The sequence below is a fragment of the Perissodus microlepis genome, chromosome 19 (genome assembly GCF_051167445.1).
Source record: "Perissodus microlepis isolate ML-2025 ecotype Zambia chromosome 19, ASM5116744v1, whole genome shotgun sequence".
NCBI classification, from domain to species: domain Eukaryota; kingdom Metazoa; phylum Chordata; class Actinopteri; order Cichliformes; family Cichlidae; genus Perissodus; species Perissodus microlepis.
This window is the reverse complement of record NC_140479.1, coordinates 12,223,568-12,467,408: the sequence shown is the minus strand read 5'-3', so window position 1 is coordinate 12,467,408 and position 243,841 is coordinate 12,223,568. Positions and strand designations below refer to the sequence as shown.

The 243,841-nt window shown below is 40.8% G+C and overlaps 7 protein-coding genes and 2 pseudogenes across 15 annotated transcripts; 4 read left to right on the top strand and 5 right to left on the bottom strand.

Annotated features, from left to right (window-relative positions):
* The first annotated feature begins 18,223 nt into the window (after window positions 1–18,223).
* insm2 (insulinoma-associated 2) lies at window positions 18,224–21,221 on the top strand. Its single transcript, XM_084915366.1, has one exon. The coding sequence runs from the start codon at window positions 18,323–18,325 to the stop codon at window positions 20,255–20,257; it is 1,935 nt and encodes a 644-aa protein (XP_084771492.1). The 5' UTR covers window positions 18,224–18,322; the 3' UTR covers window positions 20,258–21,221.
* A 63-nt stretch (window positions 21,222–21,284) lies between these two features.
* Window positions 21,285–94,235, bottom strand: ralgapa1 (Ral GTPase activating protein catalytic subunit alpha 1). Of its 7 annotated transcripts, none has more exons than XM_084915364.1 (47): window positions 93,840–94,235; window positions 88,440–88,550; window positions 88,308–88,357; window positions 87,494–87,551; window positions 87,268–87,311; window positions 86,889–87,066; window positions 86,625–86,740; window positions 86,097–86,235; window positions 85,252–85,460; window positions 84,817–85,134; window positions 84,552–84,731; window positions 84,337–84,408; window positions 84,081–84,229; window positions 83,835–83,958; window positions 83,555–83,701; window positions 83,318–83,408; window positions 82,883–83,047; window positions 81,438–81,590; window positions 76,398–78,233; window positions 71,996–72,120; window positions 71,679–71,916; window positions 71,123–71,317; window positions 69,311–69,481; window positions 68,984–69,177; window positions 68,804–68,902; window positions 68,567–68,722; window positions 68,173–68,301; window positions 67,951–68,076; window positions 64,879–64,937; window positions 64,497–64,605; window positions 60,939–61,049; window positions 60,619–60,687; window positions 60,396–60,533; window positions 60,090–60,273; window positions 57,953–58,071; window positions 57,714–57,833; window positions 56,840–57,476; window positions 56,645–56,760; window positions 55,044–55,168; window positions 51,894–51,965; window positions 51,631–51,754; window positions 50,624–50,779; window positions 47,979–48,137; window positions 46,660–46,787; window positions 28,659–28,783; window positions 24,680–24,791; window positions 21,285–23,856 (listed from the first exon to the last, which is right to left on the bottom strand). In XM_084915364.1, exons 1-47 carry the CDS (start codon window positions 93,943–93,945, stop codon window positions 23,769–23,771), a joined length of 8,430 nt encoding a protein of 2,809 aa, XP_084771490.1. In that variant the 5' UTR covers window positions 93,946–94,235; the 3' UTR covers window positions 21,285–23,768. The 7 variants fall into 7 exon arrangements, with proteins under 7 accessions (XP_084771490.1, XP_084771491.1, XP_084771483.1 ...); XM_084915365.1 differs by having other exon boundaries at window positions 78,030–78,233; window positions 93,840–94,230; XM_084915359.1 differs by lacking the exon at window positions 24,680–24,791 and adding an exon at window positions 26,531–26,563 and having other exon boundaries at window positions 23,748–23,856; window positions 93,840–94,234.
* Window positions 94,236–94,498: 263 nt separating this feature from the next.
* On the top strand, window positions 94,499–101,716 carry brms1la (BRMS1 like transcriptional repressor a). 3 transcript variants are annotated; one of them, XM_084914569.1, is made up of 9 exons: window positions 94,499–94,582; window positions 95,632–95,793; window positions 96,020–96,110; window positions 96,204–96,331; window positions 97,266–97,345; window positions 97,552–97,648; window positions 97,768–97,857; window positions 97,994–98,058; window positions 99,827–101,716. In XM_084914569.1, exons 2-9 carry the CDS (start codon window positions 95,655–95,657, stop codon window positions 99,923–99,925), a joined length of 789 nt encoding a protein of 262 aa, XP_084770695.1. In that variant the 5' UTR covers window positions 94,499–94,582; window positions 95,632–95,654; the 3' UTR covers window positions 99,926–101,716. The 3 variants fall into 3 exon arrangements, with proteins under 3 accessions (XP_084770695.1, XP_084770693.1, XP_084770692.1); XM_084914567.1 differs by having other exon boundaries at window positions 94,528–94,662; XM_084914566.1 differs by having other exon boundaries at window positions 94,528–94,669.
* Window positions 101,717–102,980: 1,264 nt separating this feature from the next.
* mia2 (MIA SH3 domain ER export factor 2) lies at window positions 102,981–127,444 on the bottom strand. The gene is made up of 28 exons (XM_084914570.1): window positions 127,241–127,444; window positions 127,017–127,150; window positions 126,468–126,554; window positions 122,306–126,341; window positions 121,929–122,177; window positions 121,582–121,682; window positions 117,877–118,008; window positions 117,701–117,722; window positions 117,441–117,529; window positions 117,125–117,196; window positions 116,479–116,589; window positions 116,300–116,371; window positions 116,068–116,172; window positions 115,832–115,954; window positions 108,709–108,888; window positions 108,479–108,569; window positions 108,255–108,322; window positions 108,093–108,163; window positions 107,901–108,002; window positions 107,719–107,815; window positions 107,450–107,517; window positions 107,053–107,138; window positions 106,204–106,317; window positions 105,598–105,759; window positions 104,624–104,908; window positions 104,432–104,481; window positions 104,197–104,353; window positions 102,981–104,108 (listed from the first exon to the last, which is right to left on the bottom strand). The coding sequence occupies exons 1-28, from the start codon at window positions 127,359–127,361 to the stop codon at window positions 103,873–103,875; spliced, it is 7,221 nt and encodes a 2,406-aa protein (XP_084770696.1). The 5' UTR covers window positions 127,362–127,444; the 3' UTR covers window positions 102,981–103,872.
* A 350-nt stretch (window positions 127,445–127,794) lies between these two features.
* Window positions 127,795–131,274, top strand: gemin2 (gem (nuclear organelle) associated protein 2). Its single transcript, XM_084914154.1, has 10 exons — window positions 127,795–128,085; window positions 128,237–128,321; window positions 128,971–129,060; window positions 129,217–129,276; window positions 129,425–129,541; window positions 129,963–130,007; window positions 130,102–130,170; window positions 130,410–130,520; window positions 130,683–130,741; window positions 130,934–131,274. The coding sequence occupies exons 1-10, from the start codon at window positions 127,961–127,963 to the stop codon at window positions 130,971–130,973; spliced, it is 801 nt and encodes a 266-aa protein (XP_084770280.1). The 5' UTR covers window positions 127,795–127,960; the 3' UTR covers window positions 130,974–131,274.
* A 1,064-nt stretch (window positions 131,275–132,338) lies between these two features.
* pnn (pinin, desmosome associated protein) lies at window positions 132,339–137,468 on the bottom strand. Its single transcript, XM_084914152.1, has 9 exons — window positions 137,164–137,468; window positions 136,673–136,753; window positions 135,571–135,642; window positions 135,238–135,313; window positions 135,035–135,129; window positions 134,812–134,887; window positions 134,520–134,675; window positions 134,160–134,298; window positions 132,339–134,048 (listed from the first exon to the last, which is right to left on the bottom strand). The coding sequence occupies exons 1-9, from the start codon at window positions 137,274–137,276 to the stop codon at window positions 132,853–132,855; spliced, it is 2,004 nt and encodes a 667-aa protein (XP_084770278.1). The 5' UTR covers window positions 137,277–137,468; the 3' UTR covers window positions 132,339–132,852.
* A 3,472-nt stretch (window positions 137,469–140,940) lies between these two features.
* Window positions 140,941–155,760, bottom strand: fbxo33 (F-box protein 33). The gene is made up of 6 exons (XM_084914153.1): window positions 155,073–155,760; window positions 152,343–152,453; window positions 150,403–150,563; window positions 150,109–150,317; window positions 149,707–150,004; window positions 140,941–149,214 (listed from the first exon to the last, which is right to left on the bottom strand). Exons 1-6 carry the CDS (start codon window positions 155,504–155,506, stop codon window positions 148,949–148,951), a joined length of 1,479 nt encoding a protein of 492 aa, XP_084770279.1. The 5' UTR covers window positions 155,507–155,760; the 3' UTR covers window positions 140,941–148,948.
* A 6,009-nt stretch (window positions 155,761–161,769) lies between these two features.
* On the top strand, window positions 161,770–163,451 carry LOC146365559 (heat shock protein 30-like; annotated as a pseudogene).
* Window positions 163,452–167,712: 4,261 nt separating this feature from the next.
* Window positions 167,713–232,452, bottom strand: LOC146365558 (uncharacterized; annotated as a pseudogene).
* Window positions 232,453–243,841: the final 11,389 nt, after the last annotated feature.

The window sequence follows — 243,841 nt, the reverse complement described above, 5'->3', positions numbered from 1 at the left end:
ATGATTTCCTTTAACAGTTCTTTTTCGAGGGTGGAAAGGTCAGTACGCCTTAGCAAGTTGCACTGCCATGAGACACTTTTGATAGCTATCAACAAGTTTTTTGTATAAGTCTGGCTTATTTGACCGCTCTTCTTGGCAGGATTTCACTTTCAATAGTGTTGTGGTCGGGATTTTGAAAAGGCCATTTCAGAAGTTTAATGTTATCCCATTTTATCCATTCTAAAACCAGTTTTTATGTGTTTGGAACATTGTCCTGTTGGAATAGTCAATTATGGCTGTTTCAACCATCCTGCTGTTGATTTGAGGGGAAGTTGAAGAAATCAGAGGTAGTGGTGACACATCCAAATAACTTGTACTTATGCACAGTTGTTTGAGTTAATGACCGTGGAATCTGTAGTTGTTTAGAAATGGCCCAAAGAGACATTCCCAACTTGTGTAAATTTACAATTCTCCTTCGGTCTTCAGTGAATTCCTTGGACTTTCTAAAGGAATATTCCAATGCATATTATTCTGAGTATTGTTCAATCCATTGAATGCTGTGAAAACAAACCTTTTAACACTGACAAAGATGAACTACTGTTAGTAGTCCTGATCACTAATGAGAAGTTAATAGACCTTAACCTTGTCAAGTTACAATGTACTTTATAAACTTCAGTACCATTATTCAACTAATTAAGTGGGTGTATGTATATATTTGAACCTGCATGTTTACTTTTGACCCTGTGCGTATTAGAGAAATTTCAAAATAAGCTCAAAATTGTGGACCAGATTCCTTTTTACATTAAAGATGTATGTTGCACTGTTGCACTCTGGAAAAAAAACAGCCCAAATAAATAACTGACATGCATGGCCACGATGAGTCTATGTAAACTTCTGACCACAAATGTAGGTGGAAATGCAAAGTGGAGTTACAAAAGACATCTTGTATTATATACACACAACTCCTTTGGTTTGTTTACATTCTTTTCTTGGAAATGATTAGCCAGCACCTCCTTTCCAATGCCATCAGATGAGGGAGCAACATGTAGTTTATCTTTTCTCAGTCACAAAAAGGCAAGATTTTATGAACCGAATTTTTTTATGAACCCGACCACCTAATCCAACACGTAGTCTGAAAGCCACACAAAAACACACCATCTACAGTTTTCCTCTGAAATAATCTTTTTGAAACTAACCCTATTCTGTTTGATTAGACAATAAAGATGGCAGAGTACTTCCACAGGTCAAAAGTGGTCCTGCATAAAAGGAAGTGAGATAAAACAGTGCCAAATATTATGCCAGGCATCCTCATTTGTCATTTGTCACCTCAGCGTTTCTCTTGGTTACAGTAATGATAACAAAAACAGACCAAACAAAACGTGAATGTGGTGGAAGGACAAGGAATAGTGGCGCCAGTTCCTGGCAATCCAGTTTGGCCTGATTGAGGTGAATTAAAAGTAAAGTTATTATGCACTACTAAAAAAAAGAAAATTAAAGAACCACTTTTCAATGAAGAGTACAGCATCAGTGAAACCTCTAGGGTAGCAGAGGGGGTTGTTAATCAACCACTTACTTTTCTGACTGTGTTTTCAATAGTTTTGCATTTATTTAGGGTCAGTGTTACTACTGGTAGTGTGTGGTGATACCTGGACTCTTCAGAGGTTGCGCAGGTAGTCCAACTCCTCCAGGATGGTACATCAATACTGGTCATTGGCAGAAGACTTGCTGTGTCTCCCATCACAGTCTCAAGAGTATGGATGAGATTCCAGGAGACAGGCAGTTACTCCAGGAGAGCTGAACAGGGCCGTAGAAGGTCCTTAACGCATTGGCAGGATCGTTATCTGCTCCTGTGTGCAAGGAAGAAAAGAATGAGCACCGCCAGTGACCTTTAGCAGGCCACTGGTGTAAATGCCTCTGACCAAACAATCAAAAACAGATTTAATGAGGGTGGTCTGAGGGCCCCGTGCACACTGGCTGACCCTGACTGGCACTAGCAGGTCCACTGGTGCCCTGTGTGAAAGGGTTTGGAGAAGTCCTGGAGAATGTTATGCTGACCAAAACATTGAGATATGATGTATTTTCTGTGGTAAGTTAAATATTTGTGGAGTATAGTTAACTAAAAACTAAACTAGAAATAAACTAGAACCTGGAAAAATAAATAAAATAAAAATATAGAGTAGAAGTCTTTAGTTTTACTCTCTGTCAGTTTGCAGAAAATGTGATCACAACCTGCCTGATGAGGGGTCGGCTGGTGTGCTTATTGAGACTCGGGAAATGCTTGTGAAACCAAACTGAAATAATAATTAACTGAAAAATACAAAACTATAATAACGCTGATTTGTCAGAGTTGATGATGTTTTAAGACACTTTAAAAAAAAACTGTATTTCTTTATATAGTTGATTACTAGAAAACTGGGGCTTTTTAAATGTCACCAGTAAACGTGGCTATTTGTATTTTTTACCACCCAGTGTATGATATTTGATACAGTTATTGTGAGTTATTGAGATTTCTACACCACCAGTGGGATTTCTTTCCCGCGAAAAACAGAAATTGCTCAATTCACTTTCAAGCAATATGTTCCAAAAGAAAAAGCCAGATACAACACATATGATAGAAATTTAAACCCATATGTGCAAATTAATGTTAAAATAATTTTTAAAAATTAACCGAAGGTTCAATAAAGACACAGAAATAAATGTCTGGCAATTACTTCCTGGTTCATACTTTAAAAGGTTTAAATCCTCCCAAGAGCCGGAGTGTCATTGCTTTGGGTTTGCAGATGTGTTGGGTGTTACTAGCTGAATCTGGATCCCGAACCATTGAAAACCATTGAATGAATTGAATGTGTAGGAGTGAAAAGCCTCCTTGTGTGAGCCCTTTCTGTTTCCATTCTCTAGGTACAGTCATTGTTATATAAATGCACACCTGCAGCATATTTGTGCTTGATAACATTGAGCGTGTGGCGTGGGAATCCCTGGGTATTCTGAACACGACCAGACATGTCCTGCGCACAATGACTCACTATGAATCACACACCACGCACAAAGCAGTGTGGTAAAGGGTCAAAGTTAATAATTGTGACTCATCAAATCAGTAAACTTGTTAAGACTGAAAGCATGATAGAGATGTGAACTCTGAAATACCCTGGACTTTTACTCTGCACACCTGTTTCTACCTGCTTCCCCATTTTTCTCCATTTCCTGCTTCCTCTCCCGGACCACAGACTCCACTGGAGGATTTTACAGTCATGTGCTTAAAATGCACGCTGCTCTTCTAGTTTACTTGCTGTCAGCAACCTGTAGCAACCTTTACTGTATAATCCTGTGTGAAGACAGACAGCAGCCAAAACAGCCGCTGTTAAATTTATAGATAACATAATAACAATAATGAACTTTATGCATACAACACCTTTAAAAATCCAGTTTCCACTAAAATTGTGCGCTCAAATAGTTGGAAACTATTAACTACAGGAAGAACTACGGTGTAATAATAATGCTGTGCATTGAAATAAAATTGGAATTTTATACGTTTTCCGGATATTAAATTAAAAATTTACATTAAGGAACCTGGATGACTTCAGATATTTGCAACTAAGGGATTTTTATGACAGGGAAGAAAGGCCCAGTGAAAATTTGGACAAAATTTTGCATAATAATAATCCACTGTAGGTATAATATCTACATTTTACCATCAGCTACTGGAGAGGAAAGAAAATACAACACTTTACATTAAACAGAAAGAGTGAAAGAGTAATTTTCTATTGGTGATACAGACATGTTGGAGACCCCTCTCATGTGCTTTGTCTTTTAATTTTTGGGCGAGCCTGCATTTTGTTGTCAAAATTCTGGGTCATGTTTGGTGTTTTATTTAGTTAATGTGGCAGAAAGTATTGTGTCAAAAGAAGACGGGTAATTGTTTAAAATCTCGTTGACTGGATGCAACTGACTCTTAAGATTCCACGAGGAAGCAAAATAGAGAGAAATGGAGGACGTTTACATGTCAGGGACAGGGTGAGGACTGAAATGTTGATCTAGAGACAAAGCACTCCAGATTGTACACAGGTAGCAGTTGGTCTGTTTTGTTTCGTTTGTGTTATCTCTGAAGTAGAACAGAAAGCAAGACATTAGGGAACAGCACAGCAAGATAAAGTCAAGGTAAAGATGAGAAAAACTGACACACAAAAAAAAGAAAATAGGCAACCATTAAATACCAAAACCTCTCATCTGTTGTAGGGTTAATACAGAGAGACAGACCCCTCTAGAATCACCACTTAACCTAAACTCTTTGGACTCTAGCTTGTGGATTTGAATGCACGATCTTCTTGCCGTGAAGCAACAGTGCAAACCAAAGCAGGCTTTGGAAAGTGATTTAATGAGCCTTCTCGGAGGGTATGCTCCAAAGCTGAGGGGCCGGATGGTACCTTTGGTTACAGAAAGTCAGGTGCTTAACTGTGATCTCTGTATGCACTTTCCTGATGAGTTTATGGACAATCAGATCCACCCCTCGCTCGTCATATCAAGAAAATGCTCAGCTCAAGACTTCATCACCAGTCTTTGACACGTCTACATCTGCACAACTGAGCACGAGGAAGAAAATGAGGGCTGGCAGAGCACTCGGGTCTCTCACTGTCAAACTCACAGAAGTGTTGAAACTATCGTGGAAGACTCAGAGACATTCATCTCTAAATGAGATAAAACAATTAGCTGTCGTGCATGACACCCACCCTCCTGATCTATCTGTAATCAGGCTTCAAAAGACACATTCCCACACTTTATAATAACAATTATCAATAACTGGTTGATTGTTAGCTCAGTTTATGGCTTTTTACTGTTAACAAACATTGTATTTATGATTAATAATGTTTACTGATGGAGCGGCGACAGCGTAATTTACTGTGAACCATCATGGTCTGTTTCTCTCACTGGTTAGTTTTACTTTGGTTAGGTTTAAGCACCAAAACTGCTTGACTAGTTTTTTGAAATTGTTGTGGTTTGGATTAAAATGTGACATCAGACTGAGACCAATATCACTGTTGGCAGGACATCGGCATCATGGGACCAACGCCAAAGGACCCGGAAATCTCTGGGAGCAGGTCTGATATAAAATGTTTGTATGGCACAAACTGATGATGTGTACACAGTATATAACATGACTCATAGCTAATGACATTATTTATTACTATTTCATTGTTTCTTGCCAGTGAAATAACTGTTTACCAAAGTGTAGCTTGCTATTTATTACTGATGGTTATGTTAAAAATCTTGAAAATCTGGTGTTTTAAACCAGGCAACTCAGCAGCTTGGTGACAGTTAGAATTGATTTTAACATTTTACCACCACAATTTGTCACTTGAAGCACATCTTGCCTTTTAGAGTGAAAGCGTCGATGGTGGTTTTGTTTATGCCATAGGGGTCCCTCGGCTTTACAAGGACCTCTTTGAAAAAGCTCACAGAACCGGAAACCTCTGTTAAATCGATTTTTTAAGTTTTCATAGCCCTGTTTTGTTTAGCACTGTTCCTTCATGGCGAGAATCCACCAGCTGGGCTCTTGCTGTGCACCGCTTCCTCCCACAGTTCGAAGAATTTAAGTTAGTGGTGATTGTAGAAATGTACAACCCCCCCGATCCTAACTCAAACCCTAGGAAGTCAGAATATATCTTTTTTTTTTTTAAATTAAATTGTTCTCCCGAGTCAAGGAGAGGGCCGGTGTCCTGCAGGTTTTAGACCTCACCCTGGATCAACACACCTGAATCAAATGATTAGTTCATTACCAGGCTTCTGGAGAACTTCAAGACATGTTGAGGAGGTAATTTAGCCATTTGAATCAGCTGTGCTGGATCAAGAACACATTTAAAACCTGCAGGACACCGGCCCTTGAGGCCTGGAGTTCAACACCTGTGTTATAAACTACCCACATTTTTTTAGGTAGGGTTGGGTTGGGTTATAAGTGTGACTTAAACCTGACAGGGTTTATTAGGCCCTACCCTATTTTACAGCCTTAAAAATAACCCTTTAAGACATCCAAGGGACCTAACAGAAAAGATACTGCAGGTAAGTAAAGTTTCTGGGCTTTTTTTTAAACTTTAGTATGTTTAAAGAAGCGTATTTTCAGGCCCATGAATAACATTTTACAGCCCTCAGCAGATATTTACATGAAATTGTCAGTGGTGAAAAGCACAGTTTTTATTTGAAAGGTTATTTTTATCCAAGCCCCAAATCTCTTTGAGCAGATAGTTTTGACAGAGAGATAGAAGATGAGCCTTTCATATGGTATAACTTGTTGCCTGTCCAACCTGCTGATGCCAATGTTTGCTTCTCTTACTGATGTCATAGACAATAATTTGCTGTAGTTTATCCTTGGAAACGATGATGTAAATCAAGACTCTGATGCTCAAAATTGTGCAAAAAATTATGCTGAATAAAAACAGATTTTGGTTTTACGCTGATTAGATTTTAATTAGTTTGGTTGCAGTTTTTATTGGAGCTTAAAGCTGTTTTTTTAGCCATGAAAATTTCATATGGCTATCTCGTGTACTCAGGAAGTCATGTTGGAAAAAATAAGACAAATTAAAAACGTAAAATTTCCAGCCTATTCCTGTGTACTGCAGGGGCCTGTAGCTTGGAAAACATTCACTGTATGACGGTAAAAATTTCATTAAATAGTCTAAATCAGATGACTCTGAGGTGGTTAGGTAGGACTTTTCCACTCATATCTGATGCCATGTTTCCTATCATGATCACAGAGCCGCTGGAAAATACACACAAAGTTATTAGCAGTCAAATCAATCTGGAATAGTTTACAGAACTTCTTGTCTGTAGAACATTTTGATTGCTTCCTCGTTTACATGACAGGTTTTCCATGGGCTCTCAGATTTTTGGACCTCACTTGTGCAGATATGTGGAGAAATTCCAGCAGTTGCAGCTTTGTGTGTGTGATCAGTGGTTGTTAACTCTTTTTGTTGATGTCTCTAAATTTTGCTGAATCGGCTTTAATGAGCTGTTGGGGGTTCATACAGTCAGCAGTCCAGACTTCCCCTTTCTACTGCTCAGTGTTTTTAATTCCTTCCATCTCACAATAGTCTGTTGGGAAACTTGCTGAACATGTTGAGCAAATTGTGATGATGCTGCAGAGATTAAATCCTCCAGTTTCCTGCTGTGACAACAAACAACTGGCTTTTATTTTGCATGGAACAAACGTAACAGTGCGCCAGAGATGATCTCAACTATTTTTATGATCACACAGACAAAGGGCCCCACTGTAGGAGAGGATGCAAGAAAGAGAAGCATCAAGGAGTCTTACTAGAAAGAGGCAGCCACTAGAGACTCTTTGTTTCGTACAAGATCGCGACTTATCAGGCCACACTGTATCATAAAGACCTCATCCTAACAGAGCACTTCACTCTCAGAATCTGGGCTTTCTTGTTCCTGAGCCTGGTTCTTCTTGTATATTTCTTCCTGGTAAAAAGGAGTTTTTCCTCCCTGCTGTCACCTGTTCACAGCAAATCATCTGATTGATGATTTCACTCTAATATTTTAGGGCCTTTTACCTCACAATAAAAAAAGCACTTGATGAATCAGCTGTGTAAGAAAAAAAAAAGAATTTAATAAGGTGTTTTCTAACAACAGCAACAACGTTGTCAATAATCAGAGCATATTCTCCGTAACCATGCTTGGTTAATATATACTCACCGGTGGTGTCGGTCTATTAGGTACATGTGTTCACATCTTTATCTAGTATCTAATCAGCGAGTCACATGACAGGAACTCAATGCATCTGGCCCTAAAGATGAAATCAAAACAATCTGCTGAAGTTCAAACGGAGCATCAGAATGAGGAAGAAAGGTGATTGGAGTGACTTTAAATGTGGTGTGGTTGTTGGTGCCAGGCGGAAATGCTGACCTACTGGGATTTTCCCACATAGTCATTTCTAAAGTTTACAGAGAATGGACCAAAAAGTAGAAAATATCCAGCAAGCAGAATTTCTGTTGAAGCAAATGCCACATTGATGTCAGATGTCCAAAGTGATTGGATAGACTGGTTTGATCTGACAGGAAGGCAACAGTAACTCAAATATCCACTTGTTACAGCTGAGGTATGCAGAAGAGCGTCCCTGAATGCACAACACATCAAACACATTGGATCAGGTGAAGCAGCAGCAGTAGCAGGAGACCACACCAAGTGCCACTCCTGTCAGTCAAGAACAGGAAAGGTCGAGCACCTTTGGGATGTGCTGGAACAGGAGATTCACATCATGGATGTGCAGCTGACAGATGTGCAGCAGCTGTGTGATGCTGTCATGTCACTATGAACCAAAACACCTTCCTGAGTCTGTGCCACAAAGACATACAGGAATTCTGAAGGAAAAAGGAGGGCCGACCTAACAATAACATTATTGTATATGAGTGACCACTAAGTTTATACTGACTGATATATCACATCTGCAGGAGCTTTTAGATAGATATATGCATGTGTTATAAATAAGTGTCTGAACTTCAAAGAGTGCTAGCTGATGCTCAGTGTCCTCTGAGCCTTTTTGTTACATTCTGCAACATTTCATTGTATTTGTTGAGAAATCTTTGTGTAACCTGAGCCGACATCTATACTCACCGTTAAAGAAATTTGCGGACACCAGAAAAAAACATATCAGTTCAGCACAATCATGGAATGAACAAGGTTTAACATCACATACAATTTTACTTAAAAATTAATACATCGAACATCAAACATTGCTTGTTTGTCCAGAGAATCAGCCATTATGCAGCAATCACAGTTTTGCAGACCTTTCAGCATTTTGGCTGTTCAAGTGTTGAGGCAATCTGGGGAAATTTTTGTGCTCATTTCCTGAAGTGCCTCCCACAAGTTGCATTGTTTTTATAAATGCTTGTCCTATACCATAGATATGATCAAGCTGCTAGAAACAACAGCTCAGTACACTCGCTGTCTGAATTCCTACCTTATTTATTTATTTTGGGGGTGGTCGTCTTTGACACAGAATTTCTGCTGCAGTTTTTTAATGGTATAGTTAGAATTAGGCAATGGGCTATGCAGATGTATGCCTTCTTTAAAATAAGCACAATAGTTGCTGTGCTTACATAACTTCAACTTTTTCCAGTGATCAGCAAACCTTTAACGTGATGAACTTTTAGGTAACACAATGTGCCCTTTTAGGTGTGAGTGAAGGCTGCCTAGAATAGGTCACTGTACATAAATGCAGTTTTCCTTAAAAATCATAAATATTTATCATTATTGAGTCATCAAATTCCATTTAGATTGATTTCAGGTTATTTTAGAGAAGAAACTTATAAACTATCACAGACTATAGATCGTTTTTCTTTTCAGAAGACCAATATCAATATTCGATCAATATTCAACTTAAACAACTCGTTTGGGTTTTACCAGTCTGCTTTACAAGAGCATTTTGAGACCACAATCCTCAGAACGGAGAATTCCCTGCAGGAAGTGAATCCAGAAGGATATCTGGATTAGTTTTTAATTTTTTCTTACGAGTCATAAGACAGTATCTCACAATCTTTGTTCCTTAACCCCAACCCTGACATTTTGGTATTTGTCTGTCCAAATTTTGCCCAAAGAAAAAAGAAGCCAAAAAATAAAAATCCTGATCTAATCCAGAAGTATCCATGCAGATCCATGCAGAAGAGGCACAAAGCGCTCCAAACACCTGTGAAATAAGTTTGTGCTTCTGCAAGTTTGGACCACTAGATGGCGATAAATGACCACTTTACTGAGACGTCCACAGTCGTCCTCTCAGTATGAGACTGAATTGTCTCCATAGAGAGCAGTCAGCATGATTTTGGTGTTTATTTCTCATCATTTACTGATTTGATTTAATTAAACTGACCAACAACAAGACAATGAAAACAACCTCTCCAGCATCTAAACTGTACGTGCGCTCCTGATGTCATTTTACTTACTATATTTTACTATTTTTACCATATTATCTGATTATAGGGTTACATAGAGTTTCTTTCTGATCTGTAAGGCACAAATAAGACTGGTTTTTAAGAAGCCTACAAATAACCGATGGATCCATGTTTAAATTAGAGAGGGAAATTGTTTTTAAAAGGTTTAATTTTAAAATAGTAAAAAGCACAGAAACCTGTTTCTGTCTCTTCTGTAAGTGCATTTATTTACCTGGTTTTTTTTTGTTTGTTTTTTTAATGAAACAGCATTTGTCTCAGTATTAGAGTGCAAACCAGTGTCATGTGGCTTAATTTAACTTTAAATCTCACAATAATCTAGGCTGCAACCAGTTGTGTCCTGTCATCTAACAGTGATTTATTGTATGTGTAAAAAAATAAAACCAAACCCTTTTTTCTTCCATTGTTATACAGCTGCTTCTAGCTAAGAGCCACACAAATGCAAGAGAGCCCAACCTCTCAGTTTAATCTCAAAATTAGATTGTTGTAGAGCTGGTTTCCCGAAACTGGAAACCAGCAAACTCATGATGAGTTAGGAAACGTGCACTGGGTTGTGCACGTGCTCAGTTCCCATCAGTTAAGATGTAAACTCCATGTAAACACAGACAGACAGACAGACGGATCAACCGTATAATACGACAGTACTTAAAGGGATTGTGACTGAGAAGCACAGATCAATAGTCATTTTCAGCAGTCTAGAGGATTATCCACCTCACTGCCCACTGATGCGATGCAAAATAAAGACACACACACACACACACACACACACACACACACCCTCCAGCCAGCAGCCTCCTCAGACTGCTGGGGATCTATATTTTTACAGGAGATCGACTGAGAGCACTTACCCCGTTTTTACATCTTTACACCGGCCTTTACTGATTTTATCCTCATGGCAGAACTCACTCTTAGCTTTCTTCGTGTGATTCGATTCCCCCCTTTTCTCCTCAAAAGGAAAAGGGGGGGGGGGGGGGGGGATGACAGTTCAATGTTCACCAGCTGATCAGAGGATAAAATTTATATCATGCAAACCTCACCATAGTGGGAAAATCCAGCAATATGAACTAAATGTACATATATGTTTAAAAAGATTTTTTTAAAGGCTAAAAAAAATGACACCTTAATACACAATTAAATAATGATTTTATTAAGTTAGGACAGTGATATTCAGGATAAAATATCAGAAGAAATATATAATAAAACTGATCATTTTGATTGAGTTTTTCAGTGTTTTGTATCACCTTGAATCTTACGACAATCTTAATAAAGGATGCTTCAAAATATTATATTCGTCTTAAATATATTGATCACTTTTGTGCATAAAAAGGAACTTGTTCAGTTTTCTAGTGTAATGGCTATTTATTTCCTTACTTGGTTTCCCAAAACAGTAAAAATAACAACAAAACACCCAGTATGGGCTCTCTATACATTATTATGGTAAATGGCCTGTATAGGGAGTGCAGAATTATTAGGCAAATGAGTATTTTGTCCACTTCATCCTCTTCATGCATGTTGTCTTACTCCAAGCTGTATAGGCTCGAAAGCCTACTACCAATTAAGCATATTAGGTGATGTGCATCTCTGTAATGAGAAGGGGTGTGGTCTAATGACATCAACACCCTATATCAGGTGTGCATAATTATTAGGCAACTTCCTTTCCTTTGGCAAAATGGGTCAAAAGAAGGACTTGACAGGCTCAGAAAAGTCAAAAATAGTGAGATATCTTGCAGAGGGATGCAGCAGTCTCAAAATTGCAAAGCTTCTGAAGCGTGATCATCGAACAATCAAGCGTTTCATTCAAAATAGTCAACAGGGTCGCAAGAAGCGTGTGGAAAAACCAAGGCGCAAAATAACTGCCCATGAACTGAGAAAAGTCAAGCGTGCAGCTGCCAAGATGCCACTTGCCACCAGTTTGGCCATATTTCAGAGATGCAACATCACTGGAGTGCCCAAAAGCACAAGGTGTGCAATACTCAGAGACATGGCCAAGGTAAGAAAGGCTGAAAGACGACCACCACTGAACAAGACACACAAGCTGAAACGTCAAGACTGGGCCAAGAAATATCTCAAGACTGGTTTTTCTAAGGTTTTATGGACTGATGAAATGAGAGTGAGTCTTGATGGGCCAGATGGATGGGCCCGTGGCTGGATTGGTAAAGGGCAGAGAGCTCCAGTCCGACTCAGACGCCAGCAAGGTGGAGGTGGAGTACTGGTTTGGGCTGGTATCATCAAAGATGAGCTTGTGGGGCCTTTTCGGGTTGAGGATGGAGTCAAGCTCAACTCCCAGTCCTACTGCCAGTTTCTGGAAGACACCTTCTTCAAGCAGTGGTACAGGAAGAAGTCTGCATCCTTCAAGAAAAACATGATTTTCATGCAGGACAATGCTCCATCACACGCGTCCAAGTACTCCACAGCGTGGCTGGCAAGAAAGGGTATAAAAGAAGAAAAACTAATGACATGGCCACCTTGTTCACCTGATCTGAACCCCATTGAGAACCTGTGGTCCATCATCAAATGTGAGATTTACAAGGAGGGAAAACAGTACACCTCTCTGAACAGTGTCTGGGAGGCTGTGGTTGCTGCTGCACGCAATGTTGATGGTGAACAGATCAAAACACTGACAGAATCCATGGATGGCAGGCTTTTGAGTGTCCTTGCAAAGAAAGGTGGCTATATTGGTCGCTGATTTGTTTTTGTTTTGTCTTTGAATGTCAGAAACGTATATTTGTGAATGTGGAGATGTTATATTGGTTTCACTGGTAAAAATAAATAATTGAAATGGGTATACATTTGTTTTTTGTTAAGTTGCCTAATAATTATGCACAGTAATAGTCACCTGCACACACAGATATCCCCCTAAAATAGCTAAAACTAAAAACAAACTAAAAACTACTTCCAAAAACATTCAGCTTTGATATTAATGAGTTTTTTGGGTTCATTGAGAACATGGTTGTTGTTCAATAATAAAATTATTCCTCAAAAATACAACTTGCCTAATAATTCTGCACTCCCTGTATTTGTATAGCGCTTTACTAGTCCCTAAGGACCCCAAAGCGCTTTACACAACCAGTCATCCACCCATTCACACACACATTCACACACTGGTGATGGCAAGCTACATTGTAGCCACAGCCACCCTGGGGCGCACTGACAGAGGCGCTCATCATATTATCATTTGTATTTATTTTTTTCTATTATAAAATATGGTTGTAGTGATCATAATGACTTTAAAAATCAAGCTGAGGTCTCAGTCAGGATGATCAGGGGTCAAGGTTTCCTCAGGGTAGCAGCTGACAGTTACAGTGGAGAAACAGCCAAACTGAAGAAACTAGAAGCGCTGATTCAAATTAATTTTTAGTGTAGGACCCGCCACACAGCTCATCTCTGTTCTCTGCTGTATTCCCCAGGGGGCCCTTGTCCGGCCACCAGCCCGGCCCATGAGCTCGTTCCCACGCTCATCCGCTTTGATTGATTTCCAGGCAGCGACGCCGGCTGGCTGGAGCCCCTCTGGCCGAGCTGTGGAGCGCCTGGCCCACTCAGAGGGGCCTCAGCCCATGGAGGGGAGTAGAGGGTGGGTGGATGGATGGATGGATGAATCTCCCTTCGACCTCTTATCAGCCACAGCAGTCTCTTGTGGGGGAGGGTGAGTGTGAATTGTCCACACACACATTAGATCACAATCTCTCTCCTTCCCCGCACTCTCTTTCTGTTCTGCTGAGGAGATAACGCCACGCAAACGTGCACGAGCACGTGCACGCAGAGGGAAAGCCGTGCCTGAGGTATTCCCACCATGGCAACAACAGAGACACGGATAATCAGACACTTCAGCCACACTGAAACGATCATTAGTAGTCTTAAAAAAGATATGATCTGTAACTGAGGGCCCCAGCAGGGAGGCAATTTCTAATTACACCCACTCCAGTGCATATGCACGAACCTGATCAGGTTGTTCTCCTCAAAATGCCTCCTGTGCTTGTTCACTGGTTAAAGGTGAAAACTGAAAACACTAATAAAGAGGCTACTAAGTTCACTCCACATGATCAACTGCTGCAACAACTCCATCTAAAACTATCAATTTTCATTCCCTTTGTTCTACTTTTGATGCATTTTAAGAATTATTTGGAACCTGTGAGTGTTTTATGTATTGAAATTTACTCTAAATTCAGAAGAAATGTGAGATAAATGTTGGGAAATTATGCCACAAATTGTGGTCTTTAAGTTCTGAGCACATTCAGAAAATCACTTCCTCAAAGATTTTACAATAGCTCGAGTTTCATATTGTACCAAATATTTAGTATCTCGCTAAAGCTTCAGGAAATGTTCTGTAAAGGCTCCCTGAGGGTCTTCTGAAAGTTTAAATAATAATCTTCAAGTTCCTTTAACGGTTTCACCAAAAAACTCACTCTTAAATTATTCTTTAAAGTTTTTTTGGGGTTTTTTTTAACACTGAGAACTCCTTCATGTATTGCACACTGTGGGATGATTGCCGACTTTTTAAAAAGCATTTGACATTATAGATCACAGATCATTAATGGAGAACATAGAGAAATACAACATTAGAGAGTTATCACACTAAAAAGTTACACTGACCATGGATATCAATATGTACAAATAAATACTCGTAAATCCAACCTCCTGAAGGGTGTTTTTTGGGGTTATAAAAGGTTCAGTGTTGGGCTCTGTATGTATATTGTATGTAAAATAAGAAATAAAAATGTATTTTATTTACTAAAATATTGTTCCAGTACATCTGATTTTTCAGGGCCACAAAAAAGCCAGTTTAATTACTTTATATACCTTTAGAATCATAGAATATTTCTTAGATTTTATATTATAAATCCGTATTTGAAATTTTTTAAATAAAACTTTCATAGAAATGTAGTGGAGTAAATGCTCTGGCCCTCTTTAGACTCCATGGAGTGAAGTTTACAAGAAATCTACCAGATTTAAAGATCTAGCACTTTATCAGCAGACAGAAAGCTTTTATTTCAGCTTCTTCTTAATTTAGCTATAAAACAAACAAACTATGAACAGAAGCAGCTAAAACATAATTTCTCTTTAGATTTAAACTATGGTGAAGGAATTTTATTGGCATTTTAATGTGAAAACACCAAATGTAATAAAACACTACTTAAGAGTTAGAGAGTTAATGAACCAATTGGTGGAAACATGAGTCCTGAACCTTGTTTGCTGATGACACTAGTTTCTATCTCTCTGGAAAGAGTTTGGAAGTTCTCAATACAGTGCAAAGTTTTGAGGAAATAATTTTATATTAATAATTCAATAGTAATATTAATAATAATTTGTATATTAATATATCAGGTATCATTAGGAACTAGTAAATGTTCTGGCGTACTAAAAATTAGACCCTAGAGTAGTACAGTACTGTGCAAAAGTGTTGAGTCACTCCTCATTTCTTTGTGTTTTGCTTCCAAAGAGCCAGGCTTGCAGATTTGTTCTTAACTGGTCTTGAGCAAAAGTTCCCCAGGGTTTCTGGGTTTCTTTTTCACTCACTTTCCGTCCAGTACTAATGCATGACCATTTCCAGATGAATGTTTTGTTGCGTGTTAGGCCCCTTAGCACTGACTTGGTATCTCTTGGTATTTTGTGCGGTGTGTGCTTCATAAAACTGAGAAAACTGGACAAGTGGAAGATAAAAGAAGTAGTTTCAGGCCTAAAAATCTATCTACAGCAGATAAATATTATCTGAAAGTCGTGTCCTTAAAAAATACAAAATCCAGCCAAGACCTGACACAGGACTTGAGAGATGCATCTGGTCCTTCAGTTGTTCAATGAAACCTCATCAGAAATGGTCTCACTGGTAGGGTGGGTGACAAGAACCCATTCTTGAAGAAGGGAAACAGGGAGAAAGGACTGAGGTATGCACATTACAAAAGAACTGGACTGAAAATCAATGTGAATACATATTATAGAGTGATGAATCCAAATTTGAAAATTTTAGTTCAAATCACCGATATGTTTAATTGAAGTCATTGTCATTATGTACGGAGAAGGTCAGGAGAGAAGTACAACAGTGAGTGTCTACAGCTGCCTGTGAAACACGGTGGAGGCTGTGTCATGGTTTGGGGCTTCATTTCAACCAGCAGTGTAGGAGATTTTCTAAATTGATAGAATTATGAATCCATAAAAGATTTTGATCCACCATGGAATACCATCTGAAAACCATCTTACAATGGTTTAAATGTTCAATGTGACAACGGTCCCAAACTCACTGCCAATGCAATAAAAGGGTACCTGAAAAACACACGACGGGACACTATCAGTCATGGATCAGCCTCTGCAGCACCGGGACATTAACATAATTGAAAATGTTGGATCATCTAAATGAAGCCAACACCCAAAGAAGAGCTTTGATGGTCCATAGAGAAGCCTGGAGAACTATTCTTGAAGACTCCTCAAAGAAATTACAAGAAAGCTGCTTGAGAGAGTTCAGATTGTGCTAAAGAATAATGTCTGGCTTTCATTGTACAAACTGTATTGCCATGTTTGTTTTCATCTATTTCCCATTTTCCTAGCAAATTTTAAAGGAATACTGGGTAAAGAAGACTTTGCACAATACTGTAGAATGTGAGCTTTCATTTATAGAAAGGGAGATCATATTGGGTTAGTTTCTGATTTTTGGATGGCAAGAAGAGAAATAGAAATGAAGACGACACAGATTATCGCTGGCTGAAAGTCAGTGCTGTGAGGTGAAGGGATGTTGAAGCGGAAATGTGAAATTGGCAAAAATTGCCTCTGGCTATGTTATTTATTCAAGTCAGCCTGCAAAAGGAAGAGAGGAAATGAACATTAGGACATTTAATTATATTAAAAAAAATTGTACTGTCATTACAAGTGTTAAAAGTCTGAAAAGCTGAAAAGTAAATCCTATTTAATCTTAATCGGGGATACAGCCCTTATCTGCTAATGTGGGCACTGACTTTAAAAGGTGAAGTTTGGCTCCCGCTACTCTGACTTTAGGGGTTTCCTGATCTTCCTGACTAAGTTACCTTTTAAGAAGACAAATTTATCCCCTGAGGTAATCCAGACACTTTTCTTTTACTTAAAACCAGTTGTGACACCAGTTGTGGCACAGTATCTGATCATAAATAAATGCAGTGCAGAAAAAAATGGCATAGGAAACACTGAGCACATGTTTTGCAGTATTATGTACTGTAAGTGGTGCTTCATAAGAGTTACAGTGGCCACGCTAAAATGTCCAACGGGGAGCTTTAAAATTTATACAGAAATACTTTTTTCTGTCTATCATACCTGTTCTGTTAACTATAAAACATTATTTTATCATTATCTATGTTGTTTATGCAAAGAGTTAAAAACACAATTGATACTGCAAAAAATAAATACAACTGAAGGTAGGTTTATATTAATTATTTATACAGTATCATCAATACCAAATTATAGATAAAGTGGTGACGTCGTAATGTTTTAATCAATAACTACTTAGAGTGAAGTCATCATGGTTGGGCTGTTTTTACTTTGAAACAGAAGTCTGAATAAAATCTGAGTAAACATCTTGTTTGAAGACAAGTAATACTTCAAATATTTGTGCAGAACCACTCAAAATATCCCAATTACTGATACCTAATTATGAAACAGTTACACAGGAATTACAATAAAAATCAAAGCCTATATTTTAAAACAAAAACATGCATATATATCCACTCCAGAGGATAAAAAACTAATAAGGAGATTGCTTTCTACAGAGCTGCAGCCAATGATTGTTTTAATTGTGGATGGATTTGTTTATTATTTTGTGACTGTTTATGGAAACAAAACAATAAGATTCAATTAGAGCTTTCAGTTTAGAGTAATTTGGTTTACTGCTGTTTAAAAAAAATTACTACAATTTAAATCCGTAATCAAAACCATTTTACTGGAAATTTTGTGGCAGGAAACGTTTATATGATTAAAACTAAACAGCGCAGATAAATATATTTAACACCTGAAGGTTAAACACACTTTAGCATTTAACCATACTTAGACTCTACTTAAGTTATAGTAGGCTACAGAAATTTAAGCATAAAAAACATTTAAAGTACTTAAAATCATGCCTCACGGGGCAGGTGCCACCCTGTGCCACCTCCACCTGGACACGCCCCTGCCTGGCACTATTTTTTCTTCGCTGTTGTGCTTTTATAATTTTTAGTCTAATGTTGAATTTCAGCATCCAGTCAAAGCTATCGGTGTCCGTGAGGCTGGATGGAAAAAAATGTTAACGCGGATAGGCTGCTCTCTTTCTCTCTCTCTCTCGTTCACTCATCATACCTGCGCGCGCCCCCCTCTCTCTCTCTTTCCGCCACTTCAAAGCTGTACTTGAAAGTGGGCTCGAGACAAGAGTTGTTGTCCTTTCCGCTGTGCTTGTGCCACGCGCTGTCATCGCCACAATGCCTCGAGGATTCTTGGTGAAGAGACACCGGCGAGGCTCGGCGTCATACCGGTCACGGAGCAACAACAACAAACCGGAGGGTGACCGGAACGGCGGCGGCGGGGGGTACAGCTGTGAAGCGACCGGAGCAGAGAGCCACGTGCTCAGTGTTTTCCCGTTTCAGCGGCAGGACGGAGAGTTCCCAGTGTCCCGCGAGGACTCCGCTGGTGTCAGGGAGGCGTGGAGCCCGCACTTGGAGTCCGCTCTGGAGGCGGAGGCGGACCGGCGCGCTCAGTTACCTGAGAGCGAGTTGGACGCTTTGAGCCCCGACGGTGACTTCTCGTGCTTCTTCCCGCCGCCGCCTCCGCCACTCACCGACTCCTGCAGCCCCGTTAAACCGGTTGGCACGAGACTTCTGGAGCAGCGCAAGGAAGGAGAAAAACAGCTGCTGTTCACGGGCAGGTGTCTGCCGTCCTCCCCAGTACCCGACCTGCCGGACCTGCCGTTCCTGGTCAGCTCCACGCCGACCTCGGTGTCCGCCTCCATCGAGAGGATCCTCGCGAGCAGCAGCCGCCACCACGCGCCGTCCTACGGTCACGGTGACAAGTATGACCCTCCCCACGTGCACCTGTTCCCGCATCTCACCGTGATGAACCAGGAAGCGGCGAGGAAACGCTCGTTCCTCGAGCCGAGCAGCAGCAGACACAGCAAACAGTCTGCGTGCAGCAACCCCACGAAAAAAGCCAAAGTGAACCGGAAGCTGAACTTCGAGGACGAGGTCACGACCTCCCCGGTTCTGGGTCTGCGCATCAAGAAGGAGAGCCCCGAGCTGCGGAGGCACCGGGAGAAGTCGTCCGGCCCCGGCGGGAATCAGCCGCTGGGGGAGTTCATCTGCCAGCTGTGCAAAGAGGAGTACCCCGACCCCTTCTCCCTTGCGCAGCACAAGTGCTCCCGCATAGTGCGTGTGGAGTACCGGTGCCCCGAGTGCGACAAGGTCTTCAGCTGCCCGGCCAACTTGGCCTCTCACCGCCGCTGGCACAAGCCGCGCCCGGTGAGCAGCCCGGCAGGTGAGACCCCTACCCCCAACAAGAACCTTTCGCTCAAAGAGGCACGAGGGCTCGCTCAGCACGAGAGGCCGCCAGTGGAGTTGGAGGGCAAGGAGAACGAGCTGCTGCGCGTGAACACCAATCAGCACCACGCGGCGCTGGACAGCTCCCGCATGAGGCGCGAGCAGTCTCTGCTGCTGCTCCACGCGCGGTCCCGGGACAGCCCGGACGGCGACGGCCTCGCGCCTCCCCGCTACGACTCCTCTTCGCGTTACCGGAACCCGGCCGAGAGCTGCCTCGACCTGCAGCCGCAGGTGAGAGCCGCGGACAGCCCGCCGTCCAGTCTCCTCGTGCTGAACCCAGAGGAGCGCGCGGACCTGCCCCAGCAGCAGCTTCCGCCTCTGCCGTTCGTTCAGTCGTTACCGGAGGAGGAGGTGTACGAGTGCCGGTATTGCGGGAAGAAGTTCCGGCGGCAGGCTTACCTGAAGAAACACCTGGCCGCGCACGAGATGACATCGCGAGCGTCTCCGCCCGCTGCATCTTACGGCCAAGCGCGCGAGCCCAGTTCCGGACAGAGCCAGGTGTGCCTTTGTCACCTGTGCGGCGCGCGCTTCCCGTCGGTCGAAATCAGGGACAAGCACCGGCTGTGGCACGCGATGAGGGACGAGCTGATGGCGGAGACTCTGGGAGGAGGAGGACGCAGAGGGGACGTTTTCCACGCGCACAGAGAGGAGAGCGGTGGCGGGGAGTGCGACCACCAGCAGCAGCAGGAGCAGCAACAGATCTTCACGTGCAAACACTGCCCCTCCACTTTCTTCAGCTCCCCGGGACTCACGAGACACATCAACAAGTCTCACCCCACCGAGAACCGGCAGGTGATGCTGCTGCAGATGACCGTGCGGCCGTGAGTCGCGCGCAAAACTGTAGTTTGGAAAAGGTGGAAAAAAGTTTATTTATCAAGAAGTCCTTTCAGAAGCAAGTCTCGCCATTCGGTAGCCATCTTGGTAACACCTCCGGGCACTTATTTTAAAATATTGAATTAATTTTAATGGTCACCCGGACACAAAAACTGCTCGTAGATACTAAAATCTGATAAAATAACATCTCAAAATGTCTTTTTTTTCTCCCACAAAGCTACCAATCTACCACAAACCTCTGATTGTTTCTTCTCTGAGTGCTTAAATAACACATTTATAGTTCTGCTGTAGTATACTTGGACTATATGCTACACCCTGAGTGAGTAAAAGAAGATGCTGAAGATGACCTGTAACTGTCCAAGGTGCTGAAACCCTGCCTGCCATCCTAGCTCGCTTTTCCTTAAAGGGAAAAGGGGATATTTTAAGTTACCAGACAAAACAAATAATCCAGAATAATGTTAACCGATTAAATTATTTCTTCTTATTACTTACAGTTCAGCTTCTCTTGCAAATAACCTGGCACTAAAGCTCATTAATGCCACCAACAGCCAGTCATTTTGAACTTGGCATTTGTTTTTATGTTCACTGAAGCTTAGGAGTGCAACCATAATGGGTGATCTTCCTCCTTCTCATCCTAAAAAACTAAATTTTCAAACCACAAATGTACAGAGATCAATGAATAAGAGTAAAGAAAAAACAATCAGACCTTTTATAATAAACATGCTCATTAATTTCTCAGCTATAAAATATTTTCATACAGAAATGAAACAGTTAATGCTATACTGCTATTAAAAAAGGTCTTTTGTCTTTGATTATTCATGTTGAGATATTTGCTAAATGCCTTTATGATGCTAAAAATGTAACGTGTGGTTCTATGAAGACTGTACAGTCCTATTTTGATATGGCTGAATGTGAAACTAATGACACAATTGTGAATAAATGTGAGTCCAATCAACACTGCACTGTCAGCCTGCTGCTGTTATTGTTTTGAAGCTGATTAACCACACAACTCTGGCAGTTACTGGTACGAAGTGTTTTATTGTCAAACTCCATCGTGGCACATCCATACGCTTGCCGTGTGGCCGGCGTTAACACATGTTCACACAGTTGACAGTTTGTGGAGTGTGTGCGCAGTCAAAGCATGCAGCTGGTACTGAACTGGTGTCATGCAGTGTGTGTAATCAGTAGTATCCATCAGGTGGGGGATTTACACTGTTTCTCCTCTTCAGATGAAGAGTGACGCCGATATGACTTATTCATGCTCTTTGGGTGGAAACTAGTTGTAGGGGACAAAAAAGAACAGTATGTACAACCTGTGGACCTTTAAAGGAGCATCTGAATGCTAATCCACTGGGGAGCGTAAACATGGTGCCGTCGTGTGGTTTCGGTGCTGGGACGGAGTTTGGGGTGTGAACTGAGCAGGCTCGGTGACCTCTAGTATACATACACACACATATACATATATATATATATATATACGCAGCATGTAGAGATCAGGGTGCAGTGGGGCCTCTCAACCATTCAATGGTGCTTTGACCTCAGTGACAAAAGTAATAAGAGTAAATAATTTAAAGGGAAGACTCAAACTTCAGCTGACTTCAAGTAACTGCACACAAATCTGATCTCCTCCTTTTTAAATATTAAGTTTGAAATAAAAGAAAATTGTTACACAATCCCTTTAATCTATAGAGTATATGGCTGAAACAAACAGTAACAAAACTTTCACCAGTAACAGACACGGGAAGAGCGTTCGTTTAACCTTTTTTCCTCTAAACTCACAGAAAGAGCCAAACTGAAAATGTTAAATACATTAAAAAAAAAAGTGGTAGTGTTGCGACTGCATGCTGATGCCCACTCCCTCAATGACGCCTCTTTTTCTTCCCCTTCTTTGGCGGTGGTTCTCTCATTTTTGTATTCCCCCCCCCCCCCCAACCCTGAAAACTGCCTACAAAACACTGAAAATGAAGCGCTAAACCAACTCTTAGTGGACTTTTGTGGACCCAGATCCCAACACGCTGAAGTGTGTTTTAAATACCAGTCCCCTTTCCCCCCACCCAACAGCCTTTTACAGTAATTCATGAGAATGATGATTGATTCCCTCCATACAGATTTACAAGCTCCATCACGGGAAGAACAACGTAGAATGAATTTAAATTCCTGGACGATGAAGAGCAAGCGGGTTATGAAAGCTTGAAATCTTGTAGCGCTAACCTACTTTTTGTTTTGTTTTCTAGCAAGTCTGCGGTTTGGATTTCAACCACAGTTTGGCTTTGGCAGCTATAACCATATTTACACACGCACAACAAGCTTCCTTACACTGTACACATTCTTATAGATATTCATATATCTACTATGTATATATATATATATATATATATATTTATACTCATATAGATATACAACATATACTTGAGGGAACAAAGAAAGAAAAAGCTGTGGTTCTTTGCCTCAGATGAAGGACTGACTAAAAATACAGTAACATTCCTGTTCGGGTCAAAACTCAGTTTACAGTCAATTAAAAGAAAAAACCCCAACATGTTAATATTAATGTCAGTGCTCGTTTTACAGCATCAGAAGAAAACAAAATGATATATGCAAGTGCCTCCTCTTCCATCGGTCTGTCCTGTTAATGATCATCAGAGGAAGTTCAGACTTTTATTCTGGATTCAAACACACGTTTTTTTTTTTGGCTTGAGAAACTAACTCTCTTTATCATTTCAGGTCTGCGCTGCGCACAAAAAAAAAAAAAATAGACTTTTATCGCTTTCTTTACAGCCTCCACTCCCGCCTCTGCCTTTATACACACACACACACACACACACACACACACACACACACACACACACACACACACACACACACACACACTATAGTACAAATATACAGATTCCTTACAGCAACACTCGGCACATGACGCGACACACTGACGCTTTTCTTCTTCTTTGCAGTCCTGCTCACACCAACTGGCATTGTGTGCACTTTCTAACATGGCACAGGCTGTTATGAACTAATACTGCACTGCTAATTTTACTACTCAACATGCTGCAACACTGGTTTGACTTGTTTCTCTGTGTGTGTGTGTGTGTTTTTTTCCCCAAGCAAAGCTGCAGATATACAGAGCAGCATCTGTGAGTATTTTTCAAAATAAAAGTTACAGTATTGCCCATAGAATACTTTTATATATATTTAGTACAAGAGAACACGTGTGCCCATTAAAGCCCAGGGTCCAACCAGAAATGCAACATGCTGGGATGAATCAGCGCCTACTCAAGAGTTTATATTAATTTGCTTACATACCTAATTTTGTGTGCTTTGTAAACGGACCAATTTAAAATTGCTTGTTTTTGAGGATCCTGATACCTCTGATTGGCTGATATGAAAGCTTTTTGTTTCCTAATGTGATATCAAGTGTGAGTTCTGGCTGAGTCCTGCAGTTTGGGGAGTTCAGGTCTTATTGGCTGATCCGGAGGAGCGTCGCAGCTTCATGGACATGCGGCTCTTGCTAGTCCGAGGAGACATGGGGGACGCCGTGTCGCTCCCGGCCTCCCCAAGAGCCGGACTTTCTCCCCGAAGAATCTCTAGGCAGGAGCCTGAAGAGGAAGAAGAGGAGGAGAAGGGGGGTTTGAGGGGAAGATGGGCGAGGTGAGGGGGTGGAGGTAAATAAGGAGAAAAAGGATGAAGGGACAACAATAAAATTATATTTCAGCCCACTGTGATCTACGAAGCCACACTGCACAGATTCCTACAGTCACAGAGGCAGGACAGTCAGATGAACGGACACACAGACACACAGCTAGAGACAGGAACCTGATAAAAGCTCTATTTCCTTAAGTTAAAGGTTCCCCAAAACCACTAGACATGTGCATGACCTATACTTAATGTGAAACAGAAAAGTAATTATTTAAACCAACCAAAATTAAGTTAATCTGAGCTAGACTAAGCCTCGCTGATAGGACATACTAACCCTTTACCAGTGACTACAAAGACATTTTAAAGTTTTTCCTGCTTTGCAGCTGAACCTCTTATAGAACAGGTACCACCTCTATCAGGATAGCTTTGGATGATATAGTTTAAAGCAAGGCTGTCAAACTCATTTCACGTACAGCTCACTTTGATGTTAAGTGGGCTGGACGAGTGAAACTCACCGTTGTGTCAGTGTAAAGACGTTTAGATAAAGTCCCTGAGACATCTTAATACAAGAAACCGAAGTGCAAATTAAATAGTAGGTCTCAGGTTTACTACATAATAAAGAAATGTTCCAACAGAACGACATCTGGGCTAAAACGGCAAAAAATAAATGTTTAAAATTGCAGAGAAACTTCTGGTAGCTCACTGCACAGACTGTCCTGTAATTTAAAGTATTTTAAAGTGCAATTTAAAGTTCACAATTTATTCACCATCTCTAGTGCATACCATTCACAGCTAGCATGAAGAACCTTCTGCTTAAGACCTTTCCCTTTAACCCTGAGCTGGTTAAAGCTGTCTAGTGGTTTCGGGACCATCAGATACATTGCACTATGCTCCTCTAATGAGTGGAAGTTAGGAGAGGATAAAGGAGGAAAGAGAGAAGGACAAAGAAATAAAGAAGGTATTGGAAGAGGAGCAGTTCAGGAGAGAGAAGAAAAAGAAAACTGAATAAAAACAGAAAAAAGAAAAAGCCACACGTGTAACAGAAAGGAGCAGAAAGACACATATGACAGACTTCACAAGCACATTTACAATACGTACACGTACATAATGAGTACACATACAACAGAGCATATTCACTTAATTTGTCCCATCCCTGTTACATTGAAAGTGCACAATTGAAAACACAGAAAACAGCGTTAGTCCAACATTCAAACAGCTTTTGTGCACATGTGCAAACCTATGCTTGGTTTACCACTTTTAACAGGCTGTCAGAGTGCATATTTTTGAGCAGCACTATGGCACTACATCATATCACAACCGGGAAGAGAGAGAGCGAGAGGAGCATACAAAAAGGTTAGAGGTCAAGTTTCACCAGGTGAGCGTGACATTGGAGGTTAACAGAACGACCAAGTTACGGATCGAGTGGACAGACAGGAGAAAAGGACGTCTCACTTTCACCCAGCCTCGGAGAGCGATTTGCTATGACGTTCGTGTCGTGTTTGAGGAACATTTATCAGGATGCAGAGTGGGTACGTTAATAAATCAAGATGTTATTTTCATCCCGACAGCCAGTGAGTCAGACATCTCAAGAGGAAGACAAAATGTTTCCCTCTAAGGTTGTCTTCTTGTGCCTGTGATGAGTGAAACTCACCTTTGTGGCAAAACTTTTAAAATTTGTAGATCGCTCTGTGGAAGTCCCATTCTCACCACTTGCAGCTGCCTGTGTTAAATCTTTAACCTGAAGTTCAGATGTAGAAGCTACGGGGAGCTAAATCTACCGAATATAGCATGTGGTGAACATGGTGTGGATAAAAAGCACAAACGGTGTGCTGACTGGGTTCACAAGGGCTCACACCACAGTTCAGGGGGTCTGCAATGATCCTCCTTTTCAGAAGTCTCAGGAAATCTGTGTTAGTTGCAAAAGATGGATGTAACCCATTTCTTGGGTTGCTTGGATGGTCTGTTAGTTCAACTATAACACAACAGGCCCTTATATTTTTCACTTTAATGATTAATAATTATATAAAAGGTACCAACAGCATACAGATCCAGTCACCATTGGGGGTAATTACCATTATTAACTGGGGAAATTACTTGTAGAGACCAGGCTGTGAACAAGCGCATTCCTGCTGTAAAGGCGTGCATTTTAGCACGGGAGTCTGCAGGGAGTGACTGCAGCTTTTGGAAGCAGCTTAAAGTTTTAGTTTTAGCCCCAGAAAGCTGCTGCTTGGACAGAAAAGGACTTCAAGAAAAAGACAAACAACTAGCACTTAGATAAGGAGACCAACCTGAGTAAGAGACACTTTAAAATTTAAACCAGGTGATGGTTTTGTTTTTAAGAATAAAATAAAACTGGACTTATTTGTGTGTCTGACACTCAAGAATAAAAACAAGTGTGTTGCCCTCTTAATGATCCATAAAACAAAAGTCACACCAAACCACAAGTTGAAAGTGAGGCTTCCTTTTAAAGTGAAAGCAGCTGTTAACACATGCAGACCTGGTTAAACAGTCGAAAACACAGGAGGAAGAAGAAACGGAGAGATGGAGAAATCACAGGAGTGTAAAGGCTAGGCTGTAACGTCATTAGGAAGAGCCAGTCAGAACTGGGCGTGTCAATCATGTGACCAGGCTTACCTTTTTAGCTATAGGCAAGTGAGACAATACGATCTAAAGGAAGGGGGGAGGGGGACAAAAAGAAAATAAAATGGGTGGGAAAAATTGAAATAAAACAAAATAAAATAAAAACAGAGAGAAGAATGATTGATCATTGTGTTTGTTAAGAGAGGTGAACCTGTGAGTAAATACAGGAGGGGGAGGGCAGGAAGTGAATTACTCTGGGTTGACTTCAGAGCACGGGATCATCAAAAGTTTGTCAAAAGCAGCATCTCAATTCACAATTTTTAGATGTGACACACTCATCGTGACCAAAGATCAAGCAGGCTTTATTACTGGAATTACTGGGATCTGATCCTGTGCTCTGAAAGGGAATTTGTGGCCCAACCCATGACAAACCAAAACAGAGCCTTTAATATGTTACATTTAAATGCCATTTAATAAGAATGAGTGAAAATCTGTGGGTGGGGTGGGCGGGGGTGTTGTGCCAGATTTATTTAACCTCAAAGCAGGTTGATTATTGTTGTATTATTATTAATATTTTGACACAGCAGCTGGTAAGATGAGGAGCAGGTGGCTAAGGAAAGGAAACAGGCATCAATTATACAAATATTAAGACAAACGCACACAGTCATGTGTCCCTACAAACCATCATTTGATTACACCACGCACTTCTGCTCCTTCAGGTCACACATTTATAAGTCTTTAAGAAGAAAATATGCAGCTTACCTACAAAAATTAATTAATTTTTAATTAGATTAAACTGGAGCCAAAGGACAGACCACCATTTTAAGCAGATAAATTGCAAAGACTAATGATCTGTATCGATTTAATAAACTTAAACAGGATACATATGAGAGTCATATTTAAGTCCCATGTGCGTGTCTGGCATCTCTACGGCTGATCAGATGTCAGCTAATTCCTCAGAGGAGCTCTAGAGAGAGAAAAAAGGGCCCGAGTGCAGCTTTGGATACAAAACAGAGCTCAGCAGATACTCAGGCTGTGAGCTATAGTGTGTGTGTGTGTGTGTGTGTGTGTGTGTGTGTGTGTGTGTGTGTGTGTGTGTGTGTGTGTGTGTGTGTGTGTGTGTGTGCTCTGAAGTTCATCCTATCAAATCTGGACAATGAGTGCCAGCAAAATACAATCTGTACACAACAAACACAAAATATGTGGGATTTTTTTATTGAGTATGTCACGCTGTTATCGTTGGGGCTCCGGCACCAATTTAAGAATCAAAATCTGCCATTTTAAGACATTTTTAATTAGAAGTGAACAATGTAGAAATGTGAAGTGCTCAGCAGTGCAGCGATCCCTATAACAGGGCAGCGTTTGATGTTTTCTTTGGCCACACTTGAAACTAAAAAGTCAAGCCTCCTGTATGTAGGGAAGGTTTCCATACGTATATTGCTTTGGAGCTGAGTACTTTTCTTTTTTAAAAAGAATTATTAGACATTTCATAGAATTTTAAAATTGTAATTTTTTTTGTACATTTTACTTTTTATTTACCTGTTTTTCCTTTGAGAAGAGGACATAAAACAAAAGGACTAGAATAGAATACCAATAGAATACTATTTGGTCCATAATTTAATGCTAGCTTTAGTCCTCAGCGAATGAGTCAGAGTGCATTTCTTCTACTATGTCCAGCTACTGATGTGCCAAATATATCCCCTCTAAAATAAAAGAACTTTATCTGAGAATAGTTGCAGTTTTTGGTTTAACTGTTTATTTTTCATATGAGGCGTAATAAAGAAACCAATTAGGCTTTTCCACCCAAATTTACCCTGTCTTTTAGAATTAGTTGATTATCGTGAACTTAAGTGTGTTTCATGAATACTGTGGATATTTCTGATTTAACGTTCACAGGGGTGTGCACAGAATTTCTGAGACCTTGAAACGTTAAAAGTACAGGATATTACATATTACTGTGTGCTGCACTTTTTTCTGGTACCCTGAATGTTGGACTAGTTTCCAGATAATTCACTGGAATGCAATATTTGCATATACTTTAAAGGGTCAGGAGACCATGTGGGACATGTGGCTCCTTTTTTACCTTAATTTTAACACCATCTCATGTTATGGCTAACACCCAGATTTATAGCCTATTTCATACATTTTTTGACAGGTGTAGCTGCTGCTGCTGTGGTCTTACCTGTGTCAGAGGGCAGGTGAGTGCAAGGAGCAGGACTGTAGACTCGGGCTGCGTAATCCTCAAACGTGGTTGGCTCCTGGTGGTTCTGCACGATATTTTCTAAGTATCGGGCGCGCTCCTCATAGCTGAGTTCAAAGGTCAAGGACAACTCAAACAGGAGCAGAAACACAGACACTAACAAAAAGAAGCACAATGGGTTAACTTGCCCTTAAAAAGTTATTAAAACCACCACTAGAGGCCGACCAACACAGGATTTTTAGGAACAATATCAATTCCAATACTGATATTTGGTGATTTAAATATCTGATACATCAACCAATATTTTATTTTATGTCAGAAATTAAATAGCTTGTTTACGCTCAGCCAGAGTCAGCTTAGATTTGCTGCCTGTTGTTGTGGACAAATATGGATTATCAGCACTTGTACCATGGTTGATGATAACTGATTAAATCTTTAATTATTCCAGAATCATAGTCAACAGAAACAAAATAATTCAAATAACACAAAAACAAGATAAAAACAAAAGCATCCAAATCACCTTCCCACAGAGAGAAATATACCAGTGTTTCTGGGTCTTATTGTATTTATTTTTAAATTTTCATCGGTATCAGTCACTATAAATGCCGATACCAATATACGTAAAAAGGTCCTGTGGTTCGAGCCTACATCTATAACCGCCGCCACACAAAAATGGGACAAGAATAAAACACAAAATAACCATTATTTTTGTTTCTTTTAGTCAAGCTTACAAATACACATTTAAGGTGAAATTACTGGTCATGGTGAATATGGAGGTGATAAAGATACAAGATAAAGTTGCACACTGGTGCTGCGGAGCTTGAAATGGGTGCTGTTACAAAGGACACCGGCCAACTGGGGGACTGAAGACCAGGATAACTGTTTCTGTTGTAAATATTAAAATCCTTCAAATGTATGGGGACAATACTGCTCGAGGCCAATCATTACAAAAAAAACCCCAAAAAACTTGCTAATTAACTGTTTGCATACTTCATACGATTAAATGTGAAACTAAAATGAAGTTGAGCTACTTTAACAAAGCTTTCTCCAATTTCAGTCCCCCCCCTTTTCTAAAGACATTGCATAGTTCATTCATGTTCCAAGAGAGAGATAAAAAAAAAAAAAACTACATTCAAGTCTCATGTGCTTCCAAATTTTTTCAAAGCTCAATGTGCTAAATGTGGATTATTTGTCAAGAGTTGAACCCTCAATAGAAATCCACCGCATCTCTTATTCAGGCTGCGTAGGCCTTGTAGGCCGGCAAATAACCCATTGTGAAATAATCTGCAATGTCCTCCAAATTCATGCAGTTTAACATAATTCAGTACTGTCTGTGAAGGTTCTCAGTACTCAATAATTCAGTACTGTGTGCGTCATGTTTCAATTCAGCCCTCCAAAGTGAGCTCTCTCACTTATTATGGCCCTCTGGAATAACAAATATCACCCGGCCGTGCCCTAAAACGAACGCTTATATAAGAAGGGAGTAAACCTTTTAAAAGATTATAGTTTTTGGTTTAATATAATATAAATGATAAAAGAACTCAAACCCTAATTTGGAGCCCAGTACAAGAAAACTGAAATACCACGTGTTTATTGAATGACCGTGTACCTTCATGTCCATGTGACTCTACAGAGAATAATCCAGCCAGAGACAGAAAGAGAGAAAAAAACTTGCTATTTATCACTTGCTATTATTCAAAACGAGAGGCACAGCGATTCAGCAGAGAGCAGAGTAAATGGAAACCAGGACTTCAACTGTCCATCTATTAGAGATAACCTCATTGATAGAATGACATTTACCCTCTCTTGCTTAGTCCTTCTCATACATCCCCCCATAATGACAGACACGCACAGCTGTTACGGCCTCCTGACACACACGCGCACACCCATACACAAATATAAACACACACACAGTTCAGTCCCATCACCTCCCAACAGAATGACCATTTGCTCAGTGAGCTCCAATAACAAGGGCTTTTCAACGAGAAAACAGTGTTTATGTGTGTGTCCGGATTTGATAAGTTTGGATGTGAGAAAGCACAGTGTGTGTGTGTACACGTGATGCTGTTCGAGTGTGTGATGGGATTAAGCCAATGAATCTTCAGAATGAAATCTGTGTGTGTGTGAGTGCACATTGTGAATGGCTCGGCCATCTGTAACAGCACCCATGGGTTTTCTATTGGGTTAGAGAGCTGGTCTATGGGCCTCAGAAGGAGAGAGATTCAGGTCTAATGGTAACTGATTCAGTTAGAGACAATGATAATAACAACAATATGGCTGCTTTAAAGTGCGCTGGCACAACAGAGGGGAAAGGAGGGGGGCAGATAAGTGGAAAAAAAGCAGGGAAAATAGAGAGGAGGAAATCTATATAAACTTGTGACAGGGTGACGGTTTGTCAAAGATTGTTTCTGACATTTACCAGACTTGACTTCGCGGGAACTTCAGCGTCTAAAAACAGCTGTTATTGTTTCCAAAAAAAAAACTCGTCGAAACCTCAGAAGGAGGGACGGGGGTCGGAGGTGCAAATGCAGTGAGATGCTGAGGGAGGAAGAGAACTTGTTAAAAGGGAAACAGCGAAGGTGAAGATGAAGGAAGGGTGAGAATCCTGCGGTGAGCCGCAGAGGAAGCGAGGCAGCGATGGCGATGTTTAAGTAACAACACGAGAGCCGGGAGAGCAGCGGCAGGCGCACAAAGACCGTCGAGCCGGCGCCTCGCACGCCGAGTCTCTGTGTGATCTCGCCGTTTGCCCTTTCCTGCTTCCCCCTCACCGCCATCGCACCTCCCCCTTTGGTGAACGAAGGTGTGTTTGTGCGAGTCGGAGGGGGAAGAGAGGTGTGCATGTAATGCAATTAGGAGATAGAGGTGCTATTATATATTCAGGCAAACAACACCTAATCATCTTCATATCATGTTTTAATAATGTGTGTCTGAGAAAGGGGGAGGTAAAAAAAGGCACATAAAAGGCTCTCGTTTCCTCATTTCTGAGGAGGTGAAAAGGTTTAAAGGACACCCGCGGGAAAGAAAGATGTCTGCAGAGACGGGAGAATAAGGACAAATACGTACAGAGACGCAGTACCACTGCTGAGATAAGTGACGGGAACATCTCTTTCTTCCCTCGTCCTCCGTCTGCCTCCTTTATACCTCCTTCCCTTTTTGTTCCTCTCAGTGTGGGCTGTGTCACCGTGTCACAAACACCAACTCCCCGCTGGGATGAGGCGACATGAGGAGGACAGGGACGACGGACCGATGTGCAAAACATACACGAGCAGTAATCTCACCTTCATCAGCGGTGGACAAGCTTTAAAACACTCTGCACGGAGAACGTCGGCTACACCGGGCTGTTCTAGCAACGAAAATGTCCACATGGGGTCTTTATATCTTTATAATTAATGTCTCTACAACATCGACTGCATATTAAACCTTTTTTCTTATTTTTTTATGAAAGTCACGTGTGGTCTCGACACCTTGTCCTGCCTTGGGAACCTCGAGAAACCCTGTTAACGCTGCTTCGAGACACTTCGGCATCGAAGCAAACTTTAGCACTTTTCTTTACGTGACAACATTTAGAGCAAAATATTTATCTGTATGACTTCTTTAAGCCAAATTAAATACAGGTCCTGTGTGTCTCTTTCTGCTTCAGCTTTTACAAACATTTTTCTCTTATTTGATACTGAAAATTAAGTCTTAATAACAGAAACTGTGACTGAGATTTAACGATTTTAGGTTTTCTAGTTATTTATTTTCCCAAATTTTTAATCCTCCTCTGTGAAGCATTTCAGGAGGCCGGTCTGCACGAAGCACGGTACTGAAATAAAGTTATTATTATCGGTATTAAAAAAAAAGAAAAAAAGTAGAAACCATTGAGAGGTCATAGAAAATAGAGTTGAAATGCGCTCGCACATCTCTGCCTCCATCCATCTCTCTGTCCCTCTATCCAAATGGCAGTCGCAACTATGAAATCTGCTGTAATTGAATTTCAGATGGCTCCTCTTATTAAGTCATTAGCAGAAAAATATCCCTCTTTCAGCGAGAGAAGGGGAAAGAAAGAGGGAAAATTATAAGGGGAGGAAGAGGGGAGGAAGGCTGGTGAGGGAGAAAAAGAAAGCAGAGCAGAGAAAGGCGGACAGGAGAAACATGGAGGAGAGAGGGGGCGGATAAAGAGGCTCTTTTGTGTCGAGTCAGAAACTCATTTTCTTGTGCGTGGCTGAAAGGAATGGAGAGAGTGAAGTGTTCGTGCTTTCCTCCTGCTCTTTCTCCCCCTCTTCTGTCGCTCTCTCTCTCTCCATTTCAGACCTTTTCTCTCCCGCAGCGCCGCTCATTGTGGCGGTGTTCGACTCCTGTGATCACTTGAGACGGAGGGAGGCTGGAGGAGGAGAGAAGGCGAGGGGAGGAGAGAGGGAGCTTGTTAGCGCATTAGGAGCTGGGCCCACTGCTGGGATGTGTGTGTATGGCAATGTTTGTATGTAGGGGGTGTGTGCTGTGAGACTATATATAAAGTCTGTAGAGGTAGAAATGTGACTGTATGGTGTCTACAGAGAGCATCAAAACCCGGTTGTCAATTAATAATGTAATTAATAATTATTAATGCCATTATTCTTACACAGCATGTTTTTTATCCTGTCTTCCTTCTCTCACCCCAACTGGTCGCAGCAGATGGCCCCGCCCCTCCCTGAGCCTGGTTCTGCCGGAGGTTTCTTCCTGTTAAAAGAGTTTTTCCTTCCCACTGTTGCCAAAGTGCTTGCTCATAGTGGGTCATATGATTGTTGGGTTTTTCTCTTTATGTAGAGTCTACCTTACAGTATAAAGCGCCTTGAGGTGACTGCTGTTGTGGCACTGTATGAATAAAATTGAATTGAATTATTTAGTATCGTTTAGTTTAGTGGTTCGATCCCTGGCCACTCGAGTCTGCATGCCAAAGCATCCTTGGGAAAGAATGACTTTTAGATAAAGTGCTTTGAGTGTAGAGTAGAAAAGCACTGTACAGGAACCAGTCAATTTATCTTGTTTGTGCATTGAAAAAACATGAAATTTTTAACCTACTACATGAGCTTTTTTCCTATAAAGACCTTTTTTAACATCATGTGAAATAAAGTTTTGTTCTAAAGGCATACTGGGCAAGAGGTAAATGAAAAAAGTAATAAAAAAGTGAAAAATATGTTTGTCGATATACAATGATGAGGCACAAGCTCAGAATAACAGAAGGAAGAGCTGCGTAGATCGTCATGGATCCTCAGCCAGGTAGTCTTGCTAGATGTTAAGTGGTGCAAGTACACCCATGGAAATAAATGAACTGGTTCCTGTGTGAAGTTTGCATGTTCCCCCTGTGCTCATGTGGGCTTTGTCCGAGTAGTCTGGATTTATCCTGCAGTCCAAACACGTGCGTTAGGCTGATTTGCGGTTCCAAATATGAGTGATGTAACAAAAGGTTTCTGAACTTTGTGTTAAAATACAAAAACATCACAAAGCGACCAAAAAAAGAAATGCAAAGAAACCACAAAGAGCCTGAAGAGAAGCGAAATAACCACACACAAAAAAAAAAAATCACAAAAGGAAAAAAAAAACAATTATAAAATAATTTGTTTTGCTATGAATATCATCTAAGGACTTTAACTTAGTCTTATTAAGATTTAAGATCAACAAATATGCTGCAGCAACAAACGTGCTATTACATCCCTAAAGGACGTTATGCCATTGGTTCTCTTTTCAGCAGAAATGTAGCTTAACCCCACTTATTGAGCTGATATTGAGCTATATCTGGATCCACAGTAAGAAATGGGGGCCCTGCTGTGGCACACTTGGTTGAGCAGGTAACCCATATGCCAAAAGATGCAGGGGCTTTGGGTGAACTCTGCTCTTTTCCAACTTCCCAGGCTAAGACTGGCGCTGTTGTGTTTTCCAGCTACCTTTACTTTCTCACTAAAAAGAAGAAAGACCAACAAGCCTTTAAATATACTTTATGACCTCCCTGCCTTGCACTTTGCAACACATTAGTTCAATCTGAGGATGGGAAAAAATGCCTCCAATCAGTCTTATTGAATAGGATTAAAGAGGGGAAAAACAGCTGAGCAATGTTGGTTTTAAAGTGTTAAAAGGAACAGGCAGTGTTTGCTGAAGGTCATCTCTTCCTGTAAATGAATAAAAATTTGTTGTTTTAATAAGTAACAGAAATTGGAGTATTAAATCGACTAAAAATAAATTAAGAAAGAGCAGCACAGCCGGTGAAAAGCTAGAAACGTTCTTTAACCTTTTGATGCTGAATCTGAATAGCTAATTTCCTCTGGTCAGACAAGTGACTCTAATTTACACTCTAATTTAAAAAGGGTGAACATGAAGTACGGCGGCCCATCCTGTTTTTCCTGCTGTACTAACAACTTTTTATGATTTTCTATTTTGAGAAAATTGCATTAAAAAGCAGCACAACTTGTCTGTTTTCTTGTCTACGAGACACCTCTCATCAGAGGCACACACACACACACACACACACACACACACACACACACACACACACACACACACACACACACACCTTATCTCACCCAGCATCTCTCAAACACACACACAACCCCCCCTATCTGTCCTCTGCACCCCGGGCATTGGAACAGACAACAGAGAGAAGGACATCAGAGGGATAATACAATTGGAAAAGCTTTACAGCGTGTAATGATAAACCTGTGCGTGTATGTGTGTGCGTCCACGCCCAAAGGAACAAGCTAATGGGTTTATATCTTTCTGTGATAGCAATGATATAGAGGGGCTTTGTGATTTCATTATGAGCGTGTGTGTGTGTCCACGTACGCCAAAGATGAGGACAGAGATAGGTTAGTCTAATGCACTACTTATTGCTCGACGTGCATGAAAAGACACACACACACACACACTCACATCACACAATCGCATTTGCCCCTATTCATCTGCTCTTTAACCTGATGCAGAAACAGAGGCCGAGGAGAAAAAACAGACGTGATACATTAATTGGCCCCTTGTCACCCCACTATATCACCCTTTGACATGTGCGCGCACACACACACACGCGCACACACACACACACACACACACACGCCCCTACCTCCCTGTCACCACAGGGGAGCCTTAAAGCTGCCAGTGCAATTACAAGCTTTATTTAACCAGCACAGAGACACTAAAGTTCACACAGGCACAGCATAGGTGCTGGTGATTGTCACCAAGGCCGTAATAATAATTCCCTTATTAAGGAGATACATCCGCTTCTTATCTGCAGGCGGTTACACAATAAACCCCCACCCCCCTCACACACATATCTTTACAATCACCGATATGAATCCTCATAATATGGATATAAAAGCTGACAAAGAAAGTAATTCCTCACCTCCCGCATGCATCACACAGATGTTAAATTCAAAGTAAAGGACTAGTTTTTGTACATCTTTCTGCTTCTAGCGGCCGATATAATCTGTTCATAATAAGCCTTGAAAGGTGAAAAGTAAAAGCCTGGCACGTTATATATAAAACAGAAAGAAATGACAAAACACAGCTGACAGGAAGTGTCAAAAATAAAAACTGCAGATCCTTAAGTGGCCGCTTGAGGCCGACTACAAAAGCGAGCAAGTCCCCATAGGCTCCTCATTTTTTTTGTGTAACTTAACGCTAATTAACAAGTATCTGTATCTGTGAAAGGAACCCGAATAGTCTATGCCTTGGTAAACAAACTTGCTAATATTCACGGAAAGGTATGACTTCTCATTCTGGATGTGAAAAAAGGAACATACAAAAAAAACTACACAGAAACAAAAACACATGTCATGAAAACTAACACAACAAATGCAAAAGAACAGCTCAACAGCTATGTCCATCTTTCATTTACAGTCTATGCAATAAGGGTGGATTGACTGCCAAATTTTTGTCAACCAAAAGAATTACGCCATTTTGGACAAATAATAAAATGCTCCTGCTTATTAAATGTGAATATATGGAGCTTGTCCTTCATCTTATTTGAGGCTTTGGGTTACTGATTGGACAAAATGTGCAATGCCAGAGGTTGTTACTTCCGTAGAAACACAATATGATTAAATTCAAACCATTTTTAGATCATCTGAAATCTCAAAAGAAGATGCTTATGTTTCAGACTGATGTCTTTCTGCAATCAAGAATTAAAATGTCAAAAAATCAACTTGACAAAACAAGGGGACTTAAAGTTACCAAATAATTTGAATAAAAAGTCTGAAAACTTTATTGGTAACACTTAAAACACCTGCTGGGATGTAGCAGGTGCCCTTGAGATACACAAATCCTGCCCCACTTAGCGCTTATTAGCTGGGTAAAAATATTTTTTTTTCTTCTAATCCAATTATCATCAGTAATTAATCTTTCGCCAACACCCCCCGTCTGTGCTCACGAACACTTTTTTCTTTCTGCCTCTTTGAGGCTAAATTCAACACGCCTATTAGAGCTGATGACACACAGTCTGCTGTTCTGCACTTTGTCTCAGTCATCTTTGAGGGAACCCACCCTGAATCTTAAACACCTTATCACATAAAGAAACTTACATTCACACACCCGGCACACAACTGCAGATTAGCTTGTTTACCAGTCAGAGGGGGGCCTGCTCCAGCAAGGTGTGATCAAGCCACTGATGGCTGCGGCTCATGTGTCTGCACAGCTCTCGGTGACAAGCATGTATGCTTGGACACAAACACAGACACTCGTCCGCTCAGTCAGTCACGACATGAATCATGAATGTTGGAAATTAGGCCCAAAAACCCATCACGAGGCAGGAGTAACATTAAAGTAATGCACATCAGCTTTGATAATTGACACCTATGTATTGACTGCTAGTCACGCTGCTCTGTGGGGGCGGAGAGTTTACTAAAGAGCTGAGAAGAAACATCGCTGCTTTGTGCTTGTGCAAAACGCTTCGGCTTACGAGCGCAAGAATACAAACTTGGACAGTCTTCATGCTTCGTGGTAATATTCAACTTGCTGCAGTAGCTGCAGTTTCTTAAAATGTTTAATGAGAACTGCAAGTTAATAAAAAAAAGACTTGTACCCAGGTATTATTGTTTAATTACTACATTTAAAGGGTTCAATTATGTTGTTCATGGGAAAGTAAAATGCACTCGAATATGGTGCTATGATTCTCTGATGTGCTGTTGTAGTGAATTTACCGTGTGGCCATTCACTACAGGATGGTTAAAGTGGACCGTGAAGGTCTGAAGGTCTACTAGAAGATGTGAATGACTACGGACAATTCCTACTGTGACCATCATCAAAATCCACACCGCGACAATGATCAGCGAGATGCTCGGATGACCTCAAGATGACCTCACAAGGAGCAGTACCCTCTATGGAGAAGAAGACTAGAGATGAAGAAGGTGCCTAAGAAGCACAGCAAGCTGCCTAAACCTGAGGCCTTAGAAACTGCCAAACACTCACAGCCTTGGCCAGCAGCTTAAAGAGGTATACTAGAAAGTTGGAAGGCAGGACAATAAACCAGCTGTACTCTACTAAGCCATTTATGGTGTACTCCCAGTAGCAGAGGAACACTATAAGAACAACCCCACCAAAGCTGGAGACAGAGCAATACTGGAATAGCATATAGGAGAAGGACGCAACCCATAAAGGCAATGCTTAGTGGTTAGTGGATCTACAAGCAGACCACAGAAAGGAACTCAGCAGATACACAGGACTTTGTAGTTTTATGTGATCTGTCTTACTTACAACTGATTGTGAAATTTACTCCCTCCTAGAAATTCTACAAACTGACTTGTTGTAACACTGGCATCTTAATTCAGTACCACAAAATTCAGTGAGCTCTTTTAGAACAAATCATATCTCCACCAATGTTTGCAAAGGCAGCTTGCATTTTTAGGTTCTTAATTTCATGCACCTGTGGGACTGAAAAAATCCAACTTCAAAGCATAAGCGGTTCATCCCAAAACATTTATTCATTTGGTGTAGCTTAAAGTGTGAGCAGCCTTAAAGGAGGAGGAACTAAAACAGCTCCTAATCAAGCAAAGCTAGTTTAGTCAAGTGCTAGAATAGAAATATAAAATGTATTGAAATATGCTCTTAAGTTTAAAGGCATTACTGTAAATTTAAACGCCATCTAAATAAGTCAAATTTGCTAAAAGCCACCTAAACTGCTGATGTAAAGATCATTTTATCCCTCCACCCATAGGTTAAACTGCAGTGTTTGGGGTGCGTAGGGAATACATAGTGTGCCTGAGGTTGGGAGAAATACCACATAGATTATTGTATTTAGGATTCTCTAAATGTTTTTCTCTCATGCATAATATCATAGTCTATGAGGTACAACCACAACCAGCAAAAGTATGTGCCTGAGATGTAAAAGATTTCTGGTTCGAGACTAGAAGGAAACACACATCCATCCTCAGGGGGCCAGAACAGCCTGAGTCCAGATAAACGGGAGGGTTGCATCAGAAAGGATGCAAAAAATCAAATATGTGTATCCATCCACGGTGGCGACCTCTTGGGAAATAAGGAAGCAGTCAAAAGTACAAAATTAAGCTTTCAAAATAATCAGTGAAATTCAACTGAAAAACACCTGGGAATAACTTCTCTTTAACTCAAACACGGCCACATGTTAACTGTAACATCTGTCCACTTTCAAGTGTTTGGAAATCATAGCGCTAATATGTGACTGTGAAGCAGGCAGTCATCCTAGAAGCAACACACACACATACACACAGACTTCCCCAAGGAGATGGGAAAGAGATTAGCCGTGACCCCTCCTCCTCACCCCTTTTCTTTTCATTTCCTCTAACTACCCGATGGGAAACAATTAACCACAATCACCTTCCCCTCTGCAAGCATTCACTCAGACTTATATTCATTTCCTTACCCCTAACCCGCACTAATACACAGACCCTTAGCCTAATCCTTATTGTGTATGTGCCACTCAATGTGTGGCACTGATTTCTGTCAATCTGCCAGCAGAAGCTCCTCATGCACCGCAGAGTTTTATGCTCATTTACATCCAGATTTTAAATAATGGAGCAGCTTTACTCATGGAAGACTTTTTCACCAAGTGTTTTAAATGTACGTTTGCGATAGATTTATCAGTGAGAGCATGACGCAGGCATTGGTGCAGCTTTCTTTTAGATCAAAAGAAATGCTTCTCCCGTGTCTGACGGGTGCAGCGGAGCCTGCGGGAGGTTAAGGATAACATGACCCCATTTCAGCATCAGCAATAAGAAAATGTCTTCAATTTGTAAGGCTCTGCCCTCACCTTTCTGCCGTGGTGAGAAACACACACATCCTTGTCACACACAGCAGATTGTAGCCTTACTGGGACAATAGGCTCTATTGTGGGAGTTGGCAAAGAGAAGCCAGGCAGGCCGCTAGGCGTTTGGCTGCCCTTGGTGTGTGTGTGTCTGTGTGTGGATATGGGGGATAATAGCGCTACATGCCCAGAGCTGCCACCATTTCAGTGGGAACAGAGTGTGAAAGCGAGAGAAAGGCAATGACGCTCACACACACACACACACACACACACACACTCACAAACAGAGCATCGCTATCATACTGAGCCATATGCTGACCCCAGCCTCAGTGCAGCTATCTCTGCCAATCAACTACTAGAGGGGACGTCCCACACAACCAATACACACACACACACACACACACACACTTTAATCCTGAAAGTAACGTTTATACACATGCACTTCATGTTTACGTTTTGTGTAAGTGTAAATGGTTAGGTGATATATTTGAAAATGCATGCACACACAAACATTTGCTGGCAGCCTGTGTGTGTGTGTGTGTGTGTGTGTGTGTGTGTGTGTGTGTGTGTGTGTGTATCACAGCTTAGTGTCTCTCCAACATTGTTCCCCAAAAACCACAATCACACAGTAGCAGATGGAGGATGGCCACAGCCTACTCTTTCTCTCTCTCTCTCACACACACACACACACACACACACACACACACACACACACACACACGCAAATCGCAGCGCAACACGGTGTTATCAGATGGTAGAGCAGCTGTAGTAGTTGCAGCTAGGTGACCAGTGGGCCAGCATGATGACCCTGCTTAGATGGATTCACGGTCACAAAACTCAACTTTAGCTTGGAAAACAGATTTTACTCAATAAGGTAAAGATTCAAGTCACCTCTTATAAAAAGCATCAGATTTAGAGATCAAGTTTCCACTTTCACACTCAGCTGATTTTGTGTTTGGTACAACAAACAAAATTTTACCTTCCAACTAGGGTTTGTTTTGAAATTTTGTGCGTTTTAAAAATAATTCGTGTCAGTTTTTAGCATTTTGAGGACTCGTAACTATAAACACAGGAGACTGCTACATGAAAGCTTCAGGGCTGAAACACTTTTTAAGATCTTTTAATAATGAGAATCAAATGAATTTTACACCCACTCAAAGTGCCACGATCTAAAGGTTTACATCTCCTTTTTGTCATGAAATCAACATTACTTTAGTCAAGGACAAGCAGGCACATAAAAAAGCAGGTTTTATGCTGCAGGCTGACATATGGCTTTCCCACCTCTAATGGTGCATGCTTTCTTCATTCACAAGGGTAATATCAAAAGCAAAGCATTCTTGCAAACATGCACTGTAACCCATATTTTCAAGTCTTAAAAGTAATGGTAAAAAACATTAAAGTTGATTACGAACAGCTTCGCAACTGTCCCCAGTAATAAATCCAAGGGAATTGTGATAGAGATGATCTACAGTAGGGCTATGCAAATCACATCTGGATCCTGACACGGTGGTGTCGCTTAAAGAGCGATGATACCCAGCAGTCTGCTCCTCACTTTTATCTGGTCTAATCTATAAGTTCAGGAGGACTGATTCCAATCTGATGGGCTATTCTTTACGTGACTAAAGATTGGCTGCGTGTGTGCTAACACGAGTCATCAGCGGAAAGAGAAGGGAAGTTTCTAATACCAGCTTTGTATTATTGTTCATCGTGACATGTGCGAGTGTAGTGAGGCCTATATGAAGAGTGTGTGCATGCATGTGTTGGGGAGTTTTGGACTGCTTCTGCTGCTGCAGTGAGCTGATATGTGAGATAGAGCTGTGCTTACACACAGCTGCCCCAGCAGCCTGGCACCCTGTGTGTGAGTGTGCTGTGTGGTTTTGGATGGCTCTGGTCACGGTGAATGAAAGATCAGAGAGAGAGAAAAGGCAGATGGACTGCCCTGAGGGCCAAGAGACAGAGAGAGGGGGAGAGAGGGAAGAAGGCAGACAGAGAGAGAGGGGGAGAGAGAGAGAACAGGAAAGAAAGACGAGAAAAATGCCAGTTAACACTGACATACTTTGTCTTGCCAACCTTCTCTCCGTTTGCTTCTGCCCCTCAGCGAGGTCCTATCAGTCAATGTTACAATGCAGCACTCAGCTGAAGCTTTATGCAGAACTGAAGGAGATTCATACACAAGGACATCTAAGCCTCATGTATTCCGTGTTGCCGAATTCAGGAAGATATGAATCATTCATCTCTCTTCAAATCTCAACTACCCTACAGTCAGAAAACCAGTGTACACATGCGAGCGTTGGCCCCAAGCTCAGACCAATGGGAGGGTTGGTTTAGGAAGGTCTTCTGACATAAAATCTTTGCTAAAACAAAAACATGCAGATCAAGAATGAGATTACTATACTGGATGTGTAGAGGTCCCAGTTAGAAATGACCGCTAGCAGTACTTACTAGTGCTAACTGACATTAGCCTTTTTGCTAAGCTGGACAAACTGTTTGATGCCCAACCACATTCAGTACAAAACGTCAGAAAAGAGAAGCCAATGAAACTGGTCTTAAACCTTTAATAAACCTGTAAATGGGCTACTAATATTATTTTTTAAATGTAGTTCAAGTTGATCAGTGGTCATGAGAATTTGCATAATCATGATGAAGGAGTGGGCTGGTTTCAGTCATTAGGCAAATGTACTGTTTATAAGATTGGGGAAGCCTGCAGTCAGCTGAGACTGAAGAAGTCACCTGGATGAGTGACGAATCAACTTTTGGAGATGTAGTTCAAGTTCCACAAACCACATGTTAGAATAAATGTTCCAAACAGTTAAATTCACTCTGAGCAGGAAACCACTTGCAAATATTCAACAACAGCTGAAAATCAGGGGGGAAAAAGGAACCATGGTTGAAACACAGAAAAAGGCATGATCCGTGTATTTGTGTGAAGCTTCCTTTTCTGTAACAGCTGAACAAAACAAAGCAATGAAACCAACTGCGCTTGGAAAACGGTTTGATCACTGCAGCCGCCACAGAGAGATGAAGATCCTCATCGTAGCACAAGCTGTTGTGTCGTTTTAAACACAACTTATCACAAAGACCTGGGTCAGTGCAACTACAAAACAACTACTGTACCCATGAAAAAGTGTTTTGCTCTGATTTACATTTGATCTCAAGTGGCAAAATGTAACATTTAAATGTTTTAAGGTTAGAAATGTGCTGTATTACGCCCCCTTATAGAGGCTTTTTTTAAGACCCAAGATGTCGTTGCTTGGCCAGGTATGTTGTAATTGTTGTAAAGCCCCCCTTAAGAACAAATAAACAAGACATTAAACAGGTGAATAACAGTAAAAATTAAAAATATGCATGAATTAATTTATAAAATAAATGATATATTCATACTTTTTAAAAATGCACTGCATTTATTTACCTTTGTATTAATTTACCTATATATATCGAGAGTCCTGCTTTATTTAAGAAATTATTATTATTTTTAAGTCTATGCCCTTATTTCTGCATTAGCTTCTGAACATAATGCATTCTTTTCTATATCTATCACTGCATTTCATAACGACAGGGCCTTCAATTGCCCTAATGATGAGAACTGAGGCACGTACTAATTAAGCTAAGTAACAATTTATTTACACATTTTTTACTTTATTTATTTTTTATTATTGCAGTCCTTCATACTTGAGGGGACCTAGCTGGAAGAAAAATGCCAACAGGGAAATATTATTGAGAAAAGTTTGTCTTAAAGGGTTGCTATTACATCATGAAGCGACTTTCCCTCACTTTAGGACAATGAGAATGAACAGACAAGAAAAAGATCTGGGGGAGAAAAACTGAATGAAGAATGAAAAGTAATAAATGTGAAAAAGATGAAAAACAGACAGTACGACAGAGATAGAAAAAAAGGATTTGCTAAGATAAAGGAATTAGAGTGACAAGAGAGACAATGCAGGGACAGAATTAGGGAGGAAGATAGAGGAAAAGATGATGAGGGCCACAGATACAAGATAGAAGCAGGAGGAGGTGGAAAAGGCCACAAGAAGACGTACGGGGATGTGAGTGTAAAGATAGATGGTCCCAGAGTTTGAGGGAGGGAGGGAGGGAGGGAGGAAAGGAGTGACAGAAGTGGGGGACACAAAGGGAGGGAGAGGTGGAGAGACAGATAAGAGGAGCAGAGTGGTGTGTGTAGCACAGAGATGGGGAGTCAATAATGACTGATTACTGTAATTCAGCCTGTCAGAGACATCGGCCTGCTGCTACCACCAATCGATACGCGCCAGGACACTTTCAGACACACACAAACACCCCAAAACAAGCATGCGTGACACAAGTGTGTCACCAAGTGCACATGCTCACAAACAAACGTGCGCAGTGGGTAAACGGACGTGCACACACAGTTTCGCACGGAAACGCAGGACATGTGGACGCTAGCAGAGGTGTCTACATGTCTGCACACTCGCTCAAGATTGCTGGAGTAACACAAAAAACACAAACTGAGACATGAAGGTGGGGAAGAAGCAGTGGGCGCACAAAAACGCACATACACCTACACAAAGCTGTCGGGAGGGGGGTGTTTGCTCACGAGCTACAGCCCCACACTGAGCCTAACAGCCTGTGTATCACTAGCAGAGCGAAATGGCTTCCTCGGCCTGTCCTTTCCCTCGTCTATCCACATGGCCCACCATCTTTCATCACCTGCACTATGTACGGGGCAGGTGACAAAGTAAAGGTGGGGGGGAAGTGACGCCACATGCCACCAGAACAGCTCTGGAACTGTACTGCATGGATGAACACCAATCTTTCAAAGGATTTTCTCCCTCAGAATAATGTCTAACACCTCAGTGCCAAATCCCCCACATGTGTGCACCTTCCAGGTGAACTGGATGACTTGGACAAAGTCTGATAACTGAAGCTGCCCGATACCAAAAGGCTCTACTCTTGGGAAACATAGGAAACACAAGTTAGGCTGCAGTCTGAGAGCAAAGTGCTCTACACGGATACTAAGGTATCTTTGGGGTCTTTGAGATATAATGGGGACATTCGGGCTTTGCATGTGAAGAGAAGGATTTCAAATTTAATACTGAATTAAACGCTTCCTGTTAGTCATCTCACTGCAGCATTCTGGTAGAAATAAAAAAATAAAAAAATAATAATAATAAGGAATTACAATCGTTCAGCCTAGAAGTTACAAGTGCCTGTTTTTCAGCATGAAGGTGATCACTCAGAAAAACTTTGTATTGACGATTCTCTTTCAAAGGGACAAGTGGAACCAAAGCATGTCTGCACAAAGTCCCTCACGACAAAACGGAGCCACCGGATCCTCTCACTGTAGGGAATAGGGATTATGTTTTTCCTTTAATTGGTCATCAGGCAGTTTTGAACACAAAGAAAAGAGAGAACACAAAGATATGCACACAGACATGGGGGACAATTACTGTTTGGGTTTTTGTGTTTGTTTGTTTTTTAGTTTCACAGTCTTTCTTTAAAAAAATATTGGTTTAAAAATGTTAATTAATCTGCATGTTTTTATATTGATTCACTTGGATTTCTGTACCTCTTGTGTCCATGTAAGTGTAATCAAGAGTGTGTATGAATGTGGATACTTATCTGGCTGTGTGTCTCTGAGACCAGAGAGCAAAGCCTCTCATTTAGGAAAAGCATTAGAGAGGAGAGTCATCGATAATTATCGACCACGGCTTCTTCCAAACCATCGCTTCGGATCAGGCAGACAGACTGCATGCACACCTGTCTGTCTGCCTTTCTCTCCTTGCACACACAGATGCACTGACACACACATATGCACACCCTCCGAATGTGCATCCCAATCTTCTCTGCCTGGCCACGCACGGGTAAACACGCACACTTGATATATAGCACTTCAGAGGCAACTAAATGCAGCTCTATCAAACGAGCTCTCATATTCTGAAAGCTGCACAGCACTGGACATTGATTTGCTATTCTTAATCCTCCGACCCAACATTCTCTCTCACACTCACACGTGCAACGATTTCAAAAGCCCACACAGTAAAACGACATTCTCAGAACTTCAATGTAAGTTTTTAAAACACCTCATCATTTGAGAGCATGTGGAGTTGTGGATAGCAGGGCAAGTCATAAAAAATTAAATAAATAAATATCAAGGTGATGCAAAACTGTTAAAAATAGTTTTAGACTGCATTTAGTGGACTTAGAATTTAATGTAACACTAAAAAAGCTACAACCACAGTACAAAAGAAAAAGAGATGGAAGGCCTTTTCTGCACGAGGCTGCAAAGGACGATATGCTGTCAGCTGTCAGCAAGCCTACCTGCTTCAGTGAAGGTTAGACACAATGATATTTAAAGTGTTTTGCAAACTCTTTCAGGCCAATAATAATAAAATAATCCCCTGAATTCTTCTGAGCAATCATTTGGAAAAAAAGAAAAAAGAAAGAAAGAAATTAGATATGTATTTGGTGTGACTCTCGTTCACCTTGATACTTAAAACTTTGCAAAGTGCAGGAATAGCTGAAGTCTTCAGACCTAAACAGAGAGCTGGTAATAGCATAAATCCACGTGCTGCAGACCTTTGAGTTTTGAATGAAGTTTTTTTTCCTGAAGTTTGCAAAAGAGTCTTGTGAGGTTAAATATCTCTTAAAACGCAAACATAATACACAACAATATAAATAATATGCTAATATAACACAAAAAAAGAGAAAAACCAGAGAGAAAAACTCATTTTCAGCATCCTACCTTTGCCTTTTTATCCTAAATTTTCATATGAGGGTTTTAAAGGATACAAGTTCTGGTAGAGAGGGATGAGGGATTTAAGGGCCCGGCTCGCGTTGATAGCTGTCGCTCTCACCATGGTGGGCAAAATCTTCATGTCCACAATGGCTCCATCAAACAGCGGACCAAAGAAAGGAACCTACAGAGAACAAAACTGGCATTAAATCCACGTTTATTCCTCTATATAGTTCAAATTAGATTTTCTTTTTAAAGAAAACCCTGAAAAGTCTAGATTTTTATGAAACAGTGGGAGTTACTCAGTTCTACTGAACCGACCCTGACAAGTAATGATTGACGCCACAGATTTTTGTAATGATACAATATTTGATTCAGGCTTTGACTTTCCCATATAATTCAATGCTTTGCTTGTGGAATCCACCAAAGAAACTAATGCCGGACTTTTATTGAGTTTATTTGTGGACCAGGTCTCCAAGCCATGCGCTCTGTGGCCGAATACATGTGCTTTCAGGACAACAACAAAGGGAATATCTTATCTAACTTGTTTTTGGATTCATGATAATTCAATATTTTTCCCTGCAGAATGAATGAAAGAGAATACGATTATGTTATTAGTGCTGTGGTATCTATGTCACAGAGAAAAAAAAGCAGCATTTTATTGTGTTAGGGCTTGTTTGAAATAGAGTTATGCCATCAGTGCTGTGGTATTAATGTCTGTGTGCTTTAGACTGATACATTAACCAGATCAGAAAGACTTGGGGCAAGACTCTCTCTAGGATTGTTAGTCAATCTGGATGCATATCTGTGGGGTCTGGTAGGAAACATAAAATCATGGACCAAAATATTGTTCTCATTTTTTTTCTCCAACCAAACTTTCCCCAAATCCACACAAGTCTAAGTATAAAAAAATACAAAAATGGATAACTAAATAAGACTTTTAATAAGTGAACATTTCACTTATTCTCCAAATGTATGAAGATTCGTAGCATCTTGTAACATCTTTACAAACACATAGTCTAAAGATGACAACTGTTGTGATTTATCATATAAATAAAAATTAATAATTAATCTATTTTAAATTGAGCATTTTAACATTTCATTGTTACTTTGCCACAAATACAGCTTAAAAAAAGGCTGCATTTGGAAAAGTGTTTCGATTTTTCTTTTAATTTGGCACTGCTGCCACTGATAATGGGAAAGATTACATTGATTGGCCAACAATTCCCACAAAAGGTGACACAGATAGCCATCAGTGATAAGCTCAGAGAGCAGTTAAATTACCATGCCAGATTTTAATAATGAGCTTAAAGGTCTTGCTTCAGAGGCAAGAGGATTGTGTGTAAGGAACAACTGCCTAGTCTTGCGTGTTTACCTCTGGTTTTTTGAGTATGTGGATGGAATACATGTGGTTCTTCATGGGGTAGATGATGATTAGCACATCTCCAAACTCAGTGGGGATGATCCCGCGGCGATAGTCCCTGGAATGTTCTGACCAGACGATGTGGACTTCGTCGTTGCCAAGATGTCTGAGCTGGAGAGGCAAAAAAAGAAAAGAAATTAATAGAATCAAAATGGAAGAAAATATTATTATTAACATATAACATTATTACTCAAACACCAACATTGACCGAGAGGGGTCTGCAAATGGAGCTGGATAGGCTGTATCCATCATAACCCCAAGGCTTTGAAGTCTGTGTGTATATGTGGTTTAGGTGGCCCTGGGCGTGATGGAGTGAGTGTGTGAAGATGGAGAGTGGACAACAAGACAAAGTGAAGCCCCGGAAAGATGGAGTAGGGGCTGGAAGACAGATGGGATTGTGTGTGATCCTCTGACTGTGTGTGAGATTCACACCCACGCCGACTACAGTCGGGGCTGGTGACAGCTCAGTCATTAACCTTGATGTCTGCCAAAACACACACCCCCACCTTCCACCTCCCCACACAGAGGTCTCTGTACACACCTTCTGATAGCTGCCAGTCTTGTCCTTGGCCATGAGACAAACACGCTGAAGACAGATCCTTTTAAATGTTTAACTGCAGTTACTTTTATGACTAATTGAATAGTGCACCGGGATGCAAAGTTTAATGATGTAATTTGGTTTGTAGACATCACAGACTGTATTTTACACATGGTGGTATTTATGTTACACTACCCGTTACATACATAAGTGCCTATAACTTATCAGCTAGTCCAGTTCAAAGACTGGAACTAGTGAAGGTGAGGCCTTACAGTCAACTGCCAGCTTACTGCTGCCCATCAGCACTGAAAGAGATGAGTTACAACAGTACAGTTGTTTCGAAGGGGATATTAGTTATTAACTGGGTTATTTTAGCCTTTGTGAACTGACCCACTTGTTTAGCCAGCCTCAAGTGGCCACTGGAGGAATTGCAGGTTTTTGCACTTTTGCATTGACCCTGGAGTTTACCGCTTGGTCCTCAGCTCGTATATAAGCTTGGGGTCAACTAAATTTTTTTTTAATGTAAGCATTATTTAACACATTTGGACATGATTTCGCCAACATGCAGCACTGACTTGAATTTACCTGAATACAGTGAGTTATAGGCTTAATTAACCTGACAGAACTTGATGGGAAAAGCATAAAGTTGATCTATCTGTGAAGTTTTGCCTTGAATAAATCTAAACCCCCTCCTGTGTCTGCAGGATACTCACAGTCATCAGTAATACTGGGAACTGATGCTCTTTCCATTACTGCACTTTAAGAAAGAGTTATGAGCCTCAAGTCGTATTTTTGGGTGTCAGAACAATTAGCTGGCACAGTTTAAGGCAGTCTGGAGTCTTGGTGTCTGATATGCCTCTCTGAGCTGTACTTTTATTTTAAAAATGTTTCAGTGACGAAGCTCAGAGTGATGTAATCTATGATGCCACGATCACCTGGTGTAATGCAGCTTTAATCATTTAATCGTGTTTTGCACAGATGAGACGGACCACGACGTAGACCTGGAAAAATGTCCTGCGATGATAAACACTGTTTGTGTTTTCAGTGGGTGGCAATGATAAATCTCAGTTTAACCTGTTTGTGGACACGTTTGTCAAACTGTGTCTGTAAGCCTGTGTACACTCGCTTTGTCCAGCATTAACACAAATGTATGGCTGTGCGGTTATTTGGGCAGACGGATGTGAATGAAACCTGCCGTGGATGTGTGTTTGTGTCACGTTAAACGGGTTCACAGTGGCGTGTGTGCATGTCCGTATGTGACTATGCGTGTTTGATGGGGCCATCAGCTGATCAGGGAGACTGATGGTGTCGGACCAGGCGGTGATAATCCAATCAGGAGCCTGAAGCGACGTGATAGGCCGAGAAGCAGGAAGTATGATCTGATTATGGGGACATTATGGCCATGTGCAGAGCGCCCAGTGCCTGGGGGATGACAGGTGTGTACACAGACAGACACACACACACACAACCGCACACACGCACAATAAACCTGGCTGCCTAGAGGCTGATACAACCCCACGCGCCACACTGCACAAATACAGACGTGATTGCTCCGAGGAATTATTGAATGCATTGGTGTGGGGTAGAAGCACTGACATCAGAGTGGTGTGAGTGTGTACCTATGCTCATCAAAGAGGTGTGGGTGGACGAAAAGGACTGAGGAGTTCTTGTCCCCTCACTACATAAAAGAAGTGAAATTAGAACAATAAGCATGCTCATTATTACTAATTACTCTTTTCCACAGCACATAAAACACACTCAGATGTAGTCTGGGAGATGTTTCCATCCATCTATCAAGCAATTTTGACAATTTTTGAAATGTCACACTGGTTTTTTGTGTTGCCCAAAACAGCAAAGAAAGTGCTGCTAATGACACATATTTCATACTTAATTGCGACTGGTTATAAATTTACTACTGCTACAGTGGGGAGCACTATTAACACTCTAAGAAACAAAAAAAAAAAAAAAAAAAAAAACACCAAAGAGGAACTAGCACCCTTCACAGAGAGTCTGTATACATCCATCTGCATGTCTAGGTAAACTGTGTAGAGTGCGTTACCTTCTTGGTGAGGTTAAGGTCCTGGTCGTGGGGCATGCGAGTGGAGACGTGGTAGATGACCTCAGTAGTGGAAGTGGCGTAGTAAGGAGTGGTCTGGCCTGTGCTGCGATTTCTCTGAAGGCCTCCCATGAAACCACAGTGAGTGGGCAGGTCCACCTAAATGGCCCAAGCACACAAACAATATCAAGCAAGGTCCATTTGACAAAATATAACCTCTGCGTTCAGTTAGCTTATTTCATATTATGTAAGGCTATAAATGCTGTGGATTGTGTTCACGCTATATTCTTGTCCCTAAACATCTAATCAAAGTGCTAACATATTATAAAGAAAACAAGTTTTTGTCAGTAGCAGTAAATGATCCTAAATAACCAGCTAATTCCCCAAATTTCAAACTTCCTTTCTCCATATTTTAATTCTTGAACTCTGCTGGAATAGCACTGCATGGATTCTAGTTCAAAATATAACTATTTATCTTTTACTTCGGCTTAATGAGGCATATCAGTTCCACCTCTGTCTGAAACAAGCCACTTTAGCTCCTTCCCCTTTAAGCCAGTGGTTCACGCCCTTCTAAGCCCCCACAATTTTTATCAACAATCACCAGTGAAAAACAATCCAAGCTCTGAGGCATAGCATATGAGTATCTGCAAACTGTTTTAACTTATTTTACCTAATTAAAATGTGCATTTTTCCCCTGGCATCCTCCTGATTGGCCATTCACAAACAGAAGGTTTGAACAAGGTGGGCCACAGCTGTGTGCCCAAGCTGATCATATTAAACCTTAGAGTACATGTATTCACTAAAGATGACTTAAGCAGAATTCCCAGTATTTGGTTTCATAGGCTGAAATATTACTGTTATTGCATTAATTATGTGTTTTGCTTCATCACACACTGCTAAAAAGAATAAAACATACAGGTGACTGTTTAGGTTTTCATTACTTTGAAATGGTCCCGATAATGCTAAATCCATAATAATGATAAGTAATATATGTATAAATGTGTTCTCACCTCCCACCCCAGTCCAGAAACAAAGTCTTCATATGCCTGGCTGCCTGCTGTGTTAGTCAGTATGGAGTGTTTGTCCTCTTGGCCTTCAGCCACGTAAAATACTGCAATTTTATGGGTTTCACGGCTGGAAGAGAATGAAGAAAAAAAAACAAAACAAAACAGATGAGAACCTATTAAAGCTGCAACACCAAACCGGTTCAAAGTATGATCCGACAAAAAGCTGAATGAACAGAAAAGATGGCTTTTTTTTCCAGGCTCCTCACCACTGCCGTGAATCCAGATTCTTCAGCTCTCTCAGTAATTTCTCGTTCTTCCTCAGCAAGTGAAAACTACTCCTGTAAGACAGAAGTGCACAAGTCAGGAACCATTAATCATCATTAAGATTGAACTGCCTGATCACTGCCCGGCTGTCACTCCTGTCTCTACTAATTAGCTGGTTGCAGGTTTTTGTCACCCTCACACAATGGCAAAAAAAGAAGTGGTGTTTAAAGTCCACAAGGGTTTAAAGCATGACAATGTTGTTTTCCCCCCTCATTTTGGACCATACTATCATACTATTGAAGGGGATTTAAAAAAAATAATAATCAAACAATCAAGATGAGACTGAAATGCAGACTTTTAGCTTTAATTCAAGGAGTTTAACAATATTACCTGTTGCACTGCATGATCTATTTAGGAATTATAGGTATCTTTAAACATAGTCCCTGATCACTTCTTGCCTCTGAATGGACCTTTTAGCCTTTAACTATGCAGTAAATGTCCTGCACTAGCCTCACATCTGTCACTTTTGACACACATGCTTCTTCTAGATCCACAAAGACTCAGCGCTTGAGGAAAAAAACCTCATTTTAATACAAGACTATAGAGAGGAGGAGTGGAGACTGAGGAAGACGCAGACTGACAGATCACCCATAAATGACCACAACCCAGATTTTAAAGTAGGATTTTAACATTCAGTCCCTTGTGGCTAATCTGTTTGGGTCCTCTAAATCATTTTAACGTGGGCTGGGGGTTACCAGCTGTTGTTGACAGCTGTGGTTGTCCAGTAATTGCTACTACTAAACACAATCACATAGCATGTTGGTTTTCCTGTAGGTCTGTCTAAAATGGCTTCAGGGGGTATTTGCAGTCCAATTTTTTACTATGTTTTGTTCTCAATATAAAACAAAATGTGTGTAAGAGGCAGGGGAGGTGCTGGGTTTCTGAAGCTGCTGCCTCAACTCTGGCCTTACAAATACAGATTACTGGGTTTTAATATAAATGAGCAAATGCAGCCACACATCACAGGGCCTGCAGTTTATGTCGTCGCCACTTTCAGGGTCCAAACATAAAAGAAAAGGGACATTATTATTAATGAAAACAAAAGCCTTTCATGCAGACTAACTTGTCCTGAGGCCGTTCAAAGTGTCCCAGCGACCAGCCCCCAACCTCTGCACCGCTGATATAAAACCTAGACTCGAGCGGTGAAGCTTGGAGTGGACTGATAATGACACGTCATTCTTTTCACTCTTAGAGAAAGGGGAAAAACGGGATAGAAAGAGCAGGAGATAAAGAGAGAGAGAGAGAGAACGAGAGGGGGACAGCAATTTGGTCTTTATTAAACTGATACTTGGTAATGGCCTCATTCTCTGCTCTCAAAGACTCCATTTACACCCTGGATTATAGGGAAAAGCATAAAAGGGGACACACACATGCACGCACGTAGGTGACTGTCAGTATCTTAGTGTCTGTAATGCCCCATATGAATACCTGGAGAGACAATAACACATGATTAGACAATCTCTTCTTTTCTTTCATCCTTATCCATCTATTCTCCCTTTTCTCCAACCTCCAAATTTCTCATTTTTACCTTCCAAATTCACTCACCTTTTCTGGCACCATGTCATTTTTTTTTTAAATTCACTGTCTACATTTACATGTGCCTCATTTCATCCTGTTTTCTGATTTGCCACTTCACGCTCGATCATTCTCTCCTCTTCTTTTATTCTAAATCCAAATGGGTTGAATTTGATCAATAGAGCACTATACTCATTATCACACACTCTTTATACACACACACTCACACACAAGCACAGTGTGTTAAGAAGTCTATTGTGCAGGCTGAATGCAGAAAGTGTAATTCCCTGGATAAAGTATAAAGAGCAATGAGGGTCCATTAGATGGCTGGGCACTTTTAAAGTGATACCCCGACATTGTGTATTTTAGCCCAGAGTCACTGAGAAGATGAAATGCTGTGCATTATGAATGGCAAAATGTGAAGTGTAATGAAAAAAAAAAAAAGAGAGAGCACTCTGTTGAATTTGAATCTTTTTTTGTTTCATTTGCATTAAGCAAGAATATGCTTTGCTCAAAGAGACACTCCAGATCGAAAACAGCCTCTTAGTTAGTATAGCTTGTACAAAAATGATGTTTTATGGCTTTTAAATGACAGAATAAACCATCGCGTCTTAATGGAAAGAATAATATTTTCATAAAATTAAACTAGAGAGTAAAAAAAATATCCACGTTAAAAACTAAAACTCATTTGGAGTAACATTATCTAAGGGCTATAGATATATTTTCATGAGATACGGGATGCAACAAGGTTGTTTACATCAATATAGTGTGATTGTGTGTTATATTTTTTAGTAAAGCCTTTGTGAAGGTACCATATGTTGCACTCACACATCTAGCAACAGTTGGTAAAGTTCGCTGCGTTGTAGAAACGATAAAAGAAATCACCTCTTTTCAAAGTCACCACCATACACTGACAAATATTTTTACTGTAGTAAAATATTAATGCGGCTACTGTGTGCTGTGACTGTTGTGTTTCAACCAGGATTAAAACACAAAGCTAAAAACTGCAGTTTCCCTACTGGCCATTTAATCCACATCAACTCTGATGTTAAAATTACAGTTTTAAAAGTCTTTAACAAGGCAGGCTGAAAATAAAGCTAATGAGAAGTTCCTGAAGCCTGCATTCTTTTTAATCGTCTCCAGGGAGCGATAGCTGTGGCTGCAAAAATACTTCTGGTCCTAAAGAAGTCATTGGGAAATTAGCTCCTGGCTCTGACCTCTGTAAATACTTTCCAAATAAGTTTATGCTGCTTATTTTGGGTCATAATGTTTAAAACATTAGGTCCGTTTTAAATTTGGGCCATTTTATGTTTTAGAAATGAGGATTATCCAGGTTCTTCTCTTCCTATCTTTTGTATTTGAATTTTAACTGAACATTTAGATATTACCCTGTGGACCCCAACTCACCTTAAAAACAGAGGTACATTACACAGCCCTAATAATCCCTTTTAAAGTGATCATTAACATAAAGTTTAGAAGTGGCACAAATACTGTTGATAAAAAGCGAACATAAATATCATTAACCCAAAATTCCAATTTAATTTGGGATTGTCACAGCATGCAGTGCTCGATCTTACCTCTTCTCCCAGGAGTTGAGCCCCAGTATGTTGATCAGTAGTCTGCAGTAATAGAAGGCCGACTGTGGCGTCTGAGTCTCTGGTTCAGTCTGATGCACGGCTCTCATGTTCAGCTCCTCACCTCTCTGAAACATTCGATCGCTTCATTTTAATGCACAAAAACCAAATTATTAAATAAAACATGGAAAATACAACAATGAGCGCCAGCCACCACTGAGGCTTATGACAACAAACATAATGATGGTGCTTTTAATCACGCTACACTAAACCAAGTGTTTTTCTGCAGATTATTTTCAAATCAGAATGATGTAAAATCAATTTTAATACACTCACTGGCCACTTTGTTATGTACACCTGTTCAGCTGCTTGTTAATACAAATACCTAATCAACAATCCCATGGCAGCAACTCAGTGCATTCAGGCATAAACATGGTCATATGACCTGCTGAAGCTCAAACTGAGCATCATAATTCAGAGCAAAGGTGATTTAAGTGGTTGTTGGTGTCAGATGGTCTGGATATTTCAGAAAGTGCTGATCTGCTAGGATTTTCCCAGACACCCATAACTAGAAGACCACACTGAGAGCCACTCCTGTCAGCTAAGAACAGGAAACCGATACCACAATACCCCAAAGCTGTATAACAAAAGATTAGAGAAACATTTTCTGGTTTGATGAGTCTCAATTTCTGCTGTGACATAACAATGGTAGATCCAGGATTTGGTGTAAACGTGATTCTGTTTTTTTATTACTGGTCAGGCTGCTTGTGTAATGGTGTGTGGCATAAGATTTCTTTGGGCCCATAAATACCAACTGAACATCATTTAAATGCCACAGCCCATCTGAGCATTACTGACAGGCTGACATGCCCATCTCTATATGACTACAGTGTACCCATCTCCAGAAGGATAACATATCATGTCAGAAACCTCATATCACCTCAAATAAGTTTTTTTTTCCTTTTTTTGAACATGACAAAGAGTCAGTGTACTCAAATAGCCTTCACAGTCATCAGCTCTCAAACCAAAAGAGAAGCATTGGGATGCAATGGAACAGGAGACTCACATCACAGGATGTGCAGCTGACACACCTGTGTGATGCCATCATGTTAACATGGAACAAAATCTTTGAAGAATGATTCCAGCACCTTGTTGAATCTATGCCATGAAGAATTAGGGCTGCTCTAAATGCAAAATTGGGGGGCCCTCTGTGGCATTAGCAAGGTGTAACTAGCAAATTTACCAGTGAGTGTAGATGAACTTTTTTCCTTCAGAAATGCTGGATTCACTGATAAAATAAATAACAGTTATAAAATCATTTGGTGTTTTAGTATTATGAGTTAGCTTCTCTGTGTTTAGGAGGCACGTTCCTTTGATTCTGTGCAGTAGGGACAACAAAGCTTTTTCTACAATAGACATGTTGACTTATTTTAACAGAAAAATCATGACAAAACAAACAATAACTCTTAAAACAAGTCTGACGACAGAACTGTAATAAATCCCCACATAGGGAAACACATGCTGTACTGCATGTGTGAAGGTCCAATAACTAAAGGCTCAGGAGTTTAATGATTGCTATTGATGTGAACATAGGCAGCACGCACATGAAGGACGAAGTCTCTCTCAGCAGCACTTTGTTTCAGGATGGCATTGATCACATCGTTCTCCTGCTTCTCTGAAACACACACTGGAGGAGGTGCTGGGATGTTGAGCGGCATACCTGCGGGAACCAATCAGGAATCAGAGTTGCTACTTAGGAATGTGCTGAACAGCTGTAGAGTTCAGATTAAAGCAAATACCTGCTCTCTGCAGACACTCAGGACTCGAGTATCCCAGATACTGCAGCATTTCATCCAGTGCATCATCTCCTTCTCTCAGTGAGTCCCAAGCTGGCACCGCCTCCCGACACACGCGTTTAGCCAATGGCGGAGCCAGATGCTGCTCTAAACTCGACTTTGCTGGATCTGCCTCACTATCCATTCGATGTTCATCTTTCTCCTCCTCCTCTTCTTCCCTTTCAAATCCACCTCCACCTTCTCTCCGATCTTCTTTCTCCCCCTCACTTGCTTTCCTCTCCTCCGCTTCCTCCTCTCCCTCTCCCTGAGACTCCTGCCTGTCACCATCCGTCCTCACTCCCTCCTCTGCCCCCCTCTCCTCTTGCACGTCCTCCTCACTATCTTCTCTTTTCGCTCCCATCTTTTTCGGCGGACCTCCTGGTGGGGTGCGTAAATGAAGATTTGTAGTGTGAGGTGACTGCGTGTGTGTTAAAAGTGTGTGCGCTGGACTGTTAGGAGAACATGGCGGAGGCCCATAGAGGACGGCGGAGTCCCATGAGTGTTTTCCAGCTACATCTCGGATGATGACGCGAACACAAGCGGGAGCAGAGGACAAACCAGCCGTCATTCCGCCTCCTGGCACACCGGACTCTGATCGGATCTGGAAAATAGCGGCAGGACAAGCAAAAAATAAAATAAAATAGTAAAGAAATCACAAAATAAATATTTTATATTATTTAAAGATTGTGTCCCCACTAATGTGTTAATAATATAATAAATGCAGTAGTCATCATATTTGTATTCCAGGTGTAAAAGTAATTATTCAAGTAATAAATTCATGTATGTTTAACCCTGACAAATACACTTAGAAGCAACTGGAACATTTATGAAGATTTACCTGAAGCACAGACAGCAGCGTGGATCCATTCAGAACCAGGAACTGCAGGTTTGGTGAATGGAAAAGTTCTGGCCCAAGATCTGCACTCTCACAGAACGGGTTGTCCTGGTTTTCACACACCTGCAAAACATGACGTTATATTTACTACAGCAGCAAAATAACAACAGCTTTCAACATTTCGCAGAGTCGCCTCCCTTTAACATAACTTAGTTAACCCACCAAACTCAAAGTAACAGTACCTGACTGGACAGAGTAGCGGGGCCTCCGGACATGGGATAATGTCCCAGATGGTTTACCAGGTGGGTAATAACTGTTCTGGCTGCAATGGAGACGAGGCCCTGCTGAATACGGCTACGAACTGCAGAGAGAATACAGACGATAAAAGATATAGTTAGGAGGTCATTTCATCACCTATAATGAAAAATAAAAATAAGGGATTGGACTGTCAGGATTTAGAAAGTTAACTGTAAGACAAACGTGTTATTGCTCTGGAGAAAATTTAAAGGGAAGCTGCAGCAGGTGGGGTAGGGGGGGTAAGCAATAGCAATGCCGAATTCTATTTATGTTTTTTGGAAATCATAAAGAAACTGATTGGTATCATCGCAGAAACAACACAATGAGTATTATATAGTAATATAGTAATTAGAAATTCTATTAAAAGTAAGTCAATGCATATACCGTTAATACAAATATAATTCATTGCTGTTACACTTTAATACATTTAGAGATGAACCATTAAAACAACAATACATTGAATAGTTTTATTACTTAAAATGAGAAACAAGTAAGGCTGTTTACTGTGAGAACACTCATCCAATGTTCTTTAGAGAATATAATATAAAATATATATACACAAAGATTTAGCTCATTTTAAAATAATAAAATAAAATAAAATAAAATATTAAAGCAAGAATAAAGTCCATCCCAGATGATGTACAAAAAGCTTAAAGATATATTTCTGTTATAAGGGTTAATTATGGATCGGTGCTGATATAAATATAAAAATATATATTTAGCTTTTGGTTGTCAAAAGATAGATTTTATTGGTGTTTAGAAGAGTTCATGCTTGTTTCTGTTCCTCATACAAGACTGAAGACTAGAGGAGCACAGAGGCTTTCAGGCTGTGGCAGCAGGGCTCTGAATCAGTTTGCCACTCCAGCTCTGTTAAGCTGACTCTGTAGAGTCTTTAAAACAAAACATTTTTTTCAGGCCTTCTGCTGAAATTGTTTTGTTATTTATGTTTATTTTAATTCTATTTTCATATCAATTGTGTTTTAAGCATTTTTGGGGCTTGTCTGTGAAAAGCGCTATATAAATAAACTTTAATCACTTTGCAGAGAGTGTTGCCTTTGGCTGACCCTCTTCAGTCTCTACTCATTACACACACAGCAGGCTTTATATCTACTGTTTACTCTCTGATTAATGTGCGCTGATTGAATAAAAATAAACTAATTTTCTCTCATTATCTTTTAGCAGAGGTTTAGCAAAGTAAATCTTCTGCATTGCAGCCTTCTGTAGGGCTGATTGGACTGGAGTGTTACTGCAGAGAGGCGAGTAGCATCCACCGATAAAATAAACAACAAAAGTGTTAAACCTGCAGTTTCACAGTGAAAGAGAAAGTGTGAAGGATACTCTGACTTGTTCTTTAGTTTACGAGTTAACTTAAGGAATCACCGTAGAAACTAGGAGAAAGTACAAGCACACTTTCAGCTCGTACATAGTTTGCACCATGCTGAGAAGAAGCCAATGCCATCACACCATGTGCTGCCAGCCGATCCTGGTTAATCAACATCATTACACACACACACACTGTGAAACACACGCGCGCACGCTTTACGGCAACTCCTTATTGACAGGCTGTGCACAGAGTACAGATATGTATTGACCAGATTTTCAATGACTCCCTGAACCTCGTAGGGTGCTCTAAAAGAGGCAGACAAGGCAAAGGGAAGCAAAAATAAATGATAAATGAACCCAGCAGAATGTAATAGAAGTGAGAGGAACATTAGCAGAAAATAGTCTTAGGATATTAAAAGAATAAAAAACGGAATTGTGTAAGTGAAGATTAGTGGTTAGACGAGAGAAGACAGGAGAAGAGAAGCATGGCCTTTCGGGCTACTCCAGTCATTAAACTAGACAGAGTCCTGGTGAACCACAGCAGGAGATGATATATACTCCGACACAGATGCAGACAGGTGTGCACACATGTAAAGACTAAACCAAAAGTTTTGCAGAGACCTTGGTGTCATAGTGTAAAGTTTTTCTATATGCATCTGGATCAACGCACCACATTGCATGGATTATTAAAGCGACAAGAGGAAAAACGTAATAGGTGTTAACCGCAGAGCAGTGCATTTCCACTGCTTGATACATTACCTTCGGTGACTGGCTGCAGTTTGCTGGATCGCTCAGAGTCCGGACTGTGTAGCGGTTCTGGTTCTCGGAGGTTCTCTAAAGGCAAGAAGGGGTCGTAGTCTGGACTCAATAGGTCCGACAGTTGCAGCGGGAAATACTTGGGATTGCTGAAAGACTGTGCCCCATACACACAGCCATGTAATACCTGGACACATTTTTAAAAGAAAAAAGTGGATGAGTGGATTCCTTTGTGTATCGTTTACAGCTCCAGTTGAGCCAAACTGGCCTTATACTGACATATATGTGAATATAAACACAAGCATATACCTTATAAATACAGCTGAGGAGCGTTTTGGTAGGCTGGTCCCTCTCTGGAGGGCTTCGTGTTTGCACAGGCTGAAGAAGAGTCTTTGGAGGCAGTGCCATCACCCAATCCAACAGACACAGCAGGAGGGAAACTACCAGCTGCAACACACAAGTACAATTTTTAAAAACTAACAATCCAGCAAGTTTTTAAAAAAGTGTTGTTAAGTGAATGTGAGCAGCTTACCCTTTTATCCAGTTCATGAGGTGAAGACTCAGTAGTAGGCAGCAAGTATGTGATGGTGGCAATCAAAATCTGAAAGAAGAGAGTAAGATTAAAATGAGCATTAATGCCTCTGAAGTTATGCGACACCATGAAGCAGCCACAGTTTTTAAAACCTCTATAAAAAATGTGTTAAATGTCTACCAGCACTGTGAGGCCTTGGCTTTACACAGCATGACTTCAGTCATTACGATGTTATGGCAAAGCAATAGCGGTCTTAACCAATATTCAGAAATATTAAAATATTAATGTTGCTCAAATGTTCTCTGTATTTTATGTCTCACCTCTACGATCTTCTTTGGAGTGTCGGGTGGGAATTTCTGAAGATGATCAACGTAACTGATCAGGAGGTGCAGGATGTCTGACGCCACCAGCGCTACACTCTTATTGGGGTACTGACGGACAGAGGAGAAAAAACATTGATGTTAATTCACCGGTCTGGGTTAAATTCATACACACATTCATTTTTAGCAAAATCCATCTGTATCAGTTATCAAACATCTGTCACTGGCACGTCTTGTATTTCACACGGCCATAATGAGGTTGCTTGTTAATACCAAATCCTATTTCAGGCCAAATTATTTTGAACCTTCTCTCTAGGAAGTGAATATGTCCAGGAAAAAGGATGAATGGTTCCACAGGACCGTTAGAAGGTTTAAACAAGTAGCTCGCACATTTTTTCTAAGCTATTAATAACTTTGGCTTAAATTAGTCAACAAAAATACCCACAATCGGCCTGATGGCATTAATTACCAAGAGACAAATATAAAAAAAATGATATGAGGGTGGCTGTAGCTCAGGTGGCAGAGCAGGTCAGCCACTAATCAGAAGGTCGGTGGTTCGATCCCAGGCTGCCTCCTGGCTGCATGCCAAATATCCTTGGGCAAGATACTAACCCCATGTTTGCCTACTGGTGGTGGCGCCTGTGTCCGGCAGCCTCGCCTCTGTCAGTGCGCCCCAGGGCAGCTGTGGCTACAATGTAGCTTGCTATCGCCAGTGTGTGAATGTGTGTGTGAATGGGTGAATGACTGAATGTAGTGTAAAGTGCTTTGGGGTCCTATGGACTAGAAAAGCGCTATACAAATGCAGGCCATTTACCATATGAAGTCAGTAAATTATTAGTCTAAATATCATATAATAAATCATCTATTTTTATTACCTCTAAAGCTTCTCTTTGTGTTGCCTGCCAGTCTAAAAACACACATTCTTCTTCACATATTGGCACTGTTCAAATTAATACTGGCAGGTATCATATAAGCATCTTATCTGTCACAACTAACATATCAGTTATCCGTGCTGAAATCCCACAGATAGTATTTGCTATACTTCTTTAAGGTTAACAAGGTGTTTACAGCATAATACATTTACAGCAAAATGCTTACAGATGAAAGGCAAAGAGAACAGCAGGAAGAGCATGGAAATATGACAATCCCTCAAGCTTTGTGTGTGTGTGTGTCACAAAGCCAATGGCTGGAGCTACTGGCTGCTGGTATGAAGGCAAGAGATTCAAAAGTGGACAAGATGTGTGTATACATGCAATGGTGCGTGTGTGCGACACAGAGACACAGCTTGCAGCATTCCCTCTGGATTAGTCTCCTATCTGAAGAAGGACCAAACATATTGACAGTCCAGGGTTTGCTCCCAGGAGTGAGTGAATGCAAGTGTGTGTGTGTGTGTGTGTGTGTGTGTGTGTGTGTGTGTGTGTGTGTGTGTGTGTGTGTGTGATGGGTCGTTGGCTGCCGATACACGAGCAAGGGATTCCAAGGTGGAAAAGGTATGCGTGTGTGAGTGTGTGTGTTTGGCTTTAGATGACAGTAAATGTTGGGCCGTATTATTGTGATCCACAGGCCTCCCAGTCTGAAACACACTAAGCCCACTATGGAAATTTCACCAACACCAACACTCATCTCCAACAGCGTTTTCCATTGTACTTTGGCTGCTCGCAGGACAACATGTTAAACACACCCTCCATCTAATCCTCCAGTATTAACTCTGTACTTTGGTCTGCTTACCTTATCTATAACTCTGAATTTAAAGCTGTGGTATGCAACATGTTTCTGGCATTGGACAAAAATGCATTATAACCTTTTAGAATGGTAAATGGTAAATGGCCTGTATTTGTATAGCGCTTTACTTAGTTCCTTAAGGACCCCAAAGCGTTTTACACTACATTCAGTCATCCACACACACATTCACACACTGGTGATTGCAAGCTACATTGTAGCCATAGCTGCCCTGGGGCGCACTGACAGAGGCGAGGCTGCCAGACACTGGCGCCACCGGGCCCTCTGACCACCACCAGTAGGCAACAGGTGAAGTGTCTTGGCCAACACAATGACCAAGACTGTCGGAGCCGGGGCTCGAACCGGCAACCTTCCGATTACAAGACGAACTCCCAACTCTTGAGCCACGATCGCCCCAAATAAATTCCCCTGATTCTAATAAATTAGAATAGCCAGAACTATTTTTAGATGTCGAGTAAAAGGAGTCTTTAGGCTCATTAGAGGTGCATGTGTTAACCTTCTAGTGAAGTGACAAAAGTAAGTAAGAAGGGAGAAATTGAAATCTGTGGCACACAGCAAGGTGACACTAAAGAAAAAACCCAGAAAGCGATGTTTGTTTACATCAGAAATCAACTTCCGCCAATTCTTAAAAGTTAGATAATTCTGTCAATGTCAAAATGATTACCTTATTTAGTGAAGATCTACAGTGAATTTTAATCAGACTGAAAAAAATCTTGCACAGGTTAACAGGGCTACCTTAAAATCAACTGATAAAGAAACAGTCATGCAGGAATAGAGATCCCTGCATCCATAGTTGGCAAAAAAAAAGTGTTGCTTCTCTTGAAACGTGTCAGTTGCAGTGGTAAGACACATTTTTACTTTGAAAGCGAAGGTACTTAATTTCTAGTTTCCATTGCAGTTTTATTGCCACTCAGCCACTAGTTGGCGAGTGGTTTTTGGTGCAGCAACCTCTTTGCAACCATCTCACAGCGACTGCCAACAACCTCCATGGGAATACACATTCTCACCAGGGCCTCGCTGACTGGTCTCTATGTTTATGTGTCTGAAGTCTTTGTTGCTAATTTTTATTCTCTTTAATGAAGTACACTCATGTATCCATACTTGTCTAGTGGGAAGGGTTTAGAACAGAGAGGAGTGAGAGGCATGATGACAGTGACCCTCTAATTTTATAACCGGCACATTTTACAGGATTTTACATAGGAGTTTCCTATCAAAGGCTATCTTAACAACAACAGGAATATATCAACAAAGATACCAGTTCTATAGTTTGGATTGGTAATCCGGCTGCAGCCAATCATTTTCAGGGTTCACAAAGTATTAAATAGGATTCACATTCAGATGTAGAGAAGGGATCATTGAAAATGTCTAGGTCTTAAAAAAACAAGAAAGAAAAGGATAAAGAACAGACGTACGTTCTCTCATACACTACATTAAATTTATTTGTCTATGTAAGTGGTCTGCACTATACCATGGCTTGCCTCATGGAAACAGTATGATAAACTTTCAGTCTAAAAAGGAGCAGATGTTTTGGCACTAGTGTGTTGAGCAGATCCGTGCAACATGCGGCCAGTCTGCTGTGCCTTTGAATCAGAGTCACTGCTTTGGTCTTATTTCACTGGACCACAGTCAGAAACTGAGAGATCCATGGTCACTGGGGACAAAGTGTGAGAACAGACGACTATAACACAACTCATAATGTGATCAGACTGGTCTGACATTTCAGTCTTAATGAGTCACAGTTCAAATATAAAATTTAGGTTGCTATTTGGAGGTCCAGCTGAACAGAACTTAATTGCTATTTATAGAGGTGTGACTGACCTTCAATGTAACACAGATCACATTGAGAGCATCTTTAATCTGTGGATGTTGAGTCCCGTGGGCCAGCTCCTCACACAGCCATATCCCCAGACTGCACAAAGCCACACACCTGACAAAAACAGCACAGTGTGAGCAAGCAGTTGTGCAATAAAGGCCTCTATAAATGCAATTTATCGGAATCACTGCATATATTAATTTTACACACAGGAACCAGCATAAAATAAAGAAATACTCGCCAACGGTGAGCACAAACAGATGTGGTTACATACTTAAGGAATTTATTAACAAATGATAACTTTAGGTAACCTGGGGCACCTGCGCAACACTGTATATGTGTAATGAAAATAAATAAATAAATAAATAAACTTTATAAACCCTTTACCTAGCAGGAGCAGAGGGTTCATCCCTGGCAGAGGTCAGGATGGTTTTGACGATATGCTCCTTAAAAAAAGAAAACAACAAAAAAACAAAAACATACAGCACATCAGTTTTCAATAGCAATATATCAGCTGACCACTAGTATTGTTATTATAGGCATTAATATAAAAAGTCATGTTGCAGAACTCAGATTGAAATACTGATGATGATAATAATTGGGATTATGATTTTTGCCATAATTGAGTAGCCCTTAAAGGTGTGTATAATAAATAATAAAGAGACTGCATCTTTAAAATGGACCTATTAGAGTAGCTTTGCATGATTCACTGTTCAAAATAATCCTTCTCTATCTTACACAAGGCCTCGATGTAGTCCTTGAGTTTGTCCAGTATCTGAAACAAGCCATTTTAGTTCATTTCCCCCTCCCTTTAAGCTAACCTCATTATTTGGCAATATTTGATATGAGCATCCATCATTTCAACACTATTTATATGTCAGAAAATGAGGACAAGCTTAATAGTTCCCAGTCAGACAAACAGGAAACAGATTCAAGGAACTACACTGTGTGGTGTTAATGCATATCGTAGACACATATGCTGGACTAAATATGGACACAAAGTCACAGTTTAAACAGATCAACACACACCCCAGACACGTTCACACACTCCCTGGTCTTGTCCCTCTGGTCAGTGTTAATGACCGCTTAGTGATTCAAAACAAGCTTCTGCCACATAAGAAAGCAGTGAGTGAGCCTGAGGCACTGCCACGCATGGCATTAGCAGTTTACATGGCACCAACAACAATAACAACATCACTCCCATCACCCTTAGCTCAAACAAGAATGGTTGATGATACATTAGCCTATTAGTTTGCCTCCGAGATCCCCTATGGACAGCCGACGTTTGAACTGACCTGGATTACAAACAAAGTAGATAAACTTTTTGAGCTTTTGATGTGCGAGTTAAAAAAAAAAAAAAAAAAAAAAAACTAACACATTTTCAGACCTGTCAGTTTAACTGTATTGTCCTGCTCTTCCCCGAACTTACAGGAAGATTAAAGTAATTTCTTAAAAAAATGTTCTTTTCTCAATATTTTATTGCGGTGTATTGTAATACTCTCCCAGAGAAGTGCATATGAGGTATGATGAACAGTTTATCCACTGTGAATACACTGAACCAGGCTGCGCTGCATATCATTTGCAGAAAGGATGCTGCAAGATTAAAAATGAAGAATTTTCTGTGCATTTGTAACTGCTAGGATGGCTATAATTCCCTATTATCCAAACAAGGGGAGCCTCTGGTGAAGGATAATTTCAGCCACCTAAATACACTGCTACTGAAAATATCCCATAAACTACATTTACATACATTAGAAGGACAGCTCAGGCTGGAGACAAGGTTAAGGTTGAGATGGTTTGGACATGTGCAGGGCTCTAGAGTGCGACCAATTTGGTCGCAAATGCGACCAAATTTTTCAGTGGTGCGACTAAAAAAAAATATTTGGTTGCACCTGTGCGACCAACTGTTCGGGTAGCAAAAAAAAAAAAAAAAAATCTGCAACCTTCCCTGTGGTCAACAACAGACACACATTTTGCCCCTATCGTGGACTAAACCAATCAGAGATAGTAAGGGGCGGGACCTCTCTGATTGGCCGTGGTCCAGTTGAAAGTGCAGGTGGAAGTGGGAGGTGAGTAGCTTGAATAAAGCGATATCAATTCATTAAATCCTGAATCGACTTAAATATAACTGTGTTTTGCCAGAAACGCCAGATTCTCAGATCAAAGCTCACAAAACCATTTCAACAACAACCAAACAGTAAATGAGAGCAGGTACACGGATTCCACACAAAGACGTAAACACGGAGCGGAACCGACGCATCAGAATCAACTTTGTCGTTCTCGGCTTTCTCACCCGACGGCCCGTAGACGGACACGCTGTCGGAGCTTAGTGATTCTGATGCGTCCGGTCCGCGCTGTGTTTACGTCTTTTTGCGCTGATTCTGAGCTGCAGGTTTTGTCTCTCTCCAACCAAAATTCACCGAGCCAGCAGCAAAAGAAGCAGCAAACTGCGCTTCACATTTGATCAATGTCGTCATGAATTTTGCTGTTTTGCTTCCACGACTATTAAAATCACACTTCATGCACAGCTAGCTCTCTCTCTATCTCTCTCTGTACTTCAAGAACAGTTTCCCATCTCCAATCTCTGTTTTCTGTATTATTCATTCGCTTATTACCCACCAGTCTACCGTTGTTTACAGCGCTGTCGGCTGCTGTCTTTTTCTTTTCTTTTTTTCACTTAAATGACCTCGGACAAGAAAGCCTATTTTTTCTGTTGTTCAATACTGAAGAAATGTAAACTTTATATGCAGAACATTGTAGAATATTTTTAAGGTTATCTGCTATAAAAAGCCAGACCAGGAAAATCTCCTTCATGTTTTTCTGTGTTTTATTCTCAGTTACTTTCATACAAAGGCATCTGCTGTGATGTTCACAATTCTGATGAAGTCAGTACTGATAAATGATCAGAATTATAATATTTCTGACTGTCTGAGGCTAAGTTGAATCGAATCGGGACTTTGAAAACCGGAATCGAATGGATTATAGAAATCAGTGATGATACACAGCCCTAGTGAGCAGCCTAGGCACGACAGAAGTGGATGTAGCTGTAATAGGAAAAGAACTATTGCTAACTTTTCTGTTAAGTTAAGGCCTGATCCTTCTGAAATTCATAGCCAGTGCTCTGACACGGTGTCATCAATCTTTGAATGCTGAAAAAGCACAGTGTATCCAGAAAAACACATTATATTATATAAATTATTATAAAATTTGTGTGCGCCTAACTTTTGTGCCGGTACGCCCATGGCAAAAAGTTAGTCTAGAGCCCTGATGTGCACAGGAGGGATAGTGGATTTACTGAACAAAGGAAGTTGAATATGGAGCTCCCAGGCAGGAGGAAAAGAAAAAGGCTTAAGAGAAGATTCATGGATGTAGTGAAGGAGGACATGCAGAGAGTTGTTGTGACAGAGGAGGATACTAGGGATAAGGTAAGGTGGAAGATGATGATCGGCATTCACGTACCTTGACATCAGGGAACTTGGTAAGTACCACGTCAGCTGTGGTGGGGTGGAGAGCAGGAAGCTCCCCGTAAAAGTTGGGAAAGCACACCAGAGATCCGAGAAGAATCTGTGCTTCAACTCTTGGAGCCTTTGAGGGAAAATAAAACTTGTTAGGAAGACAGGAATGAAAGAATCAGCTCCTGTAAAGCTGGAAACCAACATTGCAAATGGGAGGATTTCTTACATTGAGTGATGAGCAGGCAGTGACTCTAGAAGCTGCGATGATGAAATCCAGGATCAGCATGGTGGCTCCAGGTAGACCGATACTAAAGAACCTGGGACTACAGTGCTTGATGATGGTGTTCACAATGTCCTGTAAAAGTAATACAGTTTTTTTTTTTTTAAACATTTCGCTTCAAAGGTGCATTCACAGTAGCACAGCATGTTTGCCTGCATGACTATCTTTTCTCCCCATTTCCCTGCTTTCCTGCACTTACTCTGTGCTTAAAGATCTGGATTTGAGTATTTAACATTAAAAATTTTTTATTAAGAGCTGCAAGATTAAAGAAATCTGTAAAATATAAAATATGCTGTTTGTTCATATATTATGTTCAAGTATAAATTTGAGACCACTCTACCTGGTCTTGGTGGAGAAGTCCTTGATGCATGATGTTATAGAAGTGTGTCAGATAGTCTGTGTTTGGTGAAACGTCTTGCCGTCTCTTCATGATCCTACAAATCAGCTTGTAGGCGTGAAGTTTCCCCTGCTTGTAACGCTCTGTCAGCATGGTGGCCTTAAGAGAAAAGATTGCTTAACTAACATTGAAACACATGTTATGTTATAACCCTTATTGTTACCTCTCTATCACACATACCTTAAAGAGCCAAGGGGTGAGGATTCTCAGGGGTGGGATCAGAACAGGGGGTGGAGGAGACGACTGGTTATCCAGAGAAATGCCCAAATTATCCCTGATCTGCAAACAGAAAAGCTCGTCATTGGAGAACATGTTCACTGACACAGGAGTTGCGGGTTCGCTGTATGTCTCAATTCTCACCTTGGCCAGGTTTTGCCAAAGTTCACACAGGTAGTCAAAGACCTGAGCGTGGATTTCTGGGTCCTTGATGCTGTTCACATCTCCCAGGATACCCAGCATCCTTCGCCACATCACTGTGGCAACATCTGCGTGCCATCCGGTCAGAGAGCCGCCCGCCATCACGCTACAGTCCTCACTAGGGAACTCACTCGTTTCTGGAATAAATGAGTCAATGAGAACATGACTGAGTCATCCTACAAAGTATTTCATATTCACAAACATGATTAAAGTACTACACTTTGTATGAACAGGAAAATGCATCTCAAAGTGAATGCCTCTGAGTATTACCCAGGTCATCGGGGGTCTGTAAGACAGAGTTGTGGAGTTTCTGGTCCAGCTGTAAATGGGCGTGGGAGTGGGAATGCGTGTGCACAGTGTGCTCTGCTGTCAAAGTGGCAGGAGAAGGAGTCTGGGAACGAGAGCCCCCGAGTGAATGCATGGGTGATGCACTCTCTGAACCTGGGAAAGAATACAGAAAATATCAACTCCTGATAAGGCAATGGGAGGATGAGATTCATGCTTTATGGTGGAATGTGAGGCTGAGAGGTTGTTTTTATTATGACTTATATCAAAGAAGGAGACTTAAAACCTAAGTGCTAAGCGGATAGTAAAAAACGTCATTTTAAATATCACATAGAAAACCAAGACAATCAGAAAAATACTTTCTTATGATAGTTTAGTCCATTTTTCTCTTTGTTCTGGATCACACTAATGTGATTTATAAGCATGTTATTTGCTTCAGCTATTATGTATTTTATTATTCTACTCTCATGCTTTTTATTGACACTCATCACTGTGATATTTTTTAAAAAAATCCTGAAAACGTGATAGATGTTCTTGTTAATCAATAACAAAAGACTGCATTCAAAGTATCTGTTGATCTTGTACCTTTAAGAGTATTTCTAAATAGGTTTGCTCGACTGGGTTTCTTTTGCAGAGTGCCTATCATTGTTTGGGTCCTTTTACATCATTTTAAATGGATACTCAACATTGTGGTAAATGAGAGCCTGCACTCAAATTTCATATAAAATGTTCTTAGGGATGCACATCGCTGTAGAGAGGTGGTAAAGTAAAAAACGGGCTTGAATTAAAAAGAAAAGTGTGATATTCTATTCAGAGTAGGGCTGCTTGATTACAACAAAAGGCATGATCACTTAGTTGTTTAAAGTTGTAATCTTGATTAGTTAATATCTAACAGGGATTCATAAATCCAATAGGGAGTTAGGGCGTGTTTTTCACTGCAAAAGTTCATCTTGGAAGGGCAACTGCTGTTCTGAAGCTTCAACCACTGGATGTCTGCAGGTGCGGGGAGATGAACTGGTGAACAGCAAACTTCACCAGCTCAGGCGATCTGCATGGCGGCCACAAGATAAACGACAGAGACCTGAATGGGACAGGTTTCAAAACTAGACTCTTACAAAGGAAAAGAATGCCCTCGATTCATAATGGAAGAAAAAAACAACACTTTGCAGTATTATTAATACCAGTATCAATTTTTGCAGCAAAAATAATGGATAAAAGCATTAATTTTATTCCATCTTATTCTATTATAATAACCACTGGAAGCCGAAATTGAATTTACATTTCTATTAGATGCCCAGTCCTACTTTATCCTTCATTAGTGTTACGAGGATCTGTTTACAAAATAGGTGCTTATCGCAAACACCAACACGAACTGATAAATCTAAGAGGCTACACAGCCTACACACAACCATTTGTTTACTAGATTAAAGTAACCTTGCATAGAAACACTTGATAACCAGTGTTAGTTTGTGTGTGTGTGTGTGTGTGTGTGTGTGTGTGTGTGTGTGTGTGTGTGTGTGTGTGTGTGTGTGTGTGTTTGCATGATTGACGCAAGAACCTACATTTCAGATGGACTTAATTTACAACGTGTTTACCAAAAAATTTGATAAACTGTATCAAATGGCATTATTTCAACTTCTTTTATCTTTATTAGAGTCAATTCTCACAGTCAATCCCCCCCCCAAATTTAATCTACTGGGAAATTACACACTGGGAAAACCCCTCAGATGGCATAAAAACACAGTATTTAAGGGTTCTGGTGAGCAGGCATTGAGCTGAAGTCTGTTATGTCCCTACCTGTAACCGTGACAGTGTGGCTCAGGCTGCTCGTCTCTGAGTCAATGTGAAGTGTCGTCAAACTGGCCACCTCATGCTCTTCACAGGCCACGCCCCCACCAAGGCTGTCCTGATCCAGCGAGCTGCCTCGACCTCCTCCCCCTCCTGCTGCAGATCCAACTCCCCCTGCAGACGCCTCGGAGCTAAAAGTAAAATCTACAAAAGAAAGAAAACTCATCATTGCTGTACAGTTGTTGATTTTCCTCTTTTAATTTCAGCAGCCTGACAAACTGTGATGCATTATTTTTAAACACTTCACAAAAAGTTCTTCAAAGTTAAACAGAAGATGAGATGGCTTACTCCTACAGATTAATTTACCTTAAAAAAAGAAACTCGATTTTGTGTTTTTCTGCTTCTCTTGGCAGAAAAAATGATTATTTAATAACATAAAACAATTTTACATGAACTAATAAAAAGTTTTGCACAAGATAACAGTTTTATACTTTAATATTGTTTTAAAAGGAGGATAAATGTGTGCCGTGCAGTATAAATAAACTGCTCATATCTTGTTCCTTACTATCAAATTTGCAGGTGGAGTACTGAAAGGCATTAAAGGAGTCTGACTGGCTGTCGGAGCTGATGACATCAGAACCGCTGGCACTAGCGGGTGACGTCCACTCAGAGGGAACCCCCGGATCATCGACAGGCCGAAGATCATCTAAGGGTCGCGATCCATCACGACTATGACTGGCCTCCAGGAGCTCTGGCAGATCCCTGGGAACTTCCAGGCTTCCCGGGCTGCTGCCACGGCGACCCTGTGTACAGAGGAGAAAGTGACGCTCGTATCTTCCATCTTATGACACAATCTGAAATTAGTGTGTGTGTTGTACTAACTGAAGTTCCTTTGGCCCTCAGTCTCTCCTGGATAAACTCATCCATGAGGTCAGAGAAGTTTGGGTTGCTGCTTCCAACATCAGTGGAGACTGGACGGGCCTTCTGGACCACCTCCTCTTTATTGGCTACAAACACAAATGCATAATGAGGCACAGAGGTAGACAAGGTTATAATAAACACACACACACACACACACACACACACACACACACACACACACACACACACACACAGGAATGATAAAAACCATGAGCATTCAAAAGCATAGGGAGCCATATAAGTAAGCAAACACACAAAGACAGACTGTGAAGCCCCTGTCAGACATTGTATACAAAACTATTACCCTGTTAAAGTGACAGCATACTCCCATTCAGACATTGTCCCCATCTTCAAACAGGCCAGCTCACTATTCTGATCCTCAACATCATGCAGCTGCTTCACCAGCAAGTCTCTCTTCCAACTCCACAACCCTGAAGTCCAGCTGACAACCGCTCTTAAGTTAATCCAGGAAGAGACTCACTGGAGAGGAAGCCGAATGACATCATTCCCAGGCCAGCCAGCAGGTAGTAAATTTACATACCGGAGCCGAGCCTGGCTTGTTAGCGGCAACTGGACTTTCAAAATAAAATACTTCAATGCACACCTTTAAAGTTATTAAGACGTCTCAAAGTTTTATTTGTTGTGCTGTCCATGATGTTTAAGGTGCATAAATATCCAGTTTTTAGGTAGTTAACAGTTTAAGTCTTTTCTTGAGTTTTCTAATGAAAAAGTGACCAGGATGTGCATTCAGACAGGACTTGCTCAGATGCTGTCACATTTACAGAAAGGAGCAGATGCCTGAGAGGGGCTTGACTGATGCTTACCCACGCAAACAGTTTCAATGATAGAAAACTTAGACATACCAAGAAATAAGGAATTGTGTAACATGACTATCATCAGGTCTGACTTGTTGATAATCTTTGTAAACATCTAAAAAATCAAAGATATGGTGACATTTTGTTTTTGATCAGGAAACAGTAATCCCAACACTGCCCACAGAGCATTAAAAGCACTATTTAAAGCACAGTGATCAGATGTTACACTGAAATGTCACAATATCACTAAAACAAACTAGTAACTGGTAAAATTTATGATTTAAGAGCAGTCCTGATGTGTGTGTATACTGTAGGCCTGAATGTTATTTAAAACTGTATTTTTTAAATAAAGAAAAGCCACAATAGAAGGCGCATCAATAACCACCAGGAAAGCAATGCAGGAGTTAATACACACCATGCAGACAGAGCAAGAGAGAGTATCACACTGTTAGCTCCAAACAAGCAGCATACCACAGGCCCACATTAGTGCAGTTATGTTACTATGAGTTATACTGCTGTTAGCTTGGATACAAAGATAGTGACCAGTGGGAGTTTATAAATTCTGATAGAGTGCATCTCTCCAACCCAAAGTCAGATGGGATTAAATCTGCTGCTTTCAGTATTAACTAACTAATATTTAATGTCTGCACCTGTGGTTGACAGAAGACAGCATGAGTTGGTTGCTTCTACCCCTGAATACCAGTTATTTTGTCAATAAAGCTTAATCCACAATCAAATTATTTACTGTGCCCAGAATTTACCACCGAACAAGAAAAATTCAAAAGGGAATACCCTGCAGGTACACTTGTACATCACCCAAAGATATCATCTGCTCCACCTCTGCAGCAGGTAACGTAAGCGCAACCATAAAAATTTAAGCAGGATCACAATACTGTGGCTGTGATAGTACGGAGAGAACTTAAGTAAACTTAATGTTGCTTCTATTGAAGCCTTACAGATATCATTCCTGAATACTCAAAAGCAAAATTAGTGTTATTCAGACATGTGCCCTTGCCCAGATGTTAAATAATATTTTACTGTAATGGTTATTTGCCATGACATCACCAATAGCAACACAAAATGGAAGGAAAAAGAAAAGTGTTTTTAGTCTCATTAATGCACCATTAAAGCTAACATATACAATGCATTCCCTATTAGTAGGGGTGGGGGAAAAAATCGATACTGTGTAGTATTGTGATATTTTGTTTGCTAATAATGTATCGATACAGGGACAGCAGAAATCGATATTTTGTTACAAAAAAAGTTTTTGTGGACTGGAACATGCTCTGACTTCAGAGCATGTTGATCCTTTTTCTGAGCAAGAATCCTGACATTCCTTCACTGTCCAAATGTGTTTAACTTTTTTTTTTGGCAGCAATAAACATGACAGTTTACTTATTTTAATTTAAGACATGTTTTATTTTAATTAAGTTTAAAACTTTTTCATTTAATGTAAAATTATATTTTGTTTTAATTTACTTTCAAATTCTTCAGTTGCTGAATGGGCTGCATAGTTTTCATAAATTGCATAGTTCAGAATAGCTATAATTGTACCAGATGGTTGCATTCAGTTAAGTTGGACTAGACTGTAATACAAACCGTTCAGTTTGTCAAGACTGAGTGTGAGACTTTGATATTAGATAAAATGAATATTGATAAAGTTTACCTTTATGTACAGAATCTGAATATCGCAAAATATTTTTAAAAAATTGCAATAATATCGTATCGTGCGTTAAGTATTGTGATAATATCGTATCGTGGGATGTATGGTGATTCCCACCTCTACCTATTAGTACCATAAACAAGCTGTGAGCTGACCTTACACAGACTATGCCATCTGACAGACTTGACAACTCATCTCTAGTGTTTTTTTTTTCACATGTTCAGCCCATTCGGTTGAGTCATTTCAACAAATGCAGTGTGTGTCGTCTGGCACCTGATACCAAAATCACCTCAATAAGATAAGAGCCACGGATGACCTTGTCTCCACTGGATCAACACTCTTAGCAAAGAGATCCAAAAATAAAAACAACTCTGGATATATTACTCTACATGGAGAGTTACCAATGGCTGCAGTTCAGTAAAGAACCAGCTGCTGTGAATGGACAAATACAGTAACAATGATGCAACACACTAGACCTAATAAAGCCCTTTTTTAAGGACTTCAGTGTGGAGAGTTTACAATAACTGCACAAGCTCATTCTAATGGACTCAGTTCAGTCATGCAAATTCTGCACAAGCGAACCATAAAAGAGTGTGGTCAAGTGGCACAAGGGCGCCACTTGTGCTCATGGATTATGCAAAAGCACCATCAATCTGAGTTTAACCAGCCACAGCATATAATATCTGGTATAAAAAGTACGAGGTGAAACCGTGAATGCCCAAAAATGCTTATTTACACTAAAATGCAATTTCTTCCTTACTGTAATAAAAAAAATTTAATAAAAAAATAAACAAATAAATAATGCAGGCCTCAAACACCTGGAACATTAGTAGACAAACCAAACAAGTATATTATTTGACACAAGCTGCCATGCAATACTCCTGAATAATGTAAGAACATGATTTTAAAAAGTGGTTTTGCAACAGTAACTCCACATCAAGACAGATTCAGGTGATGAATCATTGTGCTCTTATCAAAAATCCAAACCCAAAGGTAAAATAGCCTCACTTCTGCACCAAGGATTAGAATGAACAGAAAAAGGTGGCATTTGTGCTGCTGATTCAAATGTGCACTTAACCATTCAGCATAGCTGATAAAGGCTGTGGCAGTGTCCAAGGCAAATAACCATTACCAATTTGAAAGTGCATACCTTTTTATATTCATTCAAATTCTGTCTAGATTACTACAATCAATTTATCAAAGGGTCTTATGCTGCACTCTAGTGGTGTGAGAATGAACTACAGCTAAATGCTTACACTCAATTTGTAAAATCACTGATATTCCTTGATTGACAACAATGAATCAAAGTCTGAAAGTGCTACAAAACATCTGGGATCTTTCTCAATAGTATAGTGTATGTCAGCTGTTTTCTTTTTCTACAGACAGTTGTGCTTGTCTGTAGATCAGTTTCCTTCTGTAGAGCTGAAGAAGGGCCGGAGTCCGGGGGAGGAGGCGAAGGAGGCACGAGGAGGCTGCATGCAACATCAAGGTGAGGATGGAGGTGGAGAACAGGGTAAGGAGGTGAGAAGGTTAAAAATCCCGAAACCCTTAGAGAAAGCAGAAAGGAGAAGGAGGGAGGGAGCTTCTGAGCTAGAGAAGTGGAAAGGCATGGGAAGTAGGAGGGTGAGGGTCCTTGATAAGAGGCAGGCTGGAGGAGGGGCTACGTTCAAGAGGAAACACATCAACAGGGAGTTTGAATTTCAGTCCAGCAGCAAGATGATGAGTTTCAGCCAAAAATGTCATTCCATCATAACAAACCAGTTAAAAAAGAAAAAAAAAAAACAGCCAAAAAGGAAAAGAAAGTTGCTGGTGTTTGTGTGGTGGTGAGTATTTGTCTTTCCACAGCTGTTTCCTTTGTGAGAACTTCGTTCGTTGCGATCCTCACCTGGCGTAGTCGTCTTTCGTCCAAAGTAGCCCAGGACATGGGAGTAGAGATCCCTGAGTGATGCATCACCCATGGTGGCCCGGGCCTGCCGCTGCGGCGACGAGCCTTGGGATGACCCCTGACCTTGGGGCCGAGGCTTGGACGACAGAGCGTGAACCACAGTCTTATAAACACCACCAAGAAGAGCCCCCTGGTGGTGCCGTGAGGCAGTGCTCCCTGGCTCCTGGGAGCGGGAGCGGGAGGCTCTAGATCGCAAGGCGGAACGTCCTAAACGTCCGCGCACTCCTGAGGAACCTGAACTGCTTGACAACACCTCAGAGTGAACCTCTGGGCCATGACTGGATCCCACACAGGATCCAGCATGCTGCTTGTCTTTGTCCCCTCCAGTCCCAGACCGGGTTTCCAGGCCTGCTGTGCCCCCTGTCCCACTGCTATCCGTTATAGTCCCAGATGCTAATTTCTCATGTACGCCTGTTCTATGGCTGATAACAGCCACAGAGCCAAACTTACCTGAACCCCCTGTTCCCAGCTTCCCCCCTGACCCTGCCCCAGCTCCAACCCCAGGCCTCTCTCCAGCCGAGTGGCTGTGTGTGTGGAAGTGACTGAGCCGGCGTAGCCGGGCTTTCCAGTGGGCCTCCTTATTTTCAAGAGGGTTATGGAACTGGACAGATTCAGTTGAGGGCCGGAAACTGACATGGACACCCCCAGAATGATGCCTCTTAGTGCTACTACGGGACATCTTGGTCTTTGTGGGTTCTGAAGTTTGGGGAACTGATTCACTGCTTCCTTCACCCACAGTAGTATCTTGCCTAATTAAACTGGACTTGTCATTTGCTGCCATTTCTTTATCATCTTGTTTCTCTTCTGTATCACCCCATAAGTCATATTTCCCTTCCAATACTGTTGCCTTTCCACTATTTCCTCCCACGACCTTCTTTTCAGCAGTAGTTCTTTCTAAACTAGAGCCCACCTTAGCACTGGGTGATGGCCACTGACACTGCAGCTCCAAGCACTCATAGATACTCGGCTGCTCTGCCTCATTCTCCTCGATAGAATCCACACTGCTATGTCTCACTGATTTACTTACCTGTCTGTCCTCCCTTACCACCTGCTTTGCTTCTCCGAGCTGCCCTCTGTTTTCTAACTGTGTTCTTGCCAACCCTGTTTGCACGAGTGCGGGTAAAGCAACGCTGTTTTCTACCGCTCGACTGGGACTATCTTTCTCGCCTGCCTCGCCCTTCCTCTCAGCTTCTTTGTTAATGAGGTAGTCCCTAATAGAAGAGAATAAATCATCTTCCCCAGTTTCACCCTCATCTGCATCAGCTTCCTTTTCAGGTTGAAAGGCGAAGGCTGAGTCCCAGTCACTCACCCAATCGGAACTAGAACCTCGGCTTCGAGAGACACTTTGGTGCCAGAATTGATCGCACATACTACCGTCATCTTTTACCTCTGAGGACGAGGAAACAGCACCATTGGAGAAGGCAAAAGGGGTGGGAGAAGAGAAGGTGAGGGACTGTGAGGGTGGTTGAGCTGCGTGGCTGTTGGTTACGAGTAAGGAAGAAGTTGTGGAGTGGTGGTGGTGATGGGGAGAAGGATTTGGGATCAAATTTGGATCCCTCTGGGGATCTTCACCTTTGACCCGCTCTGCGATGAAAGGCTCCATGATGTCAGAGGCACTGCTGCTCCTTGCAAGGGAGGATGGGGCTGGGGTATCCAGATCACAAGCCCCACCCTGGAAGACCTCAGAACAGGAGATGGGAGGAGTCTCGTCGCTCTGGGATGAGTGGCGCATCCGAGACGTGCGGGATGTCAGTGTGATTGGTGGATCCTCGAGGTCTGGAAGGAAAAGGAGTGGCATTAGCTGGAGCATAAAGGGGAGGAGACACATTAAAAACTGTGCATGCAGGCATGTGCACATGCACACACACGCACACACAGACACAGATCTGAAAGAATGCATTAGGCAGAAGTTATCTAAAGTCTGGTTCTTTATCAGATTGTACTCACTGACGTTGCTTACAAAAACAAAATGTATTCATAGCAAACATCCTATGGCTATTTATCAAGCTACTACTGGTGCTAACCATGACCTTTTTTACCTTGTTTTAGCAGAAAAAGAAAAAAAAACATTGGATAAATGCCTGAATGCTGACTGTTTGGTTGTTACATCTTCATAAATATTATTATTAATTACGTTTTAAACTGCGAACTATCAACAAATAGACTCCCCGAGTCAAAAGGTCTGGCTTCAGAACAGTTTTTTTCTATGTTTGGCTCAAGATGATTTTAAAGAGAGTAGACAATTCCCTAATATGACTATCTCAGGCACATAGCTCTGCCTGTGAGCACAGAAGCCCAACCTACGTGCTAAGAGATATTGCTTCAGACAGAGGACAAACTTAGAATTGCAATAAGGTCCAGAATAAGATAAATAAGGATAATTCTGAACAAGCATAGTTTGATGGCATGAATATGAAGCTGGAATTTGATTTTAAGAAGATAAAGAAGATGGACAAGATCAAAATCATTGATGTAAAAATCTCTTTCCCCTCATATGTTATACTATACACCATTTCGCTTGCAACAATGCAGCAACACAGCTGACTGCTTCCCAGTTTGGCTGTTGTGCACTTGCAAGAGCAAGCTATGTTGTACAACCATCATGTTTAATGTCCCAGAAATTCCCCTTAAGTTTCCATTTACAATTATTTCAGTGGGTTTTCTCTCTTGCACAATAACCATCCATTAGTGACCACCACACACAGACACACAGACAGAAGACAGAGTCATCATCCTCTCATACTAAAGAGAAAGGTGAGCTGTCCAAGCAAAAGCCACTGCAAGAATAAAGCAAATCATATGAAATTTTACACCAAAAATTGGTGAAAGGAGGATCAAGAAGAAAGGTAGAGAAATAAAGTGACTTATAACAGGCAGAAAAAAATGCAAATATGTAGAGTTAATGGAAAGACCTCGAAGACAAATGTGTGTGCAGGCAGATAAGAGTAAGGTGCAGGTTAATAGGCGGGCAGGCAGGCAGGCAAGCAAGATGATAAGCAAATAACAAAGAAAACAGGTATGTCGAGTTTCATGCAAACAGGTGTACAACAAGAAAAGCAAATCCCACTTACATCTAGTCTAAGTGAAATGTTTGCAACACAGACTCAAAATGATATACATCTTTGTTCACTACTGGCTGGCCCAGAATGAATTCGATTTATATAATAAATATGCATATATAAACTAGTTCTAGTTTACATATGCAGGCGTGTTTAAAATAGCATTTTAGCAAGCTGCTGAAGACATACATTGATCAGACATAACATTATAACACTGACTGATCCAATGGATGAACCGCTGTAGCTCAAAGCAACGAAAAATTTAATGCTGGTTCTGACAGAAAGGTGCCAGAATTCACAGTGCATCACAGTTTCTTCTATGTGCGGCTACAGAACTGCAGACCAGTCAGGGTGGCCAAGCTGACCCCTGCCCACCACTGAAAGGTGACCTGGCCTGATGACTCCGGTTTCTTTTATATCGCATAGATGGGTGCGCCTGTCTGTTGTTTACCTGGGGAACACCTACCGCCAGGATGCACAATGGGAAGACGGCAAGCCAGCAGTGGCAGTGTAATGTTTTGGGCGATTTTCTGCTGGGAAACTCTGGGGCCTGCCATCCATGTGGATGTTACTTGGATACATACCATCTACCTAAGCACTGTTGCAGACCATGCACACTCTTTTGTGGAAACAGTACTCCCTGATGGCTGTGGTCTCTTTCACAAAGCAAAAATGGTTCAGGAATGGTTTGAGGAGCACAACAATACGGAGTGCGTGCCCCTACAGGTAAGAGTTGACAGCAAAAGGTGAACCAACACAATATTAGGCAGGCAATCAATGTTACGCCTGATCTGTATATATTGAGGTGATTATTTAACACATCCTACAAATACAATCACAGTTGAGTGATTCCAACACACATACTTGATCATCTGGGTGACTGCCAGATGTACTAACACCTGGCAAAGCATATCAGCACTTCAGTGTTTTGTTTTCGAGTTTTTTCTATCTGAGAAACAAGGCTATGTATTGGTTGCTCTTACTTTAATGTTCAGTTTCTGCCCTACTCCCCTCAAGTCTTCTCTCAGTTGGCTCCCTGGATAGGTTACTGCTGTGGTACTCCTCAATATCAATCAGCTGCACTGGCTGTCCTTCTGCTGTCTGCTTTGTGAGCTGTCACTAACCTCTGTAACCACAAACTTCAGCAGGTGGACAAAGGATTCTCACCATCTGCAGAGCAGAACCAGAACTAGCACTACCACTGCCAAGTGCAGCCCAAGACATCAGAAAAGGAGAGTCACTAGAGAGGTAGCTCATGTTACGCCACCTATAATCTGTCAGCTGATTAGCTGAAAGACCCAATCAGCTCCTTTTTTACTCTTTACAGAAAAAGAAAGTTCTTAATTTAACTTAACAAAGTGATTCTCCCTTTAAAGATGTAAAGAAACCTCTGCATACCTCCTTGAAAACAGTAAGTCTGATAAAAAAAAAAAAAAAAGAAAAAGACCTTTAAGCACCTCTGTTCTTCCAGTGGAAGATCTTTGTATTTTTTTTTAATTGTTGTATATGATAGTATATGATTTGGGAATATATTTCGGTTTTACAAAAATATGCTCCTTTTGCATCTTGCAAATAATCACTTTAGGCCATCTTTTGACATTTTACTGAACAAAGACCGTATTTGAGAAACAATTTGCTTGTTAAATGATGAAAAGAATTCAGAGATCTACACTTGCAGCATGCAAATTTTGCGCACTGCTGATCAACAGCTTTTAAGATTAGCGAAGTTGCAGTTGAACTGGGAATGGGGTCAATGATTGCTGATGGAGCGGATGAAAACTGCTGCTCCAGTGATAACAAACAAACAAGAAAAGAGAAATATTCAGAGACAAGACAACAGGCAGAGTTTCAGTCTGTGTAGACGACTAATCCAGGCAGGCAGGCAGCAGGCAGGCAGACAGGTAGTGCAAAGAGTGTGTACCTGCCAGCTGGTCGGCAAGGGGGGGTAGTAAAGGGTGGTGGTGGTGGTGGTGGAGGAGGACAGGAAGAGGCGGAGCCAGAGCAGGAGCACTCTTAGCACTGCGGATAAAGGCTGAGGACAGCAGAGAATCCCCCGTAGAACAGCTACGCAGGGCTGAGGAAGTGGGAAGAAGAGAAACAGAAGAGAGGAAGAGTGTGGGACAGAAAAGGGAAAAATACAAAAAAAGAGGAAAAAAAGTATAGATAAAGGTTAAGAGGTGAGTGAGGAAGGAGAAGTGGAAAAGAGTACATAAAAAATGAAGATAATAGAAAGAGAGAGCAAGTGAATACGTTTAGTAAATAAGACAAAAGCATAGAAACACAGCTTGGAGGAAATTAGTGGAACGAGAGACAAGTGACAGGATGGTATTGAAAAGGTGGGTTCCATGATGGGCATGGAGGGACAGAGATGGGAAGGGAAGGTGAGGGAGGGGTGAGACAGGGTTAGTTTTGCAGGAAGGTTGGTGAGTGAGAGAGTGAGAGAGCTGGTGGGAGTTCTGCAGCTCAAGTCTCCTCATAAGCCCACGACAAACAGGAACGCTACATAAAATTAAATGAAAATGGGAATCATCATGTTGACATTCAAGAAAATATCCTAAACTAATCCGGTTGTAGAGACCCTTCTGGAACCAAACCTTCAATCCCTGCAGAGTGTGGAGGAACGTCCTTTGTTGTGGTTAGTTTCAATCTACTCTGGCATTCACAGTAATACAATTGTTTTCTGCAACATGTCACCACAACTGGAGCAGAACTGTCTTTATCGTAATGCATAACAGTGAGATTATGCAAACCGGCTAGCTGCGTGTATTCACGTTTGAAACATCTTTGGTAATATAGCTTAAAAAAAAGGAGGAAATAGCATTATATATGGAGTTCAAGGTTAAAAAAAATTCTCTACCAAAAGAGTCAAATATTTTATCAAATATTTAATAGTACTACTCAAATTTTTGGCATCACAGTTGCAATTTTTAATTGGGGTATTTAGAGCTGTGAATGTATTTTTAAAGTCCCAACTTGATTTTCGGATTTGTTTTATTCATCATCTCAGCTGATACTAAACCTATTCAAGCATTGCTGTAACTACATCTTTCATACTAATGGCCACAGCTAAAGATTTTCCATAAACATGACTCCAGAGAGGAATGGTAGTGAGCATATACCACAGCTTCCTGTCAGACTGACAGATGGGCAGAAGGAGGGAAGCAGAGGAGAGACATTAAATCAAACAAAACTGACTTGAGAAGAGCGTGACAGTATCCAAAATCTACTGAGGAAAGACAGCATGCTAGTTTGGCTTTGTTGCGCACCATTTATTTCTCCAAAGTATGCATAGACAAATTCTGGGAGTCAGTGCTATGAACATTTACATTCAAAGGGAGCAGAGTTGTAGGAAGAGGGCATACTGACCTACAGTCTTCTGCCGGACAATACTGCGGGCTTTTTCGATGCCTGGTGACCCAGCGGTGGTGGCGCTTCGCTGTCTCATGGCGGCAGCCTGGCCTGGTTGGTCTCTGCTCCAGCCTTTAGAGAAGGAACGATCGACAACCTGCCGCTGGCTCTCCGGACCAATACCTGTTGTGAGAACAGAGGAATGACTTCTCGGTGAACTGAGCTGAAAACATGTGTGCTATTTACTTCTAGAAATCTGCTAAATTTACAAATTACTAGTAGTTTTTCTGTGACCTCAGTTTTTTGCAGTCAAAAAATAATACATGAACAGACTAATTTATATTCCAGAGCTGCATTTGGTTCCAGCAGTGCGATGTGACAATCAGCCAGCTGTGTTCCAGATATGCTCTTAGGAAGTCACATGTCTTTTGAAGGTCTGTAAAAGTGACTCACCTTTTCCTTTATGTTTCTTCTGTTTTTGTTCACTGAGCTTGTCGAGAGGCAGCTCATTCAGATCGACACTGTACAGGTTCCTTGCCAAAACCTAAGACACAGAGACATAGCAAAGCTTTAACCTTTTACCACACTGTTTTAGGTGGTAACAGTTGGAGGACTTGGATAAGTGTTGAACTGAATTTATCTAGTTATATTAATAGCAGAGCGGAGGTATATGTGGTCCCTGTTCAGTACCTTTGTAAGCGTCTCCATGGTCAGTGACCATTCAGTGACCAGCTCCTCCCAGCAGGTTAGGGAGGAGAGGACAGAGAGGAGGTCATCCCACAGCTCTCTGCTTATGTAGACGTTTAAGTTGCCCTTAATCCAGGCTACTATCAATGTCTGTACAGAAAGAGAGGGATGAAGTAAAATAAGTTATGCTGGCAACCCTAGAGTGTGGTAACATATTAAAACACATGATTATATAATATTGAAATATAGAAGTCTTTTAGATGATGACATTATTATAACGTACCTGAAAGATGGGTCCAGCTAATCTGCCCGACAATGTGTTGTTCTTCTTGCCCTGAGGCATGATGGATGGAGGCCTTTTCATTACTGACTCTGTCACCCTCAGCAAAACCAGCAAGATCTGCTCCCTACAAATTCAGGAACACTGGTTAAAGCTAAACGGTTCTTCTTCTTTAATCAGAAACAGCAGGTAGTTGAGAGGACACAAATGTAATTAGATGGCATTTTACGCTGCTGTTTGTGTTTTTACCATGTCTTCTGGTCCATGGTTTCATGCATGACAAGGCTGCGGTAGATGTTCAGGACTCGCTTGCACATATCGACATGCTCCTCCAAAAGGATCTTAATGTCGTTGGCTGGTTCCAGCAGGAAAACGTTAGAGGAGTGGGTGATAAACACCTGTAGAGGAGACAGAGATGGAAGAAAAGCAATCAAAACCACAAGAAACATTTAAGAAATAACACCAAGATTGTGGAAGTTTGGCAGTTTTTTGTGTGAGAACATACCTGTAGTGTAGTTTGAACTCCAGCATGAACACTGTATTCCAACAATTCACTGTCAATCACTTTATTCATTCCCTTAAAAAAAGAAAGTACAAAAATAAACACTTCTATTTACCTCAAGCTGGTCTTGAGAACTGAAACTTGTTGGCTACTAATGCACAGAACTTTTACCTGAGTATTTCAGCTAATTACATGACTGATTTCACAAAATTTCTCACCTCATCATCTTTGTCTCCGAATTGCGAGCCTGTATCCATACTTGTGGCCGTGACTATAGGATAAGGGCCCTCCTCTGGCTCCTTCATGAAAACTGGTTTGTCTTCCATGGAGATCCACTCCTGGTAAACTCGGACCACCTTTCGCATTGCCGCTGCCTCGCACATGGGAAGAAGAAACGCCTGCAGCAACCGGGAATATGAACATGTCAAGAAAGATATACGGAAACTGTTCTCACTTTATGATAAATAACCATTTTTCCTTAACCTGTCGAAAGATCTCTGTGATGAAGTTGACGTTGGTTCTGGAGCTGGTCAGCACTCTTCTCACCACCTCCATGTCTGTCAGCTGCTCTTCATCCATGGAGCAGAGTGAGGAGGAGCTGGGCTCTCTCTCTGTCAGTGTAGATGTGTTCGAGTGGCTCTGTTCAGGTTCAGTCCCTGCACCTCCGGAGAGCCCCATGCTTCCTCCTCCTGGCCCACTTGAGCTTCCGCTTGCTTCAAGGTGGCTGTCAGATCGAATCCCTCCCCCACCGCTGTCCTCTGAGCTGCCTGTGGAGCGAGCTGCAAATCCAGCTGCTGCTCGCTGAAGGTAAGCAGAGACAGGGTCAGAGGTATTTTAAAATCTTTCGCATTTGCTTCTGCAAATTGAGCAGTTAAAACACAAGAACCAAGTGATGCATAATAATGTGCTCATACTTACCTGTATGTTCTTGGGGACATTCTCTCCCTCTGTTCCTGGGATGTGGGTATGTGTGTTGGGTCGTGGCTCGAGCCAGAAGGAAACCAGCCAGCGGATAAATACAACTCGAGCCTGAAGGAAACTTTCCTTAGTGCAATACAGCGTTTCGCCACTGTCCTGCTCTCTGCGCACAACACTGTAGTACGGCTTAGAACGCATAGGAGGCACATCTATGGATGACGGAGAGAGGAATATATATTTAAGGGGCACAGGATTAATTATGAGGTACGATCACCGAGTTTTGAGTCTGTTCTTGTTGTGCACAAAGTGAACACAACACGGTCATGTTGCATAGCTAATAAAAGCAGCACAATGTGGAACAAACACCAGTCTTCTCAGAAAAGGACAGTGGTTACAACACATCATCCTTCAAACTGTAACTCGGTACGATCACTGTTCTACTGTAACGTCCAGCAATGTTTGTAAACTATTCAAACGGCGATGCGACGGCAGCTGGGTGCTCCACCATGATAATGAGCCAGGTCTCAGGGGCTCATGTTTCTCCTGTTCAGTTGTAGTAGGTAGAGCAGATCATTAATTAACTGGAGGGCTGGCAGTCCATGCCGAATGTCCATTGGTGTAATGTGTGTGTGAATTGGTGAATGCAGCTAGTACCATAAAAGTGCTTTAAGTGTTTAGAAAGACCAAAACATGAGTTCATTTATCATTACTCCACTCCAGATTTGGCTCCCTCTTGCCTAAATTGAAGGGTCATTGTTTTGACCCAGTACACATCACAAATAAATAAATGTTTCTTTGGTTAAATAAGCTTATTTTGTAGATCTAAATGACTTAGTAGTACTAACCCAGCATGGGGCTGTAGAGGCTGGTTTCCATGGAGAAGTTGGGAAAGATGTGAGGAAGGTAAAACTTCCTGAAATGACCAAAGAGGAAACTGAAGCCACGTTCATGGTTCTCTTTACACCGCCACTCTAGAGACTTTGCCTGTTTGATAGAAACATAAACACACAGTTAGACAGACAGACAACCAAGCCTGTGTCGCACGGAGAGCAGAATAGGGTCAAGCAGAGAAGAGCACCATTGTTTTGGGGAAAAATGTTATCAGTGTGTGATGGCAGCAAGCAGAGGAAATACAAGCGCCAAGTTACTGTGTGGCAACAGGGGATGCAATTTGTATTTTAGGGGTTAATGATTCCAGTAAGGAATTAGATCAATACTTAATTCACCGTCAGATGTGGCCACAACCAAATCAGTGAGTGATGCACCCAAAACCCGGTTTCTCCCATGCTTTTAGCGTGAGTTGCATTAGTAAGGCACTGCAACATGTGTAGTTATGCTGTGTTAACTGTGTTAGTAAAGAATCAAGATAATACCTGGTTTACCATGTATTTCAGTAGAGCTTCTAGGAAGTAGGCAGTGAGATCTTCCTGGTTCTTATCACCTGACTGGGGAGGAACAAGTGGAGTGATCTCTTCTGGAGTCACCTGAGCTGCAGAGAGGAAAAGAACAGAGTGTGGTATGACATTAAAGGCTGCAAAATATCTTTAATATATTAGAGGTGCAAAAAAAAAAAAAAGAAGTAATGTATCTATGAGTCTAATGCACTGTGTTTGAGAGTGTGTGTTGATAAGACTAACTCTCTGTCAAACTGAGTGGTGGGTTGATTAGAGTATCCAGGGTCCGTGGGGTCCCGTGGCAGAGCGGAGCTGGGAATCCAGGAATCAAACAGGCAAACATACAGAGCTGCTCACGTTCTGCATTACTCTGTAAGGCCTGCATCCATAACAGGAACAAGCGCACACCTTCACGGCGGATCTACAATAACAAAAACAAACAAAAAAAATGAGAGGACGGGGGGATAAATGAATGCATAAATGAATGCCCAGCAAAACTCAATGAACTCAGGCAACGTTGCAAAAAAGATTCTAGGTCCATAGGACTATCCAGTCCTGTGGACTCTGGATCAAGAGCCATGACTGACAGGTAAAACAGTTTCACTGAATCACTGAGCAGTACCTTCAGAGAGTTCCCAGTGTGCAGCAGCTTCTTCAGAATCAGCCCTGAAAGAGAAAGGCATGTCAGCTTCATCACCTGCAGTGCACAGCTACTCTTACCTCTCTTTGAACTCAAGAAGTTGCCAGAAGCACTAAGATGCTTTGAGAGGCTGTTTGAGATTCAACATTACATATGGAGTAACCGTGTGAGTGGCCACAGTGTAAAATACTGGTTAAAAGTGAGTTACCAATGCTGTGGAACTGCCATCGGCTCTGGATTCTCTCGGGTAGGAGCTGAAGTATTTTCTAAATAAATGAAAAAGAGATTCATGTTAAGAGTGAGTCTTGCTATATTATTGATATTGCCCATTCACTGATGAATTCACCGGTTGGCTGGTTGATTTTTCACTAGATTCATGCAATGGAATAATGGAAAAATTGTTGCTATGTTTTCATTACATAGTTACACTCTTATGGTATTATTTAAAGTTAATATCACAATGTAACTAATCAATCAACTGTTTATTGTCTGGCCAAAGTTCTTCAAGAAAATCAGCATTAAGCATTTTCCTTTATCTTAATTCTCACTGGAAATGTGCTCTGCCCAGCCCTGCTCTGAATTGAAAATATGTTGAGGGGCAAACGGAGGTCAGTAACACACACACACATACACAGACACACACAGCTATCTTATCCTGTCTACACTAAGCACCACCACATGCCAGTGTCTTTTATTCAGTGGAATGATAGCCAGTGTTATGGCATCCATCGAGAACACCAACAGAGAGGCCGAGCCTTTGGAAGCACAAACACCTCTGTGGTTTAACAAAATGTCAGGGATCCACCGTGCAGCCACACTCTGTCCTGTTATTTATTTCTACCAACAAACCCCGACATTTTGAGGTCAGCTTCGTAGGACTGAATGTTGTAGAAAAAATATCCCAGATATAACAGTTAGCTTTAAGATTCTGGCAACGATGTGCAAGTGCAAATGTGACATATCCTCAATGGAATCAAACTGTACAATACTTATAATCTAAAGATCTGTAAGGTTTCAAATACCTCAAAGATGAAGAGGATCGAGTCCAGCTCTTCCCTCTGAGATTTATGACCTGAGAAACAAAGAATCATTTATTTATGCCTACAATATCCTAATCTGTTAAACCACCATTTTATACCACCTGTAATGCTTACCTTTTTGCTTGAGGCTGACCTCAATGGTGACAAAATTCTCAAAGAAAACATAGTAGATATGAGAATAGTTCAGGTCGAAGAATTGCTTCAGCTCGGCCGGCTCCGCATTTTCTAAAAAATAAACGGTACAAAGGATCAGAGGGTCAACGAACATACACATTCAGGAGAATAGGAAAAAAATTAAAACGCAATAAATTCCCCTACATCTGCTTCAGCGTTTACACCCATTATCATGAATGTAACTTTACATTTTCTTAAACACATTTAATCTCTCATCCAAGAGGCTTCTTCATTCTTCTTTTTTGTAGAACTGAAGAAGCCTTCAACAATTTTTTAAAAATCCAGTCGCTTTTTTTCCCAAGCTCCTTAGACTAACATGACTTGGATGACAGAGAACCTACACAGACATTAACCAAACATCACACACACTTACAAGACCTGGATATTCCTCTTAACAATCCCACCTCTGTACAAACAAAACATCACATGTGCATCTTCAACTCAACTCCTCTAGTTTAAGAAATCAGAGATTTTCTTTTTACTTTGACTCAGTGAATAACCAATAACTGGGGAATAACAAGTCTTATAGGAAACTGGCTTCAAGTATCTGATTTTAAAACAGATATTAAATAGTCAGAAATATAAAATGCTTCACAACTATCTTTTTGTCACAACTCACACTCATACGTGCCTGTCAAACTAAGACATCCTGTATTCCTCAGAGACAAACTGGGGTTGGAGCTTTTCTTGTTTATTTCCCAAATCTCTGGAATAGTTGACCTAAAATGTCACGAAAGGAAACTCTACTGATTACCAGAAACCCATAAAGAGACACTTTCTAAAAAAAATTGTCCGTTTAACTTGTGTTGGTTTATGATGGTAACAGGAAATGGTGCTTTTTATAGTACCGCTGCAGAGGGGTACTAACCAGCAGGTTCAGCCACATTAGTGATCGAACACACTACAGAGAACATTTGTGTTATCAATATCAGCCTGTATGTGCACTGTATCACTTCTGTGTGATTTCGTTTTAAATTAGCTTTCCTATGCTTATTTCTTTTGTCTATTGTACACCCCTGTAAAGCCTCTTAAACCTTTACACATGAAATACAAATACAAATCGACTCAAATACAAGTCAAAATTCATGCTTAAATGGAGAAAACACAGTGGTGAGAGGACAATTCTCACTCTTCTTCACAGGAAGCATATTTAAATAAAATAACCCTACCACCATATATGGGCGCTCTAAATATACCCGTGTTTTGTAAAGAAGCTGTAAAAACAACATGCAGCTCAGTTTGTCATGCAAACAGTCTCTTTTCAAGAATAAGGAAGTTTACTTGATGTGTTTTGCACCTCACCATTAATGGCAGCAGTTGAAAGAGAGACACACACAAACACACTGGTTTAAACACACTCATATTGAAACACAACCACCACTGTGGCTGAAGGTCATGCACAAACACGAATCTGGTCCCCATAGTCTAAAAAGCAAAACCGAAACACACCACAAGTTTTAAAAAGGCTGTGGTGTGATTCTGAATCTCTTAGCAAATGATGCAGAGTCTTTTCACCTATTTCATCTGATTCAAACAGCAGGGATATATTTTCACTATGGATAACACATGATAAAACTTCTACCCTCTGTGCCCCATAATTTAACACCAGATGACCCACTGAGGATCCTGCAAAGACGTGACCTTCTCAGAAGTTGTTCATTAAGCTCAATAACACAGTTGTAAGACGCACAGCATCATTATGGTGAATTCATGTATTCTTGAAACAGACAACATGTTCATAAATAATATTTTTTCTTAATTCAGTGGTGCAGGTCTACAGTGCAATACTGTTAAAGCTCGAGTTCGCTAAACAAGCAAAAACAGAACTGAAAAAATTACTTGCGTTAACTCATAACAGGCCTTCATTTGTTAGTGGACAGAACAGAAGTTTAAGCAGTTTGCTGATATTTTTGGCTGTTTTACAAACAAAAATGAATTTTATGCTTGAGAAAAACAGTTTTAAATCACAGTCCTTGTGATTTTGCTTCAGTGGAAGGCCAACACCTTTTTGGTTGTCCCAGAAATTTCCATATACAGGACAAACCCACTTTTGGCTGCTTCCTTATTCAAGGCGGTCGCCACAGTGGGTGAGGCGGCTTGTTTGATTTGGCAGATTTTTACCCCTGACACCCTTCCTGATGAAAATCCAAAGGAATTAGTGTCTCCAAAATCTGTATCTGGAAAGACAAACCCTTATATTCATGAATGTAACGACATATTTGTACAATATTCTCTTTAATCATTTATGCAGGCATGTATGGCTCTAGGAATTATTTTTTTAATTAAGAATTTTCCTTGCAATGTATGGCAATTAAATGGCATATTAAAACAAATAAACAAAATCAGCTTTTAGGAACCATTCTATTTCCTTAAAAACATTTGTATAACAAAAATGCTTCTGTTAAGTAACTCATTACCTTAAGTAAAGGTAAATAACATTAACTGTGATTTTCATTTAGTGCTTCCAAAGCCTGCGTACAGATTCTTACTACAGACTGTAAAGTGGCTGCACTAGTTGAGGACATCAGTTAATGTGTGATGGAGCACCAATGCTGTACAGCTTCAAGTTAATATTTTTTCCCAGTCTGTCTAAACTTTAATTCTCCTCGCTGCTTGTTAAGTTATCGTTCATGCATTACTCCTAGTTGGATAGTCAACGCATTGTTTGAATGTTTGCAGAATCTTAATGCGCTTGAAAGTCAACATTGGCACGACCACCTTTATTCTTAAACACAGTCTGAACGCTCTGAGGCAGCTTTCTTGTAACTTCTTTAAGTAGCCTTTAGGAATAGTTCTGCAGACTTCTTGACAGACATTCAAAGCTCTTCTTCGGATGTTGGCTACCTTTAGATGATCCCACAGTGGTTCAATAATGTTGAGGTCCAGGCTTTTGGGAGGCCAATCCATGACTGATAATGTTTATTTGTGTGTTTTTCTATCCAGGTATGATTTCCTGCTGTTGCCAATCCAATGGTGGATCTGATGGCACCTTTCTGTGTTTATTATTTATCAACATGACACAGCCTCCATCGTGTTTTCCAGATGGCTACAGAAGCTCATTGTTGTACATCTTTCCTGACCTCCTGCATACTTAATGACAATGACTTGAAGCAAAAATAAAAAATTTGGATTCATCACACCATCAGACCTGTTGCAGCTGATTTTCAGTTGGCTTCTTAACACCCACCCTTCCACTGAGCTGACTTCTAATCAGGCTTTTGGACACAGCAGATGAACTGATCCAAACACCTATTACAAGTCTGTAAAATTGTGTTATCTTTGGCATTTTTATAGCTTTGACTTGAGAAATGTGAAGAAATGATGTTTTTGTTACATTTACAATTTAAAATTGGTTGCTTGCTAAGTTTTCTGTTTTGTGTAGACACAAAGTTCATCCCTTGAGTTAAGAGCAGGTTTGCAGGTCAGTTTTAAGTGACATTAACCATAATATGAAAATGACCAGGAACAAAGACTGGACTGAAAATGGGTGAAAAAACAGCCAATTTTAAAGAACAAAACCAAAAAACCAAAAAAAAAACAACAACTTTGAAAGACCTTTAGAAAGCCCGCAAAACTTTACCTCAGGACCAAATTTAGAAAAAAAATGCAAAAAAGCAAAATATAAAGAAAGGGGCAGTGGCTCGGGATGTTTGCACAGTACGCTGCAAGTTAAATCTGATTTTGTCCATTTAACTACATTTTGTGAAAAATCAAACTTTCAACATCATCTGGACATCCTTTTTGGACTTTTAAACAGAGAAAAGTTTTTATCGATTTGAATAAAATGAAACAAACAAAACTTTCTTCATCAAGACACGAGTAAAAAAATAACAAATACATAAAAAAAAAAAATCACTCATGACTCACTCTGAGGACTTAAGTGGAATAATCTGAACACTGTTTCTTGCCTTGTATGAGAAAGTCTGACTGGACCACTACTGAACTCACAGTAAACATCTGTTCAACTGTAGTTAAGTTATTAGAATAGTAGAACAACTGGTTTTAACTGAGGAGTTTATCACCAGGTTTCTTTTTTAAATAAAGCTTGTTTATGTAAAGGGAGGGGGGGTCTGGAATGAAGAAAGCCAAAAGGGATTTGGGAACAGTTGCTTATTAACCTGATTGCATAGCAGTGCAACAGCTCCTTTTACTCATTATGCCATAATAGGTGTGACCAGTTTTGAAAACCTAAAAATTGCTCAAGAGTCTTTGTGCTCCTGTCTGCTTCCCACAACGGCTGGAACAACAACAACAACATGAACAAATACTTAACTGCTGCAGTTAACAATTCTTCAGTGTTGTGCAAATGAAAACCACTTTCTTCATTTCATATGGCAACTTGACTGCAAAACATGTCTTTAGCCATTATTCAGTCATCTGCTTCCTTTCAGACCATTTCACTTCAAGTGTGTTTGTGTCTCAGCCTCTTATCATGGTCCTGTGTTCCCAATAGAGAACAGGGAGGGGGCACACCCCTTTCCTTTTCTGTCTTGCACACACATACACAAACACCAGTAACTTTTACAATAGAAACAGGAAGCCGAGCTACTGTACTGGACACAGAGAGGAAATAGTAGAGGCTATTTCCCTCTCTGGTCGGTGTGGGATTAAGTGTGTCAGTGAAAGACACTCATCCATCACTATAATACCCTGCTATCTTCCTTTATTCTCCCACGCATTCATAACCCTGAATGTGGTGTTGTGTTGCAACACATCTTAACACATGTTAAGAAAACATTCAGCATTTCTCACACATCAGGCCTTTTCCCAAAACTCACACAGGCACGCCCCTGCAGCAACCAGAGAAGTCTGGCAAACGGCCTGAAGCACCACTGACGTTGTTTAGATGTTCAACGCGCATCACACCTGATTTTATTTTATCCAAACACCCCATGCCAAACTCCATTCATAAATCTGACGATGCAATGGTATTGCTAAACAATCAAAATAACAGCCTTAAAGCTTCCCCTTTAACTCGACAGCAGAAGCAGCCAGGCTCCTTTAAAATTCACTTCGTATATTGAGAGTTACATATCCATCATTCTGACGGTAAAAGGGGGAGAAACTATGACTTCAGAGATAAACAATTCAGAAAAAATAATATAACCTTACAAAATGTTTGATGAAAGACAACGGACATGATGCCGAATTAATGAGACAATTTCAAAATATTCTTCTGTGTTCTGGTTTGTGAAAAGAAATCCGGCGTGTCTCTCTACAATCGAGTCAACTTTGAACTTGGAGATTTTTTGACTTGAGTTTGGTGTGGCATGCACCAAGGCAGTAAGCCGAAATCTAGAAGCTAAGCTGTTCGCCCTTTAATAATGCTTTCCAACTCACCTATGACTATTCTGAGATGCTTGAGCCTCGTCAGCACGTCCTTCTTTGGGTCCAGCACTTTCTGTGTGGATTTTTTAACGTCCCCATGAGGTTTTTTGGAAAACATTCCTGAGGCAGGAGACGCAAGAATGCGATGGTAGACAGCAAGGAGGAGCTAGCCTGTGTAGCCAGCTAATCTTCAAACTATAACGAAAAGCGTGTCTCCCGGAGCATTAGCAGCCCTCCGCAACAGCGTGGAGTATTTCTACGGGTAAAAAATTATCAGAGAAACTCATTCTCTTTAAACTAAGACAAATATGTACAGCGTAGCGGGGCAACGCATCCATCCATTGCACCTCCCTTCTCCACAACAGTCACTAGCTGCTTAGTTAGAAAACATCATGGCGGAGGAGGGGAGGAGGGAAAACAAAATAATAGATAGCAGATAAATTCAACGCAAAAATGCCACAGTAATAAGCAAAATTTCTATCCCCTTTGTCATAAATATCACACAGAGCTTGCATACTTTGGACATACGTGGATTTGAATCTTTTAATGTTTTAAATGTGCAGGATTCTGTTCGAACTCTCCGCCTCAAGCTAGAGCGGTGAAACATGGGTAATGTAGTTTAAGCTTCCACACTGCTCTTCTATTCATTCGACTATTCTAGATAAAGAAAACTACAATTCCCAAAACAAATAAAGGCGTCCTGCGGAGATTTGTTTTTAGCTTAGCTGGAGCACACGAGTGTAATCGTAACTGAGGTATAACGATAAGTTTTTACTTTTTTTTCTCTCCGAAAACATTTTTTCCCCAACACATCCTGCAAAGTACCACCTATCTTGTAAGACGTGAGTCAGTTAAAGCTTGCTTGTTTGTATATATTTGTAATTAAGCCGTGATAGTTTTTCTTGCTACTTAACGATATTCTCTTGCTAACGTGCTAACGAAATGCTAATACTGCTGTCGTGTATTGTTTGTTTTGAATAATTTAATAATTTCAAAGCTAAGCTAGGGAGCGCTTAGCGAATAAACTAGCATAAGCAATAAAATCATGTGTACGATTATTGTCTATAATATTCAAACACCTTGAGGATACTTTTCAAGTTCCACCATTAAAAACAGTTAACTGAAGAAAAATGTGTATAAGTCGTTCACTACGAACAGTATAAACGAATATCCCACATTATTAGCTTCTTTAGTTAAGCTGAATATTACACAGGTAAATGTGAGTAAAAAAATATCACCTGGTTGATCAACGATCGCTGGATATATGAAGGACGTAATCAAACTAAAAACCCAGAAATAATTCTAAGTTAAGAAGTTATATAATTTTATCAGCAGGAAAAAACAGTGTTGATGTTCTTTAGCAATACATTTGTTAGTGATATTTAATTAATTCAGGATGAGCGCATCAATCAGAGCAGCAACTGAACTATTAACGTTTTAATCAACCTACTAGTTGTGGCATGCTGATTTGTAATTTCCCTTAGTGTTTTAAATAATCTAGAGAAAACATATGGTAGGATGTGAAGACAGGAACTGCGGTACTGCATGAGGAAGTCAGAGGTGGCAGAGAAGTGTGTAATCATGGTGAGGGAGGTGTAACAGTGAAACAGCAAGGAGAGGTAGGGAGGGGACATGAGTTTAAATACCGGGGTCAACCATCCAGAGCAATGAACAGTGTACAAAAGAGGTGAAGAAGAGAGTGACTACCATCAGTAAAATATAGGAGTTCTGCTGCCTAACAAATAATTGAATATTGTATGTGCAACTGGCAAAACAACCTGGCTATGTTTCTGTCCCACACCAGTAACCTGACGCAGAGTTGCCGCCATGCCATTGCACCGTGACCGGGAGAAAAAGGAGAGTACAGCTGAGGAGATGGAGGCGGAGGAACATGAGCAGGAGGCATCAAGCTCAGAGGAAGAGGACTCTGACACTTCCTCTGTCTCTGAGGATGGAGACAGCTCAGGTGAGAAACACTGGCCACAGGACATGAGCAGAACATTCCTGTACAGCTGTCATTAAAAATGAATACTTGAGTGAATCAATCAGATTTTACAAAGTTGACAAAGCTTCAACTGAATATTATTATATTCCTACTTAGCAGAGTTTGCTTACATAGCCACCGAGTTGCTCCCTTCTTCCATCAAAGACCAGTTTCATACCAAAGGTGTGTTTGTTTTATGCTGTTCTAGAAATGGATGAGGAGGACTGTGAGCGGAGAAGGATGGAGTGTCTGGATGAAATGTGCAACTTGGAGAAGCAATTCACTGATCTCAAAGACCAGTAAGACTGACTCTTTGCTTCAAATGGGAGTTGTTTTAGGAAAGTCCTATAACAGTGAGTTGCATCCATATTTACTCCTGCGTCTGTGTACAGGTTGTATCGTGAGCGTCTCAGTCAGGTTAACAGCAAGCTGGCAGAGGTGGAGGCTGGCCGGGCGGCAGAATATCTGGAGCCTCTGGCAGTACTGCTGGAGAACATGCAGGTCCGCACCAAGGTGGCAGGTAACTTAAACGCATAGACACCTTCACATCACACTCGCATTCGTTGTTTATGTAGCCAGCTGTGCAATGCCTTCTGGTAGAGTTGCAGTTTGTGCAGCAGGGTGTTGAGTTGCCTGCTTTGCATTTGCAGAAAGTTGGCATGTAACCTAGTAACATGAATTAAAAGTGAAATGTTTGCAGAAACACATTTTGTGTGCCTTTTTTTTTGTAATTACAGAAAAAGTGTGTAAGCCAACGTGTTGTTTTCAATTTAAAATCCAGGAGTAAACAGTATTTATTTAATCAAACATGGTCAGTGGCTATATGGCTGTAGGTGGCTGTAGGAAACACTGTCTAAAGTACACATAGGCAAAATACATCTAGCGGATAATGCAAGTCCATCCTGCAACAAATTAGTAACAAGCAGCATTCTACTAAGGAAGACTGCTGTTGGTGTGTTTTAATCAATAACCTGTGCATTGGTGCATATCAGACTGCTGGCAAGATGTAGCCTAATTTAAATATACGTAGCATCCATTCGGAATTTTCTTTTATATTAACTATGTAAAGATTTATATTAGCCAGTTTTTGCATGCTATCTAAGTCACAGTATGGAAATGTGGAGCAATCCTCGTGTGGAAAATCCCTACTGTGAGAAACCACACGATGTGGTTTCTCCACATCGTGTGAATTTGAATTTTGCTGTTTGCATCTGGCCTCAGCACTGAAGTGGTGTTTTAGGACCTCTTAAACAGACTCTTGGGAAAAAGCGCTGGCCCAGGTTTAGTTAGATAGCACAGAGATTGTGTCATTACTCGGAACGTGCAAAAACAAGTTTGTTTGTTTTTTGACACGCCCTTTCAAATAAAGGTGGTATTAGTAATAGCACAAGTTCTTTGACACACTGATCTCTTTATTCATTCGGATATTGTGTGTCTCTCTCCATCTTTGGCAGGTATCTACAGAGAGTTGTGTTTGGAGTCTGTGAAGAACAAGCACGACTGTGAGATCCAGGCAGCATGTCAACACTGGGAGGTTGGACACACGGTTTAATATTCCAAACCATTTTTTATTTATTCAGATATGTGGTAATGCAATTGTTTTCTCTGTATTATTATATGGTCTTTATATTATAAAGGGCTTTGAGGTGATTACTGCTGTGATTTGGCGCTTTATTAATAAAACTGAATTGAGCCAGTCTGTGTGTATGATTATGTGTTATTTTGACTCTGTGTGTGCAGAGTGAGAAGCTGCTGCTGTTTGATACAGTGCAGAATGAGCTGGAGGAGAAAATCCGAAGACTAGAGGAGGACAGGCACAGCATTGATATTACATCAGGTAACACAGTCATTCACGTTTGTTGATTACGTTTATACCCTCCCACCATATACGTGAAGTCACTTTACAATGAATGCAAAGACAAAACATTAGAGTTTTTGTTTTTATTTTTCTATCAGAGCTGTGGAACGATGAGCTGTCAGGACGGAAGAAGAGGCGAGATGCTTTAAGTCCAGATAAGAAGAGGAGACGCCCGTCAGTGGTGTCTGATATCCTTCTAATGTCTTTACTCTTGCTCATAATGATTCTACTCCTAAATAACTTAACTACTTGTGCTGTAGCCATGTGTCTGATTACATTTCATCCCTGCTCTAGCAGTCAGTCACTGTCCTTAACTCTGCTTACGTCCATATATTGTCTACATGCTACCAGATCTGGACATCCTAGAGGACTGGACCGCGATCAGGAAGGTATGTGTTAATGGGCAGGACTCCACCCTCTTTCTTATTTCTCAGGTTGTGTATTCCTGATTCCTCTCCTGAGGCTCTTGCTTGTGAGCCATCTTTTCATAATGTGACATGTGGCACACCTGGAACCTCATCAGTTTTCACCTTGAGAAATTGAAGAAACAACTGTCTACAAAGTACGTCCCTCTCCTCCAGAAGCATTTTAGGAATTAAGACATCTAATATGTACTGAGATTGTCTGTGAAGGTTCTCAGTCATCCAGGTCATCGTAGTCAAAGGAGCTTGCAAAGAAAAGCGTCTGGACTTCTTTAAGTTACTTGAAGACGTTTCACCTCTCATCCGAGAAGCTTTTTCAGTTCTAAGGTCAAATGGTGGAGAGTCCCAGATATAAACCTAGTGGGAGTATCCCCCCACAGAGGGACAAAAGGACCCCGCTGATGATCCTCTAATCGCCTGAGCCAAGGTGTGAAACTGGGTGTGGGTCCCAATCAGCCAGAGTTTCGGGTGTGTTCATTGTGAAACCTGGCCCCACCTTATCATGCGAATTCCTGAGGTCAGATGGCCCAGGATGTGAGTGGGCGTTAAGGCGTCTGGGAAGGGATCTCAAAACTGGATTATAGATGGCAGAGAGTTGGTGTCGTAAACCCCCGCCTCTGTTCAAAGATGGTCGCTCATTTAGGATAGCCGCACGTTTTGAGTGCTTCCTTCACATGTAAAGGAAGCACTCAAAACGTGCGGCTATCCTAAATGGGCGTTCTTAAAGTCAGCAAAGAGGCACAGAAAAGAAGACCAGACACCAGCGAGGGAGGATAAGAAGGACAGACGCAACAACATTGTCATCCCCTATGTAGCCGGTGTATCAGAAAAACTTAGGAGAGTTTTCTCCAAGCATGACATCCCGGTGCATTTCAGACCCAGCAACACGCTCAGACAAAAACTGGTTCACCCGAAAGACAAAACGCCAAAACACAGACTTAACAATGTGGTGTATGCGGTACAGTGCAGCGAGGAATGCCCAGACCTCTACATTGGAGAGACCAAACAGCCACTTCACAAGCGCATGGCACAACACAGAAGAGCCACCTCCACAGGACAAGACTCAGCAGTCCATCTGCATCTTAAGGATAAAGGACACTCTTTCAAGGATGCCAATGTTCACATTTTGGACAGAGAGGACAGATGGTTTGAAAGAGGAGTGAAAGAAGCCATCTATGTCCACTGTGAGCGACCATCTTTGAACAGAGGCGGGGGTTTACGACACCAACTCTCTGCCATCTATAATCCAGTTTTGAGATCCCTTCCCAGACGCCTTAACGCCCACTCACATCCTGGGCCATCTGACCTCAGGAATTCGCATGATAAGGTGGGGCCAGGTTTCACAATGAACACACCCGAAACTCTGGCTGATTGGGACCCACACCCAGTTTCACACCTTGGCTCAGGCGATTAGAGGATCATCAGGGGGTCCTTTTGTCCCTCTGTGGGGGGATACTCCCACTAGGTTTATATCTGGGACTCTCCACCATTTGACCTTAGAACTGAAGAAGCTTCTCGGATGAGAGGTGAAACGTCTTCAAGTAACTTAAAGAAGTCCAGACGCTTTTCTTTGCAAGCTCCTTTGATTATGTACTGAGATTGATTTCCAAGTCATAGGCAGAAGGATGAGGAGGCACAAAATTCAGAAATGTGAAAATCCTCTTATCTTTGTCTCTTTGTGGCGGTTTATTGTGTGTTTAGGCAACATTTAACAATCATGTGTGTGTTCACCCAGGCCGTGGCTACGCTCGGGCCTCACAGAGGGAGATCTGACTCTGAGAGCTCTGCGTTCCCATTCAGACCTGACAGAAGCAGGCCCATTCTAAACTGCTGAGACACCCACACAAGCAGCCGCATAGGAAAAAACACCTCAAGGACCTCCAACACGGAAACCTCTACAAAACGCACACAGCAGGACATTTCTCAGTCTTCCCAGAATCCTCTGCACTTCTCAGCTGACAGTGATTCCACCTGTCTGTGAGATGATTGGTCCAGCTGCCTCTCCTGTCAACCATCATGACTTTAATAGATAAACAGGAACGGAAGCATTATTGATCGCCGCTCATATGTTTGGGTATTGCTGCTTTATTTCACACTCAGGCTCTGTAGACGGTTTCAGCTGACACAGGTTTTTGTAGTTTGCTAAGAAAACCACAACAATTAAAACAAACATCTCATGTTAAATGTTATGAAAACGGCTCAGCGCGTAAAAGCCACTGATGCTACAGCTTAAGCATCACTGAACCTGTTCCTTCAAAATGCTTTTTCAGTCAGTGTTTAGATTTTGAATACATCCATTCACTTCGGATGCACAGATGGTCCTCATTAAAAATTTAAATGCTTCTCAAAGGTCGTATTCGGTGAGGTTGGTGTCCTCGCTCCACATTGTGGTTGCCTTGAGTGAGTTAATTGGTGAGCTTATGCTGGTAAAATGGGCGGGAGTATGAAAATGAGTCATTTGTTTAAGCAAATATTTCAGCCGAGCTTCAAATTCACATTAAGTCTGACTTTTTACAGCTTGCAAACTCTGTGTCGATTATTGGTTGGTAAAGAAATCAGTCGTTCTGTGCTCAACAAGGTCGAGGACTTGGTTTGACTTCACAGATTCACCATGTGTTTTGCTGTAGGTTTTCAAATTTCAGGCTTCCAGTGACTAGGTGGGGGGAGAATACAAGTTCATCAATGATGCCATAAAATGTTTTTTTTTTTTTTTGTTTGTTTGTCTGTTTTTTGGCCTTTAATACAGTTTACTTTGTTTTGAAGACCATCCATGAGATATTTTACAAAACCAATAAAAGGGGTTATTTGGAAAAGAGTAATGCACAGAATTCCTGTCAGTGAGCTGACTTACAAAGACTTTTTGTCATTAGTGTAAGAGTAAAAACAGGCATTCTTCTTTTCAGTCTGCCTTGTTCATACAGTACAGTGTTTATGGACAGTCAAGGCATATTCCTCTGGCTTGTAGTTGCAGTGATGGAATGCTAAAACAGCAGTATCTGTAACGTGCTGAAAGAATTATCCACCAATACCAGATCTTACTTTGAAGGAAGTGAGCCAGAGCTGTGCTGAGACTGACCAGAAAGTTTCATTAAATTCTGTTTGGTTATTTTATCATAATCCAGTGGATATAAAGAACAGAAGGTGGACTATTTTAAGTGAGGGCCAAATGTGATGTATAAACAGCACATGAAAAGTTAAAGTGCTAATGTTGTCATTCTGCAGGTGTTGCATCCTCTTCTCTCACATCTACCTCTTTTCTCTCTCTCATGCTCTTCAAAGTACAGTTCACATTTTTCCTCATGAACGTGTAAATGCTGGCATCTTTATGAACACCGTTAGGTAACTTAGTGGTTGGCATGGTTGTTCAAATTTGTTGGCATTGTTTCGTTGTTATAAAGCCTGCAGTAATGTTAATTGTACGTGGGGGGGAAATTAAACCACCAAAATCCTTTAATCAGTCATCTCACGGTTGATGATGAAACAAAACTGCCATTTGATAGCATTGTTTTTTATGTTTAGGTTCTGGGGATGTAATATTCAAAAGTTTGGACAATATGTTTTCACTTGTCCTTTTCTTGTTTATCATGTTGATGATTTTACAATTAAAAGTTGTTTTATAAACGTGTCCTTTAGGCGTCTTTGTGAAAGCGCTGTCGGCAGAGCTACTTCCTCTCGATTTCAGCCTCACATCTTTGCAACTGATTGTTTCATTAATACCAATGAAATATTTAGCAACTTTCTGCAGTGGAGCTCAGAGTGCTCCCACATCTTTAAAAGGAAGCAGCAATGGATGCAGGAACTAAACGGGGGGAAACCTGTCGAGCTCTCAAAGTATACATTGTGTACTCTTAATAAAATAATAGAGCAGACGTATTTCCTCTTTCAGAAGAATGTGCAGTATTCTCCTACATTACCTAATGATTACAACAGGTTAGAGGATATACAGTTACTAAATAGTAACTGTATATCCTTCTACTGTTTTTAAGTTGTGGCAGGCAGGCCCTGCAATTTTTATTTTATTTTTTTTCATGTCTCAAATCTACTTGATGTAACAGACTGAGCTAATGTAAATCCAAATAAATATGCCCCTGTAATATAATAATTTGTACACACAAATACTGTATAGCAATATATTAAATAGGCTGCACTAGCTCCATCAGATTAAGTTACAGCATCAAAACATGTTGATTCAAAGTTCCACGGCGGAGGACTAGCAAGCATTTAAATGCATTTTAAGTTTTACAGTTGATAAAGACTTCATTCATACTAAGAGATACACAATTAAATGACAAAAGTTCTAACCCCCTATTAAAACTTTTTAATTATAGGACAGTCTGGGTAATGAGCTAGCAGATCTTTTTCTCAAGTTTTACGTGTTTAATGTTGACAGAAACTTTCTATTAAGATGTCTCAGGGATTCAGTATTTAATTGAACTTCTTTTCACCATCAATTTCAGTGGTTTGGTCCACTTAAGATCAGAGTAGGTTGTATTTGGTCATCCATGTAAAATGAGATTGACGTCCCTGCATTAGTGGAATAATCACTGTGTGGTATCGCACCGATTGGTTCAGGAGAGGGACAGCTGTCTATTTACTGGGAGAAATTTGTATAATTATGACTGAAGCTGGAGAAGTAAACCTTTATTTTCAGATTTTTCTGAGCATCTTTAAAATATTCTGGAAATGTATCATGTGATAAATCACCAGAAGTTGAGAAACTGTTGTATACAGTCAAGGTTAAAATAAATCGAAGTATATTTTGCAATTTCAGAAGTGTCAAATTTAAAACAATTTTAAAATTAAAAAATAGTTACATTCTAATGTTTTGTTTCTCCTGATGACTTTACAGCTGTATGCATAACAACTTACATTAGTAAATATGATGACACTGACAATTCAAGTCTTTATTAATCTAGCAATAATCACTTTTTACAAAATTCACATGAAGGTATCCTCTGTTCCAGTCAGTCTATTAAACTCACTCCTGTGACTGTTTATTCAGGGAAACATGAGCAGCTATTATAAGCCACGTTTTTCAAAGTCTAGGCCATATTAAAGTCACTGTAACATGATCAAAAGCACTGTTCAACTGCTTCTCTCACTGTGAAATAAGAAGAAAAATCTCCCACTTCCCACAGGGAAGTCAGTGAAATTCAATTATGCAACTGATACATTTCACCAAAAGCAGTCTCATTTGAGTTCAAGATCAACTCAGCTCAGTCGCAGGCAAAACCAGGCTTAACGTGTTCGGACTGAAGTGTCATAAAAATCCAACGACAAGATGCTAACCAGCTACATTTTTTTTTAAATTATACTGATGATGACAGACAAAAACTATTTCAGGGCTAGTTGTGTTTTTGCCATGACAGACATGCTATGATCATTCAAATCTCTCCTTCATCTCGGTGAAGTATTCCCATCAAAAACCTCTGACGCTGACTAGACGACAGGCAGCTGTTTTTGGGTCATGTGACACACACAGTCCAGGCCGAGTTTACTTTAACATCAGCTTCCTCATAGAGAATGTAAATGGTGAGAGAACAAGGTGAGGGAATAACAAAGAGACGTAAGAAATAATGTCATTGGACAACAAGCAGCAAGAAAACAGGCCAATGAAGGAGGATGTTCTCCCCTGCAAACACTATTCAATAAACAAATCCTTCTGGTGAATAAATAGATGTTTATGGAAAAAGGGTAACCAGCAATCTGCCCTACATTGTCCACGTTAAACATTAACCAGAAGTTCTTAGTCTCACAGCTGATGTAGAAACTCAGTCAGGCTCAAATGGCGTCTTCAGGTGAGGTTGCGTTCTCTGGAGACTGGCTTTGTGATGCGGGAGGGAGGGATTGATGAGGTGGGGGAGGGCCCATGGAAGAAGGTGGGTGGCCGTCGGGAGAAGGGGGTCGCATATTGGGAGCATAGGAGGGCATGTGAGGATGAGGACCAGCAGGAAGAGGAGCTCCACTAGGATGGTATCGAGGAGGGGCCATCACTCCTGGAGGTTGAGGAACCCACACTGAAGGGGGGAAAAAAAGGAAAGGTTAAGTTTACAATAATGACATCTGGAGATGGTTAAAGGTGCAAAGACGGATGAAAGTTCCTACTAGGCCTGATGGGAAGTCCCCCAGGTCCCCTGGGAGAATAGAAATCAGGAGGTGGGGGTCCATAAGGGGCTCTGCGAGGAAAGGGACCATCCATGGGACCCATTGGTGGACCCATCCTTGGATCTTCTTCAGGGGGAGTCCTGCGTTCAGGACCGGACTGTTGAAAGAGAAAAAGATTAGAGAGGCTGAGCCACAAATAAACACTCAGTATTCACACACAGACGCATATACTTACCTCTCTATGGTCCTGTTCACCAGGTCCAAAGCTATTTTCTCTGTAGGAATCTGCATTGATAAAACATTTAGTGAATTAACAGAAATATGAGGGTCACGTGTGCATTTCAGGACATGCTAAGGAGGATTGCTTTTCTTTACATGTCCAGCTTTACCCATTTAGAGTCAAAAAAGAGAGAGAGCAGAAACTCACCTGGCATGTCTGCAGGGTGAGAGGGTCCTGGAGGGACATTCCGAGGATGGTGGGGGCCAGGAGGGACAGAGCCAGGAGGGAGAGGAGGGAGTGGACCAGGAGGAAGGGCACGAGGAGGGAGTGGACCGGGAGGGAGGGCGCCGGGAGGGAGAACACCAGGTGGGAGGACACCAGGTGGGAGGACACCAGGTGGGAGAGAGTCAGGAGGAGGCAAAAGGCCCAGAGCTCCTGGAGGAGGTAGAGGTCTTCTGTACATGGGAGCTCCTGGTTCTGGAAACATATAGCCTGAAGAAGAGAGCGATGGATAGTAAGAAGATATTTGCTACACAAAGCTTAAATCTGTGGTGACATTCAGAAAACAGAGGATAGAGTGAGTGTCTGAGGTTTACCACATAAGAGCTGGAAATAGTACAAATACTTTCATCACAGGGACAATTTTAGCATCCAGAGTAAAAACTCAAAATGCTTTCAAGACAACGAACATGCAACATCAACATGCTTTAGCCTCCCCCCCACCCCACACACACACTATACTTATATTATATTTAAAATGCAAGATGCACATGCACACAGTAATAATATGCATGACAACCATGTTGAATATCAACTAACTTCTATTCATATTTGTGTATTCATGTACTCATTCATTCTTTTCATACGCAAGTGCTGGAACCATTGCAGGGGAACGTCATCCATGCAGTGACAACTTAGTTTTACTATCACCTAATGGAGATGCTGGGGAAAAAAAAAAAAAAAAAAAGGTTTGAATAGGTGCACAGGGGGCTTCCATGTGGCTATTTTAAGGTCTCACAGGGATTACTCATACTTACACTGACCTCATTTTTTGAAACTTTGACCTTTCGTTTCTGTTTGCTAAACATTGTCTTGATAATCTGTGAGATGTTGGCTGTGTGGGCACTTGTAACAGTCTGGTTCTCTCCAGTTTTTTTTCTCTCTCACATATGAACACACACCTGGAGGTCCTAAAGGCCCAGGGGGTCCTGGTAAGGGTCCTGGTGGGGGTCCTCTGCGATCTCTCTCCCAGGTAGGAGAGATTGAGCCGCTGTCTGAATGAGGACCTCCACTGCGCTCCATCTCCCCCTGGCCTCCTGGGGGCTCCCCTGGACCACGAGACACTGTGCAGGAAAGGATTGTTGGAAGAAGACGGGAAAAAAAAAAAGAAAAAAAAAAAAAAGAGTGACAGACAGAGAGAGGGGCACAGAAGAAGAAAGAGAACAAGCAGAACAAACGCCCAGAGACGGTGATGACAGTCAGTCCAGATTTCATCATATTATATTCTGTTGTCTTTTGTGCATTCAAGATTGCTCTTAGCATGCACAGACCATGCTACAAAATGCTTCAGCAGTTTGTCATGCTATAGTCAGCTGGTCATCCCCAACATGCTGCATGTTTCTACACCATTTATGAGTATGAATGAGAAAATGTACTCTCCCAATTATGTAAGAATAAAATTATTACAAGTATATTTATATTTGTAGTGTTTGTGTGTCATTCTAAGGATCTGGCCATGCTTGGTGTTTGTGTTTGCTGCAGCTAGCTGCACCTTTAAATGCATTTACCTCTAGGAGACAGTCGAGCAGGTGGTCCGTCCATTAACGTAGGAGGTGAGAGAAATGGTCTGGTTTCCGATGAAGGTCGACCCAGAGGAGAAGGAACATACGGTGACCTTTCAGCTGGAAATAAAGGAATGTTTGGTGAGTGCAAATGGAAGGAAATCTGCAGCCCTGCAGAGTCCTTCGACCACAATTTAGGCAAGCAGCAGCTTTTATAGAACTTTCCAACCACCTTCTTCAGTCAGTGATTTACATCTAGAGATTTTAATCTGTCACTCTAATTATAGTACTTTCAGAGAGATTTTTGCAGGGTGGCCACTTCTTAGGATTCACATTCCAAAACTGTCTCATTTATAAATAAATAAAATTCCATTTTATTTATGTAGCGCCAAATCACAACAACAGTCGCCTGAATACACTTTATATTATAAGGTAAGGACCAGACAACACTACAGAGAAAACCCCAATAATCAAAGACCCCTTATGAGCAAACACTTGGTGACAGTGGGAAAGAAAAACACCCTTTTAACAGAAGAAAACCTCCAGCTGAACCAGGCTCAGGGAGGCTTAAGAGCATTAAAAAGGTGGCTACTGGACTTCTTTAAGTTTGTGAAGACAATTCACTTCCTCTTCCAAGAAGGTTCTTCATCCAAACAGTTTGAAAATACCCTTTGCAGCTTTAAGTCCTCAGAGACATTTTTGTGAGTTGTCCCGGACGTGGATTAAGCCCCAGATTAAAAGAAAATTCATTGCAGGATTCTACTGAAAACAAAGCTTTTTTTCCACTGACTGGCCTTTCAGGTTTGATGATTCATGTCACGTTTTAATGATTTATATGTGCGTGTGTGTATGTACCTCGGAAAGGCATTGGTCTTGCTAGAGTGTTCAAGGCAAACGGGTCTTTGTCGAGGGTGTCCAATTTAAACTGTGTATCCGTCAGTCTGCAAACAATCACACCTAAAGTTAAAACATGGCAAGCACTTTTGGTCCTGGAGATGTTAATACAATTGTTAAGAAATATATTTTAAAAGAAAATGTATTTAAAAGCTGCCATGACAAAAGTAGCAGTACATTTCAGTCTTAAGAACTGCTCATTTTTAATTTGTGTTCACAACTTTTTATTTAAAAAAAAAAAAAAAAAGGCACAAACAAAGCCAATAAAAGGACTATACTGGATCATAGATCTCTGCAGAAACATGGAGATGAGGGAATCATCTCAGTATTTCACTCAAAATGTTGACATCATGCTTACTTCTGTCTGAGGAGAGCGTTGTCTCTTCTAAAGTCTGACAGTTCTCGTTCTGCTGCTCGGGCTGCCACCTGGAAATGCCAAAAACATAACAAGACAAGAATTTCAGGGGCAATTAGTGGTATAACCACAGTTTTTTTTTTCACTTTATAACATAAGAGTTTAACAATTCAGAAAGAAACTTGACAAATCTCAACCATTTTATTGTAGCCATGCTAACAAGGGTGCTACCTTTTTGAACTAGGACTGGTCTTTGGTGGAGTTTTACTAACCCAGTTATTATGAGCTTTCTTTTCATGTGCTGATATCTGAGTCTGGTAAGACTGTTTGGTTTTCTCCAGCTCTTCCTCCATTTCTTCAGCTCGTTGCCTGAAGCAAAGCAGAAATGAGACAGTTTGTAAGGACGAAAAACTAACAAATGCTTTCAAGCTGCTACAGACTGTGTTTCAGCTACCTGTAGTTGTTAAGTTCCTCCATCGCCAGCGCAATATTTTTGTCTGCTTTGTTTAACTTCTCCTCTTTCTGCAGACGCTCTTTCTCCTCCACCGTCAGAAGTCTACAAATATTTAATGACACAGTTTTAAAATCATCTGATTGTTACAGATAGATTTGATCATATAAAACCGTTTACTGCATATGCATATACCTGTGCAGTTTGAGCTCATTCTCCTGGTACATTTCTGTCATAATCTGGAGTTTCTGTTGTAATCGTTGGACCTAAACACAAGGTAAAATGTTTAATCCAAAGGAAAACAGATATGGACCATGTATAGAACAAATACAGTCACACACAGGTGAGGTCAGTTACCTGATCCGAGTAGTTCTCGGCGTCCGACTGCAAAGTTAGTTTCTCTTTCTCCATATCTTCTATGCTCACTTGAGGAGGGGGGGGGGGGGAGACAAAAAAACAAAAACAAAAGACATGACATTCACGCTACCAGGGATATGTCGAGACTAGCATGGTTCATACATATGATTAATATGGAAAAGGTTAATAAGTAAATTGACATAGATGTTCTGTAGTTTACTTACATTGCAGGTCTTCTTTTGCTTTGATTTCATCGTTCAGTTTGGCAAATACTCTGTCCTTATCCTCATCTAGGGATTTGAGGTCTGCATTCAGCTATACAAAAATAAAGACATGTTAGAGGGGAAACTCTACAGAGATTACATTAAAAATGAATAAATAATCATAATTCTTGCGTGCCAGCACATCATCAACTTGAATGCTAAACACTATGTGCTTGGTTGTTTCCATCTACCTTAGCAGCATAAACAAGTTTCTGGACTTTCTGCAGATGGGCCTGGGTGTCCGTTATGTCCCCTCTCCCATTCTTCTCTCCTTTTTCTGGCGTACCATTGGCTGTCTCCTTTTCTCCTCCTTCCTCTTCCTCCAGCTCTGAATCCCAGCCTTTCAACCTCAGCAGCCGATCTGTTAAGGACTAGAAGAAAACAGATTTTTTTTCTGACAGTTAATTATATTCTCACTGAACCATTTTAATATATTTTCTGTCATTCTGCCATTTTCTGGAGACATGACAGTAGTTGAGACCTGATTTAATACAAAAACAAAACAAAACATAAAATCTGAAATTTAAAAATGTCTGTTTTTGCCCTTAAGATCGTGTTTTCATAGAAGTCCAGGCAGCTTCTAGTATGGCTGCTGTTTTCAGTTCACTCCCTGGAAGTCCTATTATGGCCACTAACACTGTGTGTGTGCTGATCCTCTTTTTTTCTCTGTTTGCTCTCTTGTGAAGAAAAGCAAACAGAAAGAAAGACGTGGGAAAAAGAGCAGAGCAAACGGCTTCTGTTTCAAACTGACCCGACTTCTATGCAGAGAATTGTTGTTGGTGCTGAGAGTTGGCTCGTCAATTACAACGCAGCACTTTTTGGTTAAACAGTCTATAGTTTCCAAGCCTGAAGACCGATTAGAAGTACAACCAGGAGCATGCTCACTGCAACACTGCTTGACTATTGCCCTCCAAAAAAACAAAATTAAAACCCTTGAACACAACTGGCATAGTTACTCATTCATTTCACAAAATCACACATTTATCCGATAGTGAGTCAAGCATTGACCAGAAAACGGGGCAAAGATAGAGCCAGGCTTTGGCACCTAGGGAAACAGTTAACCAGCCATGGAGATAACGATACAAAGCCAAAGCTGACGGTGACCAGTCACGACTACTGAAAGCAAACAGTGGGACACCCAAGCAATCTGGGGAAAAAAAGTAATAACTGATAATACTTCTACATAGATCTTATGAACTGAAGAATCTTTTTACAGTCAGCAAGTGAGGTGGAACTTTTAAGGAGGTCTGTAAGTGCTACAGTGTAAACGAAGGAAACAGTCTTGATTTATAACACCAGACAAAAAAAAAGAGAAAAACAAATGCTAAGGAGTAATCTGAAACCTAAATTAAAACGAATAGTTATGTCTATAACTTCTGTTCCCTGAAGGAGAGGAACGAGGTACAACACATAAGTATGGGGATATCACGCCCTCGCGTGTCCTGGCTGAAGAAACCTTTAATCACGCCTTTAAGGCAGATGACGTGTGATGACACGCGCACGGCCCCGCCTGCACATATAGCCGCTGTCATCACAGTCATCCCTCAGTTCGATAGCCGCTCTTCACCGAGCCAAACTGCTCAGTGGGGCCACCTTGTGTTGTACCTCGTTCCTCTCCTTCAGGGAACAGAAGTTATAGACATAACTATTCGTTCCCTTTCAGTCCATTCACTCGGTACAACACATAAGTATAGGACATATATACACGCCCCACAGAGCAGCCACCGAACCGGAATCGGACCACCACATCCTTAGTGAGTGGTAGACCCAGCAGAAAGGACAGCATGAGCCTCCGAAGGGGCTGTAACGTCCAACCGATAAAACCGCACAAAAGTGTGCGGTGATGCCCAACTAGCTGCCACACAAATATCAGCTACAGGCACCCCTTTAAAAAGAGCCCATGAGGTTGCCATCCCCCTGGTGGAATGAGCTCTCACCCTGTGGGGCAAAGCAACACCACTGGTGCCATATGCCAGTGAGATAGCTTCTATAATCCAGTGGGACAGCCTCTGTTTCGATAGAGCTCTACCTCTATTTGGATTAGCGAAGCAGACAAACAGCTGGTCACATAAACGCACATTCTGAGTGCGCTCAATGTAGGTGCGTAGCACACGCACTGGACAAAGAGAATGCATCCTCCTCTGCTCCTCAGATGCAAAAGGAGGGGAGCAAAAACTCAGCAACTCAAACTCCATTGAGCTAGAAGATGCAGGCATGATCTTGGGAAAATAGGCAGCATTTGGACGCAATACGACCTTGTGGCCATCAGAAGAGAACTGTGTGCAGGAGGGATGCACAGAGAGCGCATGAAGGTCACCCACTCGCTTTGCCGAAGCCAAAGCGAGAAGTAATGCAGTCTTATATGAAAGAAATTTCATATCCACAGACTCAATGGGTTCAAATGGGGGGCTACAAAGGGCCTCCAGCACCAAAGACAAGTCCCAAGCAGGGACACTGGACTTAAGCACGGGCCTCAGCCGGCGAACTCCTTTCAGAAAACGTATGGCGAGGGGATGTGCACCTAGTGTCACCCCGTCAAAGCCAATATGACAAGCAGATATAGCTGCCAAATAAACCTTAATTGTCGAAAATGAAAGGCCCTTATCCAGCAGCTCCTGCAGGAATGTCAAAACATCCACAATAGAGCACTGAAATGGGAGAGTGTGGCGGTCCTGGCACCATTGCTCGAAGGCTCGCCATTTGTAAGCGTACAAGCCTCTAGTAGATGAGGCCCTAGCGCTCTGAATTGTCGCTATCACACTAGGTGGCAAACCCTTAGCAATCAAGTTTAACCTCTCAGCAGGCAAGCATGAAGGCGCCACAGATCTGGGCGCGGATGAAACACTTCTCCTCCCGCCTGAGAGAGGAGATCCCTGCGGAGAGGAAGCTGCCAAGGACTCGCTGCTAGCAGGCTGATTATCTCTGCATACCACGACCTTGTGGGCCACCAAGGGGCCACTGGAATCAGAGAGAGGGAATGCCGACGCACTCTCTCTAGAACTGGAGATATCATTTCCACTGGGGGAACTGCATACAGGAGCACGTCTGGCCGTTGGTGCGCTAGCGCGTCCAAGCCCAAGGGTGCATCGTGGTCGATTATGGAGAAGAACAGGGGGCAGTGAGTATTTACCCTGGAAGCAAAAAGATCTATTTGCGCATTGCCAAATAGGTCCCAAATCTGAGCCACTATTAAAGGGTGTAACCTCCATTCTCTCACCAGAGGATCCCCTCTGGAGAGAAGGTCCGGCCCCAGGTTCAGGTGGCCCGGGACATGGGTGGCTCTTAGAGACAGAAAATGAACACTGCACCATAACAGCAGAGAGCGAGACAGGTTCAACAGGGGAAGAGAGCGTGTTCCTCCCTGCCTGTTTATGTAAGACACCACTGTTGAATTGTCCGTCCTGACTAAGACATGCTGGCCCTCCAGGACTGGACGGAAATGCTTTAGAGCTAAGAACACTGCTAACAGCTCTAAGTGGTTGATGTGCAGCTGGCGCTGGGCTGCGGACCAGATCCCTCTCACTGATGCACCCTCGCACAGCGCTCCCCACCCTCTTAGGGAAGCATCTGTGGACACCACCTTGCGAAACAACACCCTCCCAATCCGAGAGCCCTGATGCACCAGCCCGGGCTCCCTCCAAGGACGGAGAGCTAGCATGCAAGACGCGGTTACCGTCAGCCTCCTCCGGAGGTGAAGCGATGCACACAAACGGTGAGAGAGAGTCCAGCGTTGAAACGCTCTCATTTTTAACAGTCCAAGTGGCACTACGGCGATCATAGATGCCATCATGCCCAACAAGCTTAATATCGTCTGGAAACGCAGTCTGCGTCCCAGCTGAAACTGAGCAAGGCAGCGATGAAACGCGGCCACTCTGTGCTCCGACAAACGTGCGCGGCTGGAAAGCGTGACAGAACCAGCGACAGCTGTGTCTCCGCCTGCTCTCTGGAGCAAGCTACGAGAGCCCAGTCGTCTAGGTAGGCTAAGATGCGGATTCCTCTCTCTCTGAGGGGCGCTAGCGCTGCCTCGGCACATTTCGTAAAGGTGCGAGGAGCGAGCGACAACCCGAACGGCAGCACTAGGTATTCGTAGGCTACGCCCTCGAATGCAAACCTCAGAAATTGCCTGTGTTTCGGGTGTATAGCCACATGAAAATAAGCATCTGTTAGATCGATTGTTGCAAACCAATCTCCCGGGCCGACCGCATTCAAGAGCTGTCTGAGTGTTAGCATCTTGAACCTGTACGTTCGTAGGTACGTGTTCAAGACTCGCAGGTCGAGGATGGGACGAAGCCCTCCTCCTTTTTTCGGAACAACAAAATAACGGCTGTACCAACCTTTGTCTGTCTCCGAAGCGGGGACCACTTGTATTGCCCTTTTCTGCAATAGCGCCTTTATTTCCTCTCTGAGTATCATGGCCGCCTCGGTGTTGACAGTCGTGTTTACGACTCTTTGGAAACGGGGCGGCTTGACCCGGAACTGCAACTGTAACCCATGGCAACGGTTCGCAGCACCCACGGAGAGGGGGCGCAAGCGCGCCACTGAGGGAAGTGAGCAGCCAGCCGGCTGACCTGCAGCACCGTCGGCGGGGCGTTGTCGCCCCCCAGTGTGTCTGCAGGGGACTGCATCACCTGCCTGACCTGGCTCATTCTGCCTGCAGGCTGAGCATTTGTGATTGTTTGAGAATAAACAACACTCTTTATTGATTGTAACATGGAAACATGTACATTTATACATTTTGTTGGAGGCACCTTTTCTGGGGCACAACAATGAAAAACAGCGGGAACACTCGATGTGGTCACCTGAACATTTAACACACCTGAACAGGGAGTTACCTGAGGCATTTTGTGTGCAGGGGTTTTGTGCTTGGGAGACAGTGTTAGGAAAGTGCAGCGCCTTCTGGGGCTGACAACCTGAACAGAACTTAAGCGGCACGTCTTGTGCGGCAACAGAGGGGTAAAAACAGCGTCTCCCTGCTGCTGGACCCCCTCTCCACTCGAAACCACAGCTAGGAGGGCTGAGGCTTCTTCCTCCTGGGAGTCGGGTCCCGCCGGGGGCCCGAGGGTGGGCCTTTGCTCCAGGCCGACTGGCGTGGAGCTCGGGCCGGAGGATGTGCTCTCGCTGGCGGCACACCCACTTCAGCAGTGGGCGCCGGTCTCTTGCCAGTCAGCAGAGGAGCGGCGGGCCTGTGAGAGCTAGCTGCGGGCTTGGGCTGACGTCTGGGGATGATGTCGCGCAGAGCTTCCGTCTGCTTCTTCCTCAGATCGAATCTAGCCTGAATGGCTTCAAGTGAATGTCTGAATAACCCAGCCGCAGACACTGGTGCGTCCAGATATACAGCTCTGTCCCTATCCGGGGCATTAGAGAGGGTCAGCCACAGGTGCCTCTGCGCCACTACTGTCGAAGCCATCCCTCTGCCCAGGGAGAGCGCTGCACAGCAAGACGCACGGAGGACATAATCTGTGGCGACTCTGACCTCGTTAAGAAGAGGTGCCAGCGGGCTGTCATCAGGAACCAGCGATCCGAGCTCCGTCAGGCACATTGCCTGGTACGTCTGGAGCATGGTGACAGAGCTCATGGCACGAGCAGTGCCGGCCTGAGCTCTATAAATCTTCTCCAGCTGCGAAGCAGAGAATCTGCAGTACTTGGACGGCAGAGTTGCGGGGCCGCCGACACCATGGTTATGGGACGGGGCCAGATAAGGAGCCAGCGACGGCTCCATAGGGGGTGGGTTAGCTAAGCCAGCCCCCTCGGCGCCGTCCAATTCCATGTACTGTCCATAGCCGGGCACAGTGACGCAGGTAGACAGAGGTTTGTCCCATGATGCTGTTAGCTCGCAGAGAAAGTCTGGGAACATGGGAAGGCAGTTTTTGTCCGTTGCGCGCTCCGGTGGGAGGAAAAACCCCGCGAACCGCGACGGCTTCTGAGCTGGCGGAGGAGAGGGCCAGTCCACCTTGCAGCTTCTCAGCAGCACGGCGAAACAGGGAGAAAAGAGAGGTGTAGTTGTGGCCGACCGGCGCAGCAGCGGCGGTACATTGGGCCGACAATGAGCTCTCCTGCTCATCCTCCGACAAACCATGGATGTCCAGGCCGATGTCCAGCACGTCATCGTTGTCCTGGGGAGCACTGGCGGGCTTCAACCCAGGCTGAAGCCCGTCAGCGCTCCTGCATGGTTCCGGCTCGTCATCGGCTAACCCGTCAACATATTCCATGTGGTCAGCCCAGCTAATTGCGGGGACATCGACCGGAAAATCCTCGTCTTCGGACTCGGACGAAGCCGGGGCTCCAGACTCGGAAAGGAGAGGGTCATGCCGTGCGACAGCCGAGCGTCCCAGCACTTTTTCCACAAACGTCATCCGTCTTTCCAGGGTCGAGCGCCGGAGCTGGCGACAAAACGCACAGGCTTCGGGCTCCGTCAACGCTCTCCTAGCGTGGACGATCCCCAGGCAGACAGGGCAGGCATCGTGCTGGTCGCTGTCGTGCAAAGAGAAACCGCATCCCTGAGGACAGGGGCGAACAGAAGATTTCTGCTTTGCTCGCTTCGGTTTGGAGTCCATTCCAAAACACAAAGCAAAACGCTGCACGGGAAAACTTGAAATTAGTGCTCCGCGAGCAGTCTACACACCAACTGCGCGGTGGAAGCTAACACCAACAGGGGCAGTTAAGCTAAGTTCAAGTCGGCAGACAACGGAGCTAACTAGCAGCAGCTAGCTAGCCCAACTCAGCAGAGGTGTTCTCAGCGAGGTGAAGAGCGTAAGAACTGAGGGATGACTGTGATGACAGCGGCTATATGTGCAGGCGGGGCCGTGCGCGTGTCATCACACGTCATCTGCCTTAAAGGCGTGATTAAAGGTTTCTTCAGCCAGGACACGCGAGGGCGTGATATCCCCATACTTATGTGTTGTACCGAGTGAATCGACTGAAAGGGAACTGAGATTACAATCAGATTAATCATCCACCATTACCTCAATAGAGGCAATTTACCTTTGTCCTAAGAATGTTCGGTGGAAATTTTGTGAACTGTGATTTGTGCCAGTGTTCTTTATTTTTTGGCCACACAAACAAAATCTAAACTCCGCACCCTACTTGCAACTTTGTCTACCTTCCCGAAATATAAACAGAGTTAAAGGGTGTCTGTTTTCACACAGAGGCAGACCTGAAAAGGACTAAAAGGACTGAACAACATAAAAATAAAAGTTGAGCTGGTAGCAACTCAGGCATTTCCAAAAAGATGACCTCAAAGGAAGACTGGCCAAATTTAAAATTTATAATTTTTATGGGCAGCTTCACAGAACTTAACCTTAGAATAAATCATACCATTATACGTTCATCCTTGGTGGCCACATCCTGCATCATCCCGCTGTAAGCAACCTCACACCTTTTCATCTCTTCCTCCAATTCACTCACTCTCTCTGCCCATCCCTCCACCTGCTGCCTCAACTGTGGAGAAAAGAGTTGGGGGGGGAGGTAAGCCAACAATCTTGTGCACCCATTTTGGAAAAAACTATTTAGTTTACTGCCATACGAAGTTTTTGTGTGTGTGTCCATCGTACATGAGCATTGCTCTCCTTTAGCACTACATTCTCCTCTCCAGCTGTTTCCAGGTTCCTCTGTAGTCTGTCACTGTTCATGCTGTACACTTTCAAAGTGGTCTGCGCCTAGAGAAGGACAGACAGAAATATTATAAAACGTAGTGGAACAGAGAAGAGGCGGAAAAGAAGCACCAACAGAGGAAAGAGAACAGACAGGCGAAAGTGCAAATGTGACAGTTTTGGAATACTGCACCTGCTCTTCCTGTGACTGAAAGTCTTTAGTTTCATCTTCAAGGGATTTCATGCTCTCCTCGAGGACTGCTATCTGGATAGAGAAACCAAAACAACTTTCATTCAGTATGAATTCTACAGCTTCTCACTCAGGATTGCCAACTAGGCTTCCACAGTACTTCTGTTAGTGTGTGCACCAACCCTCCTTTCTTGTTCTATCCTGTGCTCCCTTTGCTGGTCCAGTTGATCCTTTAGCTGTTCCAGATCCCTCTCCAACTCTTGTTTGGAGTGCTCCAACTGTCTGGCTTTGACCTAAGGCAACAAGATCAGAAACCTACTTCAAGTAGCTGTAAAACTGGGACACAGTAACGTGAGTAAGGGTTGTAAAGACATGACAAATAATTTCACTACAGATCTGAGGTGAAGCAGTGTAAATATTCTACATTTTGACTAGTTCTGCAAGTCTGTGTCAAAAATTACACGGCAGTGGCTGTACTTCATTGTGTACATCAATAATAATAATAATGATGATGTTATTATTATTCTTTTTGTAATATGCTAAACCTCACTATACATTACCACTCACTCAAAAATGATTCCAACAAGTGTGAACATATGGCTGTTAAAAAAAACAAAAAACTCTTTGTAGGGACTTTGACAGCAAATAAAAAATACAAGCTTGTTCAACTGAATAAACAATAGGACATGTGTCTCTGTTCACACAGATGAGGCTCGTAGGAGCGTAGCAGTGTACCAGACATGAAGACTGTGAGCCATATTGATTAAGGAGCATTCAAGTAGGTTTTCTTTACACCAAGAATGGTTTCCATACTTTTCTCTGCCTTACCTCAAGTTGTTCTGTCTTCTGAGTCTGAGCCAAGACACCGCTGTCCCTCAGTGAACTCTCAAAGTCGTCATACTGTAGATGAATAAATTTCTCAGTACATCATGCATGATATCATCAAGAATTACATTACATTTCTGATCACCTACAAATGCTCAGTAAGTAAACCTCTCTGCTTTGTAGATATCACCTTAGAAAGCTTGTAATCCAAATTATCTGAAATCTATAGAAGGATATATATATAACAAAAGAATGTCTGACCTCACATTATTGTGTGAGACCAGATCTGTGTCTAGACAGCACTGGCATAACTACTAACCTCTTGTTGACACTGACTCAGACTCTCAAGGACTTTGGATTTCTCATCCAGTAGCTGTGCAACCTGTTCTGCCATCCCCTGCTCTCTACCTGAAAAACAGCCAAAAAAATTCAGATTTATTTTGTGTCATTTGAAGAAAAGAAAAAAAAAAAAAGTGGTTTATTTGTTAACATTCACAGGTCAAAGAGAAGAAAAACTATCAGTGATAATGTTAAACGTGTCCATAAAATGACACTCAGGAAGAGGAAGTGAAAACTTACGTCGATAAATTCTGCTTTTTATCTGTGAGGAAATAAAAAAAAAACAAAACAAAAAAAAAAAAAACTGTGCTTAGTGACAGGTCCGACAGTTCAAATAGAAACCATACTAAGAAACCATCTTAGGTGGCAAAAAATATTTATGATGTTGAAGTGAATATGCATGGCTGTGCACTCACAGAGCTGTAACATCTACAGGTGAACAACAGAAGTGTCATCAGGCCCAACAGGCCAGAGACAATGATAGGTTCCCATGGTACACCATACAGGTCTGGCCCAGGTCTTAAGTCATCGGGCAGAGACGATACCACCTGAGAAAAGAGAAAATAATGACCAGTTCCTGTTAAAACCTGTGTGTGTTTTTAAATAGGATATGTGAGTCCAGGAATAAAAACCTGATGTTCTACTGATGCTCAATGACATTAGCTTTTCTGTCCTTGAGTAAATATGACTGCCTCCTGAACATGGGCAAAATACAGCCCATCTGCCCAAACCAGTGTGGAGACAGACCCGTGCCTTCTTAAATATATTAATAAATTGTACTATATACTATGTGCCAAATAATAATGCAGCAAGTATCAACTTTCTCTCAGTAGAACTTTTCGTGGTCATACACCTTGACAAAAAGAGAGATGCCATTTAAAAGACAGGTTTTTTTTGATTAAAGAAGCAAATAAAGAACTTAAACTAACCATGTTTGTTAATAAGTAGTACGGTCAATGGTGCAAGTGAGTGTAAGAGTAAAGAAATTGTGTGTGCAGTGTTTTTTGGAGGAAGGAATCAAACCAAGAAGAGGCATCTCAGTAAGAAGAGCCACACCAGCAACTGAGCTCTAATGGCTTTTGTAGAGCGCCGGCACAATGGGCTGAGGTGTTGTTAATGTTGCTGATTACAAATATGCCACACCTCCTCTCCAGATCCTGAAGAGAAGAACTAAAAGGAGACTAAAAGGAAAGCGGGGATGGAGTGCACAGACTCAAACTCCTGGTTAGATTGACCTCTCCAGCTCTCAGCGGCGCAAAATTAGTAGTACCATTACCAGCTGCATTTCAAGATGGTGGAGTATGAGTGTGTCAAACAAAGGTGAAAGTCCCACAACAATGACGAAACCAGCCCACTGACAGGGTACCACAGGAATGAAGGTCCAGTGATAAATGATGAGCAGTAACTAAACTTTGAGAATAAGAGCATTAAGATTCACCAATGGTAAACTGATCACAACAAGGCCCCAGACTGATGAAAAAATTAAAATAAATCACAAATATACCAGGACAGCACTCCAGAGAAAAATCTGAGTGGCAAATACTGCATATATACAAAAATATGTTTTTGTATAGATGCAATGGTGTTAAAGCGTGACCATGCATTTGTTTATCATCTGACGGTACATTCACTGATGCATATCCAATAAATTTGAATATACAAATATATTAAACATTTATGATGCACCGGACTGACAGAGAAAGGTCAATATTTTCTAATAAGGTTCTTGGTTTTTAGGACCAGGATTTAGGCTTCCTGAAAGCAATCTGTCAAACTGCTAAACAAAATACTACCAAACAGCTGGTCTTTAGAAGATGGGTTTATGTATAGTTACCCAGTTTTTGACCACATTAAATAGGGCGCAGTGTTAATAGTTATATAATTCTACTACAGACAAATGTGGAAAAATATCTGTCATTTTTAACTTAAATCCGAACACCTGACAAGACAGCGCTGTTACTGACAACTAGCCAGCTAACTACTACCAGCTAACTGTTTGAGCAATTAAACACCTTTGAAAACACGAAGAATAATCCTGACAGCAGGTCATACTCTTACTTCAGAATGAGATGGACAACACCAAGAGCTGTAGCTAGTACCGAAAAATACAAAAACATGACTGTTACATGGAAGCCCGTTACATTATCTCGGCTAATTGGGAATTGCTAACGAAACCTGCCACATAACGTACATCCTTCACTTTCTCCACGGCGATACTGTAGTAAGTCTCTGCCGTCGCCTGGAAGTCGGCCGCTTTGATGCCCGACTGGTCACTCGCCGGATTCTCTGCCATGTCCAAATTATTTCATCTGACGTATATTTAAACTTAAATTTTTTTATATTTACACCGTTAAGAAACTAGAGCTGTGAAGCGGGTCAGCGGCGGTTTCACATCCTATCCACAACACTGACGCTTAGGACTATACCACGTCCTGCTGGACGTCGTAGGGAGTAGTACGAAACCTACTGTACAGCTGTACAACCACTGTAAACACTCCAAACATCAAATAAAATCTGAAAATATAAAATAATATAAACATAGCATGTATAGTATAATGCATCACGTGCACGCTGTTTCGTGTCCTCACAAGTTCACCCGGATGATTGCACACCCCCGCTGGTGAAAATGGTTCAGTCGCAACGTCACCAATTGTAAGATGCCACACTGGCATATCGGAGCGCTTTCAAAGTGACACCAGGGGAAACAGGTGTTACCAAAATGACACCTGTATTATCATTATTTTGATAATTTTCATTTAAAGAAAAAGTAACACATTTGCATCGAACGGGTATTTGTCAACGTGTCGCGTGCTCGGCCTTAGGCCAATGACAAATGAGGAGACAGGTGAATGTAAAGACTTCCCATATGAAAAAGAAAGAGAAACAATTAAGACCCACGTAGGAAAGTATGGAGTCGTAAAGAATTAACAGAACAAAATAAAAATGCTCTATTTTACTGAATTAATGAGATAACTAGGAAAGCTGTTCATACGAGATATATGACATTTCTCAAACAATTACTATATTTTTCTGTCTTTTCCATTTGAATTAAAACAGTCTGACAGCCATCCAGTATTTCTTATACTCACCAGTCTGGCCTCCATCTGAAACCACTTTCACCTTTCAAAACATGAGAGACAGTTTGTCTTCACAGGTGTGTGAGTCCAGAGTGTCACAGACCCAAATGTGAGTAATGTTTAAGGAACCTAGCCAGCTTGACAGCTGAGACGTAAGCAAAGCTAAATGCCAGAGGGAGAGTCAGCTCAGCATGTCACCAGAGTAATATCTTAAAGAACCAGGCACCACAAAATGCCACACTGACAGAGCAGAGGGTGATTTTTAGTGCCTCCCATATATTTTTTTTGTACTATAACTTTAACACCTTTAATACAGGCATGCAAACACAGAGGCGGGTCAAGTGATATGACTATATTAGAGAATTATTTTGACATATCAGGAATCATGGCTAGAAGATGATCCTCGTATCAAAATGTAGGTTATGCTATAACCTATTTTGAGGCTTGAAAGTTTCCCCAGCGAATGATCAGAAAACACATGAAATATGCAAAGCACTAATGTTTTTTTGCTATAGAAACTGATAAACCTATTATATTTAAGCTCTTAAATTTCATTACAAGAAAACAGCATACTAAACAAAACAAGATTTTGAATTAGATTGTGACACTTTGAGTGGCTGTAAAGTTTTAGGACTTGTGACTCGCAAAACATTCATAGAATGAAGATAAGATGTTACAATAACATCTCACCTTCATAGAATTTATCATAGCAGCCCATGCTATGATAGATTCTGCTTCTTCCTGTACAACATGATCAAGGCCACAATTAGCCACAAATCAAAAGCTATTGGACAAAGCATGTTAAAACTAGATCAGAAAAAATTTTTCTGGCTAGGCAGCATGCACCCTGTACCCTGCTTTGACCTCAGCCCCCCATCATCGCCATTGTGGATTAATCTCTGGCATGAACTGAAAAATCCCTCTCAACATACACAACACTAATCTCTGTAGATTAAAGCAAAAAGGTATATTTGGAAATCAAATGACAAAAAATTGGTTTCTGTTTCTGCAGATTATAAATCCTCAGAAACTGGCACAGCGTACCTGCACAGTAAGCCATATGAGGAGCTCCCTCACTGCACAAGTGTGGGCGTAAGAGTCTTCAGCCATCTGATAAACGAAGTCCAGAATTTGCTTCATAACTCCTGCAGTTAAAGTAACACACATACTGCTGTTTAACATACATCTCTTTTATGATGCTCAAAAAATATTTATCTTTTAATGTGACACATTACTGTAAAAAATGAAAAGAAAATATTTGTTTTGGCCATCCGGTTTTTGGGGTTATGTGAAGTGAGGACAATGACGGAGTAGGTCGAGTAGGTTTTGCTTAAGATTTTTAATAACATTTTAAACTCTTCTTGATTAATGGATACCTGGGCTATCCATACCTTTCAGCATTTCTGGTGATCCTGGCTGAACATGAGGAAGGGATGCTTCTTCAACACTTCTGCCCTGTTTTTTTCCTCTTATCTCATCTTTTCCTACACCACCACCCACTTGGTTATTGCCTTCTTTCATTATCATCCAGTCATCTCTCTGGATGGATGGATCTTGTGTCGTCTTCGACTCTTCCTCAGTGTTCGCTTTCTTATTTTTTCTATGATTTGAACAAGAGACGCCAACACAGCTGGCCTCGGCTGCATTTGACAGGGAAACACATGTACAGATGCAATTCAAAACCATGCCTGAATTTAAAAGACTGAATTAAATCTCATTAGTACTGGCCATGAGGAAGCCAGTAGGAGGCAATGTTGACAAAAACTACCTTGATGATTACGGTCGTTGATCTGTCTTGTGTTGAAAGTCTGTCTCACTCTTCCCAACAGTGTTTCCAGTTTTTGAAGCGCCATAAGCATTCGGGTCTTTTCTTTGTCCTCCTGCAGTGCATCAGTGAGTGTCAGGCTAGGAGCAATCAGCGTCTCCTTGTGATGATACAGAAGTCTCTCTACATCTGACAATATAGATTCATCCTCCTCATCAGGTTTGTATAACATGGTGTCTGAATTGGACAAAATGTAATCCAAAAACTGAAGCTTGTGTCGCCCAAAAAGCTCTAGCAAAATAGCTGTCTCATCTGCACCCATGTGAGCGAGCAGGTTTTTGTAATGTTTGGAGAGAGTTCTTGTCATCTCAGCAGAGGAAGGATGAAGCTGTGGCTGCTCTGTGATAGTGGGAGAGTCTTTGCGCACAACTTCAAGGTGGTGAGTGGTGGAATCTGGTTCTTGTTCAGGAGTTAAAGAGTCTTGCGAGTGCAATGCCTCACCTGGACTAGTACTGAAGCTCTGGGCTGGTTCGGTGGACCCGTCGGATTCGGTGGTAGATTTCTGGCTGAAAACACCAAAGGGGTTTTTTAAAAGACCAAAAGCTCCACTGGTTTTACTCTCTGCTGTCTCCCCACTCTGATCAGTAGGTGGATGTGGGGACGCATCATCAGTCACACTTGGGGCAGTTTGCTCAGATGTCACAGGCTGACTTTTAGCAGGGTCACTATGTGGGGCTGAAGGCTCCCTTCCTCCCTCATGCCAGGATTCACTACCATTACTAACATTTTCACTCATTTTTATATCAGTGTCTTTATCCTCCACTACAACAGCAGCCTTCTCTGTGTGCGTCTGTTGATCGGAGTTTAACTGTTGTGTTGCTTTGCTGCTACTTTCAGTGTCTCCAGACTCTGTTTTATCTCCCTGGCCTAATGCACGAGTGCTTTCTGCCTCCTCTGAAGTGTTATTTGCTGATTCTTCATCCGAGTCTATCATCTGCCTCTCTCCTGGTGTGTTTGCTTGATCCTTTAGCTTCTCTGTCTGTATTGCTCCTTCACCTCCTTCCTCTAAACAACTTCCAGCTTTTTCTTCATGCACTTGAGGGCAAAGCTCATTTGAACATTTAAAGCTGTCCTCCACCTCATTCTCCTCTTGATGCACTTCTTCAACCTCTGCTCGGTCAGTCTCTTCAAACTTTAGCTCCTCTGCCTTGGCTTGTTTTTTCTCTCCATCCTCCCCATTTCTTCCTTCCACATCTTGGTGGCTTTCAACCTGTGCGACTATTTCAGTGAAAGATGATCCTGAGCCATTCTCACCTTGTGTATTTTTGTCATAGGTTTCTGTCTCTTGTGTGTTCATGGTGCTCGGGATCTTTGCCTCATAATAAGAAGACTGCACTGTTTTTCCTTCTTCATCTTTCTTCTCTTTTTCCTGTACACCCTCCAGTTCTTTTTCCCTCTGTAACATCTCCACCTTGGCCTCTTTTTCCTTCTCTGGTAACTCTTCTTTCTGCAGCTGTTTTCTATCCTCCTTTAGCTCTCCCATCTCCCCCTGCATAGTCTCCACTTCTGCCTCATTAGACTCCTTTTCTTCCTCATCTTCCTTTTGCTCTTTCACCTTTTCCCCTTCACCTTCTTTCTTCTCTTTTCCCTCTAGACCCACCAGTTCCTCTTCTTCCGCTAACTCCTCCACCTTGGGGTGTTTTTCCTCCTCTGTATCCAACTGTTTGTTAGCCTCCTTTAGGTCTTCCACCTCTCCCTGCATGCTCTCCACTTCTGCCTCATTACTCTCTTTCTCATCTCCCTTTTGCTCTTTTATCTCCTTTAAATCCTCCAGTTCCTCCATATCCTCCACCTTCATCACCCCTTGATTCCCCCCATCCTTTGACTCCTCCTCTTTTTCAGCCTCTAATTCAGAGCTGATCGCTGACTTGAAGTCATTTTCATTTAAATCATCTTCTTTAGTGCCTGATGCTTCTATCTCTGTTTTAACCTGCTGGGACTCATTTATGTTGTCTTCAACAATTTCCTTTAGTTTGCCTGCATCACTGTCGCTTTCATTATTAACATGCTCCATCACTGGAGGCACGGAGGTCTGATCTGTGGTTGGTGCACTTGTTCCTCTATCCTTTGGGATAGTTTGAGTGCTTCTACCAGGGTTATGCTGTGAATCAAATTCCTGTGAGCTCAGAGTTTCTCCCTCCTGCTCTAACTCCCCATGAACTGTCTCTGCTTCTGTGTTATTATCAAAAAGAGCTATTGTATCTGAATTGTCATCATTTGTTTCAGCACTACAAGGAGTAAAACTTTCATTCTCAGCTGGAACTGGATCGTTTTTCTCCATAGATGACGGTACGTGAGGCTGGCTCTCTGTGCTACTGTCTTCTACATCACCGTTCAGCTCCTCAATCTGAGTTTCAGGTAAATGTGTATCCTCATTACTGACTTCTCCTTTATTATCGTCACCCCTGGTGATTTTAAGAGACATTTCTGTGGGTTCTTCTGTGTTATCAGTTTGATTTGTGATTTCTGCCCCTTCCTCCTCCACACTTTCTGATGTCTTGTTCTCCATCTGGTCTTTTTCATCTTCCTTGACCAGCATAGACTTTGACTTTAAATCCACTGAAACGTGATCAGGGCCCAAAATGCTTTCAGATGGTGTTTCAGATGGTGGTGTTGAATCCTGACTGATAGCACTTGGAGTTTTTCTTTCTTCCTCTCCTGACTCCCTGCTGTTATCCATATGTTCATTTCCAATTGGTTTGTGAATCACAGCGTCTTCACCTTCCCTTTCTGCAGATCTCTCCTCATTTATTTTGCTTTTTTCTATATTGTCATCGTCATCTTTACTGGGGGGTGATTCTGCTAAAGCCTGAGATTCTTCTTCAAACTTCATTTCAGGAGAAATATCTTTGTTATCAACTGTGGGTTCAGCCTCTTCATGGAAAGTGCTGTTTATCCCACTGTCTGAAATATCTGTGTTGCTATCAACACTCTGACCATTAAGTGGTTCTGTAGACGGGATATTTTGGTCTTCTGACAGTTCTTCCACCTCCTTTGAATTATTGCTTGTCTTAATAATTTCCTCCTCTGATTCACTGTGATCCACATTCTGCGATCCTGTTTGTTGCTCTAAAGTTGTGATTATTTCTGCCTCCTTAGATTCACTTTCTTTGTTTTCTTCATCTCCAACTTTATCTTTCCTGAAACCTAGAATACCTCCAATCTCCATGTTTAACCAAGAATTAGCCTGCACCTTGTCCTCCTTCTCCTGTCCTGACTTCTGACTGGTCAAACCAAACCCCAGCGTGCTTGACAGCCCATTCCCCAGCCAACCTAAAGTCCCCATCGCTTTCTTCTCCTCTTCCTGCAACTGGCTGCCTTCAAGGTCCAAGGATATCCTCCTACTCCTGAATTTCTCTGTGGGTTCTTTGTCTTCATCTGCTTCTTGTTCCTCTTCTGTCTCACTTTTGCTTCCACCTCCAAAGCTGAGCCACCCAGTCATGGTTGAAGTTAACGATTCAGCAGGTTCTTCTTTAAGTTTCACACTTTCTTTGCCATTGTCAGGTTTTCCATTTCCTCCGAAGCCTAGCCATCCTGTCACAGAGGATGTGAGCGTTTCAGACTGAGTGTCTTCCCTCTTATCTTCTATCTCCCCTTCAGCCACACTGTCCGGTTGGTCCTCTTTACCCAGACCTAACCATCCTGTCACTGAAGAACCAAGCCAGGAAGAGGAGGGAGACCCACCTTGTTGATTAGGAACCACAGGAATCTCATGTGTCTCCTCTTGAAACCCAGCTCCGGAACCACCAACATTTTTATTCTGATCCTCTTCTTCTTGTTCTTCTTCTTCCTGTGCAGAAACTGGGGAGTCTGAGGTTGTTAAGTGGCTTTCAGCGTTCGTGTCATCAGTGCTTTGGGTAATTTTTTGTGTGGTTTCTGGCTCTGGGATTTGGATTTTCTGATCAATATAATCATCACCATCATCATCCATATCCAGATAAGTGGAGCCAAACTCATTCATGCAGAAGAAATCAGATTTCTGCAGAAAAAGGGCAAAATTTTAATTCTTAAGAAAGGACGCTAGGAAGAAAAATTAGAAATAATAATAATACTGACAATACTTTTTAATACTTAAAGTTTGTTTACATATGAATGATGAAATTACCTGTGTTTCCACTACTTTCTCCACAGTAGTATGAACCTCTTCTTCTTGCACTGCATCCTTTGGAAAATATCCAAACTCTTTGTCAATCTGAAATAAAAAAGGAAACAAAGGAGCTGTCAGCATTTTTCTTCTTTCTACCTTGAAGAAACACAGAAATCTCAACATTTGTCATAATAGATCATTCTTTAAAAATATGCTCTGTCATTTGTTGTTTCTGCATTGGTGATGACTGCAAACATAATCTTTTATAATAATCAAATAATTCATTCTTCCTTTGCACAGATAATAGGGGCACTGTTATTCTGGAAAAGACCAATACCATCAATCAAAGGATAAAGGTCATCACACAAGTTTGTACTGATTAATTTGAGGTTGCCCTTTCATCCTAGGGAAACACCCTGGCAGCACACTGCCCCAAACCTCACAGTACTACAGTGCAGGGGTCAGAGGCTTAGGTTTTCCTTCTGCCTGTCTCTAAGTGAGAACCTGACATGAATGAAGATTTAAGGAAGTACAGAAAGGGAAAAAAGATTGAAATATGACACATACACTGCCTGCCCACAGGTCATTCCTCTTTCCAGTCAATTTGTGGTAAACAAAGATTATGTCTCCTTGCGTGAAGCTCAGGAAACGACAGTCCTTACCACGGTGGTCCCTTATAGCCTGCACTCTGCTTAGGAGGCCTACACACACCACAGCAATAGAACACAGGGGTGAGGTGACCATCATTATCGTCATTAATTTAAGGAGCTATCAGGAGATTTTGGACTTACTTTGACACTCAGAGTCTCCGCAGATCTTGTAGTCAGACAATAATCCGATATTTAAGTGAGGTAAAATCACTAAAACTGCACCCAGTGACCACAGGAACCTAGAGACCTGAAAAATAGCCATGATTATCTGACTTTTAACTGGAGGCTATTAGTAGTAAATGTCCATAGTGGGGTGGAAATAACTCCCGTTGTGCTGGCAAGTGAACATTGCCTCTGAGCTGCTGCCTTTTGAAGACTCAATACTAAATGAAACAGCTGAGATAAGATATAAGGCCAAACATGGGGATAATCATTAACATCTCAGGCCTGCTTGCAATACCAAATATTATCAGTTCGCTGGTCAAAGGTTTCTATTTCATTAGAAGACTTGATATTAATGGAAAATTGCTTTAATTGACATTTAATTGAGATTTTAATGCGTACACACATAAACGGGGTTCCGGGTAAACGCCATGGCAATTTAAAACAGACCCACTAAGTTATTTTCGACCTTTCTCCAGGACTGACAGCTGGTCTGTTGCTGTGGCAACAAGGCAAACGCGCGCACAAAGACGACGTCACCACTATGCGTTTGTTTTGCGAGAGAGATGGCGGTCTAGTCTGGTTGTGTTTACTCTTGGTAAAAGTTTAGTGTTTTGGTCCGTTGCGAGTCCGTATTTTTAATTGAGCTTGACTGCTTCATTTAGCTAAAAGCTAGCCGAGCTTACACATTCAGTCACAATGAAGTCAGACGTGGAGGAGTTAATGCCGAGACTGCTCCCCGTGGAGTGTGGATCCGGTACCGTGGGCGACCTGGACCTGAGCGGACCGCCGAGAAACCCCCAGGAGTACCTCCGACAGGTCCAGTAAGTGCATCGCAACCTGAAGAACACACCTCTTATTAATGCTCGCGTGTAATTAACTCCTAGATTCTCTTTGCCTGTTGTCTCTTTGATGTGTTAATGTATTAGTTGAGGTGGTCGGGCTTCTTCAATGAACTTTTTTCCGTTTGGACAGGCTGGAGGCTTCATTGTGCCCAGAGGTGGTGGTCGCTCAGATTGACCCCAAAAAACTAAGGAAGAAGCAAACAGTGAATGCATCTGTGAGTAAACTGAGAGGCAAATGTATTGAGACCGGTTGATGCTGCAGATGTATGACAAATTAAAGGAAATGACAAAGCCCTGACCCTGATAGTGACAGGGTTCATTAGCTTTGTTACTCTGTGGTGTCTGCAAATCAAAGTATTTCAAGTATTTTTACCTTGATGTGAGCAGTCAGTCCCACTCATCATGGGCGTGAATGTCCTCATAATGTTGGGCTTTTAAATGATTTCTTTGAATTTTTCATTTTTTTCAGGATGGAATGATTTTAAAGCATTCACTTCAATAACCTTGAAAAAGAAGAATTGGGTGCACAAGTTTTAATTTACTTTTGATTTTCTGTAATCCACAAAGGGTCAAAACATTCATACCCAAGATGAGTGGATGGAAACTTCTGAGCACATCTGTACAAATCTTTCTTAATATCTTTTCATAGTTTTCACTGCACAGTTAGAAATGAATGATAGGCTCCGAAAAACGTTGTGCTGTGTTCAATTTTTACGTTGATCATGTAAACAGTATACAGAAGTTCATTTAGCAAAGAAAAGAAGATGCTATACAAAATAAAACAAAATACATTTCAATAATGCTTCATCTGTTCTGATTATTTCTCAGTTACATTTTTTTGTGGGGTTATTTTTTGGTTTTTAGGTGGCAGGGTGTCATGCTGCTCCAGTGGGTTTCTCCCCAAGTCTAAGATGGCAACAACAACAAGTCAGCAATTTCTCTGAAGTCAGACAGGTAAGAGCCTTTTTGCTGTTATGATATTATACAATAGCACAGCCTAACAGAATTCACTAAAACTTTTTGTAGGTCCAAATCCGCAAAAATTTGTACAAATGGATGTTTGACAATTTATGAACTTTTGTTTACATTTACAACATTTTTTTCCTTTAGAGTATCACAAGGCACAGGAAACACTGGACCAGCCAGACTCTAGATGACAACGTGCTGATGGTAATGTGATCATGTGTAAATTTTAATGCTTCAGCATGCAATGCTTTCCTCTAATAACCAAATAAATACTTTGTCTTTCTCCAAGAGGCAAACTTAAAAACAGAATTTATGTTAAAATTTTATATATGCTTGTATTTGTATGTTACAGCCGAAGCTAACGGATGAAGAGGGTTGGAAGAGGTTTTGTTTAGGAGAGAAGGTCTATCTGGGCACTTCATCCTCCCACACAGATGCAGAACCAGAGCCAGCAATGGACTATAGCAAGGTTATATATGTAATGGCTATATCTCAATGTTTTGTGTCATCATGAATACAATCTGTAAGATTTTTTGACAGTAAAGAAGCTGTTGGTCACATCTATCACCCATTGGTTAATGAGGTTTTGTCGCAAAGCCTCCAACTGAGCACTGAAACTGGACCTGAAACCACACACTTACAAGTAACAACCTGTGATTGAAAATCTTCCTAATTATGCCAATAATTAAAAAAAAATCACTTCATGTTGTATTCAGTGTGAGCTGAAACTAGTGACTGAGTCATCAGGGAGTTGTGGGCCATTTTTCCACAAATTTCTATGTAAACGGAAGTGTTTTTATTTAGAGTGAAAGCACTTCAGCATCGGCATTACTTTTCAGATCCAAAATGTGGACTGCTCTTTTTACCTCAGCATTTCTCTGTCTGTTCAGATGGGGTTCCCTCCCTTCCTGAGCATCATCAGCAGGCTAAACCAGGTAAACGATCCCTCTATAGTCATTCAAGATGTTCTAAACCAGTCAAAGCCTGATTAGAAGATGTGTGTGTTTGTGTTTTACCACCTGTCTACAGTCCACAGTGCTGATGGTGTTGGAAATCCTCATCGGCTGGTTCGAGGAACGAGAATTTGTTCCACAGTTGGTGAGTTTGATGTATTAGCGCCACATTTTTATGCTGGTTCTGAACTCCACACGCATTTATAGTCATCCTGTGTTGCATTCAAGATAGATATGAGCTGACTATGAATGCATTCCGCACAGATATCATGAAACCAAACATTCCTTCAGCTTCTCTCTTATGTTTCAGATATAGAAGGTGATGGTTTATTGGCTGCAGTTATTGTTAAATACTTGAGTTTGCAGTCTATCTTCTTCTTCCAGGGGCGCTGGTTGTATGCTTTATTGGCCTGCTTGGAAAAGCCTCTGTTGCCTGAGGCTCACTCATCCATCAGACAGCTCACCCGGAGATGTGCCCAGCTCCGCAGCACGCTGGTAGGCCACAATCCTACCATCTCCTGTAAAGCACTATCTCTATGTGCTATCACTCCATGCTTGAAACAGCCACAGCAGACCATGTTTTTCTCGTTCTTTGTTGAGATTTGATGGGATTTTCTTTACTCTGATAGTCTTTTCCCTGCTTGCATGACTTCACAGGACAGCCAGGAAGATGATAAACTGCCCGCCCTCAACCTGCTCATCTGTCTTGTTGCCAGGTAAGGTTCTCTGTATTTTTCTTATATGGAACTCTGTGTAGAGAAAAACCCTTAAATGTTTTTTTGTTTGTTTGTTTTTTTTTTTTTTTACCACCAGTGTCTAAATTGTTCAGGGTGATGATACCATGATATTGCTGTCTGGATGTGTACAGAGGATGCAGCTATACTTACTTCCTTTTATTTTTACTGCAGGTACTTTGAACAGAATGATCTGGCAGATCAGCAGGAGTGAAGCCAACCTGATCTGTTTAACCTCACCAACATATGGAGGATCATATTGTTAAGTCTGGCTGCGATGAAAGCTGAAGTTCGAAAACAAAGAGACTGGATTACAAAAACACATTTGTTTTTATTTGTAAGGTATTTGGTTACCTGCACAGAGCAGCGCTGGCACACGGGGACTACAAGCAAATGCAGCAGGATCAGGGCTACTTTTTTCAAACAGGTTTATGCTTTTCTTTTCTTTGTGCGTTTATATGTGTGTAATTTAGCTCTAAATAAAAGTTTTCTATTATCTGTGATTTGTAAGAAAACGGTGTGTGTGTGGACATCATTGCTGATTATGTGTATGCAGGTTCTCAGTCATCTAGGTCATTTTTATGGCCATGTCTGTTGTGAACAACCATCATTGAACAGGTGTGGTGGCTAATGACTCCAGCTATCAGCCACCTACAATACAGTCCCAGGTGCTTCAACCCCCTCGCACATTGCCTCAAGTGACCTTAATAGCTCATGATAGGGTGGGGCAAGGCCTCACACACTGGTTTCATCCTTAATCCCAGGTGACAATGACTCTCACCTTGACTTGAGATGACTTGTGATCAATAGTGTGTCAACGACCCTCAGGGGGATAATGCCCCACTAAGTGTTTAGTACCTGGAACTCCCCACCTGTTAAAGAAATCTTCACAACCATACAGAAGTCTTGTTGCCTTCTTTTCTCAAGCTAATTACACTTTTTTCTGGTCGTCAAGCCCTTGTGATCATGTCAAAGAGACAATGACAATTTAAGAATGACTTTGGACATGACAATTCCTCATAGATATACAGTGGAACCAAATTTACTGCAATGACAAATCCAATCAGGTACACTTATGTTCCTAATTAAAAGAAATTCCCATATACTTGGCCCCACCCCTCCCTGAGCCTGGTTCTGCCGGAGGTTTCTTCCTGTTAAAAGGGAGTTTTTCCTTCCCACTGTCACTGAAGTGCTTGCTCATAGGGGGTCATATCATTATTGGGTTTTTCTCTGTATGTATTATTGTAGGATCTATCTTACAATAGAAGGTGCCTATAGGCAGCTGTTGTTATGATTTGGCTCTGTATAAATAAAACAAGATTGACTAGAACAAACATCTTCAGGGTTCAACCCCATGCTTGAAAACTAATTCAGTTCCACACCATTAAAATAAGCATGATTGTGTCTTTGTAGTACATGTATTTGAACTTAACCACTGTTGGCGCTTCGCACATCCTTAGGAAAGTATAACTTGTATTTTGAGAAGGATCTTTTTTGCCTGAACTGTGCAATGAACTGAAGAGTGTGATGTATTAAAAATAAATAAAAGCAACAAAAATAAGAATTCACACAAACAAGCATATTTTCACTACTTCAACTTTATTTTGAAGCAGATTATCAGTCATTAACCCCACCCCCAGCAAAAAAAGTTTCAATCCAGTATTTGAGCAAATCACACTTGACATTGTTGAAAACAGTGGAAATAAATGAGAATAAACAGCGTTGTCACAACAACATGAAACAAAAGTAATGTATGTGAATGGCCACGTCTATCATAACCATCAAGAGCCCAGCCTCTTCATTATGCTTAAGATGAAAAAGAGAACATTCACAACCTTCTTCACTGTGTCACAAAGACCTGTGTAAAGACCAAATCTGAGACTAAGGCTAAATCATTTGGAATTTACACCTTTACTGTTTAAGGGGTTCAATTAGAGATGGAGTCTTTTGCCTCCAAGTTAAAGATGGAGGAACTAGCCACCAGCAGACCCCCTGATGTCAAAACTATTTTATGAGGAAACAATTAATGTTGGAAGTAAATAGTTGGAAGCTTATTTTCCATCAGTTTTTACAGAAGCTGAATAAGAACCAGATTAGCGTCGCTTGTCCTTCCTGTCTCTATCTTTATGCTCCCTATCGCTCCGGGACGACCTGCCCCTTCCTTCCTCGCTCCTCCTCTTCCTCCTCTCCTTCGATCCCCTCGAGTCCCTCCCTCCTCCGCCACTCCCTCCTCTCTTGTGGCTTCGCCTCTCGTCTCCCTTCTTCCTGTCTCTATCCGAGGGCCTCCTCTTGCGTTTGCCGCTGTCTCGGCTGCGGCTACGGCTGCTGCTGTTGGATGATGAGGATGAGGAGGAAGAAGAGGATGATGAGGAGCGGCTGGACCCAGAGGAAGAAGAGGAACTTCCGCTGGAGGAGGAGCCAGAGGAGGAAGAGGAAGAGCTGTTACTGCGACTGCGGCCTTTCCTCGATTCCTTTTCCTTCTTTCTCCCTCTGCCGCTGTCCTCCTTAGCTGGGGCAGTAACAGGGACCTCCTGGGAAGCAGGTAGTTTTTGTGGGGGTTCCTCCTGGGATTTCCCCTCCACTGCCTGTCTGTCAACTGTGGAGTCCTGGACCGTAGATCCAGGGACTGTGGACACTTGTGCAGGCACACTAGGGGCTGACTGGGGTTCTGGGGTTTTAGATGCCCCATGGCTCACAGGAGACTCTGCTGCTGGTTCCTCAGCAGCGTGGCTGGGCTCGGGCTGATGGCTGGTGTTTTCGGCTTCCTGGCTGCTTACAGCTGGTTCAGAGGGCTTGCCGTCCTGGAGATCTGTGGGCCCCTGCTTACGTTCCATCTCTACCCCTACATCCTTACTCCTGTCCTCCTCCTCTACTGCCTGCTCTACCTCCATCTCCTCTGACTCTGGACTACCCTCTTTGTCTCCCTTCTCCTTCTGATCCTCTCCTTCCCGCTTCTCCTCACTTAACTCCATCCCTTCCTCCTCTTCCTCTACCTTCTTAGACACTTCCTTCTCCCCTTCCTCCATTTCCTCCTTCTCTGTCACCTTTCTATCCCTCTCCTTTCCCCTTTCCTCCTCCTCATCTTCCTCCTCCTCCTCTTCTTCCATCTCTACATTGCCCTTATTACCTGTCACTTTGACTACCTGACCTGCTGGCTTACCCTCCTCCGGCTGCTCCGTCCCTGTTGCCGCTGTGTTGCCGTCCTGTTCGCGGTTTAGTTGTCGCCGGGGACGCGACTCCATCTTGCTGAGGTGTTCAGCAAAAGCCTCACGCCTCTCTTCAAACACAGCTGTTGAGAAAAAAAAAAATCCTCATGTTATTTAGTAGACAGACCCCCTGTGAGTATATAACACCGCCACAACACTGTCAGTGCACTTCCAAAAATAAAAGTCCCACTCACCATTTAGTTTCTTGGTGGATTCATCGAGGAGTTTCTGTGTTGCGGAGCACATTTTTCCAGGCAGGTAGAAGATATGAGGCTTGGTCTTTGTGCGAATGTATTTCACCAGGCGATTATTGTGGCTGGTCCACTCCTCTTGCTTTGGATGGGGGAAAAGAAAAGAAAAAAAATTGATTTTACATTTCCCATCATTCTAGCTACAAAAACAGACTTTAAAAGACTAAGTATTAAATTGATAAAAAGTGATAAATGAAATAGACATTTAGTTTGGCCGAATCAGTAAGTCCAGTTTCATTAAAAATAAACAAAACTCAGCCACTTTCATGCTAGTCCCACTTTCAAACAAATACACCGTCTTACCAATTGAGCCAATTCCACTTTCTGCTCCAGAAGTCTCAACTCTGTCTGCTTGGCTCTCCTCTCCTCAAACAGCTCCCTCTTTTCATTCTCCACCTTCTTTCTCTCAGCCTCAGCCTGAACCTCGAGCTTCTGCTCAATCTCAGAACGCCGCTTTTGCTGCAGGATGACAAAAAGAAATATGAAGCAGAACAAGAAAACAAAATCGTGGAATTTATAACCTCATCAAGACAGAAACCTATATTTTCAAAAATACTGTTCTCATAACCAAGCAAAAGATGACTCTATTCCTCACCTTTTCTGAAGAGACATTTGACTCCTGCTTGAATTTCTGCAGGGTCCCCATGAGCAGGCCGAACATGCGCCGATTCCTGACCAAGACAACACAAACAACACCATCACACACTTAATTCTCAGCTGTAGACACGTTTTGCCATTTGCCAGATGAAATTAAACCAATCATGGCTCAGGCTATTTAGTAACCAACTCTGAATGTAAAACTAGAGTTTAAGAGCTACCTCTGTTTTCCCCTCTCATCCATGGTTTGGTCCTGAATGAGATCTCGGCGCGTTCTCTCTTTGGAGGTAGCTACTACAGACGACTGCAACGCCGGCTGAAGGAAGGACAAGAAGCAAATGTTAGGATTTTTATCACTTCAAAGCAGGAAAAAAAATCCACTGTGAGAAAGCAAATACTGATCAAGTATTTTTGACAAAATTACCTTTTTGACATCATCGTCATCCTCGGCGTCGCTGTCGTGACGCATGTCCCTCCTGGCCCTCTGGTCCCCTGCCAGCCTGCAGCCACACAAAGATCAAATACTCATAAGAGATGGTACTTTGAAATCAAGACAAGGAAAAAAAAACTTACAGAAAGCTGAGAATTCAAATAATGCCTCACATGTGCAGAAATACCCCCCCAACAAGAACCATATTTTCTTACACTTGTTAAATAATCTTAATATTAATGAAGGGTTTCAGGTAAAATGTGTTACACAAGCTCCAAAACTAGAAACTACCCAATCACTATATTATATTTCAAGTCGAGATCTCACCTTAGCAGGGCTCCTTCGATGTCCCTTTGCTTGGCAGGAGGGCCGCCGCTTCCCATGTCTGAGAGACTGCGTCTGTGAGAGGACAAAGAGGAAAACTTTAGAAATGCACAGACTGAATTTTTTGCGGTTTAAATAATTTATTCTACCTTTTTTTGGAGAGACGCAAAGAAGCTCCAAGAAAGCTGATTCTGTTCATCTGGACGTGTTGTTTTCAGTCGGAGAAATGCTTCACTCATCCAAGTGACTGAGCTCAGACTGAGTGGACTCTAGGTTTCCCCAACCTTTTAAACTGTTTATTTGCATAATGACCGAAACTACCGTTAAGGACCAACAATGGGCCCTGAGGTCAGTTTCATTGTCCTTAAGTGGTCACAGCACTTTGCATATTAAGTCACTTGAATGAGCGGCCAAAAGTTTCGCCCACTAAAAACAATGCCCTGATGAACAATCAACTTCCTGGGATTTAATTACTTGGACGATTGAGCATGCATCAAGACAAAAACAACAATTATCAAACCCTCTTTGAACATTTAACTGAAACACCAGTGGTTCCTTTACAGACTGAATCATAAAAACATCATAGACAAATGTGATTAACATTTATCTCCAACTCCATGTTTTTGTTCTTGGCTATAGTGGGTGTGGATGGTTCACATTTAAAAAAACAAAAGGCAAATTATCCTGCAAAATGGGGCAGCTTCTCAGTCCATTACAGTTTGTAAACCAAGCTACTTACTTAGTGAAAGTTATATAGTTTCTGCTTCTGATAATTAACTTACCCATAGCCGTTAATATGAAAAAAGAAAAGCACAACAATTCCCCCTTTTAATGTCTAACTGATGAAATCAATATGATTATAAGTGTGCTATTGTACAAATGGTCATACACTACGCCTTGCATTCTGTAACCAGCAACAAACCAGTTCAAACCTTCAAAACAAGGCTTATTTAAGAAGTGACGTGACGCCAAGTCTCACATTTAATACAATGTGGAAGGGGGGGGTGAAGTACTGTTGTACATACTTTTCAGATCATACACTAAAGTTGAAAATCTAAAGCTCTTTTTTTTTCGAGATGGGTTAAAGATTGGCGCAAAGATTTACCTGAGCAGGTTTATTCCTCTGCCTCTACCTCCTCCTCCAGGGCCTGCCATGGGGCCGCCAAGCCGACGGATCTGACCCGGCCTGCAAGCACAGCAGACACCGAGGTTAACACAAAGGAAAGAATACAGTCTGACAAATGAGACTCACGTTAACATTATGCGTTTGTGTTGCTGCAGAACCGTTGTATTATTAAGCAAGACAAAGTGATGTGCCGCCCGGACGACGCCTCCTGCAGGGCCTCGACTCTGTTCATCTACCAGATTTAATGTTCCAATTTAATATTTAAAGAAGTTACTGATTTGGTTCATTTTTATTCGTTTGATGGGAATAAATTAGGATGGTAAAAACATATGTGCGACAAAAAACAAGAAGGCGGTGCTGTTTGCAGGTTAGCCGACCCACGCTAACTTAGCACGCGTCGACTGAGTACAGCTCTTCAGCTTCACTCCAGGAACTCGCTAAAAAACTAAATAACCAGTTAAGCTTTTTACCTTGATTCATTAGGATCACGTCCGGTCAGTTTACGAATATTATCGTCCACATGCTTCAAACTTTCCTTGGCTTTTTCTAGCTGGTCTTGCAAGCTCCGCACTGCCACCGCCATCTTGCTTCCAGTTAGCGCGAATCACGTGTTCGTCCTCTTCTTCTACGTCTAGACTCTTCTTCTTTTTCATCCTGTCTCTTTATCAACGCATCACCGCCACCCTCTGGTCGGGAATGGATAATGCTTACTAACGTGTATGTATTGGTTCTAAAATCGGGGGTGGGTGGTGTGTTTTTGTGTATCTGAAATAAATTTAATTTCCCAGCCTTAGAAGGGTCTTTAAAATCGATTAAACTAAATTCAGCTCGGCCTTCAACTGCAGGCAAGAAGCAGCGGATTATTCACCGTGATTATTAAGAGGGAACAAGTAGATGTCGCGCTAAACAACAGCAGCACGTTTAAGCTTGATCAGCTGTCGGTAGAATTTATTTAATGTTAATTTCTAGTATCAGCTGATGTTTGTTGGCGCCACAGCTGTAAAGCTGCTGGTCATGATATCGGTTTGGATATGTGGTAAGAGGGAAACATGAAGATGAAACCAGGAGATGTCCTTACTGAATCATCAGAGCTGAACAGGTGATGGAGAAACAGGTTTACATTTTAGGTGACATGAATGAGTTGAAGGGAAGAAATTAACTGTTTCTGAGAGACAAATAACACCAGGATCCATACTTTTCTTTCTTATTCTCATTTAAAATGTCTAACTTTTAATAAATATTTATCTGAATCTTACAACTAAAGTTTTCATCTGATGTAAAATGTATATAAATACATTATTGTATTCAGTAAATATTAAGTCTAGTATATACCCTAGTAAGTTATAGTATTCTTTCCTTTGGGAAGGTACCATCTGTGCAGTCTGCAATTCTGTTGAAGAAAGATGTTTAATCTATTTGATTACATGAGAAAAATAATAGATTTCTGTGCATTTGTTTGATACGTGCATTAAATTAAAATCAGTTTTGTCAATTAAGCATCTTGAAACAGAGGGTGGGGGAGTGGTTCCCTATTTTTTTTTTCTTTTCTTTTTTTGCTGGGAGTTGGCAACCCTATTAGTTAGGTATATGTAATTATAAATTAGGTTGTTTTATATTTTTTGCTAAAGACCGTTTAGAATACCAGAATAGGGAGGGTGGTGTAGGTTTAAGTTTATTATAAAGGCTTTATGGCTTTTCCTATAATACCATGGTGGGCCGGTCACTAGTCAAAATGCCCAGGCTGATTTTTTGTCCCAGTCCAGCCCTGCTGATCACATATCACAGTGTGTGCTATTTCAGCCAACAGTGCCCCTATATCTTCTCTGAAAGTCAACTAAATGAAAAGCGTAATATCTAATTTCATAAGAAGACACATGGTTCAGTGTTATAGCCTCTTACTTCTGTAGAAGACAATAAATTAAGACCCTTTCCAGGAGCTGAAAAGTGCTATATGTGAAATGTTGTAAGAAGGCACAAAATATCTGGGAATCCTCAAAAGTTACAAAGGAATTAAACCAGAAAAAATGTATCAAAACCTGCATGGAGCAAGAGGATTTACTTCTCAAGTTAGCATCAGCAGAATAAATTTAGACTTAAAACATCTGATTTTCTGTTTTTACTAAAGCTTCATCAGAGGTTTAAAAGATACAGACGATACTCTCGAGACTGGATTAAGGACAGGAATGAAGAAAGTGTTCTTTTATTTCACTCCTCCTGAGCACAGACACTCTTTCTTCTCCTGACAGCCAGATTCAGGGTGCCTGCCTGCCCCTTTTGATCTCTATCAGTAACTGAGGAAGCCGGCTCTGAGCTGTGAGCCCCGGATTGAAAATAAAACCCTTCTGAGTCCCGCTGTTGCAGCTCTTGCATATCAAAGTGGAAACCAAACATCAAACCGCAGCTGATTTCCTGGCTTTTAACAGTGTGTGCTACAATTCTGCTGAGGATTCTTTCATATCATTCTGCTACCATTCCAATAACACTGATGTCATCATGCATTTAATTACACAGCAGAGAGCCCAGCCTTCTAAAACCCACTCCTGACTGTTGGTGGGAAAAAAATGTGTTGTTGTTTCAGCTTAATTGTGAAACGCCACAATGATAATCTCCTAGTCTCATTATCCAGATGAGAAGGAGCTCTTTGTCGGAGTCCTACAGCATTAGTGCAAAAACAGTTATTCCTGTCCATTAATTAAAAAGCTTTTTAATTAACTTTACTGTTAGCAGACTGCTTTTTAGCTATTTGTGATGCATAATTGTACATTACAGTTGGGAAAGGCAACTCGTAAAACATTTATTCCAACATATTACAAAAACTGAATTATAGCTCCACTTTCTTAGCTTACAGTAGGGCCGTGTGGTCTTCTGCTGTAGTTCATATGCTTCACGGTTTAATGTGCTGTGCCTTCAGAGAGGCTCTTGTGCACGCGTGGGTTGTAAAATCATGTATATCACTTTTCTTTTACTTTCTGAATCTCGGTTTGAAGTTTAGCACGTTGTTTTGACCATGTCTACGTACCTACATGGGTTGAATTACATTCAGGTATGATACTAGTGTTTAAAGAGGTGTACCTAATGAAGTGGTAGGTGAGTGTATACTGACATGAGGGGCATTTTCTTGCCCGTTTCATTTCTGACATTGGCGTCTTCAAACTATGATTATAATTATTGTTGGAAGACATTTTTGAGCAGATAAAAAGCAAGTCCGTGGTGACAGGCTGATGTGAGATCAGTAAGGTGGAGGCAGGAGAGCAGGAGCAGAAGGATACTGAAATCATCACAGGGGAATATTTTAACATGTGAAATAATTTTTGGAGCAGGATTTTGTAGAAGAGCTAAAAAGGAGAGACACGTTTTTCTTATCCTTGTTATGTTTTACATCTCTGGGCTTCCACGGATCCATTTGCAAGTGCTTTATGCTGTTTACTCAAAGGAAGTTCCCGAGGTGCGCTGCAGGGACTTCCTCTGAGTAAACAAAGAAATGGCAAGATAACATTATGTTATATTGGTGTTCGGTGGGCAGGGACTTAACAAGAAAAGATGAGGAATTTTCTGGTTGGTTGGGGGTGGGGGGCAGTTTAACGTTTTATCTTTACATTTGGTTATTTCATCAAATTCTTCAGTGGCACTTTCTCACTTATCCGCCCGACTCAGCCACATCAGATAGATAACTCAGCTGAAGGGGTTTTTTGAATATTGCATTAAATGGGTGACCTGAAAAGAAAAGGCAAGACCACGTTGTCTTCTTCCATCATCTCAGGAATCTTTTCTGATGATTATGTCCATTGTAGGTGTGGAAATGGTTAATAACTGAGAAATGTCATATAAAATTAGGTGAGTTGAACCTATTTAAAAAAACACAACAACAAAACAAAACAAAAAAAAAACTCAACTGCTCCTAATGACCTTTGGGTTATTGTTTTTTTAGACTAACGGGTGTGGAGGTGTGAAAAAGGCTGGGGACCACTGGATTAAGAGACAATAGACTACTTAAAGACACAGGAAACCAGTGGGTCATATAATGTCCCTGCAGACTAATTGTGACTAAGTTAGTTTTGGGTCTACTTGACATTCATGCACAATCTGCAGCTATTGTTTGTTTCTTTGTGGTACTTCAAATCAGAATAACTATGGTTTGGTTTGATGATTGGAGTTTGCAGAACGACAGACGACTTCTTTCCAACGGCAGTTTTTTAATGGATTTAAGGAGAAAAAATAAATAAATAAATAAAGACAAACGAAGCAAGTGACTTTTTATTATTTTTATTCACTGACTAAAAGAAGAGAAGCATTCATTCCACAATAATTCAAATCAACATTCGGCAGGTTGACCCCTCAAGTGTATGCCATCTGTGAGTTCAGAGGTTTTACGTGGAGGTTTATAACGCGTCCTCCCTTTTCTTCACCACAGAGCCATGGATCAACACTGTTCAATGATAAAATCTGTTCTCTTACTTCCAGAGGACTCTTCCCCTGCAGACTAATCCAAAAAACAGCTGGGACAATTTCAAATATCACTTATGTGCCTTTTCTTGTGGACATTTAGGGTAAAACTCTGTTTTGTTTGGTCTTAAAAATCCACAAGCCATCCTTTTAATCACACCTTGGTCTGTTTGATATAGCTCAGGTGAGTTACAGAATTGACTCGCTTTTAAAGCTCTGTGCAGAACAGATTTGGAAGTTTTCATTTCTGAAATATGCTCTGTGGTACGTGAAGTCTATCCAGCTGTGTTCTGGGTTCAGTCTGGTTCCCTGCTTACAGAAAGGAGGTAATAACCCGGTGCTATGTGCTCACGTTAACCGACACAGTCGCACAGGAACGTTACGCTCAGAATATTCAACATTAACGATGGTAAAACCATTTCTGCAAAAAACACACAACAACAGAGCTTCTGATTTACAAAGTCTGCGTGATTTCAGAGTATACTTCATGTTCATAAATTGAACCCGGACATGTGTTGCATAAGAGTATACCACGGTAATGCATTGTTGATACCTATACAAATATGCACTGTGTGAGTTTAGAGATCTATATAGTTTATATTTCTTCCTCTATGGTTTTTCTAAAGATGCAGCCGGGTGCCGTCAGCACTGCTTGTGCCCCCTTTGTGGCCACTAGTAAGACTGCTGTTATTGCAAACTGTCCTGATTTTAAACAAATGCACAACATTCGTACCACGATAAAACTGGGGCCATCTAGCCAGTCTCACAGAGACCAAGAGTGAGCCCGCCGTCACCGCTGCTGTCGCTGGGCTGGCTGACCAGAATCAAAAAGATCTTAAAACTAAACGATAAGATTTCAGAAATCATCATAAGGCCAAGTATTGTCATTGCAAGTTCTTATTAGTTTACATCTTCGTTTCTATTGTATGACAGTGAGAAAAACCAAATATAAAAATAGGAGGAAAAGAAAAAAGAAAAAGAGGGTGAGTGTGGATTATATGCATTCCTCTTGCATAGTTGTATTGCTGGACTGGGCAGCAGGCCTGCCTGCCTGGCTGGCTAATTAGGTTTGGCTCTCCAGACTTGACAAGAACGACTTTGTTTACCAGCCAGAAACATCACAGCCACAGTAGCTGAGATCTAAATGGAGATAGTTGGCCGACACTGAGCATGAATATCTATCAGGTCCATGATACAGTCAGGCGCTGCGTGAATCTCGCCATGCACCAACGATACTGACAGAATTTGGCCAGGTTAATGCCATCAGTGCCATTTTGTTGTTTCGCCTCTACATCTACAGAGAAGCAAATAAATGATAACACCATTACTATCGCACCCAGGCTGACATCATCGTCATCATCATCAGCTGGCTGGAAAACTAAAAGCCGGAGTGTCCAAACTTCCTGTCAGTGCTAGTACATCTAGCCTCAAACACATGTACTTATCTCTGTTACAGGACTGATTTTATACCAGTGCAATGCACATCCAGTGTTTGTCTCCAAGTTACTGAAACACATCAGGAAGCTAATCAGATTTGTCACATTCCTGCATGCAGCCAGCCCTCTGTGAGCTCATTCAGTCCTGCATGTACTGGTAGTAGTCTGTGGTCAAAGCATTTAAATGAGAAAACAAACCTAAAAAGAAATACAACCTTGCTATGAGGAAACCCTGTCTCTTCATGTTAATCCACCAGAAACCCTGAACCAGCCCTGAATGTCTTTTAGGGAAGGCTTCAGGCCCAGAACCATCTTACTACCTCTTTTTCTTAAGCTATTTAAGTTAAGTTTCATTTTCCAGAACATTCTGAGAGTCAACATCACAAACCCTCGAGTCGGCATCGAGTCTAAGCAACGATCAAAGTGGAAATGAAACTTGTGATGAGTGTCTGCCTGTGGCTCTGAGCCCGCGTTTAGGCGGATGCAGATTTGACACAGTCTGCTGCTTTGGTACTAAAATAACACACACTCATGACCCTGTCCATGTCAAGGGAATTAGCAGTGGCTATCACAGAGGTTTCATACCCATCCCTCTGTATAACAGCCTTGATTGGACAGTATATTTACAGTTCTGCAAGCATGCCACCAAGGCCAACTTTCTCAGATGGAGTGCATTAGAGGCCAGCTCTGTGGGTTCATTTAGGGGCCACGTGAGCCCAGTTATCTTCAAGGATTTCTCTGAATGCACATAACAGCACAAGAAAAAAATAAAATAAAAAGAAGCTAAATAATAATTTAAAAAAAAGAAGTTAAAGTATAAAATGGTCAAAAGGGCTGCGGCCACTTGAACGTGCAGTAAGTGCTGGTAATGGTCTCCTGAATAACTGACATCCCATCATCATCATCCTCCAGAGCCTTCAAACCTGTCATTTTTAATGGCAGGACTCATTAAAAATAAGGCTCTGCTAGCTTTGTGTCAGTCAAACAAACTCCGTCTGCATATGTTATAAAAATCAGCCCAGCACAGGCTCCTGTGCATCCAAAGTGAACATGCATCTGTGTCCTTAACATGCAGTCCTGTTTTTCACCTGCCAGACTGACTCAACATGTGAAACCACCTGATTCCACAGCCCTCTTTTTTTAGCACTGTGATAGTCAAGTTGCTTTTGTCCCCCCGCCCCTCTGTCCTTTGTGACTTTGTGTACCGGACACAATATGGCCTCAGAATGCTGAAGCATGGCATCGCAGAAACACACATTAGAAACTCAATTTACCTCCTGAAATGAACAACACCCTTCATAACCATTTCTAAGTGTTATCACACCTCCACTCTGCTCAGACCAGCTGCTAATCTGGTGTGACTCGTCAGTTCTAGATGCATCTCTGATCTCTTCACACACAGACCATTCAAAGTAAAAAATATATAGTTTTTCTGTAGATAGAGTAATCTTCTTGCAGACCTTGCAGCAGTAAACTGTTTGCTTGTCAGACGGCCTGAGCGACGCCTGTGTGGAATGTCCTGTTCCTAGAAGATCTCTAGCAGCAAATCACTTTATAGCTCAGGACTAAACACTTCCCCTCAAACTCGACCTTGGGTACAGGCTTACTGGCCAAACACCACAACACATGAGACACATGGGCCTTTGTCCTCACTCTGCTATCTTTCAGGGTGTAACTCCTCCTGGAAGCATCTGCGAGAGTGTTTAGTCCCTGACTTTACTGAGATTGAACCTTCTTAGTTTTACATTCATTTGTTCCTCACAGTGAAACAGACGATGGACAGGGAAGAGAAAGGAGGAAAACTCCAGATCACTCTGCTTAAGCCTCTGTAGGAGTGTCCTGCACTGGACCGGACTTTAAGCAACATGCACTGTAGACCCTGAGTGCCGTTTCGAGGTAACACTGTACAAGATGTGCAGCAACGCGGATCCAATAATGCCTTAAAACCCATATTCTTGTGTTTCTAAACACAGGGCACAGTCAATGACCAGACGGGAAGCCTTTTGCTCTCAGGTCTGGATTCACTCCAACCACATGGCGAGACTGTTGACATTTTATCACGTCCACAGTATGGTCCAAAGTGTAAGAAGGGCAGAGTTTGACACCAAACAGACTATTAATAGTCAGTGGAATAAACATAGGAAAAAAGGAGTGGAGAAATATCAGAATAGTAGGAGCTTTAAAGGAGAAAACAATACTGGACCAGCCTCCAGTCAGTGTGTGTCTTTGTGGGCACTTCAGATGGACTTGTGTCTGGGTTAAGTTTGTTCCTCTGTGGTCTTTGGCAGCTAAGAACACATCAAGGGTGGAGAACAGATCCAGTGACTCCTAATATTCTTTCAGCTTCAGGCCTGAGGTTTCCATCGTCCTCCTCCTTTTCCAAAAACCGATTGAACCCTGAGAACGAATGATTTCTGTTCCTGTTTCCCGCTGCAGAAGAAGTGATAAGACTACACTGGTGAACACGAGCAAGCCTCCCCCTCTCCCCTACAAATACAAATACACACAGGCATGCATACATCGCATGGGACTGCACAGCCAAAAACATCTTATTTATATATTTCTACTGCATACAAGTGAAAAGCTGAGCAGAAAAATGTAGGCAGGATCCGAGAGGAATCAAAACACGACGGCTGCTGAAACCTTCATCACTGCAGCTTTTAACCCTTAAAAACTGAACTAATAATGACAACACCTAACAAAGCCAATATTTTGCTGACAGGCAAGGTTTGAAAAGCAGTGAGACTTCAGAGGCTTTCAGGCACAAGATGGCTCAATATTCAGCTATTGGCCACAATGCTGGACTGGTTGCACTTCTGTTTGACCTCTTGTCTCCTTGGAAGGATAAACCAGGATTTCTCTACACGTGCCTTCACTAAAATAGAGTTTTTTCCATTTCTAGTTTTGTGGCGTAAGTATTTCAGCAAGCTAACAAATCTGAACTGTAATTCTGATTTTCTGAGCTTAATCTCTGGTAAAAACACCATTCCTTCCTTTAATTTTGGCAGATAAACAGCCAAATCTAAGTTCTAGCATGAAGCCAATAAAATCTAAAGACTTGTGAAGACAAGAAAGTGCTGATGAAATGAGAGTGGAACAGCTTCTTAAAAAAATCTACTTGCTTATTTGAGGTGACCATTTACTTTGACATTACATTCTACTAAACACTGCCGTGATTTTTACACCTCTTACCTGTCTGACATCTACTAACAATACAAAGCTGTAACAGCTCTAACATCTCTCACATAAAAGAGCTTTTAAAAAGAAGAAAGAAGGAGGAGCATGGAGGAAAATGAGATTAAAAAACCAACACGTTTTGGTCTGAATGTGTGATGTTGGTACGTTTCCCCTCTGAGTGTACAGAGCTATTTACAGCCACAAACAGCCTTTAAAAGAAACTCTTGGTACCAAAGTGCATTTATCCTGAGATATGAACCAAGGACTACAGAGATTATCATGGCTAAACCACCAAGGTCCCCTTAAACAGACAAGCAAACATTTGGTATCCGGGGCCAGTCGCTGCGATTAATTCATTCTGAAACTAACAAAGTGCTGGCACACTGGTTCCATATCAGTCCATGGGGAAGAGAATAAAATCACTAAGGTCAACACTGTAAACTATAGACCCTGATATGGACCTTTACAGTGTGCAGTGCCATTGTCCTCGACCTTTACAAATCCATGCCTGAGCTGAAGCCATTTGGGTGGGCAGCTTTTCTGACAGTGGCTCGTTTACGCACGAAAGTTGGGTACATTTAAGTCTAACCCAACTTCCATTTTTCCTGTTAAAACCTCAACTCAGCTCAGAAAACTCCAATAGGACCTCATAGCCACTGAGCAGTCACAACACTGTAGGATCACACTGCTATACTGAGCCCAGTAATCAACTGCTGGTGCTCGTGTCTATCTGGAGTCATTTGGTCTATGATGCCTCGCTTTAGCTGTTAACATTCATTTCATGTATTAAAGTGATCGCATTCACTTGAAAGCAGACAAGTAAAGACACTGACTTAATCAAAGTCATGCAATTGTGAATGAATGAGGACAAGCTCAGCCAGACCCACAGTGCCAAAGCATTTCACCTCAGATGACCGACCATCAGTTCAAACATTAATTGGGCCCAGCAGGTCCCCCATTGACAGCATAGATTCATTTGAACCACCCCACAGACTCTCAGTCCCTCACATCTACTGAAGATATAAGACACGTGCAGCAAGCAGCATGGTTGTGCCATTCTTTAGTCTTTATCAACCATAATCTTTGAAAACAAATGTATGATTAGGTTTGCTGACCCCTCCGACTGAGGGTCTATCGGATGGCAAGATAAACAACAACATCAATAACAACAACTGTAGCCAGAAAACAAGGGGCTGTTTCAAAAGGCAACTGTGACTCAAGAAGAAATAATCCAAAGAAAATAAAATAAAAACAAAACTTCTACTCACATTAACTGATTGTTTCACACAAGCTACACAACATTGCCACCACTGCTGGTCGTAGAGACATTAAAAGCCTACCTGAGACTGACAGAAGCAGCTTTCGTCACATGACCCGAAACCTTACTGCGCTGCTGCATTGAAGGAGGAAGAGGAAGAAGGGGAAAAAAAAAAAAAAAAAAAAAAAAAGCGCAGTCTTGGCTGTCAGTGAAACCTACAATGTTAAAACTCAGCTATTCAGCAAGAGTAAGCCTTCAATGGCTGGCCAACAGCGTCAGAAATGAATTAAGTTACATTCCCCCCCTCCTTGCTCTCAATCATGATTTGTTCCCCCTCAAAAAGAAAGAAGAGCTCTTCCTACCAACAGTACTGCTGCCATGACCTGTGTGATAGCTGCTCCTGCAGAATACTGCTGCTGTTCTAACATGGCCTCACCAAGAGTTTGGAAGCTGTTACAAAAGAGATTACTTAAATCACAAATATACATATGGCATTAAGAAACAAAACTCCATTTTCTCTTAAAAAAAATATGAAGGACTACTTGAAGATGTTTCTGACCTCAGAGCCCTCCAGCGTCATGATTTTTGACTGTGTCATGCGTCCCTTCTGCGTTCTTACAAACAACTGGAAGGCTCTGAAATCAGAAAGGCAGAGATATTCATCCTGAAAGTAGAAAAAGATTTTCTAGTTGTCGTTTTGTGATGAGCTGAATTTTGTAGTTTGGCCCTGAAAGTGAGTCAGAATACGGGGCTTCCCCATTTAGCTGACGCTGAGGTTTCCCTAGAAAGTCAACAAGTGAGCAGGGTGCAAAGTGTGTTGGCGACAAGCATGTAGCAATATTCTCCTCAACACCATCGGTAAGGATCTCAAAACCCCTAAACTATTTTGGCTTTGAGTCGCCCCCCCCTCAATAATTATCAGTCATGGCGATGACACGGCTGTTACATTAAAACTCACTAGCAGCAGCCACAGCCATTTCACAGTGGCGTTTCCCACCCGGCTGGCAAGGCTCTCGAACTAGTGGACAAGTGGACGAGATGCTCTTTCAGAGCGACAGAAGAAGCAGCTATGGTTGTGTTACCCAGGAAGTTACTAATCAGTAAGTTTACAGACTCCAGACAGATGGACACAGAGCAATGGTTTGTTAAAAAGATTAAAAAAAGAAAACGAGAAAGAAAAGAACTAAAGCTAATAGCTTGTGTCTGAACACACAACCCTTCTTAAATCCCTACAGTTCATCACTCAACCCGCCTGCCTGTCCTGTTCTAGCAGTGAGCAGGATAATATATCTGTATTTAAATACACACAAAGCCAATACAGGCAAGGGAACCACCACGCGGGAAGAAGGAAAAAGAAACCCCAACTGGGTTATACAAAGAGCAAGGAGGGATGGAAACAGTCAAATTAAAAAACAAAGGAAAACAAAACAAATCAAAAGGTACATTACACAGATGCTCCAGAGGTTATTAAGGTGAAGGAAAGAGCTCTGAATACTTGTGGGCAAGACCAGACCAGACTGAGCTGAGCGGGCGCTGGAAGCCGCACGCTGACCCACAAACTAAAACCTGTGAAGTCCTGCCAGCTGTCAGATCTCTGTGTGATATTCAAACCGAATGCTTTTCAGATTGTAATTAGCAATCCAGTTTTAAGTGAATACTCCTATCTGCAATATACATATATTTAAAACATCAGAAGCTGAATCCATTTTTCAAGCGACTGGCCAACTGGATAATAAGAGCAGCAAAGCAAGACGACGTTGAAAAATGGTCAGACTTAATTATGGAAAAAAAATTAAAAACAATCAGCTCACGTCAGTTCACATAATTTATAGACTATTCTTAAGCTCCACTTTAGATTTCTCGTTGGGCCTTGCACTCTGTTGGTCTGGTCTGGTCTTGACACAGTTTAGGCTGTGATGTCTTGGGTTTGCCATCCTCTGTCTACATGCCCATGCTGAAGGCGCGCAGCTCATGATGGAAGTGCTGGGTGGGTTCGGACAAAAACACGCTGGAATCCAGGCAAGGCTGCCAGACACGGCCGAGGCCCAGAGAAACCTCCTTGACCAGGTTGTGGACTGGGTCGCCCTCTACGCACACCGACTGGTCTGGATCAAAGTCGATGCTCTCCTCGGAGACGGTCAGGACACGGAGACTGGAGCCTCGCAGTCGGGAGATGGCCACCAAGTTATGGGACCACACAGTGTAACCTAAATGGATTCAGGCACTAATCATTCAGATTTCAAAGCTAATAATGAACATGTTTTGCAGATTTATACTCGAAACAAACCATAACAACTTCTTTTTAATACGGCCTACAGGAAGGCAAGACTGCCAATGAACTCTGCAGTTACTTTACTGCTGGCTTCCTTCAAGCTACATTAGCTCTCCTGCTAGCAGCCAGTGCACTGCTGCCGATGCGTAGTGTAGTAAGCATACCACTGAATTAAATAATAGTCTGTAGACTGGCTTTTATAAAAAAATAAAAAAAAATAAAAATAATAATTATTCAGCTTTTTCCAGGGATGCAATCTAAAAATATTGGACTGGTGTGTCCACAGTCACAACAGTAAGTCCACAGCTTGCTGCACTGTTTAGAAAACAGTCACTACAGGCCTGTTTTGTATGGAATTATTACCACTAGCCACACAGATCTGACCAACTACAGCTCACATTCTATCAAAGAAACAAACTGAACTCACCATGTATCACGAGTACAGCCAGCTGAGTACATCTCCATGTCAAGAGGACCAAAGGGTCTTCGTTACGATTGATGCTGAGGTCAGGGAAGTCAGGGCCATCCCTCAGGAGAAGGAAGTGAGTGAGCGTTTTGTTGTACTGCTGGGAGATGAGCTCCAGTGTGGCATCGGTCACCGGCATGCTGTAACTGTCGAGGTGAAGTCGCTCGAGGGGAAGGCTCGGCTTTAGGACCCTGAGGAGCTCAGAGCTGTCGACCTCCAGGGCCATGACGTACACTCGCAGGTTGGCGCTTACACGAACCTGGGGAAGACCAGGTAAACTTACTGATATGCTACGATTTACTAAATACACAGAGCCTCAATTCAGCATGAAATAAAAGCCACAATACAGAATCACAGCAGTACCAGTGCCTTCCAGTTATCCTCTGTAGCAGTCCCTTCTAATGATTTAAACTCCAGGGTGGCCCCGTTGAGCAGCAGGGAGAGGCGATGAAGTGGAGTTCGCCGTGGAGATGCCAGCAAACCACAAAGCTCAGAAGTAAAGTCAGTAAAATCGAGAGCCAGAGAATGAAGGTTAGAGAGGCGATCCAACTCAGATGGGGAGACGAGGGGCCCTGAGGGAAATTCAGAGGAAAACTGTCAGTTATTTGTCATTACTGTCATATAATGTTTACAAACTATATGATGTAACAGACATACCAAGCTGATGGTCCAGTAAACTTAGGTGCTGTAGGGTCTCAGCTGAAGGATTGGACAGGCAGGATAAAGAACAGGAAGTCACCAGGCCCAGCATGAAGCTACAAGACAGCCACCTCAGCTGCCTGCTGTTGGAGAGGACCTCCATAAACAACTGTTGGATTCTATTGAGAGACAAAGAAAGATCATTTAAAAAACCAGAATGACTACAGCTGCCGTCAAATCTGGTTTAAAAAACAAAACAATCCCCAATCATCAGGGTATATACACTTTCAAAATGTGCCGACTTTATGTGTTTAAATGTAAGCCTAAAATGGATCTATTGTAATGATGTCCAAACAATTTCGACACACACACACACACACACACACACACGGAGCTATGCTCAGCAACTTGGTGCATTTCACTCAGTGTTTTATGGCCAATTGTGTCTACAACACAAACCACAGAGCACAGAAGCTACACTGAATGCACTGAAATCTCATTTTTATTTAAACATCACTTACTGAGCTACTGCTCAGCTGCAAAACAAATCCACAACAACTGCTGTGAATGAGACAAAAAGCTATCAAGGCAGGCAGCGATGTGTATGTTATTCTGAAAAGCCAGTAGTCCATGTACTCTGTAAGTTAAACTGACATTAAAAACACCTGATACAAACCGGCCAACTACGAAACTCTTTGCCAGTTAAGTGAAGGCTATTGATCATACTGTTACAGTGGATCACTCTGCTGAGGAATCTGGGATCCTTGCATTCATGTGGATGTTACTGGACATTAGTAAAAACTGCAGCTGGACAATACGCTCTGGACCTCAAGAAACAAAAACAAGGCACCGTCCTCATCCTCTAAATACCCTAAGAAATCCCATGTACATGCCCCAAAGAGTGAGAGCTGTCTGGGAGGCATAATGGACACAAAGACTGTATTAAAAAAAACGAGGTTGTGTGACCTTCTTCATAGTCCACTTCTCATCATTGAGACAGGGAGTGGATCTACATGTACCTATCAGAGCATGGCTATCCATCGTCCACCATAATGTGTGTCCCAAATACAAAAACACTCCGAGCATAATGGGAAATAAATAAGAAATAGCAGCAGGAGGGCCGAACTCAAACGCAATGACTAATTTAGGCTGCCGCAATTAATAAACACAAATGGACAGAACATATAAAACTGGATTCAAGTCATAACATTTTCTGTCTTTTTACTTTAACCTATATATCAATCACTGACTGGCTCAGCTCCCCGTGCTGGGCCACCTCTCAATGACCATCCAGGTGGAAAAGTTATATTATCCTCAGAATTGTTATGCAGGGGGAAACTATATAATAAAGCCAGGAGCTTTTCTTTCAAGCTGTAAATATGTTTCTTAAAGCTGTAAAGTTGGCCATTTAAAAATGGAGTCTATTGGGACTGATTTGCTTTTGGAGCCAGCCTCAAGTGGCCAGCATTTTTGGCACTTCCGCATTGGTTTAATTCATTTGCTGTCTGCTCAGTGCAGAGGTGTGTGCATACATTCAGATTTGATGGGAATCAAAATTTTCCACCAGGGTCGATATACGTAGACGTTGGAAACTGGGTTATGTAAATGACCACTATTTAAAGCCCTCAGTCTCTTAAACACCAACAACACACAAAAACAAACGCTCCTTTTTCAGAGAGTCAATGCTTTCTAATAACACTCAGTTTTCTAGGCAGAAACCAGACACACACTTTGAGTGTTTGACGTGGACAAAGACTGTCCTGTGATGAAAAACTGTCTTTTCTTAATTTTGTAAATTAATTGCCCTTTAGAGACACCAAACACCGCACACTTTCCATTACAACAAGATGCAGCAGTTTTGGAAATATTACTCATTCACACCCACATGCAGCTTTAATTATCACATTTGTCAGTCATTTCAGTGAAACCTGTTTTCATGCTTCGATGTTGTGACTTACTCATTGATCTTTTTGTCCCCCTGGTGGATTAGATGCAGGTGAGAGCTGTCTAGTAGTCCCTCTTGCTGGAGAATGAAGGTGTCTCCATACAGACTCAGCTTCTGCAGATTTCTGGATAGACAAAGACACGTACAGTTAGAAAAAAAATTTGCAGTTATTACTAGAACACCTGTATCAACAGCAGCAAGTCAGATGAGTCATCGATCCAAACAACTTAAAAAAAGGTTTCACCTGTTAAACAAACTGCAGCCATTTTGTTCAGTGTAATTTAGTCTTCACTTCTCCTGAGCTGCTTTCTATCCCGCACAGAATTATGGCTGCCCTGCACTTTCCCGCAGTGCTGTTGAAAGCCCTTTATATCCTGGCACCCAAAATAGATTGGCAAAGATCAAGCAGCAGTGTATACGCCAAAGTTGATTCTTTCGAACACTGATGCAGTCAATGTAAGCATAGTGGTCACAATGCAGCCAATTACCTTGTTTCAAACAGACGATCTACACCTCTTTTGATAGTAATGTTTGGAAGATCACCAACATAAACATGGTGAAAAGCAGAAAGGACGAATTTCTTTATAGGACCGGTTACAAATATAAGAGTGAAGGGCAGGTTTATCGGCAAATACGATGACATTTTCTTTCACATCAGTGTTGTTTTGGCTAAATGAACCAACAGGATTAAGAGGCAATAGATTTATTCTTGTTATAAACGTATTGGAAAATTTACATTTTAACATTTTAAGCCATTTTATCACTTCAGTTTAATTTGGTCAGACATAAGTTACAATCAAATAACTGCAAATGACAATAACATGTATATGAATATCTTAAGAAATTAGTTAACAATTATTTTTACTGTTTTCATAATGATTGTGCTTAAAGTCAGTATCCCTATGAATGATGATGACGACCTTTAAATAGTCCAACAGTACAACGATACAAGATACCAACAGCCATTACATTATAAACAAATATGAACCTTATCTGGGTGATGTGCAGTCTTCAAATAATAGTCAAACAGGTTCCATTAACCCAGAATTTCATAATTAGTGCATCCCTACAATCAACACTTCGCAAAGTGCCATCATTTATTGAAAACAGTTCCTGTTGTAGGCCATTTTCCCAACATTTTTAAATGTCTGAATTAGCCAACTCAATGCTGATGGGAACATATCCCCTGCATAAGTGTCGCACATGCACCAGTGCAACCACAAGGGTTTCATACAGCCGCACATGGCACAGGCGTACCTGCGAGGTGCAGCGCATGTTACGTTTGATATACCCACTTCCTGTGTATCAGCTGAGAGTTCAGGTTTATGGGCTCATGCGCAGCTACTTAGTGCCCTTAGAAAGAAACAACAACTTGTCTGTTCTCATTATTTGGAACATACGTCAGTGCTGGTGGAGCTGGCTCAGTGCACTAAATGAAAGGAACAACCCCCCCCCCCCAAAAAAAACCCCAAACAAACAAACAAAAAAAAAAAAAACCCACCAGGCTTCATTACCCAATAGCGAGCTCTGAAGTTAGAGGTTGCAGTCCTGATCTTTTCAAAGCTACCATGCACAAAACAGACCATGGTTCTTAGATTCTCATAATGCTTTATCACCATGATGAGATCAGTGGAACAAGTTCATCCATTTATTTCAGTTCTGCTTTCCCCACCAAGCCCACTTTCACAATTCTACATCTGGATGAACCTAAATTTGTCACATTTTAAAAGTGTGTTTGAATATATCAGGTGTCTGGAAGTGGATTACCACAGATAGATCATTATTGGTGTCTATATGTTGCCTAATACACACACAGATAGTCAGTGAAAGTGTTGTGTAGGAAGTGGGAGAACATCCTTCCTCTGCTGCTGAAGCTTATACAAACAACAGCCTGTTACTGAACTGAAACGTTATCAGTTAAAAGACAGCATTGGCACCAAATGCAACTTTCTGGATCTAGCTAGTAAAGCTGTACACCAGCAGGGAAGTGGGAAAGGGTTTAAGTTGTCCTTAAACTGAAACAACTTTAAAACAAACAACAAAATAATGTCAAATATTTCAACCCCTTTAGTAGAATTAAGACAAAGCAATCAGTTTTGAATGCCAGCATCACAAAACACTGTAAAGAAGACGGGAGAAGGTGGAAAAAGGTGTGATATGGCTGCACCAATGAAATCAGAAGCGTTAACAGTGTCAAATTTTGACAGAGTAGGAGAAATTATCCTTTGTGTGTGTGAGAGAGAATATAAGTGATCACGTCCTACAAACGGACAACAGGCTAAGTACATCCACACACTGTATGTGTGTGTGTGTGTGTGTTTTTATGTCAGTGCTGATATCAGCAAGTCACAGCCAACAAAGCCTTCTAGCCTCCACCAGTGCTGCATTGTACCTGCTGCTATGGAGAGACCATAATGAGAAGTGTAAAATAGGACAGGTGACAAAAGGCATGCAGATGCCTCGCACATGCACTACCATTTAATTTATACATGCAAAGGTGCCCTTAATAAACCATATACATAACGCTTGCTGCCACTGCAAAGACCTGGCATGATTACGTAACTCCTAATGCCAGGGTTTGTTTATAGCTAACTGAGCTAGCCAGTTGCTAGCTCACTGCGACGCACCTAAACCCGAGAAATTTAAAAAACAAAACAAAACAGGGCGAACATGTCAAGCGAATTTTTCACTCCAATTAAAAATATCAAAGCAGACATTTCCAGAGGTTATTTTCTAGTATTACCTATTGTTTCGGATGCTGGTGAACACACATAACACCTGGTCCAAGTAGGTGGCCACGGCGTCCCTCCATCGCTCCTTGTGCTGCGGGTCGCTATCGGGACCCGGAGGCTGGTCCATTCTGGCGGACGACGGGTCGCTGTTCTGATGGCTAAGGTTTCCTTCCACCGGTGCGAGCTCTAGCTGCAACTCTCGCACAAAAGAGCCAAACTTTCGCATAAGGAACTCAAGCTTCGGGGTTTCGTCGGAGCTGGAGCATCCACCGCCACCTATTCGCAGTTTGAGCTCGGTCCACAGCGCGGGGTAGAACAGACACTCCCTCCAGCGAGAGCACACAGCCGAGGCCCGGAGCTTGTCTCGGTCGGACAGAAAGGAGAATATGTGGACAATAAGCTCGCCGGGCAAAGCCATGGCTCCGACACCCCCGCACAGAGCCATGGCGAGCTAAAAACGGCAAAAGCTGCTGTCGAAAAACCAACCAAACGTAAACGAAATGTCACAACCGTTTATTAAAGCGACGAGGTAGCAGCTGCGAATATCAGCGACGTTTCTTCCTCTCGGTGAAAACAAACCGTTTTCAGCTTTGCCTTCAATACTACTGGAACGTACCACTCCACCGAATTACACGGGGACGGAAACAATCCCCACAAACCTTATCAAAACATCCATCGCAGGTATTCCTTTTTTATTTTCTAACACTAATATTTTATTCTACCATGCTGATGACTTAGTGGTATTTTCATCAGATTTGGGGTAACCCGTGGCCGCATCGATACCTTGTCACTTGAATGGTTTCATCCGAAGGTGCTGTTATTTTTGCCATACTGACGTGCTCCGTTAGAGGGCAGTGTTTCTCGGCTGGAAAAAACCCGAGCCTCCACATGATCTTTATTTTGGAGTAAGTTTCCAGCACGACACACCCCCTCCAGTTCATGCCACACTCAAAAAAAAGAAAGAAAAAAAATTACAAGGACAAATGCATGGTATGAAAATAAGTTGCAGAGCATATTTTTAACCAATGAACTACATCCAATGTGAAAAGTCTGGAAACAAAAACTGAATGGTAATGGGAGTTTTATTTTTTTTAATGTCATTATAGAAGACAAAAAAAATGATATAACTGTTAATATACTCCTACTGTAATGTACGTAAACTCTAAAGTCCCTGAAAAAAGATGAAATGTGTTTAGACATACTAACTGGAAAGGTTTTCTTGAAGACGTTTCACCTCCCATCCGAGAAGCTTCTTCAGTTCTAAGAGCAATTGGTGGAGAGTCCCAGATTTTTTTCCTATTAATTTTCTTTTGCCTTTGCTTTGTTTAATTTGGTTATTTTGTGTTCAGTTTCCGGATATGCCTTAGCCTTATCGGGTAAGGTAGTTATTTGCAGTCATTTGATAAGTTAAAACCTCTTTGTGACTGTCTATTTTACCTTTGATGAAATTTTTATAACCATAAGGAATGATTGTTTAACTTAAACATAGTGACACCAGTGTGTAAAGTGTAAAAGGTTAAAAAAAAAGCAATTCATCATGCCACGATCTAAAGAAACTCAAGAACAGATGAGAAACAAAGTAAGTGACATCTATCTAAAGGCTTACAAAGCCATTTTTAAGGCTTTGGGTCTCCAGCGAACCACAGTGAGCACTATTATCCACAAATGGAACCATCTGGTTTTTCCTTGGCTGTGCGTTTGGGATCATTACTTTGCTATAACGTCCACACTCATTTCATCTGCATCATCCTTGTAGATGGAAGCAGATTTTTTATCAAGAATGTCTCTGTATATTTTTCCATCCATCCTTCCTTCTATTATGTGACAGCCCAGCTCCATGATGTTGCCATGGTGTGTTTGGGCTTTAAAATCTCCGATGTGATTGCAATTTTTGAGGGTTCAGTGAGCAGCATGGTCATTCAGTTTCTTTTATCAACAGAATATACAACAGCCAGGTGACTCGGCACAGCACCACTGAGCCAAATCCTCCTTAAGACTTTAAATCACAATACTGCCACTGGTCTGGTCTTTAATCACAATCTCTGATTTCTTGACTGGGGATTCTTGGAGAAGATGACGTGTGAAGAGAAAACAAATGAAAAGGTTTAGCAGTAAAACAGCAAAAGGGCGATCTGTTCTTTTTTACAGTTCTCTGTTTCATCTCAAATGACTTACATTAAATGTAGTAATTGGCATCAATGTAATCTTCAGTAATTTTATCAGAAGTAGGAAGGCTTTCTTCTTTAAGGGAATATTTACTTTATGCCACCATATGTATCCCCATAAATTCATACACATTTCAGCAGAAAATAATTCTGATCATTTATCAGTACATATCCATATTTTTCTATCTATAAAAAGAAAGCTGACAGTTGTGAGACTTCGTCAGAGGTGTAAGCATCGCAGCAGATACCTTTGTGTCAAAGTAACTCAGGATAAAATACAGAAAAACATGAAGGAGATGTTCCTGGCCTAGGTTTTTATAGCAGATAACATTAAAAATATCCTGCAGTACATCAAAAAACTGAAGAAAACCACCATCACCATATGAACATTATGCAGCTGAAGTGAAGCAGAGCAAAGCAAAACCTGCAGTTTTAGAATCTAGCGCAAAAAAGATGTAAATACAGAGCGCGGACCCCACACATCAGAATCAGTGAGCTGTCGGCTTTCAGCCCCGACCGCGTTTCCGTGTACGTGCTGTCGGGTGAGAAAGCCGACATCTCACAGATTCTGATGCGTTGGGTCTGCGCTCTGTGTCTACATCTTTGTGCAGAACCCGTGTACCTGCTCTCATTTACTGTTTTAGCTGTTTGGTGGTTGTCGAAATTTTGTGAGGTTTAACCTGAGATTCTGGTGTTTCGGGCAACAAATTTATATTTAAAAATCGATTCAGGATTTTAATGAATCGATATCACGTTATCCAAGCTAGAATCGATTTTAATCATAACCCACCCCTAATAGACAGACTGTTCCTCCTGAATCAGTCTTAGTAGGTAATGTTAAAAATAATTTTATCATTCCAGTGTTTTCAGTGTGGGAGAAAGTACTCAGGGCCTTCAAGTTAAACACTATGAAAGGCAGAAACAAGTTTAATATTCAGAAACCTAAAGTATGTATCAGCAGCAGAATGTACCTAAAAATAAATGTCCATATTTTAGTTATATGAAACTTTGAGTATTTTGGATTAGCAGTACTGCTTTGTTTGTTGTATCATATTGCTGTAATTGTTTATATGCTCTATATATTTTGAGGTAAGTTTATCTATAGTGTTACATGATATTCTATAAGGATGTTATGTGTTTGTATACTTTCTGCCCAGTTTGACCCATTTAGCAGAAGTCAGCCTGTTTAAGGCTCTGATATCTATTCTGTATGACTTAAAGCAGTTATGACATGGTATGATTTTCTCACCCAATAAAGGAATATTTAATATATCAGTCTACTTTTCATTCTATCAGAAACAGTTATCACAGCTCGTAAATTTTCTTTTTACACATATATGTAAGCATTGAGCCAAATTTAGTAATGCCAACATATTAAAAGAACAATATTTGTCTCTTATATATATACACTGAAAAAGATACTTGTCTTTGAGTGAACATTTAAGGTGATAGGAAATAAAAATAACAACTTGAATCTTTACTGAAGCTCAGTATTTGACACAGAGTTCAAGTTACATCATTTTCCAAAGAGGTTCCTGCTTTATCTACAGCGTGAGTGTCGTCACGGTCTTTCTTGTCTATTGGAGTTCTGGGCTCCTCATTGAATCTCAGGTTTTTAGGGAGGTCAACTTGAATAATCGTGACATTCTTGGTATTATTGACATTAATATTATTATTATATCAGAGGAATGTTGTACTATATTGTTTACGCTGTCTGTTGTTTTCTGTGAAATAGCAGCTGGCACTTCCATGTTGGGGTCAACTGTGTTAGAGGTCTGTGTAAGTTCAGGAGATGTCTGTCTCCTTTGAGGTCACTGCTTTTATGCTATTTTCTGTGATGTTGAACATTTCCATTGTTTTCTTCTGAGTGTCGTCACGGTCTTTTTTGTCTGTTGGAGTTCAGCGGTGATCGACCTTTTGGCTTTGCCTTAACCACTTTCCCCTTTTTCCTAGGCACTGGTGGTAGTGCTTTACCTTGAGGCAGTGTCAGCAACTGGTACAGGGGTTTTGCCACTTTTGAAAAGTTTGGGATGTAGCGGAGCATGGTAGTTTATTTCTGAGAGCTTGTACAGGAGCTATTTCTGCTGGGTCCATGATATAACCCTCTTCGGACACCATCCGACCCAGGAAACATACCTTTCTCTTGAAAATGTCACATTTCTGTGGGCTGAGTTTGACACCATGGTTTTGGTATCTCTGTCCAATTTAACTGGAGGGTCCCACTGAGGTGGCTTATGGCTGGAGGAGGGTGTGTTTATAACCTCATTCACCTGTATAGGAGGTTGTGAAGAAATCTGCTCCACCAAGTCTTGTGTCTTTTCAGGGGTAATGGAGTACACTGCTTTTATTTCTTCCAGATGTACTAGAACAGTGTGAGGAATTAAGTTGACATTCCGCTTGTTGGTATAAGCAATCGCGACTGGGATGTACACTGACCTGCCCTCCGTTATTGTGACCAGTCCCTCTTGAATGACAAGACCCTCAGGCAACTGTGATGGTTCATTTGGGACAAACAACAGACTCTGTCCTGAAAACTGGGCTCCAATGTGTGCACGGACATATGTGGTAGTAATCTGTTCAGCAGCCAGACATAGTCCCCTCTTTCCTGCTGGTAGTTTGCCCACACTTTGGCTTTGGTCTGGTGACTGCAATAGTTTTAGCACTGATTTAGCAGTGTTTACTAACACTGACAGGATCTGGCTGATTTTTCGAACGTTTGCTTGCCCCATTTACCCACAACTTCCTCTATTGCATTAAATCCAATAATGGGCAGTTGTGCGACACTGGGGTCACTGCAAACAAGCATTGGAACTAGAAGACCATTTTCAGGGTTACAGTCCAAAAAGAATTCTGTCTCTATCCACCCATCACATGGGATTTCACCACCATTAGCCGCTAAAACTACTAGAGTTTCTGTTCTCAAAAGCTCAGCAAGTGGCCTGAGAGTGCTGTGTGGTAGGTGCTGTTTTCACCACTCATTGCTAATAAGACTCGAAAATAAGAACATAAAAGCAACAAATCTCAGTAAAAGAACAGTAAAAAACAAAAGTCTCACTGTCTGTGTCTGCAGAGCATCAAACCTGAGAATCCTTAAAGAGCTACATCGGCATCCGCAAGAAGCTGAAGGCTCCAACTAGGTAAACCACACACACACACACACACACACACACACACACACACACACACACACACACACACACACACACACACACACACACACACACACGTCTCGTTTGCTATCCTTGTGGGGACATCCCATTGACATAATGCTTTCCCTAGCTGCTTACCCTAACCATCAAAAATGAATGACTAACACTGACCCTACACCTAACCATAACTCAAATGTAACCCTCACACAAAAAACACATTTTGAGTGTGAAAAATGCCTTCAACAGTTTTTTAAATTGTACTTGACCATAACAACCTCAGAAAGATGGTGTCCAAACAGATCCTTACTCTAAATGGTGTTACCTTGGCCTCCAGCAGTCCTGTGAGGAGTCTTGGAGTCATTTATAACCAGGATTTGTCCTTTAGTGCTCACATTAGATAAATATGTAGGACTTCTTTCTTTCATATATGCAATATCACCAAAATTAAGAACATCCTCTCAAAGTGGAAACTGAAATATTGGTTCACACATTTTCTACTTCCAGGATAGACTGTTGGAATTCATTATTGTCAGGTGTTCTTAAAGCTCATTGAAAAGCCTTTAGCTGATCCAGATTTTGCAGAATATAACAGACGAGCTCCCAGTTTGGATTTAGGAGCACTCTCTCTGCTTTTACTATTAGACTTCTGTTTTTAATAAAGCTTGTAGTTGGTGTTGTGTAGGTGTCAGGTGACAGTGAACCAAACCATGTTATGAATGTTTCCATCCACATTTGGTTGAGACAGATTGCTGCCCTACTCTTATCCTGCTTCTGTTTGATGCATCTTCCTTCTGTCATAAAGTGTTCCACATGGGGGTTCATGCAATCACTGAGGTCTCTCTAATACTGTAAGGCCTTTACTTTGAGATAATAAGGCAACGTTTAGATGTTTAGATAGATGAAATAAAGTTGAGGCCTGCGGTGCCTATTAGGTGTGGAAGGAGAAAGATGCATCTGTAGTTACCTGTAACTTCAAGTTGGACTTGAACTGGGACTGGTTCTTCTTCATTTTGACTTCAGACTTGAGACATAAACATCAACCTGAACTGTGACTCACCTGTACTGAATATTTTGTACCTGATTTGGGCCGTGGTCCTCTTCAGTCACCGGGTTTTTATTTAGAGCTTGTTGGTCTGTGTTTGTCCTGTAAATGACCACCATCAGTTTCTTTACGCGCTTCAACATCCAGGCGTGTGACTTCTTTTAATCCTTCTCTCTCACTTCTCAGCTCCTCCCACCCTCAGCACTCCCTCTGGGCCTCTGAGCCCCTCCGCTCCCCTCCCATTGCTCAATGCAGCTGATCAGGTACCCCCCGCAGATGGCAGGGAGTCACCGTCACTGTTTGAGAGTTGCAGCTGGAGGGTGAAGGCTCGCAGCGCGTCCACCATAGAGACATGGCGTCTCAGTCCTCAGACCGGATAGACCACCTGCAGCAGGAGAAAGAGATGCTGATGGAGGAGGTCAAAGCTAAGAAGGTGATCAGGGGTTCGGTAATCATAAAACTTTATTGATCCCTGCTGCCACGGAAAATAGTCACAATCCTCCACAAAGCGCTGGAGGCGGCTTAGCTGGAGAAGTGAGTCTGCGCCGAGTTTTTGGCAGAGGAGGAACGTCTCGAGCTGCTGCGACACCGCGAGTGACAGGTGGCCGACCTGTGGGGTGGCTGGACGAGGCCAAGATGGAGGTGGAGGCGGTGAGGAAGAGTCTGGCTGAGAAGGCCACGCAGGTCACTGAGCTGCAGCAGAACATCAGGATGCTGATGGAGAAGAACAACGCCAAGCAGGAGGTGAGGACAAACCAGAGGTCGCTGTCAGACTGACCTCTGGTTGGTCACGTTAAAGTAACCTGCGCACGTTTGTTTCCATGACTGAAAGTTTCTCTGAGATCTGGGGCTGTTCCTGGAGCTGCTGCTGACTCAGGAAAAAAGCACAAACCGAGCATGGGTGGATGTTGAGACAGAGGGCCTCTCCCGTGCATTCAACGCTCCACCTAAATGACCAGCCCAGATAATGGATGTGTCATGTGATTCAGTGGAAAACTGAGAATCGTAGCAAAAAAAAAAAAAAGTGGAATGCTTGAGGAAGATCACAGAGCAAAAGGCTCATTCAGTGAGAGCGGTGGGCAGGTTGGTGTTCTGCACCATTTGTTAGGTCTCTTCAGAGGTGTTTTTTTAAAAAAAAATGTTTTTTCTAAGGTTTTCAGTAGTTTCCATTCATGAGTGATTTGAATTAAAACTGTGAAGAAATCCTCCAATATGTGTCACAAATCTTCATTTAAATGTCCTATAATTTACCATGAAATTGAGACAGTACTGATCCAGTGGCATTGGCTCCACACAGTGGAGAGTTGTAGTAATGTCTAGAAAGTTCACCGACTCAGAAATAAACACACATTGAAGACCAGCCCAAAGACACTTTGCTCAGGGACTCGATGCTGTCCTCAGTCCATTCATGAACTCCTCTTGGTCTGTATGCCGTCTGCAGCCAGAAGTGAAACCTTTGCCCTGCCAGCAGGATCTCCTGCAGTGAAACCTGCAGGATCTGCACAGCAGCCTACAGCTTATGTGCAAACTTCAATAAAAAATCTTGGAAGAGACACATCTTTCCAATCCTCTGCAGGCTCCTACCCGCTGCTGGAGGAGGAGGGAGAGCAATTTGACCTGACCATGGACATTCAGCGCATTTCTCCATAGGAGCTGTCAGGCAGGAAACTAGGGGGGAAAAGAAAAAAAGGAAGCTGCTTCTATAGGTGGCAGGAGTTCAGGCAGCAGTTTGATCTGCTGGAAGGCTCAAATTTCGAAGACATCACCTGCTACCTGGATCCAGGTGGGAAGTTCCACATCCAGGCATCCAAAAGTCTGTGTGAAGGAGGCTGAGACAGAAGTGAGTATGAAAAGGAGCTTTAGGGACTTTTTATGTTCAGTTACATTTGACTATTAATTTGAAAAACAATTTCACAGAGTTTATTTTGTTTGGCAAATTTCATCTATCATACTGTCCATTTCGCCTGTTTCAGATTTGAAGAAATTTTCATGTCTTAAGATTTTTTTTAACCTAAAATTTCAATAATGGGAAGACTGACCAGAGTGGAGAAACTGAGAAAAGGTGACTTTATTTTACATGTTAAGATGTATTATAGTAAAATAATAAGACATTTTAATTATGTTATTTTACTTTGAAGTCCATCTTTTTCTTGGTATTATAATGAGAAGGCAAAACCCTGTATCACAGCTTTAATGATGAAAGCTGAAACTACCTTAAAATATTCCTCTCATGAGAGGAATAAAAGCTTTGATGGTGTCTTGTCAACAAGATGAAGCGCTTATGTTTTAGTCTCCACAGCTCACACTCAGTTTAGTGTTTGGACATCTTCTGGGTAATTACACATTGTCTTAATATGATTATTCAAGCATAAGTGGAAAGGAAAACACACATTAGATTTAGTAACGGCACACATTTACAATGTAAATTACATGTTGTTCAGCAAATGACACATTCGTTTTTTAACAACAGCAGTTATTTTCTGCAGTGAAAGAAGAAATAAGGAAAAAAAACATTAAAGTAATCGTGTGAGTGACACATAAGGTGCTTTATTGACCCCCTAATTATTAAATAGAATTAGAATAGAATAGAATAGAATTCAACTTTATTGTCATTGCACATGCACAGGTACAGGGCAACGAAATGCAGTTTGCATCCATCCAGAAGTGCTTTAATGATATAGATATATTACAATATATATTAGCAATAATATAGATATGTAAGTATATTACAGAAATGGGTCTATTATGGTATGTTATAATGTACACGGTATCAAGTATGTTGTGAATATTCTATAACTATAGGTATGTACAGGCTGTAGTGAGTACAAGTTATGTACAGGCTATGAACAGGATATAAATATGAAAAACTATACAGAATATGAAATAAATAACTTTACAGAAATCTGAGATATACAGTTATACAGAAATGGGAACTATTGTTGCCCATTTGACAGTGATTACAATGTTAAGCTGTCTTTGGATCGGGCAGTTTATCCCTTTCTTCCTGATTAGCGAGAGCCTTCTGCCGTCCTTTCCAGTACAGTCTTAGCTGTATGCTTCAGATCATTGGGGACCTTCACTTCAGTCTCATGTTGGTGCACTCTGGACCAGATTTTCTTCTCTGTAACATGTTGTAATAATCCTCCCTTTGAGGTCATTGCTTAGAACCACCTACATTATGTCATACTGCTCCAGCATGCTTTTTTCAGGGACAGTACTGTCAGGTAATGAGCTGTACCTGCAGTTTGTCAAACGAGTTGCTTGGAGTTCTCACCAAAGGGCTTAATTTAAGATAAGATAAGATAAGATAAAACTTTATTAATCCCTCGGGAGGGTTCCTCTGGGAAATTCGGTTCCAAATAAGCACAGCACCGACGGAAGTTATAGAGTTACAGAATATTATATATATATATATATATATATATATATATATATATATATATATATATATATATATATATATACACACACACACACACACACATATATAAATACAAAGACATATATAGATAAAAATATACAAAGGGGATAAATAGAATAAATAGGAATAAAATAAAAATAAAAATACAAGTGGATTGCACATTTCAAGTATGGAGTCTATTGCACCGTTGACTATTAACAAAAAGTATTGCACAAAAGGTAATTGCACAGTGAGGTGAAGAGGCACTACAGCTTAGTTGTTCCCCCCTCCTTTGTCCTCCTGTTTCCCCTCCCTCTCCCCTCCAGAGAGGAGTTAAACAGTCTGATGGCGTGTGGGACAAAGGAGTTTTTAAGTCTGTTGGTTCTTGTCTTGGGGAGAAGCAACCTGTCACTGAACAGGCTCTTCTGGTTGTTAATGGCCGTGTGCAGAGGATGCCCAGCATTGTCCATAATGTTCAGCAGTTTCTTTAGTGTCCTTTTCTCTGCCACTGTCACCAGAGTGTCCAGCTTCATGCCGACCACAGAGTCAGCCTTCCTGATCAGTTTTTCCAGCCTGGATGAGTCCTCCTTTGCTGTGCTGCTCCCCCAGCACACCACAGCATAGAAAAGTACTCCAGCAACCACCGACTGGTAAAACATCCTCAGGAGCTTCCTGCAGAATTTATGTCTTATTACACCAGACAGTCTCTTATTCTAGTGCTCTCAAATGCTGTTTGGTGGGCAATCACACCTATTACTCAGAGCTGCTTTACCATTAAGGCCTCTGTGCAAAAGCTAAGCTTTGTTAGAGTGACTGTTTGGTTGCACACACACACACACACACACACACACACACACACACACACACACACACACACACACACACACACACACACACACACACACAGCTTGGTGTCTTTCTAAACTATGTCCAATTAATCCAATTTACCACGGTTGGAATCCAATCAAGGTTTAGACACATGGCAATGCAGGCAGGAGACATCTGACCCCAATTTTTCGGGTGCTACAGCACCGAAATGATCTTAGTGCTTTTGTAAATGACAGATTTCACCTGTAACAGTTATATTAACTTGAAACTGCTTTTATTCAGATGATGGAGATGAGTAAACAAAGCAAACACACTGTGTGACCTGTGGATGCAGACCACCCTCAGACACAGACATCCAAATCAAAGCGTCTTTGTCCTCCTCTCCTTCTGCTCCTTGTTGCTTCCTTCAGGGGGTCACCACCATGCATCTTCCTTAGCATAATTTCTTCTGGCACCCTGCTAATTAAGAGCTCCAATGGTGGATGTTGTTAATCTGAGCCCAGCATGGAAGTCTCATTTGTGATAATCTGCATATTTGGTTTGGCAAAGATTTTTAAAACTTGCTGATGCAACCTTTCCCATTTATCTGGGTTTGGGATTAGCATTTGGAGTACACTGGCTTGTGGTTTCAATGTGGCTCTACAACTTCACATATATTAGGTAAGGCAAACACCAGAAAAACCAAAGCTTTCAAAAATGGAAAGAAATGAATAAAAGTTAAACTGTGAAAAAAACAAAAACCATGAAAAACATTTTTTGGGACTTTTTGGGACTAAAATCACAGAAATCCCACAGATCAATTACATGCCTCCCTCCCGCCTGGTTATTTGAGCTGGCAGTTATCAAAGTGACCTCTAGTGATAGCTTTTCATGTAGGTAGTTTTGAGTGTTTTTAATTTTTAATTTTTTTAGGTTTTTAGATGAGCTGAATGGAATTTGTGCCACTCAGAGCGTTCCAAATTAATAATCTCTTTTCAGAATTTGTGCCTAGTACAATGGAACTGAAGAGATAATCCACAGAATTAATTGTACGCATTTTCTATGGGGATATTTTCAACAGTCCACTAAAAATCAATTGCCTGTAATGAGTGCAAATTGCCACATGGGTATTAGTTGTTCCATCCACGTGCTAACCAAGCTGAAGCATTTCCTCGTGGCTTGCGAGATCAGCTTTTTAGCAGACGGCCTGGCTTTTTTACAGAAGTGTCCTTGAGCAAGACACTTAATCCCACATGCTGCCTGATTTTTTTCACCCCAACCAGAGGGCAAAACATACTTTGATCCTTCATAAATTAAAGTACATCACATCAAATGAGGCTTAATGTGGTTGAATACCAATGTGCGGGAGGGACGTGCCTAAACTCTGAATTTGCATTTGTGAGATAATCTGTTTTATTTGCACCTGCAGAATCTGATGGAAGTTATTATGGCTCTCATGCTGATACTATAATGATGCTTCAGGTGTTAGTCTGTAGTTAAGTAAAGTGCTTTCCCCGGTGATGAATTTGTTTCTGCAAAAGCAACAACAAAAAACAGAAAAACCCAGAGCAATGTTGATTGCAGCCACTTGTAAGTGGTGAAAATCGAATGACTGCAGAGTAAACAATAAGAAAACTATTTGTTGTGCTTGCCTGTGTGGGCATTAACAAGAGTCTGTCTCCCTTGTTGCAGTTTGCTAATCAATGACATCCTTAGAAATTCTATGTCGGTGCTTTGATTGCTTGCAGATGTGACGGTGTCTTTCTCTGAATACTCATCAGGTTGTGAGATTTCACCACACAGACAACAGCCTGTCTAGATGACCACTGGGACTATTTTTATGCCACCAAGCTGACAACCTGCCAGCAAAAAAGAAAATTAAAGCTAAAAGAAACAAGGGCAACTTGATTGATGTCACTGATTAAAAAGAACCCTGTATTTATGTGGAAGCAATGTTCACCCTCAACAATTTTTAAATGGAAACTAAAGAAAGCTCAGTGAGCTATTGTGTGGTAAATGCATTCAGTCAGCTCTCAGTCTCAGTGGACATGAAGTTTTTTGTTTTAAAAAAACAAAAAACTATGAATCTCAGCCCTGCAGGTAAACAGATCCCTTTGTTGCTGATTCATCTGCTGTTTCAGCACCCTGCAGGTCCAGTACAAAGCACTGGGTGGTGGTAGAGCTCCACATCTCTGCACAGCGGACTAATAAAAAGTCAGACAGGGGGAGATCAATATAACTAAGAAATATTAAATAATAAAATAATATCAATATCAATCAGTATCAATTATAATTTCTTATAGTGCCTTTTGATGTTCTTTCCCTGGTACATACAAGTTGTGTTGCACTAAAGATGCTTCACTGGCATGTAAACACACAGCTATCGAGCCTAAATGTTTGTATGACTGAGTGTCACAGTCATTGACTGTTGTTATGATGCTATTTTTATGAAATTCTGTGTTAATTTTATGTCAGATGCATTGGGCCAAAAATCTTGCAGATTTTCAAGATGTTTTTTGGAAAATGTGAAATGAGCGTTTGAGTTCAGCGCTTTCCTCCTTGGAACCGTCCCATTGATGTAATCTTTTCCACAGTTTCCTTGTCTGCATTTTGTATCCTCTCAGGTTATCTTTTTTCTGATACTAAATTTGTTTGTTTGATAATCTGAAAAATTTTATTGAACCAAACATGCAAAATCTAGTTAATCAGGAAGGGGGCAAATACTTTTTCCCAACACTGAAATAAAGGAATATGTTGTATGTGCTGACCTATTTCAATGATCCACAGTAGGATTCTGGACAAGGAAAACTACTGAAAAGAAGAAGTGGCACCTGAAAATTGTGCTGCTTTCAGAGTGTGCATCATAAAACTGCTGTGGAATAATGCAGATTTCCACTTAACAGGGCCAGTGGTTCCTATCCACGACCTAAAGTGTCCTTGGAATAGAAACTGAAGGCTTATCTTGATGGCAGGTCAGCAAGTGTTTCTTATAGGTGAGTGGGCAACAGATTTTAAAGTACTCTTTAGAACTGCTAAGATTTAAAAGCACTACATACTGCTAGTGCAGACCATTTAATGTGAACCTTGCACAACAGGGAGAAAAGAAGGAAGAGTTTAAAGTGACAGTGCTGCTTTCACAGTAAGTTTACTTGACCAACAAAAGGCTCTACATATAAAGAAAAAAAATCTGAAGTATGAAAGATAGTGAAGAGGTGCAGAAAGTGCAGAGAGGGGGCTGGAGGGATGAGAGATAAGAGCTTGAAGAGCATCAGGGAGTGCCTGATAGAGGCAGCGAAAGGTGTAGAGAAGGAGATGATCGTTTTCAAGAAGACACTGATAAACTAGGATCTCTTTCACTGGGCTGGGACTGAAGAGCTGAAAACAGGAGGGCTGGGTGGAGAGGCCTGACAGGCAGCTGACCATCAAGCCGAAAGCCATGTTGAAGCTCTTCTGCTGCCAAAAGTGAGGAAAAGATCTAAAGTGCGAGACACTGATAGCTAGAACATCGTTTTTTACTGGACATATCTAAGGAAACAGATTTGGGGTTAGTGCATCAACACAGAGTAGAAAGCCAAAGTAAGCATGAAAGCCAGTCACTTATGACACACTTGAAGGAAATTCTATCAAAGTGAACTGCAGAGACAGCAGTGTGCATGTAAGGTTTACATATACAACACTGACTGACTGATCTTTGAATCACTGCTTAAGTCAATAACATGCAGACCTAGAAAAAACAAAACAAATCACAAACAGCATCATATAATAACGTCATATATCACCGGATTTGTGTTTAGGATTAAAAAAATGCTTCAGTCATGATGTCGAAATAAATACTGCAGGCTAATCCTTACATATATGAGACGTGTATATGTGGGAGACTAAACAAGCAGAGCGTCCTGCTTTATTGTGTAGATACTCAAAATAATTAAAAAAACATGATCCCTCCCGTCTGCTGATTTTAATGCCTTTTAAGCTACAATCTGCCACCCCACCTGGGATTCACTTTAAGACTGCTGCTAGTATTTGAGTCCGCAGATAATCTGTCATGTGTTTCAGGGTTCAGCAGTGGTATTATTTAAAAGATGTTCTGTAAAAAGGATTCAGGCTTGGGGATCTTTTTCCCCCCGAATAAGAGGCAAACTGCAATTTGAACCATGCGACAAGTAACTCTTAGAAGAGTTAAAACGCAAAAGAACAAATCCAAAGTAGTTAAAATGAGATTCTTTTAAAAATAAATTAAAACAATCACCAATACATAAAAGATAAATTAGTCTGTCAGTGGGGCTATTCCATCTGTATGTTTTCAATTAAAAAGCCTCCCTTTGAAGAGTTGCATATAAGACTTTGGACTTCATACAACTTACACATTCTTTTTGATATGCAAAAAAGAGCACAGTAAGCTCTCTTATGAAGCCAAAAGCTGCCACAGGACAGTTCTGGTGCTTCAAAGAAGCTTAATCATTCCTTCATTTTTAAAGAAAAATGACAAACATCGAACACTTTGAGCCATTCGTGATTCGCAGCTTGTCTTATAAGGAATGTGTTTTGGATGTGTTCATCTATTTGATGGCCTTACATCAGCCTTTGGAAAGTAATCCTTTTTTATTATTCTCTGTTGTGACGGTGGCCCTACCTGATGAATCACAAAAATAATCCACAGATTAATGGATAGTGAAGATAATCATTATCTGCAGCCAGAGTGATTTTGTTCTCCTTGAGTGGAGAAGTGGCTTCAAATGAAGACTTTGCAGTACAGCGTCCTTTAAAATAGCCCTAAAGTGACAAATGCTGTGAGGGTAAACCGAGTCCATCTGTGTTCAGAATATCACCAGAGAGGAGTGATTTGCAAAACTACTAATCAGTCAATGCGGCATAGTGTTGCTGTAGTGATCTGATTTGCAGTCCATGTGGGGATTTGCTTCCCAGCAGCGGAGCAATGTGTTAACTGGGCATGTGTGTCCGTGGTGAGTGGCATAGTGAGATCTTGTTACTGAGATACTGCGCTTAGGAAGTGGACTGTCCAAGTAAGAAAAACTGAAGTAGGGATTCTTTACGAAAATCAAAAACCTCTTCTTACTGGTAAAATTCCCTGCAGAACACCTTCACTTAAACAACAACCCTAGAATACTGTGTAAAAGACTTCAACCATGCCTCATTTCTTCTCTTTTTGCTAGGAAAATGGGAAATAGGTGCAGTGATTTATTGAAATGCCTGCAAACATGCATGTAAAACAAAGTCTGTACAATTCTAACTAGGTTGAAAACCAATATTTGGTAAGACCACTTTTATTCTTCAACACAACCTGAACTCTCGGAGGCAGTGTAATTTCTTTGAGTAGTCCTTGGGAATAGTTCTTCAGGCTTCTTGAAGGACATTCAAAGATCTTCTTTGGATGTTGTCTGCATTTTTCCCTTTCTCTGTCAAGATATTCCCACTCTGCTTCAATAATGTTGCTGTTCGGGCTCTGAGGAGGACAAACCAGGACTGATAGTGTCCCATTGTGTGCTTTTCTGTCCAGGTATGCTTTTACAGCATTGGTAATGTGTTTGGGATTATTGTAATGCTGCCAGTCAGATACCACTGGCTGGCACTGTGTTTTACAGATGGCTGTAGACACTCACTGTTGTGCCGCTCTTCTGACCTCCTGTGTATATATTGATAACAATTTGAACCGGAATTTTCAAATTTGGATTCATCACACTGTCAGACCTGTGGTCACTGATTTTCAGTCCAGTTCTTGTTTAATTCGGCATTCATCAGCCTCTTCTCCTGTTTCCCTTTCTTAAGAATGGATTATTGACCGCCACCTTTTCACAGAGACTATTTCTGATGGATCAACTGAAGGGCCGGATGAATCTCTCAGGTCCTTTGTCAATTTTCTTTCTGTTCTTTTAGGACATGACTTTCAGATACTGTTCATCTGCTGTAGATATATTTTCTTCACTGTGGACTGCTAGTCCAGTTTCCAATTTCCTCAAAATTTTTAAGGACTCATTGCACGCAGAGTTTCCCTTCCTATTCTTATTCATCATATCAAATTGCCACTGCCACAGGCATTTTAAAAGTAATGCATGAGTAGTAAGTCATCAGTTATGGATGCTTGTAAAGGATCTTGTTACAAACGTGTATGCTTAATGAGGCAGAAGTTATTTTAACCTTTTTATAGCAACTTGTTGCAATATATTTATTTAAGGTGCATTTTTTGCTTCCTTCTTGCTGTTAGCGGGATTGCATAATGATCTATATTTAAACATTTGCAGAAACAGGCACAGAAGCAAATATTTATTTCTTAGGAGATGTAGTCAGAATCAGCTGCGAGGTCTTTGCTGTTGCGGGTATAATCAGCGATGTGAAAATACCAGACACAAAAGAAAAGAAACTGCTCAGTATTAGTGAATCTGAAAGAAAAAAAAGTTTTTGGTTTAACTTCAGCTGTGGCAGGAGGGATGGCTTTGTATGTAGCGATGACAGACGGACGTGTAGGCTGTCTCAGATTTAAAATCTAGAACTTTATTTCATTGGAACATACAGTTGCTCTGCTCACTGTCAACAAAGCAACAGAAAAAAAAGAGCTTCGGCAAAAGCTTTGCCTCTTTTGAGCTTTTTCAGCCTTCAGGGAAGCTGTTAGCTGTTCTTTAGAAGCGAGTATGAATTATCAATCTGAAGGATTTGAAAATTCTGAAAGACACAACATTCAAGTCAAATACAGAATGGCTGTTGTCATCGTGTGAAGTCTGTCATTTACAGGTTTCTTTATCTTTTTTCCCAAAGTGTATAAAGTGTTTGCTGTTTTTGTTACACACAGTGTAAAAGCTTGTAGACACGCTTTTCTATACTGCAGAGCCCTCAGTTAACATGCGTTCACTGGGTTGGTGTTAATGTTGTCAGGATGGTTAAAAGGCTCACACATCAAACAAGCATGAAACACAATTATTGAATGCACTCCATCTCTAACGACCATAGTGTCACTCAGTATCACAGAAAAATATGTAATAGCAATTGGTCTGCACTGCAAAATGCATTACATTCACACATACTGTATAAAAGATAAGTATGCTGTTGATGGTAGTGGGGCTTTGAAGCATTGGTATTAGCCTGTTGGTCACTGCAATGCTGTTTTTTGGAGGCAGAAGTGAATATCATCAATGGAGAGGATGCAAATTACTGGTTAAAGTTAGCAAGTTTGAACTGTATATGTATGGTGAACAGACAGGTAACCCTTAATCAGTGAAAAATAACAGACAAGAAATAAGACTAAATATTCACCCCAAAAACTAAAGCACTAACTTCTCATTACTCAGATAATAACCAGGCCAGTCCATTAAAGCTAATTAGTGAAGGTGAGGGAGCAGACATCGATCTTCACGTGTCTCGCACACCTAAAATCTTAACCTTTAAAAGTTTAAAGTAAAATCACTCCTCATATTTCACAATTCTGGCAAGCTGCTTAACGTTTGCTTCCTCTATGCTCCTCTTCCTCTTTCTCCACTTCTATTTATTCTCTGGGAGTTGGGCAGGCCTTTGTGCCATGCTCCACCCTTGGGTGAGGCAAGGCACCCCAAGGCTGAGCCAGCCAGCACACCTGTCTGCCATTAACTCATTGCCGTTGTGGAATAAAGCTGAATTCTCCACTCTTTACCAGATTGTTGTCATCCTTTGGGTTGTAATCAGAGTCCGTTATTTATTCTGAGGGAGAAAATGAGGCTTTGTGAAAGATGGAAACATTTGGAGCAATTCCATCAAAGCTTTGAAACAATCCTACTGGATATCACAGCAAAGTGTGTAATAGACATGCCAGTTGCTAGTGACCAAGGAAGGTATGAAGTACCCTTCAGGGTCCTTCTGTGGTAGAAATGATTAAGCTTAGTGGCTATACATGTATTTTCACGTTGGCTTGAAATTGAATTCTCCCTCTGTTGGTACTGCAGCTTACTTCAACTTCTGCATGCCTACTTGTCCATTTCATGCTTTGGGAAGGCAAAACGTGAAATGGACATGGTGGACTGGATTGTCGATTGCTTCACTTTCAGAGCCAGCAGCAAGTGACCATTAGATGAACTGCAGTTTTTTAGATTTAAGCCCATGTTTACCACTATTTTCACACTGATGATTATCCTTAAGAGTCTTAATCTACTGATGCATGCTCAATAATCAAAGTAAGGTAATCCCAGGTAAGTAGTCAAGCCTGTTTAAAAAAACAAAACAAGCAGCAGACTAGCTCATTGCAAGTTTGAGTGGAAGATCTTTTGGTTTGTTTGGAGCTTTCTGTGTGAAAGGAAACCAAACAAAGGGGATTCAGGACAGAATAAAACACCCTAAATGATCATTATTGGCTGATTGCTGTGACTTTTTGATTAGACCTTGTGATTAACCATTAAGCATATAAAAATAACTAATATTACAAATCTGTTAATCTTTTGGGTTATCTTTCAATTGGGTATGAATAGTAAGTTTTTGTATGTTATTTCCATTGCAAATTATGCTCAAAATATGAGAATCTACATCTATATCCTTCACAAGCATATGTGAAAGAAAAAGCAGCAATACATTGCAATACAGCTTGGAGCTTATAGTGTAAATATACTGTACCAATGAAACACTAAAGAAATACTCCTCAGGTACCTAAACAGGTTCAGCAGCCTATTTCTTGCTGTGCTGTATAATTAAAGAGCAAAGGTGAACTATCTGTTATATACAGCCCACATATCGTATTTGTAATGGTATGGTATAAATCACGTTTCACTCACTGACATGATTGAGTGTGTGTGTGTGTGTGTGTGTGTGTGTGTGCACGCGCGCAACATTACACTTCAAGGATTTATTTTTGCTTTATATATTTAAGTGTCAGTGGGATCCAGTAGGCATTTTATTGCTACCCAATTCAGACTAAAACTTTCTGGCTGTATTAAAAAAGGCTTTAATACCTAAATTGAATCAGAATGTCTCAAGCTCATGCCAACAAGCACAGCAGCAGAGCAGAAAGCCAGCTAAGAAAACATGAATCCACAAGCAGCTGGTGACAGCTCTGACTAGAAGCTCAGCTTCCACCCTAAAGAGATGCCTGAGCAAACAGCTTATATAAAGAATGACTGAGCGCAAAGTTGGGCTGGGCGGGTTAGACAGTGACACAGTGCAAACACACAATTACTTCTTTCAAAAAGGCATCCTGAAACAAATGACAAGGGAGCTGCAGATCCACAAAACAGCGGGAAGAAGATATAAAGAGAGTAACGGTAAGATATTATGAAAGCACCAGGATGCAATCCAGGTCTGCTTTGCAGAGACGTGCTGCTTCTGCAGGTCGGGGACAACTTCATCTCACTCCACCAAGCTGAAAACCAGGAAAGATTTAAAAGATATTTTTTTCACTAGGTGCAAAGCTCTGGGTGTCCAAGTTAACTTGTTTTTTAAAGACCTGGGTAAAGGGTGTAGTCTTGCTCTACTCTTGTTCTGGTAATGTCTAGGAGGTGAGGCCCTTTAATGAGTACTTAGATTGTCTCTGTTATACGAAGGAAGACAGAGAGATGATAGCATGAGTGTGATTATTTATGAGCAATGTAAAGCAATATCACAGCATTTTCTCCCTGTGGTGGATAAGTAATCTAATTGATGGGGGAAAAGCGAAGGAAGGCAGCCAAAGCATATAAGACAAGAGGACATACGAAGGATATGAAAAGTGGAATGTGAACCCACATACATAAAACACCACATTTATGTGACATGCGTGCTCAGTACCCTGTTATTATCAAATATAGAGGCTATTAAGCACACACTGGTAGTTTATAGGGGTCTTAAATTTACCAGGTCAATAAACAGGGGAGTGAGTTTGTGTGGTTGGAGGATTCATGTTTCATGTGGATGTGACATGATTGATTTCACCATCTCATCACACAGCATTAGTTGTAAATGTGCTGTTACTGGCAGGCCTGCGCAATAGGCACACTGTGATACACTCATAATGCTCAGAATGCAAAACATAATACATTTTCCAATCTACACTGATCTGTTAAACTATTCCCGTCTGATTCAGATATAACCATCGATATCAATGAAAGTATTCAAATATGTAACACAATATGCTGCCTACTACCTGGCCTGCCTACCTAATGATAGCAGCTCAGTGAGGCTTTATATGGGTGGGTTAATATCGGGTAGCAATATTGATGGTGAAAGCTATGTTCACCAGTGTGGGATTTTTGTCTTTCTGAACCCCTCTGGAACTCCAGCTGGCTCTGAAAGTACATTTACCTGTGGTAATACTCACCTGCCTGGTCTCTCTCTGCTGGAAGCTGCTTAGATTCTTTTTTTTTGGACTATAAAATGTAATTATGGTCTAATCAGGCTTAAAATATTGAAATATTGTCTTGGCTTTAAGTTTACGCCTTTGGGAGAAGTTAATTTTCTACTTGCAGTACAGAAAACAGTTCCCAAAACACCTCATTGGGGTTCAAAGTGTGTAGATAATTTAATCTTCTTGGGGACATGAGAGCCAAACCATCATGTAGTGACTGAGATCAAGAAACAGTTAAAAATTAGTTCCAAATATCAAAAGTTAAACCTTGAATCTCCTAATGACAGACAACTTTTCAAACGTATGGGATACATTACACGTGTTATGTTCGAAACACACAATTTTTAGGAATTCCCCACAAAAGTTCCTCTCCTCCCTGCACTCCTGTGACTCATTGTCAGTGAGTGGGCTTCCTAATATGCAGCTCACAAACTGCTGTGAGTGTGTTGTTTCACCTTGCTAAAGCAACAATCTCTCCTTGTTTTTTCACCCTGACACTAATGCTTTGAATCTTTACAGTGTCAGGAATCTGTGAGTCACACTTGTTCTCACTGCTGAAAGATCAAGCACACTGATGCGGAGGTGCTAAGGATCTCACCCATTCAACATGCCAATTGCTGGGTGTCATATATGTGTGTGAATCCAGTAATTTAGGCAAGAAGATGTTGGTATTTTTTTATGAATAGCCAGAAATGTCCAGGACATGGCCTTACAAAATATATTTAATTTTACTGACGACACTCAGCATGAGTAGACCTGCAGCCGATCACTGTCAGCATGTGCTGGAAATGAATGTCCATGAAGGAGGGCGACTTCCATTTTCTGTAAAGAGGAACACAAATACTACTTGCAGTCTCTTTGTACTCCTTTTTACTTTACTGACCAAAGTAAAAAAATTTAAACGAGTCGCTGTCACGTAGTTTCAGCTAACAGTGAAAAAACATGTTGCTGTATCACAGCAGTAATCTTCCTGCAGCTTCTCTTATGCCTCTTCTGTCTATTTTATTGAACCCTCTTGAAGATTATATTAATTCTTAAAATGAAATTCAAGTAGAGAGGACAGAGCTGCACAGAAGCACATGTGTATTCTTTGTAGTCTTTTAAGACCATTTTAAGACCATTATTCTCATGAACAGATGATGCTGCGGTGCATCATCTGCTCTTTTGTGTCTGTTTCTTGTTTCATCAAAGAGCACCTCAGATAGGACTAACATGCTAGGAAAAGGACTGAAAGTAGAAATTATTGAGGATAGACTGTAATATGATAGATGGTGGGACGGGATTGCACGAAGATTATGTGGAATAGTTTAAGTGTGGACTGTTGGAATGGGATATGGAAGGTTAATATAGGCAGGATACCAAAAAGCATCCTGCCCAACATTATGAATTAAATAGGAAAAAAAGAGAGCTAAGACAAGTGTTTGCCACAATAATTATATGCTTCGGATGTTCAAACCAAATATCATTCAGTGACTCTTCTGTAAATTCCGAAAGTCTAATTGTAAATAAATTAATGGCCACATCTACAAGAAAATCAGTTTCTAACCTGATCATTCAACAGTCTGACCAAAAATTCTTAGCTGCCTTTAAGTCTGCAGGGAGTTCTGCTTAATGTACAAGTGCAAAAAGCCCTCTGAACGTGTACTGCTGTCAAAGACTTGCTGCTTATGACAGCTGTGCTCTGAGAATGCCATGTCGGGCAATCCCATGTTGTGCTTCAATACCTTCAATACCAAGACACCTTTGTGCAGGTGTCTCCAAGGGAACCTGCAGACCTTGTTAAAGTGGTACATTTTTGTCAAGCAAATCAGATCTTTTGGACATGTTCCTCCAGAAGAGCAGGGTGCTTTTGTAAAATATTGCATTTTTGTCTCCACCTATATATTGACTGTTTTACTTTTACAAAAACCTAATTTAAAATTGTGCAGAGGGCTGTTGGAACAGAGGAGGATGCTAGGGACAACGTGGTATGAACTGATCCCACGTTAGTGTTCCTACATCATCATAATAATGATATAGGAACAGCAACACCAGGATATCAGGATAATATTGGTGCAGGGTCAACATTACCACTGACCACTGATGTTGTCTGAGCATTCAGTTAGCTTTAGCATTAGCCAAGAAGTCAGCTAAATATCACAAGCAAACCAACACGAGTAACCCAATTTTGGCTAACAGGAAACATAACTTGATGATATTTTTATTATATTGCATGATTTATTAAAAAATATTAAATGCCTCTCTTGATCCACAAGAGAGTTATATATAAACAAGGATATCTTTTTCTTTTTTCCCCCACATTGGAAAGGTATGACATCACAACAAGACGATTGTCCAGTTGTAATCTTGATCCTGGACCAACATAATTATGAGGATGCAGGGACAACACCAACGGATGTGAGATACACCTAGTGTCAGATGGAGGTAGATCAGGTGCTGTGATGACCCCTAAAGTGAGCAGGTGAAAGAAGATGATGAAGAAGATCAAATGCCTGACAAGAAAGGAAATAATTCAGCATGACCAACAATAAGTCTGCACTATGCTTTCAATTTAGACCATAGTTTAGATGTAACATATCTAATATATTAGGACTACTTATTTAATAAAGAGCAGATCCACAAAGAAATTACATCTGTTTTTATTTTAAAGGTGTGGGCATCCCTTAAATTAAAGTGCAGCTGTACTCAAATGCCTGGATATGTCACATTCTCTGCTTTTGCCTCCAGTGCTGCCTTTCCTGTAGCATTACTCTCTCTCTTACTGTGTGTTTGATTACATAAGTGGACACAGGTGCTCTGGAACCTGAGCAGAGCATCACCAGTTGTAACCACTTCTCCAATCAGGCCTCCTTAGCTGTGCTGCCACCATGCTGCCAGAAATTCAGTTATGCAAGTCGCGATTCCAGAAATTTGCTTACTATACTGTCACTGTTCTGCCCGGTTTCTCCTTGTGTCCTTTTCCTGCTCCTTGGTTTCAGGAACAGCTCAAGTTTTGTCCTTAATATACCTGGTGTTAGCCTCCTCTCCAACCCCTTTCCCAGCCCAGCTAATTCCTCAGTTTTCCTTCCAGCACCATCTGCAGCAGGGTATATAATCCCCGCCACAGCCTCTTGGGCCAGTTTTTAAGGACTTCATCTTAGCTAGCAGATATACAGGCACAGACTTCCTGTTACAGCCACCTATCATTACTAATAAATTCAGATAAATAAAAAAAGTGAATAAAACCAAAAAATATTAGTTAAATGACAGTCGACCTTTCCAAGATCCCATTCTGGTGATTTCAGTCCATTTTTTCACCCTCATTTCCACTTTTTCAACTCTTTAACTTGAGCTACAAACAAACTAAAAACAGAATCCAGGAAACTCACTTACCTACAGATTTAAATACTCATATTTAGAAACCTGTTTTTTGAGATGACATAATCCAAACCTTCAACACAGTGATGGCAGGAATGGTCACGTGTCATATGTATTATCACCTAAATATTCAAACACATGTTTTGTGAGGCAGTTGTAGTTTGGAAGTCTTACTGAGTGTAATACACACACAATATTACACAGATCTCACCATCCTTTCTGTTAGTGGACACTTAAATGGACACATTTCAGAGCCACATTCATCATGTGCTGTTCTCCGTTAATGGTTTATGAAAGCATAAACAAGTTATTTAACAATTTCTGCCAGATGAATAAAACTTTGTCATGTTTCTAATTAGATATCAGCCTTTCTGAAGACACTGTGGATTAGCACATTGGCTGTAACAGCATGTAAACACAATGTTAGATTAGACTACTGGAAAGTCCAAATGTAGTATGATTTTGTTGTTAATTACTCGAGTGTTGGCAAAACACACAAATACAGTAGAGCTCCATAAAATGAATCCCATGCTTAATTTCACTGGTTTGTTTCACATGTTGTTGGTGCTGCTTTCTCTCAGTGTGCTGTAACTTAGCAAATACCAGAACACAATTTTATTGTGTACAATATTTATTGGGGTAGGTGGTTCACTATAAGTTATATAATGATGTATAATACAGGAAATGAGGCATAAGAGAGAGAGGAAAAAAGTACACAGAAGCAGTGTTCAATTTAATTTTAATTTTATTTTTTGCCAGCTTAAATAAGAAAATGCAAAACAAATAACCCAGTGGGTCCACGGGCGAAGAAAACAGTTCTGCACCTCTAAATAGAACATTGATTTTTAAAAAAGGAGAACTATTACAATTTCCCTTATATTCTGTTGTGTATATACACCAGCAGTAGCTGCTTGTATTAATCATGACAAATCCTTATGAATATCCTTTTGTAAATACTTGACTTTAGATAATTTTTTCTACTTTTGGTTCTATGATGTCATAAAAGGGGGCATGATGAAGCGTAGCAGCTGCTCCCGTGGGCAAATCTTTCACCATCTTCACTTTTAGAAGTCCTGTAGCTGCTGAATAAGCTGTTTTTTTTTTTAGTCGAAAGTAGATCCAGTGCATTCTAACGTGGTGTTTTTCAGGTTTGAGTTTATCCTCTTCAGAGTGGAAAAGTTTCCCTGAGCCTTGGTTATAGGATTTGTGGTGATTTTAAGCAGACAGGAGGAAATGTCAGCAAAACCTACTGTCCGAGAGGCTCTTGTGGATGGATGATAACAGACACACACTTAAATGTTGGTACATAGTTTCCAACTTAGACTTCAACTTTTCCCCCCACTGCTTTAAATGGCTGAGGTTTGACATCAGAGTCAGGCTCTAGGGAAGAAATCGGCTGAACACAAAGTGAGGAAAAATGAACTGTCAACTAGTTTATTGTGTGAAAACTGCTCTTCTACTTGAGCGATTACAGTCTCACAATTCTCTGTAGCTGAGGTGGTGTAGGTGACTCATCTACTCGTGAGTTGTGGCATTCAATCAAATTGCTATCGTCCGGCATATTTTAAATGTTCAGTTTGGAACTGGACAAGCGCATGAATTTTTCTGTCTTGAAAGGGGGAAGTTGGGTTTTTACATGCCTAATAGATCAATGATTTAGATTTCATGGCATTAGAGATGTTTAGAACAATATATCAACACATCTGTGCGCCACATTGATGTGTTTCCCTCCTGTCTATGTGAAATTTTAGATATTAGTTTAATAATGGCCCATCTTGCAACTGAAACCATTCTATATCTTTCACAGCTACTCTGTGTGCAGTTTGCATGTTCTCAGTGTGACTGTGTTCGTTCTCTGTGGATACTCTGAATTTCACCAACAGACTGAATGCCTGCATTAGCTTACGTTAATTGGTGATTCTAAACTGATGGTCTGTTCGAATGGTTCTTTGGCTCTCTGTTAGCCATGCAAAAGACTGGCAACCTGCCCGTGGTGTACCCGTCCTTTTGGCCTATGACAGCTGAGATATGCTCCAGCTCTCTGCCTTGACTCTGAATTGGATAAGTGGAAGACAATGAATGGATGGACAGTAAGTGTATTTTTGTGGATATGAAGAAATTCTGCTGATTTACCTGTTTTGATTAGGCAGGAATATATTGAACCTGAATGTATGAATAAAATGAGTTTTCATTTTTTTTTTTGTCTCCATAAGTCTTGTGGTATAATATCTACAGGTAGTGACTGTATCATTTTTACCTCTTTTGTTATTTTAGGGCTGTCCTAGCATGACATTGAAAAGTTAATCTTCAAACATAAGCAAATTCCTTGCTCTTGTGACTCTTTTTCAGTGTTTATCACATTTTCTTGGTTAACAGAGTTACAATCCAGTTTTCTATCTTCTTAGTTAACTAAGCAGACTATCATAGCATCAGTTCCCATGCAATGATAGTCATCATAGCTGAAATTGGGAGAGAGGCAGACAACATCCAGGTCTGGTCACTGGTCCTTCATAGAGCAAACCCTAGGGATACAGCAGGAGATGTCTCAGACACAGTTTGGTTTCATCCTTTGCATAGCTTTAAAGGATACTGGGAACATTTTAAAAGTGAAAGTTTGATTTCCTGCCTTCTTTGTCTGTATGTTTGGGGAAAAGGAGACTAGAAGGTGATAATGTAAAAATGCTGCTTTTTAAATCACTAAATTAAATGCATGTTTTTGGATTGTAGGAGGATGGAGTCTATAGAGAGAACCCAAGCATGCACAAGAAGAGGATGGAAACACTACACAAACGATAAATGTAATCCAGAAGAAGATATGCTTCCTTTAACATAATTTCAAGATAGCAAGTCTGTACATGAAGCTTGGAACTACAGTGTATACAACAGTGACACAACATCAATCAATATAACTGTCAAAGTCAGCTTGAAGACATGCTCATTGTACCCGGTAAGGCAGAAATCATATTAACACAGAACAAACGTCCCTCACCAAGTTTGAGATTAAGAGGTTTGTGTGCTGGGTTATTTGCTGCTTTTAGGTAGCAGAAATCTAAAAATAAAACACAATATGAAGAAGCTTGGGGTACATTACAGTCGTTCTGAAAACTAATAAATCTGTAGAGCTGAGAGAATCCTGTGCTTTGTGCTATAAACTTGGAGAGAGAACACCAAATATACTGAAAGCTTTGCTGGTGTCCTCTGCCAATAGTGAAGTCCCCCCTCCTAACACACACATGCACAGACGCACATGCACACACTGTTGAGTGACATAACCGCTTTGATTGGTTGGCTTTATGACTGCCCATGAGACAGATGTAGCGTGTGTGCTCCTGAAGTTACTGTTCAATCTGTGTGTGTGTGTGTGTGTGCGCAGTTATGTGGCTGTAAAGCAACACCAGAAAGATGAAATGAAGCTCAGGTCTTTAAGGCGGACAGTGAGAAACGGAGATGATGGAGGATTCCGAAAAAATTTCATGGGTTAGACTAAGAAATGAAGGTGAGAAACAAACAATTCAGAAATTGGTTGTTTTTCCACCAAAAGGTTGTTTAAATTAGTTTAATTTGTTTAAATTCAAATAGCGGAAGTGAAACTTAAAATATAAATTATAAAACAGTATAAGTGGAGTCACAAATACACTACCTATCTCCTAATGTGGATTTTTTTGTTTTCCAAACTGGAAACCCTCATATGTTTTTTCAGAGATGATTACATCGATTGTTGCAAACAACAGTAACTACTGATTACTCAGTTGGACAACATGCTGAAAATGTCAGGATGATTTTTATTTCCACAGACAGAACAAATATCATCCTCTGCAAAAAAAAAACCAAAAAAAAAAAACCTACAGTATTTGGAAAGCTTGGACTTCATTGTATGTTTTTTTATTTGGACCGTTTCCTTCGGGTTGCTGTCAACCAAGAACCTCAACCAAAACATGTTTGTGTCTTATTTTTATTGTATAAAAATCTTATGTCTGACAATGCGGGAGAAAACCTGACCAATCAGAACCTGCAAGCCTTACCCTGAAAGTTGCTGAAACTTCAGAAAGTTCTAAATAGGGAATCGTTTGGGGGTAGTTTAATTTAGAACTTGTCTTCTGCTAAAGTCACTCAAAAAAGTTCCTGTTCACCTGGAGACAGTTCCTGCTGATGAAATACAGCTATGGATAAACAAATGGATGGTGGACAGGGAGGAAGAAAAAGGAAGGGGAACTTGTGAGAAGTTGGATAGAGCTGGGTGAACAGTGTAGGAATGAAAGACAGAAGATCGCTCCAGACAAACAGAAATGACGTCAAACTCAACAAACAAAATGTCTGTCACGCCTTTGAAGTGAAGTATCTGCAGAGCTGCATGAAGCCTCAGTGCCAGGAAATACTTTTTAAGAAGTAAGCTGAGAGAAAAAACACTGCTGCCAAAGGTATCTTTATGACATAAATCAATAAAGCTTCAATGTCACCTTTCAAGTTTATTTAAGTTTGACATATATCCAGACAAAACATCCCAACCTGCGTCTCAGAACAGGAAGTTAAACAAAAACTCCACAGATTGTAGAGAGCTGTACTCTGATCTCGCCAATCTGTGATATTCAAATACACTCGCTCCCTGTTTCCTGACATCTTAAGAATTACTTTTTCTTTCTCTCCCCATGTTTTTTTCTTTGTCAGACATGCACTTTTTTTTCCTTTAGGCAGATTGACACCAAGCTTGCTGTCACATGGAAATATTGACACTGCAGCTATGAGACAGATGAAAACATCCAGTTTTACAGTCAGTTCCTTATTATCAAAACCCACAGTCGCATTGACACATGAAGATTTCAATCACAGCAGTGGGACGGATGCAGATTTTTCCACCAGCTGGGAATTGACATAATCAGGTTAATACAGGGAGTGCAGAATTATTAGGCAAGTTGTATTTTTGAGGAATAATTTTATTATTGAACAACAACCATGTTCTCAATGAACCCAAAAAACTCATTAATATCAAAGCTGAATGTTTTTGGAAGTAGTTTTTAGTTTGTTTTTAGTTTTAGCTATTTTAGGGGGATATCTGTGTGTGCAGGTGACTATTACTGTGCATAATTATTAGGCAACTTAACAAAAAACAAATATATACCCATTTCAATGATTTATTTTTACCAGTGAAACCAATATAACATCTCCACATTCACAAATATACATTTCTGACATTCAAAGACAAAACAAAAACAAATCAGCGACCAATATAGCCACCTTTCTTTGCAAGGACACTCAAAAGCCTGCCATCCATGGATTCTGTCAGTGTTTTGATCTGTTCACCATCAACATTGCGTGCAGCAGCAACCACAGCCTCCCAGACACTGTTCAGAGAGGTGTACTGTTGTCCCTCCTTGTAAATCTCACATTTGATGATGGACCACAGGTTCTCAATGGGGTCCAGATCAGGTGAACAAGGAGGCCATGTCATTAGTTTTTCTTCTTTTATACCCTTTCTTGCCAGCCACGCTGTGGAGTACTTGGACGCGTGTGATGGAGCATTGTCCTGCATGAAAATCATGTTTTTCTTGAAGGATGCAGACTTCTTCCTGTACCACTGCTTGAAGAAGGTGTCTTCCAGAAACTGGCAGTAAGACTGGGAGTTGAGCTTGACTCCATCCTCAACCCGAAAAGCCCCACAAGCTCATCTTTGATGATACCAGCCCAAACCAGTACTCCACCTCCACCTTGCTGGCGTCTGAGTCGGACTGGAGCTCTCTGCCCTTTACCAATCCAGCCACGGGCCCATCCATCTGGCCCATCAAGACTCACTCTCATTTCATCAGTCCATAAAACCTTAGAAAAACCAGTCTTGAGATATTTCTTGGCCCAGTCTTGACGTTTCAGCTTGTGTGTCTTGTTCAGTGGTGGTCGTCTTTCAGCCTTTCTTACCTTGGCCATGTCTCTGAGTATTGCACACCTTGTGCTTTTGGGCACTCCAGTGATGTTGCAGCTCTGAAATATGGCCAAACTGGTGGCAAGTGGCATCTTGGCAGCTGCACGCTTGACTTTTCTCAGTTCATGGGCAGTTATTTTGCGCCTTGGTTTTTCCACACGCTTCTTGCGACCCTGTTGACTATTTTGAATGAAACGCTTGATTGTTCGATGATCACGCTTCAGAAGCTTTGCAATTTTGAGACTGCTGCATCCCTCTGCAAGATAGCTCACTATTTTTGACTTTTCTGAGCCTGTCAAGTCCTTCTTTTGACCCATTTTGCCAAAGGAAAGGAAGTTGCCTAATAATTATGCACACTTGATATAGGGTGTTGATGTCATTAGACCACACCCCTTCTCATTACAGAGATGCACATCACCTAATATGCTTAATTGGTAGTAGGCTTTCGAGCCTATACAGCTTGGAGTAAGACAACATGCATGAAGAGGATGATGTGGACAAAATACTCATTTGCCTAATAATTCTGCACTGCCTGTAATTTCCACTTTGTCGGCTGTCAGCAAAAAGGACCAGCTTTCTCCTTTACACACCTCTTTGTTGTTACTGAAGAAATCAGCTTCTGAACTTTGCGTTTTATCTTCTTATATCTATAAGAACAAAGAGGTTTTTTCAAGCCTGTCGGCCATACTCAGGGATGCTCTAATGCACAGGATGAGCTAGGTGATTATATAGATGATGCTTTGTGACAACACTCACACAGCAGTTGCACAAAATTTGACAAGCATGAGTGCAAAATCATAATTAATGACCTCAACCAAACAAATCCAGGAATTGACGCATATGGATCAGCTAAAAATCTAGATGTCTGTCTGGAAATGCCAGCTGTCGAACATGTTGCACTGTGCTTCAGTGAAGGCTCTTTGTTGTGAGCAGCTGTAAGCAACCCACCTTCGAACTCAGCTTTCAAACTACACACCTGCAAAGTTTTGTGATTGTATCTCATGGACAGGAAAACTGTGTGAAAAATGAAGGCTGAAGTGGGTGATGCTTCTGAAATCTGATAGTAAAGAAGGCTGTGAGAAAATGATCTTACTGCTCATTTACTCTGTGTCCTAGAAAGCTTTTTACTGATGAGTTTATGATCTAACTTGCTAGTTTCAAGTCTTTTGGAATATATTCAGCCAAAAATGACAGCATCAGGTTTCTGTGTGACGAACTCAGTTGCATCTGCTCCTTCTTCACCACTTCACTTTTTAAAGCAGCTGAAATGCTCAAATTAAGGCTTTACATCAGAACTACTGAACAATGGGTGGCTTCACTGTGGCGGTGTCCTACTATCACATCTTTATCACATCAGCATTATGTCTCTAATTATGTCTCTAATATATGACACGACTTTGTTTAACCAAACTCACTAATGTTCCTTTACTTTAAATATTGGGCACATGTCGCTCATGTCTAATGAGATTTATTACAGCAGTAGGTTGCTGCGTCATTCTAATATGAAACACAGTTGTGATTCTGCCGTGTTGATCGTCTGTCACCGACATTGTTGGCACCCCATCTAATCTGTTTGGTTTCCCTTGTTTATAGCTTGAGACAAACAGATGAATTTTTACCTTAATTTTCACAGTTGGAGGCCCTGTTGAAATCCAGGAAAATCAGGATGAGTCAGAGAACTGTCACAAAACAGGCAGGAAACCTTTTTTTTAAAAAAAAACAAAAAAAACAAACTAAATCAAATCATCCTGAAGGGACATTGCAGGGTTGGTTTTCCCATCTATAACCTTTCATAGCATGCATGAAAACACAAAATATGATCATGGCACTAGCAGACTGTGTGATTAATCAAAACCACGCCAGAGTACATGATTGATTCCCACAAGCAAATCTCTGCTCGGCAGTGTTGCCTGTAAATTGTAAATTTGTTTGTATACATGTACACAGATTTCTTTTTTTTGTAATGTATTAGATTAGTTTATATGTTTGGTGTCTACATTTTACTATAATCAACAAGAACTCTTTATTTGCCCATAAACTCGTCCCAATCAGGAGCTGAAAAAACGATATTGGCACACAGATACATTTTGGGCCCCTGAAGGTTCTTGTGAATGTAAATATGTATCAGGATCATCACGGTGCCTAACAATGAGCAAACAATGGACCAAAGTCACAGACCAAACAGTACTGTAGGGTGGATATGTACAGTATGAGTCATGCAAATTTTCAAACCTGTACATTGACAGAACTTTTCACCCACACCTTTGGGAATCACACTTATTCTATCAATAGTAAACTGACAATAAATAACATTGAATTAGACAGAGTATCTGAAATCTGAAATAAAATTGGAAGTGAGGGGAAAGACGTATAAAACACACAACCATCCAATATACATTCTGCAAAAAAGAGCAATAAGGATAATAAATAAAACTACTTCAAGAGAACCATCAAATCCACTTTTTAGGAAATTAAATATTCTCAAATTGAAAGATTTGGTTGACCTCAGAACTGTGCAAACAATGTACAAAGCAGCAAATAAATCTTTGCCCCACAACATTCAGAACTTGTTCCAAATAAGACCAAATACTCATGAACTGAGAGGAATCCTTATGTTCAGCAAGCCAGTAGTAAGGACATGTAAAATATCACAGCATTACAGTCAGAGGTGTGAGTGTGTGGAACACCTGTACAGATTAAATCAAGAAAAGTACATCAATACAAAAATTCACACGATTGTTTAAAAATAAGAAATTGCATGAATATAGGAAAACTTTCTCTCAGTGACTGAGTTGTCTCATTGTGTCCTCATTTTTATAGATCAAGGTCAGAGTGCCCCCAAGCTTAACTGTTCATTAAACACAGGTTAAGCACAGGGTGCTTAGTCTATGTAGAAATGTAGTATGTTGTTGTTTTGGTTTACATGCTGAAAATGGTTTTATTTGTATATGTTAATGTGTTAGACTTGTACATAGTTAAACATGTATGAATCAAATAACTTCAAATTCTGGATATGGATTTGTAAGCAATGAAATCTGAAAGAAGGGGGAGGAACAGGAAAAGTGTAAACTTCATCCTACTCCTTTTCGAGCACACCCATTCTGTAGACATGGATATCTACATGAAAACATGATGATTTTTAAGTTTTCTTTTTGTTTTTGTTTTTTCTCGTTATTTTAGTTATATTTGCATGTTCGAAATAAAAAAAAATCTATCTTTTCTATCTTCTACCCTATGTGAAAAAGAAATTTTATTGTGCCCCTGTACATTTTAATCATTGAGTAAAAAAAACTGTGCAGTTGTTTTAACTAATTTTGGAATGGAGTATGTTCCCATGTTATTTCTGCTTTGGTTCTGAGAGCACAGCTCACAAGGAAGTCACTTAACATACTGGCCGCGTTTCAACCATCTTCTGTCATGCACGAAGGCAGGTGCAAGAGTTGAGATCTGCAAGCATATGCAGATTTTGGAAGAGATAGATGGTGCAGATAACTGCTTTGTATTTTGGAAAATGTGGCAAACAGAGTGACATTGTATGCTAAAAAAAGAGTGCGCTTCCTAATTTTTGTTACAGCTAGATCTCACCTCTGATGCATACCCCACCTGAGTGTGAATGATCTCCATATTTAAAGCACATCAAGTGATACCCAATGTGAAACTGACGTTAAATGCATCACATCTGTTCACAAGAGTGCAGGGAACAATGTTCCCAGTGCTCAGCAAAATGCCTTAAAAAGCATTCTGCATTATTTGATGGCAGATAAGCAAATACTACCTTTTCCCTTCATTGCCCATAACTCAGTGAACTGGATTGGTGTTATTTCCCTAAAGCACATTGTAGTGAACTGGTAAATTGACTTTTTAATAAGTTTTGTAAATGAATTAGATAATAAAAAGAGAATTAACGTTGGGTTATTCCTTCCTTGTTCGGTTCAGGTCAGTTTTTAAATCTTTAGTAATTCATTTATATATTAAGAGCCTTGTTATCTTTAGGCACGTCACTAAAAAGTAACAGACACATTTGTGTTTGTCATCATGGTGACCTTTAATGAATTGAACAGAATTTGATTGGCTCTATTTTTCTGAGGTCTTCTTGATTCAAGGTTGGATGTACTTCACTCCCTGCAGACTGAAGAAGCACATTGAACTTGTTGTCTGTGTTTTATTTACGGAAAAAAAAGGTTAAGAATGTCAGCTTTGATTAGATTTCCGAACACTGTGGACTTTGTAAAAACCTCTGTGATCTAAGGGAAAAACAAATTTCTATCCCCCACACATTTGAAGATATCCTGGGTATGCGCTTCTTAACTCACAACAAAAACATACATTTGAAATGAACACATCACTGCACTTAAATCTCGAAAAGAGAAACATGTGCCAGGGCTGCTGATTGAGTGAGACAGAGGGAGACAAATCTCCAAAAGGAGACAATTGCATTGGGCATTTGATAACAGCATTACACTGACAGATAATGCAGAGGAAAGCGCTCACAGTCAGAACCCCTCCCCCCACTGAAATACTAAAAAACTAAGTTTCTGGGTAAAAGTTTAACCAATAAATTCAAAAGTAAAATGTACAAAATTTCCTTCTGAGCTGATTATATTGCGGTGCATATTACATTGTCATTTTTTTTTAGATCCTACAGTATTTAACATACAGTAAATGTACCACATGGTAAATGGCCTGTATTTATATAGCGCTTTTTACTAGTCCCTAACGCTTTACACAACCTGTCATCCACACACACATTCACACACTGGTGATGGCAAGCTACATTGTAGCCACAGCCACCCTGGGGCGCACTGACAGAGGCGAGGCTGCCGGACACTGGCGCCACCGGGCCCTCTGACCACCACCAGTAGGCAACAGGTGAAGTGTCTTGCCCAAGGACACAACGATCGAGACTGTCCAAGCCGGGGCTCAAACCGGCAACCTTCCGATTACAAGGCGAACTCCCAACTCTTGAGCCACCACACTTCACAGAGATTTTGCTGGCAAGGATGGAGAGTCTCAGTTTAATTCTTTCTGAAGGTAACATCCATCCCTCCCCTCCATCATCCATCACCCATCACCACTGTTACACTGAATATTGTAAAAATTGGCTTCCCTGCAGCTGCCACCCCCAATGGAGTGTTTCAGCTGGAAACTGACAGAGCCAAGCGTCCGTCTCTAGAGCTTTCTTTTTGTTCTTTTCTTTTCTTTTCTTTTCTCCTCTCCTGTCTCTTTTTTCTTTGGTCTTCTACTCTGCTATTTTCCTTGTGAGACCACCAAGGTGGAGCAAAGGTTACAAAATACCTGGAGAATGGTAGGAGAGCAATAATGACCTGGTGAGTGTCTGTGTTTTCTTTTTCTCCAGAGACAAACTGTAGAAACCTATTAGAAGTAGCTGCAACTGCCGCCTGCTCCCCTTTTCCTGAAGAAACACATACACAGACACTCACTCCATCAATCCCTCATATTTTTTCCTTGCACAGGTAATTTATAGTTGTGCCACCAAAACCTTTAATCGGGAAAGTACAGATTTGAATTTGACACTCTTAAGATCATGTGGAACACAGTTTGCAGGATTTGTGGATCAGTAAATCAGTTTCTAAAGATAAACAACTGATTCTAGAGATCTCAGGTGGAAAGACTTGCTTGTTAAAGCAGCAGTAAAAAACAATACTTCCAGGAGGTATACTATTTACTGAAATTAAATCCAGTCTTCTCTGAATCAAGCTGATACTTGGATAACTGAAAACTATTACAGAACCCATGGTGCTTAATCTGTCTGACAAAGTCTAAGCAGTTTTTTGGAGCAGCTGGAGTCACAGAACATGTGTTCAGTATTTCCCTCAAAGCAGTAAGCCGTGTGGAAATCCTGTACATCAGATGATATTTCTACAAAAGAGAGAGAGAGAGCCCTAGCTTTGTGAGGCAGGATTTCAATTCAAAATTCGGAGAATTTACAGACTGTCACAGAAAAGTATTCTTTCTTAAAAGCAACATCTGTATGACGCGTTTTTGTTCTTTTATGTTTCTCTACAGAGGAATCCATAAAGCACTTGTGCAAATTTTTGTTGAAGTAAATTGTCCAGAACTAGGAATCCCTCGAGGGATGTCAGCACTTATACTCTTTCAGTGTGCAGCATGTGGTGGGAATCCACGTTCAAATAAAATCCTGCAAGATGGCCATGAAGAACATAATGCATCTCTTTGATCTGAGGAGTTTTTCTTTTTAGGTGCTTTCCATTACATTTCCCTTATGTCAGATTTCTTCCTGACTTTACTGTCATCATCTCTGAAAAAAACACAGGGGAAAACTGGAAGGAAATTGTTTAGATGAGATCTGTCACAGTTCTAATTACTTTGCAGCTGTAAGCTGATGTAAGACTGACTGAAATTTCTACTTAATGTTGGTAACTAGTGGAATGTTCTTTTGTTTTAAATCAGTTTTGTAGTGATCACTGTGTTTTTAGCTGTTTTTCTCTAATTACAGGTATCATCTCACAAAGCGTAAACAATGTTTTGTCATATGATTGATTAGGTCTGCATTCAGTGGACAGTATAGAGATTCTAGGTTACTTCTGGATTCATTCTGTAGAGCAGGGGTGTCAAACATAAGGCTCAGAGGCCAGAATCAGCCTGGCAGAGCCTCCAATCTAGTCCACTGAATGGTTTTGAAGTTGTAAAGAGGACAAAAATTTTGGAATTTTAACTGTGTTTTGACTTTATATTTTTACTGCTTTCCTACTGATAAGATCCCCCCCCTGGTGCCATTTACATTACAACAAAGTCCATCCATCCATTCGCTTCTGCTTATCCTTTTCAGGGTCGCTGGCGCCTATCCTAGCTGTCATAGGGCGAGAGGCGGGGTACACCCTGGACAGGTCGCCAGTCTGTCACAGGGCCAACATACAGGGACAGACAACCATTCGCACCTAGTGACAATTTGGATTATCCAATTAACCTATCCCCACAAGCTGCATGTCTTTGGACGGTGGGAGGAAGCCGGAGTACCCGGAGGGAACCCACGCAAACACGGGGTCTGATGTTGGAATTGAACTCAGGACCTTCTTGCTTTCCGGCAACGGTGCTAACCACCGTGCCGCCGTGATTTTTATGTTTTACACAATAACCCAAAGAGTCATACTGACAGGTTTCTTTTATTTACTACAGCACCATTTCTTTATCAAGTACAAAAAGCAAAATGTATTGTTGAAATCATGCTTCTTTTATTTTAAAATACCTCATTGATTAAATAGGTAGTTAAATTTCTGCATACCGACAGAAAGGGTAGTTTCATTGGTCCAGATAAAAACAAAGTGGGCTATATTTGGCTCATGATGTAAAATGAGTTTGACATTCCTGCTTCAGAGGCTTACAGCCAGAGTGGTTCATACAGAAGTATCTGTGCTAGCCATTTCCCTCTAAACATTAAAGCAATACACGATAGCCTCTATAATAGAACTTAACATTCAACATGTCTAAGATTTAATTTAGCGATGATGTGTTGTTTGCTGTCTGTTATTGGACTTTTATACAAGCTTTTCAACAGAAGAGTGTTCTTTTATTCAGAAGTTACCTGGAAAATGTGTGCAGTATCTTACTTAAAAGAAAATGTTGAAAGAAAGTACACAAAGCTTTGATGATGGAAAGTCTACAGCAGAATGACTTTTCTAACTGAAACAGATGCAGTCTGCTCTCCCTTTATTCTGCTTTTTAAACTGGTGTCCATCCATGGGCATTAAAAAGACTTGGTGTATAGTTTCCAGGAGGTGAAGTGGTCCACAGCTTTTAATGAGCGGAAATATCATAATTACTTTTATTCTGTGTGATGAAACTGGACAAGTGGAGGACCAAACAAATGATAGGCCTAAAAAGCTATCTACAGCAGAGGAATGTTAAAAATCCAGCGAAGACCTGACACATGAGCTGAGATGTGCATCTGGCCCTTCAGTTGACCCATGCTGAATCACAGTGATGAGTCCAAATGATGGGGTGGGATCATCACGTGAGAGAAGGGAATCAAAGCAATACTATCTCAAAAGCATCTGATTAGCAACAGCTTTTTCAGCACAACAATGATCCCAAACACTCTGCCAGTGCAGTAAAAGCATATCTGGAACATTATCAGTCATAGATTGGCCTCCCCAGAGCTTGGACCTCAACATTACTGAAGCAGTGTGGGATAATCAAAAAGCAGCCAACATCCACAGAAGAGTTTTGAATATCCTTGATGCCCTCCAAGAAGCCCGGAGAACTATTCCTGAAGACTACAGAAAGAAATTACAAGAACGCTGCCTTAGAGACTTCAGGTTGTGTTGAAGAATACGGATGAACGTACCAAATATTGACATTTATGCTTGTTAGAATTGTAGAAACTCAGGTTTTGCCTTATATCCTGCATTTCCATGTTTGAATGTTACCCATAAAATTTAAAGAAAGGCTTGGAACATTGTATCCTTTTTTATTAACCTTCTTTGTAGTGTTTATCTGAGCTGGACTTTAACTTTGATGTTGGCTTTGTGTACATACACTGTGTTAGAGGTTTATTTGTGAGGGGCTGAAGTCAAAGGTTTATCTTGTTAACTGGTAATTATGTCACAATGCATTTCAAGACATGTCACAGTGTTAATTATCCTGCATTAGTACAAAAGCTTATTGCGATATTGTATAACGACTCTTCATGTGGTTTATTGATTTTTTCCCCCGCTGCCAAGTACTTCATTAGCTTTCATCACTTGTATTGAAGTGATTTCCAACATTTTCATTAGAAAATATTTTTTTAAAAATCAATTACATGACAGATTTTCTCATTTTTGTTCTGCTTCGATAAATACTCTGCCATTTAATCAAACCAGCCTTTTTGTCATTACGGCTGACCACTTCAATGTGAGACGGATCATAATAATAGTTACTTGGTTTGATCTATAAGCAGTGTGATGAACAAGACTCCAGACATTTATGAGGAAAAAAACTCAATACACAGCTTTGTGAAAGCCCTTCAACAACCAGCTATTTCTTTTTTCTTTTATACTTCATATTTTTTCCACGTGTGTACCACTGCTGTCTGAAATGTAAAATTCATAGAGGAATGTTAAATAATTAACAGCAGCATCCTTAACTTAAAACATCCTACAGGAGAGAAAAAGTATGGATTAAAAGTGCGGAGGAGGGATTTCTTTTAAAAGGCCACAATAGTTTTTGTATCTGTGCATGGGAATTATCCAAAGTAGTTATTCAGAAACATAATTACTAATTTCCATCAAGAGAAGGGACAATGTAGTAATTAACCATCATAGAAAGTTCTCCTTTTCTCAAATGCAGCTTTGATATTTCCTATTTCGTGAGTCAGTTACTCCATAATTTTTATTAAATCAGCGGGTGTGCTGTTTTTCCAGGCTCTTGTAACTTGCATCAATGCGTGAAATCTCATGAATAAATATTAAGGACCAGCCATATAATAAACCCCCACAATAAAATCTTCTTTTCCCTGAAGATATTAACTTTGTAGTTTTTAAATTCACACCTGGCAAAGGTTTACCACATATGTATTAACTTTGCCATTTTGCAAATAAAACTGGACTGATGGGCTTAAAAATATACTTCCCAATCGAGGCGCATGTGAGAATGCAAATGTTAAAGGCGGCAGGGTTAGCAGTCAGCTGCTCTGCTTTTAATTGCCATACCCCTGTGAGAGACTGACACTCTGTCCAGGTGAGACCTCTGCAAGCCCCAAGTTGGATAACATTAAATATACTACATAATAAAGTGCAAAAAGGTGAGCGGTCTGAATAGCTCCCAAGGCAACTGTATGAAAAAATGCCCCACACAACCCCCACCCCCCAAAAAAATCTAAATGAGTTTCCACTTCCAAAAATCTCATTCAGACTTTTTTTTTTTTTGAAGTTTATAAGGCTTCTTTCAGCCCACTGAGTCTAAACTACACGCATACGTTCACTGAATGTGTAAAAAGTGACTCAGGCAGTTATCCATAGAAGAGAACCCATTCAATATTCACTCCATTGATGGATTTAAGTATAGGCTGACCCCTGCATTCAACAAAGCTGTAGGTTTGGGGATTAGGAAGAAATGCAGAGCATGGATTGAGTTTGGGATTTGGGCACGGTAATTAATTTAATGTGTGTGTGTGAGACAGCTACATATGCAGAAAGAGGATTTATAGTAGAGTCTGTACTGGATTAACTGCTAAATAAGCTAAAGTCGCTTTAGCACTTCAGACACATACGTTTGAAGAAGGTCAGTGTACTATTAAATTTATATTCATCAGAGTGAGGTCAATCATATTTAATGGTGTGATTTCTCTAACAGGCAGCATCTGTGTGTGTGTGTGTATGTGTGTGTGTATATTACAAAACAGCATCATCTGTTTCCCAACCAATTAGCATGCATTTTCACACTGTTTACAAATAAGTAGCTGCATGCTGTAGTACACCTCATGACAAATGCATGGAGCATAGCACCATGTTTTTGACATTGAGATTCTCCCAGTAAGTGGTTTAAATACATATTTTTATAATTTGATATTAGAATAAAACAACCAAAACCTTCTCCTTCATCTTCACTGTGTAGGTATTGTTTGAGTATATTTCACCTATAGCAGTTACAGTAGCAAATCAATTCAAACAATCAATTTTTTTTGAAGATATTATTTGAACCAGCACATCTTCATGCTTAAATGTCCAGTCCTGTATGAAATATGACTGATAAAAGAAGAGAGCTGGCTGCTGTGTTGGTGAGAAGGAAAGTAGGTATTTTGTATGTACAGGTCCGGAGACTGATTCAAACTGTTTGCCTATGGTGTAGATAGGGAGAGAAACTGAGTAGGGTTAATCTTAAGGGAAGAGTATGTGAATGTTGGGAATGTGCAGGATCATGAGTTTGAAGCTGGACAAATTCTGATGTCAGTTAGAAGAGAAGGAGGAATTCTTGAGGAAGCTAGAGAGTATCCTCAGAAGTGACTGGAGAAGACTTCAATGGACAAACAGGTGAAGGGAATAGAGGTAAAAGAAAATTGTTGGGTAGATATGTTAAAGAGATGAGTGTGGAAGGATGGATTAGTGAATTTTGAGGAAAAAAAACGAAATGACTGTGGTTAACAAGTACGTCAAGAAGAGGTAGGAACATAGAGTGATGTTGATGTGTAAGAGTAAAGGAAGGTGCACGCAGGAGCCTGCATGTAGCTAGGCAGCATCAGCTGGTAGGATGGTTTTAGAAATCAAGCAGAGGAAGTCAGTGAAGGCAGAGGCAAAGATTAAAGTTGAAATCGAAGAAGGAAGAACAGACATCGGGTAGAAATTCTGAGTGGTGGTGAAGAGATACCAGAGGACTGAAGTGGTGAAGAAAACTACCAAGAAGGTATCTGGTGTTTTCTCTGAATAGAGGAAATGGGGCAAGATGACTGGGTGGTGAAATGAGGAAATACACCAAAGTATTCAAAGAGGTTAGCAAAGACGACGGGGGGACAGTCAGGAAGATGAAGAAAGTAGACGGGAATAGTGGGAGGATAGGCATGCTTCCTCGGCTGCAACACCCCACTGTCTACCAGGAGACACATCAACAACCCATCTGAACAAAGGAAACAACAGATTATTCCTTGTGTCTCTAACTTCCACCCCAAAACTGTCACCATGAACTGGAGCTCAAACAATGGAAGAACTTATTTACAGACTACTGTCACAGGATGGGCCACTGACTCAGCGTTTTGTGGTTTATTTTGTATTTTTGAGTCGCTTATGTTAAAGTTGTGATGATAAGTTCCTTTGTTATTCTTATTTAAGGTTTAGTTGAGTTTTGGTTTGCCATTATTATCATCTGTCTCATGAGTTTTTGTGTTTTGTTTCTTGTCTAGTTTGTTATGTGATTTAGCTCTGTGTGTTCCCTATTGTCAAGCTTCTGTCATTTCTACATCTCATATTTCCTGTTTTATTTTGGAGGAGCCTACTGTGCCGTTGTCATTGTTTTTATTTTCTCTTCCCAGTAGCGTCATTAGGTTCATGTGTATCAGCTGTTTCCTCATGTGTTTTCACTTCCCCTAATCACACCTTGTGTGTATTTAGTCTGTGTGTTTCTGCTCACATTGTGAGGTCATCTGTTTTATGCGCCACAGGGTTTAAAGGCAGTCATAGTTTCGTCATAGTTGTTCATAGTTTGCAACTGCCTTCAGCCCGAGTAAAGGCTCGCTTTGTGTTGAAACCAGCTGTACCTCTCTGCATCTGCTTTTGGGTCCTGTACCTAATACACTGGCAAACCCCGCTGTGGCAACTACACATTTTTAGGAAAATTATCCATCTAAATTCAAAACGCTGCAACAAACCCACACTCTACCTGGAATCTTTCAACACCTTCCTAAAGACTTGACTTCATATTTTTAAATTTACTTTTTTGATTTACTTTTTTGATTTATTTTTTCAGCCTGAGTTCCACCCACAACTTGAAATTTCCATCCCTTGTTAGATTTAGACTGCACAGACTGACTTAAAACCCTTATCAACTGGTGCAGTGATGGTGCCCAGTTTAAAGCCAGATCCATGCAATTCCCTAAACTCGAAAGAAGGTCAAATGGAAAAGAAATCTGAATTAAATTGGCCTGAAGCTTTTGGAATGGCTGAATAAAGTTAAACATGTCTGAATGACAGAAACACTAAATATCTCATTTGTACTAATATATACATGTCAGTGATCATAAATACTCAGATATCTAACGACTGCTTGCCACCCAGCGTAATCACTGCAGTAGAAGTTCTAGTGGCTTTTGAAGTCACAGCTCGGGATTCAATGCAAGTCTCAGAATGGCTCAACAGGGAAGCTTAAAGATGCTTAAACTCAGCTGGAATCCCTGCTGCCCTGCTGGAATAATCACCTTATTGTAGTGGAAGTTTTGTGCGTCCATTTAACCCAGGGACCTGAGTTATCCAGAGAAAAGACTGCTGGCAGGGCATTGCAGACAAAGTACTATCCAGACAAAGTGTAGTTTGAAAGCCATTAACATAATAGCCATAGTTTGGAAGATTATTTCTCCAAAAAGAGAAATGTGATAGGAATTGAAAGCATAGTATCTGATCAAAACCGGTCCCCTCAAACGCGGTGTATACTCATCAATGCTGCCTATCTGCCCTGGTTGCTGCAGCTGAGTTTCGAATGTAATGTCAAACTCCCCTCAGAGGACAGACTGTCTTCATCAATTAGGTGATGGAACTGTGGTCTTTCTCTTCACTTCCTGTGTGCCTTTAGGGCCTTGCTGGATGTTGTTATAAAAACGATGATAGCTTCATTAGCATGCAAGGATATCAACTAGAAAAGAAACCTAATATATGTAGAGATCTGGATGGAGGTGCAGTTGGAAAATTTCTTGCAGATATGACTCAACAGATACAATTCTATACTTTAGACCTAGGTGGCACTGTTGATCTGCAAAAAACTGTGTGTGTGTGTGTGTGTGTGTGTGTGTGTGTGTGTGTGTCTCCTCAGTGGCTTAGCTTCCCGTCCTCAATGCCAGGAATTAATGATTTCACCCTCTCTACTATCCTCCTTCTCACACACATAAACACACTCTACCTTTGCTTTTCTCTGTCTCATTCTTGGACACACACATGTGCACACAGACACTTACTTTTTTGTATAGACACGTGCACACGCAAACACACACTGAATCTCATTCTAAATTCGTTCAATGAAGACAATGTCTTTCCCCCTGTGTGTTGTGTCTTATGACATCAGTTGAGTTCTTACTTCCATAAACATCAGCTTTTCAAACCTGCATTGTGTGTCAGTCCTGCATCCTTATAAATATCAAACTCAAGTGAGACCTGGTTGGTCATGAAAGAGGGGAGTTTGGCATAAGGGACTATTTTATTTTTTTTAACCCTGAATCTATCTATCTATCTATTAAAAGAATTGCCTGCTTTTTGTCAAAAATGCCCAAACCTGAGAGCCGGGTCATGCATGTTACTGTTTGGATGTTTCAGTTTGGAGATTAGTAAATTTGTTGCACTTGAACTGCGCCAAGATGGCCCAGGCCAGATGACACGGCCAGTCAAATTGTCGCTACTCAGATGGCCACAGTACTATGCAAAATCTTGACCTACTCCTCATTTCATTATATTCTAAAATGAGAATGGGAAAGAGGTGCACAGATTTATTGAAACAGTATATAAGGTATAAACAGAGCTTGTACAATTCTAATGACTTTGAAATCAGTATTTTCTATGTCCACCTTTATACTGCAACACAGCCTGGTGTGTAGTATTGGAAGTTGTTGGCTCTCTTAGGCTTGTGTTCTTAGTGTTTGAGATCATTATCATGCTGAAAAATTAAGCAGTTTCCAATCACATGCTTTCCAGAAGTTATTGTATGGTGGATCAAATCTCAATGTGCTTTACAGTGTTCAAAATTCCATCAATTTTACCAAGATCTGCAACACCTGTGGTTAAAATAAAACCCCAAACCATGTCAGAATTTTAGACATCCATTGTTGTATCTCTCTCCTGCCCAACTCTACATATTGACAATGACTTGAACCAAAAATAACACATTTGGATTAATAACACCACTGATTCAGTTCTTTTGCAATTTGGCATACCTCTGCCTATTCTCCCTGTTTCCCTACCTTAAGCATGGCGTTTTGACACCCTTGAACTGAGACCATTTCTGATGAGACCAGACGCATCTCTGGCCATGTCCACAATAATACGTTTTCATTTGAAAACGCATCTTTTTCTCTCGGTTTTGGCCTTCTGTCCAAACTGAGACGGCGTTTTTGGTCAAGGAAAACTGAGCTGTTTGAAAATGCTCTCCAAAGCGGATACATTTGAAAATGCTGTTTTCATGTCTCAGTGTGGACAGAGAACCTGGAGCCTTTTCGAAAACGATGACGTATTTTAGTCAAGTGACCAATTAAACTAAGATTACGCAGGGCATTATAGAGCAGTCGTTTTGTTTGCTCTCAATTTTGACAGCCCTACTAAAGATTAATATCAGTTTGTACATGCTCCAGATAGTTTTTCTTCAAATTCTGTAATTCTCACTCACTTTTGCAACTTTGTACTTTTGTGTTAATCGTAGCAACAACTCCACCTCATCCAAAAAACTCGGTGCTTTTCCTTGACATTTTGCCGCAATGTTTCAAAGAGCCAGAAAGTAAATAAACGGCAGACAGAAATGACGCAGGTTGAATTGTCTTACGTTTCACCCATGCGCAATACAGGAATGTAGCGTTTTCGATTGTTTCAGTGTGGATGAACAACTGTTCGGAAATGCTTGAAAACGATAGTGTGGACACGGAGTGTTTTTAGACGAAAACACAGTTTCCAAATTTATCTGGATTAGTGTTTGTGACCTTCAGAAATCCTGAAAAACAATTGCTAAAAAAACTTATCTCAAGACTTTTAGACAAAAAGTAACAACCATGGGCAACTAATAATGACTGGCACACAAAAGTATATTTGGTGGTGTTTGATTAATACAGATTGACACAGGTGGTACAAATGTGCCGTGTAACCATGCCAGAAATGTCTGTAAAGTCACTTCTGAAAGTACACACTTCAAAATGAAGAAATGACAGCGGTGCACATGAAAAGCCACAAATTGGTGTTACAGAAATGCCTTAAAAGAGCCAGAGGGAGAGAAGTTTTAAACCACCTTCTTGCCGACACATAGCAAGGCAGTCACAGTGTGAAGTGGGTGTGAATGTCACACTGTCGTCTTTGGAAAGTTACAGAAATGCTCAGACACGGATCTCCCTAATCCAAGCCTAGCCCTCAAAAAAACGGTGTTGGAGAGTGAGGGTTTCTGAAGCTTTCCATTTAAAGCTGATAGAGTATGCCCATCTCTTAAGTTGAACCTAATAATATTTCTGCTAACATTTGAAGTTTGAGTTGTTTTTAAAATAAGCCCATGTTATGTAACTTGTTTATTATGTCTGCTGTACTCGGAAAGATACTTTAAAAAGCCACAGAACACTGTGAACCTACCTCTTTCATACGTTATTGAGAAGATTAACGCCATTCCACTTTTAATGTCAGACAAACAGGTAAAAAATATTTTACAAAGACGAAAATCTAATCCGAATGAACAGGAGTTTAAATCTTGCCACTCCATGTATGTCCAGTCAGATATCTTCACAAGAAAATTATCTTCCTTTCTTTGTAGAACTGTTAGGAAATTAGGCCAAAGTACCAATCCTAGTGACAAGGCTTCAACAAGGCTCTTAAGGCTTCAACTGGAAACTGATTCTCAGTCACAGTGTTGACTTATTATTAGTCCCCCCATCCCTTTATTTAGCATGGACCTTCCACTGTCATTCTGAAAGTGCATTAAATACAAAACTAAAAGACTCTTCATAACACATAAAGACAGTTCAGATTTATATTCCAGGAGGAGGAGGTGGGATTTGTATCCACCTAGAGAAGGTTGTCTGGAAGCTCATGTCAGGGCAGAAAATCTGCTGTAGAAGAACCAATCCTTGTCCATTTTGGTGGTGAAATGGAAAAATGTAATGCACTGTGAGATGAATCAGTGCTGCCAGATAGAGCAATAACTTACAAATTACTTTTTGTGGAGTGAGACTACAATCATGGCTGAAGTCGAAAAAGTCCTCACAGCAGCTGATAGCACTTTAAAACCATTCCAGGGATAGACGTAACCTTTGAAGAGCATGGTTAAAGAATGGCTAAATTATAAAGGTTCACAAGATGAACCAAAAACGTAAACCGCCATGCAATCTTGTAGTTCAAGTGGTTAGTTTTGCATCTTCTTTTCTTATTTCTTGTTAGATAAAGTGTTTTCTTCCCAAGGACATTTTTTATTTGTTAATTACAGTGTTTCGTGCTTAGGCTCAACATTCTTTGAATCTGACAAAACTCGAACTTCAAGAGCTGACAGGAGCATTATTAAGTGCTGACAAGCTGAAGCACAAATTACTGTTTTTCTTTGCATTTACCTTCAAACCAGCACCTCTTAATATTCAAATATATTATTTACGAATATTTCTCTAAGTGTGACTTCAAGGCAGTTGGATTTGTCGTTAGAGAACATTTGAAACTGTTGCCTTTCCTTTTCGTTACATCAAATAAATGCATTAGCTTCACCAAGAAGGGACGATCAGAGTTTAACAGTGTGATGATCCCTGAGTGATCTTGGTTTTTGAATTTTTAAAATTATTCAATTTTTAGGCACTCTTGGATTGGTTGCTTTAGGGTTCTTTTGTTCTTAGTTTTCTTTGTTAACTTTTGATTTTCAGTTATTCATGAATGTTTTGGGCCCTCAGTCTATACTTAAGCTCTAGCTCTAAGACAGACTAACACATACTGTATGAATGTGACACAGAGACAAGAGGGGTGGAACAAAAGGAAACCATGACATATATGGCTGGTTAGCTTTTTAGTTCAAGTCCATTGCAACCCAATGCCACTGTGCTGTTGTGCTTTACTAAAACAGCAGACTTTTTATGACACATGGCTTTACTGCACAAGGTAATGACTTGACATCCATCCTAAAAACTACAGATTTAATCCTATATGCCCTTTGTATCATATTTGATACGTAAGTTTCTGAGACCTCTATCTCAATACTGATCAATACTTGCCATAATTTCAAAATGTTATGGACAAAACATTGTTGTGAACAAAAAGTTGCCAAAAACTCCAATGTATCAAATGCAATACAAAAAATATATAATAAATATATCATACACATATGATACACATACGATATAGCATTTTTTTTTGTGGATTTTGTTATAAGGTTTATTAGACATCACATTTCCAACAAATCAGAATAAAAAAAAAATACATTTTCTGGCCATTTTTTGATGGGTTGGGTCTTATAGGGTTAAAGAGTATATATCATACAAATAGATCCTTTAATTAATCATTTCCACACTTGTTGAGGAAATTGCCAGTATCTAAGCACAAAATGAGAACAAACCTACAATATAAGTGTATATCCTGGCTTAGGTCACCTTAAGTGGAATGAAAAATGTATCTTTTTTTTGTTGTTATTTTTGTTTACCATTTCTATTCAGTTGAGTCATTATTATCATTTTACACATATCTGGAAATGCATTTGTTTAATTTATTGCTAAGGGATAGCCGAGGATACTCCCATAAACAGCATTATTCTCTCATTACTATTACACATTATTTAGGCATTTTCACCCTGAACATGTTTTAATAACTTGAATATTGTAGGCATGCATTCTGTGGAAAACAATGGTATTTCTAACTTCAGTTTTTTTAAAAACGTATTTCAGTTTTTATTTCTGTTTCTGCTATTAGGCTACTGAATGGCAATACACTGTGGCCTCTGGTTGTCTGGTTTCAAAATACGAAGAGGGAAACAGCCAAAATACTGAATTCGAGGCTTCATAAATCAACAGCAGGTTCTATTATAAAGACACCTCACAGCCTGAGGCAATTTTTAGGTTGTCACCAGGCGTGGCACAGCTGAGACCGGTTCAGTAACAACTTTGACACATTATCATATGTTTATTTACTCACTGACAGGCAATAAAGTTTTGATCAGACAGAAGTAAAGTTGTTACTTATTCCACCTGTTTTCTAAGTTGCACTATGGCCTGGCGAAGGGAGCTTTATTGAATTTCGAATTTATACAGCTGAAAATGTAAAGGAATATAGCCATGGTTTAAGGGCTTAAGGAGTTTGAGTTTGAGGAAATTAAATAACCCAGAGCATCACATTACAGGTGGATGATCACAGCAAGGCTGAGACAGGTCTTGTGAAGAAGATGCACTTCCATTCCAGAACCTTAACTGCTCTGGTTATGTGATCAAAGATAAAGTATATACATAAAGATTCACATAAATATTTAAAGTACATCTGGTATATATTTAAAGTCCTAGTCTTTTTTTCTTTTTAAATTTCCACCTGAAAGTATTCAATTTCCTTTTCCAAGCCCTGTAGGAACCAAATGAACAGCCTTGGACTGCTGAAATACTGATGGAATAAAATTCAATAAACTCACTAGGCAAAAGTGAGAACTGAAGAGCTCCAGCAAAAGCATCAGTAAGCAACCTGATGCTATGAAACCTAGCCTAAAACTGTCAACAGATATTTTACCTGATTTTTCACAGCAAATAATACACTACACATAATTTAGTCACATTAACACGGGTGTTTATCCTGTCTTCCTTCTCTCACCCCAACCGGTCGCAGCAGATGGCCGCCCCTCCCTGAGCCTGGTTCTGCCGGAGGTTTCTTCCTGTTCAAGGGGAGTTTTTCCTTCCCACTGTCGCCAAAGTGCTTGCTCATAGGGGGTCATATGATTGTTGGGTTTTTCTCTGTATCAATGAAGCGCCTTGAGGTGACTTTTGTTGTGATTTGGCGCTATATAAATAAAATTGAATTGAATTGAATTTTATGTGCTGAGGTAAGAAAGGTAACTAAAAAATAGTGTCTAGCTCTGTTTGAATAAAAGATCTAGTCATTGCACTAATGGTGGAATGGGTAAACGATATTTGTGAATGAAACTGCAAAACATTTGGAGAAAAATTCACAGAAAAAACTTCTGTAAGACAATGGTTGCAATTTGTGAATACTGCTGTAGGTGCTGGAGAAAAGATGCTTACAAAAGATCACCTGTGGCTTTGCACTGTGTGAAAATTTCTGAGAATAGTTTTTGGATTTTTCACTGTATTTTTCTCAACAATAGACACCATGAATGGCTGTCAAAAGAGAGGGCCAGGAGCAGAGGTCTGAGCCATTGTCAGCTTTACAGCCTACTTGCTGGCAAATACTTAACACATGGGTTGCCATTCCCAACTCAAGCATGATGGTTACACTAAGGAACTGTTGTAAACACAGTAGGCTGGCTGACTGTGGAAATACAGACTGTTAAAATCAGTGGTTGATCAAATATGAAAGGGAAATACTGGGGGGTGTTTTCACCTCATGCAGGTTATTATTCAGTTGTCCAACCTGTTCATTCCACTTGAGATCAAGTTGGGCTGAATGTAGTCCATGAACTGCAATGAGTTTGACACTTCTGGGCTAGACACTAATGGAAAACAGTGGTCGCCTTTTTCTCAAACAAAATTTTCACTAAGGTCAATTCATTAGCGACTGGGCATTGATAGGGGCATATCCCTATTGTCTCCACCTAATCCTGTGCCCTTGAGCAGTGTGCTGTTGCAGACTTAATCTCCTGTTTGATCAGCAATGCCTTCGGGCACAGAATATGTCTGAAACAAAGTGCAAAAGTCTCAGTAAACGTGATCATGGGTGTCTACATGGAGGCCATGTGTCATACGCAGTCCCAGCTCAACAGTGATGGGCAGGTAAGAAGTGGGCAGGAGGGAGACGGGAAACAGACTCCAGAGACATGAACTGAAACCTCGCCTCAGGCTTCTCTGTGTTGGTTTATGCCTTTCTCAACTCTTCTGACTCTCCATTTTCCAAGTGACAGCAATAAAACTCTGACCAAGTACACATTATTGATTTTCACCTCACGATCAACCAACAGCTCCATTTACTATCCGAGGACTAAACAATAATTTTTTTACAAGTAAATATTAATTTTTCTTTTGAATTTTTTCCCCATTGTATTATACAACCACATGTACAACCTGGGCCACACAGCTACATCAGATGGTTACTGACACTGTTTATAAAAACAGGTGTAGTTTTTCAATTACTGCATATCCTAAGTTAACATTTAGGTGGAAAAGTATAAATGGTTATTAAAGCATATTGAGCTGTAGCTGCAAAAAGAGACCATTCGAATCTTTTCCAGATATGCTTTTGTCCTCATCTGTGGATAATTGGGCAATACACTCAGGCACTGAAAGAGTCTTAGGGGAGATGCATAAGTAAGACTTGTAGGGTACAAAAGCGAAAATCTACAAATTTAAGCAAGACAACATCAAAAACTAGTTTAATTCGGGCAGTTCAGGCACCACAGTGTAATGTTTATTAACATTTTTTATAACAGTCACAATATATACCCATATAGAAAAGATATATATAAATCTTATAAAGTTTGAATCTGTCTTGTGTGAAACTTGTATGAAAAGCATACGAGAGTGAAAACAGGTATAAGATCCCCTGAAAAATTATATAAATGAAAGTTGTATGTTTTGGAAACTTACTAAAACAATATATGAAAGTAATAAGAAAGTGGCCACTTTCATGAGTAAATTGTATAAGCCTTATATGATTCACTATATGAAGTAGGCCACATCTTATGCAAGTCTTTTATACGTTTTTTTTCTATTTCTTTTCCATATGGGTATACATACATATTTTTAAATATAGAATATAGCATGGAAATATCTGAAAATGGCAAAACAAACAAACAAAACCCCAAACCCCCCTCCAACCCTCTGGCAACCTCTGCTTGTCAAGGAAAAATGTAGAACCTGGCATGTTGGGTGAAATCCTCTTGTGATTATTTGGCTGCTTGCAGATTGTCGCATTCGGGACTTATCTGCATAACTTATCACTTTGAAACCTTCCTGTGGATTTTAACATCATTTTAACTTTTTATTTTTTCTCTTTTCATACTTATTGTTTTCAAAAGATTGCCACCAATACTTGTTGGAAAACAAAAGAATAATGTCTTAAAATACAGTTCACTGTCAGCAGTGGAATTTCAAATCCCAGGCAAACTTGTAATTGCTTTTTTCCTCAAGTGTCAATTGTATTGTTTTAAAGAATTTGCTCGCTAGACTAACAGTGTTTCCTTCTCCTTTGTGGAGTACATCCTCATAAAATCCAGAAAAGCTCTGAGAAGCCTTTAACTCCCCCTACATCAGTGTTTTGTTGCGTAACTGCCATCACTTGGTAGAAGTCTTGAATTAATCAGAAGTCTTTGTTCGTGGCCATCCAACGCTGTGCAGTCTGTCTCTACAGGTTTAAATGAGTGATACACACTGAACGAGGAATAGTACATGTTCCAAACAAAACTGTCACTTCTTGTCTTTTCACTGTTTTTGTGAATCATAATTAAAGCTTCGTGTATGTGGCAGGCTGCATAGAGGAGAAGAAACCTGGACAGTCAAATTAATGCTCTGCTTTTTAAGTATCCGCTGTCAGGTTAACAATTTAATCTTTGTATGAAACTGCTCAACAGACACATTTAACCCACATTTCATCTGCCATTAACATTCTCATTTATAATAATAATAATAATAATAATGATATACTAGACCATTATCTTATTCAAACTTAGCTGTATCAGATGTCTTCAAGGAACAGAAGTAGTGCTGGGCTAACTTGTTAAGAGTACTCAGAGTTGTCCAAACCTTTTAAAGTAAAGATGTAGAATCACAGGTGTGTTTGTTAAAATATGGAAGGTACTTTGCAAAGTAATTTAGAAGATCAGCCAAAGACTGAAATATTTACCAATGTGTGCAGGACTGACCTGATACTATACTTCATATTTTACACCTAGTTGTCAATTATAGACCCACTTTCTGATTTTATTCACTTACTTTGACATACATTTTGTTTTTCATCATCCTTTGTGATCTGAGATTTTCAAAACTCTGTCAAATATTTGATTATCAATTAAGAATGAAGTGTAAATAGTTCTTGCACAAGAAAGAAGAAAGAAACAAAAAGCTATGCACAATATTTGTGAGATAAGAATTTATATTATTGAAGAGACACTTTTTGGGGAATTATTGTAATTATAAGTGGAAATTTTACTTAATAATGCATATACATGATTGCTTCACACAGAATAATGGGAGATGACACTGCATGATGTGTTCTGTATGAACATTGCTGTAGTCTCATGATCATGTCCATGTAGAAATACACCCCTAAATATACTTAAAATGTATTTTTAATCACTTTGTAGCTTCAGTCTCTGCACGATAAAGAAAGAACAGGCTGATAAGCAGCCTTTTCACAGCCTGAATACCAAAGATATTGCCTGGACCCAGGCACAAGATTAATGTGCATACAGAAATGCAAACATAAGAAGACTAATGTTTGAACGGGATTGTGTGTGTGCATATTCAGGTATATACAGTACATGGTTATAAGGAGATCTTTAAACATTTGGTGCGTGTACAGCATGTGTTAATGCGTATTATTTATGCCTGTTTTCCTTGAGCCATCAGATCAGTTCATTATATGCATTATATTTATTCACAAACAGAAACCTATCAGGTGGTAAACACAATTATCCTACATTATAGGAGGTAATGTGTGTGTCATTATGTATTAACATGTACAGATGCCATAGTCCTGAGCTTTATGAATACACACATACCTCTGTAGGTGAATGGCTTTAGCAGGTCATTATTCATCCCAGTGCTATGGGGACATTTATAGTGAAGGCATACGCTAAGTGTTGTGATCCACACCCGATCAAACCATGTAAACATGTGGTTTTACAGTGTGAGATGGTGGGAAGGACACGTAAACAATCTCCCCCAAAACACATACTTCATGTGCTTCATCTATTTCATTGTGCAGTTGTTGTGCTATCTGGGCTGCTTCGAGATTAAACAGCGAGATTTGTCTTCTTTAGTGAAGTGCCTCTAATATTGTCCTCCCATCAATATAACAGTGAAGAGATGAACAGAGAAATGGAGAGAGATGATAGTATACCTGATGCAATATTGAAGCAGTTGGCAAATGCTATTTTTTTTATTGCTAGAAAATAATACTAAAGCTAGCATGGATCATAGTAACACACACGCGCACACACACAAGCAGTATTCACAGTACTCACGTGGCATTATATTGTGCAAGAACCACTATCCTGTATCTGCTTCTATAGTAATTGAAGGGACTCCAGGCGCAGATAACAAATTCTTTTTTCAGAGGCAGATCAGACTTATGGGCTTATCTAGCATGCAAACTGCCCCAGGTCATGATAGACATGGTATCAGTTATGATGTCTAACCCATGTATGTCCTAGGATTGTCTGATTTAGAGATAAAATGCTCCGATGGGAACAGGATAGAAATTATAGGACTACCAAGCAGCATACAAATGGTCTAATCTACAAATCTGCTGAAATTATGAACAATACGGATGCACCTGTGTGGCTTATCTGGCTTCTCTGGTGCCTTGGAGATAACAAGTGGAACATGTGGTGATAGTCCTATTAATATCCAGGTTCGGAGGTTGATTCTTCATGCCGTGTGTCTGCTTTTGCATATGATCATCAGATTGAAATTCCATTTACAGGCACTGATGTCACATTAAGAAGGAGGTGCAAATTTGTTGTTACAGTCACAGATGTTATTTTCTTAACGGATTTTAATTAAAGTATGTAAAAACATTCCTATTTATAGATGTACATAATGATGTAATGTCGGGTCGAGTGCCGTGGAGCATTGTTGTTGCAATTACAGATAAAACTTCCAGGTATGTTGCCATGATAACTCAGTTTAGTTGCATTGTTGTGCCACCTCTATGAAACCCAAGGACTGAACCACCCACGAAAATCAACAGGAGTGTAGTAAAAAACTTTCTTAAATGTTTGGGTGCCACACTGATCATTTCGTGTGCCAACACTGACATCATTACAGTTTTGTACCATTTATACGAGCTCATAGGCCATCAGTACCTGCAGCAGTTTTCTCCTAAATGATAGATGTCACCATTCAGACAAGATCTCCACATCAGTGCTCGTATAGGAGGAGAAGTTAAAAAAGACGCAAATAAATTGTGTTTTTTCCATTAAAATCTCATCTCTCATACTGTTGCAACATCTCCCTCTGTATAATTTGCGAATCTCCAAGCTTCTTCACTGATATATCATTGAAATTGTGGTTAAAAACCAACACAATTGCACACTTGAAAGGTGAGAGGTGCATGATATGCTGAAACAACAGGAAATGGGTGGCTTGTGCCAGTGAATGTGACCTCATTTTTTCCATTTGGCGAACAGCAAACATAAAGACCCTATTACCTGCAACAGTCTGAGGTGTTCCCTGCATTTTGCTGTATGATAGTCTCCAGGCCCACACGACTCTTAACTGGATCTGAAGCACATCCTAAAATTACTTTTGTGAGTTTATATGAAACATGTGAAATGAAGTGCATTAAACCTGCATACCTTCTAATGACCAGCAAGGAGCCAGATTTACATATACAATGATTTCGAGTGTGTAGTATGGCAGAGTAGGAAAAAAAAATAAGGAAGGTTATGCTTTTACAGTATAGCTACCGTGTGAGAGACGAGTAGCTCCAGTGCAGTATCCTCGATTTCCTAGTTGGATCCTCACCTGTACTGTCACTCAAAAAACTAAGACTGCAACAGATCCTGTACTTTGAAAAACCAGGAGGTGATGCCACGTTGGCTACATCCATCTTTAATGTGCTGTCTTTGCCATATATATGGCCGCCTTTAGTAACAAAAACTGCTTCCTGTAACATGAGCTCTTTAGGAGTTGGCATTAGAGACTAGTGACTTAATTAAAACTCACATTGTTGTCAGCTATGTGCTTTCTAAATATTACGATTGTGATCTGTCTCTCTCAGTCACCTTTTTTTGGCTTTTTGCTTTTTTATCCATCTAAAAAAAATAAAAACAAAAAATTTACATTATTACCACAATTGTTGAACTCATTGTTGATTTTAACTGCAATGCTTATCTTGAAAACTTCTAACTATATTACATTATGTGTATATCAATAAACAAATCAAATAGTCAAATAACTCCTGAATAACAGGAGCTCAGATTTGAGTTAAACGAGCCAAAGGAAATTTTTGACACCCAGCATTTCATATCAGAGACACAAGCTATAATACTGGAGATTCTAGTCAGTGTGACACACATATATATTTGTGCATTGTCTGTATACCAGGACAATTTAATAGTCTATATACAAATGACCTGACTCAACTGAAACATATAGATAAAGAATAAAATAGTTCCCTTTTCTTTAAAATGCCAACCTATGTACTTTTGGGATTAAGAAAGATCATAGACTATAAAAACATGCACGTGGTGATTAAGAACTGCATTTTGTACTTCATTTTCTGGACATTGTAGTTTAAATATGTCAGACATCTGCCGTCCCTAGACTCAGTGCTGCTGGATTCTCTTTACAGCGCACCTCTCTCTTCCTAAGTCCCCTTTACATCTTTCCTTGACCTCATATTTTCCATAGAGGTTAAGGAAAAGTGATTAGGAAAAAAAGATTCTAGAACTGTCTTTTATTTCTGTTTTGTCTGTCTGATTTAATTTCACCTGCTGTTAATCATTGAGTGTACAGCCTACTGTTTAAGCCCCTCTTCTCCACACGTTGTGGTGGTTCTGAATTTCTCTCATGTTTCTTTTTTGACTTAATGTTTGGACTTGCTGGAGCCAGTAAATGACCATCATGTTGACTTTTCATGCTGCTTCCGTGCTTTGCATTTGAGTACTCTTCACACCATTGCTAGTATGGCTTGACTATAAAGGAAATAAATGGCAGCTTTCATTTGTTGCATTCGTTCTTTTGTTTCACTCTAAGCACAATAATGAATTCTGTTACACAGGGAGCTTTCCTTGTCCTTAAGGTTAGCAAAAGCATTACATATTGCAAAGGGTGGTAGTTCATGTGTAGCAACTACAATCAGATGCAGAGTCTAGAGGCTACATCTAAAACACATTCACTGGCAGGAACCATCAAATTTCCCTTCCGGGACAATAAGATTATTGAATTAAATTGAAACAAATTCAATTAATTAGCATTTTCCCCCCATCTGCAGCCACATTTTATGATGCCGAAGTTGTTACATTACCCAGTTTCATCATTAGAGTCTGCAGGGACCTCAGAGATGATCGGCTTTGTTTTTATTTCTGTCTCTGACATTTGCTTGTTATTGCACGAGGGAAAGTTTCATCACATCCTGTGTATTCTGTGCCTATATGAAAACCGGGCCCTGTCCTTGAATGAACCATCTAAGAAGTTCCCTGTTATCAGTCATGCTTCTATAAACTTCCAGCAGAGAGACAGAACGGGGTAAAAAAAAAAAAAAAGACACAAGAAATTCAGTAAATTCACAAGCGAGCCCAAAGCGCCATAGCTCGTGTGTCGCTGTCTTTGTGTGCAGCTCTGTGTATTCTCCTCTGTTGTCCCCCCCTCTCCACCTCTCCTTCTGTTTCCATCTCACCTTCTCTTACCCTCCCTACCTCCTGTCTGGATCACTCAATCCCTCTCTTTCTACTACCTCCCCCCTCCATTTCTCTCTCCCTCTCTCTCTCTGGTGAATGCCTCTGTAATTCCTATTCTTATCTACTCGTCGGCGCGAGGATAAGAGCTTCTTTACTTATGTGCTCCTACTCTCCACGGGAAAGTGGAGACAGAGAAAACATTTTAAAAAACTAAAATTACATGCAGGGAAGCGGGGAGGAGGAAAGGCAGGGAGGTGGATGGGGGCAGGGAAGAAACATCTTAAACTCGAGTTGCATGCAAAGCAGAGAACAGGGCTGATGGAGAGAAACAGATTAAAATTGACAAAAAATATATATTTTAATTATTCTCTTCAAGTTGAACTAATCCTGTCTTGGGTGTTGTGTGGCTCTTGGCTCTGCTCCGAATCCCTACCAGGCTTCAGTGACAGAAAACAGGCCTTTTAAAGAAACTAGATGCTCATACAACTAGACACAGACACACACACACACACACACACACACACACATACACACATACATACACTCAGGGACTCATATATGCACAGCATATCACTGCACAAATAACTTCACTTCTGGCAGTATGCTCGAGTTACATGCACAGACACACAACCAAAGTGGTGTGTGGATTCAGCCTCGCCCTCCAGAGGCTGTCACACAGAGACTGCTCATTAAAAGATTTCATTAGGTTTCAATCAGGCCATAAGCAGGCCAGCTACACTATTAGAGAGTGAACATTTGACTGAAACATGACTGCAGGAGACATGATATAATCAATGAATCAGTGTGTGTGTGTGTGTGTGTGTGTGTGTGTTTGTGTGTGTGTGTGTGAGAGACATTATTACAGAATAATTTAACTGAAATATGTCTGGAGGAGAGCTCGAACAGAACAACATTAAACTGAATCACTGCCGAAGTGTTTTCTCTCCTCTGCTGAAAGTTTAATGTCGGGTTTGTCCTTGCTGACTTTTGTCAGCAGCTTCTTAGATAACATCCGGGCCATATCCAAAGAAGCACCAAAGCTGAAAGAAATGGTAAAATAACCACAAGATGCAAACGTCAGCCTCCTCGGGCACCAGACGACGATTGCATATTGATGTGTAATGTGACTACAGGCAGATGAATAATACGTACTGGGCTCTTGCTTGCGCTGACTTGTCAAATTAGGGTAAGGAAACAAATGATTGATTCTGATCAAATTTGTTGAAAAGGGTAACGTTGGATGTTCATCTGGGGAAAGATAGAACTGTAAATAGAATTTTTCTTCTTCCACTTACATAACATCATTCCTCCATCTTCACTGCCTTTGCATTCCCTAGACTAATTCTGCATGCGGCTATATTTCATATTTGACACTGGTTGTAAAACACCTCTATAAAACATGACAGCTACATCCATACCATGCCATAAAATATTACACGTTTCCAAACAAAGCAAAACATAAGACATAGACCTCCGTACAAGGCTAGAAACATCATTTTCTCTCATATTAAAATGATCAATATTGAGGTCACAGTAGGAGCCCTGCTATTGATGAATGTTATCACTTCTGAAATATTCACTGTTCTCCTTGTGGGCAAAGTCAAGACCAATATTAGAATAAGATTTTAACATCCAAGAAAACACTTTTACAACCCCATGTTTTTTAGAAGAAAAAGATTAATGTTCATCAATAAAACAAAATATAAAAATGCTGAAATACAACAAAAGAAGCAGAACCATTTCTACATGTTATTACAAACTATTTCCTCTTACAACAACAACAATTTAAGTGAGAAAAACAGACACATGAGCAGTCATAAGCAACACATCAAACAGGTTTAACTAGACATAGTAAAATTTCTAACAGCCTTATTTGCTCTTCAAACCCAAGGGGGAACTTCCAGGCTTTCCACTGGTTTAAAGTGACCAAGCTTTTGTCCGATACCTTAGCGCTTTACCAACTTGGTCTAAATATGGGCTCTAGAGGTGGACGGATTGATCTAAATATGAATAGTATTGATACCTAGCCTGGTATTGGAATTGGATCAATACTAGTGTAATAGGATTGATCCAAAATCTGCAAAGCACTAATTGGCTAACCTACCTAAATGTAGCAAAAAACAGTGTGTCATCAATAAAGTTAATGTGGAGCCAATGAACAAACGAACAAACAAACGAACAAACAAACAAAATCAGCCCACTAAGCAATGATGATATCAAGGTGGCTACGTATATCTATTTAAAAAGTCTGTGGCCGCACTGTATAAAATGCTCTTGATGCATTTTTTTTGTAAATAAAATTCATTTCAGTGATAATGTGATATATTTGACATCATTAATAATTTCAAACCTGATTAAGATGACTAATATAAAAAACTGAGCATGCATTTGTGAGAGCATGGAGAAAAATCAAACAGAAATACTGATCTGTACGATCTGCAGTTACACCAGAGGCACTAAAACAGTTTATTGGACTTATGAACTTATAGCAGTCAAAAACGTGCTTGAAGACCTTGATAACAAAGACAAAATGCTGACAAAAAGCACAGAGTCTTATCTTATTTAAAATGATCATTGATTGAGTAAAATCCAAGAATACAGCTTTGCTTCAGTTCATGAAGGTGTTCAGGCATTCTCAGTCTCAACTCACTGTATGTGCATCAGTATTTGATGCCCTGGGAATGAATTTGAATAGCCAAGAGGTATTGCTGCTACAGGAAACCTCGCCAGGGTGGCTTCAAAAGCTGTGTAGCAAGCTCCAGATACACTCAGTGAAAATACAGTAATTTCAAAAAAGCTAAAAATGGAAACATTTGTGATCGCACTCTGAGTCAGCTTTAATTGTAGATTTCCCAGACCTTCTGATTCATTTACTCCCACTCTGCCCCAGATTGCTTTCTTTTACATCTGATACACTCATTAAGAATTTTATTCACATCAGATGTGGGCGATTTTGACTGGACAATAGTTGCCTGGGGGTGGGAGGGCAGTATAGGTCAGATAAATCTTTCTAACCTCACAAGACCACACAAAATGGGACAATAACTCTGGTGAAATAAAAACTACAAACACTAGTTGAGTACAATATAAAGCGTACATAAACACAAGGCCAGAAAGGCTATTTGGAAGTGAAGCAGCAGCCACTGCGTATACGACAGGCTATATTTACTATCGCTACAGTTATTTGATTATACAAGGGCTTGAAGGCAGGATGCCAGATGAGCACTGTCCCAAACAAAGAAAAAAGGCCACAATATTGCTCCAGTATCTGAGAACAACTCTTAAGAATGTCTCAGGGCGTAAATATTACCGCTGAATGAATTTCTGCTGAATCCCATCACCTAAAGAATAAATAAATACAGATAGAAAATAAACGTTAAACACAATATTCCACCAAATATCTTCTGCACCAAATGCCTGGAGGGCCTGAATATCAATGCCTGAGCTCTTTGCAGCTGTATGGAGCATGTGGTGGTGGAGGGAGGAAGGAGCACACACATATAGGGGCAAGTGCACATAAATAATCCACAGGGATGGTGAGGAGAACCTCTGTGGTAATGCAAGGTGACAGTATTTGGAATGGGAAAACACAACTATGCTGGGTTATTGCTGAGGAGAGGAGAGGAGAGGAGAGAAGAAAAATAATAGCATAAGAGGAAGATGATAATCATAGCAATAGAAAATGGTAAGGTGAAGGAGAGGAGAAGCAAAGGAAAGGTGGGGGGATAAGGGCAAAACAGGTGAGAGCAAATTAGAGGAGGAGAAAATAAGGTAAGGACAGAATGAAGAAGCATGGAGGAAGAAAAGAAAAGGGAGGTGCAGTGATGAGTAAGGGGCTGAAGAAAACAGGTAAAATAATGTGATGAAAAGGCAAAGAAGACTACATCTAAGACGAGAGATGAATAGCAAAAGAAGAGAAGAAGAAAGCGAGGGCACGAAAGGGAAAGAGGAGCAAAAGGAAAGTGACCAGAAGAAGAAATGAGAGTGAAAGGATAAGAAAGATGAAAAGCAGTAAGAATTAATGAGAAGAGGAAAAAAAACCCAAAACACACCTTCAAGGGAATTATCACCTGCCTGTTGCTATAGTAACCAGGAGTCACCTATTGTCTCTGCGTGTCACCCTGATGCAAATGATCGTGTATGTGTGTCAGTGTGTGCAGGTCTTTGTGTAGTAGAGTTCAATCAGGTGTTTAAGCTGTTTTTTTTTATCAGCGATATCAGTCTGGAGAAGGACCTGTGTGTGTGTGTGTGTGTGTGTGTGTGTGTGTGTGTGTGTGTGTGTGTGAGAGATGTGGATTAACAGTGCAATCAGTCAGACTTTATTGATGGATCAGTCAAGAAACAAATCAACATACAGATTAGCACCAGATAATCTACAAACGATTCAGTAGAGACCTGTTAACACACGCACGCGCACACACGAACACACACCTACGTACACAAATAAGTATGTTGAGCATCCTGTGTTTGGTGGTATTTTACGGGCATTTTGAAGAACTGCAAATGGCTAAACATTTTAACCTGAAGTGACGGTTGCATTTTGACGTGGCACCCTTGAACTGCTCTGTCTCAAAGCAGACATGAAACATCGAGACAAACGTCAAACACCCTGCTAACACTTGTCACTCCGATGCCATCTGAGTATTCGAGAGATCTCTGATGTGATGGGAAAGCACACTGCAGGGACTAGCAGTCCTCTAAGGGATTATTCACACTGGCTCACTATTATCTGTGCCTCTGTGACGATGTGGATTCAGCTGCAACATCTTCAAGCTACTGCGACCCAAAGATGCCCAGAATTGTGGCGCTTGACTGTAGTAAACAATAAATATTCCTTAAGTTTTTAGCCACCCCGATTACTTTTTGCCAGGATAACTCAAAAATGGTGGAGGAATTTATTGAAACATGTGCAACCATACTATAGCATGTGATTCTCTCCTATTCTGCAGCTTTTACACAGTATCATTTGAATACTTGGTGTTTTATTGTGATGGGAAACTAATTAGGAGACAAATAAACATTGGTTATGTGTGGCCTGTATGAGGAATAATCATCTGGTAGCTCCATGGTTAGAAGTGCAGGTAGAAAATGATAAAGTCCAGTTACTCCTGAATTCTTGAAAGGTTTCAAGTAATATAAGAATAAGGCTAAAATATAGCAGGACTGTGGTCTTACCAACCGAGCAAAGACAAATGCTGATGTAAGATGCAGTTACCAACCTGATATTGTGACAAAGTGTGTAATAGACACACCAGTCCACCGTGTTCATTTCACACTTTGCCTCTGAAAATGTGAAATGAACATGGATGCAGAAACTGCAGTAACAGCATTTAACACATTTACATGTAAATGCATATTAACTACCAAGCTAAATCCTTTCTACCATAGAAGGACCCTGGAAGGTACTTCATACCTTCCTTGGTCACTTTGAATATATTATCTCCTCCTACTGGTATTGCCATTTCTGCTTTAGTGAAATGTGAAATGGACACGGTGGTCTATTGCATGTTTTGCCATGATACTGGTTTGCAGTTATTAATGATGATGCAATTGAATCAAAAAATGTATTAGATCGAACATCATTTAACAGGTGCCCATCTTTGTGGTTCCTCTCTGTCTGTCTTTTAATAGTATTTTATGCCCTGTGACTCAAGGCAAGAGCAGCGTATGAAAATCTGGGTTTGGCAAAGCACTCAACTGATCTCCAAAGAAATTTTAACAAAAGAAGCATCACATGGTCGCAAACTTTTTTTAAAAGTTCAAATTCTAAATGTCACCAGATTGACTGCAAATGCCAAAAAAAGATATACAGGAAACTGTACAGCTCCTCAGAATGCTTCATTTTGAGTGATGAGTCCTTCAAATGAATACAGTGCAGTATTTTCCTGGGAGGGATGATTGACATTTTGCATTTCACTCTGCTTACAATTTGTCTCTGGCCATTTTTCATGTGTGGGAATAAAAAGTTTCTACACAGGCTTGGTTGCACTGGTTAAGATTCTGCAATGAAAACAAAAGGTGCTGATAGCCATATGCTGTATGATTAATGAGACATTCAAATAATCAAAAACCAGTATTCCCCTAAAGGGACACCTTGACATTTCAAGTTTATTTTGCTGTTTTTCATCATCATTCACTTGTTGCACTTGTGTACTCTCAAATTTTTTATTTATCCTCAACTGACCAGCCTTTCTGTTGTTATCACCACATGATACTGCTGATGTGTCCTCGGTAACATATTAAAATTCATAGCTTTAACCCTGAAAGGCAGTTTGCCCAGATGACATACCTGTGGAGGTATGGAGATGTTTAAGAAGACAGTGAACTTTTAACCAGATAGTAAAACACCATCTTGGAGAGTGGGAGAATGCCTGAGGAATGGAGAAGAAGAAGAAGATGTGTACTGATACCAATTTTAGGAACAAGGGTAATGTGCAGAGCTGTAGTAACTATAGATGAATAAAGTTAATGAGAAATGCCACGAAAATATGGGAAAGAGTTGTTGAAGCTACGTTAAAGGTACAATCAGTAAGTTTGTGAGGTTAATGATAGAAAAAAAGATACTAAACTCATAAATAAACATTGAATAAAATTTATGCATTCTCATAAATGAATAATTAATGTATTTTTGGTTTGTGGAAGCTGCCATGCCAAACAGTTTGATTAGATTCTCATATTATGAGAGTTTATTCACTGGGTGTACTTCCTCAAAAACTCACCTTCTGACTCATTGACCTGGATCACACTTCTTTCATGAAATTTTAAAGCCTCTTCTAAAGTGAATTAAGGTGGATGCTTCTTACCTGGCATTAACAGCTGAGATAACTGTATGTCTGGCCATGGGTGTTATGGGGTAAAGTCTAATTTTGTTGTTTTTTAATCTCTTGGCTGACTAAAACATGCTTGTCCTATAGCAGCCATCGTAGCGAGGATTTCACACTCGGTAAGAAAACAGACCTCAGGTGACTGCAATCTGCAAGATATCTATTGGTAAAATATTTTATACACCATTCAGGTGAACAGCAGCTTCATACAGTTATAGACAGATGCGGTTCCTGCTTTGAGAGTGTTGATGGAGAAGTATAGAGAATGTCAGAAGGAGTTGGGCTATGCCTTGCTGGATCTAGGGATAGCGTGTCACAGGATACCAAGAGAGGAACTGTTGTAGTGCATGAGGAAACAGGAGTGGCAGAGAAGTATGTGAGGCTGGTGGAGGACACGTATGAGGGTAGCAAGACAGTGGTGAATTGTGTAGTAGGGCTGACAGATGGGGTCAAGGTGGGGGTGATATTACATCAGGGAGTGGCTCTGAACCCCATCTCCCATTTCGGTGAATGAACAGGTTGACAGATGAAGTTAGGCAGGAGGCTCTGTGGACTACGATGATTGCAGACAACATTGTGATCTGTAGTGAGTATATTGGAATTGCTGATTGGAATCAGCCAGCCTGATTAAATATGCATGTAACACAAAGAAATATTGTTACCTACCTCTGTTGCTTCTAGACACTCACATACTGACGTTAACAAACTTAAAGCTTTGTTACATAGATACTTCCTAATTCAGGTATCTGCCCCTGTTGCCCCAGTGCCCGTTTGGACTGTAGTTTTTTTATTTACCTCCTAGGATCTGGTGTCCACATATGTGGACATCACATTTTAGGGTTGTCTAGACCAAAAATAGTTTTCTCTACAAAGGCCTGATATCCAGTTATGAGGACATTATACTGCCACTGTTCTATCAAAATTTAAAGCGAATGTCCTCATATGTGGATCTCGTTTTTCTCTGAAACAAAAATCAGGTCAAAAAAAAAAAATCACGTAGTTCTTTGGTTTTACATTCATCAGGTCCCAATGAGCCCAAATAGCAAAGAGAAATTGAAAATGCATTCCATGAAAGAGTTTGGGTCTTAGGAGGTTAAAGCAGGTTTGATTAGCACTGTGTCAAAGCCCACTCCTGTGTCAAAATGTTTGACTTGTAGTACGGTATTACAGTATTTATGCATCATTTTTTAGTTTTTTTCCTTTTTTTTTGTGCAGATGTATTTATTTGATGTATGTAATCTTCTTATAGTGTTTATCAAGCTTATTTATCAGTGGAATGGTTTTTAGTGGATTTTTAATCCCACATGCAGCACCCTGGTGTTTGTGAATGTTTGTTTTTGTTTTTTAGGCACAAAAAGCCACTTCAAGAAAATTGCTTCTAGTGGGACAGTTTGTAAACTGCAATCTTACAGACTCAGAGATAGGAACACAGACATTAATTAATTTGTTCAGCATTTATTTATGATGAAAATATTAACAAGGATTACCCCAAATAACTTCATTACCAGCCCTGTTATGAGACTTCATACAGTGTAATAAATTGAAGCTTTAGCTGATATCTGCTGAAAGAAAAATGGAGGATTAATTAATTAATCTAATTTAAAGTTAACTCTTGTGAAGAAGGTGCAGAAAGTCTCTGTAGGGCTGCACAAAGTGCTTACCTTCCTTTTCTGCCTCCTGCTGTAGATTCTGCAAAACTCTACTTCCATATTTGTGAAGGTTAGGCAGAAGCTAAAATCCAGATTCACCATCCCCCCTGTTTCACACTTATCTCCACCTCTGCTGTTGACTTTTCCTCATTCTCCTCCTCACTTGCTGGTCAGCAGGTAGCTACCGTAGATGTAAAGACTGTTGAACCACAGCCTTCAGAGGCCATAGCATCCAGTGGGGCCTGGTTTTCTCCACTGCGTGAGTCCATTAGCACATGAGGCACAATAGAAGGCATCCTACTAACCGTCTCATACATTGTGTTTAAGCAGGGCCAGGTAGCTGCTGTGGCCTCCCCTCTATCTCTCTAAGAATCCCTGCAGTAGAACATTTAAGCCTCCTAGAATAAAAAGGTGAAATAAGCATCATAAGAAAGACAGGTTATGAAAACATGATATTAAACCTACAAGAAACATACAGCTACAACACACTAATAATGAACTTGCAGGGATGTTTGGCAATTTGTTGCAATATTGTCATGAGTTTTATATTATCTCTGATCCTCACAATGTTCTCATGCCGCACAGATGAAGAGACACTATATCAGATTCAATAAAATTGTTTTCCATTCATTCCCATAGCATGCACGTGTGTGTCAAGGTGAAAAACCTACACTGATTGGATTATTTCCCAGAATCTGTGGCCAAATAGTCACTCTTTCTGTGGCATTGTGCTGATTATAGCACAGAGACCCCAGTGGAGCTGGTTATGTAATCTCATTACTCTCACTAATTGTTTATGAGGTCATTTTTCTAATACATTAGAGTAAGACAGGGGTTTACAAATGGGCCGGCAATCATGAAAATATAATTAAGAGCACCTGCTGTTAATGATGCAATGTCCAGGACATTAGGGATTAGAGTTTGGCTGTGCACGGACAGAAGAACACACAAGTTATGCAAGCGTATAAACAGACACACTAGTATGCTGGACTCAGGGTGGCATTTGTCAAGAGTTTACCTCCGCTGAAAAGGTCATGGACAGATTTCAGTTATTTTACCCTTCGCTTCATTTAACACAGATTCGCACCCACCGTAGAAATTTCCTAGTTACCTATTTTACTCCCTATCCTTTTTCTTTTTTTTTTTTTAAACAGAAGCATGAGGAAACACTTTACAACCCTTATATCCCACGCATGTTAGGCAAACAGCAAAGCTGATCCATTCAAAGTTTTCGTGGGAGTCACACATTTGGGAGTGTCTGGTTTTGGCTGTCCGTCACGCAATTTCGTCCAAAGTGGCGCTCTGCCCTCTGTGGGATTATGAAAGGCCAGACGACACCTGAGGTGGTGTGGAGTGTTGGCAGCCACACAATATGGTGTGACTGAGGAAAATCAAGAGTTTTAGTAAGCAGCCCAGAGAGTTGCAAAACGATATTCCTTACCTGCAAAGAAGTTCTTTCCTAATGCCTGAAATAAATGCATATTTGGTTTTGGAACTTTTTTCATTTAGACTTTAGACTATCACAATCATGCACAGTAAGTATGCATGTGTTGCTTATTTTGAATAGAAGAGAGTTTTTAAAAATATATAAAAAATAGCTGTACAGGTAATATAAAGACATTTAAAATACTTTAATGCATCAGTTTTAAAAAGCTAATTAAAAAGGTATATAATTATGCTGAATGCCAGATTCAAATTTCATTCACACTAAACCAAGGAGCAACATCAAATCCAGGGGTGGGGTATGATAAAAGATAGAAATGATGTACTTTCCCTCAAACTGGATTCTAGTTAAAAAAGAAAAAGAAGAAAAGAAAACAATGAATGTTTTACAGAGTTTAAGAAGCTGTTTTGTGCTGAAAGTTACATGAAAGAATGAAAGCTTTTATTTAGGGAAAATAAAATCTTGCTCATCATTTGATCCACATTTTCGTTTCTCTTCCCCTTTCATGCACAGACGGATCCAACTATGCCTTGGTCCTTCCCTCTTTAACTCCCTCACTCCTTCCATCATCTGGTCATCTGCTCCCATCTTTGTAGCCTGTCTCTCTGTAGAAATTCTGACCTTTCAAACAGCTGTTCTACCTCTTTCACATGCACACACAGCCTGTGGCTTAGCATTATCTCGCTGGCATTAGAGAAACAGCTTTGGGTGTCTCTGCCCTCATGCCATGATGTTGACATTTTGAGCTCTGAAAGCTCATGCACACACGCTGTCTCTCTGTCTGTATCTCTCTATCTCGTTCTCACACAAAATGGCACGCATACACACACAGTCAGGCACTGATGCCACACACTGGTTATACCATTAGTTTCCAGTGTTAGCATGTAAACACTCATATTCTTATTCTTCCGTTGCTCTCTTTTGCTGTCTCTTTTCCTTACTTCTTATTTTTTGTTTCAGTTTGAATATTAAGCTGTCTTCCTAATAATCCATCCAGCCAAACAAGTCTTATTTCCCTTGGCTTAAAAAACCTTTTTACCTATTATTACATGTGCTGCATTTTTGTGAGACCTTTTGTGGAAAGCTCAGTTTGCAGGTTGCAACAGATGCTCATTTAGAAAACGCTGGCATTCATTGTAATTACCTCACAGCACCGCTACCTGAACTCAATTAACACACAATTCTCAAGGCACAAGCACTAATAAGAAAAATTGTTCGCAAAGCCGACACAACATCAGGAGGAATTAAAAAAGCCACGGTTTAGTTCAGATGACAGAGAACACCTTTTTGCTGTCAGATCTGCGCTCTTATGTATTTTATGTCTTATTTGACCACGTCCTTGTGGTTATTCCATTTTCTTCTTTTTTAAAATTTGGATCGTGTTTTTACTATTCACTGTAAGCTGCACAGGGGAAAAAAGTATGACTGAAAATGTTATAAGTGAAAATAAATGGAACATATTTTTCTCTGGCCTGTTAGGGAGTGAATAAATTTGATATTTTCAGCAACGTCAGCTAATTTTCGACCCAAAATGATATGCAGTAAGTTTAAACTCAATGATGAAGGAATGACTGGATCTTTGTGTTATACATGTCATGATCCTTTGGACTGGTCCAGTGTGCAGCTTAGATTTTTGTTGTTATTTTACTTCTTGGAGTCCTCTTTTAAGTACGGTTTTATTCTAGTAGCTCTGTCTGTATACCATCTCATATTGTTACTGTTTCCAGTGAACAGCTTGTTTGGGTTTATGTCTGATTTATTATTATTTTCATTATTTAGAAAACATTTTTACTAGAATATATTATCCCTCCCTCTGTCTCATATTGTATTTATTCCTTGACCAATTTCTTTTGTTTTTCTTGTGCATGTTGTTTCATATCTTTTTATTTCCCATTTTACTTTGAGTGTTTGCTTTCTTTCATGTCTTATATCAATTTTGCTTCTGTTTTGCTTTCGTTTTTAAGTGCGTAGGAAAACTGGATACAACATGTCCCAACCTAATAGTATCTTTGATCTATGCTCAAAAAATATGGATGGATGGAAATAGTTAAGAAAAGAAAAAAAAAAGACCAAAATAATCAGTGGAACCTCAACCCAAGCCGTCTTCACTGATGACCATATACTTACAGTTTGCCCATTTAATTGCTGCTGCGGAGCCTCAGGGAGACATAACCAAGGCAAAAAGGATAATAAAAAGATTCATTTAACCATCTATGACAGGAATAACATGGCATTTCCTGTTTGGAGGCAGGACTTAACCTTACCAAATGAGAGGGGCTTTGGGCAAGTCCCCGGCCAGCACAGAAGGAATGATAAAATAATCTGGCACCATGAATTCCTCTACTACCATGCCACCATTAACCTCTGTAATACAGCACATCTGCTGACTTTCCTCTGTGGTCTCTGGTACAATTGAAGTTCAAGAGGAGCAAAATAAGCAAGACAGGCATTGCTATCTGGGGCAACATAATTTTTTCCTAAACTTCAGTGCATTGAACAGAAGAGAGTTTTGTTTATGGTGGTGAAAGGCATGGCTGAGGAATAGAAGAATAAAATAACCTCGTACAGACCACAGAGGAGGCACTCAGTAAGTCATCCTGTTAACTTTCTGAAGAATAAACTTCTCATACTTCAAAATCATTTTACTGCTATCGTGCTATCGAGGTAAAGGATAGCTATTTAGGTGATACCTTCTAATTTGATATTATGTTTTAACATTCGTGTTTATAAACAATATGTTCCTATTTATGAATGTGATTTTGTGTTGGTTTCAACTGAAGTGCAGACTTCTCTTTAAATTTTCCAGGATATTATCCAGAGACCAGATTGTTTAGTGGATTGTTATCTAGAACATGGCCTACATACTCTTTAGGTAGGTGTAGGTAGGTGTAAAAGTTACTATGGTGACATGATGCTGAAACAGGAAGTGACCTCATTAAACCACAAATTGTGTTTCATAATACAGACCAGTGTTGCCTCTGAGTTATTCCCCTGAGTTTTATTTTTAGGTCTTTGGACTTTCTTCATACACAATCTTAGGTAGAGAAAAAATGAACTACTTTTTATTTCTTTTGCTTCACCTGGTTACTTCAGCATCTTGACTTTGTAACTATGTTCAGATACAAAACCAAACAGGAAAGCTAGCGTAGAATTTGTTTTAGAAGCAATAAGACTGAAACAAACTGAACTTAGGGACCAAATGATAAAAAAAAGAAAAGAAAAATAATACACTGCAAAGCAACTGGGAGACGTGAGGAGGAAAGAACAGATCCATAACTATAACTAAATTCCAAACCATGACACTGCTTTCATTAGAAGATACTTATTTGACGGGATTTTGGACATTAAACCTTTGTGATTTATATAATTGTAACTTGCTATCATTGAGTCATCAGTGAGATATGAGTTTAACAACACTCTGTCAGTAAAGTCAGAGATCGTTCAGAAACAAATGTCACAACTCATGTTCTGCGCACATTACGGGGGCAGAAAGACAAGATTGCATTAAGTAAATTACTGGATTTTATAGTGACGAGTAGGGATGGGTATCGAAAACCGGTACTTGTTTGGTCATACTTTACGAGAATGGATGACAACAGGGCAACTTGCACTACTTGCAAAGTAGATATTTCATTTAAGGGAGGAAACACTACGAATATGCAAAAGCATTTGCTCACAAAACACGTGATGACCTTAAATGAATGTCATGTTTTTAATTCCGCTCTGGACTCATGAATCTCAACCCAGCAGCAGCGGTGACGTTTGCACGTCCTCTCCCGTTAATGCGGCAGGTAAATAATCAACAACAGTGCATATTATGTTAGCGCGATCTGCCTTTTTACAAAACCTGCCATTACTGTGCATTTAGGTGACCGTGATGAGACAGACAGACAGAGTCTGGCTCAGATGCTGGCAGTTCTCTCTGCAGTCTACCGGTAGCATCTCCTTTCAGGCCAGGATAGACGAATGTCACTGAGCAGTGACTAAGTTTGTGTTCAAAGGCTTGAACCCATTTGCCACAGCAGATGATTTTCGGTAAGTGAATGTGTTTAATTGTAGGCAGGGACATTACTGGATATTCTTGTGTAATTGCTACTGAATAATTTATGTTATACTTTGTTATTGCTACAGAAGAATATTTATTTTATTATTTTACATTCACATTTTTTTTTCCCCGGGGACCCTGTGACACCCCATTGAAGAGCCGTAGGCTGGATCTCTTAAGATCTCACTGTTGGGTTTGTAAGGCCATGTTACTCCTAAATTTCTATCTTGTTCAAAGAGAAGATATAAAACAAAGTTCTAAGCTAATCGACCTTAGTGTTCTCCTTTTTTAAAAAGAATCGATAAGAGAATCGATAAAGAATCGAATCGTTAAACAGAATCGAAAATGGAATCGGAATCGTGAAAATCTTATCAATACCCATCCCTAGTGACGAGAGTACAAGGTTTGATAGGATTGGGTCAGGGTTTTGACTGAACAAATAATGATATGTTTGTGGTTAGAAAAGCCCTCCACAAAATTAATGCAGTGTCCTCTGAAGCCATTGATACACAACTGTGTTGTGTGTCAGAGATGCATTTTTCATCCCCCGTGTCCAGAGTGTAGATGAGGGTTTGTGTTTCAGGCTATGTGAGCCAGCCGGTGTACTTTAGTGTCATCTGCCACACTCTGCTATTAGCCTGGAGTAAAGCTAAATGATGCTTGTGTGTATGTATGATTTGTGTGCATGTGAAGTACTGCAGAAGCGATGAGGTCTGCTGAGGACTGTTGTTGGGCCTGGTCTCAGTTCACAGTATTACACAAACACTCACGTGCAGTTGCCAGTGGCTACAAAGACTTTAACTTCACAGACAGCTCAAAATGCCAAAATGACCAACCAGCCTGCGGTGATGATAGGCGAGATAGGCCAATTGGATGACAAAGAGAGAAAGAGGGCTATTAGAGGAAACCCATGGGTATACGGGCCAATCAGAATCGACGAAACCATCAAACTAGCCAGTGGCTCGACAGTTAATTATGAAAGCTGGATGGATAGAAACACTTTAAATGCCAATTTCTATTTCCAGTGCTTAGATTTTATTTTTTTGGGGGGGCAATAAACCTCCAAGAGAACTGCATTCACTTATAATGAATCAAGTGTGGACTTTGGAAACCAAGTTTAAAGCAGTATTCATATTTGTTTGTTAAATGGGCCAAGGGATTTGACTAACAGCTTTTCAGTCTAGCTCAAATAAATTAAGCATTTACTTCCCCCCAGAAAAGAAACAACTGAAGCTAATGTATGATTTTTCAGTGAGACTTGTACTGCAACTCAGTGTAGGCAGATCTAAATATAGGTCTCCTAGTTAAGTAAAAAAAGACATAATTACTACACAAATTGGCAGGAATGTACATGCAGTAATTACTCCCCTGTAAATAATTCATAGATGCTGCACAGACAAAGTCTGTCTGTAACCCAAACTGCCTGCATGCCATGAAATTTGATTGTGACTGGGTTTATTTGTTGGTGAAGACAAGGACTCCAGCTGGACTGATCATGGTATTAAGAACAACCACTTCTAATGTGTCCACAGATGTCCTGGCCTAATTTTATCCTATAGTTTTAATGCCTAAGACTTAACTAATAAACAAGCTTATCAAGGGGCTTGAGATAATAAGACATTAGCCAAAATGTCCTCACTGTTATAGAATATACAGCACGATGCTCTACAGCCCAAAAACTGGTTTATAGTTAGCACAAGTACACACACAGACAGGCTCACAAAGTGAAACCAATCACAAAGTGAAGACTTTGCTATCAGGGCGGGCACCTTTTTCTTAAGCTATTTAATTTATCAGATAATATGTCTGTTACAGCTGTTAAGTATGCAGTGCATCAAATATGTTCATATGCAATAAATTGTGTAGATACAGAGTTGGAGGAGGGATTTTCAGAAGTAAAAGTAATACTGAAGAAACTTTGCCATAGGAAAGATGTCATATCCAACCTAATGAGTAAGTGAGGATGAAAACTCTCGCTGGATTGTAGACATGGGAGACATTAATTTCGCTGACCTCTGCGACTCCCATCCTATAGAAAGAAGTCAAATACTAGCTCCTTCCTTAGGAGATAACAGTTTAATTGAAAACCAGATGGATCCTTTGACCTTTTGCGTTAATTATACATTGATGCTTAAGATTATTCTCTCCCTGAACAGTCTGCGCTATAGGATCTGAAGCCAAATGGTGAGAAAATTAAACTGGGCCACTTATTCTGGGAATGGTTTGACAAGGAAAGTTTCATTTTGTGTTGAAAGTGTTGAATTTCTTATGCTGTTAAATCCTCTCGGAGTCCCTGCAGTGAGAAGATAATATAGGCCTGCAGCATGTGTGAGCACAACCCCAAAAAGCTGAAAATAGTTGTTTTGGAGTTAAAACGCTGAATTAATTAAAACAAACCAAGAGATGTTTCTTAGTTATGACTTGAAGAACGGCTTTATTTGAATATAAAACATGTTTTTTATTTTCCATACTTAAAAATATAGCACTGTCATAAAAAATATTAATAATAAATACATGTAGTGACATGATTTAGCTATTAAATGCAAACTTGGCAACCAGGAGATATCGCTGCAGTGATCAAGGCAACAAAAATTCCCCAAAGAAGAAAAACCTCATCGATGCTTAATGGCATCTTGAACATTGTTCACATGAAACCCCATCTGATATGCACAATCATAGTTTTACATACCAGTCTTGTGGCCGAACAAGCACGAATCAGTGTTATGTAATGCCAGTTTAATGTGTATTTGATAGGGCCTCATGCAGCACACAAACAACTACATAGCAATTATCTCAAGAGGCTGGAAATAAGGGATGCATACTGAGGCTCAACTGTGCTGCATTTAGTGCACAAAAATAATTTGCTCCCACATTTTGATTGATTCATTTTATTGTTTTAGTTGATTCGATTTAAAACTTAAATCAGTTCCTCGTCAGAAGCACAACAGACCAAACCTTTATCCCTGAAGCATGAGATGCACTTCAACATCTCAATAAATACTTCACTGGAAACATTTTCACAAAGTGTAGCTTATAGCGAGAAACTTTTAAGGAAGATGTCGTTGATACACAAACAATAACTCTTTCCAGCCATTGTAAGGTAGATGAGCTATAACCTAATTTTCATCAAACATGCTTTCCCCTGAGCTGTACAACTAACATTAGTTTCTAAGTGCAGCCGGCTGTGAGACAAGTTCACAGCAGCCACCTACAGAGTACAACAATAAAAGAGATATTTGTTAAGTTTGCTCTTCACACATCAGGGGTGTCCTGTTCTTTTATAACACTGTTGGAAAAGTTTTTTGCATGAGATTAATAAAATTACCATTAACATAACCACTTGTCTGGATTTCTACAGTAGCATGGTATTATCTGCAAAGTCTACACTAGCCATGTCCATAAAATCACTTAGAAGGCATCCACACGATATAGCTCAACCACCTCAGGTCAAATTTTTTTTGACATGGAGGAACAGTGTATGTACTCTGAGCTCACTCATATCAACCACTTGTATCCACCAATGCAGTTTTTAAGTCACTAACCAGAGCTCATGATTATAGGTGAAGCATAGACCCACTGGTAAATCTAAACCTCTGCCTTGAGGCACAACTCCCAGTTCACCAAAACATCCACTACAACACCAGCATTACTGCTGATACTGCACCAACTCCACCAATCTACCTGTTCTTCTCACATTCTATCATTTGAGCACAGGATCCTGAAATAATTGCATTTCGTTGCTTGAGGCAGCAACTCTCCTCTAACCCAAAGGGAGCAATACATTGTTTTCCAGCAGAAAACGAACCCCAACCTTAAACTTGAAGGTGCTGTCTTTCCTCTTGTCTGCCTCTCACTGGCCTTAAACTACCTCAAATGCCACCCTCCCATAAAGGCCAAAGAGCCATGTGCAAAAAAATATTACTTCAAAGCGGAAAATTGAGACAAGGCAACACATAGTAAAATATGTTTGATAGATATGTTTGATGACACTGTGTCAGCTATATGGACAGACATATAGCTGACTTTGGTTCACTTTATTACTAAGGTGTCAGTGCTCTTTAATTCTGCAGTACCCCCGCAGGGCTGCCGCAAAACACATATATGCTGTCATGACCTTTCTAGTAACCTTGCAAGGGTAAAGAGACGCTACATCGTTCCACGCCGAAGAAATCTGCGAAGGTTCTCAGTCATCCAGGTCATCGTAGTCTAAGGAGCTTGGAAAGAGAAGAATCTGGACTTCTTTAAGTTGCTTGAAGACGTTTCACCTCTCATCCGAGAAGCTTCTTCAGTTCTAGACTCAAATGGTGGAGAGTCCCAGATTTAAACCCCGTGGGAGTATCACCCCAAAGAGGGACAAAAGGACCCCCGTTAAGGTGTCTGGGAAGGGATCTCAAAACTGGATTATAGATGTCGTAAGTCACTTCCTCTGTTCAAAGATGGTCTCTCACAGTGGGCATAAATGGCTTCTTTCACTCCTCTTTCAAACCATCTGTCTTCTCTGTCCAAAAAGTGAATATTGGCATCCTCGAAAGAGTGTCCTTTATCCTTTAGATGCAGATAGACTGCTGAGTCTTGTCCTGTGGAGGTGGCTCTTCTATGTTGTGCCATGCACTTGTGAAGTGGCTGTTTGGTCTCGCCAATGTAGAGGTCTGGGCATTCCTTGCTACACTGTTCTGCATACACCACATTGTTAAGTTTGTGTTTTGGAGTTTTGTCTTTCGGGTGAACCAGTTTCTGTCTGAGTGTGTTGCTGGGTCTGAAGTAAACTGGGATGTCATGCTTGAAGAAAACTCTCCTGAGTTTTTCTGATACACTGGCTACATAGGGGATGACAATGTTGTTGCGTCTGTCCTTCTTAGCCTCCCTCGCTGGTGTCTGATCTTCTTTTCTGTGCATCTGTGCTGACTTTATAGTCGCCCAAATAGGATAACCGCTTGTTTTAAGTGCTTCCTTTACATGTGTGTGTTCCTTCTTTTTTCCTTCAGGCTTAGAGGGAACATTCTCTGCCCGGTGGTGTAGGGTCCTAATTACTCCAAGTTTGTGTTCCACAGGGTGATGGGAGTCAAAGAGGAGGTACTGGTCCGTGTGTGTGGGCTTCCGGTAAACTTCAGTGTCGAGGTTGCCATTCCCTTCAATGTGCACAGCTTGTGTTTTGATTTTGACCCAGGTGTCGTGTACATATCTGTACCAGTGGCTGGGTACTCTCCCTTTAAAAGTGCCAAGAGCCTTTCTTTCCACTTCCTCCATGTAAAGGTTGGCTACAATAGGTGACACAGGGGAGCCCATGGCACAGCCATGTTTTTGTCTGTGGAAACCCTCGTTGTATTTGAAATATGTAGTGGTGAGGCAGAGGTCTAACAGTGTGCAGATCCGATCGGGTGTGAAGTTGGTCCTGACTTCCAAGGAGCTGTCTTCTTGTAGTCGTTTTCTGACAGTCTCCACTGCCTCCGTGGTGGGTATGCAAGTGAAGAGAGAGACTATATCAAAGGACGCCATGGTTTCATCTGGATACAGGATACGTTTCTGGACCTTGTCGGTGAAGTCGGTGGAGTTCTTGATGCGATGTGGGGTGTTCCCCACAAGTGGTGCTAGGATGGTAGCAAGGTGTTTCGAAATGTTGTAAGTGGCTGAGTTTATACTACTGACAATAGGTCTGAGTGGAACACCTTTGTGGATCTTAGGAAGTCCGTAAATGCAGGGTATGACATCCCCTGGGTAAAGGCCGTGATATGTAAAGCGGTCAATGATTTTGTCCTTTTCAAGGTCTTGAAGGCAAGCTATAACTTTCTTTTTGTAGCTGCTTGTGGGGTCTCGCTTTAAGGCTTCGTAGGTATTGTTGTCACTGAGGAGAGTAGTGATCTTTGTGTGGTAATCCGTAGCATCTGGACTTCTTTAAGGATTAAAGAAGTCCAGACGCTTTTCTTCCCAAGCTCCTTAGACCACGCCCAAGATAGAACCGACTGTGCTCTTCTTAAATAATCTCTTAAACAGGATTTTGTGAATTCCTTTTATTAATCAAGTCATTTTAAAGAAAATATTACACCATTTTAAAGGCAGAATTAAATATAACATATGCAGATACCATGAGTTGACCTTTTCTGTCATAGCAGCAGAAAATGTACTCAAGCCCTGATTTCTGGTCTAATATCAAGTCCTTGTGTTTCTTGGCACAACGAGTCTTCTTTTCATCACTGATCACCTTCAGATCATATTCTTTGACCATGAAGACCTGACTCAGTCTCCTCCAAATGCCTTATGTTAAGATGTGTCTGCTCTTTGAGCACATTGATTTCTGAGGCACTATAATAAATCTTTTACTTCTATGGGCCAGAGTTCATGAGGCTTCATGTCCTAATGTAGAGATTGACTGTTCTCCCTCACAAAATGCATTACTGCGTGACTAGGTAGTTGCATAGAGCTGCAACCTGGTGTTATCTCATGACATATTGAGAAGACAAAAATAAATAAATAAATGAAACCTCTGACATGGCTCACCTATTAACTGGAAACCACGAGAGATGACAACCTTGTTAAAGCTGTCTGACACGGTGCCAGGAGTGTGCTTTAAAATCTTGTTTGCAGCTTATTTGGATGCTCTGTGGTTAGATGTCTTGTCATAATCAATATTTTGTGTTTAAGTACCGTAGCTGATCTATACCACATTTGCTCTCAATAAACTGAACTTTTCTTTTTAGTGTTAGCATTAAATGCAGTGACAGGTATATGGTCTTTTTGTCTGATCATGATTGATTTTAAGGATTTTAACACTGATTTATTACATCACAGAGATACAGAAATATCTGAAAGAGAATTAGCTGCTTTAAACCAACACATGTGAAGGAAGCAGTGCTATTTATTGTGTCTAGAAAGCGTTCAAGGGGCAATGTTTGTTTAAAATGCCCCAACGGACTGGTACAGCTGAACAGATGCTAAATGATTAGTTTATTTTTACTGAGAAAACAGCATTCTTAAAGTTAAAAATTAAAGCACTGTTCCAAATCCAAATTTATATTATGTTTTAACCATACATTGACTCAGAACCGAGCAGTCTGTTCTCAGAGGCCTGCAAAAAGTGGTCACACGGCGAGGAAAGGTTAAATGCATTTACATCGAGTACAAGAAGGACTCCCGAGGGAACTCGGAGGTTAATTTCCCACATTATAGACCACCCTAATAGCAGATGCTTAAGTAGCAGTTAAGCATTAGTCATTTTATTGCTGAACAGGGATTTCCTCCTGAGAATCCAACTTTGCTACTTTAACTGTTCCACACCATGCACATAAGCTGGGGATAATGCAAAGAAGTTAATTTCTATAAGTTTCTCAAAATTGATTACTTTTCTTATGGACTTCTGCAGTTTAACGGCACATGTCAGTGATGTGTTATATATGCCACTGGCAATAAGGGCCTGAATATTAAGCTTGCCAGTTAAGAAGCAGCATTGTCAGTGCAAAAAAAAATGAACTGCTGTGCATAAGTAAGGTCAAATTTAGTTAACGAGGGCTTCCTCATGTCAGTCAGTGAGACTTAAATAACATTAAATGTAATTTGACAGTTGTGACAGTTGTGCTACTTGATTTAAACTGAGCATTTTTGTGACATTCAGTGCAATCAGTGCTGTAACATAACAAAATGGTTGCTTGCTTATGTATCTCATGAAACTTTGCTTAGAAAAATTAAATTATTAGCAATGCTGTAGTTTGGTGGACTGTTAGGACCCCCAGTAAAACTTTTTGAAAAACAGGATAGACACAGTGTGATGTGGCTTTTATTTCACACTGGCGCAAACACAGATTTTGTTCTACATATATACACCTATTCCAGATGGATATATTGTTGACAGCTTTAGAAAGTTTTCTTCTTGTTTTCCATACAGCAGCTGCGTTAAGTCTTGAAAGTTATTCTGACCTTTTGCACATGTGACAAAACAGCAACTGTGCCATTTTGTCTGATATGTCTGATTTTCTCTGCCAGGCTCTCAGAGAAAATTACAATCTGTACTTTCACACCTCACAGGTGCAGCATTGTCTCGAGTCCCCCCTCATTTCTCCATATTGTACTTCCGAGAGAGAGAGTCATATTCTATTTTAATATTTTATTGTAAAGTAGGTGGTAATGAGAAATATTTCTCCTGAAGCTCTTCCAAAGTTTTTCTTTAGACATTGTCTATAGGTTCTCTGTGTATTTTATATTTCCTAGCCCAGTAATTTTATACTGTATTTAGTCTTGGTCTTGCCTCTGTTAGGTCTGTCACGTTTGCACATCTTAGTGTCTGCGTCTTTGTGAACTGTCTCATGTTTCCTGTTTTATTTTGACAGTTCTTCTCTATGTTTAGACTCTGTTTCCTGTCTCATCTGTGTAATTAGTACCAGCTGCGTTTCCCTTCTGTCTCCCGTTTCCTGATTACTTCGTCATCTATTTTAGTCCTCTGTCATTCCCTGATTGTTGTCACATCGTCCCTCTTGCTGTGTGTTTCCCTGTGAGCTTCTCCGTGTGTTTAGTTTACTTTATTCCACAGACTAGTTTTTTTTTTTTTTTTTAATCATTTTCCCCTTGGATCAGCAATTAAACTCTTTTTGAGTTTACACTTTTGCCTTCATGAAGTCTGCATTTGGGTCCAATCTCCTGCCTGCCACACAGCACAACATGAAATTTCAGTCCTGACCAGTTTCAGTATTGTGAGGAAAGTGTTTGATTGACAATAATTTCATATTTGAGCAGGACGAAAATGAAAAGCATACCTGGATATACAAACACACAATGGCACACTATCAGTGCTCTCAGACCACAACACTACTAACACAATGTGGGATCCTATAAAGGCTGCAGTCATATCGATCTGTTATAAAACATTCTCAATCTAATTAACTACTAAGCACCATCACAGCTGTTGGGACATTTAATTTCAATATAAGTCAAACCATTAAAGAAACATCTTCTTTGAGTCATGGTGGCTCTGAAAAGTTCTGAGATTAACGATTGAAACCGTTCTCATTTATTCTGGTTATGTCTTTTGTTACGATTTGCTATTAGGTTTCGGTTCTGTACTCCCTCTGTTCCTGTTCTGTCAGTTTTGAGTCTGTGTCTCTTCATGTGTGAGTTTCCTGTTTTACTTTGAAGGTCTGTGTCTTATGTCAGTGTTTTCAGTTTTGTGTGCTCCTCCATCTCGTCTGTGTAATCAGTGCCAGCTGTGTCTCCCAGCTGTTTCCTCTTAGTCCTGTTCACCTCTTGTATTTAGTGTCTGCGTCTTTCCCTGCTTGTCGTCTCGTCATCGTCCCCCCTGTGTGTTCTGTCTGCCTGTTTAGTTTAGTTACTTTCCCAGTTTTGCAAGTTTTCTGTTTTGCCCCCTGTCCAGCAATAAAGCGGAGTTGTTTAAGTTCACTTTTGCCCCTGCTCTTGGGTCCACCATTCCTTCCTGTCTGCACACAGTCATGACAGGAAGATGATATGTCACACCACCAATATCAAAGTCTACCATGTGCATAGCTATAAGATCCCAGAACTATTTGATACTGTAGAAATGTGAGCTCAGCTGTATCTATCAACCCAAATTAGACTTCTAATGACGGAACATTAGACATATGAAACCACACTGATAGGGATGGGTATCGAAAACCGGTTCTTGTTGAGAACCGGTTCCCACTGTTTCAATTCCTTGGAATTGTTTGCCATTTTTGCAAACGATTCCCTTATCGATTCCAGTCGCCCCGAATGACGTCACCACGTTGCGGATCGTCATTTACCTGGCAGGAAACACGACGCCTAAGCGGCTTAAACGCTCAAAAGTTTGGTTATACTTTACGAGAACGGATGACAACAGGGCAACTTGCAATACTTGCAAAGTAGATATTTCATTTAAGGGAGGAAACACTACGAATATGCAAAAGCATTTGCTCACAAAACACGCGATAACCTTAAATGGATGTCGTGATTTTAATTCTGCTCCGGACTCGTGAATCTCAACCCAGCAGCAGCGGTAACGTTTGCACGTCCTCTCCCGTTAATGCGGCAGGTAAATAATCAACTAACAGTGCATATTATGTTAGCGTGATCTGCCTTATTACAAAACCTGCCATTACTGTGCATTTAGGTGACCATGATGAGAGAGACAGACAGAGTCTGGCTGGCGCTCGCTGGCAGTTCTCGCTGCAGTCTACCGGTAGCGTCTCCTTTCAGGCCAGGGTAGACGAATGTCACCGAGCAGTGACTGAGTTTGTGGTAAAAGGCTTGCACCCATTTGCTACAGCAGATGCCCCCGATTTTCGGTAAGTGAATGTGTTTAATTGTAGGCAGGGACATTACTGGATATTCTTGTGTAATTGCTACAGAATAATTTATGTTATACTTTGTTATTGCTACAGAAGAATATTTATTTTATTGTTTTACATTTACAATTTTTTCCCTGTGACACCCATTGAAGAGCCATAGGCTGGATCTCTTAAGATCTCACTGTTGGGTTTGTAAGGCCATGTTACTGCTAAATTTCTATCTTGTTCAAAGAGAAGATATAAAACAAAGTTCTAAGCTAATCGACCTTAGTGTTCTCCTTTTTTTTTTAAAAAGAATCGATAAGAGAATCGATAAAGAATCGAATCGTTAAACAGAATCGAAAATGGAATCGGAATCGTGAAAATCTTATCAATACCCATCCCTACACACTGAGATACATTATGTTGCATCCCACCTGTAATAGGAGATTCTTACCCCTACATCAAAACAAACAAACAAAAGCAGATGAAGAAGAAGAAGAAAAACCCTCTGCCACAACCATCACACTAAAAATCCCATGATATAATATCACCCCAGCTGGTTGTTGTAAAAATAATAATAAAAAAAAGCACACAAGAAACACAGATATAATTATAATATAGACTGCTGAATTGAAGTAATTACTCCAGTAAATATGTTGGAAGTGTGTGTTAATCTTCTGCCAAATCCATCTGTCTAATTTCCAGTCCAACAAGGTAATACTGCCATGAAATTATCAAGTGACTACAACTCTAATTTTCGATCCTATGCAGCCATTTTTCTCCACATCTTTCCTTCGGTCCCTAACTCTCTGCTCCTCATCTCCTACGAACACTTAAGCAGCAAGAAGATATTCATCCAGCACATTTTAAGATGATGGACAGAGAATGTTAAACACGTCTTGCTGCACCCTTCTGCTCCCATTATTCTCTTTTTAATCTTGTGGTAATTGACACCAGAAACTCTCTCTTGTGGCTTTGTCATGTTGTCGTCTCTTCTTTTCTTTTTCCCCCCCTTCCTCTTTTTTTTTTCAGTCTCCTTTTTGGTTATTTACACAATAAGACTTTTTAATGTTCTCTTTTCTCAGCTCCCCTCCTCCTTATTTCCAGTGATTGACACTTGAAAAGCCATAGCTGTATAGTTGTTTTTCTCCCTAAACACTGAAGGGCTCTCTAAGTAATGAATGTAATGTTGTGTGTGTGTGTGTGTGTGTGTGTGTGTGTGTGAGACAAAGGGAAACAATGTTGACAAATGTAAGTGGAACTGAGGAAACTGAAAATGTAAATTATTCTTGGGTGAAAATCACTGTGAATGACTGCTGTTGAAGACTGCAGGAGTGGTTTTGTTCTCATAATGAGGAGGCTGTTATGAATCATAGGTACATGATGAGGTTTTGGAAATGTGAATTAAAAAGAGACTAGGATCTAATGATTTCATTTAAAACCCAGTAGGCATTTGTAATTGGAGACAGTGGAAGAATGTAGCAGGTCATACAAATACATTTTCAAGAAGTCTGAATCTGTTTCCTTTCCCATTTTTAATAACAGGACAAGGAAATGTTGTTTTATTTTGCACATTCTCTCTCCTTGTAATACATTGTTCTAATAATGAAAAAAAGAAGCTTTTATTCTCTGCCAGTTTCCCAGCCTGTGTTTTTGTTACATTTTAATCTTTATCCACTGCTCATCCTGTCAGTTTCTATTTGTATTTCTGCCAAGGAACAAGGGAAATGACAAATGCTTTTATTAATGGGAGAATTAACACATTTCGGAACAAGTGTCTGAAAATCTCACTCATAACTTTTCCCATTTTTTTTCTAACTCTGGAGCACAGACGTGCTGTCTCCTTACTCATCCTACGGTACACTCATGTGTCATGTTAATTTGACAGTAGCAGGTTGACATTTAAGTCGATTGCTCAGCACTTTTAATTAGATCCACAGTGAAAGTTCAGTGCATCCCAGTTTCCAATGCCAACGCCTGGCGTAGTGTGCACTCTATGCAGCAGGATACAAAGTAACGGCGTAAACAATGGCTCCGATTAGCATGCAGGTTTTTAAAATGCTCCATCCAACCATATGTCAACCATTTGTTTTTTATGACAACATACAACTGCAACAAAAAAAGTGGATGATCCATCCATCCATCTTCTTCCGCTTATCCGGAGTCAGCAGCCTAAGCAGAGAAGCCCAGACCTCCCTCTCCCCAGCCACCTCCTCCAGCTTGTTTGGGAGAACACAAAGCCATTCCCAGGCCAGCCGAGAGATATAATCTCTCCAGCGTGTCCTGGGTCTGCCTCAAGGTTTGCTCCCAGTGGCACATGCCTGGAACACCTCACCCACTTCACACCTCACCTTGGTGTTCTACTTTCCATGAGTAGAACACCAAGGGAACAGTTCACACTGCCTGGGATAGGGTTACCGGGGCCCACTCTGGAGCCATGCCCGGGGAGGGTGCTGGAGGGCGAGTATCTGGTGGCCGGGCCTTAGTCCATAGGGCCTGGCAAGGCACAGCCAGAAAAAAGGGAATGGGCATATCCTCCTGCAGGCCCACCACTCCTGGTGGTGGCCAGGAGTGGTGGCTACCACTCCTGTTGCAAAAAGTCTGTGTTACAATCAGTATTTTGTAGTCACTCAAGGCCATCATCCACTTGTTGGATGGGACTCATTAAATGTGAAACATTATCTTTAGAGAAACTGGGCTTATTTAAAAAAAGTGCTTAATCATGACTGGAAGCTTCAAGCTCAAGAGGAAGGTGATTATGGACCAATGTGAAATAGAATTTTTCTTTTGTAATCTTCTTAGATCATACACACCTCACTGATAACTGTGTACCAAAAGGGATACAACTTCCAGCCAAGTGAAGAAGAAAGTACACCTTCTTTCGGTCCTTGGTTTTATTTATTTTTTTATGCAGGGCATAGTAAAAAGTCATCTGGTCCTTTGCAGGTTTTTAAAACGATCTAAATAAAACCTGCGATGAAGACAACACATCAAATAATAATTATGCTGTCATCATTTAACAAAAAATAAGCTAAAATGAGGAAGCAGGGTGTGAAAAAATAAGTACACCTATTTTGAAGCAATAGGGTTAATATTGCTTCAGATCATTGGTTTGCTTAAGGCCCTGTTACAAAATTTCAGTCAGGTTGAGCTCTGAAAATTGGGCCGTTGTAACCTCTTGATTACTTTTTTTTTTTTTTTTTTCCCAGCCATTCTGTTGTAAATTTGCTGCTGTGCTCATGGTCACGGTTTCTGTTGCATCATACAGTTTTGGCCAAGCTTTAGCTGTTGGACAAACACCCCAGGAAACTTTGGTATACAGGGTTCATGGTTGACCAAGATGCCTTGGATGCCAAACGATATATTTTTTTTCTCTCTGCATTATAGCCACACATTCCCACTTTGGCTTTGTCTGTCCAAAGGAAAAAATCTTGTGGTTTTTTTCAAATGCAACTTGGGAAACTCAAGCCACACTATCATGCCCCTTTTAGAGAGAAGAGGCTTTAATCTGGCAACTCTTCCAAACACGTACTGTCATCACCTTTAATATTTAACATGTTTACTAATGCCTCTAGAGTTTGAGTAGTGACTCTTGGGTTCTCTGCAGTTTCTCTGAGTATTGCATGGCCTGACATTGTTCTGAATTGGCTGGTACATCCACTCCTGGTCAGACTGGCAGCTTAAATGTGACACTTCTGAACAATGACATATTTTGCTCACAATAAAGGACTTTAAAATGTTTGGAAATGGCCACATACACCAATAAAGCAGTGCACTTTAGAAATACATATGTTCGGTAATTTGTTATACACCACATTATGCTACATTTGCATGAATCACAAGTCGTAATACCAAACAGATAGAAAAAGCACATTTTTCTCAAGCTATGTTATTAAAGTTCACATTTGTTCTTCATATTGAAGGGTTGTAAACTCTCTGCTATATCCTCCATCTGCATCTCTCTCCTATTTGTTTATTGCCCTGTAGAAACAAGCATGTGTTTTCAAACTCTTGTCTCTTTATCCTTTTCACACTTTTAATGAAACAGTAAAAACTGTGCTGCTAACGTTATGTTTCCCTATAAAGTAATGTATGTTTGCCATGTATAGTAGAACTCTGTTCTGGCTAACACACGACAGGTCACGTACAGCTGAGGTGGAGCTGGGCTGCAAAGCGGCTTGCAGGTGTGTTGCAATTCTGCGGGGATGTAAATCATTATTTTTACATTTATTTGTGCTTTCCATATGATTAACCTTGCAGGTACAGCAAAAGGGTACAAAAAGGCCTGTAGGGCTTATTCATTCACAAAGAGCACAATATGTACTTTGATTAATACCCAAACAATAACCTGAGCTCTTTGTAATCATTACGCAAGTGCACTTTCCAGTCAGTCCAATAAAAACAAATTAAACAGCAATCTACTGGTTAAACTCTTACATACTGTGAATGTATTAAAATAATAGTAAAATGTGACAGTTACACAAAGGACTCAAGATGCATTACCCACTGGAAAAGGCTAAAATGTTTTAATTAATAAAACTCGCTTGGAAGTGCTTGAAGAGTAGCAGAAATGATCAAACACAACATTTCCAGACTTTGTGTCTCCTCAGACTGGTTTCCTCAAACCACAAAAAAGGATTAGTGATATCATCTTCTCAGGTCCTGCATCAAATACTCTGGAACTGATTTAAATGACTCATCTTATGGGTCAGACAGTGGGTCAGGCAGATACACCAAACAGATTCTACAATGGAGAAAAAACAAGAGATGTAAGTTTGGGGCTCAGTTTAATGACAAAAAACCCCAGCTTCCTAACTATGAGGCCTAGCACACTACCACAAAAGTGTACTGGGTGGGCCATTTATATGGATACACCGTAATAAAATGGGAATGGTTGGTGATATTAAAGTCCTGTTTGTGGCACATTAGTATATGTGAGGGGGCAAACTCCTCAAGATGGGTGGTGACCATGGTGGCCATTTAGAATTCGGCCATCTTGGATACAACTTTTGTTTTTTCAATAGGAAGAGGGCCATGTGACACATCAAACTTATTGGTAATGTCACAAGAAAAACAATGGTGTGCTTGGTTTCAACGAAACTTTATTCTTTCGTGAGTTATTTAGTTTCTGACCACTTATAAAATGTGTTCAATGTGCTGCCCATTGTGTTGGATTGTCAATGCAACCCTCTTCTCCCACTCTTCACACACTGATAGCAACACTGCAGGAGAAATGCCAGCACAGGCATCCAGTATCCGTAGTTTCAGGTGCTGCACATCTCGTATCTTCTCACCATAGACAATTGCCTTCAGATGACCCCAAAGATAAAAGTCTAAGGGGGTCAGATCGGGAGACTTTGGGGGCCATTCAACTGGCCCACGACGACCAATCCACTTTCCAGGACACTGTTCATCTAGGAATGCTCGGACCTGGCACCCATAATGTGGTTGTGCACCATCTTGCTGGAAAAACTCGGGGAACGTGCCAGCTTCAGTGCATAAAGAGGGAAACACATCATCATGTAGCAATTTCAAATATCCAGTGGCCTTGAGATTTCCATTGATGAAGAATGGACCCACTATTGTTGTACCCCATATACCACACCAAACCATCACTTTTGTTGTTCCAACAGTCTTGGAGGGATCAATCCAATGTGGGTTAGAGTCAGACCAATAGTGGTGGTTTTGTTTGTTAACTTCACCATTCACATAAAAGTTTGCCTCATCACTGAACAAAATCTTCTGCGTGAACTGAGGGTCCTGTTCCAATTTTTGTTTTGCCCATTCTGCAAATTCTGTGCGCCAATCTGGGTCATCCTCGCTGAGATGCTGCAGTAGCTGGAGTTTGTAAGGGTGCCATGTGTGTGTAGCTAATATCCGCCGAAGGGATGTTCGACTAATGCCACTCTCCAGTGACATGCGGCAAGTGCTATGCTGTGGGCTCTTGCTGAATGAAGCTAGGACAGCCACTGATGTTTCTTTATTAGTGACAGTTTTCTTGCATCCACATTTTGACAAATCCAACACTGAACCAGTTTCACGAAACTTAGCAAGCAGTTTGCTAACAGTAGCATGGGAGATGGGTGGTCTCGTAGGGTCTCTTGCATTGAAATCTGCTGCAATGACCCGGTTGCTGCGTTCACCAGATATCAACACAATTTTGATCCGCTCCTCACGTGTTAACCTCTTCAACATGTCAATGGCTGTGAACAAAGAGAAACTTGTAAATAACTCATGAAAGAATAAAGTTACGTTGAAACCAAGCACACCATTGTTTTTCTTGTGACATTACCAATAAGTTTGATGTGTCACATGGCCCTCTTCCTATTGAAAAAAACAAAAGTTCTATTCAAGATGGCCAACTTCTAAATGGCCACTATGGTCACCACCCATCTTGAGGAGTTTGCCCCCTCACATATACTAATGTGCCACAAACAGGACTTTAATATCACCAACCATTCCCATTTTATTACGGTGTATCCATATAAATGGCCCACCCTGTATATTAATGGAAGAATGGGGAGGAGGAGGATGGTTTTATACACAGCAGGAGACAAGCAAGTAGAATCAGGTGTGCCATTGACATTTAAGGCAATCGCACCCATACCTGAGAGGAGGAAAGAATACTTGTCATGTGTTTTGCCCTGTGTTTTTCATAGATCAGCTTCATCCTGAGCACATGTGTCAGAAAAGGGTGAAAACATCTGGAGAAGCTGTAGAGAACGGTTTGCTGCCTCTACAGGCTAGGCAACAGCACCTTGACTGCCATTAGGTATTGGGATGAAATCCTTGGAGCCATTTTCAGATCCTACACTCGTGCAGTGGGTCCTGGAATCCTCCTGGTGCATGACGATGCCCGGCCACATGTGAATTGATACCATTGAGTAAATCCAATAGACCACCTCTGAGAAATTTTGTTTCGGTCCATTTGACCCAGCAGGTTACACCTCACACTGTTCAGAGGTTCAGTGATGGCACGGTCCAGATCTCAGAGGAGATCCCCCAGGACAGGACACCATCTGTTGTCTCATTAGGAGCATGCCGTGATGTTGTCAGGCATGCAAGCACATGGGGTCCAAAGAAACTACTGAGTACTGCTTTAGTTGCTGCAATGAAATTTCATCAAAACGGACTAGCCTACCGCATCATTTTTTCACTTTGGTTTTCATGGTGTTGTTGAATTCAGCCATCTGTAGTTTGATGATTTTCATTTGCATCAAACAATGTGGCATCCTTTTATTTATAACACACCAGTCAGTACATATCAGTGTAGATATCTGCTAGGATTTCTTCCCATTGAGATTTGATGTGTTTTCAAAGTGTTCCTACAATTTTTTTGAGCAGTGTAATAAAAGAGCCTTC

Bases quoted from the DNA above. Each gene is read 5' to 3' on its own strand.
- insm2 (XM_084915366.1), top strand. From the start codon at position 18,323: ATGCCTCGAGGATTCTTGGTGAAGAGACACCGGCGAGGCTCGGCGTCA.
- ralgapa1 (XM_084915364.1), bottom strand. From the start codon at position 93,945: ATGTTTTCCAAAAAACCTCATGGGGACGTTAAAAAATCCACACAGAAA. The intron at 81,591-82,882 runs GTCAGTATGCCC...CCACTTCCTCAG, and splicing joins TGTCCGGCAGAAGACTGTAG to CCCTGCGTAGCTGTTCTACG. The intron at 72,121-76,397 runs GTGAGGATCGCA...TTGTGTTTGTAG, and splicing joins ACGAAAGACGACTACGCCAG to CCAATAAAGAGGAGGTGGTC.
- brms1la (XM_084914569.1), top strand. From the start codon at position 95,655: ATGCCATTGCACCGTGACCGGGAGAAAAAGGAGAGTACAGCTGAGGAG. The intron at 95,794-96,019 runs GTGAGAAACACT...ATGCTGTTCTAG, and splicing joins TGAGGATGGAGACAGCTCAG to AAATGGATGAGGAGGACTGT. The intron at 96,332-97,265 runs GTAACTTAAACG...CATCTTTGGCAG, and splicing joins GGTCCGCACCAAGGTGGCAG to GTATCTACAGAGAGTTGTGT.
- mia2 (XM_084914570.1), bottom strand. From the start codon at position 127,361: ATGGCTATTTTTCAGGTCTCTAGGTTCCTGTGGTCACTGGGTGCAGTT. The intron at 122,178-122,305 runs GTAGTTTTTGTC...TGTCAAATGCAG, and splicing joins CAACGACCGTAATCATCAAG to CCGAGGCCAGCTGTGTTGGC. The intron at 117,723-117,876 runs GTGAGTGCACAG...ATTTCCTCACAG, and splicing joins CCTGTAGATGTTACAGCTCT to ATAAAAAGCAGAATTTATCG.
- gemin2 (XM_084914154.1), top strand. From the start codon at position 127,961: ATGAAGTCAGACGTGGAGGAGTTAATGCCGAGACTGCTCCCCGTGGAG. The intron at 128,322-128,970 runs GTGAGTAAACTG...TTTGGTTTTTAG, and splicing joins AGCAAACAGTGAATGCATCT to GTGGCAGGGTGTCATGCTGC. The intron at 130,742-130,933 runs GTAAGGTTCTCT...TTTTTACTGCAG, and splicing joins CTCATCTGTCTTGTTGCCAG to GTACTTTGAACAGAATGATC.
- pnn (XM_084914152.1), bottom strand. From the start codon at position 137,276: ATGGCGGTGGCAGTGCGGAGCTTGCAAGACCAGCTAGAAAAAGCCAAG. The intron at 135,314-135,570 runs GTGAGATCTCGA...GTGTGGCTGCAG, and splicing joins ATCGAAGGAGCCCTGCTAAG to GCTGGCAGGGGACCAGAGGG. The intron at 135,130-135,237 runs GTAATTTTGTCA...TCCTTCCTTCAG, and splicing joins ATGACGATGATGTCAAAAAG to CCGGCGTTGCAGTCGTCTGT.
- fbxo33 (XM_084914153.1), bottom strand. From the start codon at position 155,506: ATGGCTCTGTGCGGGGGTGTCGGAGCCATGGCTTTGCCCGGCGAGCTT. The intron at 150,564-152,342 runs GTAAGTCACAAC...GTCTCTCAATAG, and splicing joins GGGGACAAAAAGATCAATGA to AATCCAACAGTTGTTTATGG. The intron at 149,215-149,706 runs GTGAGTTCAGTT...GAATCCATTTAG, and splicing joins GGCTGTACTCGTGATACATG to GTTACACTGTGTGGTCCCAT.